The sequence below is a fragment of the Parambassis ranga genome, chromosome 12 (assembly GCF_900634625.1).
Source record: "Parambassis ranga chromosome 12, fParRan2.1, whole genome shotgun sequence".
NCBI lineage: Eukaryota > Metazoa > Chordata > Actinopteri > Ambassidae > Parambassis > Parambassis ranga.
In genome coordinates this window covers 12673883-12923746 of record NC_041032.1, presented here as the reverse complement: position 1 = coordinate 12923746, position 249864 = coordinate 12673883, and the positions used below count along the sequence as shown (strand labels likewise).

Here is a 249864-nt window from a genome sequence, read left to right as displayed (position 1 = left end):
GAACTGCTGTCCAAACCATCCATATCCAGCCAGCTCCCGGTAACTGTAATGTTGTGAACATGCCTTGTCATTTCAAGAAATGGCCACACAAAGTCTGGAGTGTACGTGTAGCACTTCAGTTACAGCCACCACCTCCAGCTCCCTTCACTGTGGCATCTGCCACTCTAGCCCCCATAGCCAACAGAGAGATCTCTGCAGGATTCACTCCAAATGTAACAAGGTGAGCCCACCATATTGCTGCCTTTTGTCATATTTGTATATGACCTATAAATAACCTATAATCCCCCCTTTATCCTATTTATTCCAGTATGGCTCTGTAGTTTTAGGCAGTGGAACAGCTTGTATACATATAGGCTGTGCATTTTTGGGACATTTTCACAACCTACTTGGACAGTTGAATAATATGAAGCCATGTTCTTACTAATACCTGTGCCTTTCCTTCTTTGATGTTCAAACTGTGTGGGAGGAATGGGCATGAAGATGTTGTCTTGCTCTTGATAACACATGCAAAATAAGTATAGGTGACTCAGGTAGCTGTAATTGAAGCAGAGACTCTACCTGCCCACACAGTCCTGAGAGGAGGAGGTCTTATCACGCACAAATATTTGTGTGGGTAGAAAAAGGATAAAATGGTTAAAAGGGGAATGCGCACACTGAGGTCCCTTTGAGTGAAAAATTACCCTTAAAGAAAGGACGAGCTGTACAGGGTAATTTAATATAACAGTCATCAGCCAGGCCTGATACTGTGTATGTATATATATATATGTATATATATATATATATATATATATATATACATATATATATACTGATACACAGTATCAGGCCTGATGGACAAGAATTTTTTTTCTCATCTATTCCAGGACAATATACACATAGGAGGACATCTAGTGGGCAATATGAGGCATTGCAGCGTACTGCCAGCGCAGCTGACTCAGGTATGTGGAACTTTATTCATCCCAAACTGGGAAATTTCAGCTTAATTTGTCGTGCATAATTTGTCATAATTTGGTTACAACCATCAGTCAGAGTGTTATCTATGACACAAAGATGAGTAGTTATACAGTATTATGGCATCAGGCAGGAAAGATTTCCTGTAACGGTCCTTAAGACAACAGAGTTGTCTGAGCCTTTTGGAAAAGTCTCTTTGTTGTCTGTCCAGTACAGAGTGGAGAGGGTGGTCAGGTTATCCTTGATTGATAACGGTTTGTTCAGTGACCTCCTCTCCACCGCTGCTTCAAATGTCTGCAGCCTGTGACGCCAACAGTCTGAACAAACTGATAAGAAAGGTTGGCTCTGTCATTGGCCTACCCCACAGCAGACCTCAGAGGAGTGCTGGCCACAACAAGAGTCTGCTGCAGCCCTTCTTGTACACAGCTGTGCTGTTGGTCTTCTTCTTGTACTCCTCCACCACCTCCACATCCCTACCCAGGATGCATTTTGGTGGTCAAAGTTCACTGTGATATCAGGTTTCACTTTTTTTGCGAAATATCAATAGTTTATATGATGTAATTATTGCAGGATTTAATGCATTATAGGATAATTAGACAATTGCTGTAATGATGTTTTATATCTTAAAGGTCAACTGTGACATCACAAGTTTCTGCAAAAAGTTTTTTTTAAAGATCATTACATGATTTATGTGTCTGGACAGACACTGAAGTTGGCTGGCTGGTGGACGTGGACAACCACAAAGCAATAATTTTGGTTTCTTGAGTAGAATCAGTTGCATTTTCACTATCAGCTGGCTAAGTGTAAGTGAAAGGTGTGTTAGGATACTAACTTCGGAAATGAGTCTGCCTCACTTCCACTTCAGCATTCCCTGCAATTTCAAGTCATTTAATTGTTGCTGCGTCTCTCTTTAAATTCCACAAAGGAAGGTTTGGCCACTATCCGAGCACCACAAGCTGACCAAACAAAATGTTTGGGTGTTCTACAACTTTCTTTTCTCTTCTGTTTTCCTGCCAGTGTTTCACATTGCAACACTCGAATCCACCTTGGCCAGGTTCCACTGTGTCTGCAGAGTTTTCCCTCGGCTGTCTGTCTCCCTGCATCAGGCCGTGGTATTCAGAAGAGAAAGCATCTCAGCATGTTTATAATCATTCTGGCTGATAAGCAACATTTTGAGTGGCGTACCGTCATCTTGAACCCAGATCGCTCTCCGGGTTTAATCAGGAATAATTAGCATCAACGCTTTCATCTATGGCCTTAGCACCGCATGATTGCTGACCTCTCCACCTGCATGTTCCTTAACAACCGGCCCCATGATGCTTTAGTTTCAGACGGTTGTCATATCGTGGTCACTAGCACCCCCCTTGTACTATGATTTATTGTGAAGTTGTGCCCTCATGAGAAGGCATTTTTAAGAGATTCCTCCAGGAGTTTGTTTTCAAGGATGAGACAAGGGTCCGCCATTTCAATCGAAATTGAGGAACCACTCAGACTGTCCAAGGCAAACTCTGTGGGGGTTGCCAGTAATAGCCTCTGATTCATCTAGCTGGATAAAAGCTTCTATTTTTACAGCAGCCTACTAGGCTGAGCTCTAAGACATACACAGGAGAAAATCTAGAAGGAGTAGGTAACTCTCCAGCCCACATCATGCCCACAGTGGTGATGGCTGCTCTTAAGGAAGGTGAATTTAAACTTGTTCAACACCTGACCTCTACAATGTTGAGTCCCCCTACCTGTTCCCATTTTGTTATTATTGGGCCAGTTTGTATTCTGTTTTGTTTCGTGTAACCTTAAATAGTTAGTGTTTGTAAGAGGGTTTTCCATTTCCTTACTGACATGTTTATTGTGGATACCTCTTGGTCACTGCTGTCTCCTATACCTTTTGAAGTCAGTTGCCTCTTTTTTGTTTCAGAAACCTTGTTCACACCTTGCTGCTTTCGGCCATATGCCCAGTGTGATAGTTGACTTTTTAGAATTAGCAGAATTCATGGGCCAATGTGTGTTTGCTTAATTTTTACAGCATGAAAATGGGACTTCCTTACTTTTAAAAATTCATAGTTTGTGTGTGTTATTTTTAATACTGTGCAACTTAAAAAGTTGCCAGAAGCATTTGTGAGTGCAGTTATTCTTCAAACATCAACATAAACCCCTGGCTGAAAACTCTGTTGGGATTTTTCAAGAGAAAGTGGAAACAGGGTCAGCAGAGTGGGAAAGCCCCCCCCCCCCCAAACCACATGTAGACTTCAGGCATGCACACACACACACACACACACACATCACAGCCTGCAGAAATTGTTAATGTGAGGTTGGGGAATCGGTAAGCTGCATGTGGGTGGTGTGCTCTAATGAATGCCTCTCCTCAGAGAGATGCACCTCTGCAGGGACAGACTCATCAAACCAGAGGAGACCGTTTTATGTAGTTAGTGTTTACACTGACGGAAGAAGACTTGAGTGCACGGTCAGTGGGAGTTAATGTTACAGCAGATGAAAGAAATAATTGTTTCATTTTTGTATGTGCACATATGTCATTCAGGTGAACATACAGAGTGTGTTTTTATGCACAGATGTAGTATCCCTATAGATTCCTGTGAGTTTTATGTTCTGAGCTGAGGCTCCATATTCATGTGGCCCTCCAGCCCACGCTCATTTACGTAGAAGCAGTAACCTCAAGGATAAACCCTCTTTTTTGACGACATCTGTGGTTTCTGCTCCTTTCCCTTTTTGTAAACGCCATAATCTTTCCTTAGAGGTTTCGGTGGGTTTGCCAAGGAGTTTGCCTCTCTGTGCGCAGCTGCTTTTGACTGCTTGTGTTTTAATTATGCATTCTATAGCTTTTGCTTTGCTATTTTTTCCCCAAAACTGCTCCATCTGGATGAAATTAAGCGCATTAAACTTGGAGGATTTCAATTCTTTATGTAGAAGCTCGACATGAAGTACAGCTGAGGACTTTTTATAGAGTGATGCATCTTTACAAATGGGTTCTAATGGGTGACAATAGTCATCAATAAGTTGAGCTTTCCTGTTGCTGAGAGCTTACTTTTAATCTCTGGGTGTAAAGACGTTAAGTCTGTTTGCTCTGTAAAGTCCTGCCAAATTTAGACAACTACCGGGGGTGTAGCCAAGTAAGTAAGAGGCAAATCTTCATGCTAACAATCTCTAAATCTGCCTCATTTATAGATGGGAAAATTACTGCTTAGGCTGGTGACGCAAAACGATCAAATAAGTGGGCAAAAGTAGTTGAATATAGGAAGACGTGAAAGAGTGAGTAGGAGTATGGTTTCTGTTGCAGCCCTAAGATAATATTAAATAATATTAGAAAGTTAGAACAACTATATTCTAAAAGATACTACACGATATTAGACATGTTTGTACTTATGGTAAGATAACATGTCCACTTTGGACATCTGTGGGCTGTCAATTCAAAAATGAATACATCATCTGGTAATTGCTACTGGTCCTGCTAGCTGCAATGATCTGGGCCTGTCAGTACAGTTACTGATTTATCAAAGGGATCCTCAGTCACTGCTGTCAGGATTAGTGTTGGGTGGGGACTTGGTCTGTAATGGAGCATATTGGATCGCATGTTATTAGAGGCTGGTACTTTTGGCATTTGTTGATGGTCTCTCCCCCTGTACTTTGTCTCAGGCGCTCACTGCCAGATGATGAAGACATGCTGCTCTGTTCATGAGTTCTGTAATTCTGTGGTTCAAATGCACAAAAGTTTGTTTTACTAAACATCAAGACTACACTTTAAAATAATATTCTCAAGGTATGTATAATTATATAGATGTTTTGAACTTCTTTTTTTGTACACGGTTTAAATATACTATCCAGGGTACTTATTAAAATACATGGTGTATTTATGTACACCAAATCTTAACCCTTTGCATCAAAACCAAACTCTTAATATCATTTAGTTTGACTATAAACACCATAAAATACTTGATAATTGGTTGACAGTATAATAATTGCTGTACATAGATATAAGTACAACAAGCGTTGATGCACATTTTAACACTTCAATTCTTTTAAGAGCTATTATGTTATAAACATGCCTGTTTTAAACATGCTTATAAATGTTAAGTAAGGTCATGTAAAATAGGGGTATTGCAGACTGAAGATGTTTTATATCTTTCATTGGTGTTTTGAGCCAATGAAATGTGACATCTCCTGTAGAAAATTGGAAATATGTGAAATGTTTAAGTCACAGACCTGCTGTCTCGTAATCATCATAGTCACGCTGGTCAGGAATGGGTGAAAGAGAGGGAGGTGTGTGTGTGTGTGTGTGTTTTACAGTGAAGCTTGACTTGTAATAATAGTCATTGTAAAAGTTGGGTTTCCCAATAAAACCAACACATCTCATTACAGCTTCCTCCTCTGAAGCTCACAGGAACTGACGGGTTATCAGTGTCACCAATCCGTGACAGGACCAAGGATAGCTATCATTTAGCCCATGTGTAGAATCTGTTTATCAAAACTGATACTACAGTGACTACAGATTTATACTATATTTGTGTGTATAAAGTGCCTTTATACAATTTTGTCCTGCTCCCTTGACAGGTTAGAAATCACTGTCAGTATAGCACAAAAAGGAAGAGCTGACATCTCACCTTTGTATCTCAGGCCTGTCAGTTGTCTCCATTAACATGGCATCTTACTAAGTTTGAAGGTAATTCCTAAAGGAGGAAGATTTTGACATATTGTGAAATACCCCATACATTGAATTATTTAGTTAATAGTTTACTCAGTGTTGTCTGGCAGTTTTCAATTGCCCAAAACAAAGATACCACAAACGTTTTTCGACTTTAAACTTCCTGTATCTCTCAAAGTCTGGAATTGCATCTTCATATTGGCTACCTTTGGCCACAAACCTGTCAGTCACCACTCATGCATAACATAAGACCCACTTCAACCTTAAATGCTCATAGATTGAGGTGTGTCTAATACCTTCTTTAGTTACTTTCTAGCTATCACAATTATCTAGAAGGCCTCATAATCACCTTTTTACAGTGTATCTGATGCTAAAGTCAGCAAAGCAATCTTCCCCATTTCTGCTGGCCCCAGATCAGTGGTCCCATTGTCCCCCCTCAGAATGTGATTTTAATCTGACCTGAATAGGGTTTTGTTTCAGAGAGGACTTTAAACCAGTCATACGTGAGACACTCAGCAGTAAGCAGCTATTCCACAATGAGGGCTGCAGGCAGAGGTTTCATAGCGCTAAAATTTGTAGCTTTGGCTGGTCAGCGGGTTTTAATGGCGTCTTATATCTGTGCATTATATCACAGGGGATCTTATAATACTTTTTACTGCTCTTCCTCCTTGAAGCTTGTAGTTTATCTCGTGTTTGTAATTTTCTTTTACTGAGATTCCTCGAAGCTTCTTTTTTATTTGAACTGGGCACTTGCAGTGAAGGGTTACAGCATGCATGCACTAAAATTAAAATAAAAAACACAGCCTATTGTCTCTTGTTGGGAGAGGGAAACAAATATTCTATAATGATAGCTCTGACTTGTCTGCCATGTTCAACTATGCAGGATCTATTCTAGTACCAAATTATTCTGTCTGTTGGATCAGGTGCCAGGAAAGTGGTTCTGGGAATATTGTATCTTGCTTATCCTCCTATTTTGTCTGTGTTTTTTTCTTCTTTTTTCTTCTGAAAGATGCTTCCTCATTTTCACTGCTGCTTTTCTCACAGTCTTTTTGCATGTCTGCATCCACACACCCTAGACGTGCAATGACGCCAGTGAACAGAAACAGAAACATGAATGACCAGTTAACAGCCAGACACCACTGTGACACTGAAACTGTGAACTGTTTTCTGTAGTTCCAGAGATGATTTGGGGCATTTGATGTTTTAGCCATGGCCCCCTCTTCGTCGGTCAGATGCTATTTGAGGAATGCTGGGTGTGCATCTCTATTGTCTGGTCAAAGAAGGTTCTCCCATCTCATCTGGCATCCATACCAGCCTGGCAAGGGGCACTCTTTTTATACATGAAGACCAGTTTACTTCAACAATGCAGGTGATGTTTAATGGTAAATATAGTGCGAGTTGACCACCAGCTTGTTCTATAATATCTGTATCACTTTATTCAAATCCAATCTGGATTAAAAACATAACAGCTCACAGTGTCAGAAAGGGTCGAACTTTGGACCACTGAATGAGAGTTCGCCATGTTGCATGCACCCTGAATATCCCTAACCTACCTCTTTACTACTTTTACAGTTGTATTGGTCCATAATCGGATAAGGTTGGATGTTGTTCCGTTACCATAAATGTGTTGTGTCCGCCGGATATATTATCATACACATGTGGCCTTTTTTCGTGAGGACGGGCCGAACCTCAAAGTTGAGATAATTGGATTTTTGAAATGTATTTCCGGCCGTCTTTCTCTGTATTTAGACCCTGAGTATATTGAATATAGTGTTGTCCATCCAGAGCTGGGTGTGTGTTTGTGAGCCATGTTATGTCTTGTTATGTAGCCATTTCCTTTGATGTAGTTTTGTGTTTGCAGTTTATGTTGTACATACAGTGTGCACGCTCCAGGCACACCCACACACATTCCTTCTATTCCTGTGGTAGCCCGATTGTAGTGTTTTAGTTGCAGAAAAAACACCACCCTTGTTAAATATAATGTTCAAGATTTTATGAATATGGTGGATACTTTATGTACTTGTTGTATTTTATGTCAACTCAAGTGTGATAATATGTGCATGACTGCTCTTTTTGACCATCTTGACATGAAGGTTGTGCCATTTCCTGCACTGCAGAATGTTTTGCCCTTGTGTCCCTTTATTTAATAGCAACAGTAGTAGTAACACATACAGGAAACAAAAGGGTGAGAGAGCAGTGGAGTATGGCATTGGTAGTTGTGAACATTGTGGTTATGTGGTTAGCACTCTAACCATTAACAGGATGCCCGCAAAGTTATCTTATGATCTGGAAATTATTGGCAGCTGTGACAAGTGTGCTAAGTAATGGCTATTGGGTGGACTACCAAAATACTGTGGATTAACCTAACCTCATACATCCACAGCTGATTGAGACCTTGAGGACAAACTGCCATAAACAATATTATGGTGAGCCATAAGATTACTGTAGATAGACACATGAAAATAGAGGTAGAACAGTTTGTTATTCAATTTTCTAAATCCCTTCTGCAGGTGTGAGGTTGACCACGTGACATGAACATGACAATAAACACAATGTTGTGTTTGGTTCTCCAGTTATAGTCCATTGACTATAAAGGAAAAACAGTGACTCAGACTTGAGATGTATTTTATGTGGTTTATCAGATAAATAATGGTTGCTACACTGTCTTGATTTGTAGCTTTCCTCATTTAAACGTTCACATAAACTACAGTGTGAGGTGCTGGCATAGCTGTGGGTAATTGGAGCCCAATGTATTGCTTTGACAGGTTGAAAACAGAAGCAGTTGTTAGTGGAAAATCTGCTTTACATGCTTTTAAATGGCATTGATTCACACACATACAACACAGTTATTTAAAGATAGGTCTGCAAGCAGAGGAGGTGGAGCAGATGCTAATTTAATTCAACCCTGCTTAAGTTTTTAATAACTGTTTTGTTAGGTATAGGCACCACAGCCACTAGGTTAGGAAAATATTGTCATTTTTCTTAAGCACAACAGTTATTCTTGGAAGGTTGAAGACATTTTGGTTGAACAGCGGAATTTAGCTTGTAAGAAAGCTCGAAGGCAAACATCTACTACAAATGTAAGATGATTACAATACAAGTGGCTAATGATGACTCCAGCCAGACTTAGCAATTTTATTTCAAGTATTTGTGTATCAAATATAGAGAGAGTAAAGCTATGCAGGAAATTCTACAAATCCAAATGGCAGTAGAAGCTAAGCTTTAAATTTGCGGCATTCATCCAAACAGACGTGTGTCTTCTACAAGCAACAGCAAAGCTTTCAAAACATATGCAGTCCTTTTTTTTTAAATTTTCTTAGAGATATGGCGTAATTGATGTTCCTTTTTTAAAATGTTATTGTAATTATGATTTTAATTTATGTTTAAAATATTATTTTTTGCTACCATGATTGGAAATGACAGAACAAAAACTTCACTGCAGATTTCTTTTTTTTTTTTGTGAGGGGTAGCATGTCAGGAAGTTATGTTATAACTCTCACTGTGCAGAACAGAGCCAGCATTTGATCCAGTGTGGCAGCCATCTTTTTTTCATCATGTAGAAAATATATGAGGACTTCATGCCGACTATCACTAATCATGTGGAGGAAGGAGCCTCACATACAGAAGGTGCTTTCGATGTTTGTACATTAGAACGTCAACAGATGAGAGAGTCAACAGGCCAGGCTTAGGGTAGAGGAAGGAGTTAAAAGGCTCACCTTTCATCTCTAGTTAAATGAAGCCTTTTGATGGATGTTTTCAGTGAAACGAGTCACAGTGATGCCTTAGTGAGTGCCCTTCTAAAGCAGGGCCCTGGCTCTACACAGACCTGCTGTTCTAGCAGGAGGCAAACTTCTCAAAAGTCCATCTGTCTCTTTTTGACCTGTTTGGATTTCTGCAGGAAGTTCAGCCAGTGAATATAGGTGTGACTGTACTATGATATTAATGAGTTTTGTAGAAAGGCCCCATTCAAAATAAGCCCCTGAAAAAAAGGGCCCCACTGGGATTTCACTTGAGCTTGCATCCTGCCAGCCTCTCAGAGAAGGAAGCAGTGAAATCGAAATTTATAAACTGCACACTTATCTTCTATTTCAGTCGCATTAACCAGAAGCAGTGCAGGACAAGTGTCCCTGTGCCAGTTTCTTAACGGCTGAAATAACATTTACTCCCATAACCGGAAGCAAAAACCAGAAATATAGAAGAAAAGTGTGCATAAACTCAGGACAGAAGATATAGAAAATAGACATAGACAAATGTCCAAAAGCATTTTTTTACAGACTCCAGCTTTAGACAAGCCTGTCATTAAGGTTTGGTTTACTGGGACAAGTGTGGCGGTTTAAGCCAGGAGGCTTCTTATGAGACAAGGCTGCATACGACTGAATCCTTGTTGGGAAATGACAGTGGCCTCAGCCTGGTTGCTGGCACTAAAAATACACAGATGGGGATGGCTAAGGATTGGGTTCGGGAACATATATATAAAGTTAATTATTGTATATGCTGAAAGAAAAATATATAGTATGCTGCAGCTAGCTACTAATTTTCTCTGCCTCTGTTGACTATTAGACTTTCAGTAACAAGCCCTCTCCATGTAAAGGAGGATTATAGGATTGTATTTGTTTAGTCACTTCATGTTGTGGAAATATTTTTGCTGCCTGTGTTTTTATGTGTCCTGTTGATAATTTTCTTTATGTACCATATACTCTGTATAAAAGTTCCAAATCTGGTGCCTCCTCTGTCATTCAAGCCCTCAATGAATGGGCTATTTCTGCAGCATGCATTGTACACATGCTACCACCAGAGGTAGCATTGTTCCTCTACGGAGCACCTCACTCTCAGACACTTCCATTAACATTTGCAATCTGGTCTGCGTTTAGGAGTATCAAGCCAAAACACATTTGGTGATTTTGTTTATAAAAAACAAGTCTTCATTTAAATATTTCCCCTCATTGGTGGTTTTATTTTTTCCTGAGTGGTGCATTCAGGGAATATTCAAACATCTAAATTTGAGAACTGCCGCGGTGATGCTGCAGGTTTGTTAATCAACAAAAGTTGCGTCTTATTTCTCCTACACTTCCACCTCTCCCTAAGAGTTTGTGCATTTTTATGTTGCGGTGTGGGCCGCCTGTGACCACAGTCACCGAACTCGCTCTCAGAGCCTTCATTTACCTGGATCCAGGAAAAATGGAAGACCGGCAGAAAACAGTGAGAGGGTGTGCTAAAATTGAAGAGACAGGAAAGGTGGAGTGAAACAGCACAGACAAAATTAGAACGAATGAAAGAAGGGAGCAGTGTAAAATGAAAGACATTTAATTAGAAAGGAAGTGAGTGAGAGATTAGAGGGGCAGGAATAACAATGCAGGAAGATGACTAGATATAAATGTGACAAAGAGAGGCAGCACTGTGCCCTTCTTCTCCTCCTCTAGACCTTGGAGCCGCTACCCATGAATCCAGCTTTTGTGATGTAACAGTGTATTGACCCTTGGAGGGGCCCCAGACCAAAAGAGAATGTTTACTCGAACACGCAAGGAGCTCTAAGCGTTTCACAGCCTCCTGTGCTCAGAGAGGACCTGCCTTCGTTGACTGCCACTGGAAATGGCACTGGAATGGCCCGTCTCTCTTCTTGGCTCCCTCCCTCCCACAGAAATAACAGAGGCACATAGAGACTGTATTCAATGTAAGTATAAGTCACTGCAGCTATAGTCGGTCACGTGTGCCTGAGCCACAGATTAACATGGTTCCGTGTACAGTGGGAGTCCAGTTAAACACAAATGAAGTTAGGAGTTCTGAGAGATTGTTTGTTTGGAGGAGAATCACACTGTCATTAGTGCAGACACCGTTTTCCCCATAAAGACCAACTCACCCTATAACTGTAGATAGTCCATTATCACCACAGTGTGAGCTGATGTCATGTCTTGAAATATCCCTGAAGTTGGATGAGTTTGTATGAGATCAGAAGATTCAACATCCCTGTAGACTGTGAAATTCTGTGTCAAAAAGAATGTTGAACAAACGCCCTGCCTTTTTTTTTATTTTTTTTTTTCCTTTGGTCAACATGGAAGTTGCTATGGCATGTAGATGCAGGATCCTGCTTAAAGGTACGCTTGGTGTTATTTTTTTTTTAGCACAAAGATGAAAAAAAGTTCAGAAAATTCTTTTTGTCTGAACGCAAGTAAAATGTAATAGTGTGCAGGCTGAGTAGTGAATGAATGAATCATTTCATTTTACAGCCGTGAATGCAGGATTTCTACATGCTTGGTTGTGGTGGTTTGTGTGCAGATATGACAAAACACTTGATGTGTTCTGCACCATTGTCACGCATTGGCTAAGTGAGTATGTTGGTTTGGTTGTTGGCCTTTGGATGTAGACCACATGATGTATTTTAACTACTACTTACTGTGCCTGGGCTTTTTAAACAGGTGTCTGATTCTGTACAGACTCAATATACAGCTACCTGCACAGTGGTGCATTTAGCTAATTGCTAATGTCAGTATGCTCACTCTGTCACTGCTGATATCCTGATTTATCCAGTCTTAGTCTAGCTATACAGGAAATAGCATGCTGTGTTACATGGTAATTCTTGAAAACTTGAGACAAATGTGGCAACAGAAAGTCAGACGCTACAGATGATTTTGCCAGGACATCTGGTAGATTTTTATTTTGTGTGAGAACATTGACCTTTTGGTTGTGCCAGAGAAAAGGCCAAAGGATTACCATAGTCAGTTGGATTAATTGTCTGTTTAATCCAGTTATCATGACATGTTAGGCAAGAAAGTCGGTGGAGGAGGAGGAGTGGTTAGCCTTATCTCTTTAGCTGAAATTTAGGAAAGTTCTGGATTTTCTGATCCAAAAATTAGACTTACTTGACAAATGTGTCTGGCAGTATCTGATAGCAAATCTGTATATATCACTTAAACTTGGAATAAATGGGATCATCATCATAGTTTATGACAAAGCCAGCGTTACAATGCTATTGAAGGTTTTGTATTACTGCAGTGCCTTTAGTCAAAGAGCATAAAGTAGTTCTGCAAATCAATTAGAAAAATGTGTCATACTCAACATGCAGGAATACAGACTTAGATGATTAGATGAATTCTCCTGGTTATGGGATTTCTGGGATTAACTAATGGGCTAGGTTCCAGAAAAGTTTGCGAGACTCTGCACTACCCAATAAAAGACCAACAGTAAGACGATAAAAAAGCTAATAAATAAACAGCAAGATCACAGGCATGCTGCAACACATTCTATTGCCCATGCTTAAAGACACATCATCACCATACATAAAAAATGAAGCTAAATCTTTTCATGTGTTAATCACTAGATGAGAGAGTGGAAACCAACAGAAAGACACAATACAGACAATATGAGGCAAGATGGTGGAAATGTGCAATAAAACCACTTACAGTTACAGTGATGTTATGGAACAAGCTCTTTTTTTGTGTCCAAGAAAGGCAGCTATTCATACTGTGGCTGTAATTATTTCCTAAATCTTTTGACTCGACTGCAAAGTTGCATTGGTTTAAATACAGTTTTAAAAATGATCATTTCCAGATTCTAGCACTTACTGAGTCATTAGAGCATTCAACAAGGTTTTACAAGGTTAGCATGTATCCATATTTGATTTGATGACTGCAGCAATTTTACAAATAGCCTTTGTGTCTTTCATTGTGAGCACATCATGCTGCGCTTCTGCTGTTCTGCAGTGCTCCCTCTAACCACATCCTAAAGGTCAGATTCTCCTGTACCATTATCCTGATGCTCTCACTGCGACAGGCCTTCCCTGAGAAACTCAACATATGTGCCTTATTTTACATATTGCCTCAGTGATGTAAATGATTTTCACTCTGCACCAAAAAGTCAACCTGTTAGTCATGCTGGTGGAAATGTCACCACACTCAAGATGATACATTTTGTGGAGTCCAACCTAAAATTTTCATGCAGTTTAATCTTTGACCTGCTTTAGGCAGTAGAAAATAAATTTAGTCCAACAGCTCAACATCACCATGCAGTGCTTGCGTGGCTAAAGAAAAATGCTAAAAAAGATAGAATCCAGGGGACTACATAAATCAGCAACCAGGCACATGCAATGACATAGTTCAACAAGCAGACCTTGTAGATGGGAGAAGCTAAGGGCAAGGTTCAGCTCTCAGATTAGAAACTATAAAAATTAAGGGGTGAGCGCAGCAGTGGGTGCTTATTTGTCCAGAGAGAAAAAGCATACAGTCTGATGGAAACATTTTATTCTTCTCATCCTCCAGCCTTCCACATACTGTGTGATGGTTTAGCAGCAGCATTGAAGATGTCTTTTTTTATACCTAAATACACTGCAGGTACACACAGGAAACCTAAGTATTATGATTACTTGTATTTATTTTGGCTAGAGAGGAAATGGTCATGTGTGCTGGGCGTAACAATCTGTTAGAATAATAGACAGCCTGGCACTTGGAGGAGAGTGTGAAGGGTCTCTGTGTTAGTCTGGTCAAAGAGGAGAGGAAGCACTCATAGTTAATCTGCTGCTTTATTAAAGCTTTTATTGACTGAATGATGCTGACCTGAGAACACATGTGGTCCTCATATGTGTGTTCTGGGGCTCCACCCACTGACAACAAGCCCACGTCACAAGGGAGAAAAATCACAAATGAGAGGTTGATAAAAGAACATATTAAAGTCATGGCAGTCAGTTTAACAGCAGGTGGGCAAATATTATAGCCAACCACGTTGCTTTGTTCTACTTTTTCCCATGCGTTTCTGGCATTTGACCAAATTACTGCTCTTTACATAGCTTTGATTTTGATAGAAAGTGCCCCTTTTGAAAAGAAAATCTGTGTGGGCTTCATGCCCCGCCGTTATGGGATGTGTGGCATGGCTTGTCTCTGTACAGATTCACAAAACATGTCCAAAAAATCCCATCTATCAACCCAAGTCTGTAATAATTCTTAATAATGGTTTAAAGACTTGTAACAGGTCAGTGTTTTACACACCACACAGACATCTGTGTGTTCATTACTAGATACTGCTATAGCATACAAGTCAGCCAGCAACCAAACTGCATGATGATTTGCTGAATAATACTCTTAGCTTGCTGCAGGGTTGAGTCCTCCGGTCCTTAGTGTCGCCTGATGCTGATGGCCAGGGGAGTTGCAGGTAAAAGGCCACTCTACTAAAAATGCGGTTTAGCTGATTAGCTTACCTGCTAATTCTCTTCAATGGCTGCTTAGGAACAACTCTGTGTTTAGAGATTCATTAGTTGACTATGCAACATAAGCATCCTAAAGTACTGTAATAAGGTGGACCTAAAGTTTAATATTCTTTGTGCCTGTCTCTTTGAATAAAACATGCCCTTTTTATTTGCTAAGTTTTAACATAAGGCAGTTCTATTCTTCTGCATTAAGATAACTAAACTCCTCATATAAAGCCTTCTTGGGCTAGGAATGAGCTTAGCCCAAGAAACACAGAATGACAAGCATTTTTCAGTGGCTATTTCTGCTCTTTTACATCATATAAGCCTTCCTTTTGCTTGCCAGAGGAAATGAAATGTTTATTGTATAGCCCTGAGGGCTTTTGCAGTGAGAGTTTTAGTGGACTTAAAGAAAGGATAAGCTTTTCCCCTCTGCCTTCCAATCTTGGCTTCCTCTCGTGGCATATGAAAGGCAGGAGGTGGAGGTAGGGTCACAGAAATAGGAAAGGACGACCAGTAGAAGGAATGATAGGAGCAGGAAGGAACGAGCAAAGGGGTTAAGACTGGCACACATATATTCAGGGTACTGCCAATCTCCCGCATGGCCTACGTGTACGGATGGACATGACAAAGAGACCCAAATAAGACCTTTCACACACCTGGGATAGCTTTGTAACAAGATCATGACCTCCCTACCAGAAGGCAGTAATTTGAATAGATGTTCTAAATCTGTTCAATAACCCTGCACAAACGGAGCATCTGCTTTAGAATTAAAATCATTCAATGTGAGCAAATAAAGAAGGTTTACCTAGGGGCTTGTTTTGCTACAGGAAACCAGATTTAGTTTTTCAATAGTAGATTTGCAAATAAACAAAAAACTGGTCTTATTTGTACCTTGAGATTCGTTGCAATGTCAAAAGGCTTCAGGCACCGAGGTACAGTAAGCCCAATTTATCTGTATAAGGACACCAGGTTTCAAATAAGAGTCTCTTTAATAAGAAGGAGCATTCAGTTTGGACATGCTAATGGCGATGGCTTGTGTTAGGGCCGGAAGTGAAAGTTATCTCCCTGGTGTGGACAGGACACAGGGTCATATGGCCCTGTTACTCCTGTCTATAGGAAAATTCTCTAATTTCCTGCAGCCACAGTGAGTCAGATAATATCCCACTATCAGAACCATCTGAAAGTGATTCCCAGCCACAGCCACTGGCCTGGAACAGTTTTGCTTTACAGGACAGTTAACGGTAGGCATTTACACACACACACACCGCGTTGTGTGCAGCTGCACACAAACAATGGTTAGGGTGGTGAGTCCAGTTTCTAATCTTTGCGTTGAACATCCAGTCAAGTTTATTGAAAAACTTTCAGTGGTTTTTGTGTATTGATAAAGTAAGATGTTTACTTTACCATCGCATCCATGCTAATATTGGATTAAATGTTGTTTCAGTCATTGTCACACACAATTTGCACATTGCACAGTGTGTATCTGACATTTGTATGACCAAACAAGCAGTTCTTCTAGTGCCTACTGTTACTACAGGCTACAACCAGCATTTAGCATATAAAGTCTTGTATTTTGCTTTGGTAATCCACACAAAAATTAAGATGTTTTCATTTAAGGCTTTATGCTAAATAATTTCTTTGGGAAGTTAAGAGAGTACAATGAAACCAATATTTCCTAAATTGTTGATTCATTCATTGAGCACATATAGATCAATATACATAGAAAGGGGTACTTGTTGTAGTGTAAGGCTGTATGAAATGAATGTAATGACCTCTGAAGTGGTGGAAATACAACAGTGTGTGTGTGTCAGTGGAGTGGAGAGCAGCAGAGTGGTTGCTGAAAAGTGAAAGACCATCTGTGTGGACGGATCGGGGGGTCTGTGGGAGCGACACTTCCTGACCACTTATGAATTATGTCAGAGGGATGGTGACAGAGGAGCAACTGGTTAATTCAAATGCCAACCCCGTCCACTAATGTTTAATTGGCGGTTGCCTCTTCCTTTGTTTCTTTTCTATTATGAAAACATGTTAATTACATTGTATTTCTTGGTTCAGGGAGGAGACAGCGACCGGTCGATGGGGGGTAGGGTGAGCCATCTGTAGGATGCAGGAACACTGGGCCTGGTGTAGGACTGGGATCCATGGGGGGAGTGGATACAGCATCATAATGACCAAGCCAAATATTTGTCTAGTCCATATTCTGCGAGCATAATGAAGTCCTTTTACAGAAGGCATCACTGGAATCTGGACACTGATTTTATGCCAGAGAGAGCAGGTTTCACTAGGCCCTGCTGTTTCTACTTAGGCTACCCCAGTCTCTGGTGGCCTAATCCAAATTCAATACAGAGCCTTGTGTCCAGAATAAGAATGAATTATGGCTCTGTTTGACAGATGATAAATACAGAATCGGAAATTGAAGCTGGATTTAATCAAGGAGATGAATTGCACACTGAGGTGGGATTTCATTTTACGGTGAATTGAACAAAAATTCGCCTGGAATTTAAAATAAGGGCTTCTCCTACTGTAACATGCTGTCAGGGTCTACTGTTGATCGAGGGAGGAGTTTGAAAGGTGGAATTTCACAGCGCCCGATCCAGCCAATTTCTCTCACATATACATATCTGAGACTCCGCATACCTGTGCTCGCACTTACAGTATGTACAGTATATCCTCTGTGCACATAACTCACACAGGTGTGGACTGACTTCAAAATGTGTTGCGCCTGTTTGATGCTGGGTCAAGAATGAAGAGAGGCAAAAGCTTTACTGTGCTCCACTTTTACATATTGCAAGCCTTTTCTGTGACTGGAATATTTACATCTACAAGGATTGTACAAATTGGAAAGGGAAAATGCCTTAAAGATGTATTACAGCTAAAAGGAAAAACTGCAACGCTCATCTCACATTAATAAAATGTGCAAATTATGTTTTTATGATGACAAATTATAAATGGAAAATACCAAAATATCAGAAATGTAAATGGAGTGATTTTTTTTTTTTACCTCTAAACCTTCTCCCCCTTGGCTTTTTGAGTGAGCTTGTGGTTTACCTGTCTAGCCCACAACTTTACTATTTTGCCCTATCTGTCTCGAACTATAAACACACACTGCACACTACCTTCTCAGCACAAAACCACAGAAAGACAGACAAGCTAACTGGTGAATAGAGTGGAGCCAGACACTTTTCTATACTTTTGATATTATTTACACTTTTGTCAGGTACGCAGTATTTGCTTCTATAATAACGTCACTGAATCAGTTAGCCACAGGCTGTACTTTTGTGTAATACCACTTTGTACCATAAGATGGGATAATGAGTTAACATAGCGTAGCTGTCTATACAACTGTTTTTCTCTATGAGGTGCACGTGTTGACTGCTCTGTGGTGTAAACAATCTGTGGAAAAGTAGCTTCAATCTCTCCTTCACTGAATTTGCCTTAAGCAAATAGAAAAAAGAATCAGTAACCCTCTCCCTTTTCTGCACCATCTCTTACCCCTGAACAAAGAGAGAAGTGTGATGCACTTTAAATGTGCATCATTTTAGCAACAACAACTCAACCCTGAACACAAATTACAGTAAGAAAACTGCAAACATGGCATAAATCAACCTAAAAACAGCACATGGTGGGGAAACTGAACTCTATATTTCACACTTCAACAAGTGCAGATCTGTGTGGTGTCGACAGTCCAGGCTGGCCAGGTCTGAAAGCCTGCCCCCACAAGAGCTTGTCTCCCCCCAGCAGGTTATTCTGGTGTTATTATGAGAACTCAACATGCTCATTATGGTTGTGGCACTGTTTTCAGGGTGGCTGTCTACACTGGTGTGCCAACTGTGGAAATGCTTGTGGTGAAAGAACAGCAGAGAGAGAGAGAGAGTGGAGACAAAGAGAGAAAGAGGTGGAAAAGATTTAGCAGACAAAAGTGAGGAAGATTTACCCGTTTAGTGTTGAGTTGATGGTGAAAACAGAGGCACCAAGAGAGGACTGAGAGAGACGGGAGCTGTGTTTGACCACTGTCCACCTCCAAATACATCTCCAAACCATCCTTACACAGGAAGGAGACAGAACCAGGAAAACAAGCAAGTGGACAGAACCACCTGTAAAGGAAAAACACAAACCACAGAGTCACATGCATTCACATATACACACACACATTCCTTGTATGAACAGTCTTCTTGTGCGCAATGGAGCTGAGAGAGACAGCACTGTCTGGTTCACCACCTCCTCTGCCACTGCCCGCCATGAAAACACACCTACACAGAGGTGACTGTCTTTACGACCTATTTATTTGTTGGGTGACATGTTATTTCATGCTCTGAAAACACCTCTGTAAGTTATTTATTTAGTGTCGTTACTGAGGTGTTTTAAATCATGAAAATTGCATTGACAGAATACGAAGCATAATTAAATCCTTTCACCTGTAATCGGACTTAGCTTAAAAGCTTTGTCACCTGGAAACAATCCCATGCATGCTACTTATGTAAAGGTGCAGTGACATTCAGATAAATATAAACCATGAGAAACACCCAATCTGGTTTTCTTAGCTTACACTGTATTGGTTGTTTGTGTGTATGTACAGTACATAGCTCACTGTAAACACTGATATCCAAACAGGCTGCGTTGCTGTTACTCTTGCCATGCATCAAAGAACAGTCTTGTGTCCTCACTAGGCCCAGGCTGCAATTTGGGCTCAAGGCGTGGCCCGGCACCCATTGGGCTGTGTCCGCCCTGCGTACCAGTAATGACCCCTTCCCTATGGGGAGCGTTTGATCTGGGCTGCCTGTGTACTTCAGCAGGACCTATTTCTGGAGCGTGGGGGGGATAAAGGGAGCTTTCAGACTTGGTGCCAATGACCATAATTAAGCAGCTTTAAGGGGTGGCAGTGAGCGCGCTAGCAAGCACAGAGTTTGTAATTTGGAAGAAGGGGGCAGAGTCGCTGTGGCTCATTGGAAGTGCATGGGAGGGTCGGGTGGCACCCAGCGCTGAAACACAAGGCACAGAGTGTGTGAAGGGGCCTATAAAGAGGATGTTAATGACTTGCGTCCATTAGCACCCACCCCTGGGGCCTGGCTGACCAACAGCTTCAGGCTGATATGAGGGGAGATCACTAGTGGCTGACACACGCGCTGAGCTCCACCCTAATAGAGTGTCATGCAAGGTGACCTTTCAATGCTAAAGGCCTCTGGCCAGTTAGCTGAAAGAATGAGCACTAAAAGACCAAACATCTTTACTCCTGTTGATAAAGCATTTATCTAAACAGGCAGTTTGCTGTTGAGTGTTTGGCTACATTCATTCAGAACTTAAGTTATCACAGAAGTTATTCATTACATTGATTTAATTACAACCAAAACAAGGTGGATAAAAATTATTTGTGCTTTTACTAAGATGATTGGATGGAGCCCAAGCAGGCGAGTGCCACCCTCTAACCTTATATTTAGAGCAGAAAACTCAACAGCAACATCTGTCTGCAGAGTCATTAGCATTAATAACCCACAGACCTTCCCATGAGCTGTAACGCTTTCTACCAAACAACTTTCTTCTCCTAACAAAGCAACACAAAACATCATGCCACCTGTGTGTCTGTGCATATTAATGAAACATTCCAAACAGATGTCATGTGATTGTAATTACTGGTTCTGGTGACCGCATGGGGGTCTTTGGTCAGCCCCGTCCTGCATCAGGCCACGACCCCTATTAGAGGATGCAGGTGCTTCTCTAACTGCACACTTCCATTTACACTTCCCTGGGCAAAACTGATGTCAATGCAGATGTCTCACATAGGAAATAAAGCAAAATGTGTGGCCCATTTTTAAATCAGCTTAAGACTGTGACCAAATAAGAGAGAGCTCGTTCCAGAGAATGACATCAACATCTTAAACTTTGTGTGTGTGTTGTAGTGGGTTACTCATATCTTTTCCAAAACTCCCCTCCGATTTTCCCTCTTTTTTTTTTACTCCAAGGGGGGGATGAGACACTCTTGCTAAGGTTACTGTGAAGTCATTTGCCGTAAGTTCTCATCATCTCCCTTGTGAATATCCAAGGAAGTGGCATGACAGTGTGTAAAGACATTCTGTGCATTAAAGGACACATGGCAAATACAAAGAACGGAGTAACTGGATTAATAAAAAGAATCTCCTTCCATTCACTGCCCACCGTGTCACCATTCTTATGGTTAACCAGTCCGTGGGGCTGTTGGGGTATAGGATCCATGTGGCCACCCCCTGGAGAAGGCGTGTAGTTGCTCGATTCAGCCACTGGGCTTGTAACTTGACACCTGGCTGCGCGGTGCATTTGCCATCGCTTTACCCACAGAAAGCCTATTTAAAAAGGAAAGGGATGAGTCCAACGCTCCTGACTCCGTAACCCCCTCTCCTATAGGAACCCCAGCATTCTCTCCGGCTGCGCGTCCCTCAATCTGGATCGGCATAAATGAATGAAACACAAGGGAATATCGACAGAACCGCACAGGAAAACTCTGTCAAACCAGCCTGCCAGAAGGAATTTATGTCGGGCTTATTGACAGGCATTTCAACATGAGTTTTTGTCTCTGGAACTTCATCTCAAGATTGTCAAATGTGTAAAACGGCGACCGGTGTCTTCCGCCCCCCTTGCAAAGGAGTCACGCTGTGATTAACGGATCAGGTTTTTGACTGCCAGGACAAATGAATACAAATGAATTTAGGCACCCGAAGGAGAGATTGCAGAACCTCTCATCTAGACACAAAGTAAGTAACTTTCATTTTATTTCATAATTATTGGTGTATGCTCCGAGTCTGGAGAGATGAAAAGATGTTGGGAAAGGGTTCACCGGCGGAGTTGCAATTTGGACCTGGATGTCTCCATGTGCGTACCTGTGATGAACCGGCTGGCTGTGGTCCAGCTCACAGTGAAGGAATGATGTCCAGATGGGGACCACTGAGGCTCTGCATCATGCATTTTTAGACAATGCTGATTATTAACTGGTGCCTTTATTTTGGCCAAATGGATCCGTTTGTCCAGATGTTTATATCTTATCATTTTCTGCTGACAAAAAAAGACCAGTTAGTCTGTTTTGGAGCAGTTAGTTAAAGCTGCATTTAATCTTCACAACACAACACGGCGTGTTTTCAACGGAACGGATTGATCCTGATGATCGTACAGATAAAGAGTCCATTTAAGAGTATAAAAGTGTTTTGGCAAATATGCCTGCAGTATATATTGCTTATGAAACTGACTCATCTGACAAAGCAACCAAGTCAGGCAATCATTAAGACCATTAAGTTTCACGAGACATTAATCAGCTTCCACTGTAGAGCGTTTGTTGGAGGCTGTTGGCAGGCTCTCCATGTTTGGCCGTTTACGCACACTTTTACGCACGGCAGTTAAAAGGAGATTTTCTTTAGGGTAGGTGAGATACACTGCTTACGGCTATCAAAAGTTACATAAAAATATTTATAAGTTAATCAGTCAATTGAGTAAACTGACAAGAGTTTTACAACATTGTGATAGAAAATACAGATGTTTAATTTTGCAACATAGATTTTTTTTTGCATCAAATTATTTCTCCGTATACTTTTAGAAGGTGCAGCGGCAGTCGGCTATTAGTCATCTCACACTTAAAAGTATTTCATTCATTCATTCATTCACTCACATACCCATCCATTCATTGAGCCTATACTCGCCTGGCTCACTACAGGTTATCTGTACAATCTACCTTTCATTTTTCATTTAAGTAAATGGTGTCAGTAAATCACATCTCACTGGAAGTTGTGCAGTCACTAAGGAAACATGACTTTAACAAGCGTCATAATTTTAGCTTTGCAATGTTATATTAAAATTTCTTTTGAGGCTACCTGTGAGCGGTGATTCAGGGAGCATCATTCACATATGTCCACATGATGTCGCTCCATACGTCCCGTACATGCCTTTAACGGGTAATTATTCTTTGGCGATGTTTTTGCATGTTGGCTACTAAAAACTCGAGGTCGTAGTATTAATAAATATCGTTAGTTGTTGCAATAATTCAAACGTGGATTATTTATTGTATGGAGTATGCCTTAAAGGTGACAGCAGGGAGAACAGATGATGAGCTTGGAAGTGTACCACACTCTCCTCCTCATTAGTCTCTGTTGGTGTCAGCTCATCCATAGGAATTTTCCACAGTGTCTATGTGTGTGTCCTCAGGGGGGCAGGATCACCTCCGGGAAATCCTTTCAGGGAATCAATGAGTAGTCCAAACTTGTGAATAGAAATGGAAACTACCCTGACCCATGTGTGTTTTTTTTTTCTTTTGGTTGCCGGCCTGCAGACAGGTTGCTCTTTGAGTGTGAGTGCATGTGGGAGGAGGAGGAGGAGGAGGAGGTGCCTACAGCTCACCTTTTTTTCTATTTAAATGTTGTTGCTGTTTAATAGGCAAGAGTAGATTGTCTTTTTAGATCAGTGTTCCTCTCCACTTAGTCTTTAAAATATGAATTCAGTGGTTCACAGGACTATATCTAAGTTAGACTGTCTGCTTTAACAGATGACCTAAGTGGAGGAGATTGTTCATCTAGCCTGTACTTTTTTTGTCCACTCAGCTTAGTGGAGAATCCCCTCAGGGAGTCATGTCATAGCTCACTGCTGCAGCATGAAAACCACAGCAGACAGGGTCAGTGTACAGATGTCAGCCCTTCTGATTTAAATCTCTACTGCATACAGATCCCCCTCCTTCAATACAACCACCCTCAAGAAGAAAACCCTAACCCGTCACATTTACATCAAAAAGCACTTTAATGAAAATCTAAACAGACTACTGAGAATTTAATATGAAAAGCCAAAGAAACGGTGCCGTTTCCCCTGAAATGTGGTCCAGTTTCCACAGATGTAAACAGCCTGAGGAGCATAATGAGTTTTTTTTTCTGCTGTAAAGATCTCAGCATTCATGACTCATTTTTAGAAAGGCGATCTCTCCCCAGCTGATAAGACACTAAATCAGGCTGCAAGAATCAGCTTGGAGTCTGGGCAACACACACACACACATTCTGAGTAACCACAGCCAGCTGTGTCTGTGGGGATGACGATGATGAAGCTTTATTAGCAACGAGGAGCTGGAAGAGCAGGAGACACCAACATACATGTTAGCACACATCCAGGGTATAATCACTCAGTCCAACATGAGAAGTGGCTGCTGGTCAATGCAGAGGCTGATTTATTTCTAAAGAGAGACCAGCACATCTTTGTCCGTGCAGGTAGATCTGCAGTGGTTACTGTCTTTCCCACATTTTTGTACTTGGAGGCTGCGCCCCTGTGTGCCTGCCTCTCTGTGGCCATCCAGCCACAGCTGTTAAGCACATTTCCTCCTCCAATGTGTGTGTGACCATGTGTGTCTGGATGACCTCCAGTGGTAAACAGTGGCTCCCCTGCCTGTCACTAGATCTCAGCCCCCTGCTGAGCTCCCAGTCCACTTGCCAGTCAGTCTCTTTTTAAGCTGTGCAGCACACCTGGATGTGGTGAGGGTGTCGTGTTTTGTTGTTGTTTTCTGTGTGTGCATGCATGTTGGTTTTGGGTGTAGAGTTGGTGCTACTATAGTATTTCTGTCTCTCAAACTACGGCTCAATGCGGTGTGTTTGTGTTTCAGACGGAGGGGTGCACTGAGCTCTTAAGTGCTTTTACAGAATCCCATTTGTTATTCACATGGTGGCACAAGGGCAAAGCATATGGTTTTACTTTTGTGATTTTGGGGTGATGTTATTGTCGTTAGTTAATGTCAAGGTATTTTATGGTCAATTAAGACACATGCCACAGATTTCCAAATGACACCAGTTTTGCCTCTATTAAAGGACACTTCCTCTTAAGGTCTTAAGGTCTTAACCCTTTATACATTTCTTTGCAGCCAAAGTCAATTATTTCTGTTCTATTTCTTAATTAATTACTATATTAATGCTTAAAGAAATGCTGGGTTATTACAGAGCAAATACATCAAGTTTATTATTTAATTACATTCTTTCCACATGGAAAGGATAAATACCATCCAAAAGGATTTTTACTCCCTTGCAGCCCAGGTGTATTATATTGGCATATAATGGCTCCATAAAGCCCAAATAATGATGTGATTTATTATTTAAAGGATTTATTATCTGTACATTATGAGAAAATACCACCAGACTGTTTGAAGAGAAAATTAATTGCACATATCTAACATCCTTCTCTTCTCTTCCCGCAGGAGAGCCCTATTGCTCTGTACAGTTTTATATTGTACTTGTTACCTGGGACTTACACAAGTACACTCTGAAGGTAAGGCATCTCTATTCATTTCAGTTCTTCACTCTTTTTTTCTTCTCTTCCTTTATATACTGAAAAAGTACCAGTGGAAAAACCAGTAAAACTTATTGCAACACTGGGGGAGATTTTTGGAGTTATTCTTTGCCTGTTTGGTTATAGCCCAAGCACGTAAACACATTGCTGTGAGAATTGGGCCAATGGTTGCCAGGACAACAGGTGTTGAGTTAGCTAAGTCGAGTGAGCAAGAAAGCGATCAGATCATAGATTCAAAGCTGACCGTTACTCCCTTCTTACTTCAGAATACTTGGATGACAGGATCAGGATATAAAAGTCACTGTTTGAGATGTACAGCTACTGCTGAAGTTACTTTTCAGCAAAACATTTGTAGGGGCAACTTATAATTTATTGTTTTTATGTAATCATAGGACAAAGGGAAACCTTGTGAATTAGTACAGCACCTCTTTTACCTTTATAGAGATTTCTGATGTTGATTCTTTTCATCATGCTTCCAGACAAAGTCATTTGGACTATAGTCGTCTTTTACAATTTATGTCAAAGTTATTGTTGTGTGCAGTGTAGATTCAATAATAATATAAATATAAATTACATTTTGATTGTGTTTGGTGTGTTTTCAGCCTCAGTGTTAAAAGATTTGGATTTTCTGTTTAGATTTTATTTGGTGTGTTTGTTTGGCTTGTCATCATTTGAACTGTTTTTGTGCCATTCAGAGGTTTCCTCTAATAAAAGGTTACAGATACAGGCCAGTGAATCTGCCCCCCTTTCCTCTCCAGTTGATACAATTATAAAAAAAACCAATGCTTGACAAAACCAAATGTCATGTTAGATTAAAAAGCCTTTAAATGTCTTCCATATTTTTGTGTCTGTTCTTAAAGGTGATTTTTCACAAGCTGCAGTTTTCATCATTTCATCACACTGTCTGGTTCAGACTACAACTCTGCAATCAGGTGTAGGCTCTTTATTGATAAACAATGCAGCCAACTGTAACAGGGTGAACAAAAAAATGCTAGATCTGTAAAACAAAGCAGTAAAACAACATATTTTATTTCTGCTAATCTTTAATCATAAGACAAAACTATGGTTTTAGGTTTTACACATTTACACCTAATCTTCACAAGTGTTCATTCCAATCCTGATATTGTGGGAAATGCATGTGATGTATTGCTGTTGGGACATTTAGAAACATCTCAAATGGCTCACTGTAGACTAGCACGGGCCAAACAAAGAGAGTTCACTTGAGTGTGAATCAGTGACTTCATCCTCTACCAGGGATATGATTTCAGAGTGAAGGGCCTTGGACTTTCTCTCCGTCCTACTTGAGTGACTTGGCACAGAGTGAAGCTATGAACTCCAGTGATGTGTTAAACACAAGTCTGCTCAGATATATGCAGTGTATTGTAAAACTAAAGCAGCATGGTTATACATGCCTCAGTAATGGTACATGTTGTGTTTAAATACAAAGATTAGACACAGAAGTCTATGTGTAGAACAGACATGTGATAATGCACTCCTTGCCTCAGTGCCAAGTTCAGTTGTTCTTTACTGCAGAAGAGACCACACAGAGAGGAGAATTCACTGTGTGAGTGGATCTACACTATACCCTATGCAGGTCCTGTTTCTATTTTATAAAGACCCAATGTTTTAAGACAAGGGGACATGGAAAGACTTTAAAGACTGTACTGTATAGGAGTGGAAAATCTACATTTGGATCATGTTTCCCTGTGCACAAAATGATTGTTTTGGATGAGTACGTTTGTATGTTTGTATAAAATCTGGATCAAAGTATGTTCAACCTAAGCAGATCTCAGTAACCTTGACACATTTTTGTTGCCTTGATGAGAAAACTTTCTGCACAAGTGTTCTGAACTGCTTCCTCCCTCAGGGCTAATTCTTTGATAACTAACAGTGCTACTAGGAATCAAATTCCCCCTCTTGATTTTTTTTTAAACTTTCCATGCAATTATATGTTTCCAAAGTCAGAGGCCCAACAGTTTAATGAAGCAAGCCTTGTTTTGTAGAAAGACAAGCATTTCATTGAAGTCCATACTCTGTATGTCTCAATAGGCCATCCCAGCTGTCTTTCCCCTCATCTTTCCCACTTTCTGTCATCTCATCAACATTGCTTTCCAGTTTTTCTATCTTTTCACAAGCAGAGCTTCTATACACATGTCCCCATTAGACAAGGCTCGGTGACCACAGGTCAGAGTGAGCCCACAGACAATATAGATAGTGAGGGGCCTGGGTCTGAGATCACAGGTCAGTGAGAGAATGGGAGCTGAGGACAACTGAGATGGAAGCCTCTGAACAGAGAGACAGAGTTGGCTGAAAGGCTGGAAACTGTACTCTGCCTCCAGGCTGGGAGATGGTTGTACTCACTTGTGGTCGCTGTGGCCATGTTCCGAATGTCCAAACTGACTCTATTGATAAAAAAAGGACAGAAGGGACAAGGGGAAGCTGTTGATTTGTGATTTGGGTCATTAGTCGCCTATAGTCTTAAAACAAAAAGGCCGTGCCTTGACATCAGTGAAGCAAATATTTTCAGAACTTTGAATGCAGAACAGTAGGCCTGCAGATTTACCTACAGAAGCTCAACTCAACTGTCAGCATTATATCAATGGATCTCTCTTTTACTTGAAGCAAAGTGTGTCACCCAGGTAGCTACTAAGACAGGATCAGATCTCATCATGTTTCTAGTAGCATAGGGCGAACCATGAACTTGCATTGATTTTGCTCATTTTTTCTGTCCCATGAAAACAAAAAGAGCTGCAAGACTGTTGCCATCTTGAGCTGCTATGAAGTGTCCACAACAGGCTGATTGAAAGCACTTGCGCTGTATTTCTACAAACTTCAGCATAACTCATGAGCTAGAATTGCAGTAGGTGGTATTACATCTTTCCTGTGAGTTGCTCCTATAGGAATTTTGAGGCCTGTTAAGAAATAAACATGCAACACTTGTTGTGGGGGCATACTTGAAGCTGTTTAAAGCATCACAGAGTGATTCTGAAAACCACTGAGATTTGAAACCAAAGTGCAGGAAACATACTCCCCCATCATCATCCTTCTTTTATGTCTGTCTGGAAATAAATTTGTTTTGGCCAAAAAAATTTGACTGAACAGCCCACAGAAGCAGTTTGGTGACCTCAAAACCCAGTGAGTTTATTATTGTTTGTGTTGCTCTCTCTTGCCCCTGCAGTGTTTGAGCTGCTTTTCTGATTTGGTCCAGTCTATCAAGATATATGGCTGTGGTGTGACATAGTAGTTCACACAACTTGTTTTATAAATGAGAAAGTTTTGGAAAATGGGTTGCTCAAGACAACATATTAACACCTCTCCCTTCTTTCCAGATGTGGACATTCTCCAAAAGTTGGGGCTCAAGGGAGAGAAGCCATCACGATCAGTGCCAGCAGGAGTCATTCCATTTAGATCGGGGATCATCCTCAACCAGCGGGCGCGAATCGAGGCTCCACTGCGCTCCATCCTTCCAGCGGGCACATGGCCCAACCTGGCACTGGTCCTGAGTGTTCGCTCCCACCGTGTCAACAGTGCTTTCCTCTTCACCCTGCTCTCAGGCCGCAAGAAGCTCCTTCTTGGTCTGCAGCTTGTTCCGGGTAATCTGGTCCTGCACACAGGGCCAAACACCTCGGTAGCACTGCCCTTTGAGCCCCATGATGGCCAGTGGCACCAGCTGGCAGTGGGAATTAATGGACAGAGAGTGACTCTATATGCCTCCTGCGGAGAGCAGAGTGTTCATGCAGACTTTGGGTGGGACAGTGAGGAGGGACTTGCTCCAGAGCTCCATGGCTCTTTCCTGCTTGGGCGGACAAACCAGCAGCAAGCTTCAGTACACTTTGAAGGAGCCATCTGCCAGTTTGACCTGGTCCCTTCTGCACAGGCAGCCCACAACTACTGCAGGTACATTAAGAAACAGTGCAGGGAAGCTGACACATACAGGCCTAACCTTCCACCCTTGCTGCCAATCCTACCACGAGAAACAAACATCACAGCTACTCCTGTTGCCCCTAAACGTGGCAGCTCAGAAACCGCCAAAAAGCCCACAGGGTTCAGCCTTGCCAGGAGTGTTGCTGCTGCTGCCTCGGCTGTCAGATTTGTGGCCCCCACCCAAACAATAAAGCCGAATCATGTGACCGTGTCTACCCCCCTGCTGGGAACTGTGATACCAGTCACAGCCCAGCTGGGTTTAGCCTCCCCACCTCCCAGGACCAGGACCGAAACTGTCACGACACCACTCAGGACAACAGCACCACCCACAAAACCACCAACCCGACGACCCTTCACCTCTAAAGCTTCAAATCAGAAACCCTCCAAACCTCCTTCTCCAAAGGCCACTACTCAAAGCAACCTGAAAAAGATGAATGCAGGACCAGACAACAAGAAGAAACCTACAATCCCAGCCATTGCCAGCACCAAACCCTCCAAGATCAAACCTGACATGTCAAACAGAGGAGCAGTCCCGAAGAAACCACAACCTACCACAGCCAAGAAAACACCTCCCAAACCTAAAGCTACGTCACCCAAAGCCACTCCGTCCAAACCTAAGTCAAATCCTGTCAAAGTTGTCCCCTCAAAACCAACATTATCTAAAGTTAGCCCCTCAAAATCCACCATCTCCAAAACTACAGCTGCTAAACCCTCTAAACCAGTCTCTAAACAAATCACCAAACCCACAAAGCCAGCCAAAACTACCAAGGCACCCGTCACCCCGCGACCTACCAAGCCTTCTTATAACCCAGTCACACCACCTGCTACTGATGGCTTCCAGAGCTGGGAGGTGCCCCCCACGCAGTTCTCTCTGCTGGCTGGACCTGTGGGACAGAAAGGAGACACTGGCCTACCGGTAAGAACTTCTGTTCACTTCAGTTGGTTAGTGAGAATGTTTGTATGCAAATGCCACTAAAAGGCTAGATCAGCACTACGAGAAACATGCAGTCTGTGTTTTGGCAGTTGCGGGTGGTAAGTTTACATTAGGAAACTGAATGAGGCGTTCCAGTCAGGTCATACCAGTTGGTGCTGGTCTTTGTCACCTGTGACAGACCCAGTTTAATTCAAGTGCTCTGGGGCTAGTAATAAGAGAGCTGTGTAAGTTACACCATCTCCTTTCCCAAACAGGTTAGAAGTACTCCTTTTCTACCTTCTGTCTATCCTCTGCACATAGAACCCTGCAGGCTGGGTGTGACGTGTCAGGTCTGACGCCTTGCCGTCTCTGCAACAGATTCCTCTGTCAGAAAGTGCTAGTGGAGGTCACATGGCCCCCTTTCAAAGCAAGGTCAAGGGTCAAAGCAGTCAGTAAACATTCAGCTTTTCAATGCAGGCACAAAGGTAGGATAGGCCTTCAGTATGTTGCTAGAAGCAGGAACTCTGTGGCACTTTCTCCTTACAAGTTCAAAATGGCTATCAGTCATAACTCTTCCTAGCTTCCTGCTTCATTTTGTGTGTTAAAAAACAGCTATACCATACTCAGTGGCTTCCATGTCCATTGTTATAGAATTCATTACAGAGAATAACCTGAGATTCTTTGAGTACAGGTTTTTGTCTCTTCAGTGTCTCCTGGGTGTGTTTCTCCTTGTACCTGCGATTGAGTCATCTCAGGGTAAAGTGTGAGCATGTGATATGTGCTTATTCATTGTAGCAGTCTGTAATTTGCTGCTGTTGACTGCAAAGTACAGTGTGACTAAGATTTACCTCTGTTCTAATGTCCAGGCCAGACTTAACTGCCAAATTACAACCATTTACAAGGCAGTACCTGTAATCTTGATATGAAGTGCAGTAATCTGCCATAGAAAATAGATTGTAGGAGGATCATTATGGGAAGTAAGGGGGTCACTTAAAGGACTGTCTGGCACAGTTACAAGTGCTGATACCAGCTGAGGATTTATGCCAAATATATGTGTAAGTTACATTCACAAGCACAATAAATCTGTGTTTTCTCAGGCTCCTGACTTAAATGCAGGTTTAGAATAGGAAAGGTCATGTTAGACTGAATGGGTTATTTATTGTAAACACACATGTATGCATCCATCTCTGTGTGGCTGTGGGATCCCAGATGAACCTAGTCATAGTTGCTTGGACTTTATAAACACACATGCCAGGCGCCTCCTGTGTCTCTCTGTCTTTTTTTTCCCACAGCACACTTTGACAAGTATGAAAGTCAAAATCCAGGCCCAGAACGTCTTGATTCATTAATTCAGCCTTAGCATTCATCACTCAACAATAGCAGTAGAAGTGTGGTTTGGACTACATTGTGCAGAAGCTGTACTCTGGCTGCCAGAAGAAACATCCACAGTGCAAGCATAGATATGGCACAGATCCTCCTCTGAAGCACCGCAGGTTCCTCACTGCTTCCTCTGAGATCTCTTTTACAGCTGAAAATGAACTATGTGTTCTGAATTTTGGTGAAAGTGAGAGGTAGAGTTTTAATCTATTTACATTTTTTTTCAGTTGAAGAACTGCCACTGAGGTTGAGATTGAATTAGATTCAAACCTGAAAAGTTTTAAACATTTGTGCACATTTAGACTTCGAGTCTGCCTTTGTTTAAATATGTCCGCAAATGTAGTTATTGGACAATGCTTACTGATGTGGAATTTTAACGGAGGATGACATCCTCCCTTGCCTGAACAGTGCAAGTAGAGATGGACAGGTGTAAAAAAAAATAAGAAAAGAAACACAAAACAACAAACAAAATTGTAAGGAAGGAGGTCTGAAGCAGGAGGTGGAAGTGTGAAGACGGACAGTAGTGTGTGTTGGCGTTGACAGGTTTTTAGGCCACCATAGAGCACACCACCTGCAACAAGAGGGGTGGTCTCAACTGTGGAGGTCATCTGGGAAGAGGTGGTGGAGGGCAATTATAATCCTCAGACACACACATTGTACACAGGTAGCAGCAAAAAAGGCCAGTTGCCTCGGATACAACAGAGAGCTGTTTTGAAGTTTATAATTGTTCATTGCCTTGTAAAAATTGATTTGAGGGAACAACAGAAAGGCTACAGCACTAACACATCAATACGTGCAATTTACTATAGATACTGCTGCTTTTTTACTACATTCTCATACCTGCGTTATCTTGGGCATCCAATTTAATAGTGTAGTAAACACAGTGTATGGTAGATGTAGATGTGTCAATGAATCTGGAGTTCTACCAGTTGCTCTTGTTTGCCAAGTGCTCTGTTTTTCCTCACGTCTCCTTTTCCTCTTTTTTGATTAAAAGAAAACTACCGAGCACAAACCTGATAAAGACACACAGGGGCATTGAGTGGTGCAGGAAATGACCTGTTATTTCTAGTGTTTCTACGGTTTCCTGCCACACAGGCACAGGACTTCTTGATGGATAAGGCTGAACTCTCATCACCTTGAGATGGAATTACTTCAGAGGGAAAGAGGTGTCACTTTTTTTGCCCTGCATACACAGTGCAGTGTGATGTGGACGCTGTGGAGAAGCACAAAAGAGTTGTATTTAACAGAGTGTGATGGATGACAATTGCTTGTAGACCTTGTAGAAGGTCACTTGTGGTTTACCAATATGTAGCGCTGACTGAATGATCTCTTTCCAGGGGCTCCCAGGACCGCCAGGGAAGCCAGGCCTGCCAGGCAAGAGGGGTCCACGGGTAAGTCTCTTCTAGCCACGGCCAACACATCTCCATTTTTCTTCAATCTGTAGAGATGTTTGGTGCTTGACCCCAAAACTTCTCTATGCAGCATCTTTATTTAGGTGTACAGTGGGCATCTGTGTGTTGTTTGTTTATTTTTCTGTTGTTGCTGATGTAAGTGTTGACTGAAAACAAAAACAGCCATAATAACTTCCTCAGCAGAAAAATCTGTTTTCTGCAGTTACAATAAAAACCTGACAACACAAGCTGCCGCATCACTTAAATCCCTGCCACCAACCAGCTCACACACTCAACCTCTCTCATATACTCACACACAGAGTTTTCCTATGCAGGCGGATTGACCATATTCAGCACAGGGCTGCGAGTGCTGACCTCCCACCCCTAAGCATAAACAGGAAAGCTCCTATAAAGACAGCCTTTCAAAAGGCTGCCTGTGCCACAGGATGCCTAATAAAAGCACTGTAAACAGACAGAGAACACATGGCTCCACTGGACTTTCTTCTCCTGGCTGAGCTGTTGCAGCAGGCTGCACCCAACACTTCATAGGAATCCCATTCTGCACTAATGAAAGGCTTCTTTTTTCAAAGCAGTTAAATAGATATAGTCTCATTCAAATGTCTTTATGCAGGAACTCCTCTTTTCTTCCTTTCTTTTCACAAAATATGTTTTTAACCAGCATGGTTTGGATAGAATTTAAAAACATCACGCTTTACCACTGTTTAGCACATTTTAGCATGCTATCATGCTAGTCTAAAATTATAAATGTGCCATGTTCTGATGCAAGCATTGGCTGAAAGCACAGCTGTGCCCTGGAAAAAACAGACAGAACAGCTAACATGGCTTCAGACATTCACATTCTTGTTTAGAGGTTTGAATAAGCCTTTGACTTCTTGTTAATTACCTTACAAACAAATGACTGGATGCATGTGCTGTTGTCTTTATATTTTTGTTTTTTTAAGAATTACTCACTGTGTGTGTCTGTGTCTGAGAATTTAGCTAAAGGCTGTGTGATCCCCCAGTGCTATAGATGTATAAGGAGGTCTTTGTCTGGCTCTAATTAAAGCCCTTTTAGCACCTCCCATCCAACCTTCAGCAGCAGCTCCACAACATCAGTCCCACTTAGGTGTATTTTGTTTGATCTAACTCAAACCTACTCCTACCTGGAATGAGACTTTGATTAGGCTTCAAAATCTAGACACGGGGCTGTGTGAACTTGGTTAAGTCAAGTATAAATGGAAGTGTCTTTGCGTAACTAATTTCTCTAGTCAGTATAGTGGATAGTATGTATAATCACTAGAGTGAAAAATCTCTTACAGCCAAATGGTTAAAAGTGCAACTTCAGCTTTAAGCTTTGGTTGGAGTTTGGATATATTAGACATTCCCCTTTAACTTGGTCCTTGGTAAAGCCTCGCCGTCTGTGTTAAACCTCATTCATCAGCACTATGTATCGACCACTCACCTCATACTGATTTACATCCTGGTGGCTTAGACGTGGCCTTTGTCGGCCACAGCAAACCAGCTGTTGAACTGCCTGCGGCATTGTCAGTGGAAGTGGTAGGTTTGCAGAGTGCAAACAATAAGAACAAGTCTTTTCAATAAAAAAGTGCTTGTAAAGGCCATTGGTTCTGATGCTTCTTTAACAGGGGTCAGTTGCAAACACACCGCCAGTGTCTGCCTCTGACCTCAGTCATTTTGTTACACACACTGGTGCACATCCACACTCACACAGGAACGTATACACACAAATCCCACACTATGCAGCGCAGACATGTGTGGTTGTGTTTATTACCTGCCTATATAAAGAGTGAGACAGATTATGGAGCTTTCCTGTAAACAAAAGTATTTATCAAGTTTAATGGCTGCTGCCATGTGTATGTGAAAGCTTGGAGGCACACATGCACAGATCTACACACATGCAAACACATGAAAACCATCTCTTGTTGGCCAGATGAGAGTGTGGTTTTAATCTGGGGAAAAGAAATTCACTTGTTGATGGCTGAAATAATTAATTCCAAATTTATGAATTTATGCTGCAGGCTGCTCAGGCTGCAGGCTCACAGGTGGCAAAGTTTCCACTCTGGAGAGACAGAAAGAGATGGTTGAAGCGCCACCATTTTTTTTTTCATGACCTTCTGCAGTCTGGGATTACTGGAAGTCTGTATGATGACACACAGAGCACTATTGAGCCCAAGAAGCACCACCCATGAACCTTGACCCCTGATCTCGCACATGTGAGTGTGAGATGCCGTCACTATGGCAACGAGTGTCAGTACAGAAGCTTTTGCAAAGGCTGAGTTTTTTTTAAAAAAAAGTCTTGTTAGTGGGTGTGTAGTGACGGCAGTGGTGGAAGGGTGCGAGGGTGAACGTGGATGCACCTTGGCTGCACAGGCCTGTATCTATCTGTATGTATGCATTCTGGAGCCTGCTGGGTCAAAGGGGTCTTTGTTTGAGAGAAAAATATCTCTGTCACCCATCTTTCCTCATGCTTCCCCTCCAAACCACGCCTCTGTCACTAAACAAATTTCCCCCACCTTGTTCCACCTGTACCAATTCAAATCCCAGAAACCTGAATTTTGACTGGAACCTGTGTGTGTTGAGTTGTTTTGGTAACACCTGGTGACAGACCAGCTTTTTAAGGGTCTTTTGAATCCTTACAGTAAATTGTGTGCAGTGCTTTCTGTGGAACATTACTGTAATAAGCTGTAAAAATCTCAGACCTCCAATCCCCTTTGGGCACATTAATGCATTTTTTAGTACTAGATTTCAAACTGTTTGGCATCAAATAAGCTTGAGGTTCCCGTCATAATTTCCAGACTTGTCATTGCTATTATGAGCAATTACTGTTATTGTTGTCAAAAGCCTAAAAAATACTCTGGATTACTTACTATTTCCTTTTTCATAAGCTCTGGTCAGTGCATGATGTATTTAGCTCTAAAGAAGTGGGCTTTCGAGGCAACTCATTCACCCTTGTCTGCTTCTGTTATTGTGAACTAGAATTTATGTGGCATTAGGCTGCAAATTCCACTCTGTTCATTCAAGATACACTCTTTAGACTTTAACAAACGGTGAAATATTTCCCTGGATCTAAGTTTTTTTTACGATGTGTGTGTTGAGTGGGATCTTTAATTATGGAGAGGTCCAGCGGTTTCCACATGCTCTCTTGATCTAATGTTAGTTAATCAGACATTGCCCCATCGGCTCTTATTTGGCACAGCATCATACAGGGTCCCTTTTATCTTTAACACGTTGACTGTATATACATTTAAAGTGTCTTTTATGGGCTGGTGTTAAGATCAGACTATGTTTACAGCATAGCCAATTAAAAAGGCTTCTTCTGTCTGTGGGAATGTAACCTTGGCAGTGATGTCATGCACTCAGATTTGAAATCCAGAAGTGCATATACAGTATATTTTGGCTTCAAGTTGCACATATGGTGTTGGAACATTTGCAGATTCAAGCTTCAAGATATTTATATATTGACACATGGCAACATAAGATGAAATATAAGAAGCTATCATTTGTTTACATTTTTGGCTAGACTCAAAAATTGGTATGAGTTGCACAGAGCTCGGAGTATTACTACCACAGGAACCACAGTAACGCCCTGCATTGCCCTTCAGAGGGTGGTGGCTTTTTATTTGATAGCCCTCCGCTTGTGTGCCCCACCCTGGTCTTCTCTAATTAGACACCTGTTGTGAGAGAAAGGGACACGACATTGGAGGCAAAAAGCGCAGTGCAAATGCTGGTACCAGTCCGTGTCTACCAGTGTACTGCCCAAGCTGTGGTAACCCACAGGGTTTAAATTTGAAGCATGTAATTCAAACAGTTTGTTTAAGTTTATTCAGGGCACAACAGCATCCTTTAACACTGTCTGGACAGATTGTAGATCTTGAGGAATGCTAGCTGTGTAAAATCAAACGGAAACAGTGTGGGAGGAGAAGATGTAAGATCTTGAAAACTAGAGAATAAAATATTGTGAATGTATACCATTATAATAATAATAACTTTAATTATATAGCATCTTTAAAAAGAAGTGCTTGGACGTGGAAAACAACAGCAGATGGCCAAACAAGGGCACAATAAATTAAAATGTTGATATGAACAAATACAACCATCAAAAAAACCATAAAGCCCAAAGGAGTCAATAAAAAAACAATCGCCACATAAGAGCAAGGCTATAAAAAGTTTAAAGTCATTTCATTCTGTCAGCTTGATCTTCTCAGGCAGGTTTCTAAAGCCAAGAAACTCTGATGGCAAAAGCATAAGAAATTACCGTAACACCCACATGAACAGTGGATGATAGTTTGTTTGGATATCCTGTGCAGTCTGTGACCCTAATAACAGATAATCCTCTCCTCAATCATAGCACAAGATGATGTTTGTAGAGCATACCGATTCTTTTTTGTAGAAGTTGCCATTTTGGACCTCCAGTAAGTGGTCTATTGTTGTATTTACGTCATCACCATCATCATTAATCTTGTTGAAGAGGTAGTCTGAGGGTGTCAGATCAGGTGAAATGGGTCTCGACATTGTGAAGTCTGATTCTCGTTTTCTCAGACGGTGCTGACTTGCAATTATCCAAAACAGACATACCACAAAATTTATTGACTTTCTGCATAATCACTCAGGGTTGAACCACATGTAATGAGAGCTCTATCACCTCCTATAATGGGCTGTACATCCAAGTGTCTCAACTGAATCAGACATGACTGTCTTTAACACAGGATTTATGTTGTCTGCAGTAGTATGTCTGTTTTTGAACTTTGATGAAAGGTCTCTGTTTTTTGTGGAGCTCTATAATCCAGCCTAAACCCTAGAGTCTTTTTTTTTCTCTGTGGGATGCCTGTCTAGATGTCAGTTGATGTTAGGGTTTTTGATGCCGCAGACCAGATCACTAACATAATAGCTTCCTGATTTGTTTTGACTCACCTGAATAATACCCTCTGACCCAGCTCTTAAAGCAGTTGTGGCTCTTTTTTCCAGTCTCACCGACTCGCTCAACCCTTGACCTAGCACGGGGGTAGATTAGGGGCCCAAGGGTGCTGCACCACGTGGAGGGCAGGAGTGAGGTCAGCAATCCACAGGAAAAAGTCACTCAGAAGAAGAGAAGGCAGACAGTCTAGTAGATGAATGGCAGAAATCCCCCTGTGTTTCTGTCTGTCGGCTGTTGTTCAAACCAAAGAAAAATTGGTGTATTTTCATTCTCTGGCTTCCAGAGATTTTCTGCTAAACCGTCCCATGGGAGCTGCTGGACTGAATGAGATGGTTCACATTACCAATCTGCTGCCACTGTAGCTCTCTCTCTGTTTGTGTTCATTTTCTTCAGCGACTGCCAGTGCGGACAGACACGCACATCGGCGGAGGGATTCAAAATCTTATAATATGGGATTATCTGCATTACTCATTAAGATGTCTTGCAAATGTGTGTTTGTTTGTGTGTGTGTCAGAGTGTGTGGGGGGTTGAGGGGGCAGTGTGAGGCAGCGGGGGGCAGGAAAACCACATCCATATGGTGAAGGAGCTCTAGAGAGCCCCTTTTTCCATTAGCGTCTACTCCCAACACCAGATACCTCCCCACCACACACACACACACATATATGTATAGGAAAATAGGTTAAATAGCATGAAGGCTGAGGTTCTTCAGGCAACCCCTCACCCCCTTCTTCTTTGGTCTCATTCCCAGTTTTGAAGCCACTGTCTGCAACAGCTCCCTCCCAAAGTGAAGATTGATTGAGATCTTGGTCACCTTTTGATTATGTTTCCCTCTTCTTTTCCACACAGGGCGCCCCTGGTCCCCATGGGAACCCAGGCCGACCTGGTCCACCCGGGCTTAAGGTACGCACTCTTTCAGACTAACTCATGATCACAAGTGAGTCTTTCTTCTTTTTTTTTCCCACTAATCCTGTTGCTTTTTCTTCATGCTACAGCTACGTATCACCTCTACTGCTAATTCAATAAGAGGTTTATGATAGCATGAAAGATAAACCCGTAAGGACATGTTACATTTTCAGATTTTCTTTATCAGCTGGAATTCATAAGGGTAATGGAGCTTTATGGTATTGAAGAGCTCTATCACTTCAACATGTGTGCAGCAAAGATCAAAGTTGGGATTTCCCATTTATATTCACATTTTAGAGGTATAGGCTCTCTTTGTTGAGTAAATATTCTCCAATATGTGTGTATGATTATGTGAAGTTATTCTGTGTGAAATAAATGTGAGACTGTGCTTCAGCTGCAACCTGAGCAGACAGAAAGAGAGAGAAATGGCACACTGACACCAGGGGGTCGAAGTGATTTATCAGAGCTCCAGGGAAAGACATTACAGTTTGGGAAGTGAGAACTCCTAATAAATCTGTCCAATTTATGAACAGGAGATGAACCTGACCAAGACAAATTCTCCATGTGCCTTTGCATTACATCAGGCTGGAGGCTGGAGCCTATCCCAGCTATCTAGGCAGGGTACACCATGGTCAGGTCACCAGTTCACCGCAGGGATTACATAAACAGACAAACAACCATTCGTGCTGGCACTCATGCCTACGGGCATTTTAGAGTCATCAATTAACTGAACCAGTACGTCTTTAAAATGTGGGAGGAAGCCGAAGTACCCGAGGAAACCCCACACAGGTACAGGGAGCATGTTTAAACTCCCCAGGCAGAGTCAAACCAGGAACCTTCTGTGCTAATCACTTCACCACCACGCAGTAGCCATTGCCTGCAAATTTCCCAACCATTTTTAACCACAAGTGTCTTCATTAAAGGAATAATTCAGCATTTTGTGCCTGGACAGGTGGTGCTGTGACGACTTGTGAGGGCTTAAAACATGCCTTTACCTTTAAGCTTTAAATAGCAGTTTATTTATGCATTATAATTGGGTATTGTGAGATGGATATTAAGATTGACCTTTTTTAAAGTAGGCATTCTCAAGTGGTCAATCATGAAACTGCAGTTCTTGAAGTTGCTGTTTGGCTGTGAGTTTGATGAGAAGATTCATTCTGAGAGGTTTTTTTTAATACATAATAACATATAATTTGGTCTAGTAAACATTATGGGAGGAACATTAGTAAAGATTTGAAATCTTTCTTCAGCAGACTGTAGGCTGACTGCTCCAGAGCACTGGCAAGTGTGTTGAAAGAAACTGTTTGATGTCTCTGGGTGCACAGCCATCTTTGCTCTTTCATCGTTAGTAAATGAAACAGAGTTGTAAATGGCAGGGGTCCGAAAGGGGAAAGAGAGGGGAGTCAGCGCTCAGTGTAATTTCCGATCCAATATAGCTTTGATGTGCTGAAGCCCCATTATTGTTACCTGCTGACAATGAAGCTGGTGTGTGTGTATGTGTGTGATGACTAAGGGGCACTAAGCCCACAAAGAAAAGCATCTGCATGAAGACATGGCAGCTCAAACCTGTTTCTGTTGTCACTTTTCAACATCTTATTTAATAGCCATTTAACATTTTCCAGTCTGAATAAAAAGAACTGTAAAACTATTTTGTTACTATGGATATATAATTGGCCTTTGTGTTTTTTTTCCCTTCTCAGGGTCAAAAAGGTGACCCTGGCATCTCACCTGGACCTGCATCTAAAGGAGAGAAGGTATTATATCTCTCATTTACTCACAGGCTACATTAGTCTGCATTGATGTCTGTTTGGAAAGATCCTAGCACATATCTTCATCCTTGCCATTTGACATTCATCCATTTTTGTGTTCCAGGGAGACTCAGGGATTATTGGCCCGGTTGGACTGTCTGGCCAAATAGGTCGAAAGGTAAGACGAAGGAAGTGTCCTTTAGTGCCAATTTGATGCCCTTGAAATGTTGGCAGTGCATGAGCCATTGACTCCTGATTCCTGATTCCCTCCATGCCTCGTTCTCCTTTTTGTGCTGCACTCACCATTTCTTCCATATGTTGACTGGATGTTGCACAGAGAGGCCTTAGTGTTGGCAGGAAGGATGTCATTGGAGATGAAGGGGGAGGTTTTTGTCAACGGGGAAAAGAGGATTGTGCACTCAAAGACAAAATTACCAGTGTCTTAGATGTTACTGAATTCACAATTTGAGTTATTCATGAGTGCAAACGGAAGAAATAGTGAAACAGAGCTTCTGAGTGCAGGCTGAGAGGGAAAGTTTGAGCTGTCTATGTGTCTGTGTGAATACATTCCTGTCTACTTGTTTTTCAGCAAGCACATAAAACAGACACCAAAATATAGCTGTGATTCTCACCCAGCCTGCTCGTAGCCTTGGGGTACTTCAGCAATTACAGGTTACAAGAAATTACAGCGCGGCTCAACGTTTGAAAAAAAAGGCAAATAATCACCTGAATACTGCTGCAAGATTGTGCTGGCTAGTAAACGGACTAGGTCAACAAGGTCAAGTGGTTAGAGTGTTTGGTGACTATTTTAAAGTGCTATTTGTAAAATAGATGTATTACAATTGTGATTTTTTTTTTTAGTTAAATGACAGAATTGGAACTTTGGGAAGCAGTTTGGAAGGAGATTAAAAGATCAAAAGTTCTCCAAGATGTCCATGCTATGCTAAAAACAATGCTGTCTGGCCGACTTTCCCTTTTAATTCTGCTGTTTTTTTCAGATTCTGGTGCATTGTTGATTACTTTTCACGCCAAATAGAATGATAAGTTGAGTAGCATAAAGTGTGGAGCAGTTCTACATGTATTGGTATTCATTTGAGATCCACAGTGTCAGCATCTACTTGGATGGCTATGTCAAGCTCAACATATGGCTTTTGTTAGGAGTGTGTGTGTCTAATGTTCATTTGTATGTTTCTGCTTCTCTGTTTCACACACACTGAGCTATAATGGAAACAAAATGTAAAGCTGGTGGAAAACATTCAGATTCCTTTCACACTAAATGATCTGAAGGCCTATCAGAATCAGAGGTGCAGCCGATTGACGTCTCAGGTCAGGGTTAGCTTGCAGTTATGCCTACATTCTATCTGTCTATACTAAGATCCCTTGGGCACATCGTTAGTAATAGTTATCAGAATGATATCATAGCCTATTGTCTTGGGAGGTTATTGCCATAGGAACTTCATCAACACACACACACTGACATCACCAGGTATTAGTCAATGAACCACAGACATGCTGACTGTAAAGGAAACTTGTTAAATTAACTGCATCATGGTCCCTTCCTCTGCACACACAACATTATTAACCCTTTTCACTGTGTACAAACACAATGCACAGTAACTTATTATACTGTTTTCATGAATTCCCATCCTACATACAGGGCTATGACAGATGTGTGAGTCAGTCTCCTGCCTCAAACAGGCTTTGTTCTGTTCCCTCCTCAGTCCACTCAGGTGGAAAGTCCCAGGCGTGTCTTGTCCTCAAGCAGGTCTCTCAGCTGAGACACAGAGGTCCAGTGCAACGTGCAATACTTAAAAGAAATAATGACCTCTGTTGTCATTTCATTTCACACATAGGCCACCCTGAAACACCCATGTGTTGTTTCTTCCTCTTCATACCTCTCAAGCTGTTTAACTCGCTCTGTCTCATTTGCTTAGATGTCTGTGGTTTAGGAAAACGGGACAACAGCAACTTTTCCTCTGTTCTCCCTGTTTTTCCCCTCCACCTTCTGTCTCTCTCTCTCTCTCACACACACACATACACAAATATACAGGCTCTCTAAATCAGCCTCAGTTTGACGTTTCAACCGGGAATTCTGGAATTTAAACTGCTGGTTTTCCATGGAAAACTTCTTAATGGAGAAAGCAGCGGTGCTTTAAATGTGTGTGATAGCAGAGTGTGATTTTACACCGTCAGACAAGCCAAGCATGTTCTGCTCTGTACAACATTTGTTCTACTGAGCAGACTCTGAATGGCTTTTCAGTATGTCAGGCAGGGTCATGGAGAGAGGACATGCACAGGGCCAAACCTCAACTACAAGGCCACATAACAAGCCACACGTCTCACCTTACTGCCTCCATCCTCCCATGTCCCTTCCTGCTGCTGTAGTTGGTCTGTCTCTTCTCAAATTCTGTCTGTCTTTTTTTTACATCTGTCCTTTTGGAAGCCAAAATATACTGTGTTGTCACTTTTTACTGCAGTCAGTTGTCATAGTCTGATTGTACAATTTACATCTCAGCACTGATGTAGAATTCTATTGTAATTTATATATATAGCTTTTGATTTAGTCAGTCTGGTTGTTTCCTCCTGTTTCTCCACTTTTCTTTATCTCATTGCCTCAATAATGTGAATAATGTAAAGTTAGCGAGCCTCCTGGAATTTCAATGCTGTCTTAAAAAAAAATTTTGTACTGTGTAACTTGTTTTAGGGCCTACAGGTGCTGTTAGTTTCACAATTTTATGAGCACAGAAATGATCCATTTGAAATTAATGTTATTAGCCCAGATGTTTGTTCAGCTATAACGACTACAAGAGCCTTTATTGAGTCAAAATGGAGTTAGTTAGAGTCAGTGTGCAGCTAGACAGCAGGAAACGAATCCATAAACACTCACATGGTCTCAGTGGTTATTGAGTGCCATTGTGGAAATATATGACCATCTTGAGAGACATTATGACAGGTCTCTGTTTATAAGAAGTCTGCATGTACATGTGCTTTTCACATATGTGTCATGCAAACATATGTGCTAGTTTTAAGATGAGTAATGCTTTGATACTCCAGCACAGTTTCCATTGTGCACACTGTAAATGTGTGTTATGTGTATGTGAAACTTACTGGATTCAGTTGGTGTTTACTTTTAGTTTAGATTTTATACAGATGATTTTCCAAGCCACAGTTCTCCTAGTAAGAGCATCCCACGAATAGGATATACGGTATTTTCCCCTACGGGAGCAGACAGAGTATTAAACTCACTCCTTCATTACTCCTTCATTTATGCACAGCCGTTTATTGTACGACATTAATCTGAAGCTCTCTGAGACCTGTTCCAAACCAAACTCTCTCCACTTAGCCTCTGCTCCCTGTTCAAACTAACAAATCCATATGCTCATCATCATTGTAATTATGGGAGAATTCAAATCAACCATCATTTTCTTTGCATGTTTCACAAGTAGCACAACAAATCATTGCTCTGCCTTCCAGTCCCAGTAGTTTAAATACTGCATGCAAGCAAACATGCTGTTGGAATTGTGGTTTAGACAGGGATGAGATGAGGAACCCTTTTTTCCACTGGGTAGGTTCTCGCAGTTGTTTGTTTCGTCTGGCCCCTTCCAGACATCGGCACAGTAGGTTTATGTTCTGCTGCACATACAACGCATGCATGGAGACAGACGATTACTTGGTGCAATCATCTGGCTCCATGCTGCAGAGTGATTTTGGAGAGTTAGAGGTGGAAAGATGAAAGCAGAGATTAATGAGGTGAGTGGTATATTCCTGCTACCAGGGAGCTGTCCAGTGGAGGCAGACTGTGGAAGACACATTATTTGTGGTGTACAGTTGTTAACAGACATGAGGTCTGTGCTCACACCCACAAAGTTAAGTGTGGAGAGTAGCTGGTAAGAGGAATGACATGTCATCGACAAACACAATGTGTCTTTTATTTTGTGTCTGCCAAAATGCGCTTAGCGTTCCCTGGGGCGCTCCTCGGATTAGTAGGGTAAGAGGCGTGGTGCTTGTAGGGTGCTACTGCGGAGCTGTTGTTGACTGAAACACGTTCTGGTGGGTTTATCTGATTGAACACACATGCTCGTTAAACAAGTGGCATTGTAAACACAGGCAAGAGCGGTGGGAATGGCCATTCTCATTAGCAAGCTTATAATAAGTGAGATAAAAATCTAGGGTCTAGCTAGGGTTGAGAGGCTCAGGACTCACAGGGTCTGTGTGTGTGTGTTTGTGTGTGTGTGTGGCGAATGGATCTCACCACACAGCTTGGAAACATAAGCCACTACATATGTTTGTACTATAAGTAGGCCATGTAATAAGATGGTGTATAATGAGGTACACGTATCTTTGCGTGGAGAGGCACATATGCATCTCCAGAAAACATGTGCCAGGTCAAGAGGTGCATGGAGGCTGAAGGACAACATCAGCCAATGACACAAATACATCAACAGATTATTACAGGCCAACATCAAAATGCTCCATGTGGAAATATTCGGAGGCGCCCAGCTGCAAGTGCATCTGTCCCTGCTCTCTCCATATTGCTGCTTACCAATAAGGCCTTCATAGAAATATGGAAAACACACACACACATTTCTTCTTGTGTTGTGGCAGTGGCCTGTCAGCACCTGATGACCTCTGTTTGTTTTTATGGGTATTACTCATGTATTCTCATCGCAGCTCCAACCATCTCCTCCTAGTGGTTCTTGTGTGGACGTGCATCAGGTGGTGTGTGGTGACACAGGCGCTCTCTGTGTATAATGGATGAGAATTAGTCTCTAATAAAAGGGTTTGTTTATTTTATTTATGCAGGGTTGCTGTATTAAAAGTGCAGAATGCTGACAATCGCAGTTTAAAGTACTGTCATGAATTTGTAAGGCCAGTGAGAGAGATCATGTAACATGATGGGAAGAGGGATGCTGCATCCTCGTCTCCTGCTGCACACAGATGACAGCTAAAGGATGATTTACAGGAACTCTGGGAGTCTTGGCTTGCTTCTCTGGAGCTGTGGTTTAGGAAAACGGGACAACAGGAGTCTTTCCTTTCTTAGCCCGTCTGTTTTTACTTTGTTTTTTCTCTCTTTCCTTTTCTCTCTCTCTCCCTCTTGCTGTCTCACTCTATCAAACTGCGGTCAGAGGAGGCTTGTCTTCCCACCTTTGATTTCATTTCTCGTTGTGGGTCTATACTGTTGGAGTCAGCAAATGCTGCAGAAAAGCACTATGTCAGGCTGTCTTTTAGTGTTGCAGCTTGCCTGCATGTCGTGGAAGGCGGGACCTGCTATCTGACTCAAACAGGAAGGCATTTATATCCTCAACATGCCATGATCCTGGCACAGCCTCCACAGCACTATTACACTGTGAACAGAGCCAGTGGAAAGTCTGATCCTTTGACAGGAGGGCAGATTGATTCTTTGCATATGGCACTGAATTTTGCTGCTGTTAATGTGCATAGTTGAATTTGCAGAAAAAGCTACTTGTCATTCAGCACACTCCAAACAAGGCCCTTGCCATGTGTTTGGTTTTTTTTTCCTAAAATGTGAGCTTTGTCGGAGTTTGTGCTTTCTTCCATTTTTTTCCTGTTTTTGTTTTAAACTTATTGTGTGTCATTTCTCCTCTGCAGGGACAGAAAGGCTTCCCTGGTCCACCCGGACTCCCTGGAGAGCCTGTAAGTATCTCTGTATACTTCTCCTCTCATGTTTTGTATATGCATTTCATTCCATCAACCTCAGACGTGCAAGAAGCTCACATTTCTCACACAAAGATTTTTTAGATTTTAAAGTGTCTTTTTAAAAGAAAATTGCCGCAATCAGCTCCTTCCCTATATGCTTCTGTCTACCTGCTACACCTCCCACCACCTGCACCCTAACCTTAACTAGTGTCTTAATAATACTTTTCTCATATGGTGCCCACTTTAAATCCTTCATTCTCACCTCATTCTTTACAAACTCTTCATACTCCAGTGTTGTTTAATCTCACAGTCTGTGCGTATGCGTGCATGCACCAAGCATGCCTGCAGGGCAGCCAGATTAGATTAGCCTGTTATGAAGCACTGGTGAGGACAGACATCTGGCCAAAGCGCTGAGCTACAGCGATGCTCTCCAGGATATCAGAAAGTGATGCCAAATAGAGAGAGAAAATAGAGAGAAGAGAATCAAGAACAGGCCAACTAGGCCAACAGTGACACACACTTGCTGCAGCTTTGGAGAATGTTTCCCTTTGTCAGTCAGTGTTCAGGCTCTCTTACAGCATGTTAAACTCAAACATGTATTTCTTGTGTCTTTCTTGAGGAGACACAACTCTCACTGTTTAGTCCAGCACCAAGACTATTTTAAGTATTGAGTATGTAGCCTCGTGTCCAGAGCTATTTTCGGTTGGGCTGGGTCATACTACTGTTTGTATTAAGGAAAGACCTTAGTCATGAACAGCAGAGTGGAACATTCTCCTCATTATCATACATTTTTAAGTAAGTCCCCGTCCTCAGGGTGATGTCATCAGCCACAGGGAGTTCCTGCCTCATGACTACTTATCCTCTCTTACTGTTATGTCGTCCCACTCTGTCCATCCTCACACACCCCCTTCTTTCCCACGGAGCTACTGCTGATGATGAGGAGGAGGAGGATGAGGATGATTACACCCTTGGCCTTCAGTCAGAATCACCATAGCACCAGTCTGTGCACACAATAAGCACAACTGTTTGGCACAGTGGATTCTCCAGCTATTGGGAGACCAGCTGGTGTGCATAAAGTGTCGATGATTCTTTGTTACCGTAATACACCATGATCCCCTCTTCACCATTCCAAACTTTACTTGGCCAGATTCTCTTCTGGTTTTTAACTGGCAGTTTTTTCAACTATATTTATCCAAGAGAGGGAATGGCAGGTTGTGTGCATGGCTGCATGTCAGGAGTGTGTCAAAGGATGTTATACATGAACACTTGTGCCTCTGTGCATGTGTGTCATGCTTTCTGACAGTCACGTATTTACACACATGTAAAACAAACTCCTAATTAGCGTCAATGGTGTGTACACAGAACTCACTGGAAAAGTGTGGAATGAAAACGTTTAGCGGTAATGGGTCATGGGAGTGGTAGAATATGATGTAGTAGATTTACACAAGCACTCTGATGTACATGACTTTTACTAGTTTTCTACTCCTTCAGGTTCAAATTAGAACAATTCTAATGCACATGGCTAACAAAGTCTGCATAGGGGAAGAAAGAGCATCAATAAGAGAACTCTTGAGTCAGAAATGTCCTCTTTGAGTCACTTCTCATTACACTTTCAGAGTGTTTCATCCCCTCTGCTCTGTCTGCTTCTGTAAAGCCATTCAGTACAGCTCAGAGTTTGTTTGTGTTGCTGTAATTTTGATTACCTACCATACCTCTCTTACTTACCCTCACCCTCTCTCTCTCTGTCTTCCCTGCAGGGAGAGCAAGGTCCAATCGGAAGCCCAGGTGCCAAAGGTTATCCTGGCAGGCAGGTGCAGTAAATCCTCTGCTGTGACTGGTACAGTTGTAGTCAGGGGCATAGAAAGGGCACAGGGCCAAGTGGAATGAGCTTATGCTGAACAGACTTGGTAGAAAATATTTGGGTGACTATTAGGGGTTGAAATATTTAAAAAACAAACAAACAAAAACATCCAAAGCTACTTTGCAGTTCTATTGCATATATGCATATCTTCACTATAGACAGTTATTACAGTATACTGTTAAATAGACTGTGGCTTGCCATGGTAAATTAATTCAGGTATGCTCTAAAGCATAAAGCGTAAAGCCATTAAAGTAAAGTTTTTTTCTTTGTTGTTCAGGGTTTACCTGGGCCTATAGGACCAGTGGGGCCTAAAGGCGTTCGGGTAAGGAGACTCATCTTTGTTCCTTTCAATGTGCTGCTCAAAATTAATTTTACTGTGTAAAATCTCCAACATTGGTACTTTGATGGGATTATTGATATATAATATTGTTAGCCTAAAGACATTTTTTCTTCACACTATTTGCTGCAAATTAAAGCTAAAACATACCTAAAGTTGATAAATTAAAGATTGTACATTTTTCTGGTGTTGCATGAGAGCATGTATGGACACATCTGCATGCATGCATGAAAACATCCACCACTGCACACATAAACACTTTCACACACATTACTATTAATAGTGTGCTAAACTTAGGAGCCTTTACTTGCAATGTAAACATACTGTGCACAGACACTCACTGAAAGACTGGCTGTTGATAAGCCTCTGCATACAAACACACACACACCCTTTAGGTACACAAACAAAGAAACACACAAACTGATTTTTATGTCGCGTTCCAGGAAAGGTTCTTTATCAGTTGTCCTTGGCTGCTCCAAAGCCTCCCCTGCCCCCACTGGCTGGAATTTCCTGTTTAAGCTCCGTATGAGGCCCTGCTGTCTTAAGGAGGCATTCTAGTCGCCTCTCACTCTCTCACTGAGCCACCTTTCTGCATATTCTGCCCTCTCCTGTGCAGCATATTCCTATATTGTATGGTTGCTCCACTCACACTTGCCTGCATCTCTACTGTTCCTTCAGTGTTCAACTGTGGTGTTTGTGCTTGTTTTCCTCTGTGTGTGTCTCCACTGTACTGACAGCCCAGTGTGATGCCCTGGCTATCTTCAGAGATCCCTGGCGTGAGGGTATGTGCCCTTGGACTACATCGTGGAAGCCAGCACCATGCAGTCCATGGGCATATACACTTGCCTCATGGCTTGGTTCTTCATGGAAGCCCATCATGTCCATGCTGGACCGTCGGCCCCCGAAACACATAGAACCAGAGTCGGAGTTGCTGCTTTTTTTATGGCATACAAGTACTCACATCCATATTCCTCTTCTCTTCTCTCCTCTCCTCTCTTCTCCTGCAGGGTTTCATTGGAATCCCGGGCCTTTTTGGCCTGCCTGGGCCTGATGGCGAAAGAGTGAGTTGTTTTTTGTACAGTCCCAATAATTGCAAAAACATAAAATGAACGCAGCTCATTGCCCTCTCAGATGACAGCAATGGCTGTCCTGCTATTTCATTCAGCTGTCTTGTTGTTATTATATTGCGAGTAACAGCCCCCAGCTGCTGTATAAAGCTGTGTGGGAGTGTTGATGACTCATATGATAAAAGCCCCCTCTTAGAGCCTTTGACCTGCCTGAACTCATCAAGGCTTCCTCCTTCCGTACAGCCTTTAAAACATGGAACGATTAGCCTACTTATGACATGCTCCAGGGGGGTTGCGTCAGCGCAAGGCAGGCTGTAATCAGGACCCCTCCATCGCCAGCCAGCAAGATGTCTCATACCTTAAGCTGCACATACAACAGACGGTGTCTGCCTCTGCACTCCCAGGAGAAGCTGGTGTTTATTTAACATATATACGTATGTGCAAGGTGGAAGACGTCTGGAAAAATGTTAGATAGGCTGCAGTCAGCTGCTCCTCACATCTGTTGCAGGGGATGAGAGAGCCTTACTGCTTTGGCTTTGTAATTGTGTGTTTTGGACTTAAACCCCAAGAGTGTTGTATTATGGCTTTGATATGGCTTTTACATAATGTCTGACTTTCTTTTTTTTTCTGTCTTTTTTTCCTCCACCTTCCCAGGGCATTCCCGGTGAACCAGGGAAGAGGGGCAAGATGGGTAGGCCGGTAAAGTTTTGTCTCAACATACTTTACAGATAATCTTTCTAAAGTGTCATGAATTGTCTTGAATGTGAATGATCTGTTATCAATAATGGGTAAACTACAATTTTCAAATCATAATTTAATTCTTCATGCTCACCACCCCGTTCTGGTGATTATAAAACAATCAGAATTTAGTTTATTTTGGGTCCTATTGGTGCAAAGCCTCCAACACCTACACATGTGAAAATTTATAAGGTCTGCATTTACGTCATTGTTTGAGTCAGCTCAGTATTTCCATGGCTGTTGGAAGGGTTAACTGAGCAGAGTACAGTGCAGTCCCACCAGCCGCATGTCGGGGTCTTGGATGCAGCAAGAAAAAGGCTTTTGTTGGAGTAAAGGGCTTTTGCCCCCCCCCCCCCCCCCCCCCCCCCCAGCCAAGCCAAGTCATTTGGAGGAAGCCGTTGATTCTGCTGTGTGTGTCAGATAGTGTTCAAAGTCTGACAGAGTGTTTGAGAAGGAGTGTGTGTAACCCCCAAAACATACTGCTGAGATCATACTGCAGCTGTTGCTTATTGGCTTTTCAGTAAATAAGGCCAAAACATCTGAACACACGCAAGCCAGTGTCCGCTTAGTGTGAAGCTTTTTAGTGTGAAGCCTTTTCTGTAATTAGGCGAAGAAGCCATGGATGCAAACTCAGCAGTGTGTGTGTCTGTGGGTGGCTCCTCATTCATATAGGGCTGAAATATATAAGCATTTTAAAGACTGTTAAGGTTATTTTAAGTTATATTAAAATCTTCAAATGGATGGGCTTCCATTATTGTTCTGACAACAGAGTAGCAGATGAATCTGTGGTATAAATGTAACTGGAAAACACACCTATCATGAACGTTTTCATCTGATTTCTGTGCTCTTGCATGGAAAATGGAAACACAGGACACATAACAAGATAATCCCTGAGAGATCTTCTCTCTCCTCCCTAATGGAGGAGAAAGAACAGAAGAACCACGTGAACTTGAGCCAGACGTTTTAATGGCCACTCTCTGTCGAGGAAACACACACAGACACACAGTCCACCGGCTACCAAAATGGGATGAGGGAATAGATATAAAACAGTGGAAAGCATTGAAAGTTTCCATAGTATGCTGCCAACAGCTCTCTCTCACTGTTTTTGTGTGTATATCTGTTTGTTTGTCTGCTGGCAGTTGTCTCTGTGGCTGCACTTCTTCCACATCAACCAAGTATCTGACAGAGCTGCTGCTGTTTGATGACATTTGAAGCTCAAGCTGATACCCAGCATTGTCTGAAATCATGTAAAAGCAGCTAAGCTCACATGACCATCCTCAAAGGCTTTTTAAGTGCTTGGCAAAAAGCAGCAGTTCCCACATTTGTCCTTACTTTGTACAGCAGTGCCGACAGCTGTGTGATTCATCTTTTGGGTCACCGTTATGCTTCGTAGACTTCTGTTGCACTTGTGCTTCCCCCAGCGCGCACAGTTTAGTAGCATAAAGCAAGTTCATGCGCAACATTAACCGTATTTTTGTACAGGGGGAAGTTCTGATCCTGCTTCAGCAGCTCCGGTTTTCTTTTTTTTTACTCTGAACAGTAGCATCAGTCACAGGTCAAAACGAACCTATTCAAATACAAAGCGTTGCTTCTAGTCAGCAGACTGTATTTTTAAGTTGGTAATTAAAATAAATATACATGCTGCATATCTAAACCATCTCCTCTTACAGAAATAGCTGACATTTTCTAGAGGTAACAGTAATTAGCATTTAGGAACAATGCACTGAGGCCAGAACTCAGCAGAACCCAGCTATTACGAGTTTCTGAACGGTCTGAGTTTAGTGCGTTGGCCCTCACTCTCCCTGCAAATGTGGTTTCTCTTCTGCTGCACCACCAACTGTTAGCATAGCTCAGATTAGCTTGCCATTTACTGCTAAATGAACAGAGTAATTACTTGGCTCGTGGGCCCTCTTGTTGCCTTTAGAAAGTGTTTTCAGCCTAGAACAGTTGGCTTCACCCACACCCTACAGCTGATAGTTTTAATGCTTCTAATGGGGGCCATTATGTTCTTATTTCGTACATATTTCAAATGACTTTATGTTTAACATTATATTTGATTCAGTGAAATTGTTATAATCGCTGTGCTATTACAGTAGTAGCACTCTTGGCTATGTAACAGTCAGCTGCATTTGTGAACATGTGCTCTGTGAATTTGGCTCTGTAGTTAAAGACATAATGATTTTACTCTACGTTGGAATTTGTGGTACAGATGGAACTAAAACACCCTCTCCAACCAGAAAGTGATTTTTTTAATTGTTTTTTTAAGTGCAGCAATATGTCTACAACAACGTGCAACATTATTTCATATCAGCAGTGGATCACATGTAGTTACTGTAGCTGAAGTTTGAACAGAAGTGATTTAACATTAGTTTTCTACTTTATAACTTTACTGGTTTGTTCCTCTTTTGTGTGGAAAAAAAACAACTACATATTTAGCAGCTACAAATACAGATATTTGAATGTGGAGAACACAAACTGTGCCAAAATGAGGTTTATAATTGGACTTTATTGGATCAGGTGGACCAAAATACTTCTGTGCTGAATGATACTGTTCCATAAATACTGGATTTAAAAAAAGAAATAAAAAAAAGTTTGTCCACATCAATTTAAACATATAACTGTTTGTTTAAATCAGTCAAACAGAATGGGGAAAAAAGAACAGGTATGAGAGAGACATCAAGAAGTTAGCATGCTAACTAGCTGATGCCAGCCTATATGCTCATATAATTCTACCAAGGAGCTAACAAGCTGACATTTTTAGCCTAGCATGAATCTATTGCCATGTTTCTGCTTCTATTTCTCGTCATGTAGACAATTGTCCGGATTGGCTGTTTCTGATGATTTCCGTGCTATAGCGTGACAAAAGGTTGGGCTAAGAAAGAAAAAAACACAAACAAAAACACTGGGCAGCGTCCCCACTGCATAAAAAAAATTACTATATGTTTTTTTCAGAACCTTTAAATGCAGAAAAAATTTTGTGCTGCCCCCAAGTGGCCAAACAATCTGCTCCAGAAAAGGAAAAAAAAAATCCTTGTGTGTGTAATTTTGTGAGCAGCCCAACATAAAAGTCCTTCTCTCTGTTCTCAGGGGTTTCCAGGGGACTTTGGGGAGAGAGGACCACCTGGACCAGATGGAGAGCCAGTATGTCACACACTCAGCTACCCACAAACACCCACCTAAATACATAACCTATCCGCATGCTCACAAACACACAGCCTTCCCACACAGAGCAGTGGGTTCACTCACACACACACACGCACACACACACACACTCCCCTGGTGTTTTAGTGCTGTGACATTTTGGCAGTAGTGGTGTGGTTAAATCATCTGGCCGTCCAGCAGTTTGCTTGTATTTCTGTTTTGTTTGATGTTGCTCTGGACAAGCTTTACTACTGTATTTAATTTCATCCCATGCCTTCCTCTCTCGTTGATGATTTTACTTGGCGCACTTGTTAAAAAACCTGCAGTGTGAAGTGGGACCAGTTTCAAATGCAACCTTTTCCATTCACCATTGTAAAGTGGCCACCAACACGCACACCATGCAGTATTATTAGGAGGTGATATCCAAGAACAGTAAACGATGTAAGTTTTGAGTAATTGTTTCCAATTTAGCAATGATGGGTCAGAACACAGTCCGTAGCATGTTTCTGTCCATATGGAAGGCATTAAATAATTTCACCTTAGCTTTTTTTACTATTTTGGGATGTTAGCTGCCATTCTTAGAAATGTGGCACTTCATCACATGGACAATAAAAACATAAACACGTTGCACACAAGTTGCTCTTTGACACTCTGAAATACATGAAAACCCCATCACTTTTCTGATGGGGCAGTCTTGTAGATCAGGAAACTGCTCATAAATCCTGCCTTAGCCCTGAGGCTTTTCCTCTTCCTGAGAGCAGAACTCATCTTCCAGGGTGTGGATTATCCATTGGACCTCAGTCTATATTTTAAATAATCTGTACAGAAGGCTCATCGACTACAAAGGTAATACCTTGGATTTAGTGGTACTACTGTCAGTATGCAAACTGAGTTCCAACAAAGTGTTTTGGAAGATAGAAAGTTTAACATATTTCTTTTGTTTGTTTGTTTTTTTGGATAGCTGCAGTAGAGACAGATGAGAAGGAAGTGAGATCAAACCGGTGACTGTGCTCATGTTGTATCATTCACCCATGATATGTACATTGTGCAGGACTAAACCTGAATGAACTGGTCTGATGACCTGCTGGTGGCCTTAGGGATCAAATACAGTGAGCAGCATCATTGGAAACATCCTCTGGCCTCTACAAATGTCACTGACTCTGATTCACTTTTTTGAGGTAGAACCAACTTGCATATTTGAAAAAGCCACAGTGGGACGATGGGCTCACATCCCCCTCCACCTTTAACACATACACACACACACACACACACACACACACACACACATGCACACAGTCCCCTCTTATAAGCTACTATGAACACTGAGCCACTCTTTTGAGCATGTTTGCTTTAAAAAGGGCCAATAACCCATGAAACTTGCTCCTTCTCCCTCTCCCTTCATCTCTCTCTCTCTCTCTCTCTCTCTCTCTCTCTCCTCCTCTTCCTCTCTGACTAGGGTGACATGGGAGCCCCCGGTCCAAAAGGAGTTCCTGGACTTATTGTGAGTAATGCTCCCATCAGTTTAAGCATGTACTTTTCCCCAAACACGTCTTCCATAAATACATAGCTGTAAAAGACTATATTTAAATGAAACCAAATATGTGTTGCTTAATTGAAAAAACACCCTCAATTAGTTCCTGTCACCATTTACAGTGCCTGCTACTTTGGTGGGAAACAAACCATAATCTGTAGGTTGTTTTTATCATTGTAAACATGTTTTAAATGGTGCAAGTGGATGGTTTTCAGAGTTATTTTTGTGAAGTTGAATTATGTTAGTTATCCCTTCATGACTACTGTAGTTATCCACAGTTTCATCAATCAAACAGACCTTAACAATGCATCTTTCATTCTTGTATTAACTATTTTTGGACAGGAACTGCCCAGCTCCCCTCTCCCCTGCCCACCCATCACCTTGCCCTCCATGCCTGCCCAGCCTGTCACAGCCACATAATTGCTTCTGATTATACCGTCTGCCTAGTTTCTCTTGTCGTGTCCTGTCTTCACCCTTCGTGTTGCCGCTCCTCCCGGTCTATTCTAGGCCACCGATGATGGTAGTAGGCCTGTAATTGAAGGATTCTCTGATTACAGCTCTTCTCTGTATTCCGTGTCCCCTGTGTCCTTCTGATCCGACAGCATAATGTACAGTACACACAAGCAGGGCAGAGCTGCACTTCAAAGATATAAATATACAAACACCCTACTACTCAGGGGACGGCAGGCACTCAGCTTTGGATGAAAACTGACTGCTGCTGAAGATTGAGTGCTCTTACTTAGAAATACACAAATCAGACGACAGCAAGGACCTCAGCCCAGAATCCTGAATTCAATTATTGAACATTATTCAGTAGATTGTATTTCTTCATGCATTTCTTAGGATTTGTGAGCAGGAAATGTGTTGTTGATAATAGCAATTAAGTTTGAGTGGACCCTCTAGAGTAGAGCAGTGGAGCCCCACAGTGGAGCAGATACTGTTGGTTGTAGAAGCTAATCACTTAAGTAGGATGACTCCTGATTGCATTAGATTTCCATACTTCTGAAGAAGAAACATTTTCACATTTGAATCCTCCACTCTGAATTGAAAATGATTTGTTGGGCCACATTTTACAACATCCTCAGCCACACATGCAGAGAGGCTCCACTGTTCACTGAGCCAAAGCCACTCTTTGATTCAGACTTCAGATAAAAAACAATCTTGGCTTCTGACTGCTCTATTCCTTCCCCTTCAAAACCAGTTGTTTATTATTATCCATTGTTTGAATGAATTTATTCTTGAATTTAATGAATCCCAAAGTGACATGGTGTCTTTATTTGATGTGTGTTTGTTAAATGAACGTCATAGGCATGAGCCACATGTTTATCTGTTTTTTCACATCACTGAATGTTTTTTTTTTTTGTTTATCCCCTCTTCTGGCGTCAGGGAGATATGGGACCTGTGGGAGAAATGGGCCTTCCAGGACCTAATGGACTGAAGGTAAAAACCTAACACAGACAGGTGGAAACTGTTGCCTTCACAGTCTTATCTTGCATCGGCTTGTTTGGGCTGCTGTATGTGTGGAATGGAAATTAAGCTTGCATGGAGTTTGGATGAGTTGCTGTTCTGCCCAAAGCATCAGTGAGGATTACCTCTCTAACCTGTTTGTTGGTGCTTGTTTTAGGGGGTGCCTGGCAATCCAGGAGAAGCAGGACTGAAAGGTGATAAGGTGATCTGAATATTCCTGTTATTGGCCTGTGTTTGAGAAACATGTGATGGATATGTTACTGTCCAACCTTTAGACATAGAGCATGCTTTCATTCAAATTTCTGATGATTGTTGACATGTTTCCATTAGCATTAGTTGGTTGTCCTCAACAGGGAATGGACAATTAAATTTTTGCTACCATGTGCCCTCCTGTGAATGTGTGAATAAGTTGACATAAAACCTCCTAATCAGGGCCGAGAAAATGGTGGAGAAGCTTGTGGCAAATTAAAAAAAATCGTGTTTAACATGTTTAACTGGAAAAAAGTGGAAAAAGTAATGCTGAGATATAAATCCCAGCCACCTTCTTCTGTTTGTGGACTTTCTTGGGCGGCCAAATGACCACACATATCATTTTAAACAAATCATCTAACCCTAACCTGCACCTACACCATAATAAACATTGCCCTTTAAACTTAAATAAAGATTAAGGTCTATAGTTATTTTGGGTTCATAATATTTGGTCTAAAAGGTTGTTGCATCACTTCTTATTTGGCATAACCAAGCTAATAAGACTGCTAAAAGTTACGATTCCTCCTAATGTGCTTTCATTTTTCTTCTGTTTGTGTTTGTTCGTCTCGCCCACTCTCTCTCCTGCAGGGTGAAATTGGGATTCCTGGAGAGCAAGGGGAGATCGGGTACAGAGGAGACAAGGTAGCTCACCTCTGCTGCACATTTGTCCGTGTCTTCTAACAGCCTAAACTTCATCAGTCCATGTCCTCCAATCCAGCTTTTGTTGCAGAACTGTATCTTTGCAAAAATGACTTAGCCAGATGTGTGCTGTCCAGCTTATGGAAATTCCCTCCACATTTGTCTCTGTGTGTAAGCAAATTCTAACCCATCACAGAACAGAGTGGCCCCTAGAGATAACAGAATACTGAGCAGAGTCATGCATGTCTAATGTCTGTTTCCCCAGAAAAGAAATCAAGGTTCTGCTTTTTTGCTTCTGAGTCCTGCCTGACTGTCTGTCTTAGTTTTTATGTGTTTTGTTTGTACTGGATAGGGCATCCAGGGGGCTCCAGGATTACCAGGCATACGTGGGAAACCAGGACCACAGGTAATAAATGCTTCTCAGTGCTAAAATGTGCACAGATTTGTATCTTTTTTGACCTGTTTACTTTTTTGTGAAAGAGGTGTATAAGAAGACAAAGCTTAAATATTTGTCCAATATAAGGCTAAAGTAAGCAGAGGGGATAGTAAAACTAGGAAAACAAGCATTTAGGATTTACGTGACAGTCTATGTGCAGTAATTTCCCAGTTTTGAGGTCACCATTAAATTGCTAGGCAACCATTTGAAAGTGGTCTCTCTATGGAAGTCACTGATGCTCCCAAGTTATTACCACTGCTATCTCTGATGTTAGTCAACCGAAGCCTTTACTAAAAGTTTTTATTTTACAGGGCAAGACAGGCGAGAGAGGCCCAGATGGTCCACCTGGTCCGCCAGGCCTTGAGGTCTGTATTTGCACCATTATTGCTGCATTGAATCTAAAAAATATTTTTCTAATTGGTCATATTGATCAATACCATAACAGGGTTTTCCAGGTGACATGGGACCACCGGGAGAGAACGGCCTTGAAGGACCAAAGGTGAGTACAACCTCACAACATTTTGGATGAATAATTTAACAACAGAAAAAGGATTAAGAAACCATGGTAACAGAGGCACACTGATTCTTTGAGCTAAAGCATACCATTAGCACATAATGCTAAGCTCGTGATAATGCCATTAGTTTTGGAAGTATCTGGACATTTCAGACAGTTCTATCTGACCCACAGACCTGCATTGCTTTCCCTGCAGCCATCCTCCTACTGTGGCTGAGAACATGTGTGTAAATACTACATTTACCTTTTACACCTTAGCATTAATTTTACTGCTTTTTCCCCATCCAGGGAAAACTAGGGGCCAGAGGTTTACCAGGGCCACGAGGGGTGCCTGGCTTGGAGGTAAGACTGTCGGACGCCGCATCAGAACGACCCCAAAGTGCCAGAAAAGCATTAAAAGTTTTACGACACAAGGCTTCTCTTTGCTGAGGGACACTTTATGTCCCCAAACATAAAGTCATGCTAAGATCAATATCATCTGTTTCCAGGGAGATGAGGGCCCGATTGGACCACCAGGCCCAACAGGACTGGAGGTGGGTTATTATATATACACCTGGTTCAGAAAGGAGGAACCACAATTAAAAAATCAATGAATTAATGTTGGCAGACCAAAACACTGTGAGTTTGCCTGTTTGTTGAAATTGTAATCCATGCAGAACAATCTAAGCAGCCACTGTGTGCCTTCTAATCTCAGTAGTAAGCTCACAGTCAATGTAAGATTAACATACAATATGTCTTGCAGTATAGTTTTATCGCTCAGCTTAAATCATGCATTCCAAAATGTGTTAAACCAGAGTTTATAGGGGATGTAGCTAAGGTGATAAAGTGGGTCGTAGTGGGATTATTTTTGTTTGCACATATGCATACTATTTTACAGACTTTGTTTAAGCTTATGAACAACCTGCAATCCCTGCTCTTGGCCACCAGGGGGTGATAACTGCCATCACTATGTTTATAGGCGGCAAGAGTTATAACTGCTATAAAGTGCTGAAGATGTTAATGAGCCTCTGCAGAAATATAAGTTTTCTTAATTTTGTTTAAAGAACCAAGATAATTTTATATTTATAGATATATTTTTCTTCCCAGCTGCTACTTTTTACAGAAATATACATCTTTAAACTTCCTGCTGCTCCTCTGTCTGTACTTTCTGTCACTCTGGCCTATACTCGGTTGCCTGTCTCATTCTCATCCCCCCCTTTTATCCTTCATCTGAAGGGAAGTCCTGCATGACCCCTTCAGGGGCGGTGATTGATCTCTGGCCAGGTGCCACAGGTCCTCCTGCACATAGCTGTCTTCTCTCTTCGCTTCTAGAACAGAAAGACCGACTGCTCTTCTTCACTGCTTCTTGGCACAATGCATCCTCTTCCTCTGAGTCTTTCTTTCCTCTTTTAGTTAGACATGAACACAAATCCTGGAAATCTCATATTAGTTATCATTTGAAATAAGTGCACTGCACTGTCCTCTAAAAGCTGCCAATCTATCTGCAGTAAAACATTGGAATTGTTGAGTCACTCGCTGACCTGGAGGTATTTCTGGTAAAAAAAAAGCAGTTACCCCCTCTTTTTCTCTTCCTCCTCCTCCCTCCTCCTCTTAACCCTGGGAATTACTGTCTGTGCAAGAGGAACATTACAGTCACTGAACGCTTTCACAGTCTGCCAAAATGTAATGCCAGCATTACCTGTGGACGCCACTGCTTTTATCAGCAGCATGTGCAGGACAACAAGGCTGCAGACTGCCTCCCAGCCCTGTCTTCAAACTGTCCTCTCATAAGAAACAGATCATTTATGTTCGCAGAGAGTTTGTAATAAATGTTAATGATGCGTTAACTGTCAAGTGAACGTCTGTTATTCGCTCTTCATCATCAGGGTAGAATGGGCAGGAAAGGATTTCCTGGGAAAGTTGGGCCAGAAGGAGTTAAGGTGAATATTTGTTTCCCCTCATTTTTCTTAATAAAAAATCTCAAATTAATTATTATGAAGCAGCTAATAGGGAATTTGTCTCTGTAGGGTGAGCCTGGTATCACAGGAAAAGCCGGATCCATGGGAGAAAGAGTAAGAATTGTTCCTTTTGCAAGTCCATTTATTCAAACGTTTTATCCATTCATTCTCACAACACTGATTCTCTGTGTTTCAGGGATTGGTGGGTTTCATCGGACCTGTGGGAGAGGCAGGACTGGCAGGAGAGAAGGTGAAAAATAATCAATTTCCATCCATACATTTATTAGAATATCTGCACAATGTGATCATGGTGAGTGAATGCTGTGCTTGATGCATTTTTCAGGGAGACAGAGGGGAGATGGGCCTTCCCGGACCGCCTGGGGAAAAGGGATCAACGGTAAGATATAGTGAACAGTTGGGGGGATTTAACATTTAAAATGTGAGCTTACAGGTGCTTTTCTCTTGAAGCTTCCTCTTAAAGGAAATCCTAAGAAATGAACATCTTAAGCTAAACTGTGTCTGTTATTCCCATGGGAATATACAGACTTGTGGGGTTAGGTCAATACTACAAGAATATGACCAAAAGGGCGGCACATCATTGCCCCATGTTTTCTCAGCAGTGGTTTGGCACTTGGCAGGTGACCTTTGGCTGGAAAAAGGTGGTATAAACAAAGGAGAAAATAAAATCCAGTGGATCAATTCCAATATTTGACCTTCTTGGTGTTATCTGATGTGCACAGGAAGTGCTGACTTCTCTTCTCAACGCTGAAAGAAAGGGGATATTTTTTATAGCCTGTCACATACTTACTCTTTAAACAGAGCGAGTGACTTCTCTGTCATGTTGAGTCTTCATCCTGATATACTGTATATGACAGGCTGAAGTGGATAAGAATTTAGTCATCATTCTTGGTGAAACAGAGAGAGGTTTCCTGCTGGCTGACAGCCAGTTGGATTTCTCTGAGGACCTCACCACACACACACACACACACACACACACACACTTATAAGGAAGTTCTCTGTTGGCCTGCTCCCTCAGTTGCAAAACAGAAACAGACCCTCTGGAAAAGACTGCATCATACAAAGTGAAGGAAGCTGACCAGCAGACGCTCGTAGCTGCTAACAGAGAGCTCATACTTTCTGCATTTCGATTTTATTCCAGTGGACACACGACATCAGAGCGGCCTACTGTGCTATAGACTGGTTATAAGTTATTGCACTCAGCTGTCTGACCAAAATAGTCTCCCATTATATAGTTATGCTTTTACAAATGGACCGGCCAACAAAAATAAGCTCCAATAAAAAAAGAGAGAGAAAGGCAGCCCAAAGTAGTAGGTTTTCTGACATAAAATCTTCTCCTCAGGCTGTCTGCTATTCTCTTTCCACAGTTGTCTCTCAGTGTTACATAAAACGTAGGTTCCAGTGCACAGAGCGTTTCTGCAGATGTATGTTTGGCTGTATTCCCCCCCCAAAAAAAAAAATCAGTACAATTTGGAGAATGTAAACTGAGGGCTTACATTGAAAGCCAAAGTCTCTGCAGAGATGTAATATATGTGCTGTGTGTGATTGTATGCATACTATAGGGTCACCCAGGGACACCCGGTGAGACCGGACCTGCTGGACCACCAGGAAGACCAGTAAGTTACAGTGCTTTTGCACTTTCTCTTTTCTTTACTTTCACCCTGGTCGATCACAGGCCCCTCGTTTGCATGGGGCATTAAGCAGTAATAGAGAGAAAACAAAGATGCCTTTCAGTCTCTCTTTACAAAATCAATCTTTTTAGCAGATGACAGTACTCTGTAGTGTAAATAACACACAGTCTGCAGCAGAAGTTTCCCTGAATGTTATGAGACCTGGCAGCCTCCTGCTGAACCTGCATTTACCATCCTGTCAGTCAAAAGCCCAACACCTATAACCAATTAGAAGCTGCCCCTGCCCTTCGTTTCCCCTTGTCTCTGCCGTGGTTAGGTTTGACAGTGTGCCGGGTGAGCACTGGTTGAAGGTGGGGGCCACTGAGCCACCAAAACAAACATAAATATGGGTCTTTGGGGTGCTGCGGGACAGGAATCCGGAGCAGACCCTTTAATTGGTGTGAGTGACAGATCTAACAACAAACCCCATAGTGTGTTCCTGAGGTCAGGCTGCCCCCCTAGGGTCAATATCCAGGGGCTCTGTCATCTGTCAGTGTAAACCTTTGTTCTATCTCTCCTTCCCTTATTCTGTTCCATTTCTCCTTTCCTCTTTAACCCCCCTTTCTTCTTTGTTCATCAGGGCTCTTCTGGAACAGCTGGGCCAACCGGTACCAGAGGACCTAAAGGCTTGCGGGTAAGTTTGAAGCCAGCTTTAGGTGTTGACTGGTCTTCTGTTGTTATAGTCCCCAGCTATAAGAACAGATCATAAACTTGGCTTGTTTACAGATGACTCTCTGTGTCGAATATGCTCTGATGTTCCTTTATGTGAGCTATGTGCTGCTCCTGGTGGAAAACATAATGAAGTGATATGTAGCTGCCTCTCCACTGATGTCATGTGTGTTTAAGTGCACATATGAGGGTTCAAAGTTGAAGTTCATCCTCTGCAGAAGTCAGTGCTCATTATAACTCGCTGGAGAAGCTCCAGTGACGTAAAACAAACAAGTCATTTTTTTATTCCATAAAATGGAACAATGACTACTGGTTATAGGATCTGCTGTTAGTCCAGCTACAGTACATGACTTGTGTTGCGGTTGGAAAATGTGACCTGGCTTTTGTGGCTAATCTGGATGCTGCTTGCAGATAAATATAGCGAGCTGTGGAATATATGGGAGGATTAATAAAAAATCGTTTTTTAATCTTAAGCAGAGAAGTCATACATCATTCAGCTGTACTTTTTAGACCTGTAGCCCTTTCAGAATACTTTTACAGCTGGGTTTTCTGTCAGAGGACAGAGGATTTCATTTTTCATTAAATTGTATTGTCAATAGTATTGAAGCCTGCATTACATCAATCTGATCTGTAATTACCTTGTTTTGTGTCTAACCTACATTAGAGTTCATCACTAAGAATTGGGCTGTTGAGGATAGAGGGGTGCTTCTGTTGCTTTTACAGGAAACTTAAAAAAAATGCAAAAATGTGCAGAGTGGAGAAAAAAAATGTTACAAGTTGCACCTGTGCTTAAACCCTGATCAGCCCTGCTGTGTGGAGAAAGAAAAAACATATATATATATATATATATATTGCAATAGACTCATATGGATGATGCCAGTAACTGCAACTGAGATTTGTCAAATTCCACCTTTACAGCCTTATTAAAAGTGAAATTGTATACAACTCCAGAGGATTTCATGGAGGATGAACAGCTTGAACTGTACCTGAACAAATACAAGAGACCTGATAAGTAATGTTGCTCGTAAAATCTGTCATCCGGAACAACAGACTGCCAATAAATTCTCAAATTCACTGAGAATATTCAGGTGCATTTAAAGTAAATGTGCCAATAATACAGAATTTGAGGAAGATTTTTTTACTGGTTGGTTTTCCTTCTTTTTAGGCCTGTAATAGAACGATTAAAGTGGCATAAAACTTCATTGAAAACAGCATTTATCTGAAGCATCTGTGGTGTGCATGGAGGCCTGGCTTGGTGGTGGGCCTGGACACTCTCTAATGTCTCAAGCTGTGTTTTCAGTTAATACTAATGTCAGCAGCTTCTACTGCCAGTAAATCTGCCTGCTGCTTCAGGGCTTATGCTGACTACTACAACTTCAGGATTAGAAAACTAAGGTGCCAAAGAGTTGTAGAGGTTGTTCAATTACTGATATATCACGTCTAACTGGTTAAACTTGTACACAAACAACACACAATGTTGTTCTCAGAACGACACCTAAAAACACCATATATCTTTTAGTTGTTTGCTATTTGGCTGGAAGCTCAAACACTTAATGTTGACAGAAACATCTGGCTTTACTCAGATATGAGTGTTTCCTAAAATGGAAATATTGTGGATTCAGAAACAAGAGATTAAACTTTATACTGCTGCTGTCTGTTTTATATGTATGTAAAAAAATGTTTAAACTCGTTGACTCAAACTGGTGGATGTGCGCCACAAGGAATCACCAAGCATTGTGTCTAATAACTCCTCATGAAGTCTAACCAACAAATCCTTGCTAATGTTTTCCATATTATGAAGCATATTCATCTCACCATCCCTCCCTCTCGGCAGTCTGTGGTTATTATGGAGCTGTTTTAATTTTACATGCAGATGATGATGTTGATTGTTTTGAATTCATGCTCCTGGTGTTCCCTCTCTGTCTTTGTTTGAAAGGGCTCAGACTCTCGTGTTACGAGTTAATGTCATTAGTTAACTAAGCATAATATTTGAGCGTTTTTCCACAACTGGATGGGTAGAATATTTTCCCTGCACATTGGCTAATCAGGCTATGTAAACGCAACCAGCGGGTAGCAGGTACCCCAGACAGGAATGTTAATGAGCATTGCTCATCCAGCTCTATGTATAATAGGCTTATAGCACTTTAACTAGCAGTGTTCTCCTGGGCCAAACTCCCCGTGTTTGTGCCTGTGCCGTGTTATATCTGATTTCTCCTTTTGAATAGTAAATGGTCCTGCAGCGACACACAATTAGCTCCAAGTGTCACACCGTAGATTGTTGAGCATCCTCTTAGTGTCAGTGAGCCGAATATCCACAGAATATATGAGAAACCTGTCTCTGGTGCAGGTGCAAAACAGATGGGCTGTATTGGGCTGCTGCCTGGTTCTCATTTATTATCACTGCTCACCGGTAGAGCAGACATTTAAGCACTTCAGACTGATTATGTTTGACAGTTGCCGCCATGTATTCTAAACAGTCAGATTGCTCTGACAGTGTGTGTGTTTGAGTGTGTGCTTCAGTTTCCTATGTTGAATCTACAGAGTATTCAAATAATTTAGTGACACTGCAGATGGATCACGTAGCTGTTTTCATGCTTATTTTTTTTCACACACATCCTCCTATAAGTGTGTGCCAAACTATACAGAGATGTTTGTTTACAGTGTGTCGTCGTAGCTGTCTGGCAGTGTTACAGTGACCTCTGTTGGTGAAGTGACAGCTGTCTTGTGTTTCAGGGAGCAAGAGGGCCTGATGGTCCAACAGGAGAGATGGGGTTAGAGGGCAAGAAGGTAAGGATGCTGGCAAGTCAAACATGTGTACACATTAGAATAATAGCTGTAAAATAGCATATTATGGCACAAGCATATATGAAAGTTTCTTGGATCTTTTACACTATAAAATGGCAAGCTACACATCTCCTTCCACTCAGAAGGCAGGAAATATCCAATAAACTGATACGTCTGGACAGTGGCTATCTCTCATATTTCCCTCACTCTGCAGGGTCCAGATGGTCCTCCAGGAAAAATAGGTTTCCCTGGACCACAGGTAAGCTCTGGAGTACCTTTTCTGCTTTTCCTCTCGTATATTTTTGGGTACTTATGTTCCTCTGGAGGGGCGAGACATCAGCGTGATTTAGAACACCTGCATGATACCAGTAGTATGTGGGCCTCCACAGTCAGAAACGACATATTACACTTGAAGGAGCGAGAGAGCAGATGCTGTGAGGTTTCTACAGACTGGGGCCAGATTTACAGTCATACATGACAATTGAGCATTTTGTTTTTTTACATGGCTCAGTGGGATATTTGAGAATATTTGCCTGTAATTAAAGTTTGGAAAATATTTGGACACCTGTTGCTGATAATTCTTCATATATGGAACATTTTGAAAAATCTAGATTTATAAGAGTCTTAAGGATACATGCAGGACACTCGATATTATACAAATATTGTGCTCACATTCTGTTTTATATCAATAACAAGTTATCAACTGGACATTAAAAATAATGTCTAATTAATCATGTTTTGTTGTCTCTCTCCAGGGAAAGATCGGAGAGCCTGGGGAAACGGGGCCTAAAGGTTTTCCTGTGAGTTTCTTATCCTTATAAAAATACTGTATATGTAATGTAAGACAATTCAGTATGGTAAAAACATAAAACTTCATGACACTCGTTCCATCTCTAGGGTATCCAAGGGCCTTCAGGACCTACAGGAGACAAGGGAATAGCAGGCGAGCCGGTATGACTCCTGTCACTTCATCCTTTCTGCATCCTTGCATCTCTCTCCTCTTGTTATCTTCATCATCCTCAGTCTCCTGTCTTTTCTGTTTCTTTCTTTTTTTCCATCCTCTGCAGTTCATTAGCCTTTTCCTCTCCTATTTTTATTACTTTAGTCTCTTTGGCTGCAAACATACAGCTTGGTTAACACCCCAACCCTGTTAGTACCAACGTATAACAGTCAGAAGCCAGGTAGTTTATGAAGCACATTTTACTGCTTATTAAAAATATATCTGCCTGTATTAAATGTTTCCTGCATAGCAGCCAGAGAGTTGTCTCATACTTCACACATTTTCTGTAGTGGCAGGAAAGTGAACTGCAACCACACTGAGAGATGGATGGCTGAAAAGAGACCTCAAATTTAGTGTTAAATTGCTGAGCTATCGAGTTATAGCAAGTAAACATGTCACAATTGCCATAATAGATACAACCGTTAATGTGAAATACTTTGTGTTTTTGATAAAATTGAGGCATAGAAAAATGCCAGATTTTTAAACAATGCTATCTGCATCATAAAGCAGGTCTACCACAGTGAAGACTAATACACTATCATAAATAATAGCTGACATCACTGTTATAGCAAACAGATGTGACAATCATGAGTGTCATGACTTGATAGTCAGGGACAGTCAAGTAAGGGATAATGTTTGTTATAATAATATAATAATATTATAGGAATATATTTAACAAACTTAATGAAGATGCTGCTTGACTCTACATCTGCTCAGCTGTGCTGACAGTATTGTAAACAGAGGAACTGGAGTATGCTCTGCTAGGCAAAGTGTGCAGTTACATGATATTTAAATTAGCAGAAGCATCTTTTTCTGAGCTATATAAGCTGGCCAATATGTCTGTGATAGGCTACAACATCATCTAACGTTGCATGATTAGGCAACAATTATAATAATTATGAGTCATAAGATGCAAGATGGAGTATGAATAAAAGGTGACCTCAGTTACATTGTCTATTTAATGAAAGTCAGTTGATAGGTTTGTGACCCAGAGACCAACCATTATTCATATACACTGAGATTAATTAAGTATTGATGGCAAGGCATTAGCTGCATAATTAGTGGAACAGTAAGTCACTGTATTCAGAGCCAAACTGTGCACAGATGGCTCACTGATGTATCTGCTCTTGGCTCAGTCACATGAACATTAAGCCAGAGATTTCCCATTTCTTCTGCATGTTCGACTAGAGCTGATTTAGATCAGTGTGAAACGTCATCAAACTAGTCATTTATCTATGTTGTCTTCTGTAGGGACCAGCTGGGCCACCTGGAACTGTGGGACTGTTGGGAGAAATCGGTCAAAAGGTGAGAAACACATGCTGCATGCATGCATAAGACAGCGGTCTTCATCTGCACGCTGAGGACTACATGATTAAATCCAGTTAAATACATTTATACATAATGGAACTCACCCATTATATGTTAATATGTTATATGATACATGTAATATGAATAATCAGACCGCACTCATTATTTTCCTTTCTTTATTTTCTGGGTTGTTTTAAGGGTCCTCCGGGCAAAGAGGGTGAACCAGGTCTGCCAGGCGAGCCAGGGGAGAAGGTGAGACAGTGATACTGTTGCAGCTTATTCTGGATATTCTCTGTGTTTTTACACTACAAGAATCCATCCAAATACCTCTGTTTTTGTGTAACAGGGAGACAATGGACATGCTGGAAACATCGGAGAGCAGGGACTCATAGGACAGCGGGTATATTTATCTGCACTGCATCAAATATTTGTCATTCCTAACAGGTGGAGCCACTGTCCATGAACTTGTGTATGTATTTGTGTGCAGGGAGAGCCAGGCTTGGAGGGGGAAGCTGGTCCAGCTGGTCCTGATGGAACCAAGGTGAAACATTTTTCCAAATTGTCACTGATATTGATCGATAAGTCTGTGACCCAAAGCTGAGGTGGAGCTTTAAAGGAGTTAGTTACCGTGCTACAAAACAGCTAGAGAGAGTATAAGAGTCTTGTTGTTATTCTCAGGGTGAAAAAGGCGACATGGGTCAGGAGGGCGACAAAGGAGAAAAAGGTGAAATTGGACTAAAGGGAAAAGAGGGCCCACCTGGAAGTCCTGGACTCACTGGCGTCAGGGTAAGACACCTGTCTGTCTGCGGAAATCAATGCACACATTTAAACCAACTCAAGTATCTTAATGCTTGTTTGTTTTCTCACTGTAGGGTCCAGAAGGGAAACCTGGCAAAATCGGGGAACGAGGCAAATTAGGCCCAAAGGTACAAACATCATATTATCACCAGGTTAACAACTAAAATCACAAACCTAATATATCTTTTATGTATGTTCAGGGTGCCAAAGGTCATCTAGGTCACCTTGGGGAGACTGGGGCAGTGGGGAAGACTGGACCACCTGGTTTTGTTGGGCCGAAGGGGTCCAGAGGAACTATTGGACACGTGGTAAAGTGAAACAGTAATGTTATATACACAATAACTGAAAACATGCGCATTTTACATGATCAGTATACAATGAATAGGGACTGAAAACAAAAAATTTTTTTGTGTAGGGAGCTCCTGGTCGAATGGGTCAACAAGGGGAAACTGGTCTTGCAGGCTATGAGGTAAGATTATATTGCATGTTTAAAACTTGTACCACATTAGACATTAAACAGGTCTGTTGTGGTTATTTAGTGTACTCAGTGCATAACATAATTTCTTGTGTTTGTCTGTGCAGGGTCATCAGGGACCGCAAGGCTCAATGGGGCCTCCGGGTCCAAAAGGTGAAAAGGTACACCTGAATCCTTTAAGATGAATTGCTGTTTGTGCACCTGTATCTTTAGTTGATACCGTTCCCTGTATTTCCAAGAATTGTAGCATTATAGGAGTTCTTTTCTGTGCTTGCAGGGCGAGCAGGGGGATGATGGGAAGGTTGAGGGTCCTCCAGGTCCTTCAGGTGACATAGTAAGTCACGTCTGGCTTACATTTTTTTTCACCTTCCATCATTCATCTTCTGTAATATTGCCAAAACCAGATCATTTTGCAGTTTACTCATACATTATCCTTGTTTTATCAGGGAACTCCAGGTGACCGAGGAGAGAGAGGGGAACATGGAGATCCAGGATACAAAGTGAGCAGAATAATTATCATTCTCATTATTGCTATGATTGGAATTATTTATTTGGTTAATGAGGTTAACATTATGTCATTACGTTTAGGGTCAAATAGGTGTGGACGGAGAGCGAGGCAGACCTGGAGCTCCCGGACAACCAGTGAGTGTCAAAAGCTGTGCTGCTGTGATTTTCTGACACACTTCTTTCATTGTGTTTGCACAAACAAACACCCCAGGCGTGTTCACACAGGCTGGCTTTCACTGAAATGTTACATGTTCAATTTCAGGGACAGCCTGGACCTCGAGGGCAGCAAGGACCCAAAGGAGCCAAAGGAGATCAAGTAAGGACATTAAAAACAAAAAAATATTTGCTGTGTGTGATAGAAAGAGAATGTGACTTGCATTTTACTCCACAACATTAGGTGTTACAATTGTAGACCATCTTCAAGCTTTGAGTGGCTTTACTCCAATACTTTAAGCGTGTAAAGAGGGATTGACTCTTGTACAAGAACATTATTATATTGGTAATATTAACTACAACAACCACAAGCAAAAGCTATGGTGATATTCACAATAATGTTCTCTTTAGGGTCAAAAAGGCAAAAGGGGTCAATCAGGATCAAAAGGAACCAGAGGACCAGAGGTAAGCCACTGATTTTCCATTCATCCACAGCTGCCTCAGTGACTTACAATTCCATTACAGAAGGCAGATGTGTTGCATACTCTCAGCCCTCGAAAATGTATAATCATGACACAAATACTTGGAGAAGATGCATAAACAAAACATAGATAGAGTAACTCAGACAGGTGAATGCTGAAGGCATCAAAGAGGAGCAGGTGTAGTCAAGTCCAAGTTGTCTCTTCCCCTTCAGGGTGGTGGTGGTCCTCCAGGTCCAAGAGGTGTGGTGGGTCCAGAGGGGCTGGAGGGTGCACCCGGGATAGATGGAGTTCCAGGAAAAGATGGCAGTAAAGGCATGCCGGTGAGACAATCAAAAAAAGATGCATGGATAGTTGGGTAAATTATTTTTGCAATTAATGTTCTGCTACCATAATCTTACTCTCTGAATATATATGTTTAGGGAGAACATGGTGATGATGGGGAGGCTGGACTTTCTGGTAAAGCTGGTGCTGGTGGTAAAACTGGCCCTCCAGGACTCCCAGGAGATCAGGGAGCCTTTGGACCAAAAGTAAGAGTGGATCCATATTGAACAATACATAAAAACAGAACACAGGTGTTCTGACACACTCAAACATCTGATTTTCTTTGCCTCCATCCAGGGTGAGCGGGGTCTGCGAGGTCAGAGTGGACCCCCAGGAAAAAGAGGCTTCAAAGGCGGAATGGGACTGCCAGGGCCACAGGGGGACCAAGGACCTAAAGGACAACCTGTGCGTATCAGTCACAGACACAGTACACACACCAGTGAGGTCTTGTGTCATAATATCTATGTAGGATATATTTTTTTTGATTCCTCATTTAATTCCTGTTCAGGGTGATACAGGAGAACCAGGATTTCCAGGGATTCTGGGAGTTTTTGGACCAAGGGTATGTTCATCACAAAACAGCAGCACAGTAACAAAAACACAGTATTGTTTCAAATCAAGTAATAAAAACCATCTAATTAATTATGCCATTTTCATCGCCACTATATACCACATGTAATCCATTATACATCAGAATAAACAAATAGATCAGAAATGGAGTATATGTGTCCTCTGTAACGGGACATGATTCAGAAATAAATTCTAATGGTAATTTAGAAATGGTGGCATTGTATCACTTGTCCAGCAGAGTGCGCTCCACCTCGTAGCGGTTTCTTTTTGTCAGTGGGAACTGTCATGTCGCCCATCAATTTAGTAATTTTTTACTTGCTGAAATTCACATCTGCCCCAAACATCCAGTAATTGTTGGGTCTAAAACACAAAGCTGATACTTTGAGGAATAACTAGGGGAACAGGTTGATCTGTCTTTAATAGAGTTGTTAAAAGAAGAGAGTGTAGCTTTTTAGGAAGTGGACCAAGACTTTGTGTCATAGTCAATATTCAACAAGTGTTTGACAATTTAGCATTACATAAATAAATATTCAAAGAAAATAGCCGATACATGACTAGTCAGGAAAGGAACATGGTCAGCTAAACAGAAGCAGCTTCAGCAAAACGTTTCTAAGTCTTTGCAAATTACAGACTGTTCTCTCCCATCTCAGGATCCCATTTATAAACAAAACACACTTTGAAGAAAGCCAACAGAGCTTCTCTTCACTTCCTGCTCATGATCTGTTCCTCATAATCCCATCTGGAACAGCCTGTAAACCACCAGCTTTCAGAATAGCTTTATGATTTTAAACACTGCATCTGAGGTATGAAGCAAAGTTTCCATCGTGTATCAGGAACACATCGTCTGTGTCTGTGTTGTGTGTCAGTATTGTATGTTACTGAAACACAGAACCCAGAGCCAACAATTGTCTATATGGAAACACTTAGTGGATTTTTTTAGAAGAGGCACAGATATATAGTCAGATATAGATAGAGATCAGGGGTAAAAAGTGTGTATAAACTTGTATTATTGTTGTTTTCAGGGGCCTCCAGGAGACTTTGGACCAAAGGGCATACGAGGACCAAAGGGCCCACAGGGCACAATGGTAAGTACGCACATTCTCTATAGATGATGATGCTGAAATGCCCTGGACATTGTATTTCATTCGACTTCCTCTCCATCAGGGAAGAGGAGGAGTCGTTGGCCCTGTGGGAATCATTGGCCCCAGTGGAAGTGCAGTATGTATTATACTCCACAAAGGTTTTAATATGTCTCTGTGCTGCTGCTGTTCGTCTGTAAACTGACTGTTTTTGTCTCTTCACAGGGTCCTCGAGGAGAGAAGGGCAACCGTGGAGAGACTGTGAGTCTTCTTGGCCTCTTTTTCTTTAACTGTTTACATTTTCTTCATTTGATGAGAACATTCAGACTGAAAATGTATCTTTTCTCTCTCTGAACAGGGATTTCAAGGCCCAAGGGTATGTTTGCATAACGTTGACTTTTTTCTCTCGTTAAAAATAATATTTATTTTACTGAAGGTGCTTGATTAGAGCAAATATATTCATACAGAATGGCATGTTTTTCTTCTTTATTAGGGGTCTCCTGGACCGCGTGGTCCCCCTGGAATTCCAGTAAGTTTTCCACCATGTTAAGTTTGGCAAAATGTCATTTTTTTCTATCACATTGTCTAAATAACTGTTCTTTTTATTCCTTTCAGGGTCCACCAGGTGTCCCTTTGTCATTTGTAAGACATGGTTTGATTTCTTTACAGCCGAATATATACTTTATGTGTTGTTACAAAAAGTACAATGGCAATAGTAACATATATACATTCTCCTACAGAAGGAAGATGGTCTTCTGTTTGTGGAATCACGCACCTCACTCAGGACTGAGGTAAGAGGCTTACGATGTCCAGAATTCTCCACATCTTTTAATAGGATACAAACTATGCAGACTTTTTTTGTCTGTCCATTAGAATAAACCAGTGATGGACCTGCCGATGCTGGACCAGGGTGCAGAGATCTTTAAGACCCTCCACTACCTCAGTAACCTGATCCAGAGCCTGAAGAACCCACTGGGCACTCGGGACAACCCCGCCCGCATCTGCAGGGACCTGCACAGCTGTGAACAGAAGCTAAATGATGGTGAGGCTGCAGGTGATGATAGAGTTTGTGAGTATTTTTTTAATGCATAACAACTCTAATGATGGGAGATGTGTTTGCATTTTTTCAGGCACTTATTGGATTGACCCCAACCTGGGTTGCTCTTCAGATACAATAGAAGTGTCTTGCAACTTTACTGGTGGTGGACAGACTTGCCTGAAACCAATAACTGTATCCAAGGTATTTAACACAGACCCGATGAGAGCCGCAAAGTCAACGCAGTGACTGTATGAAGAAACTTGTTAACCAGCTCCTTCTCTGTGCTTGTGCAGCCGACAGTCAGCGTTGGTCGCGTGCAGATGAACTTCCTGCACCTGCTCAGCTCAGAGGCCGTGCAACATATCACCATCCACTGCCTGAACGTCTCAGTTTGGAGGTCAGCTCAGGATCAGCTGGTTGGCCACGGGTCAGTGAAATTCAAGGCCTGGACTGGAGAGGTGTTTGAAGTGGGAGGAGAGCTTGAGCCAGAAGTGCTGGAGGATTCCTGCTGGGTAGGAATACGCTCTTGAGAATTGTTGTAATTTCCAGGCCTATATAACTGAGTGTGATACCCATGTTTTGGACTTTTAGATACAAGATGGGCGCTGGCACCAGACCCATTTTCTATTCCACTCCCTGGACCCCACCCTGCTCCCTGTGGTCGACATCCTTCACCTCCCAAAAACTAGTCCTGGCTCGCATTACCACCTAGAAGTAGGCCCTGTGTGCTTCCTGTGAGGGCTGCAGTGGAAGTCCTCTGTGCGTGGAGTTACGGATAACCACCTCTACAAGACTTATTCCTGCAGGCGTGCAGATCGGAGCAGTCTCCTCCTTTCAAGACCCACACCCCCTGCCAAACAGATCCTGCTTCACTCTGCCACACTCCCATTGGACTGCATACACAGAGGGAGGAAGAACAGGGGAAGCTGGTTAGGGAGGGTGGACAAAAAAAAATAAAATGAGGAGGAGCAGCAGGGGAGTTCTTGCACTAATAGCTTCTCACTATGGCAATAGCTTCTTCAAGCTCTTCATGAAGGACGTCCATGTTTGTCTGCTTGGAGAAAATACAGGCCCTATGCCACACACAGTCTCTCCAGAACATTGCTACGCGAAGGGAGACCAAGGCCAAGTTAATCAGCGGACATTATAGTAACTTATTTTTGTAACTGTATACAGTATGTATACTGTGTGTACTTTTTTGGAAATACCAGGAATTCTATCAGAAGAGAGGAATTAATTGGGATCACTTAAATGTACATAATATATATATATTTGTGCTTTATATTAACTTTTATACATGTATATCTTATGTAAAGAAATAATCTTTAAGTGCAATAGAAAATGAGAAGATAATTTGATATTTTAAACTTAAATGGAAGGATTTTTCAGGGGGTACCATTTTTATTTATCTTTGGTGCTCATCTCATCATCATCCTGCGTAGGTGAATTAATCCAGAGAAAGACTCATTTGCTTAAATTGAGCATGTTTGTATTTACTCCGAATGGGAGATTTTAGTTTCCTCCCTGATGTGGGAAAAAAAAAAACAGTGGCGCCAAGCCAGCTCTCAGTACAAATTACAAATAATGCAAACAAGGCGTCCACATGGAGAAAATCAGTGTGTTGTTTCTAAACATTATTAAACTGGATGCCACTGATGATTAGGTAGAATTAAATGGAGATTAGATGTCAGACTGAGAAAGAAGATGACTATGGAGCTCTACTTGTCAGTAGTATTTTCTCGATAACTGTGGAGTGTGAAATTAGTTCCTTATCATTAAAAACTAGAAGGGCAGGTGTTATTATTTAGCCACCTGTCCCATGTTCAGCGAACACAAAGGTACAAGGAGAACTGAGCCACACAAGAGAGGAGAGCAGGTAAAGGAATCCAAATAAAACCTCCATCTTTTATCCCATCCTCCTTTTCATGCATGGTGCTAAGTCAATTATCTAAGGGGGCTCATCGTAGTGCTGTTATTACACCACTTTGCTAAAAAATACTCTGATGTTTATAGTGCATACTTGCTTTGACGACTAAAAATACTGCCTTAGCTTCATACTGCACTACAGCGGTAATATCCCATCCAGCAGAGTTCCCTATAATAGCCAGCTTTTTGTTCATTGTTGCAATTTACAGACATGCTTATTCTGAGAGAAAATAATTTAGAGATAACTTTAAACATTTTGTATCCAGTATAAATCACAGGCCGTTAATGCCGTGTTTTTACTTCTTTTCTGTACAAAGACACCCCCGCCCACACACACACATACAGCTGTATGTCTTTTTTTTTTGTGGAGATAGTTTTAATTAAATAAAACATGTCTTTGTTGTAGCTGGACACAAGTGTGTATAATTGTGTAAACCTTGCTGTATACAGTGGAACCCCTCTCGCTAATTTAATGTTATTTAATGTTGTGGTTGCTGACTGAGGAAATTTCTGTTGGTTGAAGCAGTACTACTCTTTCTGACAACGTTATATATCAGTTATCCCAACTGGTCTTGGAGTTTATAGATTTTTTTTTATGTGTAAATTTGGGGCTCCAGAGAACAAATTTATTGCAATGTTAATTCTTTTATTTTTTTATGTTGTTTTTTTTTCTCCTTTATGATAATCAACCATGTACTGTACCAGGACTGTGCTATACTATAACTTGTGTTTTAAAGAATTATGCAAATATGTGAACATGTTTTTGTTTTTTTGTTTTTTAAATAAATCTGTTCTAGACAATAAAACAAGCTAAGAATACCTCACAACTTTACAGACAACTTGGAGCTATATATATATTTCCTTAATAACTAAAAATCTGTTTGGAAACATCAACCAAGTATAGCATGTTTGTTATCAAAACTCTGAACAAGGTCCTTTCTGGTGCCTTCATCCTTTATCTCTTTCTTTAGTCATTGTTCAATGTCCATTTGTTCAATAAATACTTTCAATTTGTGTGTGGATTGTTCCTTCTTACAGATGTTGGCTTGAATACTTCCAAACAAGGCACATAAAACACCTGAATATAAATAAATCAAGGTCTGTCATGCAGTAATCTGAAGCCTTCGGGGCCCAAGGTACTTTTAAATTTGAAATTTGTTACATAATCCAACCGCATGGTGTCGCTGTTGTGTTATTTTCATGTGCAGCTTGAGCCACTTGTCCATGCCAAAGAAATTACAGATGTTGTAACTCCTTCCTGTATGGGCGATAAAATGCTCAGTCTGTAGTATTTACTGTAAGCTGTTTTTTTGCTTAAATGCTATAATTAGCACACGCACTACAGTACATGTTAATTATGCTGCGCCATCATGCAACACACCCACTATCCCTCCCACCACAAATGATGCTGCAGGAGCTTGATGAATGTGTGAACCACACAAACAGACATGCCATCTGTTTCTGTTTCATCCTGTTTTCAAATTAAATTAAAGGACAGGGTCAGACACATAAAGGGTTTATTTCCTTGTGACAAACACTTGGCCCTAATGTGGCCCCTTTGCACACCGCACAGCCTCTTTATACCTCCCTGCCTTGCTTTTGTCAACAAGGCTACAATTTTCCATTTTGGACTATAAACATAAATGTGTTACTTTGGCTTGAATGTTTTAGAAACACTAACATAACCAAGGAAAAAGTTTCAAACTGACGTGTTTTGATCCTTTATGAACCTCCCCAAAACTGTTTGCTTTGGCCAATCATTTGTCCCAGGATCCACCCTGTTTCGTGCTGCCTTTGCGGCTGCTCGAAAATGGGTACATTTGAGGTCGCAAACCGCAGTCTTCTTTCTAAGTATCAGTATGGACACATACTTTAACCGGATAAAAAGTCATTATAGCACATAGTGTGTCTTGTTGTACGTCTACATCGTCATATTCGTCCTTTAAATGTATCAACAGTGAGTTTATCCCCTAAATTCAAATTATTTTCCACAGCGCCTAAACGCAGCACGAGTTTCCAACGTGCACAATGGTGACGTTTACCACATCGTGATGGCGGTAGCCTGGACTATTTTGAATTCCGTCCCGCTTTTTGAAGTTTACATTGCGTCCGGTCGGTAAAATGTCACATTATTCTAGCGATAACACACTATAAGTGAGCCACAATTATGGATTCCGTCGTGGGGGAGGATCTGACGCTGCCCGTTGACATCAACGGAAGGTAAAAACTATAGCGATACCTAGCAAGCTAACGCTAGCATGTTAGAGCAGTGCTACATGTTGTAGCTAATCCGAAACTGTATTTTCTTTTACTATACTTATCACTGTATGTGCCCTGGCTGTAACAAATAGGCACTCGAGTTGCCTTGTTTTAGATATATAACGTTACTTAATCAAGTTACTATGGATTTAGCACTGATAATTGTGCACACATAGCATTTTGTATAGCTTGTTTAACGTTAGCAGTTGCAAGAAATGTGTTTTTTTTCTGCTTGTAGCCAAGTTAGGTCGTCTGACATTTGGAAGACTATATATATACATGTGAAATCATAACACCATGTTGCAATAACTACATGTAATGTCGACATTTTTACAGGATAAATTAAAGTAGTAGTAGTAGTAATATGTAGTGTTGTTGGCAATATACACAGTAACCGTCCACTTCGGGTTGATTTAGTGTCTGTAGAAATTATATTTGACTGACCATGGTTATGATGTTTTTGTTTAATTTTAGACGAAGTATCTACAAAAAACATAATACATAGTTATTCTCCAAAATGTGTTTATGTGACCCAGAAAATGTTATAAGAAATAAAATCAATGATAAACAAGTACAGTGGATATAAACATGGCGCAGCCTTCCATTTATTGACTACCGGTGCATATTCCCTGTATAAATCATATTCGGCTCATATTCAGGGTGTTGCTGTGATATTGGTAGGTCGGTTTGTTGACCTGTTATTCACAGAGTGAAAGAAAGCGGAAATTGTGTGTAGCAGCGGTTCAGACTGCAGCGGCGACGTCTCCCTGCAGCCTCTGTACAAAATATGGAGTTAACGTCTTACATTTGTGTTTTTGTTATTCCTGCGTGCTCTCCGTGACATGAAAGAAGAGTGTGATTGTGGTAGGTGAACCATGCATTCTTAGCGTTACAACACTGTGATGCTGCTGAGTAGTGTTTGCTATATGTATCTGCTATAGTTGATAGCTTTTCTGCTCCACTGAGAATGTAGTTACAGCATCTCTGTGTGTTTAGGGTTGTAGTGTCCCCTGCTTAGCTTCCTTTTAAATGACCCAGCCCAGCTGTGTTCTGTTGGAAAGAGGTCATCCAGGTGGTAAGCGTGACTCAGTAATCCAAGATGTTAGCTGATATGTCTAGTGGTGTGAATTACTTATTCGGTAATTCTGAAACTTGGATCACTCCTGTACTTTCAAAAATATGATTTGTTTACAGTTGTTTTAGTTATGGCTTTTTTTTTTCAACGTCGAGAGCTTCGCTGCTTCCATGTTTGTCTGTAGCAGCTGAACAAAGTGAGAAAAAGAGGAAGTCACTGTTTACAGGCTCTTAAATTGTTTCCCCTGCAGGGGTTACTTCAACTATAACTGCAGCAGTGGCAACACTGTTAGTAAGACTTGTTGTATAAACTTCTATTCTCAATGAGTGTTTAATTTGAGACAATTTCTGTGGCGAATTTGTCAAACATATTTATGCCATTTGTTGTTATCACAGCCCTTGTGTAAAGTGCTTCCTTTCCTTTAACACAGGAAGAGGCTGCTGGGCATGTGAACCCTCAGTGATGCAATAGTTGTCAACACAATTTTTAACACGAGTTCAGTTTTTTTTCGTAGTTACAATGCCTATATTCAAATTGTTTCACGCACTGTGTCAGAAGTGTCAAACTGCTATGTAATTAGGTAGTTTTTTGTTGATCAGTGTCTATAAGCTGCATTCATTCCACTGTGATTGACTTTTGCATAATCAGGCTGTTGTGCGTTGCTATCTTCTTCCTGCTTTGTGCTGTTATGTTGCTTTATATGAGTTGACAGTAGTGTTTGCCAAAGAAAAACAAAGATGTGGAAGAGCAGTGTCATTATGGCTGCAGTCTGATACCCAAGCAGCTATAAATACAGCGTGTGTCTCAGAGACATAGAAAGCCTGGAAAAGGACGGGGTTTGTTCAGAGGAGGAGAGGAGATACAGGTCACATGCAAGGCTCATAATGTCCTCTAAAAGGTTTTCTAAAAAGTTATTGTTTATTCGTATTGTGTTTAAGTGAAGCGCAGCAGTCAATATATCAATATGTGGGTATAAAATATGTCACATCGTGCTGTAACTAGAACTTTGCAATGGAAGAACAGTCACATTGAAGCTGTGTTTTCAATGACACAGAAGGTCTGGGAGGAAGTTATTCAGTGCTGAACTTAATATTTTTAGACGCAAAGGTCAGGGTCGACGAACATGAGCTCGGAGCTTCTCAGATTTCTTATGCTTTAACAAACAGTAATACTACTTGATGTGGTAGTGATTGGTGTTTCCACTTTAGTTGTGTCAGTGCATTGTGTGACCCACTTGTGTGTTCTGATGTTTGGTGCATTGTACTGTGTTTATAAGTGACGCCACTGTCCCCTCACTGTGTGATGGTTGGCTGATCAGAATCACAGAACGCTACTTGTCTACCAATGAAAGCCTTCTCGGTCCCCTGGTTTCCCCGTTTGTCTTCCCTTCTGTCTGTTTGATGAGAGTTAGGCTGCCACTGGCACATGGGCTCACACATGTACACACACACACACACACACACACACACACTGAATGGAGGTTCTGCCAGAGTGGATGTAAATGAAGCGGAGAGTCATTCTTAAGCTATTTATGGAGCGTCCTTAGGGCTCAGTGGAGCTGACCATCGTGAGTAATACTTACACTGTGCGTTTTGAAGAAAAAAAAAACACACACATATATTCAGTGTATATAGAAGAGTAGGATGGGATAGGGAGCAGGGAAGATTGTGAAGAAGATATTTTGCTGAATATGGTGAAAATCTAACCGTGCATTTTTATCATTAATCACAGCTACATCACTAACAAATGATTCTGTCCTCAGCTGCAGACTGCCAGACTCCATAGATGCTGGAGAATATTCCTCTGACAGCATGACAGGTACAGTAAGACTTTCCTTTGTTCTCCTGCTGTTCTCTTTCTTCCTCAGGTGTGTCCTCCCCCTGTGTATTAATTAATACTGCTGCTGAATTGTTGCTGCAACCTCCCACTCATTTGTCTCCAAAGCTGTGATGTGGGACTTGCTAGATGCTGACAATGAGCTAATCCCGTTTCTAATTCATTGTCATGCTCTGGTTGTATGCCAACAGTATACACAGGGCTCGACTAATACATGCAAGCCAGCTGTAAACAACTAATTTGTAAATATAGGTCAGCATCTGTGGCTTTTTGTCAAGTCAGTTGTGAGCACAAATACATAGAAACACTGAGGCAGACAACCATCAAGTATCACGATTGTGTGAATTACTTTATTAAAAAGGCACAGAAATAGGCACCGCCTGTCCTGTGTATGTGAACAAAGGTCCAGGGACTATTGGCTAATGTCATAATTTGTTAAGGGTTAGGTAAAGTATAATGTCCTGCAACAAACTAATATAAAGACTGAACCATTCTTTTAATGTTAACATACTGTCATCTCGGCTTGTGAATTTTTATCTCCAGCATGTTCAAGATCTGTCCACAGATTTGTGTTTATGTTAGGAGCCATTGCAAGTTTCAGCTTGTGTTGTATTCATGGTTTGAGCTATGTTTGGATCAGTGTAGAAGTTTCACTTTCCTGACTGGCTGATTATTTCCATCTAGACTTTTCTGTCATTAATTCCTGTGTCAGCTAAGCTTTCCTGTCAATATTTTGCAGTCAGTGCAGTGTTGGTTTTCTTTTCTGTCTAGCAGACATCATCTTCTGTCACAATTTCACACAGTTTGATATCTTTTATTAGCATGCCATTAACCCGATGGCATGCTAATGTAGGCACAAGTTATCTTCAGCTTTAGATTTTAAGTTTGTTTGGGTCAATGGTGGATGAGTGTTACCACAAAGAAAGAACTCATCAAGTTGTCACATTGCCCTGAGCTTCCCTTATGACAATTCTTGTCATTTAAGGTTTAATTATTGTTTTTGTTTGATCAAAAAATGAGGTGGAACGTTAGTAACAAGTGCATTGATTGGGGTGGTTAGGATTAGAGTATAATGGAAAAAAGGCCCACACTAATATAGATTTTCTCTTTAATTGTAGAGTTTAAACAATACTTTTCCGTTTCACACATGGCAGCAGCAGTGATTAGGAAGATCCAGGAATCATGGGAGTAATGAAGGCTAATGAATACCATTTGTGGAGCTCTAGATCTGTGTTTATGTTAAAATTATTCACATGCACTGAAGTGAAAAATGATAAAAGTGAAAGCATCCACCTAATTTGTACATAAACAAGCAATTGATAGTGTAAGTGTGACGTGCAGCAGCAAGCGATGCATCAGGCGTTGGTGTTGTGAAATGTGTTGTTGACTGTCGGTGTTACATGATCAGCTGTGGGCTGCTTTCAGCTGGTCTAAACAGGGCAGTTCTCCAGAAGCTGTTTCACCTCTGATGCAGTAAAAGACACGACCCTTTCTCTTTCTCTTTAGCACTCTGAGGGAAAATAAAAGCACAGAGTAGGAGATATTCTCTGCTCTATACAGATGCTATACTGCAGGTGTGACTCAAATAAGTAAACATATCATCCTTTGTTGTTGCCTTACAGCTCCATCCTTTCCCGACAAGATGTCCCCTATCAAAGCTCTCACCATGAAGGACTATGAGAATGTGAGTGAATTATATCCACCGTTCTAATGATAATGACTTCTTATTGGTGCATTCACATTGATGCAGTGTATGAGGTATTCGGTTAACTTTTACCCTACTACAAAAAACAGCATATTAACCTGATCCTCAGTCTGTCTAAAACAGCCATACTGACCATTTATGGAGATCTAGTGATGAAGGTTGTGTGTAGGAGGAGCAGGAGGAGGACTGAGATGGACTGAAGTCTATATTTCAGCATTAAAGTGGAATGCAGCATGCTTAGTTTTGGGGCTTTTGCTGCCTGGCTGGCAGCATGATTAGAGCTTTACTGAGGGGGTCCAGACATGTACCTCCTCCCTTTACCCCAACCCCCATTACCAGATGTATGTAGTTCTCAGCCTGGAGCACAATGATGCACAGTCTACTTAACACACACAAACACACACACAAGCATGAGGGCCTTTCTTCATTTTTAAAATAAGCATGCACATGGCCCCTTTCTGCCATGTAAACACACCAGTCTGATATTCTCCACAGCCACAGTTCCCAACTGCGGTTATTATATTTGGTCACATTTGAAATAATTAAAGGAAGCATAGAGTATACCTTAAAGTTTTTTTCTGCGTATAATTTTTTGTAACATTTTTTTCTGCAGCAAATCACAGCTCTAAAGAAGGAGAACTTTAACCTGAAGCTGCGCATTTACTTCATGGAGGAGCGCATGCAGCAGAAATGTGACGACTCCACAGAAGACATTTTCAAAACGGTGTTGTATTTAATTTAATTTCTGATGTATTTCATACATGTCCCCCTCAGCGCTAATTTTCTTGTGACTCAGTGTTTCCTACCGGTACTAAATGAGATCACAACAGCAACAACAGCTGGAATTAATTTTATCTTCTTAAGACAGCAGTCTTGCTTTTTTGTTGTTTGGAGTGGGATGTGTAAGCACATTGGAATCTCCTGATTTAAGAAATGTTTCAGTCTGTGTGTGTTTATTTTGGATTGAATATGAGAAGCGAAGTGCCTCATAAGAATTTAATTTTTATGTACATACTCCAAGATAAACCTTGAGAATTATTATTGTGGCCATATTAAGAGTTTGGCTGTCAGAACCCACCACAAAGAAAAAAAAGTGTTCTTGTTTTTGATGTGCAATTTTTGCTGAAATGTTATCTGTCTTTAGAATATTGAGCTGAAGGTGGAGTTGGAGTCTATGAAAAGGGAGCTGGCAGAGAAACAGGAGCTACTTGTTTCTGCATCGTATGTATCACTCTCTTCAATGTCGTCCAAAGTCACATACAGCATTTAAGCTCAATCCAGCAAAGTGGTAAAAATATACTAAATGAATCCCTTCTGTGTTTTAGCAAAGCGCTGGATAGTCTTGCAGGTCGGGAATCAGGAGGACCCCAGCGAGAGCAAGTGCAAAGGGACATGGATGCACTCCGAGATGCATGTAACAAGAGGATAGTCGAGCTTGAACAAGTAAAAACTAAATTATTATAGCTTATTTACATAGGAAATAATGTGCAATGCTGTACAATAAAAAGATCACAGGTTTTCTAAATGGGTTTGTTTTTGCTTTTTTGTCAGTGTCTGCGAACAGCAGAGGAAGAGGTTGAGAAGATGGCAGCCATTGCTGAGCAAGAGAAGCTTAAGAATATAAACATGGAGAAGCAGCTTCAGGCCCTCAGTTCACCAAGCACCTTTACCCCTGCTTCTCTGCCCAGTCCAATCAAGGACCTGCAGCAGGCCCTGCAGGAGAAAGACAAGTAAGAACATAGGACATAAAGCTTGACATGTTCAAGTTTTTCTGTTTAAAAATCTAAGTGTTTTTAATGTTTTTCTTTACCAGTATCATCGAGCAGCTCAAGTTCACTTTAAAAAACCAGGAAGCTGTTAACCAGCAGAGGAGCAGCAGAGACCAGCCGACAGATGCACCAACCCCAGACAGTGTTAAACAGCTGTCTGATCTTGTTGCCAGGAAAGATCAGGAACTCGAGGTGTGAATTTAAAATATTCATGAATATCTACAAATGAACTTACCTTACTTTAAACTTCTGACATCTGTGACCGTCTGTATTTCAGGCACTTAGAGACGAGGTACACAGGGAGAAGGATAAAACACAGCCAGACCATCAGGTTGGTGCTGAGTTTCTCTCTAAACTCTGTGACTTTTAGTTACTACAGTACACTCTGTCTGCTGGTTGACCACTTGGACTCCTTTCTGGGAGTAACTACTATGTAATGGTTCATTTATGTGTCATAAACTCTCAAACTATAGATGCACACAAGTGGTGTTTTTTTTGTGTGGTGCATGAAGGAGGTGCTGATGACTTGAGAGGAATTTTTGTTGTTGTTCTGGGAGCCCTCTGGAAATTTGTTTTTCTTTGTGTGCCTTCTGGTACGGTTTTATTTGTGTTCATTGCAGTTGGTGCAGACGTTTGGTGCTTTGTTGCACTAATGTTTGACCTTAATGTATGATTTACCATTGGTTCCATTTTCAGATAATAACAATATTGCTACCTAATGAAAGTGGGGACAATCAGAATCATATGATCTTGCTGGTTTTCTGTATTCTGCATATTTGTAACATTATTTGTAGAGGTTGTTGCATGAACTGGGTTTTACTATTTGCAATGCTCTCCCCTGTGGAAGTGGTCATTAAAGCATTACGCAAGCTGCTGGTTAAAGTTCTCTGGTGTTGACGTTCTTAGCAGAAAGCTGTTAGTTGGGCAGTGTCCATGGTTTCTCGTCAGACCTTGGCGTCTGGACTCAGGTCATTGTATTAAGACTGGATTACCACGCTGTCTGGAGACTGTTCCTCTGAGTTATTTATGGTGTCTCTTATTCAGTAAAGAAAAACAAACACTGTTATCTGTTTTTATATGATCAGGGTAAACAACTGCAAGTGCTTCATCTGTTGCAAAGGATTATGAAAAGATCAAGTGAAATGTTTCTCCCAAGGATGGTTGATGGGACTTCTAAATGTCTTTCTAGGTTAGAGGTAATGGAAAGTGGCAATAGCAAAAGTTGCCAGAAAACACATCCTATAATCACAGAGCGGCTATGCAGCTGTACTCCTAGGCAGGATGCACTCTAATGGGGCAAATGGCCGTTATCAATAGTTAATTTCAAAGGCATCTGCATGTGTGCCCGCCATTGTACCTAATAGTGTTTTCAGGGTATTTGGAAAGAGGTTTTCTAGAGAAGGTGTGGCATTGGGCACAAATTACTGCAGCAGTCCTAGAGGATTTGATCTGATTGAATGCGTGGGGGAGAGTGGAATAGAGGCGGGAGCAGGGATTATTAAGGCTTAGGGCTTATAGTGCTTTGCCCTCAGTCATTCTCCTCTGTGCTTCACTTGCTGGTGAAGTGAGAAAATGATAGATGGCTGTTCTGTATCTGGCAGGCTGATGGCTGTTAGGTCACTGAACAATTTGTGTGCCAGTGAGGTTTTTTTTTTCGTCGCTCTTTAAGTGGGTGAGTTGGAAGGTGTAAGGTGCCATGAGGGACCCATGTCGAATATGTGGTGTTCGCCTGGGGGGAAGCCAGTGTCGCTGGATCTTTAGCTCATCAGGGAAGAGGAAACTACAAGTCATTCTGTCCCATGTTCTGGGTTGGGAGGTAACCCGCGATGGTCGTGGGGAGTTCCTTTGCGGGAAATGTGTGTTCCAGTTGGAAAAGGTTGTGGAGTGTGATGTCAACATCAGCCAGCTGCAGGAGGAGCACAGCAGTCAGCTCCAGAAGCTGCAGGCGGAGAAAGAACACCTGATGCAGTGCATTGCCCACCTCTACTACAAAAATAACCCAAGCCTAGACAAGAGTGATAAAGACAGCACCGGCTCCAGAACCACACTCAGGTCCTCTGAATTGGGCAGTCCTGAAGACGAGGCTGCATATCAGCTTACCCATGAAGGACTGCATTTCAAAGAAAGTGGAAGTGGTCATGTAGGGAATCGCATGAGAAGGTGTGTGAGTCTGGATAGAATTGTCTGTAAAGGGCCGTTCTCTGGAAGATCAGGTCTTAGGACCAGTAGGCTGGGATCAGGGACAGGACTGGATGGCTCGCTGAAGACTTTTGGGTTCAGAGGCTTACACCACCGTTCGCAGAACTTGTACCTTGACCTGGTCCAACGGAAGGGCACTCTTCCAAGACCTGGATTCAAAGGTCGTTCTGCATCCTTGCAGTCACTAAATCGAGACTTTTCTTCAGATACCCTTCCAGACCCTCCACCCAAACAAAAACTCAGTCAGCCTAGGGTGTCTGTTGCCAGATATGGCTCCCCTAATGACCCAGGAGGAAAGGCTCAAGCCAAAGCGCTGTTCCACAGATCCGCCACACAGCCCTCTGTGATCTCTGACCTGATCCAGCTCCTGCGCTGCATCTCTAGACAGCAAGTCTCTTCACCTGCAGGCAGTCACATCCCTGTCTTAAAGAGGTTAAATGCTGGCTCTCTCAACACCCGAGTCAAGCGCAGACATAGGGAAGCAGAATGGAAGTCTCTGCATGACCTTACAGAGGAATTTGACGATGAGTACACCCCTGTCGGTGTGAAGGTAGTTTATTTCCCAACTGGAAAATTTACTGTAGTGGAGCTAATCGGCTGTGACGGGTAAAAGCTTTGTTGCTGAACATTCTTGTAATAATTGTTCCCTTTTTTCTCTTGTTCTTCTGTTCTCTGGATTCACTGAGAAGAAAAGTAACATTAACCAACTGGAGTCTGTCAATAAACTGCTGACTGAAGAGCTCAACCAGACCAAAATCAGTAACGAGACTCTGATGAAAACACTGGAGGATTCTCAGAATCAAAACAAGGTACAGTAGGATGGCATGTTGCCTTATTTAAGAATTTTTCAATAAGACTGATTGGTTACATTGTATGAGAAGACTCAGTGCCTTTTTGTAAACAGACCCTAACAGGAAAATTAGAGGAGAAAGAGAATGATCTAAACTCTGAGAAGAAAAATGCTGTGAAGCGAGATAAAACCATCCAGGGGCTCACCAAGGTCCTCAGTGAAAAGGAAAAAGAGGTATGATGAATCGTTTTTTTTGTTAATAATTATGAATTATGAGCACATTATGCAAAGCTCTAAAATTGTCTGTCCTTTGTTTTTCCACAGATAGCTGAGCTGTGTCATGAGATTGAGGACAGGGATGACGCTTTGGCAAAGGCCAGAGAGGCAGCGCATAAAGCCCAACTACAGAAATACCAGGCATGTCAGATACAACGTTCAAATAGACCCAAACCTTGTTGATCAGTCCTTCACGCCATATGATGATTTTAACAGTACACCCATGGCTCTTAGCTTCATGTTTAGACATGAAGCATCTTACGTTCATGAACAATTCTTGTGTATGTCCTGCAGGGAGTAGAAGAGCACCAAAACCTATTAATGGCAAAGCAAACAGAGTTGGCCCAACTCCAAGGAGAACACCATACCAAGGTGCTTGAAGCACAAAAACTGCAGCGTGCCCTGGACAGAAAGGAGCAGGAGCTGGCTGACATGCAGCAGGTGAAGGACCAGCTTGAGGTGGAACTGGAGGACCTCCAACAACAGAAGAAGAAAGGAGACAAAGCCCTGAATGTAAGACTGCACTCAGACTCTATCAGGCTTTCTGCTACCTGTTACCTGAAGATCAGCTTCTATGTGAGAGAGTAATACTATTTCCCCTTCAGGATCTCAACAATCAGCTTAAAAAGCTGAGTGGGGAGATGGGGGAGAAGGAGAGTGCTCTGGAGCAGCAGTACCAGGAGCTGCTGGACCAAACTAAAAGAAAACTGCAGGCCCATGAAGTTACCATCCAGCGGCTCACATCCACTCTAGCTGACAAAGAGCAGCAGCTACAGGTGAAAACTAAACATGAACATATAAAGATTCAACTTCACAATTTATCATTAAATGCTTTCAGATTTTAACACAGTTTTTCTGTCTTCTTCAGGAGTACATAAATATGGTCAGAGATTTTGAACAAAGCAAAAGTCCAGCAGGTAATGACAGTGTGCTTTCCAAATTGCGGCAAAGGCTAAAGGAAAAGGAGAGGGCTCTTGAGGTTAGTAATCCCTCTGTATGATCCTCTCAGCAGTGACTTTGACTTGATTCTAACAGTCTTCTGTTTGGCTCACACAGCAAGCACAGGATGAGAAATTTGCTGCCATTGAGGAGAAAGACAATGAGATCCATCAGCTGCAGCTCTCACTAAGAGAAAGGGAAAGAGATCTGGATAGGCTTAATAATTTGCTGACACATAATGAAGAAACCATCAATGTAAGTAGCATTGAGGAAGTTTAAAGGGGAAAACCTTAAGGTATTTCCAGTAATGTAGCTCAGTGTGATGCATGTGCCTGTCCATTTCCTTCCTTCCAGAATTTTGATAGCTTAATCAAGGAGAAAGATGTAGAGCTACAGCATCTTGCAAACACCCTAAAGAATCTGCAAAGAGCCAAGCAAGATGTAGAAGACAATCTCAACAGATCACTGAGGGAGAAAGACTCTATCATCAGCCAGCTAACGCTCTCCCTGGAAGGCAAGACAAAAGATTTGGAGGTTTGTCGTCCCTTCTCTCACCCTCTGCTGTGCTTTTTGTCCATTCTCACACAGGATGCTTAAAGATGATTATGTGAGGAAGATCTGACTCTGTAAATTAAATTTTCTTAGGAAATTGCTCAGTCAATGCTCAGCCAGTCCCAGAGTCATGCACGTGACTTTGCTGAACAGATGGGCCAGAGGTTAAAGGTCAAAGAAGCAATGTTGGCTGAGGCTTTGAAGGCCAGGGAAAAACTAGTTGCTGACAATGAGAGTGCTGTGGAAGGACTGTTAGCCACAATTAGCAGCAAGGACCAGCTTCTCAAGGTCTGTATGCAATTATGAATCATAATACACAAAGATGACACATATATATATATATATATATACTTTAATTGATTATTAAGGTATAAGTTCACTGTTTTGTGTACCCAGGAGTCTGCTGAGCACTACAACCGCATGTTGTCCGAACGCAGTCAAGAGATTCAAGAACTGAAGAAGCAGTTAGCTGACAGGCAGCAACAGCTCATCACTGCAGAGAAGCAAAGCTCTGCCACAGTCCAGGAGGGTCATTTAGAGACTGCAGAACTCAGAGCCCTGCTTGCTGAAAAAGATGACCTCATCAATGTAAGATCATCTGGGATACACAGTCATTCAGCTGTAAAATGTGCTCGACTTAGATGCTTAACAGGAAAAGAAACCCAAGACTCTCAGAGAGAATAAGACATGCTGTTATCTGAGTTCAGATGACATGTTGCATATCTTTCAGTGTACCAACTTCTGATCTTTTTAAATCTGCAGAAGCTTCTTCAGCGTGGTCAGGAGAGAGACCAGTTTCTGGCAGAGATGAGGCAGAAGGGGGAGCCGGATCTTGTGTTGGAGCTCAGACAAAATATTCAGGTTCTGCAAGAGAGATTGGACGAGAAGGAGGGTGAGGCCTTGAGATTTTTTAATCCCCGCTTTGAATATCTAATTTTAGAACACGTCGGTCTTACATTTGGTTCTATTCTTTCTGCACTGAAGTTGAGCTGTCCAGAAGGAACAGCGAGGACAGTCAGGAAAACAATCCACTCTCCAAGAAAACAGTTGTCATCCTGAAGAAGGAGTTGGCACAGAAAACTGAAGCACTGAACAAAGCACTGAAGAGAGAAAACGAACTAAAGGTCGGTGAGGTAGAAGCATTCTGCCCATACTTGCCATACTGTTATTAAAAAATGCTATTAATTAATACCCTACATCACTTTCTTTATTTCCAGATTTCATTGGCTGAGCTCCAGTCATTGCTGTCTGAGCTAGAGGGTCGTAATGAAGGTCAGGCTGCTAATATTGAGTCACTGACTGCCACTCTCAAGACCAAAGAGGAGATTATCAGTGTAAGGATCCATCCATTCACAAACTGTTGTCACACAGTAGCTTTACTTAAGGGGCTTACTTTCTCTGTTTAAGCTCAGTGGACTCTTCATCAGCAGTCTTGGTTCATTTGGTTTTATTTATGTTTTGGAGCAGATTCTTCACCAACGCCTGGGTCAAAGAGGCAACAGTCTGGCAGATCACACCCAGGATCATGTCATTGGCTCTGGCATTGAGAGGTCACTCCCTGTGCTCCCTCAAAGGGAGAGGACCATGATTGGAGGAGACAGCCAGCAAGAAGTAAAAGTTTAACTACTTGTACTTTACAAAAAAATGCTGCCTGATGTGCAGCATTTAAGACACCTTCTGTTTTGTCCCCAGGCTTTGCCCGGCCTTATAGCTTTGCAACAGGAGCATGAAGCTCTGAACAAAGCCCTGAGATCTGAACAGCAGCTCTACTCCAGCCTGGTCAGGACTGTGAAAGAACAGGACAGGTAGGGTGTTGTTGGTATAAAACAAAAAAAAAAAATCCTGGTTGGTTGGAATAAACCTTATGTGGATTTGACTGTGTTTTACAGTTCCCAGCGTCTCCATGCTCTACAACTGGAACTGACAGCTGTGCAGCTACTCAGGCAGCAGCTCGAAGATGGCATCAAAGCTAACGAGGAGCTAAGAGATGACTTGGAGCAAGAGATACACAGAGCCAAACTCAGAGAAGGTGCGGTGCAATCTCACTGGGATATAGACGATAATGGTGTCAAATAAAAGAAGTGTATCACTTGAGGTGTTAGAACTTAAAAAGATATCTTTGGAAGTATTTTTATAGCTCCTAGGGAACAATCGAACAGAAACACCCCTGTCTTCTTTGTTCAGTGTCTACTTCATAAGTCCTGCTGACAAGCTCATGTCCCCTCTTTGTCGCTCCGCCTTCCATCTTTGTGTACTTTTCTGTCCATCGTTCTTTACATCATCACATCCTCATCTGCATGTCTCTGCATGTCACCCAGTAAACGTATCAATATCACACCTGTCTTTCCATCTCAAAAGCATAAATAAAGGTCTGTCTTCTCTCTGTCTCTTACTTTCATCATGCTTGTTTTGTCTTTTTAAAGCATGGCCATGTGTTGATTGCATCACCTCTCTCATATCCCTCTGGTTATTAAGCCAACCCCACCCAACCATCTGTCACATGAATTAGATGTTTATGTGCAAGTATATATATGTATATGTTATATAACACTTTCAATAAAAGTGTCAAGGGTTTTATATTGTTTTCTGATGGAATTAGAGGATGATGCACCATTAAAGAGGAATCACTGAAATAGAATCTAATCCTAAAAAGCCGTAAGTTTATTATCCTCTGACATCACATAGTTAATGTTATTTGGTTAGTCCTTCAGTGACAAATTAAAAGTGTCACTGTGCACTGAGGTTGACCTCTAATCCAAATAACTGTGGCTGTCCACATGCATGTGTGTGCACGTCAGCTGCATGCTCCTCCCACATCCCTGTGCACAGAGAGCCAGGTGTATAAATAGGTCAGCTGTAAGTAACAGGGCCATGGCTCACATTCAGTGTTAGATGCTGTAGAGGGGTAATTAGGGTTTGATTATATAATTGTTCATTGTACATATATGAGTGTATATGCTATTCACTGACTAACAGACACGAAAAGTGATTTCATTTTTTTAAAAATTTTTGCATTTTAGACACTTTTCTTTATACATTTTATGTCAATTGTATTATTCTAAAGCATTATTGATACATACATAGAATATGATGATATATTACTTTTAGTTATTTCAGTTTTCAGACTAAAAATTACATTTACATTCATCGTGGTCCTCTTGTTGTCCAAAGGTGTAGGTCATGCCATCCTCTGGTAAAGCTCAGCTTCTTGGTCAGTGTGTGCCTATATAATGTTAGAATATTTTATTTTCAAAAGACAACTGCAGTATTCTATTATTTCTTACATGAAATAATGCATGCATAAGACACCTGGCTGTAGCTGCTCTGTTTATGTCTTCAGGTATGAACTTGATTGATCCTAAAGAAGTGGAGAGCATGAGACACCAGCTTGAAGATGCCCAACGTTGGAATGCCTCTCTGCAGGCTCGCTTAGGAGCAATCCAGAACCGTGGAGGAGGGGACGGTGGAGCCAAAGATTGTGGTAAGTTTATTCAGTTTATTCAAATCTATCTGTGTTTATAGACTTTTTATGAGTTTTGTTTGATGGTACCTTTTTTGTGTGTTTTTCAGGTGACACTTTTATTGGAGATCAGACTTCCTACATGAGCATCTGTGTTGGAGAGGGAGAGGATGACAGCTTGTCTCAGCTCTCGGCTGTGGAGCTCAGACAGAAGGTGAATTCCTTTCCAGACAAATGTATTATAGAGCACGAAAGATGTGTCACCAAAATGCCCTAAGAGGGAAAATGTAGTCATTAAACAAATGGTTAAAAAGGATTCTGTTTGTGTGGCAGGTGATGGAGCTGCAGGATTGTGTCGGCACACTGCAGAGTTTAAACGATGAACTGCAGAGTCGATTGTCACTAGTGGAGAAATCGGATCATGATAGTTGTGACAAAGAGGACAAAGACCTGGCCAGCGGTAGTCAATGGAAACAGGTTAGAGGCTACAAAGAAATGCTGCAAATGGTGAAACGTCTTAAATACATTTTACATATTAGTGATTTTTTTGTCTACCTTTAGAAAATACTTAATGAATCATGAGTCCTGTCTAACATCCATCTTTATTAGCTCCTTTCTAACCTGTGAACCTACTTCTTAACCTCTGCTCTGTCTAGTCAGTTACTAAAGTCTCCTTGCTCTGTGGTTCTCCATGTCTTAATTCTCTAATGAGTGTGTTTCTTGTCTGTTATAGAAACCTTCCTTTTTCTCTATCCTTCTTCTTTCCTAACCAGTCCCTGTATTTTTTTTTATCTCTGTGTCCCACAAAATGTTCTTTCTTCACCATGCCACATTAGACACATCATGCCATTCTGCTGTTACTGTGCAGTGTTTTATGGATTATGTTCCCTCTTTAAGTTTTATTTTACCGAGCCATGTGTGTCATACTCGCCTCCCATCCCATTACTCTAGCAGCTTGAGAAGATGCAGACACGCCCCTCTGATCTAAATGAAGAGAGCCAGAGTGGGATCGCAGTGGAACAGGTATAAAATACTCAATCATTATTCAAAGAGCTTATGATTTAACGTGTGTAATTTTAAATCAACAGAGTTTTGTATTTTTTTTTAGATGGTGTCTGGAAAGCTGTTGGATGATGAGAGTGTGGACAGTGGCCTTGGCCAGAGTAGAGAGCATGCTCATTCTGGTAATGGTAGCCTGGACACCGGAGAAAAGGAATGTAGGGCAAGAAATGGAGAACTGGCACTTAAATCTCTGCTGAGAGATTGTAGATCCACATCAGCCCTGCACCTTAGGTGGGTCTTTTCTTCAGCATTGTTCAGGGCTTACTGCTTATTTAAATTTCTACTTAAGCATCAATTCAGTCCAAATAGTAAACTGAATATTGCGGGGTTTTTTTTATTACAGAGATGAACTGCTAAGACTAAGGTCAGAAAATGCAGAGCTGCGGGGTCTCCTAAAGGAACAAAAGTCTACTGAGTGTAAAGAGAAAGAGAGCACTGATGCCTCAGGGAACAGCAGTGAAGGGCTGGCTGAATCAAGAAGGAGTGATGAAGCACTACATGCCAGGGTGAAAGGTGATTCCAAGAGCTTCAAACTATTGAAAGAAAGGGGAGCGAAAAAATCGGATGAGGTGTCAGAAGACGAGATTTCTGTAACCACTGTCAGCGCTGCAGACAAAAAGGAGAATCTACCAACTAAAGGCCAGGCACATAACAGGAGCGCAAAGCAGCATGTCACAAGACAAAGGGTAAACTTTGCCTCACAAAGACAGACCGTAATGTTCCCTATCTGTCAGTGGTTTAAATATGTGTTTGTTTTAATTACAGGCCAGTGTCAAGTCTCGCCTCCCCGTACCTGTGAAACTGAGAATGGAAGCTAGCGGCAGCGCCCAATCCATAAGCACTGATCAGATGAAAACTGATGCACTTCAGCACCTTACTATGGATGATGGGTCTGACCAGCAATCGTATAGTACAGACACAGACTCCCCCTCCTTACTACTGCAGAGCACTTCTCCGTCCTCCACCCTCAGATATGCTCATCATAGCTGCAGTCCAGAAATATCCGACATGGGCTCAGAAGCCAGAACATTACTGGATCACATCCAGGTCAACCCTGCTCCTTTCAGCCAGCTGGAGCTTCTTCACCAGGAATGCCAGGAGAAGGAGACCCTGATCAACAAACTGAATGAGCAGCTTGCCGATTGGGAAGAGCTTCATGCACAGCTGCAGGAAAAGGACCGGGCTAATCATCAGTACATGGTGGCTTTACAGGCCGCAGAATCCACCATCGCCTATTTGACAGCCTGTAGTCTGGACAGCCAGGGTGGTTTGGCTTCACACACAGGTTTTGGTTCAGTGGACTCCGATGTGGCCCTCCATAGTAGATGCATGGCGCTGCAGAAAGCCCTACAGGAGAAGGAGGAGTTCAACAACCAGCTTGTTGAGCTTCTGAATATGGCAGAGAGAGCAATCACCTCCTCTGACGGCCAAGAAAAGAATCCAGAAATTAGTGATCTTTGTTTAAAGATAGAAAATACTCTACAGCAGCTAAACACAGCTTCAAACAAGGAGAGCTCAAGAGGAGTATTTGGCAGTACTGAGAGATCTCTGAATGACCTGCAGCGGCATGCAGACTCTTTACAGGAGGCATTATGGAAGCAGAATAGGCTCAATGCAGAGCTACAGGAGAAACTAAGAGCAGCAAAGACATTTACAGAAAATGAGTCAAGGGATCACCATGGTGCTGTCGAAGGTTCTGGCAACAGTTTAAATCAAGAAATGTTCAAAGTTCTAATGAACTGCTTCTATGCAGCTGAGTCTGCCATCACTTCTTTAACGGCACACTGTACAAATCCTGGTTCCTTGACTTCCAGTAGATCGTCACAGATCAGCCCTGACCTGCAAGCGAGTCTAGATAAACTTCAGACAGCCCTGCAAGAGAAGGAAAAGCTGGAAGACCCTTGCTTCCCAGCCACCAAATCCAGCAGCAATCAGTCCACCTCTTCAGCCAAAACAAAGGGACAAGAGCTCCATCAGCATCTCTGCCTCCTGTATAAGATATTCAGTGATTATTCTCAGAGGATATCTGAACTTCAGGCTTCCCTGCAAGAAGAGAGAGGCCGCCGAGGGGAGAGCGGGGCCCACAGGACAGTGCAGGATGCCAAAGGATTACCACCAAATGTTCAGGTCCAACTGGAGGCTCTCCACAAGGCACTGAGGGAGAAAAAGAAGGCATGTAAGAGCCTGGAGGAGAAACTGGCCACTGTTCTCACCAACACGTCATCCCCTGAAACTGCTCGCAGAGGTAAGACAACAGTCTTAAATCCTTTTATGCCCAAAGTTGAAACCATTTTGATCCAAACTGATCAGGACCACCATAAAGAAGAGAACCTAGATTCTGTATGATTTTCATTACTTTTTTCTAACCTGACATATATTGCTTCCAATGCCAGCTCCTGAGCAGGATGACAAAGGTGTGCAGGTGGATTTGCAGGACCTGGGTTACGAAACCAGTGGCAAGAGTGAGAACGATAGGGAAGAGAGCAGTAGCACAGGTAGACAGCTTTTAGACAGACTGTGCATGTCTGTCTGCTGAGTGAACACTAATCACACACATGGATAGATTCTCTCAATCGTATGTCTGCATGAGGAGTGAACTAAGGAAACCGCTGTCTCTGATCTTGAAGTGTTTTCAGTTTGGGTGTCATAACCACACAGTCTTTTCTGGATTTAACCTGGGACTTCTTTCTGCACTGTTCCCTTATAAAATGGGCTGTCAATGTTTTGCATTGACAAATTCTTGCATGTTCCCTTTTTAAAGTTTGGGGATGTCTTTCAAGCACCGATTAACCTTTCACTTGTATTTCCTCTCTAATTCCAGTCTAGCTGTGATTTATTTCCTCATGTAGCACCACTGTTTATCAATTTACTAAAGTCATTTAGTTCCTCTTGTGTTTCCAGACCTAGAGGTGGGTGTGAATCCAAGCTGCAGCGCTTCCAGCCTGCCTTCCCTGTTGAAACATGAACAGGCCACCTTCTCCTCTACTGAGAACTTAGACTCAACCTCCAGCACCCCGTACCCTAGCTCACCAGCTCTCAGCTCAGCCAAGGTATTCCCCTCTTGTTTGCTAAAAAACATCCATTGAGGTTGAGCAGTGTAGATGTTGCTTAGCGTTTTTGTACAATTTGATTTACTAATAACCATTTATTTATATTTAGGTGAGTCTGAAAAGTCTGCAGGTCTATGATGAGTATGGTGTTTCTGAGGACCCTCTGCAGCTTCAGGCGCAAGTCAGAGAGCTCAAGCTGCAACTGGAAAACCAAACCAAAATCATCCTCCAGATGCAAAGCCTCCTGCGCAGGAACTCCCTCTCCAGTGACCTAGTTGCCAATTCCTCTGACCCTTCCATCATCAGGGACCAAGAAGGCACATTTAGAGAGGACCGTAGCAAAAATATTAGCTACAGAAGTGGGGAAATAAGGGAGAAAAAGAAAGAGGACAACCAGTCAATGAAGGATAAACCCAGCCAGCTGAATGTGGAACTGGAACGAGAAAGGAAAGTGAACAGAAGCATGAGTGAACAACTTCAGAACCGCAGCCGCTCTACATCACCTGCTAGGTCACTATTTTCATTATTAGACAACTGTTAAAATTGCACTCTCATTGTGAATCTTGACTGATGTCTGATTCCTCTCTACATGCCCTCAATGCATCCTCACCACAGACTGGACTCCCTGGTGCAGTCGCAGGCCAGGGAGCTGTCACAGCTGAGACAGCAGATCAAGGAGAGCCGCAGGCTCGGAGCCCTGCAGCGCCAGCAGCTGGAGGAGCTGAACAAGGCCTTCAAGGAGCTGCTGCAGGCTGGAGAAGTCGACCACTACATGGGGGAGGTGGTGAAAGAGCAGCTGGACAAGAGCCTCAGCATACTAGACAGACTGGAGGGACGGCTGGACAAAGGTAGTCGCCGTCTTTAAACTTATTTTTCCTGTGCTTAAACACACCTGCAAACATATAATGATGATGTGAATATTTAGTTAATAAAATATTAAAGAAAGGTGCTGTGCAGAAATGTCTTAAAATGATAACAAAGACACAATGGGATGAGAAAAACACAAAGGAGCAGTCACTTGTCACTGATTTGTACAGACAGGTCTTTGACAGCATCTTTTCCTCTGTCTTGTAGGAGAGTCTCATCTGGATAATGAGGATGTGGCAGCTCTTGAACTGTCTCGCAGGTACATCCCAGTATATCCCATAAATCATTCGTTCAGTATGTCACATGTTAATCAGCTGTGTGTTCAGAGTAAGCATTGTTTTGCTGTAAAGAATGAGTGGAGTTTTTTTTTAGGTCATATGCGTAACATTTGGGGGATGTTAGCTGAGCTGCTGATGTTTGTCTCATGACCCTTTTAACCCCCCCCCCCCCAACTTGCCTTATGACCCTGGGCCGTGTGTGTATGTATTGCTGGTTTTGAATAGCCTCCTGCTGTTGACCTAATTTTGTCTTGTGCAACCAAAACATTAAGGTCATACTGCCCCCAACTGGGTCACTGGTGTCTGAGAAGTTAGAGGAGAATACACACACAGTGATAAACCTGTAACACAGTTGTTAATAATTGTAGAATTTTTTTGTGGTTCTAAAAACAAAAATTTGTATGTTTTTGTTTTACGCTCTTTGTTGCATAAGAAATGTAAGTACCCCATACTGAGACACGTTAATCCATATTACTACCACTGTGGTCAATGTTAGGAAGTTTCAGCAGCCATCACAGTCACTGTTATCCTATAAGGAGGGCATAAGAGATCCTCCCGATAGCCTCTGTAGGATCCAGCAGGAGATAGATAATCTGCGTCTGGAGCTAGAGGGCGAGAGAGAGCAGCTGCAGGAGCATGTCAGCCTCCTCGTCTACCAAAACCTTAGCCTGGCTGAATGTACAAGGGAGCAGCTGGACCTGTGAGTGGGTTTCATCCGGATAGATGTGCAGCATGACATTTGCTGTGATCTTGTCTTTCAGATTTTACAGCTGTGTGTTTCTCTGTAGCCCTCTAGTTAGAACATATTTTCTTCATTATGTCTCTTCTTTTTGGGTGCTGTTCTTTTTCTTTCCAACACCCATTGAGATGAAGTTACGAGAAAATCCAGCTGTTGGGTGTTCCTGAATACGTCTGAGCTGGTATTAACATGACTCATTCCTCTTCCATTTCCTCCTCCTCCTCCTCCTCCTCTTCTTCTCAGGCTGGCCAAAGAGCTGCAGGAGAAGAATCGAATAATCCAGAGCCTGCAGAGCCAAATGAGAGGCCAGACTCCCAGCAGCCACCACAGTTCTCTCTCTGACCTGTACCACTCAGACAGGACGTCTTTCTCCTGCCACAGCAGCCCAACCACACAAGGTGGCAGTCGAGCTCACAGTAAGCGCACCTCATTGTAATGCTTAAACATAGTGGAATTTATTTGTTAATGGGTGTGAAAGCCAGGTCTAATTATAGTCTTAAGTGTCCCACATGATAAGGGTTAAGACGGGTATAGCGTGGGCTAGGCTAGGATTAACTCAGTTTGCTGCATTAAAGATTCATATTTTCTTAGTTTCTTGTCCAGTAAAGATTACCTTGTCTGAGGGCACAGCCAGGCCTAGTCACTGCCTGTAATGGCACTTATTTTCCACTCAGATCCATTCTGTTGCAGTGAGGCGTCCCTCAGGACAAAGGATGCTTGCCAAGGACAGAGCAGGTGTCCAGTTTCAATCCGCCTCCACTTAAAGTTGCATTATTCAGTGGCACCTATCCGGTTCAATCTTCAAATTGTGTTCCCCTTTTGGGGAAAGAGGCAGTGAAGGCTATTAGAGAGACAAGTGGATATGTGAGAGGACCTGCAGACCCAAACTCACATTTCTGTAATTGCCACAACACCTACTTTTTTTTTTACTTTTTTTGAAAGATAGTGAAGCTTAATCACAAGTGGTTTTAAGGATGGATTTTCAGTGTTGTTGTCCTCTTGTTTAGGTCAGAGACACCCCACTGATTGGACAGGAGCAGCTCATGGAGGAGGAGCTCAAGAGGAAGGTGTGTCTGGTCACAGGGATGCTGCCAGTAGACTGCAGGGCCTACAGAGGGAGAACGGAAGGCTGCAGGAGCAGCTGAGGAGCAGTGAGGAGCTTAACACCACACTGCGCAGCGAACTGGACCTGCATCGCTCCATCATGGCCCAGACCAGCTCCCATCATCAGGAACAGGATCAAGGCCACGACCAAGAGGTTTCAGGGCTTCAAACAGAGGCACAGAAACAAGATGCTGGCTCACAAAAGAACACTGGAGAGCAGACCCACATGATGAATTCAGGTAAATATGGGTCATATATTGATTGAGTCCCATGTTTAGACTTGTTTTATTTTTGTTTATAATTTAGAAAGATCATGTTGTCGTAATTCTCTGGTTCTGCTTTTGTTGGAAGACACGTATATTTTGGCAGGGGGTGCTGTGGGTGGTTTAGAGCTAGGGTTAGGGTTATTATTTAATTTATTAATAATCCTTCAAAGCTGCAGCAGATATTTCACTGGATTATTGTTAAATAGGCTCTTCTCTATCACCACAGTGAGTTTCATAAACATCTACTGCAGCGTTTTGGAGAAATGTGAAGTTAAATTGGCACTAAACTCCCATAGACTCTCATTGAAAAATAGAATTTTTAAAAAACTGTGAAGTTAAATTTAAATTCTCAGTGAGCCGAATACGATCATTGAACCACATGTCTGCAACCTTCCTAACTCTAACTCTAGCCCTAGTTTCAGCTTGGGTTAGGGTTAGCGTTGAAGCTAGGGCTTAGTACAGTAACTTATATTCTTAATGTAAAAACAGTTAAATGGAGCTCTGATGATGCTGTTTTTAATCAGGTAGGCACCAGATGTTTAATTAAATAATAATTTTACTGTTGATGTTTTTGAAAGAAATTCATATTTTACAATGTATACAATGATCAACAAAGGATGGCATCAAGTTGCATGGGACTACTGTTTTTGTAGCTTCTGCATTGCAAATGCAGAAGCTACAAACTAAAAACTACTAAAAAGTAGAATTACTCCTTCAGGTTTTTGTTAATGTGTCTCAAAGTTCTCGGTTTCTGTGAATGTGTTTGGGCTTTTTCTTTAAAGAAAACATTTTAAATTCAGCTTTGTGCATGTCTGTTAGACCTGTTGGCAGAGCATCTGCAGGAGATAAGAGCCTTAAGACAACGCCTGGAGGAGAGCATTCGCACCAATGACCGCCTCAGGGAACAGCTGGAGAAGAGACTAGCAGAGGTGGAGAAAGAGTCAGGTACACAGCTCTACCACAGCACAGATCTATTAGGAGTTTTATCCCATATAGTCGTATGTGTAGATAACACGACCGTGTGAATGTGCTGTGTTCAGCAGCCACCAACATCTTCATCCACGGCAATGAAGAGCAGGGTCAGCTGGTTAACGAGGTACGATTCCTTTGGGGACAAAACCAGGCCCTGAAGGAACAGCTCAGCGTGGGATCTAGAGGTGAAATACTTTCTAAATATGCAATCTAACATCCTGAAGCCTTTATTATTTGCAACACATCCATCACTCATGGTGTTGAATTTACCTATGTTTTAATCCAGACAAGCAGAAGGAGAACGAGAAGCTTCGGGAGACTCTGGCCAGGCGGACCGCCAAACTGGAGCAGAGCAGGAAGGAGTGTGAAGCTCTAAGGCAGGAAAACGGCCACCTGCAGGAGAGGTTGGAGCACAGCAGTCAGGAGAACTCACAGCTGCAGGACTCTCTGCACTACAGCAAGGAGGAGCTCCACAGGTAACATTAGCACAGCACACAGTGTCATTACCTCCTCTGTGCAACCTGAAACTCCACAGCTGCTAATTACCATTCTAAAGAGTCATTACTATTATCATTATTCCATATTACTAGTACAACTCTGAAACATGAGAGTCTATCATTTAAAGGCTCCTTCATGAACACACACGCACAGGCCGTAATGATGGTATGTGACCTCCTACTCCAGGTCCTACTGACACAGTTGAGTGAGGCTGAAACTCAAAACCAGGAGTCCAGTTTACTGTCAGCTCCTCTCCCTTTCACTTGCTTTGTTTGTGATGCTGTGTATCATATACATCAGTGCATCCCTTTTATTTCTCATGCTTTCTGGTAGTGTAGATGTACACTGACCGATCACTGACACTGTTTGCAGGTTGAAGTGTGAGGTGAAGCTCCAGAGGCAGCAGCTGTCTGAATCTCAGCATCTTCTCCAGTCACTGCGGGTGGAGCTGCACGTTTACGAAAAGATGAAGACTGATTTCAGTAAACGCAATGGTACTGTATGATTTTTGCCAAACATCTTGGATTTTTTGAGTTCGGATTTACAGACACATATCATAAGATTGTCTAAAAACAGGTCCCTGAAGAAATCACTTTAATCTCTGCCCTACATTATGAAAGCTCCTGCCTCATTTTGCTTCTCTTCTTGACCTTTCTCTGATGCTTGAAAATACTGAGTAAGAGGATATTTACCTTATGGATTTTTTTTTCCAGGATCAGGTGACACAGCCCAGGACCCTGGTCCTGTCTCTTCCTCTGGCTCTGTGGACCTGGGGGAGCTTCTCTCTGAGATCAGACACCTGAGGCTGCAGCTAGAGAAGAGCATCCAGACCAACACGGCTTTACGGCAGAAACTGGAGGAGCAGCTGCTCAGAGGGCCCGGTCACTCTGAAACCATCAACATCAACTACTTGGTGTCCTCTCCAGGTAAACACAAAGCAAAGCAATACATATGCTAATGATCTCTGAAGTCATGTGAAGTCATACAGAGGAATCTGCCAGGTCTCATCAGTGCTGGTTTGGACATTTGTTTGTAGATGAAGGAGGCAGGTCGCCAGGTCGTGAAGGCTGCGATGCTTTACGTCACTCTTTTCAGAGTCACACCGAGCACACCAGTGTACTCCATGGTAAGAAAATCTCGGACTTGATGAAAGTTATTAGTGTTCATTAGAGAGTGACCAATGGTTTTTTTTAAACATCTGGACATGTTCTGTTCAGATGCAAAATGTCATGCTCATTCGGAGGTGGACAGCAGGTCAGTCAGCAGCAGCTCTGGTGACAGCGCCTCAGGCGCACCGTCTCGGCTGGTGCCAGGTCACCGGATGTGGGCCAATCGCAACGGTCGCCATATTCTGGGCTTGATTGAAGACTACAACGCCCTCCGGAAGCAGATCTCAGAGGGCCGCAAGCTGTCGCGCAGCATGGACGCACAACTGCAGGAGTGCCGGCTCACACTCAACCAGCAAAGCTCTGACAACAAGGTACACATCAGATCATGTTTTAAGCTGCACTTTGGACCTTCTTTACAGAATATGCACTGATTATATCTAACAAGTGTGTTTCCATCTTTGTAGGTGATACAACAGCAGCATTTTAACAGTTTATCCAGCAGCATGAACACCATGCAGCAAGTGTTAGAGGAGGCCGGTCGACTGCTCAAACTGGTGTGGAGAGTCTCTTTGCCAGCTGGGAACACAGCAGGGGACAGCGGCAACAACCAGCAGGTAAACACAAACACATACACTGTAATCTTGTGTAATTAAGAATCTGCAGACCAAATACCTTTCTGTGATCATCAGGATGAACTCTTGAAAAATGAGATCGCCAGACTGAAGAGCCGACTGACACAGCAGGAGCGAATGCTGAGTGGAGCCGTTAAACGTTTGCGCACCACCAATCAGCTCAAAGAGGGCATGGAGAGAGTCATCATCGATCAGTGTACGTTTATCTCGTTTGATTACGCATTTGGATCTAATTTGAGCTTCTGGATTGTTGTCAATTAATTTGGTTCTTATCTTTAACATATTATTGTTCTGCTTTGTAGTGTCTCTGACCCATGGAGTGTTGAAGAAAGCCAGAGGGAATTTAGAGGTGAGTTTACTGCAAAAAACAAACTACACCCAGGTCTAAGGTGTCAAACTAATGTTCTTACCTATAATGATGACTTCTCCTTCAGTAAATCACTCTTTTTGTCCCCTTCTTGTCCTGTTTATAAAATAACGGTAGACAAATTACAATACACTCTTTAACCTGAAAGGGCTGTCTGCAGGACCAGGCGAAGGTCAGTTGCAGGTTTTCAGAATGATCTGATGCATGAGTTTCACCTCCTGCATGAAGCACATGCCAACATATTTTTGGGTTCTCTCACTAAAATAAGTTATAAATCCTATTGTTTCTGTGGAAACATTTTCACTTACTATGCATGAACAGAATTCTCCGTTTGGCCAAGGCATCTTTACAAGGAACAGTTTGAAATTTGTGTGTACTAATGCGTTTCAAACTATTCGTTCAAAAAACAAGATGCCAGCTGATGCATGTTTGAAGTTAATTTAATGTGAGGTTGTTTTTTTTTTAAGCATTTTAACATTGTGTGGTTTTACCTTGGGATCGGTGCCTGTTTTCAGTCTGCTGAGAACTTGTATCTTCTGTGTTTCAGGAGGTCCCAGTCAATGGCCATTAGCGGACACTCCAGACTCTCTGCCTGAGCAGACCTGTGTGTCCCCTTCTGAACAGACTGCAGGCAGGCACTCTGAGGACCCTGATGCTTCTTTGGACTGCAGCTACTAAACATCGGGTGTTCTGCTGTAAACGTCACCTTAGCCCCACAAATCAAAGCCTTTTTTTTTTATCCTTATTGCACATGCCCAGCCTTGAATCAGATTTATTGTAGGTACTGAAGTTGTAAAAGCATTTCCCCCTTTAAAAGATAAAGCATTTGTACATAGTGATCCAGTAATGCAGTTTAAATATTTTTCTTTTATATGATGCAGATGAAAACAGGAAACTGTATTTTATTACTGACTTATTTGCACCTGTTGGTTTATGTATAGGATGATTAGAGTGTGTTAAAGGAATTATGTGCAAATGCAGTAAAGAAATGTTTTAACTAGGGATGGCCCTCTCTCTATCTCTCCAAATGCAACTGTTATACCCCTACACAACCACCCAGCATACATGACATTCCCTGTGACAGCCCTAATTAATATATCCGACTCCTAATCAGCAGGTAATGTCCGATTCCAATCAAGTGTGCTCGGGACATCCCTACTTTTAACGTTTAAACCCTCCACCCTGCTGCAGTTTCACTGAATGTACCTAACAATCCGTATGGTACAAAATTCCCTTTATTGGCAATTTACATACTTTTAATAAATCTTGCAGCCACTTCAAAACATACATACAAGCACAAATATAGAAAAATTGCAATGTTCAATGAAAAGGAAGCAATTTAGAAAAGACTATAACAGCTTTACTACATTTAGTTATATATAAAGATTATATTTTCAAAGGTCTAATTCTCTAAGTAGCACTTAAAATGTTTCAAAGTGACCTATAAAACTAGGCCTCTGAAAGATGGACCACAGTCAGGGACTGATGTTTTTTAGCACCACGATCTCTAAATATTAAACAGGTTTTCTACATATCAGGCAGAGCTGTTGGCCTCTGAAACATTTTGGTTGTGATCAGTTACAATCGTTTTGGCAAAACAAAAAAATCCAATCTTCATAATAGAATAATTGCATTTGTGTGACTGTTAGGTTTTTTTTTTATGATACAAAACGGTCCACGGAGCAACAAAATTTGTATTTGGAGAAAAGAAAAACTATTGTTAATCTATCTCTGCACAAGCCTGACAAAGGCCTGAACGAGCTGGATGAACAATTCCTGACCTTCATGACTCGCCTTGGAGCCCGATGTGGATGTCTTGGCCTGAGCGGAGGGGAGGATGCCGCTGGCCGGAGATGACGGAGAGCCTCTGCGGAAGTGGCGGGACAGGCTCGAAAGAAGAGTGCTCTGAAAGAAGAAAACAATAATAAATAAAATGAGCTTTTGAATCAGAACACATTTACAGAGATAATAAAAGTAAGCAGCTGGGTGTTCCCCATGCTGCCTTTTATACAGAATGCATGTTTAATCTTAGACAATAGACTTTAGACTACTTTAGAGATGCTTAAGAGAGATGAGACATCTCACCAGTTCAGAGCTGAGCTCTTGTTTGAGCCTCTGTTTGTCTCGAGGGAGGATGGAGGGATCTTTGAGACACCGCGCAGCCTGAGAGATCAGCACGTAGAAACAGTTCTCCATGGTGAACATCAGCAATGACCTGCAGAAAAAGGAAAACATGTAGAAAGGTCCCACTGACATGTTTCATGTATCAAAGGGACCTCCACTTACTTTAGTGCTTGGATCTCCTCTGAGGAAGCAAGTGAAGCTATGCTCATGGAAACCGGCTCCTTCTTCTTCTCCATCTATGAACGAAAACCACAAAGTCATCAGGACTCTCTTGTAGTCTATCTAAAATGATTCAGGGATTACAAAGTCTACCTCGCTCAAAATGCTCAGGGCCACGTTAATGGTGGCCAGCAGGGTCCCAAAGGAAGGAGCCACATCTGGGTCAAATGCTGGGGTTGTGAAGCTGAGTGCAAACAGGGTCCTGTACTCAGCCAAGTCCATACACTGACAAACAACCGGGCAGAGAAATAGTTAGCCTTTGAGTGGCTTCCTCTGTTCCTGCATTCAAAGCTTGAAGGTATAAATGTTTCCAAGCATCTAGAAATAAAGCGGTCTGACCTGGTCCAGGAGGATTTGGCAGCAGTCTGGAGTGAAGTGCTGCAGAGTTGCCAGGGTTTTGCTGAGGATCTTCAGCAGACTGCACTGCACAGCTAGCAGGGCCTTCTGCTCGGCCTCCTCTCTCTCACCTCCACCTGCCACTTCTTTAGTCTGTGTGGGCCGCTGTGTCCTGGGGAGGGGACCAGGTGGCAACGCCTCACCGTTTTTAGCCTGAAAAAGTTAAAAAAAGCTACATTAACATTATTCTTAAATCAATCATTCCCTCTGTATGAAGACTGATGCAAAAATCCTACCTGGAGGTAGTGATGGAGCATCTTCTTGCTGTGGAGCAGGTATGTACAGGTCTGGCACAGATAACACAGATTTACCTGCACAGAGAAGGAAACAAAAATACTGAATACCAAAATAAAAATGGAGCTGTGCTCTCTTTGTCTTTGCGGTGATTCTTGTGAACCTACCTGCACATCTCTCAGCAGTTTGGGCAGATGAAACTGCCACTCCTTACAGAAGCTGGAGAGCTGCAGCAGGAACCCAACTGTGTGATCGGCCTCATCCAGACAGGCCAGACTCTGCACAGTTCGCACTGCATTCAGGCACTGAGCAGCAAGGGAGTAGACATAAATATCACACAAACATGACACTCCGCATATTACCGTGAAACAACTGCCAACAGCTTGACGTCTTACCTGCAGAATGCGTTCTTGATGCACTCCAACAAAGTCCAGGGCTTCATTGATGAAGTTGTAGCGCAGAGTTTTGAGTAGACTCTCCATTAAAGACATGCAGAGGCGGTACACTCCTGGCCAGCAGGCAGAATCTTGAGACTTGCGGGAGAAGCTCTGCTCAAAGACATGGACATTTTTTTATTATGTCTAAGTAGTGCTTCATCTGTGATGTTAATCAGGTCAGAAAAATGTGACAGGATGAGTCACCTGTGATGTGCCATTTGATGAGACTTCATATACACTCAGTAGAGGGAGGCAGATCGTCTGGATGACCCCAGCTCCAGCAACAGCTGCTGCCCCCTGCAGGTAAAAATGAAGACAATCAACATCATGTAAAACAACAGATTTTACAGGCTGGGAGTGTGTTTTACCTGAGGGGTGCGGGCCAGCGTTAGCAGCAGGTGAAGTGCAGCCTCCGTGAAGTAGAGATTATGTTTGGAGCGCAGGCTGAGCTCCACAGCGCTGAGCACTGAGGGCAGGACCGGAACCTTCCTCATTACGGAGACCCAGTGCTCACCGTCCTCATCGGTGCGACAAAGCTCCTTTGCTAAGTGAAGTGCTAGCACACACACCTGACAGAAAAAAAAGAGCAAGAGCTGTGCATATTGCTCCTTTGTGTGGAAGTGAATGGAAAAGGCAGCCTTTTTTTTCCCGCCTCACTTACCCCGTCTCTCTGGTCCTTCTGTGGTCCACGAGGAGAGTCCGTCTCCATGCTGTCCTCATCCTCCACCACGTCTGCCGTCTGGCTCATGTGACGAGTACTGTCAATAAGTGCCAGGGCCTCATCTTTCACCGTCTCACACACAAATAGCAACAACTGCGGCAGCTGAGAAATATCTCCACCTAGTTGACAAAGAAATAAACTGTAACATTGATTCAAACACAAACTAAAGAGGATGTGCACACACACACACACCATTGAGTCCCTGAATCTGCAGCACAGAGATGAGCGCAGAAAAGATTTTGCCTTTGGTCCTCTCCATCATCTGCTGGTCTGCTTGCAGGACACTCTCCAAGATCAGAGAGAGTGGAGACAGGATGTCAGGAGCTGCTGCTACCACACTGTAAAGAGAGAAGGTACAGAATTTATATAAGATAAAACAGAGTATGAAAACTACTGCTTCCCTTCTGTCAAACTCAATAAAGACCTTTTCCACTGTTTGAGAAGGATGAGGAGCAGAGTGGCCATCATGGATCCGAGACGAAGACAAGGCACAGACATTGGTGTGGTCAACTAAAACAGATATATGAGGTTAAACAGCAAGAAAACGAGGAGACGTGAGGAGCTATAAAATACAGGAATAGATCTGATGTCACAATGACTCACAGCAGCTTTAGTCCCGTCCAGGACGTCCATGAAAAGCTTCAGTTTGGTCGAGTCTTCTGTTAGCTGCATCACATCAGACTGAAAACATGAAACATTCATCATGCATCAGATTCCTCTGCTGGCCTAAAACATTACAATGACTTGTTCACTGTAACATACATGGCTGGTGGAAAGAATGAGGAGCATCCGCCAGGCAGAGATCAACATCTGGGTCTCTGAGAAGTAACAGATTCCTTCCTCCTCCATCTCCGCCACATGGCACACCAGTGACTTCATGTACTGGGACCAGTACTCGTAGCGCCGTGCGTTGGAAAACTTCTGGAGCCCGTCCTTCAAAGACTGCTCCAACGAGCCGCTGCAGACATGATCAATCATCAATTGCCTGATCTCAGTTGTAAGTTATTAATAGACAAATTATTCTGAAATTACCTGACAACATAGTAGATCTCCAAGCCGATGATTTTCATGACAAAAGCACAGGTCTCCAGAACACAAGGCTGTGGACATTGTATAATATAAATAATGACATCCTTGTTTCTTGAGTAATCATCACACAGCAACTAAAAATACCTCTGTGGTGTCTGAAGGAGGCATCAGGGTTCCAAAAAGAGGTGTTGTCAAATTTTCCCAGAATCTATCTCTATGTTACAAAAAGTAGGAATATTCAATAAACATACAATTTTAAGAACAATTCCAAGTTATAGTGAGACTTTTGTCTGAGAAAATGTGCTCACTTGGTTCGTAAGACAGAGATAGCACTGTCTCTGCGATCCTGCCAGAGGGCCAGGAGGAAGGCCAGCGCTGCTCGGTGGAGCAGTGGGGGACACCAGTACTTCCCCTGCTGTTTGGAGTCGATCAGGTCCAACACCACATGAAGACAGCTCCACTCCCCCAGCAGAAACTCCTATGAGTTAAACATAGATGTTGTTGGTATTGATGCAGCACTGCTAAAATCAAAAACAAACGTACTTCCTGCTTTTCACACCTTCGACCCCTCATTTCCATCTTTGACTTCTAAGTTGAGGAAGAGCTCAATGAGGCCAGGCTGGGTTTCCACAGCAACGGTGAGAAACTCCAGGATCATGACCTTGATCCTCATGTCTTCCGTTTTACTCTGCAGCCGAGTGAGGAAGGCATCCCGGATAGCTGCTGCGTCGCTGCCGAGGCAAGCGTAGACCGACATGGGAGCCACCTAGAGATCGACACCAGTATTCAGAGCCATACCAAAGCCACCGTGTATGAAAATATATAAAGATGCAATAAGGACTTACTGTAGCGAGCCGCTTAAGCAGTTGGATTGCAAGACGGGGCAGTGCTGGATCATGTTTGTGGTATATATATTTGGCCAGAACAACTATGAGGTTATTGCCATGGCCACCGTGTTGTGTCAGTGCCTGTTCTAGAGGCGATACAGCATCAGACGGTGGCTTCAGACGAATGACGTTGTTTGTAACAGAAAAGGCCAGTTTGACTGTCTGGATCAGGATCTGACCAGGACCCTCAGACCCACAGCTGGACAGGAAACAGAAGAAGGATGTCAGAAAAAAAAACATACAAGCTTTTAGCCACAGCCATAAGGAACACAAACCCAACTGTTTACCTGCTGGGCTGTGCAGCCAGGACCACATCTATGGTGTCCACACCAACACCCATGATGTTGACAACTGCCTGTCCGGCCTCAGTGTTTGCCAGGCTGTAGATACACAAAGACTGGAGGGTGGGAGTGCTGCATTCAAGGCAGAAGGAAGAAGTCAACAACCAAATATCTTCTAGTAGCTGTCCCACTGTATCACACAGATTTATTCTTACCTTCCCTGGTCCTCTCCCTCTGGGCTCAGATTGAGAATGGCATGAATCAGCTCCAAAATCAGGCAACCTGCAGCAACACAGACACCTCATTTTTCTTTTCAGTTTTTCTTTTCATTTCTAGTCTATACGTAAAATAAAAAAATATACTCTTACCTATTCGCTCTCTGACTCCATAGGTGTTGTAACGCCACTTATGGTACGTGGGCAGCATCTCCTTTAACACCAGCAGCACACAGGGGATCAGACCTTTGTTCTGAGTACTTCCAAGCTGACCCTGAAATATTAATAACCATACATAATGAACATAACATTACGCTTGAACAAAAACAAATATGTTTCCGGTTTTAAAAAAAACTCCTGTTTACTTTGACTAGGGTTGTAATGAGGCGAAGGAACGCGATGGTCACAGCATACTCTCCCTTGGGCTGCTCAATCTGGACCAGCAGGTTGCCATAGTTACCAGCCTTCATCCCCTCAGCACTAACAACAAAAAGAAAACAAAACCCACAATGCTCAAATCACTTTTACCCATAATAATAGTCTATTGTTACCAGACATAGATGGCTATTTTACCTTATGCACTGAGCCATGTTGGTCAAAGGGTTCGAGGCAAAAGGGAGGAAGCCAGTGTGATGCAGACTGGACCACACCTGAAGGTAAACACAAGAATCACAGTGTTAGGAGGATTCAAGAACTCACATTTTGTGTCTTGTTTACAGTTGGATGTACCCACCTTCCCTGGCATCCTAGCAGCAAGTACAGAGAGGCAGTTCACACAAGAGGCGATCACATCCACTGGAGGGTTGATGACAGATGTTAACCTGATATGGAGGACAAAATAAGACTGTGTCAAACAGGGACGAGAAAAATACCACAAGTTATTGTAGTGCCATGTGTCTTTTTGAAGTCAGATTACCTCTGCAGCAGCATGTAGATTCGAGATGTGAGCGGCAGCAGACAATCCGATACTGTCCAGTCTGTGCTTATGATCTTGTGGACCAAATCCAGAATGGGCTTCACACGTGTACAGTGAGCAATAACGTCTAACTCAAGAGAAGACAACAAAAATACAAACAAACATTTATGAGGATCAATGGGCAGATACAGAAACATTATGACTGAGATCCCTTCTTTAAGTCTGAATGTTAAAGGAGACCAGTTGTGTACCTGCAGTTGATACAACGTGGAGCAGCATCTCCACCTCACAAGTGAACAGAGTCCAGGAGCTGTAGGAATGGACCCAGCGCACCACATAGCCCTGTTCACCTCCAAGGATCACCTGGCCCAGCACTCCCTGTGGCATCCACAGGTTAGTCTGTCCTGTCCCTAATGATTGAAGATGAAATATGGAAAAACCATAAATCATCTGTGTCACACACACACAGGTGAAAAATAGATCAAAAATATAGATCAAAACAGATTTCATAGAAAACACTAACCCAGAGGGTAAAGCAGCTTTGGAGTCTCTCTCCTCCACAGTGTCTCATCATCCTTGGAGATGATGTCGTTGGGTTTATGTTTGTAAACTTGTGTGTAGAATGACATCTTATCCAAAAAGTTGTACACCTGTCACAAAAGTATGTTGTTAAACCTTCGGTATAAGACAGCTGGCTGTGATTTGTGGGGAGTAAAATACCTTTTTTACTGTTGACTTGTTTGACAGCAGTGCAGTTAGAAGCTGTAACAGTGGTCCAATCTTATGAGGGAACATTCCAACTGCACTGTCCAGGATCATTCCCAGCCCCATGTTCGGCTTCTAGATTAAAAAAGTGATTGAGAAAGATGAACCATATCCCTTTTGTCACCATTTTCTTTTTTTTTTTTTTAAATCGTTTTTGGGGAATCTTTCTCTCACCATTTCCCAGAAGACTTCAGCCAGACTTGGAGCAGAGAGGACCTCACAAGCAGCATCAATCAGGTGAGAGGACTGAGTTGCCACACCATCAGTCTGTAACATTCATTAAAATGGTTAGTTAAGTTAAATACAATAAAGTACACACAGTACACAAACGCCAATGTGTGAACAAATATAAAATAAAGCTGCATACCTGTAGACTTTCTTCTTCAAAAGATGAGATCACAAATGAGAGGAGGCCATAGATACACATTTTTGCTGTGCTTGCTGTACACTGGAGAAAAAAGTTAAAGAATAATTGAATGCAACTTTTAAATTTTGTCCTCCTTACCACACAGGTGTGCTTTTATGTTATCTTACATTATTCCCTGAGACTCCCAGGTCTTTAAGCATTGTTGACAGATACTTGAACGCCCCCAGCTGCAGGGCGGTATTGCCAATCTTTCTGATCACAGGGTTGGACTCATCAGGTCTTAGAGTGTGTCTCAGCAGGACCCAGGCCAACAGCACCGGTCCATGATGAGGGATGTCGCCAAATGTCATTAGCAGCTGATCTATCTCCTGGGAAATTAAGCAGAAATATACAGATTCAGATGGATAAAGAATGTTATACAATTTGTGTGAATAAGTGCAAAACTAGGAAAGATTTGCTTCAAACCTTGATGACATCAGGAGCATTAGAGAACTGGTGTTGCTCTGTACAATCCTCAAGGGCACACTTGTGCAGAAAGTCTATGTCCATTCCTTCAACTAGGATGAGAGAGCTCAAGTATCTGCCACAGAAAACACACACACACAACTTTAAACACCAGATAAGGAAAGGAAAAGTCCATCCAAATGATTACTGCATATATGTATGCTGGAAGTTCTCTTACCCGATCCGGTCGACCAGTGCATCCATGCTCTTGTCCACGAGATGCCTGTTAGTCTGCCTCAAACCAAAGCCTTGTTCTTTGAACATTTTGGTAAAGCTCAGCAGGTCAGATGAACCCATCTCAAAGTAGGCATAATACAAAAAGATAATCTCCAGCAGCAGAGACTGCTCCCTCAGACACTGCAGAAACCATCGGGACACCTGCCTCTCCGTCTGTAAACATGAATGAATTATTCTGCATTTGTTAGATTACAATACACAGTATATGACCCAAAAGGAAATGTGTGTAATCACCATGTGGTTTCCGTGAGTTTCCCATGACGGCGCTTCTGCTTTGAAGAGATTCTCAAAGTGTGACTTGTATTTACTCACTAGGTCCTTCTCCAACTTATTGACACAGTTGCTATACTCAGACTAGACAGAAGACAAAACACAGTCAGGATTAGATAGGCAACAATAAACTCAATCATTTTCAGAAAGAAATGTAAAAAATAAGAAGCCTCACCCTGTAGGGATGTCGCTCATCCTGAAAGTATGTTAGCAGAAGGAGGACACATCTGAGGAGACACATGCGTTCTTCATAGTAATAGTCAGCTATCTGTAAAAACAAATACACAGGCAGTTATACTTACTGCATTACATATGGTAAGAACTGTCCCGCTGAATCAATAATCAAAATAATTAGAAATACTGACCTTCAACAGTAGCGTCTGGCTTTGCCTTTCATCCTTGAGAACAACCTGTATAGAAAATGTTCTCATTTAACTTCAGAAAATCCTTTATAATGTCTATTCTCCTGGGAAAAAAAAAGAAACCTAATACATTGCATTCAACCCCATTTCACTGAAAGCAGACACCTTTAAAGAATCGCGAGTTCCTCTGTAGTCCTCCTGTAGGTAGCACTGCAATAGCTGGACACTCTGCTGTTCATCAAGACTCTGTAAAATCAAAAAAAGAAAATCATGTATTTCTACACCACAATGAATCAAATACAAAAAAAAACATTTTAAACTCGTACCAATAGTTTACTGATCCTCAGGCCAAAATCTTTTAATGGCTGAGCAACATCTTTGTTTTCCTTCACTTTCCCAGCAGAAGATGAGCTGCAAAAAGTGACACTGACAGTTAGCCTTTCAGTTATTGATAAGAGTGCATTTGATTTTGAAAATAACTGCAGCCATACCTAGGAGGCTTGTAATAACTAAGTCCTTGGTGCAGTCTTTCCCAGTGTCTGTCAAGCTCTGCTTCTATCTGAACCTGTAGTCATCAAAAATTCATCATTCATTCATTTGTATGATAAAAAAAAACTAATTTTTTGTGTGTATTTGTTGGTTGCTTCCAGCTTGCAGTACAGTATACAGCAAAATAATACATACTGGCTCTCTCAGTGCAGACCTCCCCAGCAGTATGGTCCATAATTCTCGACAGCTCCTACAAGAAAAAAGAACGAGTATATTTAAAGTGTAACTCTACCCCCTGTTCTGTAATGAATACACATAAAGTACAGTGAATATTTAAACTGTGCAAATGTGGGATACATTTACCATTGCAATAATCAAGCTAACTATGCTATTGTTCTCTCCTTGCCCAGACCGTTAGCTTTTCTAAATAAGTAACAAATGACGAGTGTGGTTGCTAAGTGGAACTATTAGAGAAAACCTAATCTCGATAGGAAAGAAGTGTCTTTAAACAAACAAGAAGTGTTTTCCCACCAACTAAATCCCGTTTGAAGGGACATGCTGTTGTTGACATGCGGCTGACACACCGCGCTACTGAATAGCCATTCAAATGTTTAACCGCTAGCACTTGCTAAGCTAACGTTAGCGTGGTGCTAACGGTTGAATATTCAAGTGTGTCAAACACAAATGCCACTGCTGATATGACCTAATAGGTAGACACGCCACAATAGAAAATCTGCTAATATTTAAAATAACATTTAAAACAACTGAAAAATAAAGATGAAAGATAAAGTTTGTTACAAAGTCCCTACCTGACGCTCATCTCTGATTCCGCCATCTTCGCTTCTGCCATGCGATTGGTTGTTGTTCTGCTGCGTCATAGACTCCCTTTTCTTCTTCTTCTTCGTTGGTGTCGGCATGTTCTTCTTCGTGAGATTTTTCATTTTGCCACCATACGTTTTCAGCAAAAGCATTTATTCATATATTTAATATAATTTAACTTTTACGTTTATAATTACAGTATATGTTCTTGTGAGAAAATCTTTGTAATTCGCGTTTTATGAGTTGACATAAAATAACATCGTTATATTCCAAATCATGAAATTCAATGTAAACAATTTGAAAACATGTTAAATCTACAGTGTGTTTTTTTCTGAATAAAAAGGGAAACTAATATAGCCTACAATAATAATGATAACTAATGATAAGTCTCAGGGACAAAAAAAGGAAAAAAAAACTATACCACGTGATCCCGGCTGTCAAATATGGCCCCCTCCTACTGCTTGTGAGAGGACCGACAGCTGACAAAGCGAATAAATCTGTCCAAAAGCAACGGCAGTGTTTCATATAACAGCACTTTAGCTTCTAGATAACACTGCACCAATGTGGTAGGTACGCTTGTCTTTGTTAACCTGCTGTTTATTTCTCTATCGCCAGCTGTTTGTGCTCAATAGCGTTATGCTAACTGGGTAGAGTCAGCTAAATTGTGCCGTTAGCCTGATTCTGTCTGAAGTTGCAGCTTCTTGGCCTTTCTGTCCAGTATTGTATTAGCATCTGTGTGACAAATGAGAGGATTTATTTTCCTTTTCATTTAACTGTATATCCTCAAATATGAAGGTCGTGTGTTAAATACAGCGTCCACTGGTCACAATTTCAATATTCAACCCCCACAGGAACAAAAGGTGGAAGCTGATGTGGAAAAAATCTGATATTTCTCCAGAGGTCTCGGAGAGCTATGTGAATTTCACACTGACTGGGTGAATGTTCAGTGTGTTCATAGTTCATGTTAGAAGTCTGATAAAACGTGATCAAAGTTCAGAGTTAGGAAAAGGACTCGGTTATTATTTTTCTGTTTTGTTGTGAATTGTGTATTTTCTCTTGCACTGTGTTGTGACTCAATCTCTTTTTTTCCCCCCTAGACAAGTGAAAAGTACATGCCAAATGATGATGTGTGCCAGAGAGAGAAACTGACACAAGAAGGCCTACATTGTTGCAGACCATCTGTTCAGATCTGCCCTCCCTGCCATCGCCTAACCTGCAGCCATGCATGTCAACCCTGTGTATGTGGAGTCCACTGTAGTTTTGGCAGTGGTGCTCTGCGTCCACATGGCAGTCTGGAACCAGCACTCCTGGTGCAGTATAGCCCTCCTTATTCAATCGTTCTATGTACAGCACAAATGGGACCGTCTGCTCAGATCTGGGGGCGCGGTGTTCCAGTTTCGCCCTGCAGCAAACAGCGGGATTGTCCCAGCCTCCATGGTGATGCCTTTATTGGGCCTGGCACTGAGAGAAAAGTGCTCTGCTTCAGGGAATGTCTACTTTGAGCGCTTCTCCATGGTGATCACCATCACAGGCATGATGCTGGCGCTGTTTCTCTCCCTTATTGCACTGGGCATCACAAGACCCGTACCCACCAACACCTGTGTGATTGCAGGAATGGCTGGCAGTGCCATTCTCTACACGACAAAGCAGACGCTGACGGTGTCTGAGGTCATTGAGGTCCTAGAGGTGCTGTTGATCTTCGTCTATCTCAGCCTGATTGTCCTGTACCTATTGCCTCGCTGCTTTACACCTGGAGAGGCGCTTCTCATCGTTGGTGGAATCAGCTTCATTGTGAACCAGCTCATCAAGCGCTCCCTGAACCTGGCAGAAGTCAAAGGAGATCCTGTGAACTATTTCCTGCCAGTTGTAGTGGTTGGTTCATTGTTGCTGGGTGTGTTCTTTGCACTGCTCTTCTGCTTTATGGAGTCTGAGACTTGGGTGTCCTCACTTTTCTTTCACATGATGACAGCCGTTCTGGGTCTGGGGATCCTGATGCCGTGGCTTTCCCTGTTCATCGGTCGCCACCCCATCATGTGGCTGTTGGACTTTGTGACGTTAAATGACAGAAGACTCTGTCTCCTGGGATACTGGGTGTTTCTGGCTGTCGTGGCCACTTGTGTTGTGTTACATCAGAACTATCAGCGCCAAGCAGGGTCCAAGAAGCACCAGGCCTCGACTGTCGTCAGGAAGTATTTCCATTTGATTGTAGTGGCCACATACGTTCCAGGGCTGATTTACGACAGGCAGCTGCTCCATGTGGCGTCTGTGGGCTGCTTGGCGATTTTCTTACTCCTGGAGTATGTGCGTTACTTTCGAATCAGGCCTCTTGGCCAGCTGCTCAGGCAATTGCTCACCTTGTTCCTGGATGAGCGGGACTCTGGACCTCTAATCCTCACCCACATTTATTTGCTGGTGGGCATGTCTTTGCCCATTTGGCTGTTTCCTGGGCCCTGCGCCCCTAAGGGGATACTTCCTGGAGCAGCTGGCCTGGTGCCCTATGCAGGTGTGCTGGCTGTGGGCGTCGGAGACACTGTGGCCTCTGTGTTTGGCAGCACCATGGGGGAGATTCGCTGGCCTGGCACTAAGAAAACTATGGAGGGGACTGCAACATCTGTGTTTGCTCAGATCATCGCTGTGGCCATGTTTCTCATCTTTGATGGGAGCATCAACCTAAACTCCACTTACTCATGGATTGTTGGCTCCATCACTCTGGTGGCCATGCTGGAAGCCTACACCTCCCAGATAGACAACCTACTGCTTCCACTCTACCTCTTCATCCTGCTGCTGCTTTGAATGAACAAATGGCACAGAAAGCAGATCTCCCCGCCTCCCCCCTCTATGTTCTGGTGGTGAAGAATAAAAAATATCTGAAAATATGTTAGAACATGTAATAACAGATGCTTTTTTGGAATCAATGGATGAAAATTTTACTAGCACAAGACAGTTTCTTTAGTGATTGATAAGTTTGTGGCCTCAGGCTGGGTTCAGTAAATTGATCTGCACCTTGATGTCATATCCCTCTTAGGCCAAAAAATTATCACTCAATTTAAATGAGAACACTAATAAAAAATCTGCTCCTTGCTTTACTCAGCAGCAGACATAATGTCATCATGAGTCATTTCAGTATCAGTTGCTATGAGGAATGAGACATCAGTGGTGGATGCTTTCCACACTCTGCCACTGACACCAACAACTCCTAAATTATGCAACAAGAGATTCTGTTAAGTAGTAAAGTGGAATAAAAATGCTTTTAAAACATGTTGATGATCAGTGAGGATTTCCTGCCCTCGCTCTGCAGATGGCTACATGCCTTTATATTGCCTTTGAAGAACATTAATTTATCTTTTCTTAATCAAATGTCTCATTCTCAGATTATTGTTTAGTTTTGCCTCCCTGGTGGCAATATGAAGGACGTCACTGCTGAAAATATATGCCTTAAGAAGTATATTTTCTATCACAGCAGGTGATGTACTGTTGTAGAAGCTGGAGATGAAAGCATGGCAGCACCTCTCAACTTTTCTTTTACAAGGGCTGCTTTATATTTCAATATGGTGGACGATCACTATGCTCCTGCATGACAACAATGTGAAATCCAGTACTGTAAAATGTATGCAGGTATACTACAGTATACATTTTTGTTTGCTTATTACATCTGTGGTTTGATGGGACCTCTTAAAGGTAAACTTAATATGTACATTTCCTTCTTATACTGAGCCTTCAAACCGTGCACATTTTTAGACTCTAGACGCTTCGGGCCGTCCTTTTTTATGTTTTCACTGATCAAAAGTGATTCTTACTTCATATGCTTTAAAACAAACATCAGGTTTAATCTCATCACTTTGACCTGTAATTGTTTTTCTGGTGTTTTTTTTATGTTGTGATGATGTTCGTTAGCATGATCCTTGGTATGTTGTAGTTTTTTTTGCCACCATTACATTTTTAAGAAAAAATGTAATACTGCATGTTGAGTGCATCAGAGGAAGATAAAACTGATACGCCTCCTACTTGTTGTCCATTTGTTTAACAAGTCATTTGAGGATCAAGAAGAGGGACCTGTGCGATGATGCAATTTTAATTAACCCTTTGCTTTCTCAGTTTGATTTAAAATGTAAAATACGAATTTAGTGGTAGAATTATTGACACTTTCTGCCTTTAAGTTGTCTTAAATGAGTAAAATTTCAAACAAATACATCTCATTTTAAAATGAATCTCGAATAAACCTGGTCAAAGAAGACTAAATACCAGTAATATGATGGAGGGTTGGTAAGAATTAAAAAATATTTATTCAAATAATAAAATGTCTCATTTAAGAGCACTATAACAATACTTTGTCCCCTATTGAATCAATTCTACATATTGATATCATCATATAGGATTTTCTTTAAAAAGCTATAAGAAATTGAACTTTCTATGGTTAAAATCGTTCATACAAAAACCTCCTTCATTTAGGGTAGAGAGGTGGAAAGGGGAGCTCTTCAGTGGGCTGCAACCTAGAAAACAACAAAGAGATAAAAACACAAGTGGAGTGCTCTTAAACCATCTAGATCGTTTAGGTTTATTGTAGTGATTTTTCCAATATAATGGAAATATAGTGCCACTAAATAAATATATAAATGAAAGACAAAACTGATTAATCTCATTACACTGACTGGAAATATTTCTGAGCAGATAGATCCTAATCTGGCCATTTGTAATCACTGAAGTGCACAAAAAGGGTACACATACTTTGAGACAAAACTCAGCAATGTCTCTAAGTGGAGAGCCAGATAACTCTTTAAAATAGAAGCTCTCACCAGTTGTCTGGGCTCCAGCGGGTGTCCTGGGCTTCCATAATGTGGAAGGTGTAAACATGACGTGAGTCTTCTGAGGTGTTCTCCGCACTGCGATGCACTACTTCCCCATGAATCAGGACTACACCACCTGAACACAGAGAGGAGGATGAAGACGGCAAGAGGGGACCGAATATGACAGCTTCATTTGGCCTTACATCACTAATGGCCTCACTGCAGTGTAAAAATGATCATTTATGAAGAGGCCTTTGTCAATGACTGTTTCTTGGTCAAGTGCGAACTAATTCAGGTTATGCATGATGTTTTAGAAAGTCTAAATCCATTGACATCCATCCTGTGTGCATTACCTTTTTTAACTGGTGCAGCGACAAACTTTTCTTCATCATACTCCTGCTCTTTACCGATGAAATCTGTCAGGGGGAAGGTGCCTTCTGGGGTCCGCACCATACGTCGGGAAATACCAACTGGAAAAAGGAGACGATAATACATCACATAAAAACGGAACAAAAAAAAAAGAAAAAAGTGGCTGTTTGGTACTTACTCTTCTGCGAGCCCGGGATGAACCACAGGCAGCCATTGTTAAGAGTGGCGTCTTCCAGGGCAATCCATACCCCCATCACCCTGCCGAGGGGCTCGGTGTACAGAAACGTGGCGTCTTGATGCGGTGTCACTGAGAACACACACAAAAGAATCGATTGCCTTTAGAAAATAAAGCTACAGTGCCACATCCTTTAAGATTTAAGATACCATCACAACATTGAGTTTTCTTACCTTCTCCACCGATTCCTGGTTGCTAGGAGACACAAAAATACTTTTAATCTCTTTTACATAGCAGCATCCACTATTATATTTTTACAGATTGATTGAGACTTTACCTTAAAAATGTACATGCTCTGCAGAATCACAGGGCTGCACAAGCCCAGCTTCTTAGCTATGCCCTAAAAGGACAATTTAACATTTAACTGAAGTGATTCTATATCTTCAATGATCATTCAGTCCTGCAGTGGACTCACCTGAACTTTGGGTGAATGTGTAACATTTTTAAACAGCTGTTCGTACGCATGCAGAGCTAAAAAGAAGACAACTGGTATCAGGTTAATAGGTTCAGAGATGTACATGTCAGCAGAAATAATCAGAAACCTCACCGTGTCCAACTTTATTTACAGATCGGTGCTTCGGTACAATGAATTCCCCTGCAGGTCAAAAAAATGGTTAATCTGGTATTTCAGCATATAACAATTTATTAGTAGACCTGAAGTGATTTAAAAAAAAAAAAAAAAAAAAGCTCACCTTTGTCATCAAAAACTCCTTTCTCAAAGAAAAAGCGTATCTTATCTCCACTTGTTATGAAATAGTCAGCGTTACCCTGCAGGTCAGAAAGGTTAACATCGTGTTGACATAAGGGTTTACTATTATCCAGACAGGAGGGACACACGGAGGCGAGTCTGAGCAGAGGTGACGCCTCTACACACTACGTGAGTCTAATCAGGACTTACAGCAGCCTTACCTGCATCTTTAAGTAGCGAAGGAAAGCATGAAAAGAAATAGAACCGGATGAACTGATGTTACAGACGTATCTAACCTGTGCTGCTGCTCAGCGAGTCACCTGTGTTTTGAGCTGCTCGTCGTGGTAGGTGGAGAACGTGGTGCGGCAGTGCTCGGGGACGTCCATCCGGTCCATGATCTCCACCATCCTCTGCCTTAGTTCATCACACTCCTGGGAGGTCAGCAGCCCGTCCAGGACCACGTACCCGTCCTCAAGGTACTGTGGAGCCAGAGGAAAGGGCAGCAATAATTGTACATCACACTCCAGTAAATAAATATACAGATACATAAAACTAAACACAAGATTGGGAGCTGCCAAAAATTCCCCCTGAAGTTCCAGGAAAACTCCAGATCCAAGACACAAAGACGCTATTCAGAGGGGAAACTGTAATTCAAGTCAAACTCAATTCAAGTCAAACTCACAGCATTTACACACTCATGAGGTTTTTAAGTTCTGGCTGTGTTTGTGTGCCCAAAAAATATGAATTGTAACCTTCTAAACCTACAGAACCTGGAGATGTGTACTTTATTATCCTTTATAACAAAGTAAGCAGCAAGTCCTCCCAGCTGAGAAGCCTTGTTAACACAACTTTACATAAAGAAAACCCATGTCATAAGTGTTAATAATCTTCGTCATGCATCAATACATCAAAAAAAGCAACATAAATAATCAGCAGTACTTTCATGTTTGATTTTCTAAAACTAATTATTCAAAATAAATATAATAGTAACAGAAAAAGATAATTTGGTGTGCATCAGTGAAATGAACATCCTCAGGTCATTGCATAACCTGCTTCTGTAAATGTTTACCTTTTTTTAGTGTAGACTTACTTTCCTAAGCATAAGGACTTTATTGATCTCAGTATTGTTCTCAGTACTGCATCCTTGCTGTGATAAACACTGAACAGTAGAATAAAGGGCCGTTTGCTTCTGAGTAGCCGCCTGTGGCTGCACCGTGTTATGTAATGAGCTTCAAATGTGCCAAAACCCTTTTAGCACGAGTAACATCACTTCCTCTGTGGGACTAAAGTATCGATACACGTTTATTCTCGGTATTGCAAAAACATTTCTCCTTCTACACACATAGATCAGTCGGACATTGACAGCTAATTGCTCGCACTGAATGCTCACTTTAACTTAGTTGGAAAAAAAACATTCCCACCTTTTGCACATCCAGATCTGTCATGAAATCCATGCTGGTCTGCAGGCGGAGCTCTGGATCATCAACCAGATTATAGATGCGTCTCACATCCGGGTAACTCCTGCGTCACTCAAGAAGCGTCCAGCTCTTCCTCCTCCTCCTCCTCTTCCTCCTTCTTGGCAGCACAACACACGCCCCCCTCTACAAAATGCTCCTTGGTGAAGGCTCTCAGTCCTCCAGGCCATGTTCAAAACATCATCTTTTGTTTGCACGTCACTTTAAAAAATGAGTTGAGGATGATCACATCATCATAGGTTACATTTTAAGTGTTCAGGGTTTACCGTGCTGCATTGATGCAACATGATTTTTGTAGATTTGAGATTTAAAATGTGTGTAATAGTCTAATTTATCTGAAGATTCTTCATTTACTTTGGTTATAAACTCGTAGCGGAGGTTTAGTGACATCTAGCGGAGAGCATGATAACTACAGCCCTATTTATTAAATATGGAGGGGACCTTTTGATTGATATAAAAGTAAAATGTCTCTTTAAAGTAATTTGAACTTTCCAACCACAAACACACTTGTAGTTGGTGAAGGTCCACTCCGGCAGAGGTGAAGATGAGGAGCAGCAGGGTCATCTTCTCTCTGTGAGAGGACACAGAAGAGAGGTCACCAGGTTCATCAACCTGCATTCTTCTTCAAGCTTCTCTATTTGTAAACAAAACAAAACAATATCAATGTCTACACCAAAAAACAGTTTAGACAAGGACCATTTTAAGGCCTCCTGAATGGAATATTTTTTGTACCAACCTGTGAAAGCAGCAAAGAGGAAACCTGCTGATTACTACTACAAAACACTTTTTTCTGAATTAAAACATCCTCCCTGTAAAAGTGAGTGTACTGAGTACACAATACTGAAAATAGTGTAAAATAATACAAATATGTTATACGTCTATTCTGTCATGTTTTATTTTTTAAGACTCTTTGGTTAAAGTGTTACTACACTTCTTTTACTGCAGCACATATCACATTAACATAGACAACATAGACATGTAAGCATGTGAGGGCCACTCAGAGTGCTCTAAAAGGACTTTGGCTTAATCTATTTGCAGGATAAAGCGTGTCTTGCTGCTGCAGTATCACAGAATGGCCTCTGTGTGTCGCCTGTGTAAAACAGCAACAAATAAAGGTAAACTATAGCACCATCTTCTGGCCAGTGTCGGTATTGCAGGAGCACAAACCAAGTTTTATACGTTTGAACACTCTACTTTTTATATTGTGCTTATATCCTTGACTGCTATAAATAACAAACAACTCTAAAGTGTCACAAGATAAATAGAAAGTCATGAAAATCAAATTTGCTTTCATCTTCGCTTTGTTGTGTGTTATAATTTTTTATCTATCAATTTATTAAGAATCAATACAAAACATGATCATTTTGTTTAAGTAGTCGCACCCCACAGGCACAGATCAGTCAGTTTAAACTTATACTTTGTACATGGGAGCAGGAGATGGTGGAGAGCTGCACTCTTAGTAAGCCGTCATCCTCTCAGCTGGTGAGAGGACACACTGTTCTGATGAACATGTTCAATCTGCCATCATTATTAACAGCAGGGGCCATTAATAACAATCCAGTTCTAGCATCGTTCATGCTGCTTCACTACAATGAACCTCTGAACCACTGCTGATGCTGTTAATTACAGCTGTGATTTGTCAGATGTCAGCAGTGACAAATGGTCCTAATTTGCCATTTTGTTCTCAAATGTTTGTAAATCTTAAGTTTCCTCCATCTGAAAACAAAAAGATGCACCAGATGAGGAATCAACACGCTCCTCCTGCAACAGGATTTAGTGTTATTTTTATTATCATGTGTACAAAAGTAGGGTCTGTACATTAAGAAATTAAGTTGTCCACTGTTACAGACATTCCTGCTTAAAAAGCCAGTGTTCAAATCCACACTTGGCAACAATTATTACTTAATAAAGGCCTTGATATTACAGACGGTGCCGATTAAAACAAGTCTGTCCATCCAGCTTACATTTTCTATTCAACAATGATTGCTGCTAGGGCAGGGGTGGGCAAACTACGGCCTGCGGGCCACATACGGCCCGTTTGCCTTTTTCATGTGGCCCGCCAAAGATTGGAAACAGAATTGCTCAAATCAAATATCATAATTGTGACAACATTCATTTGACCTTTTCCTGTAATACCTGGCGTTCCACCAGGTGGCGCATTAGGCGCAGGGATACATTGACTTGATTTTGAGGTGCCCGGGCTGCTCTCTGTTATTACTCTGCTACTGTTCTGAACCCATCTGCAGCAATGAGTGGGCCAAAGAGAAGAAAAGTCGACAGTGAGTGTCGAGTGTTTAATAAGGAATGGACAACTAAATACTTTTTCACTGAAGTCCGGTCAAAGGCTGTATGTCTTATTTGTCAAGAAACCGTTGCGGTTTTTAAGGAATATAACATCAGCCGTCACTTTTCGACCAAGCACGCTAATTATGCTAACAACCAGTCAGCCCACGAAAGGGAAGCTATCGCACAGAGATTGACAGCTAGTTTGCAGGCTCAGCAAAACACCTTTACCCGACAAACTGCCATCCAAGAATCAAGCACGAAGGCAAGTTATTTACTGGCATTCAAATTGGCAAAGACCAGTAAGCCTTTCTCCGAAGGAGAGTTCCTCAAAGAGTGCATGATAGAGACAGCAGCTATTTTGTGTCCTGAGAGCAAGAACAAATTTGAAATTAAAGCTGCAAGCAGCATTGCGGGCCCTCGCGCACCTTGCGATCCGCGGGGCCATCGCAGTTTCCTCTCCTATACTCTCCTGTCCTATGCTCTCCGGTCTTCTCATTTCCAGAGACGTAGAACAAAAACATGTGTAAAAGACAAATTTCCTACTGCCAGTAGGTGGCGCTATGACCATGTCATCATATTAGCATATATATCTGTTCAGACTCGGGTCCATAGCAGTACTGTAAGATTTTTTCCACATTGCATAAAGTATGTTGGTGGTACTGCAGAAAATACAGTGTTTCTTTGTAATGGCAAATGGTCAACTTTGAGGCCACGCCCCAACCACACCATAACACTTTTGAAAGAGCTTTGGAATGCGTCTATTCCCTATGGTGTCCTGAGTGGACACAGTGATTTTCAGCTCAATTGGATGAAGTATGCGAGGCATGAAAAGTTTTGTAGGAGGGTCACAAATCACCAAAAATGACCACAAAATTCAAAATGGCGGACTTCCTGTTGGGTTTGGAGGGGGGGTCCAAAGCTGTGTCTCAATTCAGGGTCTGCATCCTTCGGAGTGCGCATTTTAAGGCCGCTTACGTCACAAAGCTGCGCGAAGGCTGTCCCAATTGGCCAAAAGTCGAAGGGTCCTTCAAATGCGTCCTCCAAATGCGTCCTCCTTTTGCCTGAATTTGGAGGATGCATCGCTACCATCCTTCGTGGCCTTAAATATCCCACAATGCTTTGCGGGCCTACTTTTTGTCCAATAGTACAATGACGGACCAAGCGAGCGGCAGCGGCACCGGCAGGAGTGCCGAATTCACATTTAAATGTAAGTAAAGGGCAGTAGTTCGAGAGTTTTAAAATGCTAGTAGTGACAGCGGCATTAAAAAAATGAGTTTTATATTTACAAACATGACGTCCTGTTGATACGAGGCGCTGTAAAGTAAATGTTTTGATTGAATGTTGTTTCTTGACTGTTTACTGTAGTATAGTATAAAGTATAGTTCACGTGAGGAGCAATATTGTCGTTATTATATCAAACGGTCATTCTGCCTGTTGTCATTTTGTTGTAGGAGGAGCAGAGGGAAACAGATGAAACCTGACAATTGATAACGGAGGAGATGAGACTGGAGAGGGAGGGAGGGAGAGAGAGAGAGAGGGGGAGAGGGAGAGAGAGAGAGAGAGAGAGGGAGAGAGGAGAGAAAGAACGGACAGACCTCAGCTCATTGAGAGGATGGTGGACAGCAGTGATTTTATGTTCTGTGTTATTTAAATGGTTACTTATTAAATTGTATATTAAATTGTTCTTGTCTCTGTGTTCTTAAACTCTTCTAACCTTGTTACATTATGTGTTTCATTACCTATTTATAATTTAAGTAAACTTTTGAACAACTTCTCAGTAACAACAGTAAATCATTTATTGTTCTGTTATGTACAATATTTACAAAGACACAGTTTGAACATTTCTAACTATTTACCAGTGGGCATTATGAAAATGTACAGTTTATTATTTATAAAAGATCAGCAGAAAATACTATTTACAAAGAACATATATATAAATGTTTGGCTGAGCAGGAGTCCTTGGTGCTGCTGGACTGGACGATGCCACGGTGAAGACCTTGGAGTCCTCTGGCTGTGAGTGGGACATCATCTGGGGGAGGGGGGTGCCTGTCTCCTCTGTCCACCACATCGTCCATCAGGGTTTGCAGAGCTGATGATCGGCGGCTGCCATGTTACTAAAGATGTTTTTAAAAAGGGCAAAAATAAAAATAACAACTTCCACAGAGCGGCTTCCAAAACAGCTCAAAATATGAAAAGCTATAAAATATGTATCCTCACCCTCCAAAGGTGATGATGGTCAGTACACCTCCTCCAGGACAGACAGCTGGTCCTGCAGGGAGCCCCACTCTCCTCCACCCAGCAGTAATTCTCTGGTGTAGTGACAGACCTGATGCTTAATGACACATTAAAGCAGTGGTTTCAGGGTTATTTGCAGGGTTCCTACACATTTAGCTATTTAATTTAAAGTATTAAAATTACAAACAGAACCCTGTATCAAGTCATACAATTGAATAAAATATAAATTACATTTAATCATATTTGTCTATCTACTGGTTATATGGCTAGTGTTTGCTCAGTAACTGGTATATTAATTATGATCAATAATATGGGTTAAACAGCAGCTTACCGTCACCTCCCCACTGCGCTCTCCCAGCCTGAAGAAAATGAGCCGTCACTGGTTTTGCTGCCGCCTCTCCTTTTCCTCCAACGACAAATAAATATATTAAAAAATTCCAAATTTCTAAATCCACACTGTTGTCCCGTTTGTTGTGTAGTCCGTGTTGTGTCGCTGTCGCTGCTTTTGTTTTTCCCGGGGCAAAATTTATGACGTCGCGCCACAATCAGTCGTACGCCGCAGAAAACGCCGTTTTCACGTCATACGCCGTATGGCATTTTCACAGTTTAACGTCGTACGCCGTACGGCGTTTTCCAAACGGCCACTCATAACGCCGTACTGCGTTTTCTTACATTCTAATGATCTCCGCCCCATAACTTGCAAAACGTGGTGTGTGTCCTTCAGGATAGTGCGTCAAATAACATGGAAATCAATCCAATCTGATTTGAAAAGTCAGTAAACATACGTTCTTTTCTCTGTGATTTAAGTGTGTAAGACAAAAAGAAGAAGTAAGAAGAAAGGTGAGCAAATGCTATTGTAAACAAAATTCAGTTTATTTCTTTCATGAAACATGATAGCTGTGCATTATCCAGGCTTATATATACAGTCCTCTATGATCCAGACCAAAGCGATCCTATTTGGTATAGGAGATCGGTGATGAATTAGTGTGGTCTGACCTTCTTCTCTGCTGATAGGCTGATAAAGAGTAAACTGCAGTGGCTGAGCAAGTTATGGGGCGGAGATCATTAGAATATTAGAAAACGCCGTACGGCGTTATGAGTGGCTGTTTGGAAAACGCCGTACGGCGTACAACGTTAAACTGTGAAAACGCCATGTGGCGTATGACATGAAAACGGCGTTTTCTGCGGCGTACGACGTAAAAAACGCCGTTTAAAGTATGGCGGAAATGTGATATGAATGGCTTGCGATAACGCGGCCTCCTGAGACCGCATAGGCTGCGTCCTCCGAAGGATGCAGACCCTGAATTGAGACACAGCTCAAGAGACTTTTTTGTGCATCTTGGGGTGATACACATGTGTGCCAATTTTCATGATCCTACACAAAACAGGCCAGGGGGGCAGGCAGAAAAACCTATGAAAACACAACATTTTGTGTAGCCAGTAGGTGGCGCTCTATCAAATCCTCAATATTGTTGTATAGATGTGTTTAGGGTCAGAGTCTGATCATACATGTGACATTTGGTACAGTTCGGACAGTAAACACAGAGGTTATAGCGACTTCCTGTTTCCTCTGAAATGGTCAAACTTTGAGGCCACACCCTGGCCACACCATCAGACTTTTGTAAGAGTTTTGGAATGCGTCTATTCCCTATGGTGTCCTGAGTGGACACAGTGAGTTCAGCTCAATTTGCTGAAGTATGCGAGGCGTGAAAAGTTTTGTAGCAGGGTCACAAATCGCCAAAAATGGCCGCAAACTTCAAAATGGCGGACTTCCTGTTGGGTATGGAGGGGGGGGGGTCCAAGAGACTTTTTTGTGCATTTTGAGGTGATACATATGTGTGCCAATTTTCATAATCCTGTGTCAAACCGGCCAGAGGGGCTACGCGTTGGTGGCGCTATAGAGCCATTTTCCTATGTGCGTTTCAAAAGTCAGCAAATTTCAAAATTTTTCGGGCGAATGAATTTTTCTACTGAGTTTGGTGAGTTTTTGGGCATGTTAAGGCCTCCAAAAATGTGACTCGCCGTGTTGAGCTATTGATGAAGATTTAGCTAGCAAGCTAAACAAACAAGCTGAGTCATTTACATTATATTCTTTGGCACTGGACGAAAGTAATGACATAAAGGACACCACTCAGCTTTTAATTTTTATCAGAGGGATTAATGACCATTTTGAGATAACAGAGGAGTTTTTGGCCATGGAATCCCTGAAGGGGAAAACGAGAGTTTATTAAGTTTCTTGAAGAAACTGACGCCGATCACCAGGACTTGCTTTACCACTCCAATGTTCGCTGGTTAAGTTTGGGGAAAGTGTGTCAACGAGTGTGGGAGCTCAAACAGGAGATTATCTCATTTTTGGAGCTACTTGAGAAAGCTGACGATTTTCCTGAGCTGAGTGACACAGATTGGCTTTGTGATTTAGCGTTTGCTGTAGACATACTGACGTACATGAACGAGCTGAACGTAAAGCTACAAGGGAAAGACCAGTTTGTGCATGATATGTACACAAACGTCAGAGCCTTCAAAACCAAGCTCGCCTTATTCTCAAAACAAACGTCAAACAAGTCATTCACTCATTTCCCCACACTGGCGACCCTGAAAGAGGCCCCTCGACATGTGAAAAAATACAGGAAATCACTGGATGACCTGCATGGAGAATTCTGCCGTCGGTTCTCTGATTTTGAAAAAATTGACAAGTCACTTCAGCTGGTGTCATGTCCCTTCACACAAGATCCTGAAACAGCACCAGAAGAGTTGCAGTTGGAACTGATTGATCTCCAATGTGACATTGTCATGAAGGAGAAGTTCAACTCTGTTAAACTGGATGAGTTTTATGCTTTATTAAGTGCAGCCAAATTTCCAAACATCCAGAAGATAACACAGAGGATGCTGGTATTGTTTGGCTCTACATATGTGTGTGAACAGACTTTTAGTGTGATGAACACCAACAAAGCACCCCACAGATCCCAGTTGAGTGATGAACACCTCAGATCTGTTCTGAGAATTGCCACAACAAAACTGACACCAGACTTTGATGCACTGGCAAAAATGGGTGATCAGCAACACTGTTCTCACTAAAAGTTCATGTAAGTAATAACACCGTAATGCCTTTTTATGTTTATGTTTGATATGTATGCATCTGGTGCCGACCCGGCCCGTGTGCAAAATTTTAAAAGTCAATGTGGCCCCTGAGCGAAAAAAATTTGCCCACCCCTGTGCTAGGTGTTACTGTCAATATGGCTATAATGCACACAAGTTCAGCATCAACAAACTCATGCTTTAAAACAGAACCCCCCCCCCCCCCCCCCCCCCACAAAGAAAAGTGTTTTCATATGTCCCTGATCTACAGGCATCAGAATACAGAGATGAAGTCATTGTACACTGTAAATACAATCATGTATTTAAAAAACAAAACAAAACAAATGAAGGCTTTTATTACATTGGTTGAGATTAGATGTCAATGCAATCATGGCAGTTTAAGAACAATGCAATCTTTGGGGATTAAAATGAAAGTGAATGTCCAAAAATGTACACTTTGTACACAATGCTCACACAGGGTGGTGAGCTCACCTCCATCTGCAGTTAGATTGTCAAGAGTTCTTGTGAAATCCGGTCGTATTCTCAGAAAAAGAGGTTGGGTCTGAAGAAAGCAGTTGCTTGTATGACTCCCTGTGGATCCAAATCACACACACAATGCTAAAGACACAACTTAAGGCATACAAAACATGCAAACACAACTGCATTTTTGACACTTTGCACTATAAAAAAAGGAGGTGGAAAATCAATGTTAGCATGTTGTACACAGAGCGAATAAAAGGTTCTGACAGTACTTGATTAAAATGGGCTGATGAGCCTTCTGAACCTCAAAACCAGCTGGCACTTCCTACAAGGTTACAGCTTATTAGTCAGAAACTGTAAAACCAAGATTCAATTGACTTGGGCATCATGTGCAACGCAAGGTTCAGTCAAAAAGTATAAATAAAAACATCTAAAAAGGAGACAATAGCGGAAAAACGCTTCAAAATTGCTCAGAGTTCAGAGGGTTAAATGAAAGGCGGTGCGGTTTTCCTGTGTCCAAGGAAAGGCCTCTGTTAGTCACAAAAACTTCCTCCTTTTAGTTTTCCAGAATCATTTGACTGACCTCATCTCAGACCATAACCCTGACCGACGCTGACATGCAGGAAAGGGACATGTGACTCAGAGAGGAGCGACAGTAGAGCAGCTGAGTCATACTGTCGCTCTGGAGGTCACATCCAAATGTAAGCAGGACAAAATAAGACTGATGTGTCCTGCCAGGTATGCTCATATATAAGCATCTACAAAGCAACTAACAACAATGGCGATAATAAGTATACAACCATCCTGATTCGGACAACTGGACAGCACCTCTACAATGAGTTGATGTCAAATTTTGTTTTGGAGTGTTTACATTTATTTGTAGTTTAACATCCTAGCATTTATATGGGTGTTGACAATTATACTTTGGCATTAATAGTAAGTGTTAAAACATTCTGTCAACTTATAGGGTTGAAGGTCTTGTCTATGTTACATTAGTTTAAGCACACTACTTCTTAGAAGTACTTCCATTTTTTAAGTTATTATCTGTTAGCTGGTTGCTAGTCAACATATTCAAACTAAGGCTTTATTCAAGACTGAGGATGACGTTACTCGTGGCTTCTTTAGAGTGAAAAAGAATTCACTGCAAACAAAAAGCAGCAACAGTGTCATAAAAGCCTAAAAAGCTGTTAAAAATAAGAACAGAATGTGCTGCATGACCGAAACAAAGACCTTAAACATTTCAGCTATACGTCTCACAGCTGTGACGATGCTTGTGATCATTAACAGGGTATACGGCTTGTAAAAAATCTAAGGCCATATTAGCTCCAAGAGATGCCTTTATGGGAGTGAACATAGCAGATTTACTCCAAATGATGCTATTAAATCCAAGCTCATAACAAGAAAAGTGTTTCAAGCAGACAAAGCATGTTGTACTGGTTTGGATCATAGATGGTGGAAATCACATTCTCTCTTGACAAACAAATCCTTGTGCTATTTCCTGTTAGTCCCAATCTGCTTCTTGAAAAATAAACACACTGATAAATGTCGACTACTTCCCTTAGAGCACACTAAACACAGAGGAGGAGCATTGTAGGTCAGAATCATCTCTTAAATTGAAGTGAAGTACCTTCATTCTTGTTTATTTTACTGATGTATGCTGGGTGATTGAAACATTTGTGGCCTTGGGTGGAAGGAGTTAATTTTAGACAGTCTCCCTCTTACTTTCACACACTTTAGTCTCCCAGTAATGAAGCACACAGATCCCTTTTTTCTAGAAATTGTCATTTGGATCTCCATAAACTGGAGATGACATCATCACTGTCAAAATGCTGACCACTGATCTCCTTAGAGAGGAGTCTGAGGGAGGAATGACAGTGCTTACTTTCAGCAACCCGAAACAAAAATACCACCGAAGTTGATCTGCAAGCACATGTAACATGAGCTGTATAACTGCCGTCAACCCAAGTCCAAAACTGCATCGATCCCCTCCACTGATTCTATAATTTCCCTTTTGTGCAAGCTTGCAAAACATAGTTTGTGTCCTGGTAGCTTTCATACAGAGAGCTAATTTTATGGGAAAAGGTACATACAATCTATAAAGTGATTTAATTAAACAAAGGTCACTTAAGATATCTGATGAAATGTACATGTGCAGGAGAAGCTTAAATAAATCAACGTGGCAACGTTCACTGGAGACATCATGTGTTAATGTTAAACCAATCACACTGCAGCCTCTCCCAAAGGCCCCAAACATGATACCGATATATGGTATTTTGTCAAAATAAATTCTCGACCTTTATCCAACTGATATGTGGCGCATCTCTCACAGATCAATAATCTGTCAAGTCATATATATATATATATATATATATGAAAGGCTAAATAATGATGACGATTGGTAGACTAAAGAAGAATTCCTCCACTGTAGCTCCCCATGCAGTTAACGAACAGCCTGCCACACAGGCCATGTTATAAATTAACGACCGCAGGGCATTTAGACATTGTACTGTTCGTAGAGTTTATTCCCATTTGTTTCAGTGGAATACTTGATCGCTTCTATCATTCATCTAAGTTAAGGCCAAAGCTGTGAGATCATCTGTGGGACAATTTGTTAATCTTCATCGCCACGGAGTCATTTTGTTGACATAAAAACACACTTCGTCCAAGCAGGCTGAGCGCAAAGAAAGTCAGAAGAGGACAACGCGGCCTTCACGCCTAAGTTGCACTATAATAAGATACACCATTATTTGTGAGCCGCACGCACTGCAAATGTAATTGTAAAAATGTCCAAAGTAAAATTTGGAGTCTCAAGGCCAGAGGGAGGTCAGGCAAACACTGCTTTCAGCATGTTCAATTTGTGCAAGTATCCTGTGGTCAGCAAAGTAGTGATAGTGAACACATGTAGTTCACTAGCTAGGCTGATTCGTGCAGATTTTTTTGGCTCTGTGTAATAAACAGATTTGCTTTGAAACGGTGTGGCATGCATAATCGACATTAACCACCTGCGTCCTTCACAACATCACACGACCAAATTTTGATTCTGAGATTTTACGGCCAACACCGCGCATCACTCTCCAAAATCCCTTGGTTTGGCTCAGGCTTGTTCCTTATCAGCCCTCCAGAGCTGCTCTTTGACTTCTGATGGCAGTGTGTTGAACAGGTCCTCCTCCACCACCAGGCCGCTCCTCTTCAACAGCCTGCACTCACCAAGCTCCACCGGCAGACACTCCAGGCGGTTCCCTCTCAGCTCGAGCTGGGTCAACAAGGTGAGTTCTCCAAAGCGTGATGGCAGCGTCTGCAAGCAGTTGTTTCCCAGATTCAGAGTACGCAGCTTCTTACACTGGAACAGCTCTGGAGGCAAAGTCTCAATCTGAAGTGGCAAGGAAAAGAGAGAGAATAATTAGGGGCATAAGACACTACATAAAGACTGACGTGTTCAGTTTTCAGCCAATATGCAAGGAACCAGCTTCTGTCACTAGTCTGAGTGAAGAATGGTTCATTTCTAGATCATATTTATTTCAGATCATACCAATTTAATCTCCTACTTGGTCTCATCATAAATGTTGCATTTATAAAAAAAAAAGAGGAATTAACTTTGTCAAGATTTATGACCAAGCAAAGTGTCACTTTAAATCTCAGCTGTGTCCACATCAAATCACATCAAATTAAAAACTCTTACACAGATACAGTGCTTCCATTTACTCATTTATACAGCTCTGTTAAATTGATAATGTGCTGACGTTGTAGAGAAGACTTAAGCCTCGAAAACACACAGACGCCAGGGGGGAGCCCATTTAATGAAGCTATTTGTGGCGATGCACAAACGTTGCTTCAAGCTATTTTCAGTGCGCAACCACACAAACACAGTAAAACAGCAGTAATAGTAGTCTTTACTGAAAACACATGATGCAGTATACTATACATTCCTTCAAGTTCGAAACGGTGTTTTCAGGAGAAGGGGCTGAATGTTAAACAAAGTACATTTTCCCAAATGAAAATTCAATGTAATTTCACATAAACAGCACTTTATTTAAATGATCTCCTTCAGAAAAAGCCATTATCTGCCAAGATGATGATGACACATAAGGCCAAAATACTTTTTAAGATCTTTAAAGCATGCGTAAACAACTTTCAGGCCACCTTCTTTTCTACAGGGGAGAGGCTGAGCATTCAGAGTGAAAGGGGGGAATCCTATTTGCATAATTATAACACAAATGTGACTGGAAATGCCTGTAATAAACAAAAGCACTCACACTGATGTGTGTTTGTTCCAGACTAGAGGCCTCATGACTAATGTGCGTGACATAAATTAGAATAATGTGACTCCACAGAACGGTATTTATAAAACCTCAATGTCCTCTTTCATTTCAAGATTATATCAGTATTTTAAACTTTTTTTAACAGCCTGAACAGCAACACAGTTATCGTCAAAGTGCTAATTCTCTGTTGATGAATATCTCATAACTAAGCACTGACCTTTGTAAACACCTTATCTGGCCTTTGAGATTATCTTATTCACACATGATAGAAAGAAAGAGGGGTGGAGACATAAATGCAGACTGTTTGCTTACCCTGTTTGCAGTCACGGCAAAGTACTGGAGGTTCTGGAGGAAACCCACATCAGCGTGGATGCTGGTCAGATTGTTGTGGCTCAGGTCTAAGAAGCGCAGCTTGCGACAGAAGAAAAGCTGGCTGGGGATTTTCTCTATCTTGTTCCTGTTCAGATACAGCCTCTCCAGGTTGGTGAGCGTCCCGATCTGAATAGGGATGTAGGCGATCTGGTTGTACCACAGCTTCAGACAGACAAGGCGGTGGAGGTGCTGAAAGCTGATGATCTCCTCTATTGTCTTTAGATTGTTGTCCTTCAGGTCGATCTCCTGCAGGTTGTGCAAACTAAAGATGGAATGTGGAATCCGTTCAAGATCGCAGCGAACAAGCTCGAGCTCTGTCAGGTTGACCATTTTCTTCAGGCTGTTGAGCACCATGAGCTTGGTACCCTCGTTATTGATGGAGAGCTTCTGAAGGTGCACACCCACATCTGTCACCACCTGTGGAAGCTTGGTTAGGTTGCTTTTCAGACGGAGCACTTTGAGACTTTTGAGCTCCCTGAGCCCATCGATGACGATGTAACGATTGTTCTCAGCGCTCAGGTTCCCAGTTAGGTGTAACTCATTGAGGTTCTTCAGGCTGTAGATCCACAGTGGAATCTCTTTGATATCAGTGAACTTGATGTGTAGGGACTTCAGGTTCTCTCTCAGGAAAGCCAGAGCTGGAGCCTCAATTTTAGCTGGTGTGTGATAGAGCCACATCTCCCTCAGGCTGGAAAGCTGGGCAATGATTGGAGGGATGGTTACATCTGGGATGAGCTCCAGCTTGAGCACTTCTAGCTCGACCAGATCAAACACCGTGTCTGGGATCCCACTGAGCATGAAGAGATGCAGCTCCAGCTTATCCTGTGAATTCTTGGTAATACGCTGCCTCAGTTTCTCCAGTGTCCACTCGTTGTTCAGGTTCAGCTGCCTCAGTTTGTTCTCGCTCACCTCCGACAGAAATACAGCAAAGCGCTTGGAGTAGAGAGGGTCATACTGATCTATCATGTGTAGCATGAAGGCAAAGTCATTCTTTAAGTCAGGGATGTCACTGTAGCTGCTTTCCTCACGGATTGATTCAAAGGAATATCGTTTGAGGGAACGCCTGAGCATCCAACAGAGAGTGTACATGCAGATAAGGCCGTAAACTACCACCAAGCTGATGTAGAAGCACGCCAAAATCTTGAAAAGAGTTGCTAACGGGTGAGCACAGTGGAACATACTGTAGCCTGTAAGTTTCTGAATGTTTACTGCACAGTCTACACTAAACCTGATGTTTCGTACATAGTAGGCTGTGTAGCTAATTATCAGTATGAACTTGATCACCTTGATTATGGTCTGACGAACATATAGACGGTACACTATATCACCCTCCTCTACATGGATCCGGAATTTCTTCACCTTCTCAAAAAGAGCCTTGGCCTGCTCCCCTTCCTTTTTATCCAAAACACCTGTTTCAGAGCGATCTACTATTCCCTGTTCAATCCTGGACTTTGTTCGCTGAAGCATTGGTATGCTGGCCTCAACATCCTCGCTCACACTGGAGGCCTTCTTGTCCATCGAACCGTTCATTTTTCCAAGAGGTTTGGGGTCACTCTCTTCTACCACGGTCTCAGACAAAGCCCTTGTTGTCCATGGGGAGTCAAAGCACTTTAGGAGAATGGACACAAAGTGCTCCAATTTGGAGCTTGTGCGGGGGAATTTGAACCAGAAATTGCTGCAGGCCAAGAAGATGAGAGTATGAAGTAGCACCAGATATGGGAAATATTTAGCAAACCAGTGTAGTTTGTTTTCGTAGCAGACAGCATCTACATAGTTATACTGATGTCGGTCAAGGTCATACTGAATGCCTTTGGGTTCTGGAGCATAGGCACCTGTCACGTTCTGGATGGGCATCGTCACGCATTTCATGTTGACGACCCACTTGCAAGGCAGGCAGATCATCTTGTCCTGTGTGACCTGCAGCGTCCCACCAAACACTGCAATCATCAGCATGACGATTGAGATATAGTCGGTGAAAACGTCCCACCATGGCTTCAAGATGCGGTATGCTGGCTGGGTGTCAGCAAAGTACCGGAGCTCTGTGATAGGAATCATGATGGTTTATCTAAAGAGGCAGAGACGACAGGGAGTTCAGTCAGTGAGGGTTCGCACAACACATATTGCATTTTAAACAGACAGATTGTTTTTTTAGGCACTCTAAACTCACAATTATGGATACAACAGTGAAAAATGCACAATCCTGCCACTGTGACCCTTTTCATACTTTATATATAAAGGTATAAATTTCCAGTTCTTCACTCATCTATATCTCTTGCCAAAGATATATGAATTTAACCTTGTTATGCTGTGAACTGTATTATGAATGCATACAGGCCAAGTGTGGTGGATACTGGATAGGAAACCATTATTACATTTGCTACACACCGTGATATCCTTGACACTCTGCATGCATTTTCAGCACACTGCAGTTAAAAGACTGCAGAGCAAGCCAGAACTAAAAGGACCACAGAGACGGCACACATGCTCACACAAGCCCCTCTCTACCTGTCCTGATGTACATTCATTTCTCAGAATGAGCATGCTTTGACAAGATATGTTCTATCCCTCATAAACTATGTGAAACCAAATTAAGTATCTCAAAACAAGACATGCATTCTAAAAGCCATTTAGGGGAAATCTAAAACAAAATCAGGGAAACTGCCTTGAAGACTCAGAGAAAGGCGGAAGAGATACTAATTGTTGAAATAATGCTGCTGACCACTTTAAAAAATGAACCCAAAGAACTCTTGCAGGCATCCATTTATGCTACTTCCTCACAGAGTACAGCAATCTAAGCAGTTTATCTAAGTTGTTTGAATGTTTAGCCTTAAAGAAACAAAATCTGTTTTCTTTTTTTTTTCCTCAAGTATTTTTTATTATTTTAAGATATCCTCGTACAATACAACAGGAAAGTACAATATAACCATCTTTTACATTTTAACACCCACCCCACCCACCCCCAAACATTCACGCCAGGGTGTAAAAAAAGGAAAAAATTAAAGCTGCAAGCAGCGATGCTCGGGCCCTCGCACTCTGCGCGACCGCCCCCTCCCTGCCCCGCTCCCCCCACGAGCAGCGGCGATTTTGCCAGCGGTGGGAAAAAGCCGGCAGACAGAAGCAGAGATGTGTCAGTGCAACAAATCTGTCAATATATGTAAAAATTTTTAGTGTGCAGTAACCTCCTGTTTACAGTAGGTGGCGCTGTCCACAGATGTCCACACGTGGTCGGGTCTGTATTACATGTAAACAATTTGAGGATTTTAGGAGCATCCGTGGTGCAGTTATATCAGCTGCAGTACCATGTGTCCACTGGGTGGAGACAGACACCCTGAGAATAGTGGAGACCTGTCTGTGCTTCAAACCTCGAAAATCATTAGATTCATACATAAAAACGGTCAAACCGCAGTTACTTCCGGTTTCCTGTAGGTGGCGCTGTGCAGGTGACTCATGATCATGCAGACGTGTCCGGGGACGGACCATTATGACATGAAAAAAATTTGAGGACGTTAGGACGATGCACTCCAAAGTTATAAGCAGTTGATGTTTCATGGCGAAGGTTCGACAGTCGCCACCACCACGGGCAGCCTGATACAGGAAACCAAACAGGTGTCTCTGTAGGATGGCTGTGTAATGGCAGGGAAGGATTAAACAGTGAGAGATAAGTGCATGTCAGTGTAGAACATGGCATAGAGACATTCAGGGAGGGGCTCTGAGCACGTGCAGAAAGTTTGAAGCCGTTTGGAGCAAGTATGTAGGAGAGAGAGCTGTTCGTGTATGAATGGCGAAGTGACGCCACAGCGGCCACGCCCTTTAACTTAGAGAAAAGCTTTTGATAAATTTTGATCAGCATGGTCTCTAGGTGACAGCAACCGAATATGAAGTCAATCGGTTGAAATCCCTAGGAGGAGTTCGTCCGCATACCAAAGGTGGAAATCGCTGAAATTTGACCGCCAAAATCAAAATGGCTGACTTCCTGTGTGGTCTGGATCAATGGTGCAAGAGACTTTTATGAGCGTCTGGACGTGTTCTGTGTGTGTGTGCCGAATTTTGTCTTCCTACTCCAAAAAAACCCCTATGGAGAGGGGTGTTTAAAAAATTCAAGGGGGCGCCATTGAGCCAATTTACCCCACCCACTTACGCAACCCCCATCAGTTGCTAGGACATGCCCCCATGAACGTGTGTATGAATTTTCATGATCATAGAAGGTCGTTAAGGTCATTAAAAACTCAAACGTAATCTCATGGCGAAGGATCGACAGTCGCCACGCCGCCACACAGACACCATTGCACGCAGCTTCACGGCCTTCATAGTGTAGCTTAACCAACTAGCTGGAAAGGTTCTAGAGCTGAAACAAAGTTGATGCTGTCAACTGTGTAGGAGTAATAAACGTCAGAGTAAATAGAGTCATTTCCTGTTACCAGCAGGGGGTGCCCTGAGTAAGTCAGGGTTTCAACATATGGAGCCCTCATGCTCATAAAGTTTGAAGACGTTTGGATAAAGTATGCGAGCGTGAGAGCCGTTCGAAGTTACATGGCGAAATCATGAATCATCACCAGATTTTGGCGAGCCACAGAGGCCACGCCCTTTAAGTTAGAGAAAAGCTTTTGATAACTTTTGATCAGCAGGTCCTTTAGGTGACCTCCAGCAAATTTCAGGTCAATCGGGTGAAAGCTCTAGGAGGAGTTCGCTCAATGTGTAATGTGTAAATCGCCAAAATCGCCATTTTCCATCCAAGATGGCGGACTTCCTGTTGGGTTAAGGTCATGGTGTCAACAGACTTTTTGGTGCGTCTTGCTATGATAAACATGTGTACCGATTTTCGTGCACCTACTCCAAGCTAAGCCAAATGCGAGGGGTGTTTTGAAAATTTCAAGGGGGCACCGTAGAGCCATTTTGCCCCGCCCCTTTGCAGCGACCACAAAATATCAAATTTTTCGCCACCCCTGATGAGTGTGCAAAGTTTCGTGAGTTTTCGTGCATGGCAAAGGGGCGAAAATGCAGCGTAAATAGGCACAAACAAAAATAATAATAAACACTACAATTAAATAGGGCCTTCGCACCACTCGGTGCTCGGGCCCTAATAATAATAATAATACCAGCAATTACAATAGGGCCTTCGCACCACTCGGTGCTTGGGCCCTAAAAAAGAAGAAGAAGAAAAAAAACAAAAACAAAAAAACTAAAGGCTCATTTATTACGACCAAGACTATTACTAACTACTACACTTTGTACCGCCTAATTACTGGGAAGGTAGCATTGTTAGCTTTTCAAAATAAGACAGTAGAGGGCCCCAGGTTCTATAAAATTTTTGGGTGTTAGATCCTTTAAGGAAATGTTTTATCTTCTCCAGTTTTAAATACATCATTGTATCTGAAAGCCATACAGATGCCTTTGGAGGGTTCATTGATTTCCATCCACCAGTGTTTTTTGTGTTTTACCTTGACTTGACATGTTTCGACTACTTCCTGCAGTCTTCCTCAGAAGTCACATGATGTTCCCTGACGTGTCTGCCAGCTGATCTTATGCAGGTTGTGGCACCATTCTCCCACTACTCCAGGTAGTGGGGGAACAGCGCCACCTGTAGTCCGGCTTCCTCAGAGCTGTGTCCCAGGTGTGGGACAGCAGTCTGGTCTCCTCAGGACAGTGTTCCAGGTGTGGGACAGTGTAAAAGTTCCCTCGTCCCGGTTGCTCCCCTTCCTTTTTATCCAAAACACCTGTTTCAGAGCGATCTACTATTCCCTGTTCAATCCTGGACTTTGTTCGCTGAAGCATTGGTATGCTGGCCTCAACATCCTCGCTCACACTGGAGGCCTTCTTGTCCATCGAACCGTTCATTTTTCCAAGAGGTTTGGGGTCACTCTCTTCTACCACGGTCTCAGACAAAGCCCTTGTTGTCCATGGGGAGTCAAAGCACTTTAGGAGAATGGACACAAAGTGCTCCAGTTTGGAGCTTGTGCGGGGGAATTTGAACCAGAAATTGCTGCATGCCAAGAAGATGAGAGTATGAAGTAGTGTTGCACCTCCAAAATGAAAAGCATGCGCTCATCTTCAGTTTTTATTCTTCATTTGCAACATGCCCACTTTATGCAAAACGGGCTAACAAAAATCGGCAAGTCTCTGCCTCTAGGAATCTGTTGACCATTTTCTTTAGGCTGTTGAGCACCATGAGCTTGGTACCCTCGTTATTGATGAAGAGCTTCTGAAGGTGCACACCCACATCTGTCACCACCTGTGGAAGCTTGGTTAGGTTGCTTTTCAGACGGAGCACTTTGAGACTTTTGAGCTCCCTGAGCCCATTGATGACGATGTAACGATTGTTCTCAGTGCTCAGGTTCCCAGTTAGGTGTAACTCATTGAGGTTCTTCAGGCTGTAGATCCACAGTGGAATCTCCTTGATATCAGTGAACTTGATGTGTAGGGACTTCAGGTTCTCTCTCAGGAAAGCCAGAGCTGGAGCCTCAATTTTAGCTGGTGTGTGATAGAGCCACATCTCCCTCAGGCTGGAAAGCTGGGCAATGATTGGAGGGATGGTTACATCTGGGATGAGCTCCAGCTTGAGCACTTCTAGCTCGACCAGATCAAACACCGTGTCTGGGATCCCACTGAGCATGAAGAGATGCAGCTCCAGCTTATCCTGTGAATTCTTGGTAATACGCTGCCTCAGTTTCTCCAGTGTCCACTCGTTCAGGTTCAGCTGCCTCAGTTTGTTCTCGCTCACCTCCGACAGAAATACAGCAAAGCGCTTGGAGTAGAGAGGGTCATACTGATCTATCATGTGTAGCATGAAGGCAAAGTCATTCTTTAAGTCAGGGATGTCACTGTAGCTGCTTTCCTCACGGATTGATTCAAAGGAATATCGTTTGAGGGAACGCCTGTAAGTTTCTGAATGTTTACTGCACAGTCTACACTAAACCTGATGTTTCGTACATAGTAGGCTGTGTAGCTAATTATCAGTATGAACTTGATCACCTTGATTACGGTCTGACGAACATATAGACGGTACACTATATCACCCTCCTCTACATGGATCCGGAATTTCTTCACCTTCTCAAAAAGAGCCTTGGCCTGCTCCCCTTCCTATATTTCGACAAGGTTCATTTGGTCTTCACCTATTTATGAACTATGATAGTATTCTTTTTAGTCAGACCAGTGTTTTTTGTGTTTTACCTTGACTTGACATGTTTCGACTACTTCCTGCAGTCTTCCTCAGAAGTCACATGATGTTCCCTGACGTGTCTGCCAGCTGATCTTATGCAGGTTGTGGCACCATTCTCCCACTACTCCAGGTAGTGGGGGAACAGCGCCACCTGTAGTCCGGCTTCCTCAGAGCTGTGTCCCAGGTGTGGGACAGCAGTCTGGTCTCCTCAGGACAGTGTTCCAGGTGTGGGACAGTGTAAAAGTTCCCTCGTCCCGGTTGCTCCCCTTCCTTTTTATCCAAAACACCTGTTTCAGAGCGATCTACTATTCCCTGTTCAATCCTGGACTTTGTTCGCTGAAGCATTGGTATGCTGGCCTCAACATCCTCGCTCACACTGGAGGCCTTCTTGTCCATCGAACCGTTCATTTTTCCAAGAGGTTTGGGGTCACTCTCTTCTACCACGGTCTCAGACAAAGCCCTTGTTGTCCATGGGGAGTCAAAGCACTTTAGGAGAATGGACACAAAGTGCTCCAGTTTGGAGCTTGTGCGGGGGAATTTGAACCAGAAATTGCTGCATGCCAAGAAGATGAGAGTATGAAGTAGTGTTGCACCTCCAAAATGAAAAGCATGCGCTTATCTTCAGTTTTTATTCTTCATTTGCAACATGCCCTCGGCAAGCGATACAACTCGTCTTCAACTAGACATTCAAAAAAAAAAACAAGAACAACGCTCTTAAAGGGACCAACACGTATATCATTTCCCCTGGAACTTAAGGCAAAACCAATAGTGCCGTGAATCTGCTCTCATGAAAACAATACCCAAAATCACAAAATAACACATTTCTTCTCCTTCGGGGCTTATACTAACTTAAATGAGCACTATGATATAAAAATAAACCTGAAACATAAAATAATTATTCTGCTGCGTTACACCAGCACCAGATATGGGAAATATTTAGCAAACCAGTGTAGTTTGTTTTCGTAGCAGACAGCATCTACATAGTTATATTGATGTCGGTCAAGGTCGTTTATCGCACTGAGACACACCACAAAGTCTCTTGACACCATGACCTCAACTCAACAGGAAGTCCGCCATCTTGGGTGGAAGTTAGCGATTTTGGCGATTTACACCATTGGTATGTGAGCGAACTCCTCCTAGAGCTTTCACCCGATTGACCTGAAATTTGCTGGAGGTCACCTAAAGGACCTGCTGATCAAAAGTTATCAAAAGCTTTTCTCTAACTTAAAGGGCGTGGCCTCTGTGGCTCGCCAAAGTCTAGCGACGATTCATGATTTCGCCATGTAACTTCGAACGGCTCTCACGCTCGCATACTTTATCCAAACGTCTTCAAACTTTATGAGCATGATGAGGGCTCTGCCCTGAACGCCTCCATATGTTGAAACCCTGACTTACTCGTGGCGCCTCCTGCTGGTAACAGGAGATTACCTCTTTTTGCTCTGACATGTACTGCTCCGACATGTACTGCTCCTACATGGTTGACAGCATCAACTTCATTTCACCTCTAGAACCTTTCCAACTAGTTGGTGAAGCTACACTATGAAGGCCGTGAAGCTGCGTGCAATGGCGTCTGTGTGGCGGCGCGCCGACTGTCGATCCTTCGCTGTGAGATTACGTTTGAGTTTTTAATGACCTTAACGACCTTCTATGATCATGAAAATTCTCACACACGTTCTCTGGGGCATGTCCTACCAACTGATGTGGGTCTTGTAAGTGGGCGGGGCAAAATGGCTCAATGGCGCCCCCTTGAATTTTTAAAAGACCCCTCTCCATAGGGGTTTTTTGGAGTAGGAAGACAAAAATTGGCACACACACAGAACACGTCCAGACGCACATAAAAGTCTCTTGCACCTTTGATGTAGACCACACAGGAAGTCAGCCATTTTGATTTTGGCGGTCAAATTTCAGCGATTTCCACCTTTGGTATGCGGACGAACTCCTCCTAGGGATTTCGACCGATTGACTTCATATTCGGTCACTGTCACCTAGAGACCATGCTGATCTTTTCTCTAAGTTAAAGGGCGTGGCCGCTGTGGCGTCACTTCGCCATTCATACACGAACAGCTCTCTCTCCTACATACTTGCTCCAAACGGCTTCAAACTTTCTGCACGTGGTCAGAGCCCCTCCCTGAACGTCTCCATGTCATCATGATCTATGGCGCTCCCTTGTGGTGGAGACAGGAAGTGCCATGTTCTTCACTGACATGCACTCTGTTTAATCCTTCCCTGTCATTACACAGCCAAATGAGGATCACAGATTTGAAGTCCTACAGAGACACCTGTTTGGTTTCCTGTATCAGGCTGCCCGTGGCGGTGGCGACTGTCGAACCTTCGCCATGAAACATCAACTGCTTATAACTTCGCCGTGCATCGTCCTAGCGTCCTCAAATTTTTTTCATGTCCTAACGGTCCGTCCCCCTACACGTCTGCATGCTCATGAGTCACCTGCACAGCGCCACCTACAGGAAACCGGAAGCAACTGCTTCAGGACATTTTTCATGTATGAATCAAATGTTTTTTGAGGTTTGATGCACAGACACGTCTCCACTATTCTCATGGTGTCTGGCTCCACCCAGTGGACACATACGGTACTGCAGCTGATACAACTCCACCACGGATGCTCCTAAAATCCTCAAATTTTTTACATGTAATACAGACCCGACCCCGACCACGTGTGGACATCTGTGGACAGCGCCACCTACTGTAAAGAGGAGGTTACTGCACACTAACATTTTTTACATATATTGACAGATTTGTTGCACTGACACATCTCTGCTTCTGTCTGCCGGCTTTTTCCCACCGCTGGCAAAATCGCCGCAGCTCGTGGGGGGAGCGGGGGTGGGAAGTGACGGCATGACGGGGAGGGGGCGGTCGCGCGGAGTGCGAGGGCCCGATCATTGCTGCTTGCAGCTTTAATTGATTTTATACCCAGAAAAGCTACTAAAGTTATTTAAAATATTCAAAATTACCGGAGTGCATATCAGGGGGTCTGTAATGTAAATTAAAAGGTTGTCGGCATATAAAGAAACTTTAAATTCCCTGCCCATCCTGTGGATCCTATGTATGGATTGTGCAGTTCTAAGCTTTATTGCCAGGGGTTCTATTGCTATTATAAATAACAATGGGCTAAGGGGACAACCTTGACGCGTTCCTCTAGATAAAGAGAAATATTCTGAGCGTAGCTTATTTGTGATTACCGCAGCTTTTGGGGAAGAATACAGTAAGTGAATCCATGAAATAAAAATTTGACCGAACCCAAACTTATGTAAGACTGAGAATAAATATCCCCATTCAACTGTATCAAATGCTTTCTCTGCGTGCAGGGACACCACCACTTCTGGCATGTCCCCGGACACCAGAGAGTGCACCACATTTAAAAGCCTCCGAATGTTGGTGAATGAGTGGCGGCCTTTGACGAAGCCTGTTTGGTCCTCTGAAATTATATCAGATATTACACTGTTTATTCTAGTAGCCTAAACTTTGGAAAGAATCTTTACATCTACATTCAGCAATGATATAGGCCTATAAGAGGCACAATGCTCTGCATCTTTGCCTGGCTTTAATAACACTGTAATGAGGGCTTCAGTGAGACTTTGTGGCAGGCATGACTGTTCAAAAGAATTATTAAACATATTTAGAATCAAAGGAGTCAATTGTGAAGCAAACTTTTTATAAAATTCTACAGGATACCCATCAGGCCCAGGGGTTTTCCCACTCTGCATGTCTTTAATTGCCTTCTCTATTTCCTGTATGTCAAGGGGTTTTTCCAAACCCTCACGACCATCTTGTGTCAAGGACGGAGTGTCTAGATTCTCCAGAAAGTCTGTCATTTGAGAAGTATCTTGGGGGAACTCTGATGTATATAGCTTTGAATAAAAATTTGTAAATACATTGTTAATTTCTTGTGGATCTATTGTCAGTTCCTGATTAGTTGTTCTAATAGATGGGATTAACCTGGATAAGGTCCTGCTCTTCAGCTGGTGGGCGAGAAGGTGACCCGCCTTCTCCCCATTTTCGTAAAAGTATGCACACGATCGCAGCAGGTTTTGCTCTACCTTCTCTGTAGATAATAACTCATATTGCGCCTTTAAATTCAATTTCTGTTTGTATAATTCAGGAGTTGGGGTATTCGCATACTGCTGATCAGTTTTTAATATAGAGTCAATTAACATTTCCTGAGTTTGTTTCCGTATTTTATTTCGTGATGCTACAAATGATATTATATATCCTCTGAGAACAACTTTCAAGGTTTCCCACAGTGTAGACGGGGAGACAGAATCTGTCTGATTAGTTAAAAGAAAATCATCTATTGCTTTTGATATGTATTGACAAAAGGTTACATCTAAAAGTAGCGCTGGGTCTAATCTCCAATTTGGTTTGGTAGAATACTTGAATGTGATGTTAATGTCAAGAGTAAGGGGTGCATGGGCAGACTCTACTATTGCAGAATATTCTATAGTTTTTACAGCTGGAAGGAGATGCTTGTCAATGAAAAAATAATCTATTCTGGAATAAGTCTGATGTACATGAGAAAAACAGGAAAACTCTTTTTTACTTGGATTCAAAAATCTCCATGGATCAACACCACCTATATGGTTTATTACACTGGAAAGTGCTCTAGACATCCTTGAAGTTTGTATAATTTTAGGATTGGAACGATCTAGGGTTGTATCTATTACACAGTTCATATCTCCTCCAAATATTAAGTGGTGCATGTTTAGGTCTGGTAACAGTGTCAGAATTTTTTTGAAAAAATCTGGGTCATCCCAATTGGGGGCATACACATTAACTAATACAACAGGGGTATGGAAAAGGCGACCTGATACAATAATGTAGTGCCCCTGGGGATCTGAAACAATTTCCGCAGCAGTGAATAAGACTTTCTTATGGATTAGTATTGCTGTTCCTCTTGTTCTGCAATTAAAATTTGAGTGGTACACCTGACCTACCCAAGCTTTTCTTAACAAAGTATGGTCTTGAACACGTAGATGCGTTTCTTGCAGAAACACAATTTCAGAACGCAGCCTTTTCAAATGAGTAAATATTCTAGCTCTCTTTACAGGGCCATTCATTCCTCTGACGTTCCAACTAATAAAATGTACAGCAGAATCTCCTGCCATATTTTTACTCTCTATGTTAATCTAGTAGTTGTAATGTAATGGACTGTTTGTAAGCAGTAACGTTTGCAATAGTATGTTGTGGACATAAAAGAAAAAAAAAAAAAACACGGAGGGAGGAAAAAGCCCCGGCGTCATCCCCATATCTACCATACAGAACATCAACAACATTATGCTTAGGCCGCCCTCAGAACACTGGCTAACCGCAGCTCTACTGTACAATAACTTCCAGTAGTCCGTTTCCATATTCATCCCCCACTTTGCTCCCATTTTATGCAAAACAGGCTAACAAAAATCGGCAAGTCTCTGCCTCTAGGAATCTGTTGACCATTTTCTTCAGGCTGTTGAGCACCATGAACTTGGTACCCTCATTATTGATGGAGAGCTTCTGAAGGTGCACACCCACATCTGTCACCACCTGTGGAAGCTTGGTTAGGTTGCTTTTCAGACGGAGCACTTTGAGACTTTTGAGCTCCCTGAGCCCATCGATGACGATGTAACGATTGTTCTCAGTGCTCAGGTTCCCAGTTAGGTGTAACTCATTGAGGTTCTTCAGGCTGTAGATCCACAGTGGAATCTCTTTGATATCAGTGAACTTGATTTTTTTAATTGCTCCCACTTTATGCAAAACGGGCCAACAAAAATCGGCAAGTCTCTGCCTCTAGGAAAAAGAAATTAATTTACTCATTCCGTGGCATAACTAATGTGACATATTGAACTGTATATGCAATAACATGCATGTAGCAGGCTAGTCTGGGGCAAAAAAAAAGGAAATGTACATGGTACATCCATATATACACAATAAAATAACTTAAATACAACCGCCTCACATAGCATTTCAGACGGTGCAACTCACGAACTCTTGAACCAGTCCAGCATACTCAAAGTGTTTATCACAAGGCACAGCCTCATCCTAGTTATTCTGGTCTCCATGTCTCTCCAGAGTAGGTTGGTGTGTAGCAACTCGTTGATCATAAAACTCCTGGGCTTCTTCGGGTGAAGAAAAGACGAACGTCTGCTTGTCGTATTCTACTCGAAGACGTGCTGGGTGCATTAACGTGAAACGCACATTTTTCTGGTACAGGAGTTGTTTGACATCCTTAAAACGCAGCGCGTTTTTTTGCCAGGGCTGCGGTTATATCCGGGTAGATCCGCAGCTTAGTTCCATTAAAGATCACATCATGTGTTCGGGCCCATCTTAATGCCAGTTCCTTTTCCTAGAACTTGTGAAAACAAACCACAAAAGGCAGAGGTGGTTGTCCTTTTGCAGGCTTATAGCCGAGAGAGCGATGTGCTCGTTCCAGCTCAGGTGGTTTGTCAAAGACGTCCGGCATCAACTCCTTTAGCATAGGGGACACAAACCACTGTAGACTGGCCTTTCTCGCCATCTTCTGGGACGTTAATTATCCTAAGATTAGCCCATCTAGAGCAGTTTTCCAAGTCTTCCAGGCGGTCAAACAGAGCCGTGTTTTGTTCTTCAAGCGCATGTTCAGCGCAGCAAAGTTGTCCCCAGCTAAAGCCTCCGTAGTACTTAGCCTTGTCTGGAAGCCGGTTACCACCTCTGTTAATGCGTTCACGGATGCTTGAAGAGGGACCATTGACTCTTGGATTAGAGTGGATATGTCCTCTGTCAGTGAGGTTCGTTGTTTTCCCAACTCGCCAATTAGTTGACTAATGGAAACTCCATCAGAGTTTGTATCAGCACCAGAAGCATTGCTAGCCATGGCGGCTAGTTTCCCAGCAACAGTTTTGGGCGTAGCCGCTGTAGATCTGCGTTTGCTCATACCTCCGGTCAGTACCTTCAATATTTTCAATTTGAAAGCAGTTCCGTCAACACGAGTTAACTGTTAACGGATGAAAATTGCCGTAGTAATGTCTTTAGAGGCTAAGTTGAAAAGTTATGCAGGGAGCTCTACTTTCTTGCGACCTATCCCGTCATGGTCAAACCAGAAGTCTCCTGTTTTCTTTTTTAAACATACAATTGGAAGGAATTAATAAAATAATAGAAAAATTATATTTCCCCGTTTCATCAAACTACCTCTTACCTAAAGTATAAGGATGAAACACAATAACTGCAGGAGAAGTGGTTACAGAAACAGCATTGTTGAATCCAGTTCAAACCAGAACAGCAGCACAGTCTCTGCAGGCCTCCTCTGTCAGGCCTCTGCTTTTATTTCGATTTACAGCCCACCTAGACCCCAACAGCTGACAAGGTTGGGGTCAAGGTAATAAAGGACAAGAAGCAATTTAAACACAAATGCTATTTCCATTCCAGTGTTTCCCCTACCATTATATTACAGGAGGAGGAAGACCCTCCGCCCCTCCAAGAAGGTCAAGTCAATTATATTTAATTTTAATTCCAGATCATAAGAGAAGTTTTCTTTCCTATAGAACAGACCTATACATTGTTCTTTTATTAAACAAACTAAATAGCCTTATGTTATTTCTCCTATTTGCACGGCGACGTGTCATTTCTGTCACCACACGGCCATGCATTTACAATTCAGTGCTGCTGTTTGCGCACAGCAGTCCGATGCGTGCACACACACGCAAACACATGCGCACACTCACAGACATGTGTGTCCACCCACCCCCCAGCGCTGTAAACCTAGGGGAAGCACTGCATTCCATTCCTGCTGCCAAACATGCAACAGACAAAGAGCCTTGAAGCAATAAGTGTGCTCCTTAAAACAAACTACGAGTAACAGGCAAGGTACATGACTGTACAAAAAGTGGGCTGTAACTATGCACAACTGTGCCATATTTTCTTTATTGTTATTATTGTTCTCCTGAATAGGGGTTTAAACAGGGTTTAAAAAGAATGAGTTAAGACTGGATTTTGTAGCATCTTCTTTTGTAGCCTTATGCCAGTTCATTTTCTCAAACAGAGCTATCTTTGTGGATGTGGCTCTGACATACAGGCCGATACATATGTAGATAAACATGGCTACTGCAAGACCCACTATATCACAGAGCCAACTACAGAACAAATTCCCAAAGGGACACTGGAGTCTGTCGAATGAAGCCAAATGGAACAGACTAATATGCCTCTTAGACTGCACCACCCTTCATAACCCCCTCCAGAAACTGTGCTGAACCCTCAACAGGAGGATAAGCAGTTTCGAAAAACAAATGCATGGATGAATGGAAAGGTGGATGAATGCCATCACTGGCATCACTTTCACCAGGCTTCAACCTTTATCACGTACCATTAGATTGATATACACGCTTTTGTGTTTAGTGCTTCTGGCGATATATATTTCCTGCAACAACTTCACAACTTTCCTTTTAAGTGCTAGAAAAAACACCCATGTCCTAGGTCCTATCAAGAGAAACCATCACAGTCAGAGTCAGTGACTTCTACATCCTGGCTAAGCCCCTTTCACACAGCCATCAATGTGGTGCTGAGTATGCTCCAGGAAAAAAAATGTAGCGGGTCATTGCTGAGCTGGAGCTGCTATATTCCTATGACTACTAAAACCATTTGTTAGAGGGTCATCCTGTGAAAGAAGCTATTCTGACAGCCTGCTGGTAGATTAACTGATCTGTCAGCTGTCCGGGTCCGGACCAGATTAAGCAGAAAATCCATGTTTGCACCAGTCTTATTTTTAGTTTTAAAATGAACAACAACTCCTAACAGTCTCAACCAAACATAAAAAAAACATTTAATCATTATTGCCTACAGCTGGCAACAGAAAACATCCAAGCTTTCAGATCTTTTTAATGCATCCTGAAACCTCTTTTGAGGAAGCCACAGCTTTAAGACTTCAACATCTGCAGAGAGAAGATTTTGGCCTCATGTTCACACAAACCTTTGCAATAATAAAACTTTTTCTACGGTGTGGATATTAAAAGTTGTACCGTTTTTGTAGAGGTTTCATGACCTTGACAATCAAAAACGGCTAACAGTTCCTTCATGATGGATAACCTGAACAAAACAGACTTTTTAATCTGAGCTTCAGATCCAGCCCCCCTGCCCAACCCAGATGAAACAATGAAGAGGGGCAAGGCATCGTTTACAGCAGGTAAAGCTAGTTCTGACTCGCAAAAAAACGTACTTTTCCTTTACAAGACAACTGGTGATGTCATCCACACAATTCAAAGCATGACTATCCACACCCCCCACTCTGCTACTAATGTGTAAAGTGATCCATTATTTAGCTAATATCAATATTAGCTCTAAAAGATCGTATTTCGACATAATTACATAAGGTCTAAATGTTTTTTTTTGCAGTAACACCACATCCAACTGTATCGCTTTATAATTTCTTTTTAAATATTCACTATAACCTCCACAGAAACCCAAATTCAGGGAAATGCTACCATACACAGGATCAGAAGTTTCTTTTTTTAATCTTTTATTTACAAGCTTGTTTGTGCCAAAATATCTGGACATCAAACTGGCCTCGTCAAAACGTTGTTGATAAGATCGGGAACATTTTGTTAGTCTGTACTGCAGTCAGATAAAATTACATGTAATCTAACACAAAGAGCGACCTTTCATTAGGTGGTCTTCTTCTCCAGTGGAGGCAAGCGCCAACGGGAAACGATGTCTCATACCGATGCTGTGTTAGCATGCTGCCGCAGTAAAAATCACTCTATAGCAAACTAGCTACACACACTTATATAAATATATATATGTAAAAAAAGACCCACCTCTTTTGAAGCTGCTGTCTCTCGCCAACTCCGCACACGGGCAACACATTTCTCAAACGGTTCAAGGCAGCTGAAGCTGGTCGGACACCAGGCCGGAGCCTCGTACCACAACCGATGAGGAGGACCAACGTACGATGGCACAAGCCCGGGAGGATACGTCGGCTCGCACGGACACAAGCGATGTCTGTGCTCCAGCACGAGACAAGCGGAAGTACTAACTTAAAGCTGCTGTCAAAATAAAAGCACAGCAGCGGCACAAAACAAGCGACAATACCCAGCATAACATCTGCGTAACCTTTATGAGCAAAGAAGTCAACGCAAAACACCGTGAGATTAATGTTTATAAATGTTATAACTTGGTTTAATAATGGTATGACATTAACCTAATTTATTTTAATGTCATATCTTCCATAAATCGTCACAGGCAATTTATAAAAATAGAAAGTACTTTACAAATGTTTTAGGAACTAAAATAAAAGTGCTTATGATCTCTGAAACAAAATGAATACCTCTACCCTACCGAATACCCTACCTATCTAATTTTATTTTGAAAAAAACCAGTGAGCGTGATGTCATCGAAGCGCGACAACATCCTCAACGTTGATGAAACCGTTTGAAACTTTCCTAATACAGTACAGCCAAACATTAAAACCGTCATGTTGGTTTTACAAAAGTGTTTTTCTCTTACACAATCTTCGCGGACGTTGGTCACAGTCAGCCGGTTGTGTCGCTGTTGTTACAGCCGTTCTAGTCTGTCCGGACTCTCTTCAGGGTTCCGCTGTCCGACCACCAGGACCGCGCTGCTCCCCTCACAGAACCGGTGTAGCTTTCATCGTTTGTTACCTGAACTCCGCTTTAGTGATTTCAGAGGATTTACTACTTCACCGACTACCAGAAGTGACGCCGTTGGACAGATCCAGTCAACACACTATCATCTAGTTTACACATGCAAGGTAGCTGAATCAATACCGGGGCCATTGTTTTGGCCATTTTCTTTCTGTTTAATACTCAATTTATAATTTGATATATTTTTGTGTCTTACTCGCAGGCTGTTTTCTGTTTGCAGGTTTGCTCTACCAGATCCACGCAGAAGATCTCTAAACTAGCTTATCACAAAGGTGTGGTTATAGTTACATGTCCAGGGTGTAAGAATCATCATATCATCGCTGATAACCTCAAATGGTTCTCTGACCTGAAGGGGAAGAGGTTAGTATCTCTGAGCACATCACAACATCACATAGTAAGAATGCAGAGATAGATTCCAGACTGGAATCACTATGTTGTTGACTAGACATTTTTTTTTAATCTATGAAATATTTCTGATTTTTCTTTGTTTTTATGCTTCAGAAATATCGAGGAAATCCTTGCTGCCAAAGGAGAAACAGTGATGAGAGTTGAAGGCAGCGCTGCTTTGGAGATAGTGCTGGATAAAACCAATCCAGAAAAATCACAGGATGGCAAAGATACAGGAAATTCAGATGAAGACCCAGAAAAACAATAATTATGTATTTATACCGTATATGTTTATTGTAAGATGTTTATATTTGATTAAAAATAAATATCATTGCAGATTACTATGAGGGGAAAACACAACTGTTTATAACTAAATGTCAAAATAAAGAAATGACAATCATAAACACCATTAAATACCATTATTTAGCATAGCATTACGTATTGTTTGTACTTCACCCAAGTCCACGTTGTGGTGACAGCGCCTCAGTTCTCGCGAGAACAGCGCGTTGTTGCTGCTACGGATAGCGCAGGTAGCACTCAGCCAAGCTATCTACATTTCTGCTGTTTTCCATCTCCGGCTGAGTGCAATGGAAGCTCTCGGAGCTCTAGACGAGGCAGAGAGGTCCCGACACCATCCCTTTTTAATCGGGGTCAGCGGAGGAACGGCTAGCGGCAAGGTCAGGGAAAATTTCAGCATCGCAGCGCATATTAGCATCCCGGCTAGCTTAGCATAGTTTGCTAGTATCGCCAACATTAGCACATGTCAAACTGTCAAAGCGTTCAACACACCCACGTGTTTTCATCATATTTACACAAATTTGATCAACATTATAAAACGCAACTGTTAATTTTTACTGTCTTTACCATCACTTCTTCTGGGCTGCTTAGCTTCCTTATAGCTGACTAGCCGCTGTAACAAATTAGTCACTTGCCGCTCATTGCCTGACGAAATCAGCTGATAAACATTACACCAAGAAGGTCACTGGCGCTTTTATTCAATTTATACAATGCCGTTTGTTTATTTCTCCTTGCCAGAACACTACTACATGCAATAATACATCGCTCTTTTTAGTCCTGTGAGTCTTTATGAGAGTAGATGATGACTAAATTAATATTTTCTGCTAAAGTCAACAGTTTGCGCAAAGATTATGGAGCTCCTGGGTCAGAACAAGGTGGACCACCGCCAGAGGAAGGTGGCTATTATAAGTCAGGACAGCTTCTACAAAGTCTTGACTCCAGACCAGAAGGCCAAGGCACTGAAAGGACAGTACAACTTCGATCACCCAGGTAAACATGTGCTTCTTTTAGTGTAATAACGTCACGTTGCCACACACGAAAGCTCTCCCTGTGTATTCAAGGTTCAGAGCAATCAGGGTGCACATGCTAGGAAACAATAGTAATTTTCCTCTTGCATTATATGAATATTGAATTATTGTGTCCTTTTATGGCATTGTAAAGTTTACATTTTGAAGATTTTGCTAGTTGGTGTCATAAAACACACTATACAGTGCAGTAGATTTTTAAAATTGTACCATTTCTATCTTGCAGAGGCATTTGACAATGACTTAATGTACCAGACCTTGAAGGACATTGTGGAGGGGAGGGTGGTTGAAGTGCCAACGTATGACTTTGTCACCCATTCCAGGTAGGAATGAAGCATTTAAGACTCCCACGTCCTCCTCCGTCTGTGGCTTAGTACCTCCTGTACCTGTGTGTTTTTAGGTTGGAGGACAGGATCACAGTTTACCCAGCAGATGTAGTCCTCTTTGAAGGGATCCTTGTTTTTTATCCTCAGAAAGTGCGCGATATGTTTCACATGAAACTCTTTGTGGACACAGATTCAGACGTCAGACTGTCTCGCAGAGGTATTTGTGTTTCACTTGTACGCGTTACTCCAGATGTTGTCACAGTGGTTTAATGGTTTGATGTAATTTTCCTGCAGTATTGCGGGACATGAACAGAGGGAGAGATTTGGAGCAGATTCTCAGTCAGTATACAACATTTGTTAAGCCTGCTTTTGAGGAGTTTTGTTTGCCTGTGAGTATGAATTATCGTGTGTGAATTTCCAGCATATTCTTCCTCAGATTATGTCAAAGAATTTGTTTTGCTCTCTTCAGACTAAGAAGTATGCTGATGTCATCATTCCAAGGGGAGTTGACAATATGGGTGAGTGGTATTTATAAAAATGCCACTGGGATTGCTTGCAAAATCTCATAATCTTATTTGTCTCTCATCAGTGGCCATCAACCTCATTGTGCAGCACATTCAAGATATTCTGAACGGCGACCTCTGCAAATGGCAGCGTGGCTCCATTAACACGCGTGGCTTGAAACGGGGTATTTCTGAGCAGGGCGACCTGCAGAACGGAACTGCTATCCCTCCGGGTAAGAGGGTCCTGATGGAGCCCAGCAGCCGGCCTCACTGAAAGCAGCATGGATGCATAAGTCCAGAATGTGACGGTGAGCTTTGAGTTGGCATTGCTGCTACTGATTTGCGCAGAGTGGATCAGAAACTGTGATACCAGTCTCACCCTCTGCAGCTTTTTTTTTCCTTTTAAAAAATCTACAATATCTATGTCACATGTTTAAATCAGTATCTCTTTTCATTGTTTTACTGTAATTATTGGTGCACAACAAATATGTTGATATTTTATTTTTCAAACATAAGTCTTCCACAATATTGTCAAGTTTTTAGTGTCAACTATGGTCATGTGACCCGTTACTGATATCCTTATTTAAATGTTAGCATCCAGTCATGCTTTTGCACTTTGACTTTAAACTGACTCTTGCTTCTCTGAGATTAATATATTTAAATTATATTGATATAAATCTCTTGTAGCCATTGTTGCTGTCCTTGCTATTATTGGTTTAATAACAACATTTGACCCAGGCTTGTTTCTACCATTTCTCACCCAACTTTACTTTTGCCGTTTAAATTTTAACGCTGAATCTATGCCTTAATTTTTTAAGATCATTTTCAACTCACCATTTCTGTACAACAATAAATGGAAGTTCTTTTATGAAGTGTCGTCCTCTGTTTGAATTCCGACAAAGCAAGCTTCGGAGCAGCACAGTGTGTATAGAAACAGAGCTGTTTTATTGAAGTTTTGAGAGCACAGTGTGATGTGTTGGGTTTTGACCATTATCCCAAAAAGGAATCAAAATGATGTAGTACAGCTCATTTTTGGAATGACAAACACACAAGTCGCTGAGGACTTCAGTCACACACAAACACTCTTTCACACGCTGACATGACTGGGACATGATTGTGATTGCCTGGTGGTTCTCTACACTTGAACACGGCACTCGATTCAGTATGACATACATAGATCACAGCATCTTTAGTAATTTATCTTTGTGTGTTTTTGCTTTGCTTTTTTTAGTGCACATATGTATGGCACTTGGGAGAAGCTAAGCTCTTCTCATTAAGCATTATCATCCTTTTTAAGAACAAAAGGAGCACTGTATATAATACATTTCATAACCATACATGATTCTTACACAAAATGTTTCAAAACAAACTCATAGGTTCCAGTCTATAATGGCCATCCTCGCTTCAAGTTCAAATTCCCTCGCACCCACAGCAGGTTCTTGGGTCTGCAGCCTGCTTGTACATGTGACAGTTCGCAGCAGGTTGCTCTCAGGGTCCCTGCTGTTTGAGGGGAACTCATGAGTCAGGGAGGAGACCAACAAATGGCACATACATAAGGAAGAGGAAAGAGCGGCTTGGAGAGTAATGGACCATTCAACTAAGTCTGAAGCACACGCCACAGCTCCACTCTAAAACAGAGCGCCCAGGGAGCAGGCTTTGGTTATTTTCCAGAGTGTCTCCCTGTCCACTCTGTGATTCTTCTCTCCTGCTTGGCACCAGGCTTCCTCTTGTTTCACCATAGTTTCTCCCTGTTTAAATGCCAGAGCGACAATAATCCCAATTATAATCTCCCAGAGCAGCAGAGCTCTTTGTAAACCTTGCCGACGCTTCAGTTGTCTGTAGTTTGTTCTGGATTCCCCACAATGAATCTCCCATTAGCTTCAGCAGATAGCTTCCATTCGTCATTTTCTCAGTCTGTAGTAAAGTGGAGTTAGTGTCATGAAGCACAGTTGGAGGTCAGTGTCCGAGGCCTACAGGCCCTAGGTCTTCTCCTCACGGTCCGTCTTACGCCTGGTAATGTTTCTGGGCTTTATCTTCAGTGACAGCTCCCACAGGGCCTCCTCTGCCAGGTGGTCACTGAAGTCGTTGAAGAAGGAGATGATGTCTTCATTGCGCTTCAGCTCATAATGCCTGAGATTAGAGAAGGTTTGATTAAATGCATTAATATATTACCGATAATACAAACAGCTCATGAGGAGATGACAGCAATGTTTTACGAGATTAAAATTTAATGAAATACAAAAGTATGCACACATTGTACTTCCTGCCAGCAGCAAATAGATGATGACATTTATTGCTGTGATTGATTTTTTTTAAAGCTGTCTATTAACATTTCTCTTTTCACAAATCAATCCCAGTGGACTTACACTTGCTGAAAGCGCCGCATGCTGTCCAGAATGTTGAACTGCTGCCAGCGTTTTGAGAAGTTCACCTTCCCGTCGATGAGGTCAGGATTCCCCAGGTGAACAAAAGTCAGGTCCTGGAGGATGAGACCCCTGTGAAGAAGAGGAGGAGGAGGAGAAAGGTGTTGAGATGTGGTTAAGAAAGACGACTGTAGGAGTCTAAACATGCGATCTAACTCACAAGTATGGGATGCATGGAGGCTCCACTTCGGCCAGAGCAGCTCTGTATGCTCTGAAGGAGGAGGAGCTGTCGATCAGCGTGCAATACTCCTCCAACCCCTAAAAAGAATTTACCAATGTATCTTAATGGTTGAGCCATCTTTTGACGTAACGCTTTGCATTTCTTAAATGTTTTGTTATCCCACCCTCACACTGCTCTCACCTCTGAGGTCTGTTTCTGCCACTCCAATCTCCTGATGGGGGCTGAGTCTAGGGCGGACAGTATTGCCAGGTAGGAGTTGAAATTATTCAACTTTCTTAAGTGCTGTAATAAAACATACATGTAAATGTTAGACAGTTATAATAGAGAAAATGTATGTGTACAATTAAGAGCGAGATAACAGACCTTCATTATCTTAATAAACTTGAGAAGCAGCTTCTCTCTGTCTTGGGCTTTCTCCTGCTGAATTATCAAAGAGCGGACCCTGAAGAAAAACATAAACAGTGTGGTGGTGTCAGTGTTTACGAAGGCAAGACGGGATGAAAGAAAAGCCAGTGAATTGAGCTGTACTGTGTCTGATCAAGAGTCCTACCAGTAGCTCATGTTGTTAAAGTGCTCTGTGAACTGTGTCAGATTTGGACTCTTCTCCTCATTCTGCTCCTTGGCCCAAAGAAGAACTTCAGGAATCTACCAAAGAACAAAGAGTGGTTTATCTTTTAACTGTGTGGAGCGCTATGACAAAACATAGTGTGAAAGAAGTCAACGTACCTCAATTTTGTAGAAAAGTTCAGCATCAAGAAGAGTGAGCTGGTCAGCAATCTCGTGACTGCGGAAGTCATGAAGAGTTCCCGGCCTGTTAAAAAACACACAACACCAAAATGCTGAAAATCTGCCATAACCAAAGACATAAGTGTCAGACAGGACTTGTTTCTATCTAATTTGAGCTGAAATGTTGTGAATCAGTTGTGACAAGAAGAACTGAACCTTTTAATAACATAATGACAAACTGAAGAGAAGGTGACGAGTTAAAAAGCTGTTTTTATACCTCTCTGAGTGCAGAAAATCTCAAGCCAATAACTTCTGAGGTATTTCTGTTTCAGGTAATTCAAAATTGCAACTCAGCACTGTCTGCCTGAGAGTCCACAGCAGAAATGGCCGCCATCCAGGAATGTGGATGCTGCTCCTGTCTTTGCTCCTCATATTAGCCACATTCTCACATTGCCTAAATTTCTATGAAGCCCTCCAGTTGTTGGCATTCTCCATCCGTCCACCAAATATTGTCAAAACTTCCTGCATTCCCTCTAACACCTTCACACTTGTCTTCACTTCTGCTTTAGCCCTGTCAGGATATACTAGCTCACACCCACCTGTCCTCTCCCAGACTGTAAATGCTGCTTTAAGGCAATGTTTTCAGAGCCACCTGTTCCTGTGTTTTTGACCCTCTGTCTGTTGGTGACCTGCCTTCCAGCTCTGTCAATCTGCTCACCTTCACTGTTATTGAGGTCACAAAACAGGCTCCTTCATGCTGAGCTCTGACCACAAACTTTCACTTGCATTTTACATAAGATCTGTCTAACAGGACAAAAGCATCATTATCAAGTTGATTACACCATAGCATTACACCTCACATCCCACACGTACCTTGCCGAGACCCCTCTGGCTGCAAGGGGCTTGAGGGAGTTAGTGTAGCGCAGCAGCTTCTTTTGCTCCACCTTATCCAGGATGTTCTTCCGAAGCACACGGGCAAGGCTGAGCTCCCCATTACACACCAGCGTAAACACCAGGTCCATGAGCTGTTTCAAGATGTCCTCCGTGAGCTCCACCAGGCTGGAACACAAGGAGAGGAGAACGGTGGAATGACAAGTTGAAAAGTTGAAGACAGGAGGGGGAAAGTGGATCCTGATTAGAAGTTTAAAGTTCTACAATACACTACAACCTATTGCTCTATTGTCATTTAGATCAGTTTGCATTCATACCAAAATAAAACATAAGCATCTCATATACTGAGGCAGTGCATCTCAACACAAATGTACTCACCACAGCTCATCCACCACACGGACCAGCACAAAGAATGTGTTCTTGCTGACTCGCTTCTTGAAAGTGTCTGGACTGTGGCAGAATGTTGTATATGTGCTTTGTGGTCAAGGAGCATTAAAAACATATATAGTGACATTTTACAGTTCTCTTTTCAGTATAACATGGTTTAACTAAGGCCCTATAGTTTTCATTTATCCTTATTGCCTTGTATAAACAATATATATAGTGAGATTTTCCTGCTGTGCTGGTCTTCAATTCATGCAGTTAAAACAGAAGGGCTGCAGCTATACCTCAATCATGCTACATACACCTAACTTGATTTAAGTGAGGTATTTTTAACAGGTGTTCTGAGAAGAATGAGCAAATATTATACCTTAAGTGACTTGTCTTTCAAATGTTAGAAAACATTTAAGAAAAACTGAATTCAAACCTCTTGGTATGCCCGAGAAAAAGTGCTGATTCATTTTTGTGTTCACTGACAACAATTTAACTAATAATTATAAATACAAAGTAATGACAAAACATTGGAGAAGAAATCTGAAAGAGAAATCTCAAGGTCAAAGTCTATGGTAGATGTCAAAAATTTTTAGTAGTGATTTTCAGAATCCATGTGCAGAGCTTTCATGCTTTTAAATAAAAGGCCTGAATAAACGCATACAAAATAAACAAGTCTTTTCTTGGCAAATAAGGATTAAAGAAAGAAAACCAGCATTCTCCCACAAAAATAAAGCTCGATTAAGCTCAGTGACATGTTGAGTGATTTGAAAAGGGATTTGAAAAGGATATCTGTAGTGTAGCTTCTTAATGAGGTCCTCTGGGGTTATAAAAGTCCTATATGTAGTCAGAAAGGCTTCACAGTACAAAACAAGATCTGTCGAGCAAAAGCAGAAAGGAAAGCATATTTCAGTTGACAAGCAGTCAGTGTTCTGAGTTAACTAATTAAAGCTGACAACGCATCATCAAATGTGAAGGCTACACACACAGACTGACACATTCCACAGACGGAGGCTATTTAAAATGCTACTCAGACAAATGTAATAACACATCAGTCAAACCAAAGACTCAACAATTAAAGCTTTGAATTTAAAAATAAACACAGATGTGTAGAGTTGTGCCAGTGACCCAGAAGCACTGTAACATACTGCACGTATGGTGTGCTGTACTGTACCTTTGCGGTCTGTTTCTGTAGCGTGAACTAATAGAATATCTCCTGATCCGGCACGAACGTCAGGGCCATCGTCGTTCTGGGAAAATTAAGCAAAGATTTAGAGAAAAGGAGACAAGAGAATGAAGAGTGGTTAGAGTTGACGTGGTGTGATGCAGTCTAGCCCAAACTGTAGCATGCACATTTCCTCCTTCTGCCCCCACCAACCCTCCCTGTCCTGCACCAGCTCCTCTGATGACGAAGAAAAAGTCAGACTTGTGTGTGATAGAATCACCACCCCTGCAATACTTCCTCTAAAACACCTCTTAATGTCATCATGAGCTATAAATCTTTCCTCCTTGCAGTTGAGATCTTACCCTAGCTTCTTTTGTAAATCACTGCTGTCACATTGACCATAACCTTGCAGAGAGGCAAGCAGCATTTTCACACATCTGTAAATCAGACTGCACCACACAGGACAAAGGAGGAGGAGGAGGGGGGAGAAGAAACAGCAGGAGGAAGGTGGTTCGTCAGTCCCCCGCTCTGCAGTTTTACAGATTGTACTCCAGAGGGCAGCAGTGATTATCAGTGATGCATCTGAGGGCCTGATTTCACATCTGAGTGACTCACAGTGACCTTTAGACCAAGCTAGACTAACAGGATAAAATGTGATTTGTATGCTGGTGCTGCTGCTCCATTCCTGTTTTCTAACAGACAGTACAAAGCATCAGCAGTGGTTGGCTTACTTCTTGTTTTAGTGTTATCCTGCTCATAATCTCGTTGTGGTCAATGAGAGAAAGCTCATCCACGTCTTCCTCATCGCTTCCAGCTGATTCTGTTGACTTCTGCCTCCTAAAACACACACACAACCATCATCTGTTTAAGGAAGGGCTTCAACGATTACTCGAGTACTCGAGTAATATTCAAGGACAAAATGCATCGACAAGAAATTTAGTATTCAATGACTCGTTAGTGACATCATTGGGAATGATTCTCTCTTGTGGCGTAGCGGGATGATCAGCGTTTTGGGCGCAAGAGACCCCGGGTTCGAAATGCGGGACACTCCAGGAACACATAAGAAAACTATATAAAAATAAATGATGGAAGTATTATTTTACAGTCACAGGGCATCAAAAACTCTTACCTCTCCTTGTCCAAAGCCTCTTTGCTATTAGTGGATGGAAGTGGAGGGGCGGGGTCTTGAAGCACATCATCAGATGCAATTGTTTCCTAATCAATGGAGGAAAAAACAATAATCATTCTCTGCTCTGTGAGCAACATGGAACATCACTGGCGAGTGGCTCCATGCAGTGACAGGAAGCTGGATATTGATGAGATCGTTTGAACCACCAGGATCTCATGCAACATGTGTGGTGGTGGTGGTAGTGGGGTGGATGAACGTTTATCACCATGGATGTTATCCCTATTAGTGTTCACAGAGAGTAGGTGGAGAAGGCAGCTTTTCCTCGGCAAGGAAAAACCCAAGGGATGAGACCCAAAACCAGAGGGGAGAACTCACTTGCACTGCAACTGCACCCTGCACTACAAATACAACCACATCCATCCATCTTCTGTGCCTTCTTTCTCTCTCACACACACATTTACAGACACCTAAAAAACACACCCCCAATGCACAAGCTGGCCCACGGGAATACAAACACAACCAGACACACACACACAAAAGCTGTCACACATGCACAGGTGCAAATATATTGTTATGGGGAATGTTATTGGAAAATTGAAAGCCAGTGAGCCATTGAGAATCCTTTTTTTTTAATGGAGCAGCAACATGTCAGGTGTTAGATCAGGGACAAGGTTAAATGCTCGTTATAGTTGAAGCACAGCCAGAGAGACAGCAGTCACCAGCCAGGCAGTCCAAACACAACACACAGACAAACATGATTCCCACAGACACCAACCATAGCACACAAGCCTCTCACAGGCAAACCTGTGAACCTGAAGTCATGCTCAGTCAGGTTTGGGTACATTCAGATTCCATTTCAGCACCATTAATCCAGGAGATGAATCAATAAGAGCTGCTCAGTGAAACAGATGTGAGAGTGACACTTGCACAGCCAAACAGGCCTCCCTACTTCCCCACATCTGAATTGATTCATACCCTGAAGTGATGGGTCATGTAAATGGAATAGACCTTTCACCCGTGGCAGTCAGCTACTTACTCTGAGGGAGAGAGGCAGCTCCCCATTGGCCTGGCTGGAGGAGTACAAGTTGACATACTCCCCCTCCCCACCCTCGTCATTCGCGCTCTCGCTCTATGGGAGAAGAGGAGGGACACAAACCGAGGCGTAAGGCAGCGGAGAGGGGCACAGAGTGTTTGCTAAGGGTGTAGTAGGTGTGAGCTTTAAATGTGTGGCCGAGGAGGAGAGATAGCAGCTAGCTGAGGTCTGGTATTCTGCATCCTCATGACCACCAGGTGGCACTGGAGTGCATCTTATGTAAAGATAACAGTATTTACTAGCAAGGAGGACATGCAGTGCAACATGCTCCACACTGGGATTCTTTTAAGACCAATAATCAGACAGCAGACAGTTTGTGGGCAGTGATAATGACAACAAGATGCCCCTAAGTGAATGAGTCACTGTATTATCATATGAGCAACAATACTGAGCGCCAAACAGCAGTAATCTAAAACCAATCTGGTAAAGAGGAACAGAAAAGAAAGGGGTCCCGTTATCACATTTTATCAGGTATCCTGCTTCCAACATCTATCCTTTGTAAGCTCACCGCTGAGGTGTGGAGAGAGTCAGTGAGAGAAGACTCAGAAGGAAGACAGACAGCCACAGAACCCATTGAGCCAGCCAGGGAACCGTTGGGCCCACCCCCACTACCATCCAGAATGGTGGCATTGGTCAAGGCAACCTGGTCCAAGCTCTGTGATTGGTGGAAAGAATAAAGCAAGAAAGGAAAATAATAATAGTAAAGGACACGACTAATAGATTAAAGAGGAGAAAGCAGAGCAGACAGAAAGCTGAACAACAGGAAGGGGGAGAAAAGTGTCCACCTCCTTCTCCAACACCTCCATTAAGCCTGGACTATGAGAGTGATCTGCCTGAACATGAAATGCACCACGCAAACACACACATTCACATCCCACAAAAGTGGAGCCTGTGACATCTATGCTGAGATAAAATGGGAGATAAAGACAGAAATGTTCAACATACTCTGAGTATGGATGTGTTCAGAAAAGAGATGTGTGTTAGTGTGTGGCCAGTTCGAGAGATGCTTGCCTGCAGGGAGGTAGGTGTAACCTGTTTTAACACGTTGCACATACCAACCTTGTTTCAGCATACCAGCACAGATCACTGAAAAAAACTGCGCACACACACACACACAAATGAAGGCATGTGTTCATGCAGGCCCACAGGATCAGGATTCAAAGCATCTCATTTTTTTGCAGCACAATAAGTCCTAAAAATTCTGCAAAAATCGGGAAATTCTATCAACTTCTGAATTTCTTTTTTCTCTCTAAAAAAAAAAAGGCAGCTTTTCTGCCCTATGACACCCCACCCCTAAAAAACATCATGCCCCAAGGAGTTGAGAAATGCAAACATTCCAAAGAAACAGACAAACGGGAGGTGTGGAAGTGTGTGTGCATGTAGGGTGGGCAGAAAGGCTGTGGCAGGAGGGGTTGGGGGTTGGACGGATACTGGAGACAGTGACCGATGCTAGAGGAAGAAGAGGACGAAGAGGACGAGGAGGAGAGAAAAGCAGGGAAGAAATAAGGGGAATGTGTTTCCCATCAGGTCCATCTGGTGCTGCATTCCACTGGAGTTTTCCTGAGGGAGATCCACACCATGTCTTATCGTGCCTCACACACCAGAGGGTCATCATGGGTCAAGGCTCCCAAAATACTGACCAAAACACTGTAACCTACATTTGCTACAAGCTCATGGTCAGGCTTTAACTCACCACAAGCTAATCAAGGGAAATGAACAACAAAGTTATTTTATTATATATAACCTGCAAACGAAAGCCTGACAGTCTCTTGTGATATTTTGATAAGCTGCTCTGGACACACGACCACAACAAATACCTGCACACACTCATGAGCAAGCAAAGCGTTAACTACACAGTGATGCCACCACACTGCAAATCAACAAAATCACACAATCAAAACAAATGCACACACTGACTGGCAGATGAGCAACATTAAGGACCACACAACAACCAAAGCAACAACCCTGGAGGGATGACCCTGATGGAAGACCTTAAAAAGGTGCAGGGGGTAGATGAACAGACTGTATCACATACGGCGCACACACACAGGGTCAAGCCACCCCTGGACCAGACTAGGACCACACAGCACCCAACGCCAGAATGAAGAATGGGAGGGATGGAACTGGAGGGGTGGGGAGGACGACTCACCGTGGGTGTGGTCAGAGATGCCTGGCCAATCAGGTAGGAGTTAGAGACGGACATGCTCAGGCCCAGCCCAGAGCCCGCCTCCTCCATGGCCGCCACAGACGGCTGGAGGTGGCAGGAGAGAGAAGAGGAGGAGGAGGAAGAAGGGGAAGAAGAGTGGGAGGCCTGAGAAGGAAACAAAGAAAGAAAAAATAGAAAGAACAGAGAAGGGTTAAGGAAAGAGAAAGAGGGGAATTAGGGTGTTAAGAGAGAGAAAGAAGAGAAGAGGGGACAGTTGATTACACTAATAAGCAAGACTGAATTAGAGCAGATTTGATCAAAGTTCAGCAGCAGTTCAGTCAAAGTCCTGAAAGCTGAAGAGGATTCTTTTAGTGCAGCTGAGAATCATCAGCTCAGTGATGAGGAAAGAGAATGAAGAAACAACTGTGTTACTGAGTATGAATGTTAACGCTTATTACAAGAGGGTCATTGGAAGTGTACAGGTTACACACATTCGTATCTACTTTGACAGTCCAATAAACCTTTTAATGTCCTTAGCTTCAAGGGCTTTGCAGAAACCAGGCCAACTACAACACGTTCTAAACAGAGCCAATGTGATCCGCTCGTTTTTTTTTCCCATCCATTTCCTTATCCACACAGCAGCTGAAATGACTTTTTTTTTTCAAAGCCGTGTAAAGTCGCCAAAGCGTGTAAGCCTGGAACATGGGTTTATGGAGGAGGCAAACAGGCTTATTCCACTGGGCCACGAGCTCATCAAGCCCAAAACATGAGGCCAGATTAGGCCTTCGTGGTTGGAGCGGAGATGAGTGCAGTTTGACTGTATGCTTGCACAAAAGAAAGACAAAAATAAAATAAAAAACTGGGCAAACGGCTCAAAATACACAGTTGTGGTGGCAGAAAGAGGACAATGGACGAAGAGAGAGGGAAGGTGGCCAGTCAGCCACAAAGTCTATTTTCTTCTCTTCTGGACAATGAAAGCATAGCATACCCTGGAGATGTGTCATCTGTTTACTGTCCACTAATGCTGTGCTGCATTCAATATTACAACAAAGCCACCACAATTTGTCACCTTCAAGTATATTTGGCAGGCTTTGGCAAGGAGAAAATAGAGCACAGTGGCTTATGTGAAAACCATTGACTTTCTGGTGAACATGCTGGTCTTGTAGCTCAAAGCCTTAAAACATTTTACAAAAAGGTGACAGTGAAACTCTTAAATGTTGGCTTGAAACCTCATATTCATGACTACACATATATATATATATATAATTAACCGAAAAATAGTGTAACGCAAAGTGCTGTGTACAAAGCATCTCTTCCCCTTTCTCCCCACTGACTCACTGTCAGACAGTTGTCTCAATTAACCCAGACACCGACCCAGATTAAGATAAGTGGACTGCATCTGATGTTGGGCTGATAAAGGCTAGTCTTATCTCCCACTAACGACCAAACACCTCCAGATGTCTGCTTTGGATTCAAAACTAGCAGAGAGAGAGAGAGAGAGAGAGAGAGAGAGGAGCTAAATAGGTGAGGGAGATAACAAGATAGGAGGAGGCTCGAGAGAAAATTGATGAGGATTACCACTGGAATGTACTTTAGAGCCAGAATACGTACTGCATTCTTTCTCACTCTTTACTCACAGCCAGCATAAAGCATGGCACCAGCAGCAAGGCCCATTGCAGTGCTGGCTCACAACACATTTGTTTTTTGATATTATCTTATAAATTCATAGTTTTAAGGCTTCAGTATATCAAACTCTTGGCCTAAACTATGCTATGCTGAACAATGTCAGGAATTTAAATGACAGGTTTGCTCACACACTCCAAATTAGTGAACCCAGCTTTATATAATAGTGGTTGTTTAAAGGGCAGCTGTTAATATGAATGCATATAACAAGGAGTTTCTTACGAGTTGTCTTTGTTTTGGTGGTAATGCCGGGGGCTGCATCGGCTCATGCACCGAGTCAGTGCTGCTGAAGGAGTCGTTGAAGCCGTAGACCTCCTGGAAGCGCTTGTTGCGCTGTTCATAGATGCTTTCACTCTGTGGCATCTGGTAGAACACAGAAGGCTGCGGCTCGGAGTAGTCTTCAACAAACTGCATGTACTGAAGGACTGGAAGAGGGACAAGGATTAGATTAGAAAACACTCAAACAAAAGGAGAAGCATTGTTTGCCTTCTGGAGATTTATACATCCCACTCTGAATTACAAGGGAACCAGTATTGCACTTCTATGATAGGAAAATTATAGATAGGAAATTACAAGAGACATTTTCTTAAAATACTGTTAAAAAGAGAGCAGTAGAGATATCCTGTTCATGGTATCCCCTGTACATAAATGCATTCACACACTGTGGAAAGTATTTCAACTAGCAGGAAGTGATGTCACTGTATGGAATGACATATACAGTAGCTTGAGAGGAAGTGATGCAGCGAGTGGGTGAGGAAATGACCAAATTTTGCCCTCTGTGCCCCTGGAGTCAAACCCATTGTAGCACATCCTGGTATTCAGTTCCGGACTCTATTCAAGGAGAAATATTTCCTTGACATAAGCTATGCTCCAATAAGCTGATGATGAAGCACAGCCAATGTCCCACTGTCCTTTCCTAAATCAAACTCATCCCTCTCTTTTTCTTCCTTTCATTACGCTCTTTGTCCCTTCCTACAGCGTCTGCGCCGTCCATTCAGTCATCTCATTTAAAGGTCTTTTTTTCTTTTCTTCATCGCTCCCTCATTACATCCCCTGCCCCTCCGTTCCTCTCACTTACTGTGTCTGCTTTTCTTTTCAGGCAGAGGCGGTGGACTGGCAGGGACATCTGCATTCTCGCTGGCGATGTACTGGGAGACGAACACGCCCCCATTTGACTGGGGCATGGGCGAGATGGGTGTGAAAAGGGGGAATGGCGGTGTAGGGTGAAGCTCCTCTTCTGACAGGTTGTCATATTGGGAGGGGTAGCGCTCATACAGCACCCTGGACCCTCCGTCAGGAAAAGGCGACATTTGGGTGCTGCGCCGCTTCTTCAGCGGCAAGGCAGGGGGTGCACTAATGCGGGAGGACTGTAAGGGATTAGTCTGATTAGGCTGAGGGGTCCAGTATTCTGGCTGCTGAGGTGGAGGGGCACTAAAGCGGGGATGTGAGGGATGCTGTCCAGGGACAGGGGAAGAGGACTCGCTGTGAGACTCAGGCAGGGGGCTCAGGCACCCTCCCACCGGAATTGGAGGAAGGTTATCACCTGCTGACAAGTCCTGGTGGAGAAAGTCATAATCTGGGTCGTAATTCTCTGTGTTGTCTGAAAAGATAACAAAAGATTTATTAAAATGTATGAATCAGGCTGACTTCTAGAAATATGATCAGCTGATAATGGCATGTCAAAAGCATGAAAGTCTTCTTATTATAATTTTATACATATCCTATCAATATTTTAGCTTTCATGCACTGAGGTTTGTAGTATTTGGAGCAAAAATAAGTAGGCTGTCAATGTTTCAGACACATTCTATCCAAATTTAACAATTTATGTTCCACACACATTTTAGGTAATTATGCTCTGACAAAAACAGTTTTTTTTTTGCCTCTACACTTGTATTCTTACCAAGCGTTTCACAGCTGGTGTTCCGGGAACACTGACCGCTGTCCTGCTCCATGGAAGAAAGCTGTTCATCAGACTTGCTGAGTTTTCCCATGCTGCTGCATGGAGAAAGCCGTGGAGAGTCGCCACCGTAGGACTGGCTCCCTCCAGAGAAACGCCTCTGAAGGAACTCCTGCTCATACTCCTGTAGCACATACACACACAGATTTAGTGTGTTATTTCACTAAAAATGCTAACTATTTAATCTTGAACTACAATAAAAAAATTTGTTCACCTGTCTGTGGTCACTGCATGGCAGGCTGGAACCACGGCTCATTGGGGCAACCACTGCCACCGGTGTAGGTGAAGGGGCTGATTGCCGCTTCTTAGGGGGAAGAGCTGGCGGAGGACTATTAACACATAACCAGAAATCCCAGAATGAACAAACAAGGAAGAATGCGCTGGTGTCAAAACTATACAAGAGAATCAGGCAAGCACATAAAAAAACACTTTTCGACATGTATGCACACAAAAATCCATCCATGTACAGATACATGAACACACACATTATCATCCCTCCTGTGGAAGAGTGAGATGAAAGTGAGGGTGTTTCATGTTAGCCTCTCAGCTATGACATGAAGTCATCCTGTTTGCCAAACCTAACATCTCTCAGTGAGTTAATGTCGGATCAAAATGGGGCGACGAGCGAACATAAGCGACCATGATATGAAGGCCGGGCGAAAAGAGGTCAGTCACACACTCTCATGCACTGGGCAACTCTTCTGATTGGATGATGAGATCTTCAGGGAATACCCAGGATGACACAAACTTTAGGATAATGCAACCATGCAAATAAAAAAAAAAAACTTTCATCCAATCCAGAAGCTTTATGGGAGTTGGAGGGAGTCTAGGGTGGGGTGTTATTTATGTTATGGAGACAGATGAACCTATGAGCTAACATACTTCTCCTTCTGAGAGGGTCTCCTTTGGCCAGCGTCAGCACTCAACTGTGCTCTGTTTCCAGAATCCAAAAGGGAAACCACAGATGAAAAAAAAAATTGAGACACAGCAGAAAGTAAGGAAGGAAGATGCAGAACAACAAACAAAGTGATCCGGATTATTAAGTGTGGAAGTTGTGCAATAGCCAAAGAATATCAAATCAGAAAATATACACCAAAATGTCAAATCATTCCTGTCAGTGAAAATGAAAGTCATCTGTGAAAATACCTCTCTCATATCCACATCCTAAATTCCTCATTTGTTCTGTGCGAAACATTACTTCTCCTTAGTGACTAGAGTGCAAAGGGTCACAATACAGCCAGAATTCAGGATACTAGGCTTGCAGTTGTGAGTGTGTGTTGTGTGTGTCCTCACCTGAGCTCTGCCATTTTGGCTTCAGGAAGAGGAGGTTTGGGAGGAGCAACGTCCTCATGTGGTTTTTCAGGGACAACTTCTGCTGGAGTTGCAGCTGGAGGAGTCTTATTTGATACCCCCTGCTCCCGATCTATCAAGGGCATCTCTGATGACACAGTGCTGCGCACATAAAAGGGGTTTCAGTGAATGAACTCAGCATTTATATTTCAGTCAGCATGCTATGTACTCACCTCTCAGCTGTGGCAGCAGGTGGTGCCGGTTTGTTAGGGGTAGTGGGTGACGGGTGCTCCTGCTTCTCTATGGTCAGTTTCACCAGCTCCTGTTCACAGACAGACACTGCTAGCATCAACATCGGTTATAAAAACAGCACAGGTGGACGAACAGAGTGCCAGGAAAAGGCATACCTTCACTCCATCCAGCACTGCTTTGATGACAGTGGTGACAGATGCCACATTTTCCTTGTCTTCCAAGTCTATGCCATCCAGCATCACCTGGTCTGCCCAACGGATGAGGTTGGCCAGACTTTGATAGACGCGGCTATGGCATGATGACAGTGCCGAACTGGTGAAAAAGAGTGAGATCAAGAATGGGGAGGCTCAGAATAGTGTAGGGTAAAACATGGGTAAAATATGAGAAAAGCACAAAGGGATGTAAGATTTTTGATTGAAAACAAATATAAGACTAGCATATGTTAGACATGAAGTGAGAGAAATCACAGAAACAACAAATGACATTTACATCTACCTCCCATTTATCAAATTGCATATTTGAGGAGGCATTAGTCGAGGAACTGCAGACATTCCTGACGATAAGCTTGGGGGTTGGAATAAGCTGACTAGTGCTGACAGGAGAATGTATAACCACACAGGGAAGAGGGGAGTTTTTTTTCTCCCTGTAGCAAATAGTGCATTCAGACCTAACACTAAGGTGTGGCCAAGGCCTGTACCAACATGCTGTGGCTGATTCACAGTCCTGGAATATACTTCCACTGTCTCTGCACATTTTAGCTGTAAAGTGAGTGGGGGACAACTGACACTGTCAGTGGTCAGTGTATGGATTTGAGAGATGTTAGTTGGAAGTTAACAACTGACAAGTGTTTGATGCCGGGGAAGCACTTTATTTAACACAGTTTGTACCAGATACACCCTCTGCTGACCTAGTTACTTAGGCCAATATTGATCTGAATCATTGTACACACTGTGCATTTTTAGTGACCAAAGAATAGATACACAATCTGCCACACACTAGTTATTTGATGTACCATGGCATGTGAAATTGTGACATAGACAGTAGCAATTATGTTTAACTTGCTGCCTATAGCCTTAGGTTAAAGCAAAACTTCTATTGTGATCTATTGAGGTCTGACTTCATGAGGCTGAGTTCAGATCCTTAACAAAGATGGCTGCCTTTCAGTACTGCAGCACAATCCATCACCTGCTTCTAAGCACAACACTGTGAGATACCAAATCGGTCACCTCTGACCTCCATACCTTTATCTGTTCCGGCGGGGAAAAGCACAAAGACGGAGACAAAAAAGTTTGTCCAGACAAACAGCAGCTACTGGTACTTTACTAGAGTTTGCTTGAACTACTGACAAAGTTAAGCTTTTTTTAAGTACCCAAAAAGATGTAATTTTGATAGGTCAATTCTGTCAACAGTCCACAAAACATAATTACGTTTTGGGAAGCTTCAGGTATGAAGTTTCTAGGATGCCTCGAGGAGACGGATGTTTCTGTCGCAACACATTATCAGTCTTTACAAGGAGTCAGCATCATGCTCGTCCTAACATGCAGCCTGCTACATTGTAAACTGTGTCAACAGGCAAGAATGATAAGAATGATGGTGAATTATAACATCTATAGCGGAAAAAGGACTGCAGAGACCTAACGTTTTACAAAAACATGTGACTCACCTGTGCTGTATCCGTGCCTCTACCTGCACAAGAGGCAGGATTGCTTCAAGCACCTTGCTGGCTGAGCCTGGAAGCATCTCCAGCACCTTCTTCTCTACGACCATCTTGTCCACAATTGTCTTGAAGTAGCGCAGGGCACTGACCACCTCCTTCTCATGCTCCTCCAACCTACTAACCTTCTGGAAAACACAATAACAAACAAACAAAAAAACAACATTAAAACTGAACTAGAACTGAACATTTGTTTAGAAGTAGAACTCCAGGGCTGTTGCTCAAATTATTTGGCCCTATTAGAATAACAGACAGGGACAAGAGGAAACTAGACAAACTGATCAAGAGGGCTAGCTCTGTCCTGGACTGTCCTCTGGACTCAGTGGTCAGAGGAGGATATTGGCCAAGCTGTCAAACATCCGGACCAACCCTTCTCACCCTCTGTATGAGACATTGAGGATCTTGGGTACCTCCTTCAGCCGCAGACTGCTGCGCACACAGTGCAAATAGGAACACTACTGGAGGTCCTTTGTCTCGACAGTGGTCAGACTGTATAACATCAGCGTCACAGGACTGCTGCTGTGTTTTCCTCCACCACCACACGTCCACCTGCACTCTAAACTCTGTATATTAATCATCATTTTTCACACCAATGGTCAAAGCCAGTACACTTTTCCTTTCTCTTAGTGCAATAACATCCCCGCCAACAATATAATACTCCTATTGTGTTTTTTTCATGATATTCATGATAGTACATTATGCACCTCTGTACATTTCTTATGTATATATCTGTGTTTTTTCAAAATAAATTCCCTTTTATGACAACAAAATGTTACAGTTGAAAAAGGACAACAAATTTAGTTTTTGGGCCATTACAACTGTCTGATCTTTCTACTATTCCCATGTAGTGCTCACTTTTTACAGCACCATCTCTCAAGTGATGTGGCTCAGAGCACTTTTGGTACTCCTGCAAAGTACCCTTTCTGCTTCTCTAGTCTTTCACAGCAGGGCTGCTGGGGAATATACTCATTACACCAAAAGCCTTAAGAGGTAGGAGAGGAGTTCATTCAGGAAGCAGCCTAGTCCCATTCATGTCTTTATAGGTTTAGACACCTGCTGTAGCAAAGCCAGCCACCGCAGCGACTGGGCGGCTGTGGGAACCAGCAGGGGAACTCGTGCACACACAGACACAATGGAATATGGGAGCACAAAACAGTAGACAGGAAAACAATAGTCTCACAAATAGGCAAACAAACACACAGAATAGGTGGGAGGAGGATTTCCCACAATACACATATTTTCTGGCACACACACCTTGTTAGCAGGTTTCTCGGTGCTCTTGGCTGTTGGCTCGGGCTGCAGTTGCTTGCCCTTCTTGGATGGCGTCCTCTTGATCTTGGGAGAATGGAACTTGTCCTTCAGTATCATGGTGAAAGTGGACAGATGGGACCGTTGTGAGTCTATGAACAGAAGGAAATCAGTGGAAGTTGAGTGGTCGGTCGAAGAGGAGAGATTCTTGAGATTGTATATATATATACACACACAATAGGAGAGATTGTATATATACACAAATGACACAAACTCAAGTGCTAATATCACAATCACACAAATGCTAAAATTAGGTAAACAACTAAACAGAAAAACACCAGAGATTTTATCAAGTACTTGCAACATCCGCATCTCGTCTGCTCGTCTGAACATAAATCTGCTGGACAGGCCCTTCCAGCAGCCCATTATGTGCACAGATGTGTGCATGTGAGAGACAAGGACACAGCAGACGAGTGTGGCTATAATAAAACACTGTAGTTAGTGCCGAGATGAAAATTGCTTTACAGTACATTATTGAAAGCAGCTTCATAATAGCCAAGTAATTCTGCGAAATTCAACTGCAGAGAGTGCTGGTTGTATCTAAGGACAGAAGAGTCCCCTATTCAGTTAATCCCAGGATAATTAACCTCTTTGTCCCACTGAATCAGAAGATAAATACTAATAACAGCAGTGGGAGCCGGCAGGAAGCATGGGTTTTTATCAGCAACCAAAATTACACCTTTATCTGCTGTAATCTCCCCTCAGCTCAATGACAGTGGGATCTGGCATTCCACAGCCATCAGCGTAAAAACACTGAATGCTGAATAGCAATCAACAGCAGGAAAACACCACAAACCAGACTTCCAGCAGGGCCACGCTTTCATCTGCACCATCGATCAACATGCCACGCACATATCCACCCTACTGTTCTTTCTCTCTCCACCCCTAATCCACATCATCCCTTACCCCGAGCTAAAAGCCAAAGTTCGCTGAGGCAGCCAAGGACAGCTGTGTGTCTCATTAAAAATGTTGATGAGAACGCTTCCAGTAGAGTTTCTTCCCTAACACGAATTCATGCATACAAGAGGCAAGCATGACTTCTCAACCTCGTGCTTTACACTGCATTTTTATAGAATCTTATCTCAATGTTGGGTAAAAATAAATAAACACTTGCTGTTCTGTGAGCATTACTCATGCTGCATGTCTGATTAAATAAACTGAGCTACAGGAACTGTATCTCATGACTCTTCACCACCTTTGATCTGTATTTGACCTAGTTCTTAACATCCCGACAGGCAGAATCCATCACACATTAGAGATGGGAGGGGAAAAAAAAATCATTCTCCTATGTAAGTGTTTGCTTTGTTTGTGTAGAAATTGCATGTTAGTTATGTCATGATACAGAAGAAAAATTTCCTCTGTGACAAAGATAACTGCTTCTTTATGGTGTCTTCATTTTGCATTGTCAGAGGAGCAAAGAAATGGAACACCGTGCAGTCAGCCAGGCAGGACTCGGGAAGAGACAAGACAAGAGGCTCGGGTTTATCACAGAGACAGACCGGTGAGTCGGCACAGAGAAGACCCTGTGGGAAAAGGACAACCTTCTCATCTCAACAGCTGTCGGGATCAATACTCTGCAGCCTAGCCACAGGGGACACTGTGCTTCTCCAGTACACCCGAATAGAGTCAGAATAGCAGAGCTAAGGCTAACAGTGTAACAGTGTGTCCTGAGGCTAGACATACCTGTCTATAAAGGGATGAAGGTACACATGTATGTGTATAGATGCATACAGTTCCTATGCTTTTGACTGCTCAGCAGTCATATAGATATATATTCATATAGATTTAGCCACAGATAATCTCAGATATCTGTTTGACCTGATTGCCCTCTCATTCTTGGCATAAACGCAGGGACTATGGCTGACATCACAACATGCTGGACTCACTCACTCAATCCCCAGCTTGAACAGGCCCAGAAGGACTGGATGCAAGTTTACAGCTGCAACTCAGCATCCCAGTCCAGGGTTGAGAAGCAGTGACATAAGCACAATGAGTCACCGCCATGATCGATACAGCTGGTCCCTCAGACACCATCGCAGTCCGTGCGGCTCAGCTGTTTATCATGCACACTGGGCTGGTTCCCCTCCACACTTCTCTACTACCTCTTCAAATTTAAGAACAGAAACACCCCCTTCCAGTGAACTGGAAGTGTGGCTCAGCATGAAAATGACATCATCAACAGAAAGAAATGAACAGCGAGAAAGAAAGAAAGTCAGTGAGCAACACAGAGGGAGAGAGAGTACAGTGAGGTGCTCTGTGTTAGTCATGTAAGACTCTCAGTGTCCACGCTCCACTCCTCTACCAGAGAGCAGAGCCAGCCATCCCTCCTGCTCTCTCTAGCTTCCTGCCTGCTGCTGCCGGCCAGAGTTATGGGCTGGTGATGTCATTGATTGTAATGTCTCTCACAGTGAATCTGACTAGTCATAGACTGAGCAAAAAGACTGAAAGAAACCTCACCCTGAAACATTTTCCTGATTGTTTTTCAGCTGTCCAGGCCACAGCACACAGATAGACTCTTGTGCTTCCAAAATGTTGTTCACAAATACATCTGTGACAATATTTATTGATTACATACATATATAAACTACTTTTAGAGAAAGACAGAAAAGACAGAAGGCGCGTTTTCCTAGTTATGTCCCACTAGTTCCTTCCAAATGATTTTAGAATTCATTAAAACACAGCAGCAGAGTGTGGCTTCCATAAAGGGTTAGGTTTATCTCCCAAAGTGTAAACTGCTCCAGTTCCATGGAGAACTGAACCCACACAACCCCCCCAGAGCCTCACATTACACTGCAAACTCACAATCAGTTGTAAAAGACAGTGTGATGCCTTTCCAGTTCTGCAATTTAAGTTCCTCTGAACACCAAAAAGGTAAAACAAAAAAAAAACACTTCACATATTTGTTTTTTCTTACTAAATTGTTCTATGGGATGTCTAAAAAAACAATCAATCAAACCAATCAGAGTAAATAGAGAAGGATTTAGCAAGTAAACATCATTTAAATTGCTAAGACACATCGCTGCTCTGAAAGGCCTTGGGGACGTCTAAAACAAACACTCCAGTCTGAACGACTCTTGAACAAAGAGTCACTCTGAGCCTGGGAGAGTTCGCACACATCTCTGTGGTATAGAGAAGTCCCCAGGAGCTTTTCAGCCGACTGAATTGTTGGAGGGCTTTGTTACACAAAAAAGGCCAACAATAACACAAACAGAGGGTGTAATTTATGGATGCTTCTGGCAAAAAATACACACTGTGAAGTGTTAAATATGCAATACACCTCAAATTGATATTGTGTTTATTTCAAGTCCCATTTGGCCAACTAACTATGCGCCCAAATAGACTTGTACATTTAACTCTGTTGCCTTGAGGCAATGCACATACACCCGCTGTCCAGGTGCATTGAATATCCTCACTGGAAATACAACCAGATTGGGGTTTTCCCAAGACCCACCGCAGTAGACCTTCGGCTCAAGTAAGATTCTTCCGGGCTCTAGAAGACTGTAAGCAACATATCTCACCTACTTTTCTAAACATTTGGGACTTTCCTTGATAGCTCATTTAGTTGGCATGTTAACATTTTTTATCTGTTACCGATATAAAAAAGTTTAAAAAAAAACCGTCTTTTAGACTCTGCTTCCAAAATAAACATATTTTCTATTTACAGAGCTGTTTCTGTGAAAAGGATGGAGGCAATAGATAAGAGGCTTTCAGTTGCTGATGACTGGTAGACATATGTGTTTGTCCAGGTCTGACTGAAGAACAGACAGCCCTGGCAGATTGATGTGGTTCCTGCATAGATCAGGTGTGATCTATACAGGACAGCTGGTCATACCCTCACTTGCCCTCCACCCTTTGAACAGGATGAAAACAGGGTGGAAGGATACAGAAAAGATCGTGCTTTAGGTTACATGAGCAGCTGTCACCTCCTGCTGAACTCCTTCAGTAAGGGTTTCTCAGAGAAAGTGTGTGCAAGCCCTGCGTTTATAGACTTGTCTAGGCAGCTACACGACTGCAATAAGAGTCACAAAGGTCATCATGCCAGCTGTTGCAGAGGGAAGATCTGAAAGTGCGCATATGTCTTGAAGCGGGACAGAAACAGGACAGTCCTTTCAAACTCAAATTGGACCACGTAATTAGCTTTTCCTGCTCTTTTTTAAGCATGTATACCAACATACTGCACACTGGACCCTTACATTTCTTCATTTTATAGTATAGTTCTGAAATTGCATTAGTCACTGCATTTATTACTGCAGCTCCATGTCTTTGCCATCTCAGCAACAAGTTCTTCCAGCACTCTATCCACTCCGTTTAGCATTTGAACGTTGTTGGGACTTGCCAAAGTTTAGATGATTCATCCTGTAGGATGCAGTTGTTGTGCCCTTAAACTGGCAATAGATGTAGTCAAAGCACTGAATCAATGGCTGTGGCGGCACGACAGAGAGCGCCGCACAGGAAAAGTTGACACAACGGCACACCTCTGGTTACACAACATCAGCATGCCCTTGGAAAGATGTCCCTTGAGGCACTATTACACATACTTTGTCATTCATGAACATGTACATGAACATGTAAAAGCAGCATGGAGAGGCGGTTTTCTAAGCAGTATTATATCGTGATCTTTGTGAGGAAAGGGGCTTAAATAATAATACACAGTTACTTAGATGGGGTGCATGGTCTCACACTACAACCTTCTCTCATAAACGATGAGTACACGTATGAACGTACTAGTACACGTTCATTCTTGACACACCTAAGTAGAATAAAATTGAGAGAAAAAGATGCCACAGTAAATAGCAACTCTACATGCCATGAGGCCCTATTTGTCTATAAAAGTGACAACACTGTGAGTGAATTACTGTCTGCTACACCATAGAATGACAAATGTAGGGGAGCTGTGCCAAGTCTCCTATCTCCACAGGCAGGACCTGCTGTTGAGCAAGAGCAGGCAAATGCAAACCTGAGGCACATGAGATGAACAGCAGGGGGAAAATGGAGAGGAAAGAGAACAATTTAACAGGAAATAGTTAAGTGCTTAGTGAATTATTTATTCTCTCCATTGTAGTGGTTTCTTCCTGCTGGCTGTTTTCAATAGGAATCCTCTTTATGTTTTTGCTTATTAACATGCAGCACTGTAGGATAAACCAGGCTGTGTGTATGTGTGTGTGTTGCAACCGTGATACAGTCCAAGGATTGCAGGGAAGGGAGGAAACTCTGGCACGGAACGTGGCCCTGGTTAACAGATGATTTGAGTAGTCATGGAGGAAGAAGTCTAATGGTGGGTTGTACAGTTTTCCAGCTGTGCTGTTTGAGCATGCCACGGGGAGAGAGACAGTATTAAGTCCACTTACTGAGTGAGTAAATGAGATACAGTGGACAGTAAGTGCTCAGTCCACTTACCATTTATTGTATTTCCCCTAACAAACAAGTTAATGAGATGCCATAGATAAAACAGACACATCCAAATACTGGATTTCTGCTCAATGACTTCAGGACTCTCCCATATAAGTATGTGGAAATAATTGTGGCTTCCCACCATTTGTTTTACTTAAGCAAACTTCTGACCATCTTTTCAGTTCTTTATTGAGTCAAAGCATGCATTCTGTTTATTCCCTGCTTCTTTAAAATCCACTTCAGCAAATTAATTTCATACGATTAACAGCTTACACAAACATGCCTTTCAATACATCAATGACTAGCAGAGCAGCCCCACAAGCCATGGGTCACTGATCAGGAGCAAATATCAGTGTGGTGACCGAAGTTGTGCTCTGTGTACTGGGTTGCATAGAAACAACAGGCAAGCCTGTTCAACCTTGGCTAACAGAGCGTGGCTGCACAATACAGACAATCTATAATGCAGATCCATATTACAAAAGAGCACACCAGCTCCATAACTGTTAACTGAGATTGTGTTTGGTCATCTGTGCCCAGCCTGTGTGCAACATAAAGATGAGAACAAAAGACAGCAGCAGGATTAAATACAGTCTCTGTTCTCCAGTGTTGGTGCCGTCTGCTTTCAAATCTATCCTGACGTGACACTGTAGACTGATGATTGAGAACGTATCTAAAAAGGGAAACTCCTGTCTGTAAAGAGACGTTATTATCCTCATGAGTCATGAGATCGCACTCACAGAGATAAAAAGAATATCAAAAGTACCCTCACCCACTTTGTCACAGGTTTTTTTTTTGTCACTTTGGGGTTGAGACAATCAGATATGATCTGATTCCCAATTTGATAAACAATTGCATGAAAGCACCATCCCTCAATAGTGAGTGTCAAAGCTACAAAGTGAAGCAAAAGTAGAATCATCAGTACTGATGACAAAATGTGGCATTAAGTCATAATAAGCAGCATGTAGAGGCACATAAAAACAGAGCCTTGCCCGATCTCCTGACACACCTCGCATTCTTCATGTCTGCGAGTTTGTTTTTTTGTGGTGTTGTGTTAATAAAATCATTGGTGCTTGCCACTGCTATGCTTCTGGTTAAACATTTTAAGTATTCCAAAACCCTTGTTTGTACTGATACAGAGCATACTGGCTAAATGCCACTCTCTTGTTTTGCTCTTGGCTCTAATCATACACACATTTTCCTTGTACTGTTGCATGATTTATTGTTAGGGAAAATGCATACTGTGTTTGCAGGCGACGTCATTAGGAATTAACATATCCTCTTAACTATTATTCAGCTAGTGATAACATTAGCAAGAAATATTATATATGGTAGCTTCTATGAAAAGAACACTTTAATATTATTCCACACTCGGACAATGCACGATATACCATCTGTACCCTCTGTTGTGTAGGACAGCAAAACAGTAGCTTAAAGCAATGTTTTGCAACAGTATGTTAAACACACGTTACGTATCCACAAAAAATATTTCTCGAGGCAAAACAGTAAAAGGAACAGACATTAAGAGTTATAGTCACTTTTTAAATAACCTATTATATTCAAGACTACCAAGTTAAGCACAGAGTATGTACAGAGGCACCGCTTGCACATGAGATGTCGTCGATGATGTGAACCTATTGAGGGCAGTGGCTCAGAATGGAGGTCTGAAATATATGCTGGTAGGCTGCAAGTCATTGAGTTCACAGTACTTAAACACCAGTTATATTCTACATTATATCACATTTTAAATTACTCATTATATTTTTCATTAAAGAATTGCACCTTTTTATTTTGTTAGGCTTTATATAACTATTTAAACTACTGATGTTCCTGCAGGAGCGTTTTTTTAACATGAAAAGGATGCCGACTTTATCAGCTGTGGTTATATTCAAAGCTAGCAGAGGGTTCTCTTCAGGGCAAATGATTTTACTATTGCAGTACGGATCAAAAGTCATTATGCAACCTAACCTGAAATACAACCTCTCTGATTAGATACTTTACAATCTACATGCTGTATGGTTAACACAGGGCTCATGTTGGCCAGTGGCCCTAACAGTGGTGTTTTAGAGGTGGGTGGGAACATTAGGTTTGTGTATTGTGGACTGGCATAAACATTTACAAGACTCAATGCCTCAATGCCTTCTCTGTTTAACCATGCAGCCAACAAAACTCTCCCAATGTGCTCTCTGTGTCCAGAGTTCACACCACCTTTCTTCAGTCTGTATCCTTCTGTGCATTTCCACCACTGCGGCTGCTGCAAATGGTTTTTCATTCTTAGTGATACCATTGCTGGTGGTTAGCCAACATTTCCTATTTTCTAGTTAGCATGTATTGACAGGCAAGACCACATTGTTTGTCTACATTTTTTACATCACAGTATGGATGAGAAAAATATGTTGCAAACTGCTCTGTATTAACTGGATTCCCTTTAATATTAATATTACACAAAATTACTGACTGGTCAATTTTTTTGATGGGCACTCTTTTTAAGTGTGTAAAGTGAAAAAAACTAAACTGACATTTTTCTTACCTACATACCACATGGTTGTGAAGTACCAGCAGCAGCAGCAGCAGCAAAGGTTAATAGTAGTAGTAGTAGTAGTAGTAGTAATAGTACTATGGTTTCAATTTAGGTCGACATTGCATGGTGGCCACTGGCTGGGCTAGTGGAACTAGGCATGGGAGCACTTAGCATAACAGTTTATTTGGGTTGTATTGAAAGCCATGGCAAGAACCCTGAGGTCTAGCTCAGTCAATTGTCCTACATGCACAACAGACAGATGTACACAAATACAATGCAACAGCATCCACACAAGCATCTAACTCATACACACATCGAAACAAATGAGCATACAAAGAGTCTCTGTAAACTATTCAACCAAAAGCGAAAGGTTGCAGAGGGGATGCCTTAGGGCCTGGTTTTCAACAGCATTGATGACAAATAGAACAGAGCCTGCTGCATACAAGCTCAAAGACTTTGATGCTCCAATTGTAAAATATAAAAAAACAAGATAGAAATGAAGTTTGGTAAACAACAAAGGAGGAGTAGGAAAGAGGTGAACATATTTATACTTAAAGCTATAGATTCTAGCAGCATCTAGAAACATAAATCATACAAGCTTGAGAGTCAAATAAACCTCACATTTAAATAAGCTAAATTATTGTATTCTGGTTCCAATTAAAACACTATGTATCATTTACATTGGTGCAGAATGCAGAGGTAGAGCAGTTAACATTCATTATTCCACTGATGTGACCTAAGGAATAATTGAGTCTTTAGAAAGTGGCATACATCTACAAGGCTTCATCGGAGGGCAAGGCATATGATCCAACATGCTGAAAATGGGAAATCGCCCAAAAAACACGTACACGCCATCCTGGGTACCCCTCCTGTTCCTTCCCCACTGACGCCGAAGCCACTGGTACGATTTCCTGTCCCCTGTCTCCCTCATTGAAAGCCGCTCCCACTTTACAGTTCTGAGCAGCCTGGACTCGGCACCTCAGCTTCTGCAGCTCCTCTATATAACAACTTTCCTCACTTAAACAGCCCTGGCCTACTAGCACAGCGGGCACACACACACACAGTCACACAAAACAAAAAGCTCACTGCGCCACACAACCGCCCAACATAAACACGCTCAGTGCAGCCTGATCCTTCAAGTGACCTTCTGGCTACAGTGGTTTACTGCATTTTTTAGCATTCCATTTAAAGCTCGCTTTCTGAACCGAAGCTGAGAGCAGACAGGCTGGCAGGCGGCAGGTTCACCTTGGGTGAAACCAATAGACTAAAGAACCACAAAGTGCTATAAATACCCAGCTTGTCAGTATCTCTAACATCAAGCAGCACCAGAACAGAGACACTGCGACAGCTAAAAAGCCCTGTGATCTGTTGAGACGAATTCAGAGTTCTCAGTGAACGGCAGCTGTTTGGCAAGAGAGCACGAGGCAAACAGGCACTATAAAGCACTTGAGATAGGAGACCGATCCTACACACAGACAAACAGCCACAAGAGAACCAATCACTTCACTGCTGAGTACAAGACAGAGACAGATACAGAGAAACATAGGCAACAGTAAATGGCCTTAAGCAGCAAGGAGTGGTACCACTCTCCCTATGCTGGAGTGCTGCACAAAGCTGATCTTGTCTATACAGCGGGCTACTTGTCTTCCCCTTGACACTCTGTGCACAAACGCTGCATTGGACAAGACTGACAGACAGATGGCTCATAACACATCTCATCTTGCAGTTAAAGATGCACTGTGGCAAACCAAAGTCTTTGCATTTAGACATTTTCACAGCTTCTTAAAAATAGGCTTGGATGACAGATTACAAAGAAAAAACTTGTGGCAACTTATAATTACGTAGGGGCTGTTTAAAATAAAGTCAGAGATGAATCATCGATTGCACACTGAAATAACATTAACAATTCCCTTTAAAAATACACTTCTAAAACAATTGTTCAAACTCTAGCCGTTTTTTGCTTTTAATTTTCCTCATTTTAGATTTCCTATTGGTGTTGTGAACTTCGTTTATCAAAAGCATGTGTTCAAGCATTACTATATTAAGATATTTATAGTAGTAATCTTATCATCTCTGGGCTGTGTGAATCTTCAGATAAACAGGCCTGAGCTTGTTCAACCTGATTTTTGTCATTTTCAGTGCACTTTAGAAAACATATTTAATTAAATCATTTCTGCTGGCATATAAGCTAAATGAAATAAAAATGGTCAACATGCCTCTTCTTAGGCCAAAGTTCACTGATTGCATGAACCAATTTAATTCACTCTGCCAAAGCATTTTACAGTTTCCTTTAGAACCCCATAAAGCCACAGCGTGGCATGGTTTATTGCTACTTTAAAAGCATATTCACTCATTCAGGTTGTGTCAGTAGAAACATCCAAAAGGAAATGGGTCAGTGAAGGCTGACACAATCAAACGTCTAAGTCTACTCTGCCCTCAGCACAATAGCCTCAGTCAGTCACTGACAACGTAAACACTGTGTGTGTGTGTCTGCATGCAAGTGTGTCATTTGCTGTTTGGGTATAACAAAACGTTATCCAACCAAGGATTCACAATCATTTGTGTAGCCAAACAAACACACACAGACTTGCACAGTCACATCTGCCTTGACAACAAGGGTGACTTGTTTTCAAGCAATGCCAACTTCTCTCTCCATTCCTGATTTAGACTGGTGTCGGAAACTGGCAGCAACTGTGGGACATCCCCTTCATTGTGTGCCAGCTCCCTGACCCAGCCATGCCACCCTGGGGTCTCAATGATTTGACACACTCAACACAAACGAACACACACACAGACACGATTTGACATAAACCCATTTTAATGGATCTCTGCATTTTCCACTGTAGAGATGGTGGTGCCAATCCTACTCAATATTCCTAAACATCTGCAGATGACACAAACATGTAGTACATTTAGTACAGCCATTTTGCCTATAACATAGCTATAACAACACATGACTAGCTGATCTACTTGGCTAATGCTAACTCCAGTATTTTTATGGTACTGAATCTTTAGGGGTGACTTAACATAATCAACCACAAAAAAAGATGCAACATCTCAGCTGTATGATGCAGCACTCATTCCTGGAGTGAGGAGGTGGTCTCACACCATCCAAAGAGCCAATGATAAGTCTCTGTTGTTTCATACTCAACTCTGAGATGGACTGAAGTTAACAGTCTCAAAGGCTCTCATACTGTGATGTATATCGAGATACTTTCAGTGCGAACAGACAGTGGCAGCTTGAAAAAAACCTGCGCAGGGAGGTTTTGCCAGAGGAATAAAACCAACACACACGCAATCAAAACTCACTGCAAAATAAGAACTGAAAGAACTGTCACAAAACACATTTGGAGTTTCAATACTGGTTCTTGGTTGTAATACTTTTACTTCTGGCATCTGATCACCAACTACTTTACACCTGTTCCACAAAAGTATAAAGGACACAGTGTGGAGAAGCATCTTATCTACTGCAGTTGTAGATTGACTCAACAACCAGCTATATGCTTGATTTATTTTGAGAGCCACCAGTAAAGGCTCTGCAGTCAAACCAGCTGTGCTAATAGACAAATTAGATCAAAGCATCAACAGAATCCCTGCAGCATGGATAGCTCATCTTTGGCTGAAGTGAGACATCTACAGCTGTACCATCAATCAGTACATCTGTTAGAAACACATTACTCACTCTACTCATCCATGCTAAAGGCCACAGTGACTGGTCAGGTCGGGGTTGACAGACAAGACACACACATACAAACAACGACTCTTGCAGCCTGCTGGGCAGAAATGCACAGATTTATTAGACCGAGAGCACTACAGACTGTGTGTTTTCAAAACAAAGTATTATGGCACTCGGCACTGTGTAATTACACAATGATGGACTCAACTACCTTAATTATGGAGCCTCTGTGTGCTACAGGCTCACCAGGGTGGATCTGTTCACACAGCTTAACAGCAGAAGCACAAGCTCACAACAAACATTAATAAATCAAGCAGTGTTAACCCCAACATGTGGGTCAGCAAGTATGCTTAGCTACTATGATGAAGCAAGACAAACAGCTCGGATTTAAGATGCTAAGATTACAGTTGCACAGTGTGCAACCAATACCTTTTTTATATTGTGTAACAGGATTAAAACCACATTATCTAGGAACACTGGCAGATCATCACCTGATGAGGCAGGATTAAGAGTAGCTATGGCTTCTGTCTACACATTTTCAAGGCAGTGATGAAGACTGTGGCCCTGCAGAGCAGGGTCCACCCAAATGGCTTCAGCGGAGCAAATGAGCACCTTCCATAAAGCCACACGACACAAAAAGCACAGCGAGGAATGTCCCCTGCATTTTATTCTGCCAGGGAGCCTATTTTACATGAAAGGACCAAAAACTGGCAACAGCAACCTTTAAACAAAATAGTGCACATCCCCAAAAACACAATGCAATTGTTTAGCAAAACTGTAATAAGCTATGCAAGGAAACATGCCACTGAAAGAAAACATGTGAGTATGCACACCGGCCTTTTCATTTATATGAAAATGTACGCCTGATCCTCTGGATTTTGATACAATAATGAAGTTTAAAGCTGTCAAAAATCTTTATCCAGTTTTTTTACCTGTGTCCTCATCTTGATCCCCTTGTAGAGAGGAGTCTGTGTCCTCTGAGGACGCCTGACTCCTCCAACTTATATTCCCCATCCAAGAAACTCTCAAGAAAGTCCTCCAGGTAGCTCGGTAGTCAGGTAGTCGAATGATACTGAGCAACGCTTTTTTTTTGTGTATGAGAATCCAAGGTCAGTCTGACATTTTTACAGCTATCACTCAATAGCACTGCTGAGAGTTAGTCATAAACTAACTTGTCCTCATGACCATTCTTGCTTGACTCAGCCACGTTAGACAGCACTTCAGAGGAAAGATCCACAAATAGCACTGACTGAAGCAGAGAGGAATTGAAAAGCCTTTTTTTCAAATCAATGGTTCTTGTAAAAACAGCAGGAATCACATAATCCTGGATGGGATGTCTGAGTGAAGCAGTCTAAGTTGTCATCAGTGGTCCTGGAGAGGGTCCAATCCACAGTTATCTGGAGTGGGAATGTACTCAAAGTTTGTAAGGAAATGAGCGGGCCACCTGTGGGAATAAATGACCTGCTCTCTGGCATGTAGGCCAACACTCAGCAGCCATCTGAAAGGAAGCATCATCTTAGAGTTAAAGCCCCTCTGAGGAAAAAAAAAAAGACCCAAGAGCCCAGATGTAAGTAGAGACTTGAATATGATCTGAAAATGGAAATCGTTTTGAATTACACCAGAGATCTCTGCAAACAAATCTTAACTGCCGTCTTTAGCTCCTTGGAAGATGTTTTTTTAAGATGCTGAAAGCGGAAGGGCCTCGGAACATGTTCACATTACAAAGACCCTTCACAAACATCCACTTCTCATCGATAGCCTTGGTTCTCAACTTGTAATCCGTCCATTTCTCCTCTAGATTCCCTCTCTGTGCAGAGACTCGGTTTCTCCCAGTGCTCTACCTTTTTTCCACGCTCTGTCTTTTTCTTCCTAAGCTCTATTCCCTCCTTTTCTGCTTTCCCATACTCAAAAAAAATCTAATTACTACACAGCTAAACCTATATGGGAATAGCAAGCCTCTCATTCTGTGGTAGAGGGAGGGTGAAATGCTTGCTGCCATCAAACCTCAAAATTGCAGCATGTCAAACCAACAGCCATAGCTTACCCGGTAGCAACAGTGGGATCACTCATCAGTAATGTGGGCAGACTTAATTGTCCAGGGAAACCTTTTGTAATCAGGACTATTTTAGCTCTTGCTCAGAGTTTTGGTGACTAAGACATGTAAGGCTTGCTATTTGTATACGCCTGACAAAAAGATATTTCCATCTGAAGCAAGGCGATAACCACTTAAACAATCACAATGACTTACACTGTAGGACTCTAGGAATGCATGAGAGTAAACTTCTTGCATTACAACTTCATGATTTCAAAGACAAGCACACTGATGCACACACCCACAGTATGCAGGGTGGGGAGGGGTACGTGATGGATCGGTTCCGCTGTGGCTAGTTACTACCATTGACTGACCACTAAGAGAAGAGTCCACAATCTAATTATAAAACACTGTGCTACTCCCACGACTTTGTTACCAACACTGCAGATTGCAGATTTCGGAATTACAATACATTCTACTGATGAGAACAATGTTTTTTTGGCATTTTAGTGCTATAATTCTGACAAATTCACAACAAAAACAACACATATAATAGGTTACATTTCTTTGAAATGTGTCTATACATCCATGCTGAAAAAGAGACACAGCTCTATCCTCCTACTATTGTGAATGAGCTCATAAATGCCAAATTAGCTCATTTTGCACCAATGAGGAAAAACTACATTTCTGAATAGCAGGAGAAAGAAAAGCCAACATAAATGCAGCAAACTAGATAGTCACACTGTGTGTTAAGACGGTGCTGCTAAAAATATCCTTAGGTTATTTTCATTTTACAATTCAACTACTCTGACAACCTCTTTTAAGAATCCATTTGAACGAGAACAACACAGTAAACCAAGTGTGAACTGACAAATAAAAACACACTCCAACATTCTCCGTCTTCTCCACCCAGTTCATTCTCTCTGAGGAGAGCATTGAGATGCAAGCACTTTGGCCGTCTGCTGCTGTTAGTTTTTGGGCAACACCACCACATTCTGAATCTGTTTATGGATTACAGTTCAGGCTGCCTGAGTGATGAAGTCATGTGGGTGTGCATACAGAGGATGGAGCTGAGTGCTGTACCAGACACAACAGCCACCCACTTGATTCCCTGTGAGGTTACATCCTCCCGACAACAGGTTGCAGAGGCAACTCTCCACAGGTAACGCTGTTGGTGTTTACCTCCCGAGAGAGGACAAGTCAGGGACAGCGGGACACTGTATCCATAGTGATCAGGGAGTGGGCTGGTTCAGCTAGTTAATCTAGTAGAATAAAACAGCCCATAAGTCTCCTACTGGAGGCTTGTTGTCAATGTGTGCATTGGTGGAGCTGTTTAGACAGATTGTCATGGTAACCATTTGCATCTTTGCAGCATCACATACCCTAAAGCTGTGACTTTTACATGTGCAGGAATTCCTGCTCTCTCTCAAAACCTTGTGCTACCTGTTTTTAAACTAATCAAAGAAGTCCACACAGGCTCTGAGTTTTCATTTAGCTGTGACCATATGTAGTCATCTGTCTGCAAGACACGAAAGGAATCGGAAACTTTTACGCCTATGAAGAATGACTGAGCTAGTGGTGGATGACACTCCCCTCTCCCCGCCTGTTACTGTGTGTGTGTGTCTGTCTGTGTCCATTTACTGCAGGCAACACCGGACAGGGTTGAATGTGGAGCGAGAAGCAGGGAGACAGCTGGTGGAATGGGATGCAAGTGTAGCTGGCGGGTATAAAGTTTCCTTCCAAAAGACAGGACCACCTTGTGTGTGTGTGTGTCCCCCCCTTTACTTTCTGCTCAGCTCTGCGGGGCTTTATTTATCTGAACGTTGCACGCTAGTAGTAGACCACAAAAGCAAACGAAATATGCCACGTGCACAATGCTCAAATCAACACAACACAAACAACACACACACACACACTGTAGTCTTCTTGGGCGTGAACGCAACTCCAAGTGTACGAGGGTAACAACGCAGCTAGCAGCGCTAGCCTCTGGAAAAGCTAACCTTTAGCTGCTGCTAGCTGCCGTTACAAACCCACTTTAAATATAAGCTAACGACCAACTATGAGTCACATATGTTAACAACAACAACCATGTCTAATTATGCGTCTTTAAGTGATTATCGGAAAGCTGAGATTTGTTTCCTTTTTAGAGCTTTAAAACAATTAAATCAAAGTATATTGACGAACGGTGAAATGCCGGTGGAAGGATAGCACGTTTAAATGGTATTTTCCAGACAAGCTAGCCAACAATACCCAATCTAAGCTAAATTGTTAGAGCAACAGCCACATTTAGCTAACTGCTCTGTAAACCAGCTATCCACAGCCAGCATGAGGCTGACAGAAAAAGCTATTTGTTTTTTTTTTTTTGCTAATACACGCTAGCCGATACAGTGACGCTTTATTTTAACTGGGATAGCCGAGAAAAGAACAATCCATAAGGCCCAATTAAACCACCATTTATACTGGACATATCCATCCAGCGTTTATTAGTGGAAGCCACATTTAACGTTATCGGACCCCCACATTTGATCCATCCGCGCCCCATGTGTGGAATACCGTTATCCCGTATCCCGAGGTGGAGCAGTGGGGCTGTGAGTCTAGCCGGGCAGGACTTACCTTGCTTGCTCTCTATTTTTCTCGACATTTTCGTAACCAGCAGCTGTGATCCCACTCGCAGTTCAACAAAACCGTAGCTACAGACGAGCCTCGCCGTGCGTCTCTCCTACGATTATTCCCTCATTTTCGATATACTGTTGTGTCCATGAGATGATTTCGCCGGCGTCGATATCATATATTTATAGGCCACACACATTGGTACGGTCAAAAAACTGTCTCAGTCCGTCTCCGGGTAATTTTCACTGTGGATACACGCGCACACACACACACAGCACAGCACAACACACGTTAATGCCTTGAACCTAGACTCGGGCAGAGCGCAGACATCCAGTATCACAGCGCCCCCGAGCGTCAGGAATTAGACATATCAATCTGTCAACAAGAGGATGGGCGTGTTTCAACTTCAATGCATGGAGTTGCACTAACAAACCTGAGTGTTGGTCAAGTTTACGGATGAGTGAGGTGCATTTGAAGAAAGATTGCACATGGAGACATCTTTTAAATATTTTAATTAAGCGCATAATTGCATAAAAATGTACTACAAGGAGTAAAAAACACACATTGATGAGGGTTGGAGCACAAAACCAGGCCATCATTTATTGTCTTTATTGTTATTATTATTATTATTATTATTGGCTGTGCTATATATTACTATACAGCACAGTACTATTCAGTATTTAAAAGAAGAACTCAGTGAGTATTTTAAGAGCACTTACAAATAACCATACCTTGAATTTCAGAGGTTCATTGTTTTGGTTTAGTTTGACTTTGCCTTGCAAAAGTACATTTTGAATGGAAGCACAGAGCCCCCTGTTGGACATACCAAACCCCTGATACATGCATAGAAAAAAAAACATCTCCTACAGTATATAGATCAATCTATACCACCACTTATTTATATGACTAAGGACTAAGTGTAGAAGAAGAAAGGCGGATGGATGACTTCCGATTTAACCCTGATTTCATTAAACTGCTGACTGCTGCTTTTTGCCCACTTAGTGCTGCACATTATCCCGGCCATTAAGGAGCAACCATCTCCAGATTATGTCTCTGGCATATCGAGACAAAGCGAGCATGCCATGTCATCTTTTTATGAATAATTGATCTGACTGACAGAGTGATCTGCATTCTCTGAGTGATCTGGGTCAGCCTGCATGCTTGCAATGCACTCATGAAAGTATTAAAATACTGAGATAAGGAGTTCATTGTGTCGTTGTGTGCTTCTTTCCGGCTTTGTGCAGCTTACCTCATCACTGACTCTACTTAATCAAACTGAGGCTGTGAGTGTCAACACTTCATATTTACACTGGCTGTCATTATGCCTGCTCCCTTGTGCTCTTGCTTGCACAGCAGAAACCACACCCATATAACAAGTGTGAAGTGCATGCCGTGTGTGTGTGTGTGTTGGAGTGGAAGGAGTGGAATACCTTCCCTGAGGCTATGATAAAGTTGCAGACGGAAGACAATGAACTGCCAAGCGATGGCAGACTTGTCAGGGCAGGAGAGGCCTCACAGCACAATCAGAGTAGATCCATTTCAGAGTGTCTCAGTGTTTCTTGATGGTTTGTCAGTGCTGTATTTGAATCAGTCAAGCAGTTGTCTAATCTAACAACCATTTATTCATTTTAGCTTCACAAATTTTGCCTTGACCAGACAGCGTGAACCTTTCTGTCATTACTTCCTGCCGTTTTCAAGTTCTGCTAATGAGGCGCAGTGGAACATATACACACTAATAATTGGAGGATTTGTACCTCTGTGGATGTGTTTTTTTAATTGATCATTAAGTCACATACTGTGGGTGTCATCGCTGTGCCTTACAGCCCTTTGCTGCTATCTATTGGCTGCATTATAAAGTGCAAACCAGGTGCTGTCATTCTCCTCTGTGTCACAGGGTGGCGCTCATGAACCACTGATCACTGTGGTGTTTTACAGCTCAGCCTCATGCGCTTCATAGCAGTTTATGTAAAGTCATGTATGGGCAAGTAATGTAACTAACCTAATGTAACTAAGTTAGGTGTTATAATGTAAGTAAATTTGCTCTTACACTGATAAAACTAGTTTTTATAATGAAATCAAGGTTTTATTTGTATTATATATGACAAAACCTATAGAAAAAGTCAATGCAAACATGTTGACTGTGCCCATATGATAAGTTGTATAGATAACTTTATACCAACTTTGTATTGCTGCTTTTCTTCTAAAGTGAAAGAGATAATCTCGAAACCAAGCAGGCATCAATCAATCACCTTGTTCACACATTCAGGATCGAAATCTTTAATGAATGTGGGAAGATTAATACTGGTCCACACCGGTAAGGTTTCACACTGGGCTTAGAGTCTGCTCAGGTCTACTGTGGGCTGGATCCGGTTCACGGTAGACAGGGCAAAAGAGGGGAGAAGCGAGACAGTTTTGTTAGCTGAGAGTTGTCAGTGGGAGCTTGGAGAAGAACAGCGTTTGATCTCTGCGGTGGTGGGCGTGTGATGCAGAGCTCAAACACAGTTTAAGGCTCTGTTAACCTTGGCCAGCGGTCAGGCCCCTCCGTCTGTCTCACATCTGAGAGTTGAAGAGAGAGGGAGGGGATCAGTGAGGCTTAAACGACTGAATACATTTAACCGAGAAGGAGGAAAAAATACCTTCACAACAATCAGGGAGCTCTGGCTTTGGACCCTTTCTTGACATATGGCAGAGTGGTTTTTCAAGCCAGCTTTTCATAGTGGAATTAAGATAGACGGCTGGAGGTGTCACTATGTGTGTGTGTGGGTTAGACATAAGTAGGTGGGGAGTGAAGATGGAGAGGCGTTGGACAAAGAGGACAAGATGTCTAGGTCACAACCTACTCAATACTGTATGAGAATAGAGCCACTCTGTCACTGCCACAAAGAGACACGTTTAGACACATTTTGACAAGGTGGGGGAGAATCAGACCAGGTCACTGACAGGAACTAGGGGACAAACAAACAGTGCTACATGCTGGTTCCAGTTCACACATTCAGCCCAAAACTACATACACATTTTGAACTTAATACAAGCACCACATTTAAAAAAAAAAGTGGTGACAGGGGCAATGAAAGAGTGGAAAAGCTTTTGCAGTCTTTCTGATGAGCATAATGGGGATAATGGTTAGGTCATGCACATCGGTGCAAGCACTGTTATTACAGAAAGATGTATACAGGTTCAACATCAACATTTTCTTCCATCAAAACATTTTTTTATTTGTCAGGAAGAAACACATTTCACACACTTTACAACAGCATCACGTCTGGGCCTGCAGTGCAGACCTGCCACCCATTAGGGTGACAGAAATTAGTCTCAAAATGGGCACAAATCATCGATATTTCATGATCCAAAAGTGAAAAAAAAAACATATTTACATATGTATGCAATGGTTTGTGTGCACTTTAGAGTACAAACAAATGTGAATTTGAATCTTAGAGCAGATGGGCCAGATTTCCCAGTTTTACAGCAGCACCTAAACACACCATATATTTGTGGATCTGTGTGGTTCAGAGAGCACAGAATAAATTTTTGTGTGTGCACATTTTTTACCTTTTTCATGTGTCCATATTGCTTGGTATTTGTGCATGGATTCAAATATGCGAATATGCATCACAAGTACCCAAATAAAGCCTTCGTAAATCACATATTTTACTTTTTATACCCTCTTGAATTAAAGACTCAGCTTAAACAATTTGTAAGTCATTAGATGCTGCCTCTATTCTTATTTAAAGTGGCTAGTGCACATTTTGATGAATCTTTTCAGACAGTGTCAAAGGTATAAAGGGCCACACACACATACATACATGGATGCATACACACTCTCGCACACAGGAATTATTTATGTGCTGAGACAGGCATTGTTGCGTTGCTCTTTAGAGCACTACAGGGCGGCTGCCCAGGCTTTTGGAAAGCTTTGCTTTCAAGATCGCTCTGTCCTATCACCATGACAGTGAAGGTCTCACTCCCTTAACTCTCCCTCCCTCCTCTCTCTCTCTCTATTTTTCATGGCGCTTATAAATGTCGGGGTCGACCTGTCTTGGAGGTTGGACCTTCTGTTTCTCTGTGCCAGTCATTCCAGTGACTCTGATTGACATTTAACTGCGAGGCTAGGGTAAAGAGGGCCAAAGAGCATGAAATGAGACTGGCCGCAGTGAGACTTGACCAATCCCCACCTCACACCTCCACCTCCATTAGCTACTGGAGTCCCTGGGGTGTGCAGGCGACCTCAGCCTGAGAGGTGAGCTCGTGGCTCTGGGTATAAAAGCATAAAGAGCACGGATGTGTGTGGACCAACTCTGTGATGTAGTGACACAGAGAACAATTACAGTTCCTTAGTTATCATCTTAACAGTGAGCCTTGGCTTCATTTCCACCTCCCACTCTCCACTTTAGAGGGCTAAATGTCAGTGTCTATCCGCTCTTTTAGTTTGCTCAGCAGGTCAGAGGTTTTAATGGGTGTCTGAGGCTATTGCCTCAGTGACACTTTTCATTTTTTACTGCATATGTCTAGTCTGACATCACTCTTGTGCGTATCCCTCTTTGGGTACCACCTTCTTCCACATGTTCTTCATTTCTACATGTCTGTGCATGTGTGTTGTGTATGTGTTTTGGACCCCGCTCAGAACAATCTGCCCTCTGTGTGACTGTCTCTTCACACAAGTCATCACACCCTTTCAATGTGTGATACTGGTCAGTTGCACTGGCAGGTGTTGTCAGTGGAAATCGCAGCTGATCTGTCTGTTCACACTGGTTCAGCCCAGTTTCGACAGGAGCAGTTATCATGGACTAGGTGCTGAGTGAGAGTCTGGTCCGTGGGTGTCACGCTTCAGTTCATGCCAGCTCCTGTGTGAGGGGGTTACTGTAATGCTGGCCTGAAACATGGCTCAGCTACATATCTATCCAATGTGAAATCCACAAAAGGGCCATTTAACAGGATCAGTGATTGAGGCTGTGAGTAATTAAATTAGGATGTGCGGCCTGAAGCTAAAAACTGCCTAACAGATATTTGGACGGAATAAGATGAGGACGTCTGTAGGTCAGGTAAAAGACTGTGTAACCTATGACTCATGATTTCATATTTTAATAATCAATGAAATAGTCATACACCATAAAGTAAAAAGTTTTGAAAAACTTTTATAAAGCTAGAGCCAAACGGAAACCGTAGAAGAGCATTTATGTTTGTCTGTGGGCGGTACCTACAGCTATTTAACAGTGTTATGGCCATTTAATGTGAAAAAATCGATCTAATAATGTAACTATGAGACACCTAGTGCTAGGTAGAGACTGATAAAAGCGATAATGACCATTTAATGGGTTAATATGTGTAATACCTGTTTCATTTTTGATGATAAAAATCAGGTGATAACAGCCATTTAGGGCAGCAGTGGCTCAGTGGTAGGAAGGTTGGTGGTTTGATCCCAACTCCTCCCTAGTCGTTGTTGTTGTTGTGTCATTGGGCAAGGCACTTCACCCGCATTGCCTCCAATGCACTTACTGGTGTGTGGCGCTACTTGCTGGGCAGCCTTAAGCAATTTCTCTGATGGGATTATTAAAGTATTTCAAAATCAAAAAATATAATGATAATGCTGTACCTGGTAGACAGAAGAGGCCCCTTCAAGCCATATGCATGTGTGATAACAACTAATAACATCCCTTCACTGCAATGACCATGATCACTGTCCTGTTTGTGGTAATTACAGCTGTAAAATCTAAAGACTGGACGGTGGTCTCACACACACACACACACACACACACACACACACTATCTTTACAACAATTCATTTACTTTAACACAAATTGTGTGGAGTGAAAAAACAAAAGGACTTTTCCTCAGACATTTTGCCCAAGCTAATAAAGGGGGGGGGGGGGCTCTACAGAAGGCAGGGAAAGCCCTGGACATGTTGCCAGTCTATCACAGAGCTAACACAGATTGACAGATAAACACATATGCGCTCCCATTCAATCCTTTGGGAAATTTAGAATCTCTAATCCACCTGATTGCATGTCTGTGGGGTTGTGGGAAGAAGAAGAAGCTAAGAGGCCCATATGAACACAGGGAGAATAAAAACAGAATGCACCGATGGCTGATGATCAAACCTGGAGAGGTCAGAGTGCAACACTCTGTCTTAAAGGGGTAAATCACAGTTGCACTTTTCAGTCCACACAACTAAACTGCGCCAATGTCAGATTAAACATGTAATTCATCTGCTTCTGTCAATGCAATACACAAATTAATGACATGTTGACATAGGATTCGTTTTTAATTAAAGAAGCACTGGCCCATTGGTTAAGTGTAAGCAGAAAATTGCACGGTTAATCTTAGAAAAACACCATACACTGCTGTTGATTTTCTGATAATGATGAGCCGTGCAGTATAAAATTATTCTTTTTTTTTTTATTTAAACCCTGAAATAAACACCTTACCTAATGGTGTCCTTTAACAGTATGTGTAGTGCATACATTCATAGACTCACAAACATTCTTAGGGCATGCACACACTACATATTCACATGAAGGATAAATGTGTGTAGCGATGCAAGAAGAGGACATGGACATGGGGACGCAAAGAAAAAAAAACATCCTCCTCATTATCTCTCCCGCAGTCACTCAGCAAACACTAAACACCGAGTTGAAGAAAAAAAAGGCAACTATAACAGGCAAGAAGAAGAAAAGCAGCAGTTCTGGCAGAGCTGTGTTGACAACTTTCCAAGAGCTGATTTAGCGAAGGATGCTACATCTGTTGAGCTCCAACGACAGCCATTGGGTTGTTTAGGCTGCTTTAGCTTTGATGTGCTGCAATCAACTTTATGTAGACAGAGTAACCTAGTTTGCTCTGCACACTGCAACAATAGCGACCCCTCAGCTCAGGCACAGCGATGGATATTAATATCAAAATAGAAGAAAGAAACAAATCCTGCAATAAAGCATTGTACTCTGCTGCACAATTGTGCAGAAGTGGCAGGCAAGCAAACCAGATAGACACATGCTCGCTCCCTTTTTGTCTCTCTCCCACTCAGTCACTCTGAAGTTTACAGTAAATCCCTGGTTAGAGTGTAGCTTTTAGGCGCAGCCAGGTACAAGGCGAAGGCAGAAAAAACTCAGACAGGCCTTCAAAGACAGAGATGTTTGGACAGCTTGTGAGAGTAGAGACGCTTGCTCCTGCACTGTTTCTGACACGAAGAGGGGGACATGTACAAGAGCGATGGCTGCATATGCATGTGGAGTGTAGGTGTGTCATGTATAATGTATAATACGCGTAGAGAGAGAGGTCACTACAGTGGGAGGCTGTCCGTCACTCTGCTGTCCCTTATGGCTCATCCGTCATAGACTGGCTCCCCTTAGACAACTGCATTTTCTCATGTTTTGGCTCATGTCCTGTCTGAAATGGAAAGTGCAAGTCCAATGAATACAACAGGATTGAACATTATAAATACTGCAAGTTCCTATGTGTGTGCATTTAGGGAGCGGGGAGCCACATCCAATGAATGATTGCTCAGTATTGTTTGACCGTCATGTAGTCAACAGCTGTAAAAGCAGACAGACAGATGGCTCGTTCGCCTTGCTCATCACCTGCTCAAGTCTAAGGTCACTCATTGATGCAAGTCAATGAATGTGTGTTTAAGCTTGTGGGTGTTTGCAGGTGTGTTTGTCTGGAGGTGGAGACAAAAAGGGGAAATTGTTGAGACAGGAAGTGTGTCGTCAGTCATGACCTTAACACCCTCAGCTGAGCAAGTTAACTCATTTGGCATCTAGCCTGAGGCTGAGGTGAATAACATCCACAAAGGAAAAAAATGAAGGTAGCAGAACTAGCTTGAGTTACCTAAAGATGCTTCACCTTATAGGAGAGGCCTCCTCAGCCCCGTTTGATGGGGAGGAGGATTTTATTTCAGGCCATTTGCAGGTTGTATCCCACATGCTTACAAATCAAGGGGCGAGTAGGGAAACCTCTTGGAGTTGAATGTCAGGACTGGATTATAAGATGTTTTTTTCCCCAGTTAGACACAGGCCACTTCCCTCACCCCTCTTTCAAACCATTACTGTTACTGTAACCTCAGCTGTGCATTTACAGAGCAAGGGATATCTGAGGTCAGAGGTCATCACTTCATACAGAGAGCATCTTAACTTTAACTGTATGCTTTTTTCTCCAATCATTAAAAATATCTGCTTTCTAAAAAAGAATCATGCAATTTTAATGTCACAAATGTCAATAATCTTGCTTCAGAAACGTCCGTTTTTAATGCAGCGCACTCAAAATTCAGATTCAGAAAGGCAAATAAAAAGTGAACAGGGACAGTTTATAAATAAAGAAGCTTCTTTGACCTTTTCTTGGCTGCCATGGTGATGAGTTCTGCCCTGACTGTCAGATTTTACCTGCACTGCTGTCATTTTTCTGGTGAAGAGGCAGTGAACAATCAGGTTGTAAGATTTGTAGGTTATTTTAGCGTGTGCTATATTTTTTTTTTGAATGTTACTGTACATAGAGCACAGAGTATTTTTGGTGTATAGTTTATTTTTCCTGTAGGCACAGCCTCTGCATTTTACAAGCTTAACTTGTCAATAAGCTTTTTCATGTGCAGTCAAGTGTTTGTCGGAGAACTTCAGGAGTGCACGGCCGCTGATGGATGTCACCAAAATGGCACGATTACACAGGAAAGTTGTGGTGTGATTTGGATGCAGATCACCTCCAGTGAGAGCCAAAATAGCCGTATGAGTGATAAATAGATGGAAATAGCCCACAGTGTCCAGTTCACAGGCCGGCTGCCCCACTCTTTGATCTCTGGTCCTAATGAGTTTTCAGAACAGAGCCAGAGATGAGAAGACAGGCTTTTTCAAAAGGACCCTTGATTCTGGGGGGAGACCTGGGGTAAGAACTGCTATAAGCAGGTCTAAGATGTTGCTTCAGCTAACATTAGTATTCCCTTAAGTATTTGCAGCTACATTAGTAAAACCTGCCCATCCAACGCTCTAGAGCAAGGTCACTTTCATCATTATTGAGCGTATATAGCCCACAAAGGACTTATAGGAATTGAAACCATACATTTGTTTATGATACAAAATGTTTTTTTCTACTGTAAACAAATAGCTTAATAATGTCAATAATTCCCTTTGTACAGATGGCAGCTCCCCGCCCACCCATGGGTAGATCTAGTAGTTGGATTTGTTGGGAAGGATTAAGTACTAAACCACTGGTGGGCTGAGACATTGCCAGGGGGAAAATATTTGTTAAACTGCAAAGTGCTTGTGTACAGCATATTCAGTTAAAAGCAAAATCCCTCTGTGAGAATATGCAGCTGGAAATGCAATCAAAAAGAATATTTAATGCCTTCCCCCTCCTTCGAATTCAGCACGCGGTGCACTCTGGAATCCTCATGCTCTCCTTTACTGGTGACAGGCATATATTAGCTCTCCGCATATTAACCTCATATCGCTCACATACGACAGATACCTGCACATCATTATAGCTACATACCAGAACAAGCCTGCGATGAAACAGGGCTGGAAAACAAAGGCGATAAGGATGCTAACAATGCTAAAGAGAAAAATCGCTCGGCCAATCACAGGCAGGTTTTTTATGGACAAATACATAAATTATAAAGTTGATTGAAGTTCCCAGTTTAAGCAGAGGCAGACTCCATTTTTATTGATGATGAAAAAAACGTTGGGGATCCAGTCATCTTTCTACGTGGGACTCATTGGAAGTGCTTAATGATACCCGAGCCCTCTCAAAGGCTACAGAAGCAGCAGGACATCAAAGAGTGGCTGACAGACAGACAGACTCTGAGTTGCATGTTAAAGGCTCATTCCTTTTTAAAATGAAAATAAAACTGAAACACAGACACACAGACACACACACCACCACTTAACGAAAAGATGCCATCACCATCCCTCTGTGGTGAAATACTGTCTCCACCTGAAGACATACACGTTGCTACATCCATCCTTCTTCAAATGTTTTTATTTCATTTTTTTTCATCCTCTTCAAACGGCTCGTGCTCAGGCATAGCCAGGCATGTTTTTGCATCATTAGAGCCAGTGGGTGTATTTGGAGACAGACTAATGACAGCTCGGCTTTCCGGCTCAAACGAGAGCCATTGCTCATTTACCTGAATAGATACATGGATAGAGGGGTGAGGGGATGGGGGGGTTGTAATGATGTAGCCTTATCAAATATTCTCTAGCACAAGCCAAATAACACGCCATCAGACTTGAGCCATTTTAATTACAGTCACGGATTTCGTATATGTGACTGTTAATGTGTATTTTTTCAGCACAGTAAATCAAATGGACATCACCATGTACATGCTGCTGTCTCACCGGATGAATAGTGAATGATCAAGAGGGGATGAAATAAAATCAGGAGTGTTCTATGCTGTGATGTGATAAATTTTCTGGCATTCACAATGGATGGCCTTGGAGAGCCCAAGCCTTGAGATTCTGGCATGGTCCTTTGCGATCTATCTTTTTCCCCCCATTTATCTGCCTTCTCAATCTGCCTCCCTGTTTCCCTCTGTTCTTCATCCAAATCCCAACACAGTTCACACACCAACTTACAAACACACTCCATGAGAGCACCATCGTGGACCCCCGCCAGGAAGCAACACTTCTTTCTTTCATTTTTGTCTTTCATCTCCACCATCTTCACCTGACAGATTTCTCAGGGCACATTCCGTTTCAGTCAGAGTAGCCAAATAATGCGTCCTTGGAAGTAGACACACCACAGGCTGAGTGTGTGTGCACTGACCCGGCCTGTTATAGAATATTAACAACCAAATGCAGTGGCCCTGTTTTCCTGGGCCAGCTCCAGTTGGAATAACAACATGTTGACAACACTTCATAAAGTTCCCCCCGAACCCCTGCGTCTGCGGCAGCCCAGGGTGATACAGATTAGACCCTAATATGGATTGATCCCTGCCCCCTCTACCTCCCACCCCTCATTTTCACACACACACACCCTGTGTGTACGTGTGCGCACACCGACACCGTGCACTGTGGAATTTGTGTACAATTTGTGAGAGCGTAGCCCAGCTGCCCCCACTCTCACACACAAACACACAGCTTGTTTCTGTATCCTCCCCACCCTTCTTTATGTCGCCTTCCCCCAGCACCCACCCTTATATTTTTATTCTGGGTCTTTTCTGTGAGATTAATTCCTCTTTTCCCATCTTTGGGCTGTCAACCTAGGGTATAGAGTCATTTTTTAAAGCCTGCTGTTTCTGAGGACGCAAGACTGATTGAGTTGTGGCCTTTTTCTGAGTGGGTAAAGAACAGGATTAATGCGTAACTCTTGGAACCAACATGTTGGGGGGGAAAAAAAGGCAAAACAGGAGCTGATAAATTTTCCTGTGGGAGAGGGTTAAATAATGGAGTTTTATAAACACAAGAACCATATTACACCAGCACACCATTTTAAAATAATGCTGACTGGAGGAATGTAACTTTATAAATACTGAAAAAAAATTAACCCCCTGATGACCAGTTGTTAAAATGTTTGGAGGGTGGTGTGAAACAGATCCATCCTGAGCATGTCCGCCTAATTTTCTCACAAATCCTCCTTATACTTTTACGGAACTCTCGACTTCAGAAGCACTTAGAAACTTTCCAGGTTTATCTATATTCTGAAGGTTTTTACAGAGTGGCTTGTTCATGTATCATTCATAGCTTGATGGCGAAAATGGATTTTCATCTGGCTGTTGACAGTATTTTCTGATTTATAGTTTAATAAACAGAGATATCCAAAATCTCTTCTGTAAAAAAACAACAACAAAACAAACAGGGCTTCATCCAATGAATGCATATGTGTGCATAATTAGTAATTAATTAGACTGCATGTCATTTACATTTAAACTCAACTCAAAAAATAACTGCCTTAGTAAGATTTCTCCTGCTCTCCTGTATTGCTAACTTTAGTAATTATTAAAATCTGCCAGCTGCAGGTAAATTTGCAGGTTTCTTTAGTCGTTTTGATGCTAAAATGAATCAAAACAGTGACTAAAATGTAAAGTAGTGATGAACGAATGATGAAAATGCGCCTGTTTTCACCAGGAGCACCTATTTTGAATGCCTACACATTACAAAATGGGGTCAAGGGTTAAATATATCGGTTTTATGCCATATCCAGCCAGGATCAAAAAAGGAAAGTTACCAGCAGGTGAAAGGAAAGTTGACAGCGAGTGAAGACACAACCGCTCGTGGTGTCAGGGGAATCAAACGTCGGTTACATAACCCTCCACTGTCCCACACCTACCTCCTTACTCTGACTACTGTGATGATGTTGGGCAATGTGATCATATGTTCCATTATATAAACGCAACATAATGTCGTCCATATGGTCTTTTAGCAGAAACGTAAGCATGTGTCATATCTGGCGGGTGTATTATTGACCAAATGTGGTATTTTTTTTCTTGAGGAAGTTTGTTTATATGATTACTCATTAAGGCAAGAGGCAGTTGTGTGTGTTTTTAAAGAAATGCTTACACATCCCTGCTTAAAATTCCACACTTTGACAGTAAATGTGCCCCTCTTATTCAGTTTTCCTAAATCATAGCCCTCATCTATTAAATTATTCTTTTTTTTTTTAACAGAGGATTGAAGCAGCAGCTTCAAAAAGCTAAGAGCACACTGGCTTCTCCATGCCCTGTCTGAAGGAAAGTAAATCTGCATTCACAAAGGAGTTCCTGAGAACCGATGTTCTCAACAAAGGGAGTGAATCAGAGGTTGGACCTGCACTTTCTCATGAACTCCTCCCAACACTCCCTCTCCGCTCCCTTCCTCTATCCTTCCTGTGGCCACTCAGAGCTGAATAGCTGATTAAGCACACATTGATTAGCGCAGTCTCATTAGCATCCTGTTTGCGTTGACCCCCCCCCCCCCAACCCCACCATTTCCTAGCAGCACACACCCACCCAAACACACACCCACCCAAACACACACACAGAGGCAGACTCTACCTCTTTCACTGAGCCCCCTTGCTGCTTTGACTCAAATGGATTAACAAGCACAATATTTCTGCCAGGGACAGGAAATCACTGAACACTTGTCAGGAGGCCTGCGATCGATCACATCACTGACCCCCCCCTCTCACCACATGCGCCCCCCGAAACCCAACCCACCCGTGTCCCCGACCTTTCCACACCACCCACAGCACCTCTTTTTTTCCCCCGAGGTGAGCCTGTGCCAGTATCCTATCACTGATTTTTTATTTGCATTTCTTTACATATCTAATCAGGCAGATGTCAAGCTGCAACATAACCTCCTCACACGGACGCGACTACACACCATCTCACGTGCAAATGCCAAGAAATGATCTCAGCCTCTCTCTGTTTTTTTTTCCCCTCTCATCTTTTCATTCCCTGCTGAGTTTAAGGTATCACTGCCAGCGCTATAGCTAAAGCACCATAGGGTGTCTCCAAGGTTAACTCACACAAGCCAGTATGTTATTACAAAATACAGTTTAGATTACTTTGTTTACACAAAAACCTTAAATAACAGTTTTTGCTGAAAAGTGACTTATTCCCTGAGGAATGCATTCAGCTCATTGAGTGATGTAAGATGAAAATATCTCCACTGGAACAGAATCAGTATATACTAAAATATGTGTGTTCGGGTAGCTGTCCAATTATGACACATTTTTGTTAAAATAAAGGACAGAGAAAATAAACGTGTTGCTGATATCTCCATTGGCCATCTGTTGCTGGAAGATTCACACAGAGAGAGAAGGAGGAGGAGGAGGAGGAGGAGGAGGAGGAGGAGGAGGAAGAGAGCTGCTTTGACTCTTGAGCTTAATGCGTTTTGTACCTGTTTTTGATTTGCACATTTCAATTGGATTGTGACTGAATACAAACAATTCATTAGGCCGATCAGTACTTACAAAACAACTATAAAGCATCAAGCTAATGTGGTTTAAGTCAAGAAGAATTCAGAAGAAGAAAGACATCAATAAAGCCTCATCTTGGGATATATGAATGATACTAAAAGATTAAAAAAAACAGCCATAAAACAACAGAATGAGTCCAGTGTCTGCTTAGGAAAGCTGCTGTATTTTTCTCCACACTGTGTTAGCTCTCGTCCTTTCGTGGAGGTTTCTTTTCTGGCTGCTGTGAGCTTTCTGGAGTGTGACAAATAACCCAGCAGGCCTGGAGCCCACAGATCAGTAAGCATTCCAACAATGCCATATTACTGCATTAATATTTAAGGTCTAATGTTTCCCTAACTGGCATTCAGACAGCTGGCTAAGGGCCTCTCTCTCTCTCTCCCTCTCTCTCGCTCTCGCGCTCAGTGGAATGTCATGCATGTTGTTGTTGTGTTAAATGTTTTGTAAAAAGAAACAAAGATTAAATAAAAGGAATTTGGACGTCTTGTGAAGTATTTGTCTTGTAAGCACGGAGCCTGTCAAAGATTACAGAGAGAAACAACGTTACATGAAACTCAGTTTAAACTTAAAATGATTTGCTTTGAATAATATAGGTGTGTACTATGAATAAGTCATTTGATGCATTGTTACCTACTACAAACAAACTCATGCACTCAATTTAATTTAAACCTAGATGCAGTTCTCTTTATGACTCTTTTCTTCCTGATCTGCTGTCAGGTTGTGCGTTTCTATCCTTCTTATGTGCATTTTTAAAACGGAAACAGACTGAGCGGCGCGTGACTCACAGTTGACATATGTGATTTAAAGAATGAAATCAGACTTTATGATTAACATCATATTGATGAGTCATTCTCAAATGGCAACCTTTGAGGCTGAGAAAATTGCAGTTCAGCCAGCAGCCTGTAGGGGGGTGAATCATACACTCCAACTTTGGAGATAAACACATCTATAGCCAGGTTAGTTCTGTTTTTGTGACAACTATGTGTGGTGAACTTTGTATTATATATCGCTCTGACTTACACCTGCTTCTGTGACTGTCCTCAGCTGCAATTAACTCCACCTCTTTGCCTGAATTTGGAATTTAGGTTGACTGTGATGCTGCCAATATGTTCATATACTGTCGATGGTCGTCTTGCACAAACAGTACTAGTTATGTCAAATGTAAAGCTTGCACCAGCAGAGGACTGATTGGTCGGTGTTGCCTACTTTTGATTGTGCAGATTGCGCAGTTATCTTCCTCCTCTGCTAGGTGTTTCATGGGAGTTTGATGAAGAGGAAAAGGCACCAACGCCTACAAAATAAATAAATCAATAAAAATTTAGAAGAGAAAACCACCAAGCTGCTCAACCGCATTCACCTTCATCACCATATTTGTTAACCTGAAAAGTTGCAATATCTGATAGGAATATTGTAACTTGCTTTAATGCATGAAGGTCTCAGATACGACCTGTGTTTATCACATTACATTCTTTTTTTTTTCCCTTTTCTTTACCAGCTGCTCTGGTTTCCTTCCACATAGACTCCAAAACACAATCATAACTGACCCTGATAATAACGCCACAACCTGTTCATGGGTGTTTCCCTGCAACACGGCGCAATCTGGAACAGGAAGAACCACACAATTAAACAAATGACTCACTACTTACAATATTTTCCGTCTCAGGGTGCAGATTTTCTTTAAAAAAAAAAAAAAGTTGTAACATCTGATGATCACGCAAGCATTCCAGGTTGCAGAAAGATAGAAACATCTTGTACTCCGCCTACATCTGACCTCGACTCACCACGACTCACCACCAACCGCCTTTTGACCATAGCTTCCTATTCCAGTCATTATCGCACATGTTAGCATGTTTATTATTGGTCTGATTATTAAAACATTTATGATTTGAGAAAAACTCTCAGGAGACATGCATCAGTCACGCAGACACCTCATCCTCCAGCAGACCTTATGGCAACATGTTTTTCTCCCCCATCCCCCATCTGTCTCTCATACCGATCCCACAGGTGATCAATTACTTCCCTGATGCCAGGATAACTTCACAGCGAAAAAATTGTTGACATTAACAGGTATGTGTGGGAGTAGTCTAATGTTGTGTAGGAGCTGGAAGTCAATAACAGTCAGTGTGACATGAAACAGCAGCAGAAGCTTGTGGGATCCAGTCAAACCTGGAGGCTACTTCTGCGAGCTGGTGCACTGTAACTGAACCCAAAGCTGCAGATTAGCAGGGGGCAGTCTCTGACGTATGTGTGTGTATGCCACTGCATGTGTATGTTCACTTGGGTATATTTTTGTGTGTACAGGAACGTGTGCCATAGCTGCGATGGAAGGAACAGATGGGCGGGGGAAGTGGACTCCTGTGCCTGAGGAATACTGTGGCGCTGAGGATCAGAGTGCCGCCTACGTTCCACCCTGGGCCCCAGTTACCCACTACAGCACATGGAACCCGTCCAGCACCAGCCCATCATGGACCAGCCCCCCGCGCCATCTGTCTCCTAGGACAGACAACCCCCCTCCCTTCCCTTCCTCCTCCTCCTCCTCCTTCTTCTCTGCGCTGTGTCCTCGCCAGCCCCGCTCCGCTCTGCTGCCACGCCACCCCCATCCTGAAACCAAAAAAAACAGGCCCAACAGTTACACGGACGTTACGTGTTGCTTTTTGGAGCTCTGGGAAGACAGAAGGAATTTGGAGCGATGACTCAAGAAGGCGATGAGGAGCCAAGTGCATTTAATGCCATACATCAACAAGATGGAGATTTATTTATGATTCTACACAATTTTCGTTAGATAATTTGGTCTTATAATGTCTTTGGAAGAGTTTGCAGATGGCACGCAGGAGGGGAGGGGCAGAACTCAAACATAATCACAGCTTATTATAAAAACTTAATTACATAGTATAGATGATTTCATTTCAGATTTCCGTCCTGCACACCTCACTGTTATGCTGTGCCTTAGTGAACCTCAGCACCATCTGTTAATATGAAATGGACCTGATAAATGTATTCAGTGCCGCGCATGTCATTCACTGCAGGCAAAAGCCAAAACCATGTCAGCTATGGTAAATCTGCTCCTGTTTGAATTTCCGGGGTTTGTTTTACAGGTTTTTGATTGAAGCAAAGACACGCTGCTGTTACTTTATGGAAACTTCTTATGTCTGTTCGTAGATGTACAGAAATATTCTCTTAATCTGTCGAGGATGACGCTTTGACAGGTGATTTAGTAAAGCACTGCACCTGAGATATGAAGAAAGTGAGGGCTGACAATTGATAAAACAACTCAATGGCACCATTTGCTGTGACTAACTTCTTTTTTCTTTTTATACTAAAGCTTGAAATAAAGATTATTTCAATGTAAAATCTGAATTAATGTACTCAAAGGAAGTAAGATCCATCCATCCATCCATCCATCATCTAAACCCGCTTTGTCCTGCAGTGCAGGGTCACGGGGGGCTGGAGCCTGATCTCCAGGTGAGAGGCGGGGTAGAAGTAGGATGATATTGTTGAATAGTATCTTTTCAGTTTGGAACACTTTGATCCCCCGTGAACTGAGTCAAATAAAAGCATCAAGGCCAAAAAAAAAAATTGATTGTAGATGAAAGGCATGTTTCTCATGTGCACTGACGGAAAAAAAAATAACACAATCCAATTTATCGGACTTTTAAAATCCTCAAAGCCTGGAAGTTTCTGAAAACCTGTCTGTTGTTCTTCTGTTTTACTCACAGTGTGCACAACAACATCTTCAGATTCTTCATCTGTACTTTGGACCATCTTTTGCTTGCTCTAGCATGATCATCCTCCCTGGTGCGTAGCTCCTAGTTAGCCTCAGCAGTAGTTAGCTTATGATAAAATTTGTCACAAAAACACATCACATTGTGTTGTGTTTATGCTGACAGAACATAAGCCCATATTCTCCTGCTGTTAAATTTAGTTTGTGGTTAACTTTTTTAGAGTTCAGCTGCCAGTGGGGCAAGTTCCCGCCCCACTAAAACAAGTAGAGATGTGACTGAAGAAATATGGATATGTGTCACTTTCAAGGACTGGAATATCAACCTCATGTTACATTTTCCTCAAACTCCATTTTACCAAACCCAAGGATGGAAAAAAATAAAATAAAAAAATAAATCAAGCTTCGCTTTTTGCAGTAATTTTATTTCAAGGCTTGCCTGTCTGCTCATTTCTGAAAATATTTTGACTAATTTTAGACTAATTATAAGCAGACAAGGGCTGAACATGACACGGAAACAACACAGCAGAGCATTCAGCATCTCCTTTAGTTGTATTGATAGTTAAAACCTTTGGCCTGCCTTAATCACCTGTCAGCTCTGTCAGTAGCCCCCACAGCCCTCTAACCGAGGGGGAGTGTCTGATGTCCCATATCGCCCTGCTTCTCTGGTGTCTGCGGAGATAATGAGACAATACTGTACTGAAGCTATGACACCACGCTGGGTGGGAAGGTTGGTTGGGGTGCAGTAAGGACCGATAATGAGAGACAAACTCTTGCAGGCATGGGGGTAGTGGCAGTGGGTGGATAGTGTTTGGAGGCAACCGCAGCAGGGGGTTCAACATGAGCCAGGAGGAAGGTGGAGGAAAAAGGAGGCAGAGAGGAAGACAGGAACAAAGACCGGCAACAAAATGCGGCGGACAAGTATAAGAAAAAACAGAGCTAACAACAGATTAATGAAGACAGCGAACAGCTGGACATCTGGGACATCGTGTGTGCGTGTGTGTACCTCAAACTTATAGTGTAGGGATGAGAGAGCAGCAGAAACCTCAAACTTTGCACCTCACTAACAACTCTGTGTGCTAATTTATTTGCAGGGAGTAAACCCAGCTCATTAAATGGGAGGAAAAACAATGACATAAACATTCTTCAGACTCTTCACCCTCCTCCTATAATGACATGACAATTATGATGGTAAGGGGGTGTTAATTTAGCCCAAGACAAACAAAGCATCTCTAACTACCCCCTCTGTGTTATATTAATATAGCTGTGAACACTCTCCCTCAGGAGTCACTGACTGAGCTCTGCGCTTCCCCCCCGCCTGTACAGAATCTCCCACACACTGCTTTCATTTGTGCCTCTGCAACTTTCACCAATTTCTCAAGCTTTTTCTGCTCATTTCCCATCCCTCCTTTAATCTTTGCTGTTTTACCTTCTTCTTCTCAGATTTCTCTATCGGGTATGAAAGATATTTCCCATAATCACTGCTTACTTTTTAAACTATACTGATAGCTGGAATGTGCTGTAGCTACCAAACACTACATTTTTTAGGATTTCCTCTTTTTTCCTCTCTTTTCTTTAGCTCCATTCACACAAACATCACCTTATAATGCTCCTAAGGAAACACTTTTGCTAAACCTGTTTAAAAAAACAATGCTACCTTAAAGATAGGGTAGGAGATTTTGAAAACTCAGTGAGAGTCAGCCAGATTTTGAAAGTAAACACCCTTTTTCTCGGGGCTCACCCCGAAGACACGCCTCCGAATCAAATGGACGTGCATTACCTGAAGACGAGCTGTGGTCTGTGACTTCGGCCATCATGCACGTACCTCTCTGGTGCACGCAGAGCAGGAAGAGAGTGACAACCAGCCAATACTCCGCACAGGGTCCACCCGGAGGATTGGCTGATTCCACAGATGATTCATATTCTTCGTTTTAATGAGAAACTACCGAACTAATTGGTTGCTATCGGATTGTAAAGAGATAGGTTACATTAATTTAACAAAAAGTGCATCAGAATTAAACACTACCTACACTACCTTTAAAGTGCTTTCAAAAGGCAAAAACAACCATACCATACCAACCATACCTTTATATTTATATATAACATGTTTTTTTTTCTATATATTTTAATATGTATTTTATTCTGTCACGTCAAGGTGTTTTGCTGTCAACTGTATGAGCATGCTGCAATAAACACACACACACACACACAGGTCAGCAAAGTTACATTAATTCCTCGACCCCCGGGAGAGCAGTGTATTGATTGGGTCTTGGTGTGGTTTGTCACAGGTGATCACAGTGATTGGGACGCTGCTCAAGCGTGTTATCCAGCTCTGCCCTGGAGGAGAGCACTGTGAGGATTTAAACAGCACAAACTGACTGGCGCTAATGGAGAGCACCACTCTTATTACATGAGTCACTTGTCTGCACTGTCATGCGGAGCGAGAGGATGACTGACATGCAGCGTAAGCAGCATATCAAAAGAATGCATTTGGGCTAGTGGACAGTGAGTTGTTGTGTCAGCTGGCGATGCATTCAGGTGAAATCTCCTGCCTTTCACTGCAAGACCTTGGCCTGAAGTCAAAGGGAAAGTCTGCACTCAAAGCCTTTCAACTACACAATGGTGCAGTGTTCTAAGCAGCATCCTGCAACCCTCCCTGACAGCTTTACCACAAGACCTGCAGGTGTGAATCCACTCTATGTCCATTCTCACCCCTGCTCACCCTTTGTTCACCTGTCACCCATGCCACACCCCCCACAGGAGGACAATTCTGTTTGAGGTTATGAAAACAAGGAGACCCAGATCGGCTGAAACTCTTCCTGCTCTCTTTTTGTGGCTTTTACAGCATGTTGTGTATTTTTGGATAAAACCAACATGTCAGAGGAAACATTTAATAAAGTATAGGTGTACTGTACTACCACCATCCTCCCTTTTGGACTCCCATGTAAAATTAATTAATTAATTAAGAAACCTTTCTTAGTCCCACAATGGGGAAATTGCATAGGGCAGCCCAGCAAAGACCACCAACCTTCCGGTTATTGGACAACCCTGCTATACCACTGAGCCACTGCTGCCCACAAAAATGGTCAACTTGACACCAGAAATAAACATTTTTACAGCCCTGTACAAAAACATTTCGGTCTCTGTTCATAAGACTCCTTTTTGTGACAGCTGTACAGAGGTGACTTTGTTTTGTTTGAATAACATTAAGACTGCCTACATGCCTCAGCTCCACTCCTGCTCCACCTTTTTGCCCGTACAGACTCAAAAACAGCTCTTCGGGAACCTATGGGTGACGTCAAGGACATTTTGCCCATTGCTGCCTATGTAAAATACACAAACAACAGCAACTGAATAAAGGTTAAAATAAGAAAAATCTGACAAACAACAAGAAAAAAAATTAAGAAAAGACGTGAAAAGTGATAACAGAATGGAAAAAGCAAAGTCTATGGTTTATTCACCTGACACTGTTGATGCATATTTACATGCATTACTTCAGAAAGAGGGAGAAAATCCTTCCTCCTGGATTAATACCTAAAAATAGCTTGAGATGCCATCAGTCGCTAGAATAGGATGAGGCTGCAGATTTTTTGCCCAGTGGATTACAATTAACGCTGAACCCTCAATATTGCCAGGCAGCCTCCGGAGATCTATTAGAATTACCATAAGCAAATTGGTCAACAACTAGACATATCCCACATGGGGGTAGTGGCACATGACCCTATCCATTCTCCCTGCTGACTGACAGTGTTCCCTCCGACCTTCGGCACCGTCAGCTGATCGAACACACCACCTCGGTGCCGTAGTAAGCACTGTATATAGGAGCGAGGGGGAAAAACACTGCCGTCTGCATTCCATCAAACATTCATAACCCGACCTCGCAGCGGAAACTCTTAAAAACCCTTGAAACTGTATAACAGGGTACACATTAACGCAAGGAGGAAAGGAAAGGAGTAACAGCTTTAAAATATTAACCTCTTTATAACAGTTTGATGGCTTAATCGCCAATCAATAGCATTGTGCAGCGGCAGTGGCTGGGTGGGAACAGGATGGTGGTGATGAAAAATGCATGAGGCTGGGGCTGAGGCGGGGGGCCAGAAAATTAAACCCTGCCTGCCACATTTGCTGAGTTGCAGCGTTGGAGCTGGGATAAGTTTGAATAGTGTGTGTGTGTGTGTGTGTACGTGCATGTAAGGGTGTGGTTTTTCCCCGTGGTGTGTTTTGCACCTGAGCGAAACAAATAAAATCACTCTGGCGTCGGAAAACGTGACAAATACAACCAACTGTACTGCAAAGCACCATTGTTTCTGCCCTGCAAAGTTGAAAAGGAAGCTATTTTTGTTCCATTTCACTCATCTAGCCTGTTCAAACATAAAAAATGATCCACAGAAACATTCTCAGCTATCACTGCTGTGACTCTGAAACTTGGTCACTGTACGGAACGGCTCCTGCTGGCAAATAAATGTGAGATATGACCCTAAAATCTGGTCTATTTTTAGTGTACCCTTAATTCCTATCTTGTTAGGACCAGAAGGCCTCAGCTTCCCCTGGGTCATGAAAGATTAAAGACCCCTTCTGTACAGATTAAACTGACAAAATCATATTTACACTCAAAAACAGCCTGTACCTCATGATGTCTTGTTTTTAATCTAAAGCACACAAAGGGGCATCAAAGCAGAGAGGACTTCTGTCATTAAAACTAATTCGATGTGTATTAAAGTCTAAATGACAGACTTTGTGTAATGTACGCAGGATGGGTCAGACTCATTAAGTGACTCCCACGTATTTTATGATATGGCCCATGCTTGTGTTGTGAGAGCATGTCTTTATTGAAAGTCATTATCTTTTTATTGAAACAATGTGGCTCACAGTAAAGCTGAGCGTCTTTAATGGAACGCTCTCTGCACATATACAGTATGTTAGTCATTCATACAGGAAATCCAATACCGGTACATCCAATATCTGTCTTGTTTTGGACTTAGGTCCTGTCCCAATACCCACACTTCCACAATGTGCCCCCTGATAGTGCATTCTTGCTAAGGGGTGCAGGACCCTAGGGTGTCCCAATTCTGCAGTGTGGTTCTCTCTATAAGACTACAGCCAACGCCATGTTTCATCTTCTGATCCCAACAAAAGTGACGTGTGCAGAATGTCCCAGGTCTGCTCTTAACAGCTTTAATCCCTTGTGCACTTATGCCCTGAGTGCACGTTCAGCAAGTGTGCACTTTGAGGAAGTCCTTAGGGTGCAGTGTTGGGTATGGTGACACGGCCTTAGTACACTATTTGGTCTTGGATATGTTGACATTTATGGTAAAGTTTGTGCAGAAACAATGTTAGCTATGACCTTGTTTTTGTACTGTACAACCTGCCAGAAAGACATAAAGCTAACTTATCTATTACCAATGCAAAAGGTCAATTTTTATAAATAAAAGTTGTGGATGATAAACATGGTTTAGCAAAGTCTCCATCCATCCAATTTTAAGCACTATAATACGCAGGTGAAGATGCAGATTCTTTCTTTGTTTATTGTTTAATCAGCATTAAGTTTGATGTAACTGAAATAACCAAACTGCCTTTTTGCAGCTTAGCTTTGTAAATCTAATCTAATCTTTGTAAATGTTTTCACTATTAACTATCTTATAGTATCTGAAGGCCCTGTGAGGCGGAGTTCCTACACCCACAGGCTTCTCGCCTCTCTGTTGGGCGCAGCGCCCCGCCACGAGGCTGTGATCTCACCTGTCAAAGTGAATTTAGCGGCAGGTGAGCTCAGCCGGTGGCTACCTGCCGACTACAGCCTTGTTTTCTGCTCCAGTTAGCTGTCTCCTGCTGAACATGATGCTGAAGAAAAATGGACAATAACCTCCCTCACTCACTAGGTCCAAGTCAATGCTGCTGGTAAAGTGTCAGAGGGGTAAAGAGAGAGAGAGAGAGAGAGAGAGAGAGAGGAGGGGGGGGCTTCAAGGGGGGGGGCTTCAATGAAACCCAGCATAGATGCTGGGTTTCATTGAAGTGTTTTTATAAACTGGCAGAACAGTGGGTGGCAAGTTGTAAATGTGACAGTGATGTAATTGTCCCTGCGAGTAACGTGTGTGTCACAGAGCATGTGAAGCCTCTTAAAATGAATTCACTATCAACACTTTCAGGATAAGAGACTAGTGGGAGGAGTTCAGCCGAAGCTTTGGCGGCCTTGAACGCTCCATCAGCCATGCCTTTCTCTCTTATCCTGCCTGAAGTAAACTAGGCCCTGCTCCTGACACAAAAAATAGCTTTGTCATTGATCACAATGCATCCTGGCAAAGAGGCAAAACTAAAATAGCGTCGCCATTGATCTTGAATGGAAGACTAATCAATCTTTATTAGTTCTGAGCAAAGGGGCTTGAAACAGCAACAACAACAACAACAACAGCATTACACCTAACACAAAGTCTGCTCTCCGACGACCGAACGCTGTCACCGCGTGCAGGCTCACAGCTCAGACTGAGGGCCTGAGTAACCTCTTCACACGCACATGAAGCCTGTGAGAGCACAGTCAGACGAGCAGACAGGAGCGTGCAGGGAAGTGTTTCAGTCAGCAGGAACTGGCTGTGTTGAACAGCAGCACCTGGCTTAAAGGATAACACTTTCCCTGATCCCCTGTATCTACAAGGCCCGACCAGCTGAATACACCACCACCTCATATCCATGGAGGGGGGGGGGGGGTTACCTACAGCAGGAGCAGCCAGCATCATTTCTCTGAAAGTGGATGGCACAAAGAAACATCAATACTTTCCATAATATAAACTGCAAGTCACTGAGGGACCAGGGACCCATCTGCATCTGATTACAAGCTGTAAATCCGGCTACCCCCCCCCCCACCCCCTTTTTTTTTTTACTGTCTGCACATATACCTCAGCATGTTTATTGATCTTTGTGGACATTGAGATACCTTGTACAAACAACCATAAAAATGTCAGCACTACTTTTAGCAGCTAATACGAGAAGTTTCAGTGAGAACTCCTTGCTCTTCTGGATGTGCGCACCTGAACCCAAGGCTACCAGCAGTAGATAATTACAGGAAGAAAAAAAAACACAGCCTGATATATTTGTCAAATCACTGCTGAGATGCAAAGCACGGAGAAGTTTTTAAAAAAATCACGTCTCTCTCATTATATATACAGGGAAACAATTATCTAAAAAAGCTGAAAACAGAAAACAAAGCAGTCTGGGAGAATGTATGACACCCTAAGGGCGAAGAGAAGAGCTGCGAAGTGACAAAGAGGAGGAGAGAGACATGAAGGGGGAGGAGGGTGCCACATTTAGTCTGCTTCCTATCTAATGTATGGGAAGTTTTATCGGCAGAAATAAGAGAATGAGAGTTGGAGAAGGAGAGAGAGAGAGAGAAAGTGAAAGGGGGAGTTAAAGGGGTAAACAGAAATGTCTTTGATCCTAGAAGACAGATGTTGAAGAGAAGCTGTCTTTTCTGTGTAAAGGCCCACCTGAGCTGGCAGGTAGCCATGCCCAGATGGCTCTTTGTTCCAAACCCAGCACTAATGAGCAGATAGAGCGACGGAAAGAGAGGGGAGGGACTCTGGCAGGGGCAACGAGGAGGGGCGAGAGAGTTTTTACTTTATGGAGGGGGCGGGTGGCAGGTTGGGGTGTTTTTCAGCTGGCACAGATACAGGAGTGTTAGTACTGATGTACTGATTACGTCTCATTTACAAGCCTCTGGTGTCCTGTCTGGGCAGCAGGAAGATAACACCTGTGACTTGGAGATGATGTCATCATTAGCCAATTGCTCGATGGACGGCAGACTCGCTGCAGTCTTTACATATTCATTACACAATCCCATGCATCAATACATCAATGTGTGATGCATGCTTTCATATGCATACTAACCACAGTGGTGTGCCATACATCAATCACCCCGCAGAATAATCAAAGAGTGTACTCGTCTCCTGGGTCAGTGGATAACCGCAGCTGTGGGGCAAGACGATGACCTGCTTCCATCAGCTTTGATGTGTACCTGTGAGATAGGGTTTACGTGAATATATTAATGAAGAGAGAAAGAAGGGTACAGTCATGCTCAAAGGTTAGCACCCCACTTTTAAATCAGTTTTTTTTTGTTTAAAAACATAAAATGACCTGATTGTAGTGTGTCTTAAAATTATTTATTTGTCTATTTAAAGGTAGGGTAGGAGATTTCATTCTGATGCACTTTTTGTTAAATTAGTGTAACTTCTCATTACAATCCGATAGCAACCAATTAGTTCGGCAGTTTCGCTTTAAAACGAAGAATATGAATCATCTGTGGAAGCTATAAAACGCTAAAAACATCAGCCAATCCTCCGGGTGGACCCTGCGCGCACTATTGGCTGGTTGTCACTCTCTTCCTGCTCTGCGCACACCAGAGAGGTACGTGCATGATGGCCGAAGTCACAGACCGCAGCTCGTCTTCTTCGTGTCCATGTGATTGGGGGCGTGGCTTCGGGGTGAGCTCTGAGAGAAAGGGGCGTGTGTTTACTTTCGAAATCTGGCTGACTCTCACCGAGTTTTCAAAATCTCCTACCCTACCTTTAATAATGTTGAGTATAATATACGATTTATTCATTATTGCAAAAAGGAACCCAAACAGGAAAAACAGATCCATCCCTGATTCAACAGCTCGTAGATCCACCTTTAGCAGCGATAACTTGAAGTAATGTTTTCTTGTATGACTTTATCAGCCTCTCACATCATTGTGGAGGGATTTCTTCTCAACATTGCTTCAGTTCATTGAGTTTTTTTTTTTTACTATTCTGATACAGATTTACTGCTGTGCTTTGGATCACTGCTGTGGTGATGACCCACTTTCGAACAAGCTTTAACTGTCGGACAGATGGCCTCACATTTGCCACCATAGAATACTCTGGTATACAGAGTTCATGGTCAACTCAATGATTGCAAGGTACCCCGGACCTGGGACTGTAAAACAAGCCCGAATCATCATCATCCCTCTACCGCTGTGCCTGACACTGGGTCTCATCAGAGAAGAAGAAATCACTGATGCTAGCTACTGTTTGCGATTTCACCAAATGTCCATAAAGGTTCAATATCACTGAAACAAATGACACAAGTAGGAAAGACGAATCCGGTCTTGTCACTTTCAGCTTTCTCCCAGCACTGCCCTCCATCTTCTTGGCTACCATCTTCACCCTGATATATTAGAGACACTCCTTCACACAGCAGGGTACGCAGCTACGTTGTTTCTTCAAACAAATTGACCACTGTCATTGTTTTCTGGGCTGTGCACAGGCTTAAAACGAAACATTAACCAAATCTACTTTTTACAAACCCTTACCCAGAGGTCAACTACTCGCTGCACCAGTTCTGACACACACACACTGACAGTTATCCTCAGTAATTACTGAAGTGAGAACTATTTCAAAACTTCACATTTGATTTGACCTTCATTTAATCATACGTGTATATTGAGATAAAAATCCCTTTTTCAAGACAGACTTGGACAGAATTATGTGGCACAAACCAACACTTCAAACAGCAACTGAAAGAGGGGAGAGGGTCATTTAACACATTAATCACAGATCAAGTTTCAATGAAGTACTTAAGACTATAAATAAAATCATGTCATCTTTCACCATCTCATTCTGTAAAATGTCTGCGACTTTGTGTTTAAAAAATTAATTTTTTTTTTTTGTAGTTCAGTCCAAACAGATGGAGCTGCCCACATAAAAGCCCCTTCACTAAGCTCTGCATGTAGCCTCTGTAAAGATAAGAGCAGAGAGCTCTGAGAGCACAGGCTGCAGCTTGACACTGGTGCTGTAAGTAAATATCAGGACAGATGCAATAGAAGCTGCTTAAAGATGGCTTTATACATGAGGGATGCGAGCAGATTTACATCTATGAAATGTCAAACAATCTGAGCCAAAGTTTAAGCGAGGTGGGTTTACATGCACTTCAGCAATAACACACAGTTAAAAAAACTGCACACTGCACATGTAGGTCCGAAAAGTTTGCCAATATGCAAACACTGCAGCTGCTCCCATTAGAAGAACATTTCTGACTACCCCCCCAAGAGCTTCCTCTTCACCTGCTGTCAGTGGTAGATATCAAAATATTCCTCCCTGCTGCTCGCTAACAGCTCAGTGTGGTCAGAGAAATCTCCTCGGGCCACTAAACGTTCTGTGTAGGTTCATGTTCTCTTTAAATAAAGATGAGTAAAACATGAAACACAGCAGTCTGTAAGGTTTAACTTCAAAAAATGAATGCATTTTGTGCAGCGATTTTACTTTTCTGTGTGTTTGCTTGTTTGATATTAAAGCTACGCTCACGGCTAATCATGCTTGAACAGCCTGAAATGACATAAACTTACTGTCTAAGTGGGCGGGTTGGATGGTCACCTTCCATTTAATTGGAAGAGGAAAATAAATATAAACATTTGTATATCTTATTTCTGCTTATTTTATTTATTTATTTAGTTAGTTATCAATTTTTCATGTCTATAGCTGGATCTCTTTTTGTGACCTAGATGTACAGAATTGTCTGCTGACTGAGTGAGTGTCTATTTTAAAACCTGTTGAAAATCAATAAAAACAACTACAGAGGTACATCTATGTCTTTGAAGCAGTGGCCTTAAGAACTCAGTAAGAACTGTTGAGTCATGTTGTATTGATCTGCACGTCAGACTGATCGGCAATTGAAAATATTTTGTTTTGTTTGGTATTAAAGTGTGTACAGATTGAGTCCCGACAGCGAGACGCACAAAGATTCAGGCGGAGCGACTACTGATCAATAGCTGGCTAATGGTCATCTTCATAGGTGGACAGTTGTCCCACCAGCCCGGCGCTCCCTGCTCTCTCCTCTCTCTTGCACTCAGGGCATGAGCGGTAGCCAGCCTGCCTCTCTGAAGGACGTCCGGAGAGTTTCAAAGGCGATAACAAATCAAACTGTTCCCTGAATCTAATATCAAACAGGCCTGGTGTCAGCATTTATTAGAGAAATCAGATTCCCCTCCATCCCCTCCTCTCCCTCCCCTTCACTCTCCCACTTGCAGTATTCCAACACACAGCGGCCCTTTGAAGTCGAAAGAATGCAGGATCGCAAATTACCCAGGAGACGCAGCTGATAGTCTTTGAAGCCCTCCTTTGATAGTGTTGTTTTCTGCGCTCCCCCAGCATCTCTCTCCCTCTATCTCTCACTTGCTTTCTCCTTCTTTCCACATACAATATGGCTTACAAACATAAATCTGAGCTGGCTAGTGATGAGATTACACACTCGTACTGTACTGTAACACTTACTAATACACATGACCTTCAGGAAATGTAATCCTTGTAAGAATTTAAAATAAGGGTCAAATATCAATAACTACAAAATGATCAGTAAAATGTGAAAAAATAATAGAAAATACTGATGATCATCTTGTCGGGCTCCTTTATCGTGATAGAGCATTATCACAAAGTTGGCATGCTAGCCTGTGGTAGCATTTTGCCCCACATGATGGCACAACTGCATTTAATCTTCTGGGTCAGCGGCATATTTCTTTCCCTGCAAGAAAACTGACAGATGGAAAGTCCATAAGCATGATGTAACTCTCCCTAAACCATAGTGCTTCCACAGCCTCCGTCAGCATCATCTGTGCGGATGCAAGTTGTCACAGAGCTTTTCTGTGTACTCTGGTCTCTCCTCAGTACAACTTAAGGGAATAAATGTAAAGGCATTCAGATATTATTTCCCTACATCAGACAGCCCTGACAAGCTAATGCATGAACGTATCTGGTTAGGAAAACTGACAACAGATTCCCACGAGCTTTCTGGCTGTTATTTCGATTACAGAAACAAAAATGTTGTATTTTTAAAGAAAGACATGCAGAAATATAATATATACAACCGCAGAACCAGGAGGGACAAAGTGTCCAGTACAAATTCAGCTGTCTATGCTCTGAGAGAGCCACATGTTACAGAGGTCAGACCTGTTCTATGAGGTGTTGGCTGGTTGAGTACTAATACATTTACATCCTTGTTATGTCTCTGTACAGCATGCAGGAGGAGGAATCATCCATAACAACCACTGTATGCATTTCGACATATTCACAATACTGATGAAAGAAACAATATACAGAAACACAGAGGAGGCATCTGAGTGTCACATCATGAATAATAGCTATGTGATTCTTTTCGACTGATGTCTTGCAACCAAAGATTACCTGAGATAACATTCGAGCGGTGTGAGAAATGTAATCTCACAGTGTGACAGCTGCTGATGACGTACAACGTAACTTACAACGATTCAGTAACTGGTCATCGTACAATCTGCACGCGCCAAACTCGACGTACCAAAGTTCATTAGATCCATGTTGCATAGTGTTTAACCTGCCGTGTCAAAAAAGAGAACACAACAAGGTGCTGAGGATCTTTAACGCTAGCAAGCAGCAGTTAGCATTTTGGAAAGCATTTTTCCTGGGTCTCTGTAAAGGAAATAAGCTACTAGGACACTATCTCATGCCGTTTTTGGTCAATCAGCAGTGTCTCCTAACACTGTTGCCTTAAACGCTGCGGTTTTATTTAAGCTCGTGGTAAAGTTTCTTTTTTGTTTGCACTCCAGGATGAAATTAGGCATTAAAAACTTCTGGTTAAGGTTAGCTGTTGCGAATAATAATGTGAAAATACGTATACATTGGGCATGTTATTTATACATATTATGTATCTTGTTGTATCTCTTTAATCACATAAGAGTCCTGCTGCCCTACATTGGAATTCTGCCCCAATAATAGCCCAAAAAAAGCTTATTGAGCTTGTATTTTGAAAACACATTTGCCACTGTGGACCTTTAAAAGATATTTAAAGGCAGTTTGGTGGTGCTGGAATAAAGAACCAAAGTAGCTCTGACTATAACTGATCACTTGTTTGGAGGGCATGATGGAGAAAAAAGTGAATAAGCTTATTTATCAAAGTGTACTCCTTTAACATCTTATTATCATACAATTTGTCGGGTGTTGTTGGGTCATGAGTGAGCACACACTATAAGAGGAGTGGCAAACCAAATCCACATCAACAGCTCTTTTAGGCTCAAATGGAGGCATTAACAGTAAAGTAAGTCATCGTGTATTTATAGTACAAATGAAACCGCCCACAGGTTTCTGGTTTCATGTGCAAAACAGGCCCTTATTTCTTCTTATTTATTGGCAAAGCCCGTCCCATGAGAAACAGTGGGATTAGATCAGCTGTCTGTCAGCGCTGTGTTGTAATCCAGTCAATACTTCCAAGGACACTTTGCCCATCCATGTTCTAATCTCTGGCTTTTCAGCAGGCACTGCGCTGACTGGACTGTCATGACTTACTAACACTCAACATTGACTCATTATGTAAATGATGGACTGAGGACATTTTTAAAGTGAAGAACTTTTTTGGGTTTTTTTTTCTCTTCTGTTTCATGTCATGAGATCTAAAAACTGTAGTAAAGGCTCTGAACACATATAAAACTGATACCGCAGTCTCTCCTGTTCTTTATTTTTTAATCACCAGGGAATTCAGCTTCACAGTCTAACTGCAGATCATTTCCTGAGAGATGATGCAACTATTTTGAATTCAAGTGTAATGAGTCTATTGTAGTCATATTCATAAATCTTAAATGGCCTCTGCTCCATCAAAGACATGCTACCACTCAAGAGCTCTTGTGTGTGCTTATACGTTTGACAAGCTTGACGATCTCTGCTTCTGAATGATCTTGAAGAACACGACTGACTTCCTGTGAGCATGATGAACACATGAGTGGCCATGATTCCATCCAGTGTACCCACACGGAGCATCCCACACTGCTTGGAAAAACACGTATGCAGCCGCGTCCCTGATGTGGAGCGTTAGCTGCATGGCTCTGGTGGTGTGGGAGCTTCACGTCCACTTAGATAATTAACAGTGATCAAGGGTCGTCCCGCCTGTCATAGTTGCCTCATGTTACTGCCTGTTCAAAAGGACTCAAACTCACTGGCCTGAGCTGAAAGGAAAGCTACACGCAGGCCCATATTCACATCCAATAAGCCCCAGTGTAAATGTGAGTATAGGTTTTTGAGGTGGGGGCTGGAATCTGACTTATTTAATATGAATAGGGAAGATCAAGCGCCTTCCACCCACATGCAGGGAAGGCTTTGAAAGGGACCCAAATATAAAACACGCCCGAACTGTGCCATCTGCATTACTTATACTGTGCTGGAGATTATGTGTTTTTTAGAATTACCTTTGCTCTCTAATGTCTCTTCTACTTTGTTCTCTTTTTGTTTGGATACAATACTTTTTACATGCACACATGCAAACATGCTAAAATTTACATGTGAAAAAAAACCTAAGAATCTCACAGGCTGGGATATTTAGAAAGTTAGAGTGCAACCCGTATGCATGACAGTGGCTTTTAGCACTTCTACTTCCACTAAATCTCCAAGGAGAAGAAAGATGGCGAGGAAAGAGAACAATCTTCAAGAGGGAATAGCATATAGCATGTCACTGCAGCGTCCAGCCCTGCTACACACAAGCCTGCCACTCAGAGAGATGTCTTATCTGCAGCTGGAAACCTCCAGGGCTGAGAAATGAAGCCTATGGAGAGGTGTCACAAACTGCAGTTCCCTCTGTGCCCTCTGGGGGCAATCCATATATGACCTTCATGTTAAAACGCCCAAATTTACACCACAGATACTAGTGTTAGAGTCATACACTCACATTCCACCTCTTTGCGTGCATTTTGGTTAATTAGGAGTTTGAGACGCAGATGCTGGCAAAACCCGGCGACATCAATTCGATCAATATGGTGCATCCCAAATTATGCATGATCAATTTAGGTGACAATTAAGTGTCTCAGTTTGTGAGATACATAATTACTAGTGTACCTCCCTACCACCCTTTAAGTGACATCACAAATAAGAGGTAAAGAAGTCCTGGCACTTCCCGTGGACGGGATCTTGTTTTAGTAAAAACATGGCAGCCGCATCAATGTGAAAGCTTTCAAATCACTCTCAAAAAGGCTCTCTCAGAGGTTTGACAACCTTCAAAATCATCATTTAAAATCCACAAACATCACGTGTTGTTCATGTTACATTTCAAACAGGATACAAAAGACTATTTGTCTCATCATTATTATAATTACAGTGTAATATTTGAATCAAAGACTCTTTGTGCTGAAAGGTTTAATTATGATTTTGTGTGTGTGTGTGATTTACTGAAGTGGGCTGTTTTGTATGGACAGATTGTGATGCTACACACACAATATCCTTTTGATTGTTTTGTTGAAGTCACATGTGTGCCTGTGTGTACTGTATGTTGATCTACCCTTTACACAAAGAGGCTGCCATGCTGCTTTTTCCTCTTAAAACAGAATCGTATGATGATGCTACCTTGGGCTTAGGGAAATTCTGATTTTTAATAATTAGCAGATAAGTGGCTATGGATGAATATTTCTTGTTGTAGCCCCGAAAGATATTTAAAGGTCAAATAAAAACATATGCTGTAATGATTCAAACAGGCTGACACCACATCCATTCATTCAGCTGCTCTTACACTGTCCTGAAGAAGACAGAAGTACTCTCCCCCCGGCTGGACGGCTGTGTCCCCCCTCCACAAAGCAAGCTTAAAACAATGTGTGTCTCTCCAGGCTTCAGCACAGCAACAATGCATATTCTAAGCTCATCGAAAACAGCAGAGCACACACAGGGGTGCAGCGTCTTTTCATCTCCACATTATCAGTGTGAGACTGCTAATGAGAGCTGTTGTATGTGCCTGTAACACCATCAGATTCATCCCAGTGAGCCTGGTGAGCACACACACAGCTAGTTCTCTGCTACAGCAGGGGGAGTGGTAAAAATGTGTGTGTTTGTAAGTGTGTAATTAGGGTTGGAAAAAAAAAAAAACGAGGGACGGAGGGGTTAAACTGAACACTTTGGAGAACCACGACATCTGGGAGAACAGATGAGGGAAGGCTTTTCTTTCTGCACAGCGGTGCACAGCAACAGAAGCTGGATTCTCTTTCTTTGCCCCTTTCTTTCACATTTCATCACCCTTTTTTTAGAGTTGCAGGCCAGGGAGGGAGAAGAGGACCCCTCTGCTGGGACCAAAGGAATCTCATCTTAAGGATGAGGGGGTGGAATTAATCTACATTAGAAATGGGGGAATAGAGGAGGGAAAACAAAGAAAGTTAATTGTCTCATGACCTTGTTTGCCTTTATTCTACTTGTGTGTGGAGAAAGTGTTTAAATAGAGACTTTCTGTTCTAAACCTTAGACCCACCTCTGTGTTACTGTCTCAGTGAGAGTCTGAAAAAACTCACAACTCATCGCTATTTCACAGTAATAATGAGAATCCAACAGGTTAGTTCAACACTCTCTCTGATTTTGCTAATGGAACACACTCTGTGTTACGTTTCATTGTTAGGCATAAAAAAAAATACAATGTAAGGGCTCATGTGTTCAGTTTTCAAGCCTCGGCAAGCAGAGGGTTTCAATGACTGGCTCCTAACCTATGTTGGGGCCAAAGGAGGCGCTTCAACACCCTGCAAAGCCTGCAGCTAACAGTCAACAAGCGGCACTGGTCTCCTGCTTTGTGTGCATGAAAGAGAAGTAACTGTCCTTACCAGCTTGTAGTCTGTATTTGTCTTTTCTAAGTCTTTCCATCTTTTTCACAGCATTCTAGCTCACCACAGACGGATTCTCAGCAGGGATCGCTGGTGTATGCATTATATATATGAATATGTCTGTTTATGGCACATGCTAAGCTTATTTTCAGAAGAAACTGCAACACTTAGAAAGATCAGTGGTGGTGAGAACAGGCATTATCCTGCCTTAATATTGCGATCTAAAACCATATCCACACGAGGCTCACTTAAGAAACACACTCAGGAACAAAACCCATTAAAATGTTTCAAGCCACAAACTTGATTATCATAAACTTGGCAGATTATATTTATAGTCATGTGTTCTAGTGGTGAGTCTAAAGGTCTAAAGGACCAATGAAAAGATCAGATAATGGTTTATAGGACACTAAACTTAAAGGTAGGGTAGGAGATTTCATTCTGATGCACTTTTTGTTAAATTAGTGTAACTTCTCTTTACAATCCGATAGCAACCGATTAGTTCGGCAGTTTCGCATTAAAACGAAGAATATGAATCATCTGTGGAAGCTATAAAACACTAAAAACATCAGCCAATCCTCCGGGTGGACCCTGCACGGAGTATTGGCTGGTGGTCAATTTCTTCCTGCTCTGCGTGCACCAGAGAGGTACGTGCATGATGGCCGAAGTCACAGACTGCAGCTCGTCTTCAGGTAATGCGCGTCCATGTGATTGGGAGGCATGGCTTCGGGGTGAGCTCCGAGAGAAAAGGGCGTGTGTTTACTTTCAAAATCTGGCTGACTGAGCCTGACTGAGTTTTCAAAATCTCCTACCCTACCTTGAAGCTATGTAAAATCTGAGTTACCTCAGTAACCTCTTACATCCTTTCAAACTAAGACCAAGTGTGTATCATCAGCTTAAGAAGTTCAGTCACTTAGTATTGATGACTTACTCCTCATGCAGCCACAATGGAGCGTGCATGCTAAAAAATTTCAAAAAGTTAACACACGACACAAGCTATTAAAACTCTCGCTTTGTCGAGCTGAAGAAAGACAGACTTCAACCCCACCTCTCGACAGACTGCTGCTGGACTGCGCATCCCGAGTGGAGCTGGGGAAATGCAAACCAGAGACGATATGAAGCCTGCTGAAGAAGATGCAGAAACAGTCATTCATATTTCATAAGCACACCCCTATGCATACCCCCCCCCACTCCCTCCTACCTTTAACGTTTGCTTATTAAATTCGCAGCTGTCAAAGCATACCTCAAAGCCTCAGCGCACACACACACACACACAATAATTCTCAAAATCCTCGCACAAGGTGCAAGAAACACACACACACACACACTAACACACAGTCTCTCTGTTTCTATTCCCTTCCTGAGACAGGCACCCTGACTTTAAACTCATTACTTTGGACAAGGTTTTTAATGGAGGCAAGAGGCAGCCACACCGAGGTACAGAAATGAATGAGATGGAGACAGAGGGGGGAGAAAAGGAGAGAGGTGAGAGTAAACTTTTATTCTTAATTCACACCATGCCCTCACCTTACCTCACCACGGACGAACCATTTAACCACAACACGCCAGCAGAGGTGAGGATGAAGGCCGCGGGCAGACACGTCACCTAACTCAGATGCATCATCTCCCTCGTTTGTCACTTTCTCCACCATGCAAGTCAAACTTTGTCTGAGTGGCTGCTGCTTCTTTAACGCAGCAGACAGTCGCCACCGGGGAGTCATTGAGCAACACCGACGCCTGGGGTGTCATAATGACAATATTGCACCAGCAAAGTGCTAAATGACAGTGAGCTCACAGACAGAGTGGTAGAAGCGGCGGAGATGCGCTGATCAATGAACAATCAATACGACCCTGCCAGGTAATCACAAACCGCAGTGATTAATGGCGAGCAATCAATTGCCATTAACCCCTGCATGTCACCAGTTAAGCGGACAATCAGCGTCAGCGTGTGTGTGATAAACTCCAGAAATGATTGGAGCCAGTTTAACATCCTTCTGTCTCGGTAAATGTCACCAAACAGAGAGCTTAGACCTGTGATTCACTAACCCGACTCCCATGTCTGCCCTGACTAATAGCACATAATGGCAGGCAACACAATTTGGCTTCTAACAAAACTACACTGCATTGAATAAAATTATCACAAGGACACATAACAGATTGGATTTTTGCTTCTAAAAGTCTCTTACTGACAATTACATTTCTACATTTTCATCAAGAGGGAAGTAAAACTGAAGTAAGACGGCAAGAATTAGCGACAGAATCTTAATAAACTATAACTTTGATTGTTTTTCCCTTCATGCCCTCACACTCACATACAGGCAGACGAGCACACACCCACACACACACACTGTTAGATCATTGTGGGTGTGACACTGCCACATGCAACAAGCTAACCTTGTATGTTTTCAAATGCAATCCAACATTCAGGATGAAGTAATCAGTGCTTTTCTGTGAGGGGGAAAAACGTCACAAATAAAAGGCCTCTCTGAACTGTTTGCTGCAATCAGAGTCCTCAACAGCTCCAGTGTTCAAAACCAAAACTCACCCTGACAGCTCTTGTTAAAAGGCAAAGTGATGGATGAGCGTGCAAAGACAGCTGACTTTCATTGTAACTAATGAGGACTGAAAGGACTTTATTGAGCCAGTTCTCTGGGTGCATTGTTGACTTTGTACCAGAAGAGGGAGCTCCTAGTGGGGGAAGCTGTGGCCAAGCTGCATCCAAACTCTGGAAAATAGGTCAGAGAAGTCTCTCTCTCTCACACACACACACACACACCTGTCTTGCTTCCTCTTCACTTACTTACCAGTGAAACAATATTGCCCCTTTGCTTTTCTCTTTTTCCTTTTTAATACTTCCCCTTCCTGCTCCCTCACACTCCGCTTTACCCTTCCTCCTCCTCCTCTTCCTCCTCCCTCCCTTTTATTGCACGGCTCAGCACAACTCACAAAACTTCAGCCATCACAGGAACTCTGACAAATATTCTACACAACGAAGCACTCCGACTCGCTACGTACTTTGCTACTACACTAACCTTGAGCTTGTGAAGGATGCATAAGGCTGGATGGATGCGTGTGTGTGTCTCTCCCTGTTCGTGTGTGTGTGTGTGACTGTGGGTTTCATCAAATGCAGATCAATATCACAGCAAGGTCACTTTAAAATTCAATTAATAAGAAAGTGAACATCCCATGAGCTGTCGCCACTCCTAGGGGGGTGGCAAAACCCAACACAGACAAAATCCCAGGGCACACGGATGAAAAAATAGAAGAGATATGGATAAATTCATATCTGTATTATTAACCACAAAGCCTTGTTTGAAGATGGGTTTGTCTGGAATGAATGTCTCACCAACTCCATGTTTTATTAACGGTCGTGGAGCAAGCCAACCAAAGCATATTGTGTCTTGCGCCACCATCTGTGGGTATTTTTCTTTGCATGTGCTTGCGTGTGAACAAATCAGCATTTGCGTGTGCACACTAATGTCAGGTAAGTAAGTGCCTGGTATGTGATCCGCCTGGATCAGAGCATGACAATTAGAAGTTTTGAATAGGCGGTCATGTGCCACTTCTTGCATCCACACATGGGTGGCATTAAAATATGCATGTTGAGCCACCGCTCACTCTTAATATTTAAACCAGCCTGGAGGTGAGGCCCACTCTAACACAGCCTGACAGACCGTGTGTACAAAACACTGGCTGCCTCCCATATAAACTCGCTTAACACACACACACACACACATGCAGCAGCAGTGCTGAAGCAACAACAGACAAACACATACACACAAAAATAAACACAAGCTGGTTTAGACAGAACCATAGATTTATCCATAAAATGTGCGTCCCATATGGAAGGAATGCTTTTATTAGCTAAAGTCTGAGCCACAAGGGCTACTAGCAGGTCTGGGGAGCCGGACCACAGGGATGTGACTGGCGCTTGTTTGTAGTGAGGCGCGGATGTGGAGTAGTAGAAAGAGAGCGCGAGAGAGAGAGAGAGAATGTGACCCACAGAGACCCAGGTGATCCAAACGTTAATTACCGTCTGCTAATTACGAGAGAGACGCATCATTAAGCAGAGTGTGCCACCGGAGGGCTTGAGGAGGACTCCCTGTCTCTCCTCTACTCCTCTTTCCCTTCTTCTTCTTCTTTCTTTCTGACCCCGATCTTCTGTCCCAATTAGCACTGCCCTCCCTCCACCCTCCCCGCCCTCCCCTGTGTGTCTCCATCAACACTGCTGCAGCCGCTGTCTAAACACAGGCAGCATTGGCGGGACGCGCCTTACAGGCTGTGGGCACCACACCCCACACACACAAACACCGATAGCCATTAGAGGAGACAGTGTTAAAGAGGCCGTGTAGACACCTCTGTCTTCTTACACAATGACTAATGTGGCGTCACAAGCTGTCATCCATGCCTCGCTGAGTCTTCCTTTTCACTCTCCCTCCCTCATTGTCTTGAATTCTGTATTTTTTTTCTCTCTCCCTCTACTATCCAAGTCATTTTTTTGTTATGCAGCACTTGAGTGATAGCAAAGAAGTGTGCTTCTGCTTCAAACAACTGTGAAGTGCAGGCACTTTCAAAGAACAAGCCTGAGACTGTTTGAGGATGAGATGCAGTAAATGACAGGTTCGGCTGTTACATAATTCTCCCCCAGCCCCCCAGTCCCTCTCCTGTCCTTTACTTCTCTTCTTGTTTGAGACTCGTGTTCCTTCGCGGACCTCCCGGGGGTTTGAGGTAGGACGGAATCAGCTGCCAAAAGGGTCAGTTCTAAACCTTCTGCCAGCCAGACCATCTGGAACCCCATGACCACTCGGCGTGGGCCGTAGCTCCACCATCAGGAAGGCAGGTAGAGAGGTGAGGAGACTCAGATGAGAGAGAAGCAGCAGGGAGGGAGGGGGATAATGAAGACGAGGCAGGAAGGAAAGCGAGAGAGAAAGATGGTAATAGATGAGAAATGATGGAGATGAAAGGGTATAAGGAAAGAACGACTTTCTGTAACAAGGCTGAGCTTAGACTTTGTTGTGACATGAAGTAGATGGTCTCTGACTAAGTACTGATGAGAGGCTTCACTGCAAATTATTCAGCGTGAATGTTTGTGAGTGTAATTCTATGTAGCTCACTACTGAGCTCTCCATTATTCAGTGCTAATCTTCATATATCCAAGAAGAGTAGTGAAACTATACAGCCTGTAACCTGAGGTGTTGGAGTGTTTCTATGAAACATTTAATAACCTCAACTTTGCACATCCCAACACATCTGTTGGATAATTTAACATGAGTGCAGAGTTAAGTCAATTAAATGTTTCAGTTTTGACAGTTTGAATGATGCTAAACCTTTATCCTTTAACCTTTATCAAGCCCAGTAAAAAAAAAAGAATTTCAGGTCCACCAAAGTCAGAATACTTTGTTCCTGCACTCAAATATGAAAAAGTTAAACTGATGTGAATGGAACAATAAATAAGAACTGCAATAAAAAAAAAAAAATTATCCAATGAGAAGGTGGCAAAAATGTCAAGGTTTGTGAGTCTTCCTGTCAATTTGGATTTAGAATTTGTGGGTCGATGTGTCACCTTAAGTTGTTTAAAGCTATCAATATCCTAATGGTACAAAGTTGTTCATAGAATAGATGTATCTGTGTTTTTTGTAGCAGCTGCTTCCTTTTCAGACAGGGAAGCATTTTGTTAAAGTGTCTGGAGATGTAACCGTGGTAACCAAGTCCCAAACATTGATGGGTTTTTTTAACGCTGCAATTTAATCCCTAAATTCATCCGTGTAGTTCTATATCCAACCAAACAGAGAGAGGTTATGTATTAAAACAACAGTAAAAGGTAGGAAGAAATAGGAAAACAGAGAAAATGTTACAGCAAATGATGTGAGGTCTCCTCTGGTCCCCACCGACCCTCCAAACACCAAAGGTTGGACTTTGCTGCAGTCTTTGGCTGACCTTTTGCAAGAACCTTTGGCATCATGTACTCAACAGAATGTAAAGGGACTTCCATCCATCCATCCATTTTCTGAACCCACTTCGTCCTCCAGTGCAGGGTCACAGGGGGCTGGAGCCTATCCCAGCTAACTACAGGCGAGAGGCGGGGTGAACCCTGGACAGGTTACCGGTCCATCACAGAGCAACACACACAATTCACACTCACACTCACACCTATGGGCAATTTAGAGCCACCAATTAACCTAACAAGCATGTCCTCAGACGGGGAGCCAGAGAAGCTGGAGAAAACCCACGCAGGCACGGGGAGAACATGCACAGTCCACACAGAAAGGCTCCAGTCAGAGTCGAACCAGGACAAAGGGACTTCCTCTGCAACAAATATGTGACGCTGACCATGCATCCAACAAGGTGGGAGTGAGAGCATGTTGTTTCAAGCATGGTTACACCGAAACCATGGTTATCTCATTATGTACATTGACTTATAATGCTACACTTCTATGCTGGAAAATGTGAGTCATGGTGAAAAATACTGAGTCATATGACATTTGAGAAAATGAAAGACAGATCCAAACTCGTGATGATACTGAGTCCTAAGCATGTAAAACATTACAGTCTTCATCAGCTGTGTCCCATGTTCCAAGCCATCTTGGAATGACCCAACATTATGACTGCTTCACCCCGGTGAGTGCACATCCTCGTAAGAGAGCCATGAAAAATGTTTATCTAGGACTGACAAGATCAGACAACCAGGGTCATGTCCACTCTTCTGACCAAACACAGAGGAGACCGAACATGATCGCACAGAGCTTTACTGTTAAGTCATCAGTCTATCTGCTTTTTTAGACATTCTAATTTAACCATCGAACACGGTTCATGTTAAAACTATCATTTTGCTTTCCAACGATTGACAGGAATGGGCGTCTAAGCTGCCAACAAAAGAAGATGATCACTATGAAACTGTAAAAAAAAAAAAACTGCTGAGAAAAATGACTCAAGGACATGTGTGGTGTCCAGAGAGAGAGAGAGAGAGAGAGAAACCAAAACTGAGTGAGAAACAGAAATAGAAGTGGCAGGTGTCGCTATCACAGCTGTGACTTCTGTCCAAAAAGGGCCTGGTATCTGTTGATTGTTTCTACACATCAATCTGTTTAGGATGTGAGGAGCACAATTCATAAAATAAAGTCCTTTATTCAATCTGACAACAAAGCCATGCAAACGCTGACTTCGGTGCAGCACTTTGGCACGAAAACCATGTTTTTTCTGTCTGTTTTAGGCACACAAAGCTACTAATTTTCACAGCCAATAATTTGAAACATTTTCTTGTGTGGATAAATCCAAAATCCAACCACACATTTTTTTTTTACCAGGACGACAGAAAGCTGAGCTTCTGGAAAACAATGACTCACTCACTGCTTGTCAGTTTGTCAATGTCACAATGTTACTGTTTGTAGATACATGGCCTATTTTGAGCTTAAAAGGACAAGTTAAGACCGTTTTGCCAAGTGTGACTTCACTAGAGTAAATCATAGCATGCATGGCAAATATAAAGCTAGCACCGAGTTATCCAACCACAGTGTTAAGGTACAAAACAGGCTATATGTTTATGTCATGTTTGTACAGATGGATGATGCAGCTCCACCTCCTCCCACTGTACAAAAATGAAGCCATGTTGGAAAAGACGCCATGTCTGGAATCAAAGTCTGCGCAGCAGTACACCCACCCACTTCTGTCCACCTCACCTAAACATATCACAGCCAGCCACCAGGGGGCGATGGAGATGTTGAAAGCTCTCATGTCATCTGTCTTTATAGACAGTCTATGAAGTGAAGAAAGGCGCGATAAGTGATGCTAACTTACCAAGAAAAGGCTAGTTAGCATTTGATGGTAAAGCATCCTTGGGCATTTGCTGTAGCCAGTGGATATATTGATAAGTAATACATAAGCAGATGCAAGAATGAATATGGAGTTAAAAGGACAGTTACCAGTTAAAAAAACACTACATGACTTTATTTGGGTCGGGATATTTGCTTGATAGTTCATGTGTTAGCTTGCTAACAGGCTCTTATTCTCTCTTTTATTGTGTCTTTATTAGAGGATTTTATATAGTCAGATGCCAATTACGTTAGTAAAAGGTTAAAAAGTACAAGCTAAAAAGTGCAATAAGCCCAGTGCTTCATCTTTCTCAAACAAAGGGAATTGCAGAGCACATTTTATTGTGTTTTTTCTCGGCATGTAGGATCCGTTTTATAAAAAGTCAAATCTTTTCTTTAAGGTCTGATAGAACGTTTCCTTTTCAATCAAAGGTCTACGATGGTGCTTTAACTTAACCAAATTCGAACTTTATTTGAAGTGAATTCTTGGCTTCTGTTGCCGTGTTTATCACGATGAAAAAGTTTCTCTGTGCTGCACAGATTATTTTATTGATTTATTAGGATGTTGTCTAACCTTCAGTGACTTTTAGTAGAGGACAGAACAGCCTCTGAGCTAGTTGACAGACACAAAGCGTGAGGATTGGAGCAGCAGTGCGGCGTTAAAGGAGACGTTTGTCTTTTACTGCCCATATTTTTATTTTTATATGGACAATGCCATTTTATATCTCTGTTTAAATCCACAGGCTGGATGGCACCAAATTATCCATATATACAACTCTTTAGCCTCATGATGTATAGGCCTGTGTTGACGGATGCAATGGTAATAGTGTGTAATAAGCATGTCGGTGCATAAATTACAGCATCAAGTTCATCAGGCTGAAAGTGGGCTACACAGGAGCAAGGCAATGAGGAGTTGCTCTGCACATACTGCAGAGGCTCCCGTCAGCACAGGTCAGTCAAGGATGGCTCGATAGCAGGCTTAATATTGCAACAGAGAACATGAATAAAACAAATCTGATACCGACGGTACCACTCCCTCCATCCATTACTTACAGCAGCAGGATATCAAAGCAGTCTTCTGGTCTAGGAAACTAGACCCAACAGTTGAGGTGCTCATTAGTCCCTGCAAGTTAAGATGCGTGTCATGTAAACACTTAATGTAGATCTTTTTTAAATGGAGCTGTCAATCAGCGGCAGTCCTTGACCCCGGTTGGCTGACGAGGGTTCTCCTGAGGCAGGGCTACGGTGGCCGTCCTGCACTGGCTGGACAGTTGGCTGTCAGAACTGTGCTCATCAACAATGCAGCGCCATTACAACCAAAGAACAGCTGGAACATCAGGAGGGTGACATTGACAGATTAATGCGCGCACATGTACAATTCTAAGTAGCCACAATTACATCCTGACAACTGTCAGAATAGTCAAAAGCGAGCCGGAGAGGACACGGAGGCTCAAGTTCTCGCAAAGCAATCAGTGAATTTTCATCATATACTCTGTCTGTGTGTCATGTGTGTGTGGGTAGATGGGTGGGAGTGAACGCACAGACCTGATGATATTTAAATGTTGACAGCATGCCTGGCGCTCATGTCCTCCGTCACTCGGTCTCCATTTCATCTCACTCCTCCAAACACGCTGCATGAAATCAATGTGCATCAGGCCTACTCACCCTTAATGACACACCAGCATTATAATTTGTCCGACTCTTGGAAAACGCTCTCGTTTGTGTAATTACAACGTTCATCAGTGTTCTATAATGATATTTTACAGACACATAGAGAAGTGGCTAAACAACTTGTAACGTGTGTGTGTATGTAATTTATGCTGTAATTCATGAATCAAGAGATGCAGTTTCAGCTCCATTACAACCAAAACTGCTCGCCAGAAATCAATCATTAAACCATTATGTCACAGTCTATCCCCTCACCTGACTCACTTCCTTTCTATATGCAACACCCCTTGTCACTGATGTCCTTGTTGATGTGTGTGTGTGTGTGTGTGTGTGAGGTGTCAGCATTTTATCAGGAATCATTCAGCCGATGGCCTGTCACCCCACCTTAAGGACGCGGCGAGGAGAGGCGAGGCTCACCTTTGCCATTGCTGACATTTTAATTTGTCACTGCTGGCCATCCTGTTTTCGTCAATAGTACATCAATGCATCAGAACAAACGCCATGGGACACAAGAGGATTTCTGTGTTCGATACTATTGATACACACCTCTGATTAAGGTTTCATGGCCTGTACAGTAGGTTTGACAGGAGAGAAGAGGAGAGGGACGAGGCAGCGAGATGTCTGAAATGATGAGGATCAGAGCAGAGGAGACAATATAAAGGTCAAATCTTCACATATATAAATCTCCATTAAAGTACGGGCATTTGAGGTCATTAGGAGGCCAGCAAGAGAATTACAACAGCTTCACACAGCAATGCTTCATTCTAGTGGAACATTTTTATATTTCAGTATGATCTACCTGTGCACAGTTCACATCCTCACTGCAGGAACTCGCCTCACTTTCTTACCACATACAGGAGCAAGCTTCAGTCACTGAGCACTGTCATGACCATTCTGCTAAAAAACAGGGCATGCTAACATGTAGAGCTGCAACAAACGAGTATTTTGATACTCGGATACTTGCCGATTATCTTTGCAATTACTCAAGTACTCGGATCACTCGTAAATGTCATAGATTTTCCATAGATTTCTTAAAAAGATACAGCAGCATCTAGCAGCAGGTGGATACCTGCTTTGGACTGCTGCAGTGTCATTGCTTCAGCCGGCGAGTGTGTGTGTGTGTGTGAATCGGCTCACCCGCGTTTCAAACCCGGGGCCTCTTGCGCCCAAAATGCTGATCATCCCGCTACGCAACGAGAGAATCATCCCCAATGACGTCACTAACGACTTATCGAGTACTAAATTAGTTGTCGATGCATTTTGCCCTCAAATATTACTCGAGTAATTGTTGCAGCCCTACTAACATGCTCACATGGACTAGCAAGTATTTGCTGTTGTCCTTTCCACTTGAGTTAGCACACTTTCTTGAATTAATAAATGTAGTAGAGTGATTTTGACAGGACGGAGGCAAACTGCTGTTAGCTGCTTCATTCTGAGGTGCTGAATCATTAAAGGCTGCTAGATTAGCACAACAAACCGCTGATGGCCTCCATTGAAAAAACAGACCAGGAAAATGTCACATGGGGTCTATATTGCAGTCCTTAGAGAGCATGCATGTGTATTTTGTTGTTATGAATTGTGCATTTCAAGACGAACCACAGTCTTTACCCAACAGGGCAGCAGTGGCTCAGTGGTGAGCAGGGTCCAATAACCGGAAGGTCGGCGGTTCGACCCCAGCTCCTCCCTAGTCATTGTTGTGTGTCCTTGGGCAAGGCACTTTACCCGCATTGCCTCCAGTGCACTCACTGGTGTATGAATGCGTATGAATGAATCGGTGGTGGTCGGAGAGGCCGTAGGCGCACCTTGGCAGCCACGTCTCCGTCAGTCTCCCCCTGGGGAGCTGTGGCTACCACTGGTAGCTTACCACTGCCACTGTGTGAATGTGGTGTGAAAGAATAATGCATCTCAATGTAAGCGCTTTGAGTGCCTGCCCAGCAGAGCAGAAAAGCGCAATATAAGACCAATGCATTATTATTATTAACTCCTTATCCTTGGTTGGACAAACTGAGCAAATTGCTGATGTGCCTCCAGAAAACATAATAAACACATCACTAAATAAAGATTTGCAATTGTATAAAAGTTATTTTCTGAGTGTCCTCCTCAGTCACTCCACTCCACAGCGACACAAGCACTCACACATTTTTGCATCTTTTCTCTGGCTGGGATGGTCATTAAGCCCTTATAGTGGCGTCCGTCAGCACGGCCGAGACACCTCGCCCAGACGTCAATACAGGTTTGGCACACCTTGGCCCACGGTGCCCTCTGAGACCCCGCCAGTGTCCTGCCTGTGTCAGCAGAAACAGAAGCCACTGTGTCAGGCTGCTGCTCCTCTTTCCCTCCCTCCCTTCTAAAGACCTCCATCCATCCCTCGCTCTGTCCAGTCCCAGGAGCACCAGGTCAGTCCTAATTGTATGCTAATCAGGGCATTGCGCACGTCTTTCTAACTGCTGACAATCGATGGGTGACATCAAGGTATTGTAGCCAATGCAAAAGAGAGCCTTCGGAGTAAACAAGTCGGACAGAGTGTGGCTGCAGAAGACGTGCCTGTCACTCCTGTCTGCACAGCTCTCACTCTGTATATTCACATTTTCCTTACTGGTAGATCCTTCATATTACAATGTTTTGCAGCTTAAACCTTAAACTTGACATGTTATCAATCCACCACATACAACAGAAGCACCAGATAAGTGCCACTTTTATGAAATGACTGTTACTCATTCGTCAGTACAATGACAATGTTGCATGATGCGGCAGACATGAGTGAATGATGCTGAAGGCTCAAGGTCTCCATTCACTACAGCTGCAGCTGCAGCACCTATCACTTGCCATTCCCCCTCTCCCTTTCTCCGGACACAGTGTAATGATGCTCTGATACATCTGCTCTGACCTCCAGTTTCACCAAAACTGGCAGTTCCAAATGAATGAAACATGGAGAAGCAGAGATGACACATAATCTGATGAATAAATCCCATGTGATGTGCGTTTGTAATAAGCCACTCTGTATAGGCGTATGTGTTAGTTCATGTGTTATGCTTACGTGGGAACATGAAAAGTGTGATTACATTTTTTTTTTCCACATGTCACTGATGGGTGCATGCACAAGTGCACCAACTGTAGTGTAACTTTTCATTTGAAATGTAATGACTTCAAGCATTTTACTAATTTGGGATTTGGTGACATTTAACTGTTAAAAAAAGACCCATTGGAAAAAATGTAATAAACATTTGTCAAATGCAAATACAGAAAAATCATCTAGTCATTGTCGATTTTTTTGTTTTTTACATAGGACATAGGTCCAGGAGTCCAGAAGGCTGACTTCCAAATGGAATGTAACACTTATTGTCATCACTACTTTAAGGTTAAGAAAAAACAATAGATCCTAAACATCCTCACAAAAAATGCCACATCTGGCACATACAACACATGGTCATGACTTAAGAACATATATATTTTTTAATTCCTACAGCCACACAAGTCCATGTTAGGAGGTAGGTAGTCTAGGTTTGAGTCCACATGACACCATGAGCTGTTTTGTTTTTGCCTGCTGTTAAATGTTTGGCATAAAAAAAAAAAAAACTACTGGTTAAGGTAAGGCATTAAACAATTAACAGGTTAAGGGGTTAGGTATTAAGGGGTTAGGTAAAGACAATCTTAACATACACAAACACACACGGCTACAATCACAACAAGTCCTTGTGCCCACGATGTAGTGATGCAGCTGGAGAAATACACACATGATCTGTTTGAAGTATCAACCTCATATTAGGCTCTCCTAGTGAGGACGGGGGGGGGGGGGGGGGGGGGGGGGGGGCTGGATTGACCACAAGTGGTGTTCCAAATATTAACCCCTCCATCTACCCCACACTTCTTCGTCAGTGTCAGATTTGTCCATTTACAAGAGTCACTACAGGACCCCAATTGCTTCTGAGAGAAACGCCTGTAAATGTAAAAGGTGGAACACATACACTGGCAAAAACTCTACTCTTAAATAATATAATAAACCATAGATAAATGAAAGCCAGGCTTTATAAAGCATACATGCAAATGTAAAGTCTTTGAAGATACTGTAAATTGGAGTTCCCCTGTAGGTAGACACCCTCAGGGAGTGCCCCCAGAACCTCCAAAAGCCCCCACTGCTCCTACCTACAGGGCTAACTGCCCACATCCTCCATTTCATTCTAAAATACATCACATTACTGGAGATCAAGAAGCTATCATTACCATTTCACTGTAACTTTAATGATCATACTGGGAAGCACTTCTATCCAGGGCTCCCTTACTACTACGAGCCTGTCCCATCAGAAGACGTCCCACATTCTAGCTGGCTCTGCAGACATACACTTTACACACTTCAGAGTTTGTCTTGTAAAGCTACAAAATATAAATAAAAAACCTCCCTCCTCTTCCTCCTTCGCTCTGTTACCCCACCATTTTTCATTCCTCGCACATCTCTCATGGCACACAATTACCACCCAAATCCCCCTCCTGCTTCCTTTTCTTTTCCATCTTTCTCTGTCATTTATCCACCCTCATCCACCCCAACAGGTCCCATGCTTCTCTCCCTCCTCCTCCTCCCTCACTGCACCTCTTTTCCATCATCCCCGTCCCAGAGGCCTCCCGATATCGGGGTCAGTGTAATCCCGCCATACGTAATCTCCACTTTAATCCTTTCAATCTCCCACGATTAAACACAAAAAGATGTCTGAACAAGAGCTGGAAAAATTACAATCTATTGCGTAACAGGCTACGAGGTTGCTTTGATGGGTGAGGATGAGGGGAAAGAGGAGAGAAAGGTGAAGGGTTAAACAGGACAAGGTCAAATTGGGTTTTTAGTTTATCTTCTCTATCCTGAGTGTGAACATGTTTTCTTCTGTTTGTCTCCCCAGGATTGAGTGTTGTTGGGGAATCATAGGGTCAGCTAAGGGAGTGGAACTGAGTGAGAAGCAGCACGTCTGCATTCCAGTGGAGGAGAACGGGGTGCTGTGAGGTTAACAACGCAGAGATCTTCACCATCACTTTCTTGTCTTTCATCTCTCTATCCCTTTAACCCTCCTCCCTGCTCAAGGAGCATTACAAAAACCGGATCAACGCGACACTCCCTGTTCAACATCTTTATCTTCCTTTGTATAAAAGACCCCTGTGTTGTTAAAACAACAACCTTAGGTGCACAAACAGAATGAAAATCTTGCCCAAACTCAGATATTACCCTTGAAGTAAAATAAAAAGGTAAAAATAAAAAGGCTCCCTGATATGAAAGCCTTCTGTCATCCCACAGGTACAAACAAGGTCACAAGCTTCGCCTGCACAAATACACACAGTTTAACACTATAAGACTCTGATCATATGACACTGGGCCAGACCACATTATGTTCTTGAGCTGGGTGGATCTGGACCCCGGTGTGAAGTCAGTGCCGCGTGCCTGTGCACCCGTTAGGAACGCCTGGATTCCCCGCTGACAGGGGCACAGCAGAACCGACACGACAATGCCACTCTGGATCGATCCCACAAGGACGAAGCAGCTGCTTTGAGCGAGAGATGAAAACGGCCGTGGTGATTGGCCCACTGGTGACTTCCCACCACTGTACTGCAGACGAAGGTGACCTTGTTTGTCTCTGACTTCCAGCAGCTGCTTTAATCTTTCCAAGATGCAACCCTTTACGGTGACAATGATTAGCATTTTTACAGTAAAAAAAAAGACAACTGAAGGATGATATATTTTTGAGAACTAATCAACTTAAATAAAAAAAATAATGGCAACAGGGTGTGATCCCTGGCCTTGCTGGTGAAAGCTGGAGGAGGTTAGCTTACATATTTTTTATTTTTACTTATCTATGACTTTCGACCACACACTCATTTAAGGCTGCACATTTTTAGACATGTGCATTAATGCAAATGTCAGTATAATTATGTGTTATCACTTCTAACAAAAGCTAAACACTCTGCTAACACATTCATGCTCATTTTTTCTGGTAATTTCACACATCTGTTCTTGTTACTTCACAACTCTTTCACAGGGACTATTTCTTTGTAGAAAGTAGTTCCAGTGTCAGTTGTTGCCTGTGGAGACATCTTTGTTACTCTATAATTTATCCAGGTAACCATAATTTATGACACAGGCACAAATAAGGAGAAATGAACCACAACTGTTAGACAGGATGTAAAACTTCAGTGTCTCCTCTCACCCTTTTTTGTCACCAACACACACCAGCCCACACTCTGCACAAACAAACACTGCACAGTGTGATGGTTGTGGATCTCTGTAGACATTTGTCACAGGGCTCTTTAATAGGGAAACTTAAGGAGCGGGTGCAATGACAAACCATAAGACTTCCGCTTCTCTTATTTCACATGCTTATGAGAATCCAATACCAGTGGAGCAGCACTCGCCCTCTTCCCTTTCTCTGCTTAGCACTCCATCCGCTGGGATAAGTGAGCAGAAATGCAGAGCGAGGGCGTGAGGGAGAAGAAGAAGAAGAAGAAGAAGAAGAAGGAGGAGAGAAAGTATGTGTGTGTAACATCAAGACAAAGATGAAGGGATGGAAAAAGGGTTAGTGGGTGCAGCAAAGAGCAGAAAAGCAGAAGCGTGGGGAGCCCGAGTGAGGAGAGGGAGGTAGGGAGACGTACGTTTTTTTTTTTTTTTTGGAAGACATGATTTAAAGTGAAAGAGATAGAAGTGTTTGAGATGAGAAGATGAGTTTAAAAGAGTGATAGAGAGAGAGGAGGAGGAAAGTCAGAGGAGAAATAGAAAACAGCTGGCTTAGAGGAATGCGGCGAAGACGGAGAAAAACCCCCTCATGTGAAGACGAACCTGCATAATTCATGTTCTGCTCCTTTTAGAAACAGCAGCTTCATCAGGACAGGGCTGCTTGACTGTAGCAATGCAGTGTGTGTGTGAGAAAGAAAGTATGTGATGCACTGAATTCTGCTTGTAGTGGCATGTTTGTTAGTTGTGCGCTTTCCCTGTTCGCTGTACTTTTCTTCGTGCTTGTGTACAATGTGTCTGAGCCCACAGATGTTCATGTGTGTGTGTGCGTTTTTAACTGGAAGTGGATCTGTGTGCCTTCACCTTGCTCTGCTCTTCACCCTCACTCTCCCTGACTGCACTCTACAAGGCCATTAGAGCTCCCTGAGGCCCACGGAGGCTGCTCGTCTCTGTGTCTGCTTTCATGTGTCAGTGAGTGGGCCCTAATGTGTGTGTGTGTGTGTGTGTCCACCCCACAAAGTTGAACTGTAGTATGTTTTTTCAAGCCACAATTTTTCTCTTTGTGTGTGAGGAAATGTTAATGCACAGGTGTGCGACACAGTGTGTGTATGTGTGTTTGTGTGTGGACCCTGTGTGTGAGCTGAGGCTGTGCATACAGCTGCAAACAAGCCTCGGTAGGGTTGCGAAGGGGCTCAGCAGGCAGCGCTGGTCTGATCAAAAGATCCCCGGGTCTCTGAAATACACAACGCAGGCTTTACCACTGTTGACTGATAGATTAGAATGCTGAGAACAAACATCACCATACAAATAGACGGATGAAAAACATTCTTAAGACGAGTCAGTGCTCCCACCCACTCTCCTCACAACCAATATGTTAAAATGTGACAATGTTGTTACAGCTCAGCACAAAGACACAAAAGGAGAGAAACAGAGGGAGAGAGACATCTTTTCTGCCTGAACAAGAGATGTATTAGTCACAGTAGTTATCTCAGATTTACAACAAATTGGTAATCAGCATCAGACCTCAGTAAAGTGTGTTTCATTTCTGCATTTGCAAACTCATGGTGTGAGTTTCGTCAGCAGACTAAAGTTTTGTGCAGGCTGTCGCACTGACCTCCAATTTGTTGCGACCCTGCAGCCTCTACGCTACAGAGGCATCAACTGTGTGTCCTCATGTCTGTGTTGTCCGCAGCAGTCCTTGTGCACGCAAGAAGCCTGTTAACTGTTAACAATAACACGAATCTAATAAACAGCCTGTCCTCACAAGAAAAACGGAACATGCATTTGATATTTCAGTCCTTGAAAATGGAGCGTGTGAACGCATTTCTCCGGACACATCTGGACATGTTAATGTAGAAAAAACACACGCCCTTTTCTCTCGGAGCTCACCCTGAAGCCACGCCTCCCAATCACATGGACGTGCATTACCTGAAGACGAGCTGAGGTCTGTGACTTCGGCATCATGCACGTACCTCTCTGGTGCACGCAGAGCAGGAAGAGAGTGACAACCACTATATACTCCACGCAGGGTCCACCCGGAGGGTTGGCTGATGTTTTTAGTGTTTTATAGCTTCCACAGATGATTCATATTCTTTGTCTTAATGAGAAACTGCCAAATTAATTGGTTGCTATCTGATTGTAAAGAGAAGTTACACTAATTTAACAAAAAGTGCATCAGAATGAAATCTCCTACCCTACCTTTGGAATGATCTTTATTTAAGCTATTACCCTGTTTTTAATGCCTAACCTTAGCCAGCTGTTTGCCAAATCCAACCACAACTTAACCACAAGTGAAAACAAAACAGTTAGCAGTGTCAAGGGGACTCCAACCTCAGACCTCTGAGTTCATCATACTGCATGTATCTCCACCATCTCCATCAACCTGTCTCCTAATACAGACTTTTGTGGTTATATCGGTTCCCTGATCAGATGATGTTGGGCAATACAATCACATGTTAATGTCACAGTGTGACCAAATGTTGCTGATAAACCAATGATTCTGAAATTAATAAGTTGATAAGTACATTTTGATATTGATTTCGATGAGGCTCAGAAAACATGAGATGGATACATTTTTAGTGATCTTGATAATGGAGCATTATGATGCTTTTGTAAACAAATCCTGGTTGTCAACTAAGTATTAGGTGTCAAAAACCTCAACAAGCAGCAACCAGAAGTGAGGAAATTTTAAAAATGAATGCAAAATAAACAGCAATAGGACATTCTTCTTATCAATCAAAAATAAAACACATACCCTCTAATGTATTTTAGGCAAAATGAAGATCAAACTTTAGCAGATATGTTGGGCTTCGTACAACAACTTGAAACTTTAAAAGAGTCCCATATCCGCAGAATACTAATGTGAACCCGTCCTTTAGGTTTGAGCCCACAGCTTGCCAGTGATGCCCAACGAGAAACTGCAGTCAAAAATCTGTGTGATTAAAATTTCTTAAAAAAAAAATGCTGCCTGTCTGTGTAGCCATGTGCTAAAGCTCACTCCGGGGTTTTAAATATGTATTTTGAAGGTTGTTTGGTTTTTAATGTTATTCAACAGAGTGACTTGATGAGAGAAGTGTTTGTTGGATCCCTTCCTATTACACAGGATTACGGCTTGCCCAAATGCTTTCATCAGAGTGGACCTTTAGAGTTGCGATGTGAACGTGGATTATAGGATATTTACCGCTGCCGCCCTCTAACCTGCGCCTGCTTTTATGCCGGAGTGAGTGCTGAAGAGGTCATGGGAGAACACAGGGAGGCCATCCTCTCAGTGAAGACGCAACACTCATAAAAATCAACTTAGGCCCACCACTAAACAAGCAGCTTTTTTGATTCTCACTAATTATGAAATGGTTAAACATTCTATGCATGTTTGCTCTCCTGCGCTTGAGATGAGCCGCCGTGCAGCCGCAGTCTTCCACCAGCCCTCAGATGAGGCTCGTCAATTAGAGCACAGGCCAGAGCGCGGCATGTTAATTCGCTGTAAAATATTCCTCCTCCAGCGCTAATTAGGTGCTAGCTGTGGTCGAGGAGCGAGAGCAGTCTGTGCTGCATAGCAGTCCCCCGGTATCGTTTGGCTGACCAAAGCATTCGCGATAACAGGGAATTATTTTAATTAACCGGTGCCGCCTTCTGCAGCTAATGAGCCTAGTTAAAACAAACCCGACACCTTGGTGCAGCACGCATGTTGCTGGGTTCAAAACCGTGGTCCATGAGCTGTATGTTTCCATACAGTGCAATATATGTTAAAGCAGTAACACAACAAACTTTATATGGTGTGATGTACTGCGACAGGTTGTGTACTGACAACCATCTTGTTGGAATCTTTTGGTCCATGAAAACATCAATCATCAATGTGGGAGAAGGACGCTGTTTTTCTTTGTGTGTGATGCAGCGTGAGGAAAGAGGAGGTTTTGAAACTCTGCCCAGAGCAGCGGGGGGGGGAGAGTTGGCCCTCGTCGCAGTTATTACTCTTCAGTTGTGTAACAGCAGACATTTGCCCCAGTGTGAAGCACATTCATCTCCACTGTACTGCCGAACCACCACCTGCATCATCCGACCTGCTGGCTATCACATACAAAAATATCACACACGGGCGACACTCGTATTACAGGACAAGCCGACTGATGTAGTGCAGTGGGCACAGATGTTAACAGCGTAAGGTGATGGAGCATGCAGCAAATGTCTGGAGACGAGGCCTCCACGTTCTGGGAGCTGACACATGAAATGAGGCGGTGTCACACTGATGAGGTAATCACCATCAGCACCCAGAATGTGGTGAACCGCACCGTTAACTAACAGCTCTGAGACAACCTGCTCCGCCCTCGTGTCCACTCAAGCACGCTGCAGATGTCCGACCTCAAATTAGCAACCGGGGCCTGTAGTGAAACGGTGCTGTTAGTGCAGAGGCCCTCATTACCTTTACACAGGAGCTGAACTTTAAATTAGTCAGCATGGCATATTCATTAGCCTGCTGGAATTTACCTCCTCTAACCTGTTAATGCGCAATGCTACACTTCATCTGCACATCACACATCTTACTATCATACTTAGCCTCTCATCTAAAACCAAGTGATGCCGGCGGCGGCAGCAGTCAAGGTCATTTGATGAGAGCTGGAGGTGTATGTGATGTGAATTCACTCACCGGATTGATTCCTCCCGTACGTCCTAATGATCAAACCCTGGCGGATTTAGAGGATAGTCAGGCCCCTTAATGAGAGTGTGGAGGATACTGGTGTACAGGGAAATGAGATACTGTAGGTACACACTGTTACAGTAGAGAGGGCCAAATGAGAGGCTGTTTCATGGTTTGAACTGCAGATCATGTTCGCAGGGAGAGAGGAATAACCCAACTCATCTTATTAAGATAAATTTGACAAGCTTGGAGTGGAACGTCTACAGCGTCTTACAGCTTTCTGCTTTTTAAGGCGCCGTATGTGATGCATAAGCAGCATTAAAGTATTAAAGGTTTTTGGAAGGAATTTGTGATGATGTGTTATGTGACGAAAGAAAATAACACCACTGAAAACATTACAGAGATGAGGTTTCCCTGGAAAGAACAAATAACAGGTTTTGTTCCAGTGTGAATGCTATAATTGGACTTTTTTTTCTTTTGGCTGTTTCAGAGAAAATTTTATCTTCTAACAGTAGTTTGTCGTGAAATTTAATAATCAGCAATATTACATCCTTTATCTTTGTCAAAATAAATAACTTGAATTTATGACAAATAAACACTAGTGTGCACCTTTGTCCATCTGCCCTTTAAATTCATGCTTTGAGTAAATTACAGGTAAATGTGCATACATTGTTAAAAATGTCAAAATATGCCTTCAAATGAATCCAGATCTCAGAGTGTCACTCTGCTGTTCTCGCTGTGACTCTTACTCTGTTGCTGCAATATGCCATTTTAATAAACTCTGTGACACACACGCACACACAATGTGACCGCATTCGCTTATTATTAGTGCAGAGGAGGAAAGAAATGGTTGCAGAGGACTTCTAGAAGGACTATATTGATGGACAGCTGAAACACACCTTGGATGAAGACCTGTTCCCAAGACAGCCAGCCGTCCACATAACCTGGCCATTAAAGGACAACACAATACTTCATACTGCAATGGGCACATCTTTACAGGATATGAGCCTCCAAAGCTCCTTAGAAGTTACAAACATCACCTTGTTAGCCTTTTGTCTCACCGTAGGCTCCCATTGAGGGCCCAGACTCCCAGTTTGGGAACCACTGAAACAGATTCTGCAGGTAAGTAATGAGATATTGTTTGTATTTTTTCACTTCTGCTTTTTAAAATTTGATTCAATTTTATTTATATAGCACCTTTTACAATCAACATTGTCTCCAGGCGCCTCACAGAAACCTAGAGCCTGAACCCCCGAGCGAGCAGACAGTGGCAAGGACACACTCCCCTTTAACAGGAAGAAACGTTGAGTAATGTTTCATAGTTCCAGCTGTAGGATCAGCCTGAAAAAGAGGGGGAATGTGAAAGAAAATCTAGAGTAATGAGGAAATCATCAGCAACAACAACAACAAAAAGGAACCACATTCTCCAAGCATACAAAATGTGGGCACTGAGTCAGAAGTCCAAGTCCAAGTCCAGACCCCCATAAATCAGTTTTTGCAGACGTTGGGGTTTTTGTGGCCGGAAACTCATTTTGGATTTAAACATGTCTTTGCGCACACGTCTATGATTGAGCAAGTGGACCCGTATGTGTGACAGTACAACACGGCACTAATGAGATCCCAAACCAGCACCGAGCAGTGCTGGAATTAGTGCCTTTCACACCCTCCACCCCACAGGCCCCCTAATTCTCCCAACCCTTCGGCCCGGCTTTATTAAAACCTGGACATGAGGCAAGGTTGAAAAATGAGCTGAACTCAATCTTGGCTTTGGATGGACGCAGTCCGGGGTTGTGTGCTCTGGAGGAGCGGAGTGACCTATGAAACACAGCCTTGTCTTTAAATACATTACAGCCCTTGTTACACACATATATAAGAATGTGGGCTGCACACACACATGCTTGTGCAATCCTACGCACCTGCATGCACATTCAAGGCATCTGAGCAATTATGTGAACAGTGTTTCATGTGAGAGATGGAAGCGAAACAGGGTGCTGTTGCTTTTGAAACAAAGCCCGAGCAGCGACGAACACTCTGATTCAACAGATTACAACAGAGTAAACAGTTAGCCACACAAAAATAACGAAGGAGTTCTGAAAATGCTACATTTTCAAATAAGGTAAATCAACACAAATCTCCTGGTGTCTGCAGCCAACTCACGCAGTGGGCCTACCAGATGACACTGCTTAGAGAAGCAAAGCAAACACAGTGCTGCTTCTTATCAAAGGGCTCCTGCTGCCTCGGACTGGTTTTAATGAGGAATTAGCAGTAAAAGACAAACAAATTCTGACTTCACTATTCACTTCGCGCCTTACAGTGCTCCACCATTCCCTCACCCATCAAAGACCCGAGCAAATCTGTGAGTGATGGGAGCTTTCTTTGCTCAATGCCAGAGCTGTGAAATCTTATTGGCTCACTGCAGCTCATGCTTTGCTGTGTTTTCATTGATTTTTTTTTTGGTTACAATACTTTCAGCTTTGACTGACCAACTTATTAGTTGTGGCTCACAGAACAGCAGGGAGTATGTGTTCCTTGTCATTAAGGTGCTTTGCTGGGTCATTAGCAGTGAAAGCAGGACTGCAACACAAGGGGGAACATTGCATAAAGACACACACAAACACACACTCTCTGAATATGCGTGGGTGGGTCACCGCTGACTTCTGCCCATGGCCTCGCTCAACAGATGATTAAAGCCAGTGGTGACAGAAACGTGCACGTACACGCAGAAACAAATATACAAGTGAGCACGCACACACACACACGAAGAAGAAGATGAAATCTGCACCGTGCTGCTGCAACACACACACACACACAAGTGAATAAACAGCTTTTGATCAGCTTTCTCCCACAAAAAAGCCTCACAAACAGCAGCAGAGTATGTTCGGCTGCAGAAAGATCACTTTGACACCAACACAGAGTTCAACGTTAGACAACAGATTAACATCTAAATCAGAATCTGAAGCTAATCTGCTGGCTGCTTTTGCCTTCCTCTCCCTCTGACTGTCTCGCTCTCATTAGGCGGGCACATTAGCTTTCCTGCTACCCTTCGAGCCAAAGAAAGGAAAAGAGAGCCTGCGGCAAAGTGACCTTCTGGGGATGGAGGGAGGCCAGGGGAATTCTCTGACACCACTGATCTTCACCAAGTTCAGTCTCTGCTCAGACTAAACTCTGATCTGATGCAGCCACCAGTGATTGACAGGGGAGATGGAGTGAATTTTAAGCACCGTTTCTGTGCGAGGGAGATCATTTGACTACAGACTGACAAGTCTGGTGATAGCACTTGGCAAATTAACCCTTGGAAGAAATGTCACGAAGAAAGATGTGAGGTGAAGAAAGATCTTACGTCTGATTACAGAGCGGATTCTCGCAGGGGAGGGCTGACCAAAAAAAAAAAAAAAGAGCTTCTGGTTTCTTTACAGAAACACCCTGATAAATGAACTCTTAAAAGTCTGATGTACAAAATGATGAAATTTACTGACCCCAGGACTAAAGTCTTTGAGAAGTAGCCGGGGAAGCATAATTAAAGGTTGCTGTTTGTGTTTTTCTTCATTCTCACCACTGCAGCTATATCAAATTATGTGGCCATAGCTCTCGGCGACACTTGAGAGACCTCCGGTGCACCAGTATCACCACCAGACCCTGTCGCTGTCAGCGCTTCTGCTCAGAGCACTGCTCAGCATGTCACATAACCTGCACTTCACCAGATAGATAGATAGATAGATAGATAGATAGATAGATAGATAGATAGATAGATAGATAGATAGATAGATAGATAGATAGATAGATAGATAGATAGATAGATAGATAGATAGATAGAGGCCACCCACCACAAGCTTTTACTTAGAACAGGTAAAACGGGTACTTTTTAATGTTTGCTTTATAAAATGAGTACTCAGCTGGAAGCTATTGTGTCACTATAAACAAGAAAACCATCCTATTATCATCTTGGTCTTAGTTCTGTCTGTCTGTCTGTTTCCAATGAGATATCTGGAACACTGTTTACAAAGAAGGGATACAGGTGGATACGGGTCCCCTTGTAGCTAAAAGAGCCCAAACAAATATGACAAAAAAGGTCTGATAACATAATTATTGACAAATTATGCTGCTAAGCACCAACATTGGCATCGAATGCATGCAGCTGCTTTCCCTCTTCCTCCTCCTCCTCTCCCTCTTCTTCCCCCCGAGCTCTCCACCTCTTTCTTTTTACTGAGTATGAGACATCCCTTCAGGATTTCACCGTTTCCCTCTCAGCTTGTTTTGTTTGATTCAGACTCTCATTCCTTAAAGCACACTGCCAGCGTCTGCAAGACAGGCCAAAGACTGACTGTGATCTGAAGTCTGCTGGCTGGGTCCAAGGACCAGAGCCGGAACAGAGCTGACTGTAGGTCTGAGTGATGGTGCATTTAAGGTGGTACAAGAGTTCCGTTCCAGCCCAGACTGGCCCAAATGTTTGGAAAAATGGTGATGGTGTCCAATGTTCTGTTGTGGTTGACAAAGATCAGGCCTAAATCCATACACACAAGGCAATGGTAATGCTTCTATATTTGTTTGCATGTGTCGAATGTGACATTTGTGTGTGTGTGTGTGTGTGTGTGTATAGGTAGCTGATGTCTTTATTCAGCCAACTGACTGGAAGAGGAGGGTGGGGAATAAAGCAGGTACTTACACGGCTCAGCACTTCTCTACAACTGTGCCAGCACCAGGAGCAACCACACATCCAGCGTTAATCACTGTGTTCCCTGCCATTTCACTCACAAGTACGCCTACACACACACACACACACACACACACACACAATGAAAAATACAGACACACATGGGGCACCCCAACTGCCTGCAGGGAAATAGGGGGCTAATCCGACAGTGATCTAGTGACTCTGGAGGAAAACCCCTTGCACACAGTAATGTCACTGGCTTAGTGAAGGAGAATGTGTATGTGTGTGTGTGTGTGTGTCATAAACTGCAACTGGGGACAGAATTTGAACTTGAAACCTTTGAGTGCAGAGACCTTTTCTTCTTTTCTTGTTATTTAGGTTTTCTTATGGAAAGATGGAGGGAGAACTGATACTGACTGATACATACAAAGGAACAAAGTAGTAGTGTCTAGAGTCACGCCAGAAGCTTGAGTCCTTTTCTCTTTGATACACAGGGTAAAGATGCAGACATTTGCTAATTAGAACTAAAAGGTAGACGTAAATGACACAATAAGCTGACAGATGGGAAGATTCAGCACACTTAGAGGGAAAATAGCTATGACCACACCAGCTGTTACAAGAATTTGACCAATACCGACATTTTAGACAGGCTAGTTTTGGTGGATGTCAATGATGTTGATCGGCATTACTTCAAACACTTCACCTAATTGGAGCTTATCTGATCTCCCATGATGATGTGTCAGTCAGTCAAAATTAGGATCTCCAAAATCATGGATACATCATCCAGGGACCTCAACATCCTAAAGTGTGCATGTGTGTGTGTCCACACACACTCTGGTAGCATAACAAAACACTATTGTGATAACAAGAGATGCAATGACTGTAAGTAAACGGGGGCAAAAACAAGACATTATAGAGATTACCCAGATAGAGAAAAATAAGAAGGTTGGCAAGAGAGAGAAGAAGATGGCAGGAAAGATGAAGCAGATATATTGAGAGAGCTGAAGCAAGCAAACAGTTTGGACTCTCCTGGGAAGGATCTGTTCATCCCACACATATCGAGGGATGAACGAGAACAAATGTTCCTGGGCCCACATGTCACATCACAAAGATCGGACCGTGCCACAGCTCTCTCCCATTCCACTGTGCTAGTCTATTGTTAGCGCACAATTCCCAAAAGACGGCATGAGAACGAGCTTGAATAAGCAGCTCAACCTTTAGAAAATATGTCTCCTCTTTCTTAAAGATTGTAGCGGGACACCGAGACATGCTGAGGATGAGATTTGACTGGAGATATTTTTTTATTGACAGAATATGGTTTTACCTGTCACAGGAGGAAAGGCACAGGTGGCGCTGATAATACCACCGGCGGCTCAGTCCACTTATAAGTGGTGTGCTTTCATGCACCTGTTTTCAAGCTGAGAATAAAAAAAAAACAGCTTTGGCGAGAAAATTGGTAACAGAAAGTGCACGGAATCAGACGTGTAGAAAACACAGTATGTGTGCAGGCATTATTTTTTAACAAATAATATGTGCATCCAGTGAATGCATTCTCTAATAACTAATAACCAGTGTTAATTTTGTTGACGAATCATTTTCGTCATAGTTTTCGTTAACGACCTTTTTTTGCTGATAAAAACGAGACGATAACTAAATAAAAACAAACGCACGGTGCCAAAAACGAAGACGAAATGTATTGACACTTTCGTCAACGAATAAAAACGAGACGAAATTATTGATGGAGACGAGATCCAATCAGAGCAAATTTTGTTTGTGGAAAGGGAGGGACGAATCAGGAGACGGCGGCAGAGAGCCAATCAGAAGTGCTCTCTCTGTGTAAGGACGTTGCGCCGCGATGCTGGAAGAAGGCGTCCTCATGCATGGTCACACAAAACAGGAGAACAGACACACGGACAC

At 42.5% G+C, this 249864-nt stretch overlaps 11 protein-coding genes across 30 annotated transcripts; 6 read left to right on the top strand and 5 right to left on the bottom strand.

Moving 5' to 3' along the window:
• The first annotated feature begins 21090 nt into the window (after nucleotides 1–21090).
• col27a1a (collagen, type XXVII, alpha 1a) lies at nucleotides 21091–75349 on the top strand. Its single transcript, XM_028418299.1, has 61 exons — nucleotides 21091–21499; nucleotides 24955–25025; nucleotides 28376–29886; nucleotides 32598–32651; nucleotides 38434–38487; nucleotides 40191–40244; nucleotides 40363–40416; nucleotides 45849–45893; nucleotides 47654–47707; nucleotides 48035–48079; nucleotides 49102–49155; nucleotides 49816–49860; nucleotides 52987–53040; nucleotides 54497–54541; nucleotides 55958–56011; nucleotides 56196–56240; nucleotides 56876–56929; nucleotides 57279–57332; nucleotides 57674–57727; nucleotides 57808–57861; nucleotides 58165–58218; nucleotides 58365–58409; nucleotides 59742–59795; nucleotides 59883–59927; nucleotides 60010–60063; nucleotides 60157–60210; nucleotides 61394–61447; nucleotides 62082–62135; nucleotides 64904–64957; nucleotides 65169–65213; nucleotides 65710–65754; nucleotides 65852–65905; nucleotides 67206–67259; nucleotides 67461–67514; nucleotides 67609–67662; nucleotides 67750–67803; nucleotides 67941–68048; nucleotides 68135–68188; nucleotides 68261–68368; nucleotides 68476–68529; nucleotides 68643–68696; nucleotides 68813–68869; nucleotides 68982–69035; nucleotides 69124–69177; nucleotides 69305–69358; nucleotides 69607–69660; nucleotides 69890–69997; nucleotides 70097–70204; nucleotides 70296–70403; nucleotides 70507–70560; nucleotides 71591–71653; nucleotides 71733–71786; nucleotides 71873–71908; nucleotides 72006–72023; nucleotides 72141–72176; nucleotides 72263–72289; nucleotides 72388–72438; nucleotides 72521–72689; nucleotides 72778–72887; nucleotides 72980–73198; nucleotides 73278–75349. The coding sequence occupies exons 1-61, from the start codon at nucleotides 21447–21449 to the stop codon at nucleotides 73422–73424; spliced, it is 5295 nt and encodes a 1764-aa protein (XP_028274100.1). The 5' UTR covers nucleotides 21091–21446; the 3' UTR covers nucleotides 73425–75349.
• A 1291-nt stretch (nucleotides 75350–76640) lies between these two features.
• cdk5rap2 (CDK5 regulatory subunit associated protein 2) lies at nucleotides 76641–103416 on the top strand. Of its 9 annotated transcripts, none has more exons than XM_028418457.1 (51): nucleotides 76641–76832; nucleotides 79709–79764; nucleotides 81405–81466; nucleotides 82101–82211; nucleotides 82632–82708; nucleotides 82813–82930; nucleotides 83039–83217; nucleotides 83301–83448; nucleotides 83534–83587; nucleotides 86145–86264; nucleotides 86360–86479; nucleotides 86570–86662; nucleotides 86816–87034; nucleotides 87127–87297; nucleotides 87390–87500; nucleotides 87578–87715; nucleotides 87815–87994; nucleotides 88106–88300; nucleotides 88409–88600; nucleotides 88775–88904; nucleotides 88997–89136; nucleotides 89230–89346; nucleotides 89480–89623; nucleotides 89705–89817; nucleotides 89902–90041; nucleotides 91353–91493; nucleotides 91583–91686; nucleotides 91806–91949; nucleotides 92427–92495; nucleotides 92581–92765; nucleotides 92878–93220; nucleotides 93300–94779; nucleotides 94928–95029; nucleotides 95436–95584; nucleotides 95694–96094; nucleotides 96200–96432; nucleotides 96659–96710; nucleotides 97712–97884; nucleotides 98476–98811; nucleotides 99658–99783; nucleotides 99879–99995; nucleotides 100097–100286; nucleotides 100681–100802; nucleotides 101022–101234; nucleotides 101345–101434; nucleotides 101526–101788; nucleotides 101882–102031; nucleotides 102107–102245; nucleotides 102352–102398; nucleotides 102534–102588; nucleotides 102964–103416. In XM_028418457.1, exons 1-51 carry the CDS (start codon nucleotides 76780–76782, stop codon nucleotides 103092–103094), a joined length of 8736 nt encoding a protein of 2911 aa, XP_028274258.1. In that variant the 5' UTR covers nucleotides 76641–76779; the 3' UTR covers nucleotides 103095–103416. The 9 variants fall into 9 exon arrangements, with proteins under 9 accessions (XP_028274258.1, XP_028274259.1, XP_028274257.1 ...); XM_028418458.1 differs by having other exon boundaries at nucleotides 92424–92495; nucleotides 99882–99995; XM_028418456.1 differs by having other exon boundaries at nucleotides 92424–92495.
• On the top strand, nucleotides 83596–86090 carry LOC114444055 (uncharacterized). Its single transcript, XM_028418466.1, has one exon. It carries the CDS (start codon nucleotides 84953–84955, stop codon nucleotides 86063–86065), a length of 1113 nt encoding a protein of 370 aa, XP_028274267.1. The 5' UTR covers nucleotides 83596–84952; the 3' UTR covers nucleotides 86066–86090.
• Nucleotides 103417–103595: 179 nt separating the features above from the next.
• nup188 (nucleoporin 188) lies at nucleotides 103596–113719 on the bottom strand. The gene is made up of 43 exons (XM_028418465.1): nucleotides 113679–113719; nucleotides 113065–113119; nucleotides 112872–112945; nucleotides 112707–112791; nucleotides 112546–112626; nucleotides 112384–112428; nucleotides 112194–112286; nucleotides 111983–112102; nucleotides 111690–111901; nucleotides 111473–111587; nucleotides 111175–111375; nucleotides 111008–111088; nucleotides 110815–110907; nucleotides 110596–110715; nucleotides 110399–110525; nucleotides 110127–110285; nucleotides 109876–110002; nucleotides 109693–109780; nucleotides 109533–109609; nucleotides 109325–109439; nucleotides 109113–109233; nucleotides 108960–109026; nucleotides 108751–108876; nucleotides 108422–108662; nucleotides 108136–108342; nucleotides 107885–108054; nucleotides 107721–107790; nucleotides 107580–107647; nucleotides 107310–107505; nucleotides 107151–107228; nucleotides 106972–107057; nucleotides 106740–106885; nucleotides 106488–106666; nucleotides 106195–106395; nucleotides 106031–106123; nucleotides 105785–105937; nucleotides 105557–105694; nucleotides 105392–105466; nucleotides 105099–105308; nucleotides 104853–104984; nucleotides 104703–104776; nucleotides 104502–104631; nucleotides 103596–104321 (listed from the first exon to the last, which is right to left on the bottom strand). The coding sequence occupies exons 1-43, from the start codon at nucleotides 113717–113719 to the stop codon at nucleotides 104142–104144; spliced, it is 5250 nt and encodes a 1749-aa protein (XP_028274266.1). The 3' UTR covers nucleotides 103596–104141.
• Nucleotides 113720–114117: 398 nt separating this feature from the next.
• Nucleotides 114118–117612, top strand: dolk (dolichol kinase). Of its 2 annotated transcripts, none has more exons than XM_028417967.1 (2): nucleotides 114118–114254; nucleotides 114786–117612. In XM_028417967.1, the coding sequence occupies exon 2, from the start codon at nucleotides 114910–114912 to the stop codon at nucleotides 116479–116481; it is 1572 nt and encodes a 523-aa protein (XP_028273768.1). In that variant the 5' UTR covers nucleotides 114118–114254; nucleotides 114786–114909; the 3' UTR covers nucleotides 116482–117612. The 2 variants fall into 2 exon arrangements, with proteins under 2 accessions (XP_028273768.1, XP_028273770.1); XM_028417969.1 differs by having other exon boundaries at nucleotides 114124–114258.
• Nucleotides 117613–117952: 340 nt separating this feature from the next.
• On the bottom strand, nucleotides 117953–121797 carry phyhd1 (phytanoyl-CoA dioxygenase domain containing 1). Of its 3 annotated transcripts, XM_028418083.1 has the most exons (13): nucleotides 121747–121797; nucleotides 121186–121440; nucleotides 120085–120243; nucleotides 119986–119991; nucleotides 119769–119844; nucleotides 119624–119671; nucleotides 119492–119547; nucleotides 119354–119416; nucleotides 119250–119271; nucleotides 119020–119148; nucleotides 118826–118942; nucleotides 118482–118608; nucleotides 117953–118178 (listed from the first exon to the last, which is right to left on the bottom strand). In XM_028418083.1, exons 2-13 carry the CDS (start codon nucleotides 121216–121218, stop codon nucleotides 118130–118132), a joined length of 885 nt encoding a protein of 294 aa, XP_028273884.1. In that variant the 5' UTR covers nucleotides 121219–121440; nucleotides 121747–121797; the 3' UTR covers nucleotides 117953–118129. The 3 variants fall into 3 exon arrangements, with proteins under 3 accessions (XP_028273884.1, XP_028273886.1, XP_028273885.1); XM_028418085.1 differs by lacking the exon at nucleotides 119986–119991 and having other exon boundaries at nucleotides 121747–121792; XM_028418084.1 differs by lacking the exon at nucleotides 121747–121797 and having other exon boundaries at nucleotides 121186–121522.
• A 7337-nt stretch (nucleotides 121798–129134) lies between these two features.
• On the bottom strand, nucleotides 129135–151698 carry lrrc8aa (leucine rich repeat containing 8 VRAC subunit Aa). Its single transcript, XM_028417112.1, has 4 exons — nucleotides 151564–151698; nucleotides 150876–151059; nucleotides 133887–136011; nucleotides 129135–132685 (listed from the first exon to the last, which is right to left on the bottom strand). The coding sequence occupies exons 3-4, from the start codon at nucleotides 135999–136001 to the stop codon at nucleotides 132410–132412; spliced, it is 2391 nt and encodes a 796-aa protein (XP_028272913.1). The 5' UTR covers nucleotides 136002–136011; nucleotides 150876–151059; nucleotides 151564–151698; the 3' UTR covers nucleotides 129135–132409.
• Nucleotides 140029–147131, bottom strand: LOC114444114 (volume-regulated anion channel subunit LRRC8A-like). The gene is made up of 5 exons (XM_028418517.1): nucleotides 147076–147131; nucleotides 146548–146776; nucleotides 141478–141588; nucleotides 140860–141023; nucleotides 140029–140818 (listed from the first exon to the last, which is right to left on the bottom strand). The coding sequence occupies exons 1-5, from the start codon at nucleotides 147129–147131 to the stop codon at nucleotides 140029–140031; spliced, it is 1350 nt and encodes a 449-aa protein (XP_028274318.1).
• dnlz (DNL-type zinc finger) lies at nucleotides 151423–152512 on the top strand. 2 transcript variants are annotated; one of them, XM_028417115.1, is made up of 3 exons: nucleotides 151423–151828; nucleotides 151924–152081; nucleotides 152223–152512. In XM_028417115.1, the coding sequence occupies exons 1-3, from the start codon at nucleotides 151532–151534 to the stop codon at nucleotides 152374–152376; spliced, it is 609 nt and encodes a 202-aa protein (XP_028272916.1). In that variant the 5' UTR covers nucleotides 151423–151531; the 3' UTR covers nucleotides 152377–152512. The 2 variants fall into 2 exon arrangements, with proteins under 2 accessions (XP_028272916.1, XP_028272917.1); XM_028417116.1 differs by having other exon boundaries at nucleotides 151427–151828; nucleotides 151942–152081.
• Nucleotides 152513–152580: 68 nt separating this feature from the next.
• uck1 (uridine-cytidine kinase 1) lies at nucleotides 152581–154653 on the top strand. Its single transcript, XM_028417113.1, has 7 exons — nucleotides 152581–152785; nucleotides 153236–153395; nucleotides 153657–153753; nucleotides 153831–153973; nucleotides 154051–154145; nucleotides 154226–154274; nucleotides 154346–154653. Exons 1-7 carry the CDS (start codon nucleotides 152696–152698, stop codon nucleotides 154531–154533), a joined length of 822 nt encoding a protein of 273 aa, XP_028272914.1. The 5' UTR covers nucleotides 152581–152695; the 3' UTR covers nucleotides 154534–154653.
• A 532-nt stretch (nucleotides 154654–155185) lies between these two features.
• Nucleotides 155186–189115, bottom strand: rapgef1b (Rap guanine nucleotide exchange factor (GEF) 1b). 8 transcript variants are annotated; one of them, XM_028417584.1, is made up of 27 exons: nucleotides 188820–189115; nucleotides 172536–172681; nucleotides 171231–171409; nucleotides 169723–169879; nucleotides 169549–169637; nucleotides 169319–169477; nucleotides 168908–168958; nucleotides 168240–168354; nucleotides 167969–168149; nucleotides 167147–167668; nucleotides 166291–166493; nucleotides 164389–164550; nucleotides 162748–162894; nucleotides 162183–162275; nucleotides 161147–161232; nucleotides 160749–160854; nucleotides 160027–160102; nucleotides 159645–159729; nucleotides 158859–158951; nucleotides 158463–158648; nucleotides 157590–157674; nucleotides 157414–157508; nucleotides 157227–157305; nucleotides 157044–157145; nucleotides 156843–156940; nucleotides 156626–156754; nucleotides 155186–156389 (listed from the first exon to the last, which is right to left on the bottom strand). In XM_028417584.1, the coding sequence occupies exons 1-27, from the start codon at nucleotides 188845–188847 to the stop codon at nucleotides 156239–156241; spliced, it is 3603 nt and encodes a 1200-aa protein (XP_028273385.1). In that variant the 5' UTR covers nucleotides 188848–189115; the 3' UTR covers nucleotides 155186–156238. The 8 variants fall into 8 exon arrangements, with proteins under 8 accessions (XP_028273385.1, XP_028273391.1, XP_028273388.1 ...); XM_028417590.1 differs by having other exon boundaries at nucleotides 167612–167668; XM_028417587.1 differs by lacking the exon at nucleotides 162748–162894.
• Nucleotides 189116–249864: the final 60749 nt, after the last annotated feature.

What these genes read in the sequence shown, in the direction of transcription:
- phyhd1 (XM_028418083.1), bottom strand. Translation starts at nt 121,218, where the DNA reads ATGGATTTCATGACAGATCTGGATGTGCAAAAG. An exon ending in CACATTCACCCAAAGTTCAG is followed by an intron (nt 119,417 to 119,491) that starts GTGAGTCCACTG and finishes TTGTCCTTTTAG; the next exon opens with GGCATAGCTAAGAAGCTGGG. An exon ending in ACCAGGAATCGGTGGAGAAG is followed by an intron (nt 119,149 to 119,249) that starts GTAAGAAAACTC and finishes GTGTGTTCTCAG; the next exon opens with TGACACCGCATCAAGACGCC.
- lrrc8aa (XM_028417112.1), bottom strand. Translation starts at nt 136,001, where the DNA reads ATGATTCCTATCACAGAGCTCCGGTACTTTGCTGACACCCAGCCAGCA. An exon ending in TTGCCGTGACTGCAAACAGG is followed by an intron (nt 132,686 to 133,886) that starts GTAAGCAAACAG and finishes TTGCCACTTCAG; the next exon opens with ATTGAGACTTTGCCTCCAGA.
- LOC114444114 (XM_028418517.1), bottom strand. Translation starts at nt 147,131, where the DNA reads ATGAGGCTGTGCCTTGTGATAAACACTTTGAGTATGCTGGACTGGTTC. An exon ending in TCAACAGCCTGAAGAAAATG is followed by an intron (nt 141,589 to 146,547) that starts GTCAACAGATTC and finishes ATTCTCCTAAAG; the next exon opens with TGCTTTGACTCCCCATGGAC. An exon ending in TACTATGTACGAAACATCAG is followed by an intron (nt 140,819 to 140,859) that starts GTTTAGTGTAGA and finishes AGAAACTTACAG; the next exon opens with GCGTTCCCTCAAACGATATT.
- uck1 (XM_028417113.1), top strand. Translation starts at nt 152,696, where the DNA reads ATGGAAGCTCTCGGAGCTCTAGACGAGGCAGAGAGGTCCCGACACCAT. An exon ending in GACTTTGTCACCCATTCCAG is followed by an intron (nt 153,754 to 153,830) that starts GTAGGAATGAAG and finishes GTGTGTTTTTAG; the next exon opens with GTTGGAGGACAGGATCACAG. An exon ending in CGTCAGACTGTCTCGCAGAG is followed by an intron (nt 153,974 to 154,050) that starts GTATTTGTGTTT and finishes ATTTTCCTGCAG; the next exon opens with TATTGCGGGACATGAACAGA.
- rapgef1b (XM_028417584.1), bottom strand. Translation starts at nt 188,847, where the DNA reads ATGTCGAGAAAAATAGAGAGCAAGCAAG. An exon ending in TGAAAAGAAAAGCAGACACA is followed by an intron (nt 166,494 to 167,146) that starts GTAAGTGAGAGG and finishes TCCCTCTTCCAG; the next exon opens with TCCTTCAGTACATGCAGTTT. An exon ending in AGTTTATTAAGATAATGAAG is followed by an intron (nt 157,146 to 157,226) that starts GTCTGTTATCTC and finishes GTTTTATTACAG; the next exon opens with CACTTAAGAAAGTTGAATAA.
- cdk5rap2 (XM_028418456.1), top strand. Translation starts at nt 76,780, where the DNA reads ATGGATTCCGTCGTGGGGGAGGATCTGACGCTGCCCGTTGACATCAAC. An exon ending in AGAGAGAAAACGAACTAAAG is followed by an intron (nt 89,137 to 89,229) that starts GTCGGTGAGGTA and finishes CTTTATTTCCAG; the next exon opens with ATTTCATTGGCTGAGCTCCA. An exon ending in CAGAGCCAAACTCAGAGAAG is followed by an intron (nt 90,042 to 91,352) that starts GTGCGGTGCAAT and finishes TTATGTCTTCAG; the next exon opens with GTATGAACTTGATTGATCCT.
- LOC114444055 (XM_028418466.1), top strand. Translation starts at nt 84,953, where the DNA reads ATGAGGGACCCATGTCGAATATGTGGTGTTCGCCTGGGGGGAAGCCAG.
- dnlz (XM_028417115.1), top strand. Translation starts at nt 151,532, where the DNA reads ATGTTGGTTTTACAAAAGTGTTTTTCTCTTACACAATCTTCGCGGACG. An exon ending in ATCTAGTTTACACATGCAAG is followed by an intron (nt 151,829 to 151,923) that starts GTAGCTGAATCA and finishes TCTTACTCGCAG; the next exon opens with GCTGTTTTCTGTTTGCAGGT. An exon ending in TCTGACCTGAAGGGGAAGAG is followed by an intron (nt 152,082 to 152,222) that starts GTTAGTATCTCT and finishes TTTATGCTTCAG; the next exon opens with AAATATCGAGGAAATCCTTG.
- dolk (XM_028417967.1), top strand. Translation starts at nt 114,910, where the DNA reads ATGCATGTCAACCCTGTGTATGTGGAGTCCACTGTAGTTTTGGCAGTG.
- nup188 (XM_028418465.1), bottom strand. Translation starts at nt 113,719, where the DNA reads ATGGCAGAAGCGAAGATGGCGGAATCAGAGATGAGCGTCAG. An exon ending in GCACTGGTCGACCGGATCGG is followed by an intron (nt 111,588 to 111,689) that starts GTAAGAGAACTT and finishes TTTCTGTGGCAG; the next exon opens with ATACTTGAGCTCTCTCATCC. An exon ending in GCAGATTCAGGGACTCAATG is followed by an intron (nt 106,667 to 106,739) that starts GTGTGTGTGTGT and finishes TTTGTCAACTAG; the next exon opens with GTGGAGATATTTCTCAGCTG.
- col27a1a (XM_028418299.1), top strand. Translation starts at nt 21,447, where the DNA reads ATGAATTTAGGCACCCGAAGGAGAGATTGCAGAACCTCTCATCTAGAC. An exon ending in CTGCATCTAAAGGAGAGAAG is followed by an intron (nt 40,245 to 40,362) that starts GTATTATATCTC and finishes TTTGTGTTCCAG; the next exon opens with GGAGACTCAGGGATTATTGG. An exon ending in AGGGAGCCTTTGGACCAAAA is followed by an intron (nt 70,205 to 70,295) that starts GTAAGAGTGGAT and finishes GCCTCCATCCAG; the next exon opens with GGTGAGCGGGGTCTGCGAGG.